The following is a 238,381-nucleotide window of genomic DNA, read 5'->3' on the forward strand; positions in this document are numbered from 1 at the left end:
TTCCTATAACTATATAAAACTGCTCACCATTGACAATATCGTGATTCTGAATTTGTCTACCAATTTAAAGATGTCAGTTCAACAAACATAAACAATCTACTCTTATATTTAATGATAAAAATTATTGTAAATTAAGAGATGATATTATTCATTGATATTATGTAGAAATCAGTAAAGTTTAATTGTGTTAATGGGTTATTTAAATGAATCAAAATTTACATTCCACAATTTTCTATCATTGGTGGCGATGAATACGAAACAAAGAAGTATAGAACTAGTCGTATTTGAATACAGATTGTGTTAGTTATAAATTTAAATTTCTTTAGATTGATTGGTTTCTTACCTTTGAGTACTTATATCAAACAACTAAGTTACCGCAATATCCTGCATCTAGAAGAACTTACTCAGCAGACGACAATTTCCTTAGAGCCAAGAAATGCAATCACGTGACATGCTCATGGCTATTTTAGAATGTACACGCGTGCCGTTATATTAATTATACTCTCTCCTGTAGAAATGGAATCGTCTTTCAGCACATTCCAAGTAATAATGAACGAAAACCTGTGTATGTCTGTATGATCATATATAATGTTTGTAAACATGTGTATATTAAAGTTACAATTTCATATTTTTAAGTTATATTTTTAAAATTTATTAAAATAAAGCCTTAAAATAGATAGTATCCATAAACAGTCCTACCCTGTTAAAGAATAATCCTATTAATCCTATAATTCACTATTGCCAGCTGAGAAATTGGCAAAAATATCATTTTTAGCTTCAAATTCAAACATTTGAACATAGCTTTTCCATGGAGGTAATAGGAAAACAAGGGAGATGATTGTGTTATTATTTCCTGTGTCAATGATTTTTAAGGGTGGGAAATAATGCTTATGATCGTATAATAGTGAGTTGATAACCTATTTAGCAAAAGACATAGAAATAATTATGTTTTGACTTTCTTAGAAAATATGAAATTATCGCTTTAAGAAGATTGCATTGAATACAGGATAATGTCAATGGTAAAATAATTTCCCAATTCAATTGTAAGGTGACCCGTGAAACGAAAATTTTCTCTACTGAAAGTTGAACTCGACACGGCGAATGTGCACGCTTCAGTGGCTTGTCTCGAAATGATTTCTGGTTAGTCACGCGGTACGATAACACTCGGCGCTAGAGTCTATGAGTCTATAAAAAGCCATCGCACGTGAATTCTCTACACATCTATCAACTATTACAGTCGTAAAAATCTATTATTGGCGATTCTGAATAGCAGTAATATTTAACTTTTTGGTTCGTTTTATGTTTTGAATTGCTTTATCATTAACTATACCGTTAGGAGCGGCATCTTTCGGTTTAGTACAAATAAACATCTCTGAAACACTCTGGTTAGGCAAGAACATGATATCTAGCATTAGTTACATTTTACTTTTACAAGGTTCTTAAAACAATTGTTGAGTTGATTAACGTGCGTGTTTCTAAATTTAATTTCTTGTTCCCACTTTCTGTTCAAATTCATTTAACGTTCTCGAAGTTTAGTATGGTGCATCCCGTAAAGCCCGTGGACGATACTGATCTCAGGCAGTCACCAACATTCTCGCAAGTTAGAAAGCTTGAAAGAAACATATTATGTGAAATATGCTGCATGTGCAATGTCCCATAATTAGTGGTGCGGTATTTGATGGGTCATTTTGTTTCCAAGGAGTGGGTTATTAAAGATACATTATGTAAGATTTAGATATAGAGCTGGCCGTTCTTGCTATAATAGTTCAAAAATAGATAATGCAAAATGAAGATATTGAAAATTTCATTCAAATTACTTTATTTGTAGTATTGACAATACGTGTGTATTGATTGTGTATTATCGTAACCACGATACTGGTATATTTGAGGCTTAGCCGCGCTTCCCCATTTTTAAATGAAATCATAAAATGGCCGAACCGTTCTAATCTAGTTAAAATTTCGAGAATCCGATGGCATCGAAAGTTGATTGTGGTGTCATGTTAATATTAATGTCTAATTAATAATTTACGTAACATTTAACGCCTAAAGAAAGACCTGTGTATCTAAACCCACAGGAAAGTGCTCTAAATTTCATCTACAGCGATGTAATTTTCAAAATTTTCCGGGGGTCGCTGGGGCCCTTTGGAACGAGTCGCCTCCGTTGGCCGATCCCTCAATCCAACCCTGTACTTAATTGACTTTTGCTCAAATAAGACATTCAACAATAAAAAGTCTCGATCTGTCCTATATATTCCTCGCTTTCGCTGATCTCTTCAGCTTGACACGTGTTCCCAAATCCATACCGGTATCCTTGCCAAAAAAAACCCCAAGGGCCGCCAGGCAGGATACGCCCACATTTTCCAAGAGATGGATAGAGAACAAGCTAAAAACAAACGCGATTTTTTGTACAGTCAAGGGCAATAATGCAGAAAGTTATGGCCTGAAATGTGCAAATATCAAAAGGGACTGAGATCTTTGGGATATAAAGATATGTTTTAAGTTTCATCAAATCGGATAAAAATTGTGACCTCTAGAGGGTTCCACAACCTTCGTATTACACATTTTACAAAATTTGCGTACAAAGAGCGGCCATTTTGTTCGGAAGTTTCATTTAGATTTTCCCGAAATTCGAATTCAACCTTCATTATGGTGGAATGGTGATGTATTTTAACGTTTTTTAAAATTGGAAAAAATTGTGACCTCTAGAGAACTAGGGGCCATAATCCAGGATGTTTGGGTATCCGCGATTATCAAAAGGAACCAAGATCTTAGTGTGTAATGGTGATATATTCACACGTTTTTTTAAACCGGATAAAAATTGTGACCTCTACAGGGACCACAAGCTAAAAACGTGATTTTTTCTTCAATCAAGGGCCATAATTCAGGAAGTTACGATCCGATATGCTCGAATACCGAAAGAAACCAATATCTTTGGGTTATAAACATGTATTTCAAGTTTCATCGAAATCGGATAAAAATTGTGACCTCTAAGAGGGTCCACAATCTTGATTTACCAGATGTTTACACTATTTTCGTACACGGGGCATCCAATTTGTCTAGCAGTTTTGGCCCGATTTTCACAAAATTTGAACTAAAAAAACATTACGGTGTAAAGTTCTGTGACATATTCGAACGTTGTTTTAAATCTGATAATAGTTGTGACCTCTAGAGGGACCACAAGCTAAAAACGCGATTTTTCGTACAATCAGGGGCCATAATTCAGGAAGTTACGATCCGATATGCGCGAATATTAAAAGGAACCGGGATCTTTGGGTTATAAACTTATATTTCAAGTTTCATCAAAATCAGAACAAAATTGTGGCCTCTTGGGGGTCCACAACTTTGATATACCATTCGATGTTTCCTAATTGGCGTACGAGGGGTGGCCATTTTGTCCGGCAGTTTTGGTCCGATTTTCATGAAATTCAAATTCAGAGAAAATCACGGTGTAGGCCTAACGGTGATATATTTTAACGTTTTTTTTTTTAAAAATCGGATAATAATTGTGATCTCTAGAGGGACCACATGCTAATAACGCGATTTTTCGTACAATCAGGGGCCATATTCAGGAAGTTACAATTCGATATGTACGAAAATGAAAACGAAAATGAAATGAAAATGACCTCCAGAGGGTCCACAACCCTGGTACACAATATTTTGACACTATTTTCGAACGAGGCTTAGCCCCCCCCCCCCAAAAAAAAAATCGAATTAGCCCCCCCCCCCCCCGAAAATTTAGCCAACAATAATGATTTCTTAGGAGCGTTCTTAGCCGGCCACATCCTCAGCCCCTCCAAAAAATTCCGTAGCCCCACCAAATTTTATGAGCTGGCTACGGGCCCGCTGTAGAGTGTTCACAAACAATTATGGATGAACGGACGGACGGACAGGGGTGACGACAATATAGGCTACCTCCACATGAAAATATGGACGTATAAAAATGTTGACAACAAAATAACCATAGAGGTGTATATATTGATAATTAGATGAAAAGGAATGATCAGAGATAGGTCTATTGTAAATTAATTTAAAGGATAATTTTTGAAGTCTCTCAAGTTTAGATATAGATGTAATTGAACAAGAGTCCCAAATAGTGGAGCAATAATTAATATGAGATTGAATATGAGCAAAATAGAACAATTTAAGTACTTCAGTAGGAAGCAACTGTTTTAATTTGCGTAGCCTAATTGAACATTTTTCTGCCGATGAAGCTTAGATAAATGACCAACATGAGGAGACCAAGTGAAATTTTCATCAAAAATGATGCCTAAAAGTTTAAAGTGGAGACATTTTCTAAAGGTGAATTATTTATGTGAATTTGAAATTTTGTTTTGAACACAAATTGGCAACCTATTCGGCTAGCGGCAGATTCGACCGATCAAGCTGGCAACCTTTTCGTTGGCAACCTATTCGGAATAAAGACCAGAATCGCCCAAACTTATCTATATTTATAAACCAATAAAATCCAACGTTACATGTATAAAATGAAAGTAGAATATATTAGACCGTACACTACTACAATATTAAACAATTCCATTAGCTCAGAATTCAGGTGTAATTTCGGATTATCGTATAGAATTCTTAGCATCTTACTACGTATGTTCTGAAAGGTAATAAAATAAGCTTTCCAAATATTATTTATAAAAGTTGGCACAATCATATTAAAATTGTGCACTCTCATCCTAAACGTCGCCAATTTTTCAAAATTTTAAAGTGAACGACAGGTAATATTCCCAGTCATAATTCGGATCATCATACAAAATTTTGATGTAAGCTTTCCAAATATTATTAGTAAACGTTGGCACAATCATATCAAAGAGGTGCGCGCTCATCCTAAACATAGCCAATTTTTAAGAATATTTTAAAAGGAAAGACCGTTAATATCCCGAGTAAAAATTCGATCCATCGTACAAAATTCTGATGATCCAACTAAATATATTCTGAAAGGTAATTAAATAAGCTTTCCAAATATTATTAGTAAGCGTTAGCACAATCATATTAAAGGGGTGCGCTCTCAACCCGAACACCGCCAATGTTTCAATATTCTAAAGGGAAAGACTGTAATATTCTGTGCCAAAATTCGGATCATCGTACAAAATTCTGGGCATCCAACTAAGAATATTCTGAAAGGTAGTTAAACAACCTTTCCAAAAATTATTAGTAAAAGTTGGCACAATCATATTAAAGGGGCGCGCACTGTCAATGTTTCAATATTCTAAAGGGAAAGACAGTTAATATTCCGTGTCGAAATTCGGACCATCGTACAAAATTCTGAGCATCCAACTATATATATTCTGAAAGGTAATTAAATAAGCTTTCTAAATATTATTAGTAAGAGTTGGCATAATCATATTAAAGGGGTGCGCTCTCAACCTGAACATAGCCAATTTTTCAATATTCTAAATGTAAAGAGAGACCTATATTTTTTTCGAAGTTCAAATTCGGATCATCGTTCAAAATTCTCAGCATTCAACTACATGTATATATATTCTAAAAGGTAATTCAGTAAGCGTCCCAAATATTATTAGTAAAAGTCGGCAAAATTATATTAAAGAGGTGCGCTCTCATCCCAAACATGGCCATTTTTTTAAAAAAAAAATTAAACGGGAAGTCTGTTAATATTCATAATTTGAAGCATCGTACAAAATTCGGAGCATCCAACAGAAAATATTTTGAAAAGTAATTAAACAAGCTTTCCAAAATTTATTAGTAAAAGAGAGACCTATTTTTTTCGAAGTTCAAATTCGAATCATCGTACAAAATTTTGAGCACTATATATATTCTAAAAGGTAACTCAGTAAGCGTCCCAAATATTATTAGTAAAATTCGCCACAATCATATTAAAGAGGCGCGCTCACATCTTAAACATGGCCATTTTTTTTTTTAAATTTAAAGGGAAAGTCTGTTAATATTCCGAGTCATAATTCGGAGCATCGTACAAAATTCGGAGCATCCAACTGAGAATATTCTGAAAAGTAATTAAACAAGCTTTCCAAAAATTATTAGTAAAAGTTGGCACAATCATATTTAAGGGGCGCGCTCTCAATCTGAACATAGCCAATTTTTAAGAATATTTTAAAGGGAAAGACTGTTAAAATCCTGAGTCAAAATTCGGACCATCGTACAAAATTTTGATGATCCAACTAAATATATTCTGGAAGGTAATTAAATAAGCTTTCCAAATATTATTAGTAAAAGTTGGCACAATCCTATTAAAGGGGAGCGCTCTCAACACGAACACTGCCAATGTTTCAATATTCTAAAGGGAAAGACAGTTAATTTTTCGTGTCAAAATTCGGATCATCGTACAAAATTCTGAGCATCCAACTAAGAATATTCTGAAAAGTAATTAAACAAGCTTTCCAGAAATTATTAGTAAAAGTTGGCACTATCATATTGAAGGTGCGCGCTCTAAGTACGAACACTACCAATGTTGCAATATTCTCGATCTTTCCCTTTAAAATGTTTTAAAAAATGGCCATGTTTAGGATGAGAGCGCACCTCTTTAATATGATTGTGCCAACTTTTACTACTAATATTTGGAAGTAGAATATAGTTGAATGCTCAAAATTTTGTACGTTGGTCCGAGTTTTGACTGGGAATATTACCGGTCTTGCACTTTAAAATACTGAAAAATTGGCGACGTTTATGATGAGAGTGCACCCCTTTAACATTATTGTTCCATCTTTTATAAATAATATTTGGAAAGCTTATTTTATTACCTTTCAGAACATATGAAGTAAGATGCTAAGAATTTTGTACGATAATCCGAAATTACACTTCAATTCTGAGCTAAAGGAATAGCTTAATATTGTATACATGTAACGTTGGATTTTATTGGTTGATAAATATAGATGAGTTTGGGCGATTCTGATCGTTATTCTGAATAGGTTTCCAACGAAAAGGTTGCCAGCTTGATCGGTCGAATCTGCCGCTAGGCGAATAGGTTGCCAATTTGTGTTCGGTGAAGAACGGGTTGATAGTTCATCGCTAATACAGCATTTTATATGTCGACTATACGTTGGTAATAAGTCATGCACAAGTCAACCGATCTGAAGGGCCTATAGTGAATTTTAACCAAAGAAGTTATAAATTCGTGGTTATGATGGTAGTGTCAGGCTGCCAGTGGTCATAGCCATAGCGTGTCTAAATTGCAGAGTATGGTAGTCAACAACACCAATTTAGTTCGAACATATTGATTATCATACCAACTGAAATAATGTCGATAAAAACAAAGGTACCAATATCTAGGAGATGTAATAAAAACTGGCATGAATTTTTCCACTTTCCGAATACTATTAATACTGAAGGGGTGTCTCGTGATGGAATTTTTAAAAATAGACAGAAAGCAGACGACGCATTTTCTGATATAGAATCAGAGCCATTTTCATTTGAACTTCAATCTGTCAAGAATGATGACGTAGATTTAAATTTATCTTCATCAGACCGGACAGAAACAACACCAACATGTCGGTCAACAAGGAAATATAACAGACCGATTTCAGCAACTGATAAAGTTGATGTAGCATTTGGAAAAGGAGAGGAGAAACTTCAAAGTGTTTCTGATTATTATGATACCTTTGAATATGACTTTAACTATTTCTTTTTATTTCTTGGAATCGTTTCTGTGATAGTATTTATTCTTGATATTGTAAGTGATGTTTATCTTGCCTTTAAATATTTTGAAGATGGACACCTTATATTTGGACTCACAACAACATTTTTGACAGCTGGCCCATCGTTTGTTATGTGTTGTTTAGGTATACACTGGTACATATTAGATTATAGATCAGAAAAAATTATTATACAAGAACATCAAAAGGCAAGAAACTGTTGTGAACCTGCTCATCAGACAACAACATGTTTATGGATTTTACGTTTTCTTTGTACAATTTTACAAATAGGGCCTCTGATAAGGTAAAATATTAAATTTTAATAATATTATGTGTTATTGATTTTATATATAATAGACTGTTCAGAGGTGGAGAGAATACTTGATTGAAGGTTCCAGAATTGAATTCTCTCAATCAATGGAGGGTTTAGTTGAGTAACACAACAATTTCAGGCAACACAGCATGTGCCAACAGAATATGATACTAACACAACCAATCAAGATACGGTATGTGAAAGATTTTTTAATCACAATTCCGTTTACATCCCATGTTTTCAGGACTGGCAGAACTGTGATGTAATAAATTTCATCTACATGTAGTTTTTCAAATTTCATCAATTCATATTTTTAATATCTATTTACAGAACAGTTGAATATTTATATTATGGATGCATGTCGATGAACAAGAAACTCTCAAGAGAGGAAAAAATTAGGTACCATCGATGGATGCTGTATGAAGATCTTGATGCTTGTCTTTTACGCCTGTTTGAAAGTTTTTTGGAGTCAGCTCCCCAATTAATTTTTCAACTGTATGCATGGGCAACTCTAAAACCTAGCGAAGATGTCGTAAGTTGTAAGTAGTAGTGCTCAAAACCAGTGGTCTGCCCTTGCATTAACTTCATGCACACATTGATCACATACTTGACAGTTTAATTCATATATTATTATATTATAGTAAGAACATTTCTAAGTGCTTATGAAATGTTTCTTCAAATCCTAATGATACAGCAAATTTTTTTATAAAAGCTGGGATACATTATATTACAAATAATACAGTTTGATAACATGACCCCTTACAACTTATAGTTTATAAGTAACTAAATGAAACATAAAGCTTTTTTGTATACTGTTATCTCTGATCCAATGTAGTCTTTGCTCTGATATTGACCCCTACAGTGAATCTTGTGGTAGACAATACTTCAATAGATGATCCTGGTCAGTGTAATGTATTACAGCTGCCCTGGTTAATTACATGACCAACCAGTCAACAAGGTCAATGAGGTGTAATATGGGAATGGTTAAATTAACTGGAAATGGGTGTATAATCCTGCTATAAATGGATAACACATGTTACTGTGAGTTTTATCACTTGGGAATATCAATCAATATATATGCCACATGTTAAAAGATGTGTCAGTTCTATAATAAATCTCACTTCATGGCATTATTATTAAATTGTCTAAATATGGAGAACTCTATAATAGAACCAGTATTGTCACCGTAATTAATAACCTTTGTCTTGATGCTGGTAATAGGGGTGTCAAGGTGTTGTTGACCAAGGAAAAGCACACCTCTAACCACAATATTTTGTCTGGGTAATCGATCTTTCCATTGGTAAAATCAGCAAAGGTATTTATTCATGTAATATTAAGGCATCTGTTATTATTTGTATCTTTCAGTATCAATAAGAATAACAGCACTACTGATGTCCTGGGCTAGTCTGAGTATTTCACTTGTATCTTATCATAAATCACTGCGATATTCCCGTAAAGAGAAGAAAAACTTGTCATTATTAGCAACACCTGTGTATTTTATATGGAGAGCATGTGAAGTTGGTGCGCGACTACTGTGCCTGTCCTTTTTTGTGACAGCATTTCAAGCATGGATATTTTTGCCAGTATTACTGCATTGGGTGGCAGTAACTATTTGGATAATTAAACAAAATACTAAATTCTATGACAATCGTTGTTTTGAAACAATATTTAATATTATATGTGGTTATGTTATGATTTTTTGTTTTTTAAATCTTCGAGAAGGGCATACACGTTTTCGTTACCTGTGGTTTTATATAGTGTTCTATTTTGAGAACTTTTTCATGCTTGGTATTTGGTGGCAAGCTATACCACTTGGTGATTGGTATGATTTCTATGGGTTTATTTTAATCTTTATTTTATCAGTTTTACATATTATTGTTCAGCTTATTTATTATAAATTTTCGCACCCAAGTAAAATAGATATATGCTTGCCATGGAATAGAAATCTCTGCTATGAATCTGTTTGTCATAGTTTAGATGAAGATGAAAAACAAATGAAAAAGCCACACCATTTAGATCAACAGGTTGTTGTTAATAATGGATAGAAAAAGCTTTGTACATGCAATGCAAGCAATAGCATAATATAGTGCTTTTAATGTTTTCAGAATTAAAAAAATAAGACACATTTTTATTTACTGATAGAGAATGTGCTTTTGATTTGATCTGATTTTTATACGCCCACATGGAAATGTGGTCATATATTGCCGTCGCCTCTGTCCGTACGTCCGTCGTCCACAATTTCTTGTGAACACTCTACAAACTACTTTTATCATCTGATTGTTTTGAAATTGATATATTATGTTGTTTACATTAGTGAGATGAAGAACCCTATTTAATATCAATAATTTTCGTTAATTTCTTCTGGAGTTATGGCCCTTGTTTCACTTTGTTGAACCTTGTGAACACTCTAAAAGTTATCATCTGATCTGTATGGAATTTGCATCATTTAAATTACTGACATGAAGAAGCCTATTAAATTTCAGCAATTTCCGTTAATTACGTCTAGAGTTATGGCCCTTGTTTCACTTTGTTGAACCATGTAAATGCTCCAGCGACAAAAGTTATCATCCGATCTGTATGGAATTTATATGCATCATTTAAATTAGTGAAACGAAAAAGCCTATTGAATTTCAGCAATTTCCTTTAATTACATCTAGAGTTATGGCCCTTGTTTCACTTTGTTGAACCTTGTGAAACGACAAAGCCTATTGAATTTCAATAATTTTCGTTAATTTCTTCTGGAGTTATGGCCCTTGTTTCACTTTGTTGAACCTTGTGAACGCTCTAACAAATAAAGTTATCATCCGATCTGTATGAAATTTATATGCATCGTTTAGATTAGTAAAACAAAGAATCATATTGAATTTCAACAATTTCCGTTAATTTCGTCTTAAGTTATGGCCCTTGTTTCACTTTTTTGCGCCTTGTAAATGCTCTAACAGCAATAGTTATCATCCGATCTGTATGAAATTTACACAGATCATTTAAATTAGTGACACCAAGACTCCTATTGAATTTCAGCAATTTCCAATAATTATGTCTAGAGTAATTGTCCTTGAACCTTGTGAACATTAGAAACACGAAACTTATCATCTGAACCGTACGAAATTTATATGCATCATTTAAATTCGTGAAATGAAGAATCCTATTGAATTTCAGCATTTTCAAATAATTACTTGTAGAGTTATGGCCCTTGTTGAACCTTGTGAATGCTCAAATGATGAAAGTTATTCAATCTGTATGAAATTTATATGCATTATTTAAATTAGCGTAGTGAAATCAAGAATCCTATTGAATTTCAACAATTTCAGTCGATTACTTCTAAATTTATAGCCCTTGTTTCAATCTGTATGAAATTTATATGCATTATTTAAATTAGCGTAGTGAAATCAAGAATCCTATTGAATTGAAGCAATTTCAGACAATTACTTCTAAATTTATAGCCATTGTTTTACTTTGTTGAACTAGAGAACGTTCAAATGGCAAAAGTTATAATCCAATCTGTATGAAATTAATATACATTATTTGAATTAGTAAAATGAAAAAGCCGGTCAAATTTCAACAATTTCTTCCAGAGTTAAGGCCCTTATTTCAGTTTGTAGAACTTGTGAACCCTCAAACGACGAAAGTTATAATCTGATCTGTATGGTTTTGTCTTGTAAATAAATGTCCCCAATTATCTTCAAAAGAATAAAGGTACGATAACCCTTGTCGACCGCTCAGACGATTTAGCTGCTGTGGGCGTATGTTTCGTTACCTGGCAACCTATCTTTTGTGATATAAACCAGAGCTTCTATGGTATTGGTGATCATACTTGTAGGTTTTGAAATACACTAGATTTCTACTGATCTTCAAAAGTAGAGAAATTGCCACATCTCTAAAAATACTCCCTCCAATATGGCATACATGTATATACTGACGGGAAATAACAGTTTCTGAAAACATAATGTCAAAACATAGCATAATAAATATTGGTCAAATTTCAACAATTTCTTCCAGAGTTAAGGCCCTTATTTCAGTTTGTAGAACTTGTGAACCCTCAAACGACGAAAGTTATAATCTGATCTGTATGGTTTTGTCTTGTAAATAAATGTCCCCAATTATCTTCAAAAGAATAAAGGTACGATAACCCTTGTCGACCGCTCAGACGATTTAGCTGCTGTGGGCGTATGTTTCGTTACCTGGCAACCTATCTTTTGTGATATAAACCAGAGCTTCTATGGTATTGGTGATCATACTTGTAGGTTTTGAAATACACTAGATTTCTACTGATCTTCAAAAGTAGAGAAATTGCCACATCTCTAAAAATACTCCCTCCAATATGGCATACATGTATATACTGACGGGAAATAACAGTTTCTGAAAACATAATGTCAAAACATAGCATAATAAATATTGTTTGTCTTCAGGTAATTAGAGCATTTTTGTGACAATAAATTCATTAAAGTATGACCATTCTCCCCTTTTCTTTGTATGTCCAGTTTATAATATGAATGACTAAGATTCTAGATAGTTCATTTTTAATCATTGCTGGAAAATTCAGGTCTGTGTTCAAAATGCCTTCATGTATAACAGCAAAAACCTTTCACATCGTCAATGTAATAATATTTTTCAAAGATATTTTTTTTTTAAATTGTAATGTGTTGGATGTCATGAATACACTCAAAATATGTTAATATTTTTAAACAACTTGAGTACATAATGTGGCCAGTTTTTATTACAGTATGTGTCATGTTGTAATGTTGTTAATATTATATTATTATGTTATTAATAATTACTGTAGAACTTTTAAGAGGTAGAAAAAAAAAACGATTTTTATACGCCCACATTGAAATGTGGTCGTATATTGTCGTCGCCCCCATCCGGCCGGCTTCCACAATTGCATGTGGACCCTCTTGAGGTTAATATCTGATTGACTTTAATTTTATACACAGTGTTTAAGGTCATGAGACGAAAAAAGTCTATTGATTTTCAGCGATTCCCTATAATTACTGCCAGAGTTGTGGCCTTGATCACTTCAAAACATTTTGTGGACGCTCTAGAGGCCAAAGTGAATATCCGATTGACTTTAAATTTATACACAGTGTTTAAGGTCATGAGACGAAGAAGCCTATTGATTTTCAACAATTTCTCATAATTACTGCCAGAGTTATGGTCCTTTATCACTTTGAAATATCTTGTTGACGCTCTAGAGGCCAAAGTTAAAATCGGATTGACTGGGGATTTATACACAGTGTTCATGAGACGAAAAAGCCTTATTGATTTTCAACGATATCCGATAATTACTGCCAGAGATATGGTCCTTGATCACTTTGAAATATCTTTTGAACGCTCTAGAGGCTAAAGTTAATATCTGATTGACTTTAAATATACAGTGTGTAAGATAATAAGACGAAGAATCCTATGGATTTCCAACGATTTCCGATAATTATTGCCAGAGTTATGGCCATTGATCACTTTGAAAAATGTTGTGGACGCTCTAGAGGCTCAAGTTAATCAGATTGACTTTAAATTTATAAACAGGCAAAGAAACCTATTGATTTTCAACGATTTTCCGATAATTACTGCCAGTGTTATGGCTCTTGATCATATTGTGGATGCTCTAAAGACAAAGATTATCATCTGATTGCCTTTAGATTAATACACAGAGTTTAAGGTCTTGGGACGAACAAGTATATTGATTTTCAATGATAACTTGAACAGCTAAATCCAGGATACACAGCTATTTAGTGCAGATGTTGGGAATCTGGCATAAATGTGACAGACTAACTCAGCGCCAGTGAACAAATTTTTGGATACAAGGCGCTATACAAATCCATTATTATTATTATATTAAATATTTTGTATGGGCAGAACTAGAAGCCAAAAAATGGTACTTTTTTAAAATGAAGGGAATACAAGAGGCATAGAAGGCTAGTCGTTGGGTTTGTTTTGCCAGATTTACAAACAAAATATTAACAAAAAAGTGGGTGTGACACCACCGCAGGGGGTCGGGGCATGCACAAAAATAAATAGTTGCTGTCTTTACGGTATAAGGAATAAATATGCTAAGTTCCAAGATGATCCATTCAGAATTGCAGTCCGTAGATGATAAATACAAAAATTGGGCGTGGCTCTGCCCCTGGGGGTTGGGTATGGAACAATATAAATAGGTACCACCCTGTTATTGAAATGATTAAGATGCTGAATTTGAACAAAGTCTGTTAATTATTGTAATTTGTAGAGTATTTACAGATAAAACTAACAAAAATGTGGGTGTGGTACCACACCCCTGGGGGTCAGGACATGTACCAAAATAAATAGTTGCTATCCTTACAGTATAAGGATAAAATATGCCAAGTTCTAAGATGATCCATTTTGAATTCCAGTCTGTAGACAAAAAAATACAAAAATTGGGCGTGGCTCTGCCCCTGGGGGTTGGACATGGACCAATATATATATATAGGTACAACCCTATGCTGGATCATTCCGACTTTGATCCAAATCTGTTAATAACTGCAACCTGTATATCATTTACAGACAAAATGGCAACAGAGAGTGGGTGTGGCACCGCCAATATCCGGCTCTGCAATCAACCTTCTCAGATCCTATTTATCTGATAGAAAACAATCTGTTTTTGTCAGTGGCAAATCATCTGAAGATGTTGGCCTTTTATACGGTGTCCCACAGGGCTCTGTTTTGGGTCCAATTCTGTTCAGCTTGTATACCTCGCCCTTGCGTAAAATAATTAAAAAGTATAATATCCAGTATCATCTTTATGCAGATGATACGCAGTTGTATATCTCGTTCAAACCAATTGTTAAAGATGGCTTTGTTTTAACTAAGTATATTTTAGAATCTTGTATCAATGAAATACGACAATGGATGTCAACCAATTTTTTAAAGCTGAACAATGATAAAACCGAGTATCTTTTAATTAGCTCACCAACAGTTCATGCAAAAATTTCAGATAACATTGATATTTCTATCGGGGCTGTTTCTGTGGAGCCAGTAAGTACCTTAATTACCTCCAGACTGGACAGTTGCAACTCCTTATTGATTGGCCTTCTGTGTCGCACTATTGAGAAACTCCAAAAAGTGCAGAATTCAGCAGCAAGACTGATCACACGCACGAAATATAATGAGCACATTACCCCAATTTTATTTGAACTGCACTGGTTGCCTATTGTTTTTAGAATTAAATATAAAATACTTTTATTGACTTTTAAATGTTTTAATGGTATGGCGCCCTTTTACTTGTCCTGTCTTTTGGATATTTATAAACCTTCTCGAACGTTACAGTCATCCAGAGACAACTTTTTATTAACGGAAAATAGAGTCAACCTTTCAAGTTATGGAGAGCGATCGTTTTCGTTTCAAGCACCAAAGCAGTGGAATTTCTTGCCTTTTAGTATCCGCAGTTGTACCTCTTTAACAACTTTTAAATCTAAACTTAAAACTTTCTTATTCCAAGAGGCTTTTTATTGTTGAATTAGTCTTAAATCTTCACCATATGTATTTTATAGATAATTATTTTTTGTACTGATTTTATAGATATTTAGTTTCTTATTGTTTCTATACTTATTATTTTTTTACTGATTTTCTATTTTCTATACATGTATTTATTGTAAAGCGCACCTGAACACGTATGTGGAAGATAGCACTATATAAGTGTTGTATAATAATAATAATAATAATAATAATAATAATAATAGATGTAATTAATGGAAATTTGCTGAAACTCAATAGGTTTGTTCGTTTTACTAATTTAAATGATACATATAAATTTCATACAGATCGGATGATAACTTAGAGCATTCACAAGGTACAACAAGGTGAAACAAGGGCCATAACTCACGGCGTAATGATGCATATAATTTCATACAGATTAGGTGATAACTTTTGTCATTCAAGCGTTCACAAGATTCAACAAAGTTAAACAAGGGCCATAACTCTAGATGTATTTAACGGAAATTTGCTGAAACTCAATAGGCTTGTTTGTTTTACTAATTTAAACGATACATATAAATTTCATACCGATCAGATAATAACTTTTGTCGTTAGAGCATTTACAAGGTACAACAAAATGAAACAAGGGCCATAACTCACGGCATTATTAACGGAAATTGCTGAAATTCAATAGGCTTCTTCGTTGCACTAATTCAAATGATGGATATCAATTTCAAACAGATCGGATGATAACTGTTGTCATTAGAGCGTTCACAAGATTCAACAAAGTGAAACAAGGGCCATAACTCTAGATGTAATTAACGGAAATTGATGAAATTCAATAGGCTTCTTTGTTTTACTAATTTAAATGCTGCATACAATTTTCATACAGATCGGATAATAACTTTTGTCGTTTGAGCATTTACAAGGTACAACAAAGTGAAACAAGGGCCATAACTTACACGTAACTTACGGAAATTGCTGAAATTCAATAGGCTTCTTCGTTTCACTAATTTAAATGATGCATATCAATTTCAAACAGATCGGATGATAACTGTTGTCATTGAGCGTTCACAAGATTCAACAAAGTGAAACAAGGGCCATAACTCTAGATGTAATTAACGGAAATTGCTGAAATTCAATAGGCTTCTTTGCTTTACTTAATTTAAATGATGCATATAAATTTCATACAGATCGGATAATAACTTTTGTCGTTAGAGCATTCACAAGGTGCAACAAAGTGAAACAAGGGCCATAAATCCAGAAGAAATTAACATAAGTTATTGAAATTAAATAGGCTTCTTCATCTCACTAATGCAAACAACATATATCAATTTCAAAACAATGCTATGATAAATGTAGTCTGTAGAGTGTTCACAAGAAATTTTGGACGATTGATGGACGGACAGACGGAGGCAACGGCAAAATACGACCACATTTCCATGTGGGCGTATAATAAAAATGGTAGTGGCTCTGTACCAGGGGGACGGGCATGCACTAAAAATAGTATGAAAAGGTTTCAAGATAACCTATTAAGAATTGCAGCCTGTAAGCGACACACAAAAAGAAAATGGGCGTGGCTCTGACCCTGGGGGGTGGGCATGCACCACAAACAATGCGGATGTTTCTTAGTGTAAAAGGAATAAGTATGCAAAGTTTCAAGATGATATGTTAAGACATGCGGCCTGTAAATGGCAAACAAATACAAGAAATGGGCGTGGCTCTGCCACTGGGGGTCGGGCATGCATTCAAAACAATAGGGATCATCCTTAGGGTATAAGGTATAATTATGAACATTTTTCAAGACGATCAATGAAGAATTGTGACTTGTAGGCGACACGCAGATACAGAAAAAGAAAATGGGCTCGGCTCTATCCCTAGGTGTTGGGCATGCACCACAAACAATAGGGATGTTCCTTTTGGGTATAAAGAATAAGTATGCAAAGTTTCAAGATGATATGTGAAGAAATGCAGCCGTTAGACGACAAACAATGGGCGTGGCTCTGCCCCTGGGAGTCGGGCATACACTAAAAACAATAGGGATCATCCTTAGGGTAAAGTTTCAAGATGATCATATACACAGATAGGGGTGACGGTAATATACGAAGAAAGCAGGAGACTATTAAGATGGGTTCATCCGTCTGTCTATCCGTCACACATTTTGGTACACAAAGAAGTCTATTGATTTTCATCGATTTCCGATAATTACGACCAGAGTTATGGTCCTCGATCACCTCAAAAAATCTTGTGGACGCTCTAGAAATTTATACACAGTGTTTAACGTCAGGAGACGAAAAAGCCTATTGATTTTCAACGATTTCCGATAATTACTGCCAGAGTTATATGGTCCTCGATCACTTCAAAAAATCTTGTGGATGCTCTAGAAGCTAAAGTTTATATCCGATTGACTTTAAAGTTCTACACAGTGTTTAAGGTCATGAAAAACCTTTCCACCGCGGAGAAAATGTTTACACCGCAGAGAAAATGTTTACACCACAGAGAAAATGTTTACACCGCGGAGAAATTATTTACACCGCGGAGAAAATTTTTCCACCGCGGATAAAATATTTACACCGCAGAGAAAATGTTTCCACCGCGGAGAAAATATTTACATCGGGGTGGAAAGGTTTTCCACCGCGGATAAAATATTTACACCGCAGAGAAAATGTTTCCACCGCGGAGAAAATATTTACATCGGGGTGGAAAGGTTTTTCATGTTTTTTTTATTTATCACTGCTTTCATTTCTCATATGAAGTAAATTTCAAGAAAAAGGTATAAATCAGTGTATGGCACTAACAGGCCACCGTACATATGACTTGTAAAATCTGACTATCAATGTTTACATACAAAAAGGGGGAGTAGCTACCATTAGCCATCAGGGCAGGAATACTAACGTATTTGTAGGCGGTAATTAAGAAGCACAACCACGCCTTGACATGATCGGTGAAGGACGCTTTCTGCGTGGAGTTATTCTGCACACGGTCATTCGGCACACTGATCAGAAGTGAATATTCGCTAGGCCTTTTACAATCACTGATAAGGAGCCCTAAATATATTTTTTTTTCCTCCGACAAATTAAATTCTAAAACATTTTTTTAAGTATTAGAAAAATAAATATGTTTGAAGAATATGCAGGTAAAACTTATTTCCTATTTAGTGTAAATGGGTATGTAAAACGAGTAAAAGGCGCCATTCTGCCCGTACCAGAACGTCTTATGTTTACAATACACGCGCCATTGAGCCAATGATTGACGCCCCGTGATGTGACGTCACAGGTTAAAAGCAGTCCTCTTTTACAGAAGACTTTTTTTTTTTTTCACTCCAGTTGTTAATTAGCGTTCGCCCTGTTAACACTTTGAGCTCCAGTGATCCAGTATCCCAGTTATCCAGTCTTATAGTGCTCCAGTTATCCAGTGTTCCAGACTCTAGTTTTCCAGTATCCTATTTACCAGTTTTCCAGTATTCTATTCTCCAGTTCAGCAGTATTCTATTCACCAGTACTCCATTCACGATGAACCCCATAATCAAAACCTACGAAGTCCCCGAAGATGAGACCAGCAGGGTGTCCTACCACGTGGCGGTCAGTAGCACAGAGAGATTGACCGACAGGTCTATCTTGAAGTGCCTGATCGACCTGCTCGGCAAGTGGGACGATATATATTAACAATATATCAGGTTAAAGAAGAATGGCATGTCCACGTGAAGACGAAAGAGGTCAAAGCCACACTACTAGAAAAAGAAAGCCACACCTACATGGGGATAGAATACAGATTCTTCAGACGATTCTCGAAAGTAGTATATGACTTTCCAGTCTCTTACTCAGACGACTATTTCCATAATATTATGACCGATATTGGGTACGTCAGATCCTTCAAAGACCAAAGACTGACGGGCACTAGAGTTTACAAGAGAGTAAGAGAGGTGGAAATAGAAATCAAGACGGAGGAAATGAAAAATATTCCACAGATAATAGTTCTGAAGACCCCTCACGGAGATGCCAGAGTCCGAGTCGTAACACCAGGCCAAGCTTCTCCATGCTTCCGATGCGAGAAGTTGGGCCACTCACGCAAGGAGTGCCCACTTCGAGGCCCAGAAAGGGAAAAGAACAAACGGCCAGCACAACACCCAGTTCCAGAAGCAACAAAGCCAGTCGAGGACAGTAAAACAGTGATCGAAACAGTAACCCAGTCTCCGCCAATAGAACCAAATAAGGCACCGAAACGAAGGAGAGAAGAGGGAGGTAGAACAGCAGCAAAAGAAACAAGGCCACCTGCAATAAAAATAAATGAGAGCAGCTTTAACATCCAAGAATGCAGCTACCATCCCTCAACCTCAACACCTCTTGAGATCAGCTTCGATCCGAACATTGACAGTTTTATTGCTATCGACTAAAAAAAAAAAAAATCCTTAATCAAACATATAACACGTGATTGTCTGCGATATCACCTCGGTGGAAGCGGACGTAAAATACAACAAACTACTACTACAGAAGACTTTTCGCAATACCTCTGTGAAACAGATTAGTCCTTCTGAGCTAAAGCCAATCTCGATACCAGAGATAACTTTACCCTTCGTTTATCTCTAGCTAAACTCGCAGGCCATTAATCGGCGTGAAATCGGTTCCTTAGCTCCGCCCCCAGTGGCACCGATTGGCAGTATTTGTTAGAATGAAATGCTGCCGATTTCAAAATGACCGGCGAGTTTTACCAAAGATAAACGAAGGATAAACTTATCCCTGGGATCGAGATTGAGCTAAAGCGTTAACTCTAATTGCGCTGAAATAAAACTGATAATTTAACAAATATATATATTTATTTGAGCTAAAAATTAACTCCGTCAATGCTAGTCACCATGGCTCCTCTGAAGAAAACAACTATTGTGTAGGCGAATTTTATGTGTTACACTGTTAGTAGTGTTAGACCTGGAGATGAGATGGAGTTAAGGTTTAACGTTCTACTTTTCACTCAGCACGGTTGGGTTTATAAAAACGGGCATATCCCTTACAAGAAAATACCATGGTATCACAGTAAAAACCATGTTTTGTAGAAGAAAAACAACAGTTTTTATAGAAAAACAACAGTTTTTATTGAAAAATCACGGTGTTAGGAGATACACCATGGTTGTGGTTGGAGAAAAACATTGGTTGAAACTGGTAAGGCAATCCAAAACCAAGGTTTTCATTTGAAAATGGTGGTTTTCCCATAAAAACCATGGTTGGAGTTTGAAAATTCGAAACCACGGTACTGGAACTGGTGGTTTTCAAATATAAACCATGGTTCAGAATGTAGAAACAACGGTTTGAAAGAAAAATGAAGGTTTTCATTTACAAACCAGGGTTTACTATTTGTAAATTGTACATCATGGTTTGGAATTTGGATACCATGGTTTTCCATGCAGACCATGGCTCACACTTTATTTATATACCATGGTTTAGACATTTTAAAAAATGGTCTAAAAAAAAAACAAAAAAAAAAAAAAAAACAGAAATGGATTACGAAGATGGTTAACACGAATTTTACCCGGATTTACACTACCATTTTCATTATTTCCCTTTATATTTCCAAGGTGAAGGCTGACAGCTGTCAATCATTCTGCTCTGGTGGCTAAAATCCTCGTCGTATTTGCGCTCAGGTTGTTGTTACACAATTTTAATTTGATATTGAGAATCTGCTGAGTAATGTCTGTACTCTGTTTTAATAGTTTTACTTACAAATGGTATGTATTTTAAATTCTTAATTTTCACTATTACTCAAATTACTGTACATTTCGTTATTCTAGGGAATTGAAAAGAAGAATACCGTATATTATATACTATATAGGCTAGGTATCGGAAATACAAATAAAATAAATAAAAATAAAGGTAAAGGCTGCACAACACAATAAAGTGCAGGGGGACTCTACCACACAAAATTTACACAAAAACAAATACAGGACAAGACATGGGTAGACTAAGCTACTGTTATCACCGGAATTCACTTAGACCTCGACAATTTTATTTACTTATGTTATATCACTAATATTAATAATAGAATGTACCTGTCTGTTACAAGATTTAATACAATTTTGAAAAAAATCACCACATCAGAATTTACTTAACCCTTATATTTAATTAAAACGCACCCTTTGAATACTTTGATGTTGGGGTACCATTATTTCAAATAATCCTACAGGCAACTTGCCAATCAGTAGGCCTACATTATTTATACTAGTGAAATATTGGACTTGCGTGACGTTTTTCACTGTAAAAGCACGTGTGGAGTGTCTTTATTTTAAGTCGTTTAATGGTCTCGAGCTTAAGATATTGCTAATATATTGTAAAAACACTCGGACATAGGGCCCTCTTGTTGTTACAATATATTAGGCCCCCTACTTAATGTCTTGCTCCAACCATTACACAATACATATTTACAAGTCAAGAAACTCGATCTTGGTCTCAACTGTTTAATTAAATCTAGTCTTGAGAGTACATGTATTTTAAACGATATTTCAAGATTGTCAACTCGAGTTTACGGGAAATACATCATGATCCAAATGCAGCAATTTCCATGTTAAATTGACTGGAATTCACTTATAAACATTGGAATTCACGTTGAAAAAAAGGCGGAATTCGTCCCAAAGACAATGGTATTTACTTTTATTTTGCATTAATATTAATAACAGTTGCAAGAAATAAATACAAATAAAAAAAATTAGTTAAAAACATCGGAATTCACTTAAAACACTTATATTTACAAGTCAAGAACTTAATAACATACATATTATGCAAAAGCTATATCTGCCTATTGCAGGTCTTTCTTTAGGCCTGAAATGTTACAGATATCTACGTTATTAATTAGACATTAATTAATCAACTTATCCAGATAATCAACTTATCCAGACAATAATCAACTCTGGATGTCATCGCTAGTCTACGATATTTAATGGATTTGAATCCGATCTGCTGCTCAACTCTAATTAAAGATACATTATGGGAGATAAGATAAAGAGATGGCAGTTCTCGCTATAATAGTTAAAAACTAGATAGTGTTAAGTTAATTTGCTGAAAATTTCAGTCAAATTGATCCACTATGAGCCGAGAAAGAAGCGGGTGAAATTTTTGCATAGTCTCGGTCATCATTACTAAAATCATTAATATAAACAGCATAGTCTCGATTATCCACTTTTTTTGATTTAATTATCAATGGCCGTTAGCGGCATATAGGTATCTAATCCAGCCAACATCGAAGGCTAGCCTTGACATCGAGAGTTTATATGGTCTGGATAAGTTAATTAATGTCTAATTGATAGTTTAGATAACATTTCAGGCCTAAAGAAAGACTTGTAATAAGCAGATTTTGCTTTTCCATAATGTTTAAATCCAGAAATGGATAATCAAGAATGTGTTTTTTTTATCATACCGACTTTAGTAATGATGATCAAGGCTAGGCCTAAAATTCAGTCGCTAAATTCTTGGTTCAGAGTAGATCAATTTGACTGAAATTTTCAGCAAATCCCCATTACATTATCTAGTTTTTAACTATTATACTGATAACTGCCAGCTCTTTATCTAATTTCCCATAATGCCCCTTTAATCGAGGTCTCAACTTTTTAAGTAGGTTTCCTGAGAGTGGGACAACGATTGTAGCCCCTTTGGAGGGCCCACAAAATTCATACATATATTTCACATTTTTCGTAAAAAGCAGCCTGGGCTATATCTCTAGTTGTTAGTGGTGCGAGGTGGAGGGCCTGACAAGCGTCTAGTCCTTTGGATGGGATGAAAAACCGAGGCGTGCACGTGGAATTGGTCATAGCGCCGCTATCCGGGCACAATTTCCCATATAGCATGCTTCATTAAATATGTTGGTGAAGAAAAGTAGGACGTTAACCCCCATGTTATGGACACCTTGATGTACTATAAGAATCTTACATTTTCCATGTGGCAAAGCAGAGTTGAAACTCATATTTTAAAAGGAATATGGGAGGCTTATTTAAACCATATTTATTTGCCACAGCTTTCCTGAATTCATTACTGATACTGATTTAAGGATTTTTTCGTGCCAAAAAAAAGTAGTTTCAATAATGATGGTTTATTCTAATTGGACAGTGGTTCTGCAATGGTTAATCACCCATTCCATGGAAACAAAACTGATGAAGTGAAAACAAATGCTGAATTAAAACATTTGGAGAATTTTTTTAAAGAAATTGCTGGAATTTTAATTGTTGTTAGCCTACAATGTCTAAATAGGAATATAACCAAATTTTCTGGGTAATTACTTTAAAGTGGCGTTTACATGATACAACCAATCCATACAACCGTCAGATGCAACGCTCGCATCCGACCATCTCATCAGACAAATGGTTGGATGGACAGCTTTTTTTATGGATAGGACCATATTCTCATCCGACAGCCTGATGCACTAGCCAATCAAATTGCGTTATTATAGTTAACGTCATATGACGTCATATCTGACTTTGCAAACCAAATTCCTGATTAAAGATGTTTTTACTGTCGCTTCGAATACTTTGAGGTCCTCTAAAATAGATCTAAACCCATCCGTGACTGAATTAGAATATCTAATAACTCTGTAAAGGAAGCATGGGCTTTTTGGAAGCCGTGGCACCAAAACTACACGAAGACAGGGATGAGAACTGTCGCCTTATGGCCATTCTATTCAATTACTAAAAAGGAACAAATGTTGCCACACAATGAATAGAACCATTGTATGGTGTAAACAGTCATCCAATATGTTGCATCCGACGGTTGTATGGATTGGTTGTCTCATGTAAACGCCGCTTAAGGCTGAAATCAATAGTAAAATATCCCAAGGACGGCAAATTCAGCATTGAGGCAGCATGAGGCTTTAATCTATAGTTAACCTAATTTAAAAATTATGGTAGTTTCCTTAAATTGTGTTGAATTCCTAAAAGCATAGGATCGCCAAAACGTATGAGAATGCTCTTAAGAGGAACCTTTTGATGTTACACAAAGCCCTTTAAAATTATTTAAACATTTAATCCAACATATTTAGAGGTACAAGCCACATGGACCGAAAACAGAACAACATTACCCAGAGTCCAATGACAAGAAATCTGGTATTTTGAAAAAGTAAGCATACCCTGCCATTTGGCTGGACTCCTGGAGTAATGCCTGGCTAAACTCATGATGGACCTTTAGAAAATGGATATGGTATTAGCCTAATTAATTTAAGGATAGTCAATAATAACAAGTTGATGGAAAAGGAAATAATTAGACATTTTGAGATTCTGTGACAATAAATTAGATATTTATAATTCTGTTATTTGTTAGGCCATTTGGTTCAGTGTTTACTTGTCCTAGTTTTTGATACCTGGCTTCATGGCTGACTAAATATTGCTACAGATCACGTGTAACAGTACTGCTACAATGGATATGTATTATATAAAACTTGTAAATGAATGGTATATTATAAAACTACTCAATGTCATTGAGCTATAAATACTGATCTTCATTATATGGTGACCATGCAAGGGATCTACATGTGTATTACCTAGGGACATTTAACTTAGATTTTTTATTGATAAAACCCATGTATGGAGAAATAAGTAAGAATATTTGTTTTTGGGGTGACACTCTTCGAAAAAGCTCTATTCAAGTCTGATCAACATAAAAATTGGCATGCTTGTTCTTTAAACAATCTGCATCGATTTGGTGAATTAGATTTTCACATTCAACAACATGGTCAGTTCCTAGTAGATATTTTTTTTTTTTTTTTCTTGGGGTATTTGAATATTTTTTTAGGAGATCGTGTTGGATCTTCCCTTGAATTTGTGGAAAGACAATCTAATGAAAATAGATTTTATTTTTATAGCATGTATCTGATTGGTCACTTCATTAACATCTAAAAGCACAAGAAATAAGCTATGTACTGTATCTTGGTAAAAAAAAATAAATATCAACTTGTGGTAGGTTTAAAGATATAGGTACCATATATTATGATCATGTTCTCAATATCATATCATATTCTCAGACAGTTGATAATGTCAATTATCAGTACACATGCCAGAATATAAATAAGATACTATTATTAGTACTATATTATGTTCCTGAAGCAAGACTGCAAGTTTTACAACATCTAGCCATTGCTAGATTAGTCATAAATTCCCAAACCTATGGGTACATTATTTCCCTTTACCACATAAATGTGAACAATAGCATTGTCCAATCAGAGGCTGTGACACAAACACAGTCAAATCAAACATGGTGACCTCCACGGAAACTTTTTCTATCGAGTAATCTGAAAGGCCCCCAGTTGGGTCAGTAACCAATCAAAATTAGTGAGGAAATATGCAGGGTATTACATGGGGGCTTGATAAGATGTATGGAGTTAAAGCGAGATCAACCTTCTATTGAAGATGGGGGGGGGGGGGGTGTTGGATGGCTGAATGCTTAGCATGCGCGCTGTATCATACAGTCTGTCATTGAGTCAACTGGTGGGGTTTCGATTCCCTGGTTGTACGTGACAAGGAGTAGGGGCGCCTGTCCAACCTCGTGGGTTTTTTCTGGGTCCTCCGGTTTCCTCCCACTGCTAAAGACCCCTACGCGCAAGCTAATTATTGAAATAAAAATGAACCGTTTGTTAGTCCCAAAATGTCCTAGTTTGTGTCTAATGGATGTTAAACCCCATTTCTATCTCTCTCTCTATCTCTCTATCTATTGAAGATGATACTATATAGACCAGGATACAAGCACGACTTCATTGCCACTATTTTGGAATTGTCATGTCAAATCAAACATCAAAGTCTTTCCAAGAAACATGCTGGCAGTTTCATATCGATCATACTTTATTAGTGGAGCCTTACCCTTTCTTCGAAGAGCATCGCCCCCAAGAAGAAAAATAAGATGAATAGTGTTTGAGGACCAGTTCCTGGTTCAAAAATTAATCAGAAATTTGCACCAATATTATGTGCATATATGTATAGGGACTTACTAAAAGATAGGCCTGTCATTTTCATTCAGAATTATAAAGGTGTGACAAACGTGTGTCCTGTTTCTTTAACATCATAAATTGTGCATTGTCATTATATCTTACAGTAAGTACTTGTAGTCTATTACTACGGGTAATATGCTTAAATCAAAATGTTACTTAAGTTATACAGCTATTATATTACTTGTCCATAAAGAAATTGCTAAGTCACTACCTCAGGTATTATGTCACAAATCAACAGACCTATTTGATATGTATACAGTAATCCAGTAAGTGTATTACAACATTAACATACTATGGATTATAATGCTTGCACAAAGGAATCCATTCCAAATATTACATCTTCGGGCATAAATATGAAATCCATAAAATGGCTGTATTAGTATTACATTTGTAATACTAATAGTGATAGCTGGTACTCAACTGAAAAGAATAATTTGACTGTGCTATTCCTAGTCTGATTCATTTAAAAGAACACATTATTAAAATATTATCAACCAATATTTTAGAATGGAAGACGAATCTAAAATAAGTGCAGGAAAAACGTTTGTCACAAGAAAGTTATTAAGTACATCTTGTAACATGTTACGCCAATAGGGAAATGTCACTAAGCTTAGGCTTAACCTAATATACCCTTGAATGTTAACAACTAATTTTATAGAAAATCGTGCAAAAATTAAAGATTTGATTTGTGATAAAAATTTAATGAAATAAAATGTATTCATTGTCAGATATGAAGCAAATATCTGTCCATCCTCGTTAACTGTTAACATCAATTAAATCATTAACACAAGGTACAATTTTATCGATACACAATTACCGAGTTTAATACTAAGCGAAGTTTTTATGTATCCATAAAATTGTACCTTGTGTAAATATGTGACCCGGACTTTGAACTTGAATATCTCGACGATGGAGTAAGGTAGAGCAATGATTTTGGTATCACTAGACAGCTTATGACATTATCTTTAAGATGGTGTATTTTTGTGACAACGTTAAATAGGAACATTCCCGAAAGCATGATTTTATTGAAATTACGTGTGTTATGTTGAAATCTAATGTTCTTAACAATCGTGTCAAGTTTAGTGGCAGTTTGGCGTTTTTAACCGTGACTTTTGTCATGAATAATAGAAATTTTTAACATAATCTTTAAACAACTTGAATATCTCGACGATGGAGTAAGGTAGAGCAATAATTTGGTATCATTAGACAGCTTATGACATTGTCTTTAAGATGGCATATTTTTGTGACAACGTTAAAGGGACAATAACACTCTTGCTGGCTTGACAGCTCCAGAAAATAAAAAATAGCCTTATTCTAAGTACTAGATGTGTTAGTGTCTTACCTGTTGTGTAAATTATCCATTAAATCCTATTTTACTTGTCCAGAGGGTTCAAAAATATTTTTAAATCCATGTCACATTTGAAAAGCTTTACGTCAGGCTTTTCAAATCATTTAGTTGAATTTTTCAAATTAGGTGTGTTATGCTGAAATTTGTATCGTCAATTAATTGGAATATTGTAAAATAGTACAATTTGTTGACCAGAATAAAGATTGGGACATATTATTCAGTTACAACAAGAGTGGTATTGAGCCTTTAAATAGGAACATTCCCGAAAGCAAGATTTTATTGAAATTACGTGTGTTATGTTGAAATCTAATGTTCTTAACAATTTTTGGAGAGAGAGAGAGAGAAATGGGGTTTAACGTCCTCTCGACACAAACTAGGGCATTTCGGGACTAACATATGGTTTAATTTTATTTCATAATTTGCTTGCGTGTAGGGGTCTTTAGCAGTGGGAGGAAACCTGAGGACCCGGAGAAAACCCACGAGGTTGGACAGGCAACCCTACTCCCGGGGATTCGAAACCACGCCAGTTGACTTAATGACAGGCCTTATGATACAGCGCGCACACGTGCTAACCATTCAGACACCCAACCCCCCAACAGTTTTTGGTCATTAAGACTCATTTTGCTGTCACCAGTAACATATGTTCAATTACTAAATGCCAATCAAAGAAGATGAATTAAATCATTGTTGTAAATTATTTTTATACTCCCACATTTTCATGTGGACGTATATTGTCTTCGGCCCTGTCCTTCCTGACGTCTGTCCACAATTTGTTTGTGGACACTCTACAGGTCACAATTCTTATCCGATTTTGACGCAACTTGAAATATAGGTTTATCTCCAAAAGATCGAATCGGATCGAAACTTCGTGGATTATGGCCCCTGTTTGTACGAAAAATCACGTTTTTAGCTTGTAGACCCTATACAGGGCACAATTTTTATCCAATTTTGTTGAAACTTGAAATATAAGTTTATAACCCAAAGATCTTGGATCCTGTCAATATTCGCACATATAGGACCGTAACTTCCTGAATTATGGCCCCCGATTGTACCAAAAATCACGTTTTTAGCTTGCGGACCCTATAGAGGTCATAATTTTTATCTGATTTAAAAAAATGTTTGAATATATCACCATTACACCATTATGTTGACTGAGTTCGAATTTCGTGGAAATCGGACAAAAACTGCTGGACAAAATGGCCGCCTCTTGCACACAAATAGTGTAATATATGGTATATCTAGAGGCCACAATTTTGATCCAATTTTGATGAAACTTGAAATACATATTTATAACCCAAAGATCTTGGTTCCTTTCGATATACGTGCATATTGGATTGTAACTTCCTGAATTATGGCCCTTGATTGTACGAAAAGACGCATTTCTAGGGTGTGATCCCTCTAGATGTCACAATTTTTATCCGATTTAAAAAAACGTTTGAATATATCACGGTTACACCTTTATGATGGTTTGAGTCCGAATTTCGTACAAATCGGACCAAAACTGCCGGACAAAATGGCTGCACCTCGTACGCAAATATTGTAAATATATGGTATATCAAGGACACAATTTTGATCCGATTTTGATGCAACCTGAAATACATGTTTATAACCCAAAGATCTTGGTTACTTTCAATATTCATGCATATCGGATCGTAACTTCCTGAATTATGGCCCTTGATTGTACGAAAAATCACTTCTTTTTTTGAGCTTGTTCTCTGTCCATCTCTTGCAAAATGTGGTCGTATCTTGCATGGCAACCGCTTGTTCAATCTTACGTAAAATGTTAAGAATTTTTTAGCTTCTGATCAGTGCTATTATCCAACTGTAGATACATGTAAGAAATTAAAACTTGCCACTTGTAAGTTTTAACTTCCAGCTTACTAAAAAAAAAAAAATGGACAATTTTTTTTTTTTACCTGTACAGTACATATTTATTCCCTGTTGGGAAAGATTGTTTGTGAACATTGTTCTATTGAATTTAATTTATTCTATTTTCCTTTTAGAACTACAGGAAGATCACAAGCTAACAAATTATGGCTTTCTGGAAACAGTTAGGCTTACTGCTGTGGAAGAATTTTACTTTAAGAATAAGACAACCGGTAAAAAAAAAAATTATTAATAATTATGCTTTTTCTTAAGGACCCATAATACCATACCTTTGAATCATTACTTATTAGGGTTTCACAGTGCGTAGCTTGTGTGAAACACTATTGTTTTTGTTATACGCCCACATTGAAATGTGGACGTATATTGCCGTCGCCCCTGTCCATCTGTCGGTCCGTCCGTCCGCCCATCGTCCACAATTTCTTGTGAACGCTCTAACGGCAAAAGTTATCATCCAATTGTTTTAAAATTGATATATGTTGTTTACATTAGTGAGATGAAGAAGCCTATTTAATTTGGATAATTTCCGTTTATTATGTCTAGAGTTATGGCCCTTGTTTCACTTTGTTGAACCTTGTGAACGCTCTAATGCCAAAAGTTTACATCCGATCTTTGTGAAATTTATATGCAATATTTAAGTTAGTGAAACGAAAAAGCCTATTGAATTTCAGCAATTTACAATAATTACTTCTAGAGTTATTGCCCTTGTTTCATTTTGTTAAACCTTGTTAATGCTCGATTGATGAAAGTTATCATCCAATATGTATGAAATTTATATGCATTATTTAAATTAGTAAATAATTGATCCTTGTGAACGCTCTAACATCAAAAGTTATCATTTGATCTTTCTGAAAATTATATGCATTATTTAAATTAGTGAGACAAAGAAACCTTTTGAATTTCAACAATTTCTGTTTATTACGTCTAGAATTATGGCCCTTGTTTCACATTATTATATGCATTATTTAAATTAGTGAAATGAAGAAGCCTATTGAATATTAGCAATTTCTGTTTACTACATCTAGAGTTATGGCCCTTGTTTCACTTTACTGCACCTTGTGAACGCTGTTAACGCCAAAAGTTATCACCCAATCTTTGTGAAATTTATATGCATGATTTAAATTAGTGAAACGAGGAAGTCTATTGAATTTCAGCAATTTCCGTTTATTACGTTTAGAGTTATGGCCCGTCTTTCACTTTATTCAACCTTGGAACGCTCCAACGCCAAAAGTTATCACCCAATCTTTGTGAAATTTATATGCACCTTGTGAACACTCTAACTTCAAAAGTTATCAATTGATCTTTCTGAAAATTATATGCATTATTTAAATTAGTGAGACGAAGAAGCGTATTGAATTTCAGCAATTTCCGTTTATTACGTCTAGAGTTATGGCCCTTGTTTCACTTTATTGAACCTTGTGAACACTCCAACGCCAAAAGTTATCACCCAATCTTTGTGAAATTTATATGCATTATTTAGATTACTGAAACGAAGAAGCCTATGGAATTTCAGCAAATTCCGTTTATTCGTCTAGAGTTATGACCCTTGTTTTACTTTAATTGAACCTTGTGAACGCTCCAACGCCAAAAGTTATCACCCAATCTTTGTGAAATTTATATGCATTATTTAGATTACTGAAACGAAGAAGCCTATGGAATTTCAGCAATTTCCGTTTATTATGTCTAGAGTTATGGCACTTGTTTCACTTTACTTATCCTTGTGAACACTCTAATGCCAAAAGTTATCACCCGATCTTTGTGAAATTTATATGCATGATTTAAATTAGTGAAACGAAAAAGCCTATTGAATTTCAGCAATTTATAATATTTACTTCTAGAGTTTTTGCCCTTGTTTCACTTTTTTAAACCTTGTTAATGCTCGATTTATGAAAGTTATCATCATTTATATGCATCATTTAAATTTGTGAAACAGGTCTATTGAATTTCAGCAATTTAGTCAATAATTTCTAGAGTTATGTTGATTGTGAACGTTTAAATGACAAAAGTGATCATTTAGCTCTAGAGGCTAAAGTTAATATCTGATTGACTTTAAATTTATACACAGTGTTTAAGGTCATGAGACGAAAAAGTCTATTCATTTTCAGCGATTTTCGATAATTACTGCAAGAGTTATGGCCCTTGATCACTTCACAAAATCTTGTGGACGCTCTAGAGGCCAAAGTTAATATCCGATTGACTTTAAATTTATACACAGTGTTTAAGGTCATTGGACGAAGAAGCCTATTGATTTTCAACAATTTCAGATAATTACTGTCAGAGTTATGGCCCTTGATCACTTTGAAAAATCTTGTGGACGCTCTAGAGGCTAAAGTTAATATCCGATTGACAGTGTTTTATACACAGTGTTTAAGGTCATGAGACGAAGAAGTCGATTCATTTTCAGCGATTTCTGATAATTACTGCCAGAGTTATGGCGCTTGATCACTTCAAAAAATCTTGTGGACGCTGTAGAGGCCAAAGTTAATATCCGATTGACTTTAAATTTATACACAGTGCTTAAGGTCATGAGACGAAGAAGCCTATTGGTTTTCAGCAATTTACGATAATTACAGCCAGAGTTATGGCCCTTCATCACTTTGGAAAATCTTGTGGACGCTCTAGAGGCTAAAGTTAATATCCGATTGACTTTAAATTGATACACAGTGTTTAAGGTCATGAGACGAAGCAGTCTATTCATTTTCAGTGATTTTAGATAATTACTGCCAGAGGTATGGCCCTTGATCACTTCAAAAAATCTTGTGGATGATCTAGAGGCTAAAGTTAATATCTGATTGACTTTAAATTTATATATCGTGTTTAAGGTCATGAGATGAAGAATCCTATTGATTTTCAAAGATTTCAGATAATTACTGCCAAAGTTATGGCCCTTGATCACTTTGAAAAATCTTGATTAAGATCTTGATACGAACAAGTAAATTTTTGACTTCAGATTGAAACACAGAGCTTAAGATCTTGATACGAACAAGTTAATTTTTAAGACTTGAACAGCTAAATCCATGATATGAAAAGTTTTGTATACTAACCGTAATTTTGATAATCGGCCGGTAAAAAAACCAAAACAAGCTTGCTGACCATTCATAAAATTAACAGCCACGCGGCAATCGAAGGAAGACCATCTCACCATGGATTGTGCATCTATCACGCGCCTTCGAAGCTTTGTATGAATTCGAGGTGTACCGGTAGATATTAAAATAATAATTGGATCATAATTTAATGGTTTCTCTGACCAGTTGTTAGTTAAATTTAAATCTTAGTTGAATATAATCCTCGGATAGAACACTGAATACACAGAGAAACAGTCATTAATAATATATTATGATTCTCCAATGCTGTATTCTCAATGACACATGATATCAGTTGGAATTAGGTCAGTAAACCAGCATACTAGTTTTAGTTTAAAATAGCGTTTACCGTTATGATTTTTTATTGTCCCACGCCTATGGAAGAAAGCAAGGGACTATTAAAATGGGTTCGTCCGTCTGTCTGTCTGTCCATTACACTTTTTGGGACACAATAACTCTCTTTCTAATTGAGGTAGAATGTTCAAACTTGGTGTAGGTGTTTATTAGGTCAATACCTGGATGGAGTTTAAAGATGAGCATTTTCCGCTTAGGGTAAGCGGAGATAAGCAATTTGATTGGTTGATGCTTTGGGACACGATAACTTTAGTTCTAATTAAGTGAGAGTGATGAAACTTGGTGTATAGTTTCATTACATCAATACCTTGACTAAGTTCGATAATGAGCATTTTCTGCTCAGGGTAAGCAGAGCGATAAGCAATTTGATTGGCCAAGATTTTGGAATACAATAACTCTCCTTCTAATTGAGCTAGAATGTTCAAACGTGGTGTAGGTGTTTATTGGGTCAGTGCCTTGATGGAGTTTGGAGATGAGCATTTTCTGTTTAGGTTGAGCAGAGATAAGTAATTTGATTGATTGATGCTTTGGGACACAATAACTTTAGTTCTAATTAAGTGAGAGTGAGGACACAATAACTTTCCTTCTAATTGAGCTACAACGTTCAAACTTGGTGTAGGTGTTTATTAGGTCAATGCCTTTATGGAGTTCGAGGATGAGCATTTTCTGCTTAGGGTAAGCAGGGATAAGCAATTTGATTGGTTGATGCTTTGGGACACAATAACTTTAGCTCTAATTCAGAGAGAGTGAGGACACTTGGTGTATAGTTTTATTACATCAATACCTTGACTAAGTTCGATAGTGAACATTTTCTGCTGAGGGTAAGCAGAGCGATAAGCAATTTGATTGGTCAAGACTTTGGAACACAATAACTCTCCTTCTAATTGAAGGCATTCATTAGATAAATCCCTTGACGGAGTTCGATGATGAATATAGATTCATTATATCATTACCTTAACTAAGTTCGATTGTGCGAATTTTCTGCCTGGGCTAAGGAGCTATAAGCAATTTGATTGGTCACGACTTTGGAACATAAAAACTCTGCTTTTAATTGAGGTAAAATGTTTAAACTTGATGTAGATGTTCATTAAGTGAATGTCTTGACTGATTTCAATGATTAACATTTCAAGCTAAAGCTAAGCAGAGCTAATCAATTTCATTGGTCGATGCTTTGGGACAAGATAATCTTGATTCTATCTGATAGAGAGTGATGAAACTTAGTGTGTAGTTTGATTGCTCGATTAATAAATGTTTCATCTATTTATTTTGGGATTTCGGCGGGGGACATCAGCCTCACTGTTGGCTTGTTTTATACACATGCTGACAGAGGCTTATTTTTTTTAAAAATTATTGTCGTTATTGTCATTGACAACTATATGGCACAGTCGTATGGAATTTAACTTTAAAGCCATTTCAATTATGGTTGTCATGTGATCACTGTGCCGTGTGTCTATCATGGACGAATGAATAAAAACATTTGCAAGTTATATGATAGAAAAAAAACCTACAAATTGTGTTAGAAGAAATACCACGGTGCCGTATCAGCTTATATCCATCAAAATTTTTATCCGATTTTGTTCAAACTTGAAATGTAAGTTTATAACACAAAGATCTCGGTTCCTTTCGATATTCGTGCATATCGGACTGTAACTTCCTGAATTATGGCCCCTGATTGTACGTAAAATCGCGTTTTTAGCTTGTGGACCCTATAGAGGTCATAATTTTTATCCGATTTAAAAAAACATATTATTATATCACCGTTACACCCTAAGGACGGCTAATTTCGAATTTCGTGACAATCAGCCCAAAACTGACAGACAAAATGGCCACCCTTCATTCTCAAATAGCGTAAAAATATGGTATATCAAGGTTGTGGACCCTATAGAGGTCACAATTTTAATCCTATTTTGACGAAACTTGAAATGTAAGTTTATAACCCAAAGATCTCGGTTCCTTTCGATATTCGTGCATATCGGAACCTAACTTCCTGAATTATGGCCCCTGATTGTACGAAAAATCGCGTTGTTAGCTTGTGAACCCTATAGAGGTCATAATTTTTATCCGATTTAAAAAAACGTATTATTATATCATCGTTACACCCTAAGGACGACTTGAGTTCGAATTTTGTGAAAAACGGCCCAAAACTGACAGACGAAATGGCCGCCCCTCGTACTCAAGTAGCGTAAAAATAGGGTATATCAAGGTTGTGAACACTATAGAGGTCACAATTTTTATCCGATTTTGTTGAAACTTGAAATGTAAGATTATAACCCAAAGATCTCGGTTCCTTTCGATAAGCGCGCATATAGGACCGTAACTTCCCGAATTATGGCCCCTGATTGTACGAAAAATCGCGTTTTTAGCTTGTGGACCCTATAGAGGTCATAATGTTTATCCGATTTTAAAAAATGTATTATATCACCGTTACACCCTAAGGACGGCTGAGTTCGTATTTCGTGAAAATCGGCCCAAAACTGACAGACAAAATGGCCGCCCCTCGTTCTCAAATAGCGTAAAAATATGGTATATCAAGGTTGTGGACCCTATAGAGGTCACAATTTTTATCCGATTTTGTTGAAACTTGAAATGTAAGTTTATAACCCAAAGATCTCGGTTCCTTTCGATATTTGCGCATATCAAATTGTAATTTCCTGAATTATGTTCCTTGATTGTAGGAAAAATCACTTTCTTTTTAGCTTGTTCTCTATCCATCTCTCGAAAATGTGGACGTATCCTGCCTGGCAGCCGCTGGTTGTTAAGGGAATGGAAGCTTAAAATTTTAAAACCCAGTTCCTACCCGGACCTCATTTGACCCAATTCTGGCCGGTTTGTTTCAAAATGGATTAAGAACCCTGGTTGAGCCATTAACTATTTTCTTAAATTTTTTACAAGTCTAGCACATGAAAATATGCTCAATATTTTTGTCGCATTCGGAAAGAATAAAATGAAATGGGGTTTAATGTTGTTCTGATCCGATTGGGCTAATGAAGACCGGCATGCTCCATACAGTGTGCTTTGAGAGAAATTTTGCCTGGACAACGGCACTATATAGCCTACTCTTATATCAAATTCCAACTGCCAAGAGATCTTTTACATGCATGCCAATGTATACACAAGACCTTGGTTTTTCGAAACATCTGAATGACTAGATAGCTGTCCTTGTCAGGTCCTCCGTTCTGCACCACTGATAAGGGGAAACCATGTCGGAAAATCCCGATAAACTTTCTTGGCCAATACGAGGATCGAACACCTGACCTCCAGGGTGGCGAGCCAGCATCATACCAACTTAGCCACCGTTGTCGAATTCGAGAGACATGAGATGTTCAGAGCAAATCATGTTATGATTATTTTTTTATGCCCACATTGAAATGTGGTTGTATATTGCCGGCGGTCCAGCGTCCACAAGCAAAATTAATATCTGATTAACTTTAAATTTATACACAGTGTTTAAGGTCTTGAGATGAAGAAGCCTATTGATTTTCAGCGATTTCCGATAATGACTGCCAGAGTTATGGCCCTTGATCACTTCAAAAAATCTTGTGGACGCTCTAGAGGCTAAAGTTAATATCCGATTGACTTTAAATTTATACACAGTGTTTAAGGTCATGAGACGCAGAAGCCTATTGATTGTCAGCAATTTCCGATAATTACTGCATGAGTTATGGCCCTTAATCACTTTTAAAAAAACTTATGAATTCTCTATTGCCTAAAGTTAATATCCGATTGACGTTAAATTTATATACAGTGTTTAAGGTCATGAGAGGAAGAAACCTATTGATTTTCAACGATTTCTGATAATTACTGCCAAAGTTATAGCCCTTGATCACTTTGAAAAATCTTGTGACGCTCTAGATTGACTTAAGATTGATACAGAGATGAACAAGTATATTGATTTTCAATGAATTTTGATAACTTCAACAGCTAAATCCATCAAAATAATATGTTTCGTATACTAAACGTTAGCATGGGGCAGAACTTTATAAATACCAAACAAATTCTAATAATGATTTTCTGATAATTACTTAATGAGTTGTTACTCTTAACAGATTTTAGTGTATTATAAATGTTTCATTACCGAAAAAAGTAAAAATATGCGACAATTCTTGTTGACTGCCTAGACAATTGAGCTGCCGTGGGCGTATGTTTTGTTGCCTGGCAACCTATCTTTTGAACTGTAGGTATATTAAGTCATCTATACGATCATTTCTTTCAACAATTCTGACGTTATTCACAAACTGTCACTCATTCAATTTTGTAAACATCTTTATATGAAATATAGCGAGAGCAATAAACAATTGTGCATGCTAGTAGTTTCGCTGTATACTCTGTGTTCTTTGTGTTTCCTTTGAAACCTCGGTCTCCCAGAGTGCCTTAAAGTCCCTGCAAACAGTTTTCGAGGCCTGTTCACTCCATTGGCTAAGTTCCTGTACTGGTAATCGGATCTAGGAAAGTACGGTATTGAGATTTGCCCAGATGTTCGTCTCTCCAGAAACTGGTCGATATGGTGAAATACACCCTGAACTTTTTCTCATCACCGGAATTCCTAGCTCATTATATGCACTTTCGAAAGACTTTATCGTTTGTTTGTAACCACCACCCAACTTTTTGTGGAAACAAGTCTGTCAGACGTTGTTATCAAGAAAATACTGCGTTTAGGTGATCATACCAACAATTGACTACACCGAGAAGGAGATGCAGTTCCATCACCTTTCAGACGAGACGCTGGTGATTGACTTCATTCCGGTGATGAAACTGCGTCTCCTCAGCGTAGCCAACCACCGGTTAGATCACCCAGATGCAGAATAGTGCACGCTGCACGTCAAAGACTGGGCTGATGCATTGAGCCTTTGTTATTCTGAAATGTATGGTGGGCCTTTCAGTGTAGTCCAAAGTAGGAAGCTATTAAACAGTACTGAAGCATTCGAATTACTGATGGAAGCAGGTGGCTTTGTTGACATTCATGCTATATTTGACCCTATCAACCAGTTTCTGGAGAGGCGAACGCCTGAACCAGATATCAAGACGGGACTTTCCTAGAGCAGTAAACAGGCCACCGAGTCTGTTCACAGGAACCTAAAGTACGCAGCGAAACTACTAGCATGTACAAAAATAATTGTTTATTCCTCTCGTCATATTTGATATCAAAATGTTTACGAAATTGAATAACTCTTTGCAAATGACGTCAGAATTGTTGAAAGAAATAAATGTATAAATGACTTAATATAACTACAGTTGAAAAAAAAAAAATATCATTTAACATGTTTTTCTCTGAACGCGTCATGTCTCCCGAATGCGACAAAATTTTAAAATATTTTTGATACCTAATGGGAGTACTCGACTAGATAATGTTCAATAGATTATGGTTTTCCCTTGTCAGTGTTGCGGGACGGATGGCCTGACATGGACAGCTGTCTAGTCGTTTAGATGGGAAAAAAAAAATGAGGTCCTGTGTACACATTGGCGTGCATATAAAAGATCCCATGGTATTTGGAATTCAATATAAGAGTAGGCCATAGTGCTGCTGTCCAGGCAAAATTTCCCTCATAGCACACGGTGTAATGTATGCCCATTTTCATTCTCCCAGCTGGAGCAGAACATATACATTAGGACGGTAAACCCCCATTTCATTTCATTTCATTTATTTCTGTTACCCTTGATCAGTTTTTAGTGTCTTGTAAGTGCTCGCATTTCGTATATGCCTAACAACTTTTTTTTTTCAGCTACGTTTACTTATTGAGTTAGTATGGCCCTTGTGTCTCTTTCTCATCTTGGTGGCAGTAAAAACACGACCTGATCTACAGGTGTTTAAACCAGAATGTAAGTACACATATATATTATATTTTCTTTTCAAATTTAGTAAAAATGTAAAAATTGACATTGTTAGTAAAACTGAAGATCTAAGCGATATATTGTTGGTCTTTGCTGAAATCTAAAACTGAGATGCTCTTGCATAAGCATATGAGTCAAAGGGGGGAGACTCGGAGAGAGAGCTGCAGCCCACTGGGGGTCGAGCAGAACAATTTTTTTCGGGTGATCATCAAATTTTTCGGACACAGGCAAAATGATGAAAACAAGCCAACAGTGAGGCTGATGTCCCCCGCCAAAATCCCCAAATAAATAGATGACACATTATTTAATCGCACATTTATTTTTTTCAAAAGTATCGAACAATCAAACCATACACTAAGTTTCATCACTCTCTATCAGATTATCTTGTCCCAAAGTATCGACAAATGAAATTGATTAGCTTTGCTTAGCTTTAGCTCAAAATTTTAATCATTGAACTCAGTCAAGACATTCACCTAATGAACATCTACATCAAATTTAAACATTCTACCCCAATTAAAAGCAGAGTTGTTATGTTCCAAACTCTTGACCAATCAAATTGCTTATCGCTCCTTAGCCTAAGCAGAAAATTCTCACCATCGAACTTAGTCATGGTAATGATATAACGAATCTTTATTCAGAGTTTCATCGCTCTCTCTTCATTAGAACTAAAGTTATCGTGTTCCAAAGCATCAACCAACCAAATTGCTTATCTCTGCTTACCCTAAGCAGAAAATGCTCATCTTCGAACTCGATCAAGGCATTGACCTAATAAACACCTGCACCTAGTTTGAACATTCTAGCATAATTAGAAGGAGGGTTATTGTGTTCCAAAGTCTCGGCCAATCAAATTGCTTATTGCTCTGCTTACACTGAGCAGAAAATGCTCATTATCGAACTTAGTCAAGGTATTGATGTAATGAAACTATATACCAAGTTTCATCACTCTCACTTAATTAGAACTAAAGTTATCGTGTCACAAAGTATCAACCAATCAAATTGCTTATCTCTGCTTACCCTAAGCAGAAAATGCTCACCTTCGAACTCCATCAAGGCATTCACCTAATAGATACCTACACCAAGTTTGAACATTCTAGCTCAATTAAAAAGAGAGTTATTGTGTCCCAAAAAGTGTGACAGACAGACAGGAGGATGGACAGTCGGACGGACCCATTTTAATAGTCCCCTGCTTTCTTCGAAAGGTGGGGGGACAAAAAATAGAATTTTAATGGATATAAAAGGAAAAATATGAAAATTATTCCATCCTGCAAAACGAAGTGTTCGAAATCGGGACTTCTACTGATCATTGAGCGAGATAGTGCAATTACCAACCGGAGTTCAGACTTTTAGAAAATCATACAATTCTTATTTTCATTCAGGGTGTCTAGTTCTCAAACTCAAACTGCACATATATATACATATAATATATACAATAATTATTAATTAGGTGTGATGATGAAAAATACACTATGAGATCAGTCTCAAAATATCATCGCAAAAATATTCATTTACCTTGATTCACTCACTCCGTTCGTTTGACACTTTCCTCTCTGGTCGGATGAACTAATGATTTGTCGTCAGGCGATATCTGGTAACCTCTATTATCTTGACGATCAGTGCCTGAAATACTGCCAGACTGCATTTTGAGGGCTTCGTTGAGGTTTGTAAGTCCATTTGTTTGACACTTTCCTCTCTGGTCGGATAAACTAGTGAGCAGGTGACAGGCGGTATCTGGTCAACTCTATTTATCTCGACAATCGGTGCTGTCTATTTTTAAAAATTTCTGGGAGAGGTCCCCCACACCCTCTGTAAGGGCTCACTACTTTTGCTATCATGAGGGGTGTTCGTCGAAGTTTGCAAGTCCATTCGTTTGACACTTTCCACTCAGGTCGGATAAACTAGTGCTCAGACGACAGGCAGAATCTGGTCAGATCTGTTTAGCGTGTCGATCAGTGCCTGAAATACTACCAGACTGCATTTCCAGCAGTCAATTTTTTTTAAATTTCTGGGAAAGGCCCCCCATACCCCTAGTTGAAGCTCGCGCCTTTTCCCTCTTCAGATATACATATATTTAATTGGTGCGTTTGGGCGTCACATGTAACTGGAAATGTTTCTTCTGTTAGGTTCTATAGTGACTTTTTTCGTAGTCATTTGCATATTTTAGTATTATGCCCCCAAAATCAAATATCCCCTACTTTTTTTGAATAGTATATATGGTATATCAAGGTTGTGGACGCTCTAGAGAACACAATTTTGACGAAACTTGAAATACATATTTATAATCCAAAGATCTTGGTTCCTTTAGATATTCACGCATATCGGGTCGTAACTTCCTGAATTATGGCCCTTGATTGTACGCAAAATCACGTTTTTAGCTTGTGGTCTCTCTAGAGGTCATAATTTTATCTGATATAAAAATAACATTTGAATACATCACCTATATTACACCCTTATGATGGCTGAGTTTGAATTACGTGAAAATCGGACCAAAACTCCCAGACAAAATGGCCGCCCCTCATATGCAAATATTGTAAATATATGGTATATCAAGGTTGTTGACACTCTAGGGGACACAATTTTGATACGACTTTGATGAAACTTGAAATACATGTTTATGTCCCAAATATCGCAGTCCATTTCGATATTCACGCATTTTAGACTACAACTTCCTGGATTATCTTGCAAAATGTGGGCGTATCTTGCATGGCAACCGCTTTTTTTTTTTTATTAGCAGTTGTCATTATGTTCATCGTGTATTTAATGTTTTCTTTGTATTTGTATGCTGCCTCTAATGGGATGTTTAGATACAATAAAATCTTATCTTATCAATTTATACACTACAAGCAGATATCATCATGTCATTCATTTTTATATGCCCACATGAAAATTTGGTTGTATATTACTGTTGCATGTGTGCATCCATACGTACATCAATCGTCCAAAATTTCTTGTGAGTACTCTACAGACTACATTTATTATCTGATCATTTTGAAATTTATATATGTTGTTTATATTAGTGATATGAAGAAGCTTTTTTAATTTCAACAATTTCCGTTAATTACTTCTAGAGTTATGGTCAACGCCGGATTAACCAGGGGGCATCATGGGGCCCAGGGCCCCCCACATTAGAGGGCCCCCCACAAAAATCTCAGTTGCGCGCCTCGAGCATGGTCGGACCGAGGACTCCAACGGCCGGTGACCTAGTCACGGGGCCCCTCCGATGCACCGTGATGTTTTCTGAGTGGATCGCCGGAATTCAATGCTAGTTACAGGTGAATTGTCAAATTCTAATGAGGGTACTGCCTTGTACGTGGTTGAATTTCTGCTCTCATTTTGTTTCAATAGTTTCTTCAAATTATATGTACACAGCTAGAACCCATGTGTAACCGTAGCACAGGGAGTCTGTGCTCAGATGTCACGACACAGACTCCCTGTGTCAAGCAGCCTGTGTTGAGTATATGTCAGCACTGATTCCCAGTGTTGAGCCGAGTCGAGCGCTACAAAGGGAATAATTTTCCGTCTGAACACTTAGTCCACGCTCTACACATGGACTGTCTCGAAACATGGTCGGTGTGCAGCCGTTACACAGGACCCGTTACACAGGATCTTCTATCGTACCGAATGTCGGCTAACTCGAATTATCGTATAACTCGATCAAATTACCTGTCCCCATCATTTCGAGTAGCGTGAATTTTGCCTCAGATTGACGTACGTTGTTGTTGTTGTTGATATTTGTTGTGGGTATAAGCTGAATTTGATGAGATGCACATCATGATCACACGAAATATTCAGATTTCTTGATTACAGTGTTAGACGTTCGTCAAAAATCGAGTCCGGCTTGGTCATAACGCTACGGCCTCCATTCATCAAATCATCGTGGGGGATATAATACGATTCCGAATCAAGTGACCCCGTTATTTATCACTGAGCGACTTCAAAATTAGGTTTGATGTAGCTCTGCTCACTTACAGTGGCAGATTTAACGGGCTCAATGGACTCCAGCCCCCTCCTCTAGAAATGCCATCACTTCATAGCACTCGCATGGATTGGTCCACTGAAATAACGCCAGAATATGCTAATTTTGTGACAGAATTTTATTTTTTTCTGGGGGAGGTACTTCTAAAAGGCTCTGACACAAGTGCATGAAATGCCAGGAAATCACGTTTCCGGCCTCCAATTTCTGAAAATTTCCTGGGGTGAGAACCCCCCCCCTCCCCCCGATCCCCCTTGCGAGGCTTGGCGCCTTTTCGCTGCGCGGTGGCCGGCTTTGGCGGCCACAGCTCCGCGGTCGGTAATGAGGGGACCCCACGTGTTCCAGGCCCCAGGGCCCACACCATGGTTAATCCGGCGTTGGTTATGGTCCTTGTGAACGCTCTAAATACTCAACTTATCATTTGATCTGTATTAAATTTACATGCGTTATTTAAATTAGTAAAAAGAAGAATAGTTGAATTTCAGCAATTTCCATTAATATGGCCCTTGTGTCACTTTGTTATCACCGCCTTTCGAAGTAAGCAGGGGACTATTAAAATGGGTTTGTCCCGTCTGTCCGTCCGTCCGTTCGTCCGTCCGTTACACTTTTTGGGAGACAAAAACTCTATTTCTAACTGAGCTAGAATGTTCAAACTTGGTGTGGGTGTTTATTCGGTCTATTTGGGACACAATAACTTTAGTTCTAATTAAGTGAGAGTGATTAAACTTGGTGTATAAATTCATTATATCAATATCTTGACCAAGTTCAATAATGAGCATTTTCTGCTCAGGGTAAGCAATTTGATTGGTCGAGACTTTGGGACACAATAACTCTCCTTCTAATTGGTGTAGGTGTTTATTAGGTCAATGCCTTGATGGAGTTTGAAGATGAGCATTTTCTGCTTAGGGTAAGCAGAGATAAGCAATTTGATTTGTTGATGCTTTGGGATCGATAACTTTAGTTCTAATTAAGGTGACATAAAAAAATTAGTTGGTGATCGTCCCCGCACGCCCAGAAAATTCTACCCGACCAGAATTTTTTTTATTGCCCACTTTTTCATGTGGACGTATATTGTCGTCGCCCCTGTCCGTCCGTCCACAATTGTTTGTGAACAGTCTACAGGTAACAGTTTTTATCCGATTTCAATGAAACTTAAGATATAGGTTTATCACCCTAAGATCTCGGTTCCTTTCGATATTGGCATGTATTGGACTGTAACTTCATGGATTATGGTCCCTGATTGTACGAAAAATCACGTTTTTATCCGATTTGGTTGAAACTTGAAATGTGTGCTTATAACCCAAAGGTCTTGGTTCCTTTCGATATTTGCGCATATCGCAACGTAACTTCCTGAATTATAGCCCCTGATTGTACGCAAAATCACGTTTTAGCTTGTGGACCCTATAGAGGTCATAATTTTTATCCGATTTAAAAAAACGTATTATTATATCACCGTTACACCCTAAGGACAGCTGAATTCGAATTTCGTGAAAATCGGCCCAAAACTGACAGACAAAATGGCCGCCTTACGTTCTCAAATAGTGTAAAAATATTGTATATCAAGGTTGTGGACCCTATAGAGGTCACAATTTTTATTCGATTTTGTTGAAGCTTGAAATGTAAGTTTATAACCCATAGATCTTGGTTCCTTTCGATATATCGCGCATATCGGACTGTAACTTCCTGAATTATGGCCCTGATTGCACGAAAAATCGCCTTTTTAGCTTGTGGACCCTATAGAGGTCATAATTTTTATCTGATTTAAAAAAACTTATTATTATATTACCGTTACACCCTAAGGACGGTTGAGTTCAATTTTCGTGAAAATCAGCCCAAAACTGACAGACAAAATGGCCGCCATCCGTTCTCAATTAGCGTAAAAATATGGTATATCAAGGTTGTGGACCCTATAGAGGTCATAATTTTTATCCGATTTTGTTGAAACTTGAAATGTAAGTTTATAACCCAAAGATCTCGGTTCCTTTTGATATTCGCTTGTTCTCTATCCATCTCTCGAAAATGTAGGCGTATCCTGCCTGGCAGCCGATGGTTTTATTTTTTATTTTCAAAATTTACCTTTTTACGATGTTTAAAACCAATGGTAAAAGTTCCAAAATGTAACCAGGCTACGAAATTCCTAATCGCAAGAGTTAATGAAGCGGATATAATTATTGGCACATGTTCCAATAGTCTTAAAATGCGTAGGACTGAATGACATAAACAAATTACGGCCTGTTAATGGCAGCAATGGCCAACATTTTCTTTTGCACGCGTACAGCACCAAATACAATTATTTGAATACAATACAACCTGGAACTATATGTTAAGATGGGAATACATCTCACCGATTCTGAATTACATGGAACAGTCTCTCGAATAAATGTAACAATAGATTTTCGGAATGGCCATGGGGGCATGAATTACTAAATTGACCGACTATTTGTGATCGTAAGTCGTTATGCAAAATGTTTTTTTTTTTTTTCTTTTTTTTTTTACGGGCACTTCTGGTCTTACTATTCGCAAAATACAATATTATGAAAGTTGAATGTCTGAAAAGTATATCAGTCCAAAGACATGATATGAATTGAAAATTTTGCAACATTTGATATCCTGTAACATTTATTAAACCCGTCGGCACCACCTATAGGCTTAAGTGTTCAGTTATAAATCTCTTTATATTATCTGATTGAATCCAAGCCGGAATATTTAAAGTTTAAATAATTAATCTGAACAATTCAAATGACGAGCAGCGGCTTTATATGCAGATGAGTTGTGTTTTGACGTGAAATAAAAGGTTAATATTATTGAAGTATATTGCTTATTCTGTATATTCATTAAAAAAAAAAAAAATAATAAAATAAACCCTCCCTCCCTCCCACATTTTTTTGAAAAAAAAGGACGATCACCAACAATTTTTTTTAGGTGGCCTAAGTAAGAGGGATGAAATTTGGTGTGTAGTTTTATTACATCAATACCTTGACAAGTTCGATAATGAGCATTTTCTGCTTAGGGTAAGCAGAGCATTAAGCAATTTTATTGGTCGAGACTTTGGAACACAATAACTCTCATTCAAATTGAGCTAGAATGTTCACACTTGGCGTAGGTGTTTATTAGGTGAATGCCTTGATGGAGTTCGAAAATGAGAATTTTTGTCTTAGGGTAAGCAGAGATAAACAATTTGATTGGTTGATGCTTTGGGACACCACGATAATGTTAGTTCTAATTAAGTGAGAGTGAGGACACATGGTGTGTAGTTTTATCACATCAATACCTTGACTAAGTTTGATAGTGAGCATTTTCTGCTCAGGGTAGGCAGAGAGAGATAAGCAATTTGTTGGTCATTACTGTGGAACACAATAACTCTCCTTCTAATTGAGGTAGAATGTTCAAACTTGGTCTAGGTGTTCATTAGGTCAATGCCTTGATAGAATTCGAAGATAAACATTGTCTGCTTATGGTAAGCAGAGATAAACAGTCTGATTGGTTGATGCTTTGGAGTATGATAATTTTGATAACCTTGATTTTAATTAAGTGAGATTGATGAAACTCCGAGTATAGATTCATTATATCATTACCTTGACTAAATTCGAACTTGTGAACGCCAAAAGTTATCATCCAGTTGTTTTAAAATTGATATACGGTAGAATCTGTATTAAGCAGCCACTCAAGAGAATTTTCATGAATGGCTGCTTAACGGGAGTGACCTCTCAATGAAATCTGAGTGTATGTTAGTGCTGACATAAGTAAATTTTATGCTTGGATGCATTGGGAGCAAACATCAATACTTGCATCTGTAAATTTGGCCGTCGCTGAAACTTGCTTGGGACGAAAATTATTTGACACAAATCTCTGATATATCTTCTGTAAACATGTCATTTTGTACCAACATTGATACTACTGTCAACCACTGTGATGTATTCGATAATATTTATCCATTTTTGTGAAGACAATCCATGAATTAATTTTATTTTATCAATATAGGAGGTGCGAAAAATTCTCTTAAGCTTCAAAGTGGCAATGGGAGATAGATACTAAATGATCGCGACTAGTATTAGTTTATTCAATCAGTATCAAATAATGTTTCAATACATGTGAAAACAATAATCAGGGTTTGTCATTTAATAAAACAAAAGATTAATTAACAGGTAATCCCGGGTTTATTGTTATTTTCACAGTTCTTTTTAACTAACCGGTGGGGGTGTAGATAATTAATTATTAATCACAGGATTAGTGGAGGTGCTACGAAGTACGACAAGATGGTATCATTCAACGATTCCCGTTGAATAATCTCTATTTTGCTAAATTTATCTATATATATATTTGTGACTGTCGTTTGTCTGTCTGTCTGTCTGTCTGTTTGGGGTTGGCGACTACACTAGGTCTGCCCCTAGTCTGAAATTTGGGGTATAGGGGTAGCTCGGATCGGGCAGTAACATAAGCCAGGTGGCTTTAGTTTACCACTTCCGGTTTCGGAGTTATGACCCCCGAGCGAAGCCGGTCTGTTCGGAGTTGGCGGCTACACTAGGTCTGCCCCGAGTCTGAAATTTGGATATAGGGGTAGCTCGGACTGGGGAGTAACATAGGCCAGGTGGCGTTAGTTTACCACTTCCGGTTTTGGAGTTATGACCCCCGAGCGAAGCCGGGTATCTGTCTGTCTGTTCGGGGTTGGCTGCTACACTAGGTCTGCCGCGAGTCTGAAATTTGGGGTATAGGGGTAGCTCGGACCGGGGAGTAACATAGGCCAGGTGGTGTTAGTCTACTACTTCCGGTTTCGGAGTTATGACCCCCAAGCGAAGCCGGTCTGTTCGGGGTTGGCGGCTACACTAGGTCTGCCCCGAGTCTGAAATTTGGGACATAGGGGTAGCTCGGACCAGGGAGTAACATAGGCCAGGTGGCGTTAGTCTACCACTTCCGGTTTCGGAGTTATGACCCCCCTGAGCGAAGCCGGTCTGTTCGGGGTTGGCGGCTACACTGTTTATTACGTCTAGAGTTATGGCCCTTGTTTCACTTTGTTGAACCTTGCGAACGCTCTAATGCCAAAAGTTAACATCCGATCTTTGTGAAATTTATATGCAATAATAAATTAGGGAACTGAAGAAGCCTATTGAATTTCAGCAATTTCCCTTTATTATGTCTTGAGTTATGGCCCTTGTTTCACTTTATTGAACCTTGTGAATGCTCGAACACAAAAGTTATCACCCAATCTTTGTGAAATTTATATGCATGATTTAAATTAGTGAAATGAAGAAGTCTATATAATTTCAGTAATTTCTGTTCATTACGTCTAGAGTTATGGCCCTTGTTTCACTTTATTGAACCTTGTGAACGCTCCAACGTCAAAAGTTATCATACGTTCTCTCTGAAATTTATATGCATTATTTAAATTAGTGAAACGAAGAGGCCTATTCAATTTCAGCAATTTCTGTTTATCACGTCTAGAGTTATGGCCCTTGTTTCACTTTATTGAACCTAGTGAACGCTCTAACATCAAAAGTTATCTGCCGATCTGTATGAAATTTGCCTGCGTCATTTAAATTAGTAAAGAGAAGAATCCTGTTGAATTTCAGCAATTTATTACTTCTAGAGTTATGGCCCTTGTTTCACTTTGTTCAACTTTGTTGATGCTCGATCGATGAAATTAATTTTTATGCATCATTAAAATTTGTGAATCAGAGGTCTATTGAATTTCAGCAATTTCCATCATGGCGGTTGTGAACCTTTTGAACGTTTGAATGACAAAAGTGATCATCTGATCAGTATGAAATTTATATGCATTATTTAAATTAGTAAAACGAAAAAGCCTGTCAAATTTAAACAATTTCTGTAGATTACTTCCAGAGTTGAGACCCTTGTTTCAGTTTGTAGAACCTTGTGAACCCTCAAACGGCAACAATTATAATCTGATCTGTATGGAATTGTCTTGTAAAGGCCCTCAATTACCTACAAAGGAATAAATATGCGACAACCCTTGTCGACCGCTCAGACGATTTAACTGCTGTGAGCGTATGTTTCGTTGCCTGGCAACCTATCTTTTAACCCCTTGTTAACGACAAAAGCATTATATTTACATGCATCATTTAGATTAGTAGAACAACGAAGCCTATTGTATTTCAGCAATTTCTGTAAATAACTGCTACAGTTATGGTCCTTGTTTCACCATTTTGAACCTTGTGAATGCTCTAACAACAAAAGTTATCATTCGATCTGTATGAAATTGATATCAGTGTCTTGTAGATGCTTGCATTATCTACAAAAGAATAACTATGTGACAACACTTGTCTACTGCTCCAGACAATTGAGTTGCTGTGGTCGTATGTTTCGTTTTCTAGGCAACCTATCTTGCATCAATGTTGCAGTGCCATATATATCTGTCTGATCTGTATAAAATCCGATGTTTTTCAATTAGTTTTTTGTTTGTTTTATATTTGGTATTTTATTGGACTTACTTGAAACATGTTTTATCATTGTGTCATGTTCTTACTTGTGTAATGTAAACAGCCAATGAATATGCAGCTGTTCCTATCAACCCAAGATGTTGTTGACATATACCATTGCTATATGATAGAGCAATTTATACGTGCATGTATTAATGATTATATAATAATCACATATTAATCACAACTTTTTCACAAAAGTAAACATTTGTTGTTGTTTTTTCAGGTCACTATGATGGAAAAGCTATGCCCTCAGCTGGGTTATTGCCATTTATTCAGACCTATGCCTGTACCTTTGATAACAAATGTCATCAAACAGTAACAGAGGACGAACTAAGAGGACAGGTTGATTCATTTAACAGATCTTTGTAAGTAATACTAATTGTATTAAATAACTTACCTTTGCTCTGACAATACAACTTGCTCTGGTTCTTTACAAATGATATAAGGAAAAAGGATAACTAAATTTTGATGATATGTGTACCTTTACAGGAATTAATGACAATGTAGACTTGACCTTGTCAGTGCTATTTGTGTGTTATTTCAATTTACCTTTGTTTTTATACGCCCACATTTTCATGTGGACGTATATTGTCGTCACCCCTGCACGTTCGGACATCCGTCCACAATTTGTTTGTGGACACTCTACAGGTCACAGTTTTTATCCGATTTTGACGAAACTTCAAATATAGGTCTTTCTCTCAAAGATCTCGGTTCATTTCGGTACTAGCATGAATTATGGCCCCTGATTGTACAAAAAATCACATTTTTAGCTTGTAGCATGGAACTTGAAATACATGTTTATAACCCAAAGATCTTGGTTCCTTTCGATATTAGCGCACATCAGATCGTAACTTCCTGAATTATGGCCCCTGATTGTACGAAAAATGGTGTTTTTAGCTTGTGGTCCCTCTAGAGGTCACAATTTTTATCCGATTTAAAGAAACATAGTATATCATCGTTACACCCCAATGATGGTTGAGTTCAAATTTCGTGAAAATCGGACCAAAACTGTCGGACAAAGTGGCGGCCCCTTGTACGCAAATAGTGTAAACATCTGGTATATCAAGGTTGTGGACCCCCAGAGGTCACAATTTTGGTCTGATTTTAATGAAACTTGAAATGCATGTTTATAACCCAAAGATCTTGGTTCTGATCGTAACTTATGGCCCTTGATTGTACGAAAAATCTCGTTTTGAGCTTGTTGTCCCTATAGTGGTCACAATTTTTATCTGATTTAAAAAAAACATGTGAATATGTCACAGTTATACACTAATGATGGTTGAATTCGAATTTTGTAAAATCGGACTAAAACTGATGGACGTAATGGCCGCCATAAATATGGTATATCAATAATCAAGGTCGTTGACCCTCAAGAGGAAACAGTTTTTATTCAATTTGGATGAAACTTTAAATATATGGTTTTATCGTAAGATCTTGGTTCCTTTTGATAATCACACATATCCAAACGTAACATCCTGGATAATGGCCCCTGATTGGTTGAAAGATCGCATATTTAGCTTGTGGATTCCTAGAGGCCACAATTTTTTTCCGATTTTAAAAAACCATTTAGATATATCACCATTCCACCATAATGAAGGTTGAATTCAAATTTCGCTAAAATCGAAATGAAACTGCCCGCTCTAATGGCCGCTCTTTGTATGCAAATTGTGTATAAGTATGTATGGTAATACAAAGGTTATGGACCCTCTAGAGGTCACAATTTTTATCTGATTTTGATGAAACTTAAAACATATCTTTATATTCCAAAAATCTCCTTCCCTTTTGAATTTGATATTTGCGCATTTCAGACCATAACTTTCTGGTACAAAAAATCGTTTTTGTTTTTAGCTTGTTCTCTATCCATCTCTTGCAAAATGTTGGTGTATCCTTCCTGGCAGCCGCTGGTTTTCATTTTTGGGTTGTTTTCTAGATTTATTTCTTTTTTTATATTTGAAAATTTTAAGAGATAAAGATAATATAAAAAAAGGAAATTGGCTGCATTGTGTACTAGATTTAAAAATTACAGCATTTTATCAGCAAATCAATGCAGCCTTAATTAATACATTCACTTATTGTTTTTATTTAGAATAAGCATACTTATAGGTGATATAGAAAAGGTTTTAGCTAATAATACTCAGAGGACAGAGATTTTTAACATTATTGAAGATTTTGAAAATCTACAAATAATTTATAATAAGATTATGAATGGAACATCACAAGGTGAATATTATTGTTTTATATTATCCAATGTGGTTATTGTCCAGGGGACCATTCGTCCGTCTGTCTGTCACACTTTTTGGGACACAATAACTTTCCTTCTAATTGAGCTACAACGTTCAAACTTGGTGTAGGTGTTTATTAGGTCAATGCCTTTATGGAGTTCGAGGATGAGCATTTTCTGCTTAGGGTAAGCAGGCATAAGCAATTTGATTGATTGATGCTTTGGGACACAATAACTTTAGCTCTAATTCAGAGAGAGTGAGGACACTTGGTGTATAGTTTTATCACATCAATACCTTGACTAAGTTCGATAATGAGCATTTTCTGTTCAGGGTAAGCAGAGTGATAAGCAATTTGATTGGTCAAGACTTTGGAACACAATAACTCTCCTTCTAATTGAGGTAGAATGTTCAAACTTGGTGTAGGCATACATTAGGTGAATGCCTTGACGGAATTCGATGATAAACTTTGTCTGCTTACTGTAAGCAGAGATAAGCAGTCTGATTGGTTGATGCTTAGGGGCACGATAACTTTGGTTATACAGTGCACTCAGTCACATCCGACCTCTGATCATTCCGACACTCTGTTGCATCCGACACCATTTTCATGTCCCGATTTATTTCCTTATTACTTCAGCCAAAAAATCTCTGGGTAATTCGACCTCTGTATGTTCCGGATTACGACATCAATCAGCCGTCCCGTCGTAAAATTTCCATTGAATGGACATCGTATAATCCGGCCTTCAATCGGTGGGTGTGAAGCAAACACTTACCGATAAGTTATCTGTGAGATTAAAACTGGATGTTTGTGAAGCCAAAAAAGATTAACAAACAATTACCAATCAATTATCTGTGAGATTAAAACTCACTACCATGGGTCCTTGTTGATTACTTGGATAATTTTAATCTCTTGTACGACAGTTATGACAAATACTCCAGAATATCCACAAATTTTCCCCCGAATTCACAGTCGTAAAAATATTCCTAGCACCTGTTGGAAACATTCGTTGCGCATGCCGATTGAACCTGAATAACCTATAAGTTTGGTCACCCTACGGATCTCTTCGAACCGTGTGACGACGACCTGGGGATGCTCGATTCACAGTCCGGAACGTCCCGAATTGACAGAATTGCAATCCAGTGATTCGGAATTCAGTCCTGTCACAGTTCTGTCAGACCCAACGACGGAGGTGGTGAGAGTAGAATTGTGATGTAATCAAACACGACGAACAGGTTTCGGCTGCATGGTTGGATGAGATATTTATATATCCAGTCGACGCATGCGTTGTAGTCCGAAGTACACATTTTCTCTCGATTGTCACTATTTTTGGGATTGAGAAAATTTGATTCCGGAACGTTCAATCGAGTACGCCCATTATCAATGAACACGTGATAGCAAAGACAAGAGTGCGATCAACTGAAGAAGGCGAAGAAGATAAATTAATGACAGATTTGACCTATTCAAATGCCTACACATGTTAAATGAAATAAAATTAATGTAATGAAATTTTGAATGTACAGAAAGGTTTATAATTTTTAAAGGGAATAACATTCTGGTGATTGGAAGTTCTATGTTCGAAGCTACATTAGAATAATACTTCCGGTTTTCGAAGTTACAATATTTTCGGTTTTGGGAAAACTGGGTATCCGACATATTGTAACGATCCCGTACGATGTCGGATGTGACAGAGTGCACTGTAATTAAGTGAGAGTAATGAAACTCTGAGTATAGATTCATTATATCATTACCTTGACTAAGTTCGATTATGAGAATTTTCTGCTTAGGCTAAGGAGCGATAAGCAATTTGATAGGTCAAGACTTTGGAAAGTAACATGTGTGCTTTTAAATTAGGTAGAAAGTTTAAACTTAATGTTAGGTGAATGTCTTGACTGAGTTCAATGATTAACATTTCGAGCTAAAGCTAAACTGAGCTAAGCAATTTCATTGGTCGAGGCTTTGGGATAAGATAACTTTGATTCTATCTTATAGAGAGTGATGAAAATTAGTTTGATGGCTTGATACTTTTGAAAAAATAAATGTGCAATTAATTGATATGTGTCATCTATTTATTTTGGGATTTCGGCGGGGGACATCAGCCTCATTGTTGGCTTGTTATATTTGTTTAATTTCAAATGCATAATAATGAAAGTTGATCACAGTTGAGTTTTTATACGTCCACATTTTCATGTGGACGTATATTGTTTGTGGACACTCTACAGGTCACAATTTTTATCCGATTTTGACGAAACTTGAAATATAGTTTAATCTACAAAAGATCTCGGCTGCTTTCGATATAGGCAAGTATCGGACCGAAACTTCATGGATTATGGCCCCTGATTGTATGAAAAATCACGTTTTTAGCTTGTGGACCCTATAGAGGTCACAATTTTTATTCGATTTTGTTGAATCTTGAAATGTAAGTTTATAACCCAAAGATCTCGGTTCCTTTTGATATTCGCGCATATCGGATCGTAACTTCCTGAATTATGGCCCCTGATTGTACGAAAAATCGCGTTTTTAGCTTGTGGACCCTTTAGAGGTCATAATTTTTATCCGATCTAAAAAAACGTTTTAGTATATCACCGTTACACCCTAAGGACGGTTGAATTTGAATTTCGTAAAAATCAGACCAAAACTGACAGACAAAATTGCCGCCCCTCGTACTCAAATAGCGTAAAAATAAGTTATATGAATGTTGTGGCCTCTCCAGAGGTCACAATTTTCTTCTGATTTTGATGAAACTTGAAATATAAGTTTATAACCCAAAGATCTTGGCTCCTTTCGATATTGGCGCATATCGGATTGTAACTTCCTGAATTATGGCCCCTGATTGTACGAAAAATTGCGTTTTTAGCTTGAGGTCACAATTATTATCCGATTTAAAAAAACGTTTGAATATATCACCTTTACACCCTAAGGATGGTTGAGTTCAAATTTCGTGAAAATCGGACCAAAACTGCAGGAGAAAATAGCCATCCCTTGTACTCAAATAGCGTAAAAATATGGTATATCAAGGTTGTGGCCCCTCCAGAGGTCACAATTTTCTTCTGATTTTGATGAAACTTGAAATGTAAGTTTATAACCTAAAGATCTTGGTTCCTTTCGATATTTGCACATATCGGATTGTAACTTCCTGAATTTGGTTAGCTTGTTCTCTATCCATCTCTAAATGTGGGCGTATTCTGCCTGGCAGCCGCTGGTTGAATGAATGAGGGGTTATATCAGATATGTTTGAAATAATGAAGGAGAAATCTGTGGATTGGGGATGACAGTGCCCTCCTTCTCCAATTGTCAGAGCTTTTGTGAAAGATGTTTAATATGTTAAATATTAAAGAGCATATTATAAATTTAAGTGATCATATATAAAAGTGGTTGTGCTTTAAGCCATGTAGAGTGGACCAAATTCTAAGAAAGTTGGCGGGTGACCAACTCAGAATATTATGAAAAGATATATGTTATACTGGATATAGACTTATGTAAAACGTAAAGTTATGACTCTAGCATTGATAATGCCTGATATATGGCCTTTTGAATCAGGGTAGCCATTTACAAGTTTTGAAACTACTATTCTATGTCTTGATTTTGGTGTACTAGTTTTATGTCTTCTAGTTAGACAATATTCTTCAAATTTTGGGATTTGGAAGAACGTTTTATATATAGATTAGTAATCCTCCATCAGATTTTCCAAACAAGTACTGTTGACTATGTATGGCGTGCATTAAATGCCAAAATTCATTATTGGCTTATTAATACATCAAATCAATTTACAAAGGTACCGGTACATGCATTGACATAAGGATACATTTGACAGGCTTAAATGATATAGTATACACTGTACCAGGGTTAATCAAGGAATCAGAGTTACAATACATCATACTGCCATTTTGAACTCAAATTAGGATTTGCAGATAGTACAAGTTCAACCTTGTTTCTTATGTAAGCCATATAATGTTCGTTGGACGGTGTTTTACCTATTCATTTTAATTTGAAGATGAAATATTTTGTTAGAAGAATTATAGAATTGATGAATTCTAACTGGGATTTGTTTTCAAATTTGCTAATATCATCATGTAAATTGTAATATCCAAAATGTATGACAAGGTGATAGATTACTGTATATTTATACTCACAGGTAAACAGCAATAGTATTTGTTACTTGACTTACTGAATTTCGTTATAGTGTTGAATAAAACTGCATCTGCATATATTATGTTACATGTATGATATTGACTCATAAGTATTTTCATTTTGTAGTCAATATGATTTTTTTTTTTGTAGGTGAGATAAAGCTAGGAAATTTATTGGTCAATCCTAACAAATTACGAGAGCAAATAGCCAATCAGAGCATCAATTTATCAGAAGAATCTTTAGACCTATTGCTAAATGGATCAATCTCCTTTCAAAAGGTTAGAAAATATGTTTATTAACTTTTTTATATGCTAACATTTCACTGTGGGTGATCCTGTCTCATCGGCTCGAGCGACACCGTTGAGGCGATACTCGCCAAGACCTGGCTGCCCAGTTAGCTTATGCGCTTCCCTGGCAAAAGAATAAATCCATTTTTGTTGACATTTTAGTTTAATCAATCTTGGGCTGCAGTAAACACTGTTCAGCCACATTCCCTGTCTTTACATTGAAAACATTACTGCTCTAATGGCAGGAAAAACAATACAGAATCTACTTCCGTTATACACAAGTAATTAACATTTAGATGATGGACACTATTGAATCACAATACCTTTAAAAAAGAAGCAGGAATGTGGATGACCAGCTACATTGTACAAATACAACTATCAAATGAAAAAAGAAAGGTTCATAAATATTATGACTGGATATTTTGCAGTCCTGTAAATAAAGTTCTAACACCACAGTTGGTCATTTGATCAGACTGTCAACAATTGGCTTCTGAACACAATATGCTATGTATAAATGTAATGTTCACTTTTTCCAGATAATAAAAAATTACAACTTATCCACTGGGTTTTTTGATACAGTGGCAAGATTGAACGAGTCAGCATTACGTGAGTCTATTTGTCAAGAGAAGCTACTCACACGATGGTTTGACTTCAGTGATCCAAACACAGCTAATGTTTTAGATGAACAACTTTGTAATTTGACCGCTGTTCAGTTTCAGGAACTATATAATGATTTTATGGAAGAATATAATTCATCATATGTTAACAATGAGGTAAAATATGTGGGGTTTTTTCTTTCTTTTCATTGCAATCATTATTTCATTTTATTGAAGTCATTATTTCATTTTATTGAAGTCATTATTTCATTTTATTGAAATCATTATTGCATATTATTGAAATCATTATTGCATATTATTGAATCATTATTGCATTTCATTTGAAATCATTATTTCATTTGAGATCATTATTTCATTTGAAATCATTATTTCATTTGAAATCATTATTTCATTTGAAATCATTATTTTATTTGAAATCATTTCATTTTTTATACGCCCACATGGAAATGTGGTCGTATATTGCCGTCTGTCCGTTTGTCGGTCCGTCCATTGGTCCGTCTGTCGTCCACAATTTCTTGTGAACACTCTACAGACTACATTTATCATCTGATTGTTTTGAAATTGATATATGTTGTTTGCATTAGTGAGACGAACAAGCCTATTTAATTTCAATAACTTCCATTACTTTCTTCTGGAGTTATGGCCCTCGTTTCACTTTGTTGTACCTTGTGAATGCTCTAACGACAAAAGTTATTAACCGATCTGTATAAAATTTATATGCATCATTTGAATTAATAAAACAAAGAAGCCTGTTGAATTTCAGCAATTTCCGTTTATTACATCTAGAGTTATGGCCCTTGTTTCACTTTGTTGAATCTTGTGAACGCTCTAATGACAACAGTTATCATCCGATCTGTTTGAAATTGAAATGCATCATCTAAATTAGTGAAACGACAAAGCCTATTGAATTTCAGCAATTTCCGTTAATTACGCCGTGAGTTATGGCCCTTTTTATACATTGAAATGTGGACGTATATTGCCGTCGCCCCCGTCCGTTCGGCCATCGTCCACAATTTCTTGTGAACACTCCAAAAGTTATCATCCAATTTTTTTAAAATTGATATATGTTGTTTACATTAGTGAGATGAAGAAGCCTATTTAATTTCAATAATTTCCGTTTATTATGTCTGGAGTTATGGCCCTTGTTTCACTTTGTTGAGCCTTGTGAACGCACTTATGCCAAAAGTTAACATCCGATCTTTATGAAATTTATCTATACTAATATTTGTGACTGTCGTTTGTCTGTCTGTTCGGGGTTGGCGGCTACACTAGGTCTGCCCGAGTCTGTAATTTGGGGTATAGGGGTAGCTCGGACCGGGGAGTAACATAGGCCAGGTGGCGTTAGTCTACCACTTCCGGTTTCGGGGTTATGACCCCCGAGCGAAGCCGGGCATTCTTCTAGTATGCAATATTTAAATTAGTAAAACAAAGAAGCCTATTGAATTTCAGCAATTTCCGTTAATTACATCTAGAGTTATGGCCCTTGTTTCACTTTGTTGAATGTTGTGAACGCTCTAACGGCAAAAGTTATCACCCGATCGTTGTGAAATGTTTATGCATGATTTAAATTAGTGCAATGAAGAAGCCTATTGAATTTAAGCAATTTCCGTTAATTACGTCTAGAGTTATGGCCCTTGTTTCACTTTATTGAACCTTGTGAATGCTCTAACGCCAAAAGTTATCACCCGATCTTTGTGAAATTTATATGCATGATTTAAATTAGTGTAACGAAGAAGTCTATTGAATTTCCGCCAATTACTTCTAGAGTTATGGCCCTTGTTTCACTTTGTTGCACCATGGGAACGCTCTAACGCTCTGCCGATTTGTATGAAATTTACATGTGTCATTTAAATTAGTCAAGAGAAGAATCCTATTGAATTTCAGCAATTTCCGTTTATTACTTCTAGAGTTATGGCCCTTGTTTCACTTTGTTGCACTTTGTGGACGCTGTAACTTCTAAAGTTAACTGCCGATCTGTATGAAATTGATATGTGCCATTTAAATTAGTCAAGAGAAGAATCCAATTGAATTTCAGCAATTTCCGTCAATTATTTCTAGAGTTATGACCCTTGTTGACCCTTGTTGCACCTTGGGAAAGCTCTAATGCTCTGCCGATCTGTATGAAATTTACATGTGTCATTTAAATTAGTCAAGAGAAGAATCCTATTGAATTTCAGCAATTTCCGTTTATTACTTCTAGAGTTATCATCCGATATGTATAAAATTTATATGCATCATTTAAATTTGTGAAACTAGAGGTCTATTGAATTTCCGCAATTTCAGCCAATAATTTCTAGAGTTATGACGATTGTGAACCTTGTGAACGTTTGAATGACAAAAGTGATCATGTGATCTGTATGAAATTTATATGCATCATTTAAATTAGTAAAACAAAGAAGTCTATTGAATTTCAGCAGTTTCCGTTAATTACATCTAGGGTTATGACCCTTGTTTCACTTTGTTGAATCTTGTGAAAGCTCTAATGACAACAGTTATCATCAGAGCTGTTTTGAAATTGATATGCATCATTTAAATTAGTGAAACGAAGAATCCTATTGAATTTCAGCAATTTCCGTTAATTACGCCGTGAGTTATGGCCCTTGTTTCACTTTGTTGTACCTTGTGAATGCTCTAACGACAAAAGTTATTATCCGATTTGTATGAAATTTATATGCATCATTTAAATTAGTGAAACAAAGAAGCCTATTGAATTTCAGCAATTTCTGTTAAAGGACAATATTGGTACCAGTCATTGTTGAAACATTGATTATTCATCTATCGTAGCAATGATCTCTGTGATAAAATAATATTTGGAAGGTGTTTAACCAGTTCTATCACATATGTGATAATGACTGGCACCAATATTGTCCGTTTATTACATCTAGAGTTATGACCCTTGTTTCACTTTGTTGAATCTTGTGAACGCTCTAACGCCAAAAGTTATCATGTGATCTGTAGGAAATTTATATGCATCATTTAGATTAGTGAAACCACAAAGCCTATTGAATTTCAGCAATTTATAATAATTACTTCTAGAGTTATGGCCCTTGTTTCACTTTGTTCAACCTTGTTAATGCTCGATTGATGAAAGTTATCATCCGATATGTATGAAATTTATATGCATCATTTAAATTTGTGAAACAGGGGTGGGGGGGTCTTTTAAATTTCCTTCAATTATGTCTAGAGTTATGGCCCTTGTTTTACTTTGTGAACCTTGTGAATGTTTGAATGACAAAAGTTATCATCCGATCTGTATGAAATTTATATGCATTATTTAAAGGCTCAATACCACTCTTGTTGTAACTGAATAATATGTCGCAATCTTTATTCTAGTCAACAAATTGTACTATTTTACAAATTTCATCTTAACACACCTAATTTAAAAAATTGGAAAAATTCAACTAAATGATTTGAAAAGCCTAACGTAAACCTTTTCAAATGTGACTTGGATTTAAAAATATTTTCGAACCCTCTGGACAAGTAAAATAGGATGTAATGGATAATGTACACAACAGGTAGGACACATAAACATCTAATACTTAGAATAAGGCTATTATTTATTTTCTGGAGCTGTCAAGCCAGCAAGAGTGTTATTGTCCCTTTAAATTAGTAAAACGAAAAAAGCCTGTCAAATTTCAAAACTTTCTGTAAATTACTTCCAGAGTTAAGGCCCTTGTTATAGTTTGTAGAACCTTGTGAACCCTCAAACTACAAAAATTATAATCTGATCTGTATGAAATTGTCTTGTAAATGCCCACAATTACCTACAACAGAATAAATATGCGTCAACCCTTGTCGACCACTCGGACGATTTAGCTGCTGTGGGCATATGTTTTGTTGCCCTGCAACCTATCTTTTTAAATCATTATTTCATTTTTTTAAAATCAGTATTTCATTTTTTTTAATATAAGTATTTCAGTTTTTAAAAATCATTATTTCATTTGACCATTTGATCATGTGCTGAATGTAAAATGTGGCTGTCGTGTAGAAGAGTACAGTATTATTTATTGTGGCTAATCAATCCTCACTAGAATTTTTTTTGAATGAATCATATTAGTGTTCTAATGACAAATTGTAAGATTTTCTGTTATTTGTTATGATTTATCAATTGATATGAGACACAATGAAAAGGCACCACTTTTATAAATGTATGATTGTACACTTAGATTTGCAATATAAGGCCCGCTTTCCAGGTACGTGTTTTCACCAGTCGAAAAACATAGCATTTGTGCATGCGATTTTTTGTATTTCCATGTGTACAGATAAAGGGTTGTGCCCAACATTGTATATTTCAGTCGCCGTCTTTTTATATTAACACCATGTCCTAAGAACCTGCCATTTGCAAGCTGAATTTGCAGAAACAAGAGAGGTTGATTAATTTTTTGGAAGAGAACCCGTGTTTGTATGCCAGAATGTAAACATCTGCATGTGCGCACTTCACGCGAGAAAAAATGGCAGCAAAAAGGTCGCTCATCAAATGGAAATGGTTCCATTACACTTGCATTAGACCGACTTTTATGCTGTTGAAAACACACGGAAATGCGTACATGGAAAAGCGGGCCTAACAACATCCGATTACGAAAATAACATGTGAGAATATGGCTTTTAAAAAGCTGAGGTTAGTATCACACAGTTCTGTGGAATGCCCAGGTTAACACCTTAGCACAGAGGATAATTCAAGAGGTTTATCTCCTCTATCCTATGTGACCATGTTGTATGGCATGTATGGCTGCTGGACACATCTGGCAAAAATCTCATTTCAGCTGCATTTTGTCTTTCCAGCACTCCCAGTCAAATCAATAGTGCATTTTCATTGCATTTAAATTCTATCTTCCATAAATTTGAACTATATTTTTATTTTTTTATTTTTAGTTACAAAATTTCTATGCTCAAAATATTGGTAAAGATCCAAATTTTGATTTAACAACAATAGAAACAGTTCAAAGATTAAGTCAAGATGTATGTATGATTAGTAGAACATTTTTGTTGTTTTAGACATTTCCTTCAATCCCCCCTAATAAAGATAGGTGTTATATTTAGACAGCATGTTTTTCTCAAATGAAAATGTCTGGACTCTTAAAGGTAATTGCATTTTAATTTCTATTAGTAGGTGCAGGAGGACCCCACCACACATAAACAATTTCACAAGTCAAACCTGATACACAATAGAAATTTCAAATAATGAACAAGAATAAATATTTATCAAATCGAGTGAATTGATTCGGGGGCAGCCATAAGTGTCCACTGGGCTGTACAGTCCTAGGCTTGTGTTTTTGCGCCTGATGATTGTAACCTCAGAAAGATAGTCCCTTTTCTAGCTTTTTTTTTGGTATGAATTCTTATAACAGTAAGAGAATATGTCAGGTTAACCATACTGTAATTATTGATACAGCCAATTCCATTGGATTCTCACAGCACGTAATATCCAGTTTGTCGCAAGCCAAATTATTTGAAGAGCAGAAAGTTATGAAATGATCTCCTGTGTTTTCAGAATAATCACCTGTTGATTTTTTTTTTTTTTTGAAAAATTTGATATCATGAGAACAATTTCTTGTTAACACTGTCGACACGTCAGACAGAACTGTTCAAATTTGCAGAGATTGTTCAGAATTGCTTATTCCCCCTGATTTTATTCAAATGTGTTAAAAGACAGTTCAGAATTGCTTATTCCCCGTGATTTTTATACGCCCACATGGAAATGTGGTCGTATATTGCTGTCGCCCCCGTCCGTCCGTCCGTCGGTCCGTCTGTCCGTCGTCCACAATTTCTTGTGAACACTCTACAGACTACATTTATCAACCGATTGTTTTGAAATTGATATATGTTGTTTGCATTAATGAGATGAAGAAGCCTATTTAATTTCAATAACTTCTGTTAATTTCTTCTGGAGTTATGGCCCTTGTTTCACTTTGTTGCACCTTGTGAACGCTCTTAACGACAAAAGTTATCAACCTATCTGTATGAAATTTATATGCATCATTTAAATTAGTAAAACAAAGAATCCTATTGAATTTTAGCAATTTCCGTTAATTACATCTAGAGTTATGGCCCTTGTTTCACTTTCTTGAATGTTGTGAACGCTCTAATGACAAAAGTTATCAACCGATCTGTATGAAATTGATATGCATCATTTAAATTAGTGCAATGAAGAAGCCTATTGAATTTCAGCAATTTCCGTTAATTTCTTCTGGAGTTATGGCCCTTGTTTCACTTTGTTGCACCTTGTAAACGCTCTAACGACAAAAGTTATCAACCGATCTGTATGAAATTTATATGCATCATTTAAATTAGTGAAATGAAGAAGCCTATTGAATTTCAGCAATTTCCGTTAATTTCTTCTGGAGTAATGGCCCTTGTTTTACTTTGTTGCACCTTGTGAACACTCTAATGACAAAAGTTATCAAACGATTTGTATGAAATTTATATGCATCATTTAAATTAGTAAAACAAAGAAGCCTAGAGTTATGGCCCTTGTTTCACTTTGTTGAATATTGTGAACGCTCTAATGACAACAGTTATTGAATGTCAGCAATTTCCATCAATTACGTCTAGAGTTATGGCCCTTGATTTACTTTGTTGAACTTTGTGAACTTTCGAACAACAAAAGTTATCATCCGATCTGTATGAAATTCATATGCATTATTTGAATTATTAAATCGAAAAAAGCCTGTCGAATTTGAACAATTTCTGTAGATTGCTTCCAGAGTTATGGTCCTTGTTTTAGATTTTAGAACCTTGTGAACCTTCAAACAACGGAAATTATAATGTCATCTGTATGAAATTGTCTATTAAATTCCCCTAATTACCTACAAAAGAATAAATATGTGACAACCCTTGTCCACTGCTTGGACGATTTAGCTGCTGTGGGCGTATGTTTTGTTGCCTGGCAACCTATCTTATTCAAATTTCGGCAAACTTAAATTTCAAGGTGGTATCTTTTGTTCACATATTTACTTTTAAAACTTGCAGAGACAGTTCATATTGGATTTTTCAAAACCAACTTACTCTGCAAGATTTGTGTTACCATGATTTTAGAGCTAGCACTGATCACTTTTGTCTATCTTACTTTTATAATTATTATTTTACTGATTGTTTTCAGATTACAAATCTAGAGAGTTTTCAGTTTATCTTAGATGATGTACAACGAATACAGACGGATTTAAGATCTGGTAACAATACAAATACATCTATGTCTGAGAATATTGGTCTTTTGCTTTGTGGTAGAAAAAGTTTTAATTTTTCTAGTGGTGGTGGGAATGGGAATAGAAACTCATCATCCCCACTACTTAATACGAAACCACTTGAACCTGAAGAAAAAGCTAAGTCAGAAAGAGAATACAAAGATTCAAGTAAGTTAAGTTTAGTTATTTTTTTTATTAGCACATAATTTTATAATTGACTGTAAAAACAAGAAGTTAATATGCAAAAGAAACGATCAGTAACATGCAACCAGTCAAGTTAATGTCAATATCTTTAGTTATTTTACACCCGAATATGATCACCTGTTATGATTATCAAAATTTTAAAAGAGGCAGTATAACTTCCACCAAATAACAAAAATATTTTTGAATAATAGCATATTCAAAATATGCATAGTCTCTTGTAATTACTAAAATTACCATGAAGTATTTTGCACCCAGAATTATTAAACTCCTTTAAAATCACTAAAAAATTTGTAAATAGAAATGAATTGATGATTGAATTTTTATACGCCCACATTTTCTTGTGGACGTATATTGTCATCGCCCCTGTCCGTCCGTCCATCCGTCCGTCTATCTGTCGGTCCACAATTTTTTTGAGGACACTCTACAGGTCACAATTCTTATCTGATTTTGACGAAACTTGAAATATAGGTTTATCTCCAAAAGATCTTGGTTCCTTTCGATACTGGCATGTATCGGATCGAAACTTAATGCATTATGTCCCCTGATTCTACGAAAAATCAACATTTTTAGCTTGTGGACACTCTAGAGGTCACAATTTTTATCTGAGTTTGATGCAACTTGAAATGCATGGTTATAACCAAAGATCTTGGTTCCTTTTGATATTTATTTGCACATATCGGATGGTAACTTCCTGAATTATGGTCCTTGATTGTTCGAAAAAATCCCGTTTTTAGTTTTTGGTTCCTCTAGAGGTCACAATTTTTATCTGATTTAAAAAAAAAGAAAACAACATTTGAATACATCACCTTTATACCCTAATGATGGTTGAGTTCGAATTTCGTGAAAATCGGACCAAATTTGATGAACAAAATGGCCGTCCCTTGTACGCAAATATTGTAAAAGTATGTAATGCCAAGTTTGTGGACTCTCTCGAAGTCACAATTTTTATCCAATTTTGATGAAACTTAAAATATATCTTTATGTCCCAAATATCTCAGTGATTGTATGAAAAATTGCTTTTTTTTTCTTTTTTTTAGCTCATTCTCTATCCATCTCTTGCAAACTGTGGGCGTATCTTGCCTGGCAACCGCTAGTTTTTCTCTAATTTGAAAATGCAAGGTGCAACTTTATAGTGAAATCAGGTCAAATAAAGTATTATTTTTACCAATCAACCAAGACCTATAAAATGATAATGTCTCTTTAATTGAAAACGTAATTACAGGGATTATCAATTACTCAGATTTTGGTAATGATGGAACTTCAGTTTTTAAAAAATGTTTTTTTTTCCAGCACCATTTTGTAGAAATTTGTACATGTCATTTGAAAGCAATCCAGTTTGGAAGTTTCTGAAGCCATTTATTTTAGGAGTAATTCCATACTCCCCTGATACTCCACGTGTACGAGAAATCATCAAATTAGTAAGTCAAGTTAACTGAACATATAGTAAAGAGTCTGATTCCTCACAGAATTAAATAATGTGTTGGATGTTGACATTATCTGCAGTGAGGGTTGATGAGAAAGAGTAATCTAGCTTGTGCTTAGATCGTATGATCTGTAATTGAGTCAAGTGGCATGGTTTCTATCCCAAGCTTGTACGTGACAAGGAGTAGGGTCACCAGCTCAACCTTGTGGATTTTGTCCAGGTCCTCCAAAACAGGCCAGAAAATCCTGGTTAACTTTCTTGGCCAACACTGTGAGCATACCCAGACCCTGTTTTGATTGGCCAGACCGGCTGTTTAATCAAGGTAGAGTTGCAGTGGCTCAATGAGTAAAACATGCTTAACCAAATCTTTACAAGTTGAAAGTATAGTTGTTATAAATTAACTGTGTACTATTATTATAATATCATGATTATTAGAAGTTACCAGTGTAGTTGTTGATTGCTAAAAGTTCACACAATGAATTGTATTTTTCAGGCAAATCGAACCTTCCTTGACGTTTCATTGCTGATAAACTTGGCTGATGATTGGGCTGGCTTTTCACCAAGCCTTTATCGTTTTCTTAATAATGATATAAATGGTTTGAGAGTAAGTACAAGACAGGAATATACATTTACTTTAATTCAAAGTTTTATGTGTTGACTGTATAATATTGTCTTGAATACATTCCATCTTGTCTTGTGTTTTGTAAATGTTTGGTCTAGGTCTTCCCTTTATCCCAGTGGTTCAAGTAAATTGAAATCAAATTACTGATATTGTTTGAGATTCTTTCTGACTAATCCATACAATTTGTACTGTTTTGTTTCACAGTGGTTTTTCAACTCGAGTTTGTGTAAGGGGTTTGAAGAAGGAAGTTTCCCGCCTACCTCATTTCGTTTCTTTGAAGGCCTTTTAGCTAACTTAATGGGCCAGAATAGAATACCAAAGGGTTCATGTGCTAGAATTGGTCAATTTGTTTCTAATGATGCTGATAATAGTGCTTATGATTGGAGAGATGCATTAAATAATACAGATGAATTGATGAAAGGGATAAAACAATACATGCAGGTAATTATCTACTACTGTCAATACTGTTCCAAGCATTACTTGTATTCGAGGGGGGTGTGGTGTGATGTGGTGTGCGCGCTGTACCATAAGGTCTGTCATTGAGTCAACTGGTGTGATTTTGATTCCTCAGTTGTACGTGACAAGGAGTAGGGTCGCCTGCCCAACCTTCGTGGGTTTTCTCTGGGTCCTCTGGTTTCACCCCTACGAGCAAGCGAATTATTGGAATAAAATTGAACCATATATTAGTCCCGAAATGACTTAGTTTGTGTCGAGTGGACTTAAACCTCCCCCTCTCTCTCTCTCTCTCTCTCTCTCTCTCTCTCTCGTATTCGAGGACTTTGCACTGTAAGCCGCCCCCACAACATTTTTTTAAAATCAAATTTAACTCCATTAAGCATCCAGTTTCACTACACCACAATTGAACACCAATTTTCTCCCTAGTTTGGCTTTGCTTGCTGTATTCATCAGGTACTATCTTAAATAGTACTATATGGACAGGTACACACTACCCAGATAATTAAAGATACATTATGGGAGATTCGGTAACGAGTTGGCAGTTCTCACTATAATAGTTAAAAACTAGATAATGTAAAGGCTATTTGGTGAAAATTTCATTCAAATTGATCCACTATGAACCGAGAACTAAGCGACTGAAATTCCCATAAGCCTCGGTCATCATTACTAAAGTCAGTACGATAAACAGCATAGTCTCGATTATCCATTTAATCGTTTAATAGAGAAGGAAAGTTATGCAGTAAATCGGCTTACAATCCACTAAAGATCGCAGGCTAGCGCTGCCATCTAGAGTTCATTATGGCCTGGATAGGTTAATTAATGTCTAATTAATAATTTAGATAACATTTCAGGCCTAAAGAAAGACCTGAAATAGGCAGATTTAGCTCTTGCATAATGCATGTTTAACAATTACTAACATACATGGTCACATACATATTACTCAGTGAGTTAATTAACAATTACTAATACACATGATCACATACATATTACATAGTTAATTAACAATAACTAATACACAAGGTCATTTACTTACTACTCAGTTACTAACACATGTGGTCATGTACACACTACCCAGTTAATGAACAATGACTAGCATGTGGTCAAGTTTCAAGTTTCTATTGCCCTTGAGTAACAGACCAATCCGGGAAAACAAAGATATTTACAACATCTATATATATATATATATATATATATATATAAATAGTACAAAGCAATAGACACAGAAGATTAATTATTTTAAAAACAATAGGGTTTGAATAATAATATTTTCATGTGGACGTATTATCCCCTCCGTCTGTCCAGACGTACAGACGTTCGTCCGTCCACAATTTGTTTGTGGACACTCTACAGGTCACAATTTTTATCCGATTTTGACAAAACTTGAAATATAGGTCTATCTGCCAAAGATCTCGGTTCCTCTCGATATTGGCATGTATCGGACCATAACTTCATGGATTATGGTCCCTGATTGTGCGAACAATCAATCTTTAGCTTGGGGACACTCTAGAGGTAACAATTTTTATCCGATTTAAAAAATAACTAATCATGATTGAGTTCGAATTTCGTGAAAATTGGACTAAAACTGTCAGACAAAATGGCTGCCCCTGGTATGCAAATAGTGTAAAAAATATGATATATCAAGGTTGTGGATCCTGTAGAGGCCATAATTTTTATCCAAATTTGATGAAACTATAAATTTATGTTTAAATCACAAAGATCTTGGTTCCTGTTGATAATCGAGCATATCCGAAAGTAACTTCCTAGGTTATGGCCCCTGATTTTTCAAAAAATCGCATTTTTAGCTTGTGGATTATCTAGAGGTCACAATTTTTTTTTCCTGATTTTAAAAACAGTTTAAAGTAGCTAAGTCTCTAACTCATTATCATCCAAAGTCTTCGACATTGAAAACAAAAATTATTTGTCAATTTAAATCAAGACTGATGTTGTGATCTTACTGTGAAAAGATGGGCTTCTGATATCCAATATTTAAGACAAAATAAACATTTTACTATTGCTACACAAATTGTGTACCATAATGCATTTCAGCGTCATTTGTAACAAGGGACTCGAAGAACGAGGCTTGACATATTCCACGAGTCATGTCAAACAGTGACGACATATTGTTATCTGGAGAGCATGTACAATAAATATTATTGGTGTAGACTAGAATAACAAAACTCTATTTGATTAAGACTTCTGGCATATTTCGCTAAACGTAACTGATTTGAAATTAGAACAAAAATGGAAACGATTGAATGTAAATTAGTTTATATATATTCATATAGCTGCTAGCTACCATACCCATAAATTGTCACAGTTTCATCAATAATTGTTATATATCTATATCATATTTTTTTTACAGTGTTTCCGTTTGAATAAATTTGTACCTTATAAAGATGAATCAGCATTAGAGGATGACTCAGTTGAATTTACAGCAAATAACACATTGTTAGCAGGTAAGATAGATAATGATGGATTTATATATAGGTAATAGTCTAATGATGATCTATTTACTATGTGTATGTCTATTTCAATACCCCCTGGTGTGTAGGGGGTGATAAGAATATACCCTTCTTATTTCCTGCATGTTGTATGAGGTGACTAAAAGAATCCCTGTAATGGGGCGTTTTTGCTGTGTTGCGACCCGTGTTGGATGGATAATGGAATCCTGGTAATCGAGTGTGGATTTGGTTTGTGAACCCTTTTGGTTTGTGAACCCTATTAGGCAGGGCAGTAACCTGGGGGACGGTGAGGGGTGAAATAAGCAAAATGTTTTCATGGATACCCCAATCCCCCCCCCACCCAAATCAATGAACGACAAAAACAGAAAAGTCCCAATTCGCAGGACGTTTCTAACATATTTAAAAATAAAATGGCAAAGTCATGGTCAAGGTTTCTCTTGATTGAGAGCCCCTCTACTGACTTATCTAAAGTCTCACGTTTTTTTGATAGCTAAGGGCATTGCGGGCTTGGCCAGTGAGCCCAAAGCTATTGAAAAATGGAATACTCTTGATAGAATGTGTCAAGGAGCAGCATGCTACCATGCTTCTCAAATCAACAACTTTGGCAGACATCATTCCTATCAAGGTGTCTCCACACAGATCATTAAATTCTAGTAGAGGTGTTATTCGATGTTGAGACATTGACGGCAGCAGTGTGGATGAAATGGTTGAATACCTTTCTTCTCAAGGCGTCCAACAAATTAGTGTACGCCAAGGAGATAAGGTGATTCCTACAAGCTCCTATATCCTCACTTTTAATCGTCCTGACATACCGAAGTCAATCAAGGCAGGTTATTTAAATATACCTGTTCATTCTTGTATTTCCAACCCTCTTCACTGCTATAAATGTCTGAAATTTCGACATAGTAAGGACGTCTGCATGGGCAAAGACACCTGTGCTCATTGTGGTCATCATGGCCACGAGCGCTGCCTGCAAGGCTGAGTTTTGCTACGTGAATTGCAAGGGTAAGCATTTTGCTTATTCTCGCGAATGTCCAATATGGCAGAAAGAGGAAAGAATTCAACAGGTTATGTCTGAACGGAAGATTCCATATTTTGATGCTAGGAAGCAAGTAGAACTTACTTCACTTATTCCCATTGCACCACAAGGGAAATCATTTTCGAGTGTAGTTAAAGTTTTCTACAAAATCCATATCTGTTCAGACAGACATAACCTGGCCATATAAGCAGAAAAAACCAAAGACTTTGCCTACATCAGATCATGTAAAAGGGGTCTCGAGCTCCGCTGAGAGCTCGACTCAAAGCACTACTTCATTATCTGATGATGTTGTATCCTCCTTGCCCCCATCTGGAGTTATTGAGACTTTTCCCAATACACCAATCCAAATTGGCATGGGGGCTCCTCCCTTGCGCTCCTCTAAAGAAGACACTGCTGATTCTAGTTCCACTGGGTCAGGGGTGCAGTTTAAGACTACTCCGTCCGCAAAGGAGAAAATAATGCATTAAAAAAAACATCAAAATTTTTTAAAATTTCGAGAGAAAGATACAAAGGGTTAAAAAAAAAACCCATCACTCTCTTTAATAAATATGGGGATGATATGATGGACGACGGTATTACTGTAGTGGATGTCAATGTGAACCCACTCAGTAAGCTGCCAAAAATTAAATTTCCCTGACAATGTTCAATTCCATCATTCAATGGAATTGTCATGGTTTAAAACCAAATTTTAATCAAGTTCAATTATTAATATATATATATCATTTTTATACGCCCACATTGAAATGTGGTCGTATATTGTCGTCGCCTCCGTCCGTCCGTCCGTCCGGCGGTCCGGCGTCCACAATTGCTTGTGGACGCTCTAGAGGCTAAAGTTAATATCTGATTGACTTTAAATTTATACACAGTGTTTAAGGTCTTGAGACGAAGAAGCCTATTGATTTTCAGTGATTTCCGATAATTACTGCCAGAGTTATGGCCCTTGATCACTTTGAAAAATCTTGTGGACGCCCTAGAGGCCAAAGTTAATATCCAATTGACCTTAAATTTATAAACAGTGTTTAAGGTCATTAGACGAAGAAGCCTATTGATTTTCAGCGATTTCCAATATTTTCTGCCAGAGTTATGGCCCTTGATCACTTTGAAAAATCTTGTGGATGCTCTATAGGCCAAATTTAATATCCGATACTATCAATTTATACACAGTGTTTAAGGTCATGAGACGAAGAAGCCTATTGATTTTCAGCGATTTCCGATAATTACTGCCAGAGTTATGGCCCTTGAAAGAATCTTGTGGATGCTCTAGAGGCTAAAGTTAATATCCGATTGAGTTTAAATTTATACACAGTGTTTGAGGTCATGAGACGAAGATTCCTATTGATTTTCAACGATTTCCGATAATTACTGCCAAAGTTATGGCCCTTGATCACTTTGCAAAATCTTGTGATGCTCTAAAGGCTAAAGTTATAATCCGATTGACTTCAGATTGATACACAGAGTTTAAGATCTTGAGACGAACAAGTATATTGATTTTCAATGAATTTTTATGACTTAAACAGTTAAATCCATGATATTAAAAGCTGTGCATACAAAACGTTAGCATGGGGCAGAACTTTATAAAAACCAAACAAATTCTAATAGTTTTCTGATAATTACTTCGTGAGTTGTTGCTCTTAATCAGATTTTAGTGTATTATAAATGTTTCATTACCGAAAAAAGTAAAAATATGCGACAACCCTTGTTGACTGCCCGGACGATTTACTTGCTGTGGGCGTATGTTTCGTTGCCTGGCAACCTATCTTTAATTTAGCCTGCCTCAAAATAATCATCATATGTTTGGCCCAATATAGCCCAGTTGGAGCTGACATGCCATAAAACAACATTTCATTCATTCATTCTATTTTAATATCCCCTAATAAATACCTAGAACAATTCACATTATTGTAACTCAGCTCCCATGTCAAAATATTTCATAGATTTAACCGTATTGCTACTGAAAATATACTAACAATTCAGTTATAGATACTGGGAATTGAAACTCCATTTTATTTTATTATGCACAATGTATAGATGGTTAAATTAATTTTCCCTGTCCTTCTGTCTGTCAGACCTTTTGGAAGACAGTGGTGGAATGTTTAAACTTGGTGTAGATATTCATTAGGTAAATGCCTTGACTGAGCTCAATGATGCGGAGGCTCAGCAGTGATAAGCAATTTTATATGTTGATGTTTTGGAATACTACGGAGAGTCACAGTTGTTCAGTGAGTAAGACGCAGGCTCACTAGCCTGGAGGTCTCGGGGTTGCTCCCAGTGTTGGCCAAGATAATTCATCAAGATTTGCCGGCGTGGTTTCACCTTGTCAGGAATGCAAGCTGTCTAGTTGTTTTGGTGGGACAATAAAACAAAGTCTTGTAGTATATACATTGGCTTGCACATAAAAGAACCCCTGGCAGCTGGAATTCGATACAAGGGTAGGCTGTAGCTCTGCTGTCTGGGTCAAACTTTTCCGCGTAGCTCACTGCATGGCATATTCCCATCTTCATTAAGCCCAATCAGTGCAGAAAAGTAGGATTTTCAACCCCATTTCATTTCGGTTTGGAATACGATAACTTCAGATTCTAGTTAAGTGCGAGTGACAGATTACATCAGTACCATGACTTCAATATAACAAGTATTTTCTGCTGAGATTAAGCAGTGATAAGCAATGAGTTGGATCGATTCTTTATTAGACCGGAGGCTCAGCGCGGGGGGGTGTCCATCAAATGGGCACAAAACCAGCCCCAACTTTTCTAGAGTAAAATTTTGCGTAGAATACGATGCCGAGTGGTAATCAGTCCGCCGTTGGGGCGTTTTCAAGATATTCTGGGTCAAAGGTCAAATGAGTTCATTTGCACTGAAAGTGAATGCGCGGTCATTCTTGTATCATGAAAATAAGCTGAAAATGATCGAAAGTAATCACATTTTCAATAAAAATGTAAACTTGCTAAATTCACCTTTGTTCTTTGTGACCCCAGAGGTCAAAAGGTCACACTTTCCGTTTCAGCATTAGGAAGATTTAAAGTAGTAAATGTCGGCAGAAAATATAAAAACTAAAGCGAAACCTGTTCTAATTAATAATAGGAACATTTGAAATGTATCTTTAGGTGGTCTTAGCACCAAACTTTTACTTTGGAACGTCGAAAATGATCTTGCATAACAGAACCAAAACGCTTCGGAGCCAGTTTCAAAAATACGTAAAAACTTTAAATTTATACACAGTGTTTAATGTCATGAGACGAAGAAGCGTATTGATTTTTAGCGATTTCCGATAATTACTGCCAGAGTTATGGTCCTTGATCCCTTTGAAAAATCTTGTGGACACTCTAGAGGCTAAAGTTAATATCCGATTGACTTTAAATTTATACACAGTGTTTAATGTCATGAGACGAAGAAGCCTATTGATTTTCGGCGATTTCTGATAAGTTCTGCCAGAGTTATGGCCCTTGATCACTTTGAAAAATCTTGTGGACGCTCTAGAGGCTAAAGTTAATATCCGATTGACTTTAAATTTATACACAGTGTTTAATGTCATGAGACGAAGAAGCCTATTGATTTTCAGCGATTTCTGATAAGTACTGCCAGAGTTATGGCCCTTGATCACTTTGAAAAATCTTCTGACGCTCTAGAGGCTAAAGTTATCATCCGATTGACTTCAGATTGATACACAGAGTTTAAGGTCTTGAGACGAACAAGTATATTGATTTTCAATGAATTTTTATGACTTAAACAGTTAAATCCATGATATTAAAAGCTGTGCATACAAAACGTTAGCATGGGGCAGAACTTTATAAAAACCAAACAAATTCTAATAGTTTTCTGATAATTACTTCGTGAGTTGTTGCTCTTAATCAGATTTTAGTGTATTATAAATGTTTCATTACCGAAAAAAGTAAAAATATGCGACAACCCTTGTTGACTGCCCGGACGATTTACTTGCTGTGGGCGTATGTTTCGTTGCCTGGCAACCTATCTTTAATTTAGCCTGCCTCAAAATAATCATCATATGTTTGGCCCAATATAGCCCAGTTGGAGCTGACATGCCATAAAACAACATTTCATTCATTCATTCTATTTTAATATCCCCTAATAAATACCTAGAACAATTCACATTATTGTAACTCAGCTCCCATGTCAAAATATTTCATAGATTTAACCGTATTGCTACTGAAAATATACTAACAATTCAGTTATAGATACTGGGAATTGAAACTCCATTTTATTTTATTATGCACAATGTATAGATGGTTAAATTAATTTTCCCTGTCCTTCTGTCTGTCAGACCTTTTGGAAGACAGTGGTGGAATGTTTAAACTTGGTGTAGATATTCATTAGGTAAATGCCTTGACTGAGCTCAATGATGCGGAGGCTCAGCAGTGATAAGCAATTTTATATGTTGATGTTTTGGAATACTACGGAGAGTCACATGATGTTAAAAGTTTTCTATACTAAACATTAGCATGGGGCAGAACTTTATAAAAACCAAACAAATTCTAATGGTTTTCTGATAATTACTTAATTAGTTGTTACTCTTTATCAGATTTTAATGTATTATAAATGTTTAATTACCGAAAAAAGTAAAAATATGCGACAACTCTTGTTGACTCCCCGGACGATTTAGCTGCTGTGGGCGTATGTTTCGTTGCCTGGCAACCTATCTTTATATTTTACGTTGCCATTTTATTGCTTTAAATCTTCCTAGTGCAAAGACGGTAAATTTCACCTTTTGACCTCCAGGGTCACTAAGACTAAAGGTGAATTTAGCAAGTTTACATTTTTATTGAAAGTGTGATTACTTTCGATCATTTTCAGCTTCTTTTCATGATACAAGAATGACTGCACATTCACTTTCAGTGCAAATGAACTCATTTGACCTTTGACCCCGAATATCTCGAAAACGCCCCAACGGTGGCCTGATTACCACTTGGCATCGTATTCTACGCAAAATGTTACTCTAGAAAAGTTGGGTCTGGTGCCCATTTGATGGACACCCCCTCGCGCTGCGTCTCCAGACTATATTAAAAAAATGAACGTGAAAGTAATTAATGAGTGGATTGAGGTGGGGGACATCAGCCTCACTTTTAGCTTGTCTTGTTTTATTGTTCACCATTTAAAAAATAAAACATTTTAAGCGAAATATTTTTCTAAGAATCGTATTTTTAAATATATTATACATGATGGTTTATTTTCAGCTCTTGTATTTGATGATATAGATGAAAAATCTACCCACATTAGATATAAAATACGTATGAACTCTGATAATGTTGATAGTACCAAGAGGATTGAAGACAGGTATGGACAATTTATTATGTTTAACAAACCTTATGTCTTCCTCTATATGGCTTTAAAAACATTTCCATCCAGAACCTTATAATTCGATTAATTATGATATGTGTGAAAACAGGATTAAATCAGATATTTACCTTTGAATTTTCACTACTTGAAACAGAAACTGTCAGGCCTTCACATCTAAAAAATCATGGAGAGCTGAAAAAAGCTCTACTGGGATTGGAAAAAATTGAAAATCAGTCTCGTGGAATTGCGGACAGGAGATGACACGTGCAATCACATGTAATACCCTTTATTTGAAGTATAAAACACTGCATTGCTATTATTATTCCGCGCCGAACAAAGTTAGGGAGGAATATTGAAATGGGCTCAGCCTGTCCCTCCCAATTTCATTTCCGAAGCATATCTCATAAACCGTTCAAGATATCTTTTTGGAACTTTGTACACACAGTTGTTAAAGTTGTTGTGCCTTTTACTACATAGGAATTTCTGGGATTTATATTTTTATATGCCCACATTTTCATGTGCATGTGTCATTGCCCTTGTTTGTCTGTGTGTCTGCCATCCTCGATTACCCAGTGCACTCATTCCGTTCTACTCCACTATACCTTGGGTTAGTCTATGGGGGATACACGTTTTCAAGTTATCCACCCTTGATGATTGTGCTATTTTTATCGACCAATCCTATAAATTGTTATTTAAAAAGGAAGTTGGCAAAGGGAAGTAACTCTCATTGGACAATGTTAGGAGTTGACCTATTCGAAATGCGTAATTATTAGCAACCAATTATATATTATGTTATTGAAGACCAGACGTTCATATAGTAATGTAGGGTCATTAGTTTTATTTAAATCGTTCGTTCGTTCCCAGAATTTTATATCCGCGTGATATCGTAGACAAGTTATTGTGAATTACATTGCCAAGTATAAGTTCAATAATGATAAACATAATAGAGTGACATATTTCAGACAAAGAACGAATAGTAATAATAATAACAAAAGTCAAACATATAGATGTTATACATATTTGAAGTCAACAACACATATTACAGATTTTGATAATACAATTAAATATAAATAAATTATAAACATATGCATTATTTAAATAAATCATTCAGTAAATGGACATGAATATGGTTATCTACCCTTATAAAAACGAAGGTGAAACGATTGGTTCGTAAACTGTTTTTTGATTGGTTCGTAGACTGTAACTACATTCTAGGCCAGGGCAGATAATATGCAATCGTGGAAACCCAATGGATTAACCCAGGGTATAGTGGAGTAGAACGGAATGAGTACACTGGGTAACCGAGGATGTGTGTCCGTCTGTTCATATTTGTTTGTGGACACTCTACCTACAGTTCACAATTTTTATCCGATTTTGACGAATCTTGAAATATAGGTCTATCTCCCAAAGATCTCGGTTCCTTTCGATATTGGCATATATCAGACTATAACTTCATGGATTATGGCCCCTGATTGTACAAAAAATCATGTTTTTAGCTTTTGGACACTCTAGAGGTCACAATTTTCATCTGATTTTGATGAAACTTGAAATTCATGTTTATAACCCAATGTTCTTGGTTCCTTTTAATATTCGCGCATATCGGATCGTAACTTCCTGAATTATGGCCCTTGATTGTACGAAAAATCACGTTTTTAGCTTGTGGTCCCTCTAGAGGTCACAATTATTATCCGATGTAAATAAACGCTTGAATCTATCATCGTTACACCATACTTATCGATGTAAATAAATGCTTGAATCTATCATCGTTACACCATACTGTAGGATGAGTTCAAATTTCGTGATAATTGGACCAAAACTGGCAGACGCAAATAGTTTAATCATCTGGTACCGGTATATCAAGGTTGTGGACCCTCTCTAGGTAACAATTTTGATCCGATTTTGATGAAACTTGAAATACATGTTTATAACCCAAAGGTCTTGGATCCTTTCAATATACGCGCATATTGGATCCCTCTAGAGGTCATAATGGCTGAGTTCAAATTTCGTGAAAATCGGACCAAAATTGCCGGACAAAATGGCCGCCCCTCATACGCAAATAGTGTAAATATATGGTATATCAAGGTTGTGGACCCTCTAAAGGCCAAAATTTTCATAGATTTTGATGAATCTTGAAATACATATTTATTACCCAAAGATCTTGGTTCCTTTCCATATTCACTCATATCGGATCAACTTCCTGAATTATGGCCCTTGTTTGAACGAAAAATTTTGTTTTTAGCTTGTCCCTTTAGAGGTCACAATTTTTATCATATTTAAAAAAGCGTGTGAATATATCACTGTTACACACTAATGATGGTTGAGTTTGAATTTCGTGAGAATCAGTCTAAAACTGCCGTACAAAATGGCCGCCCCTCGTATGCAAATAGTGTAAAACTATGGTATATCCATAGATTTATACTATAAACACAAAATAGCGCTCAGCCTATACAAGTCTATTAATAGAATGGTCTTGCTCAGGAGAAACAAAATGGCGGCTATAGGAGGGCAAATGTCAATGGTGGTGAATGGCAGTCAATAATGTTTTGGTAGGTTTTTTTTTCGAATATTTGGTGATTTGGAAGTGCATAATATCACAAAATTTAAGTATTTCATGTATTTTAATAGTAAACTACATTTAATACGTTTTGAATTCCGAAAAAGTTTTATTTTGGGTTAGGCCCATTGGTGGACCGAGTTAAATGGACTATCCCGATTTGAACAGTCTCAAAAATAAAAATCCGAGTTAGTATGAAATTTATATATAAATTAAGCGCCAAAATGTAGAGGAATGGTGTATTTACCTTGTCTCAAAATTTCAGCTCAAAATATTGAGTTGTTTGGACGTGAACGTCAAAAATGCTTATCCGGACACGTAACCCTTTTAAGATTTCTGGTCAATTTTTTCGTTGGGTGACCTGATAATCTATCTCTGTTACTTTAGAGGTCTATACAGTGAATGACCCATGTGCCGTACTGGATAACGAAAGGTAAATTTCACCTACACATTGTTTTTATAAAATAAAAGTCTGGTCTCCATTTCCAGATGAAGAATGACGGGTGTAAGTTGTTTGAAAACTTATCGCAAATATTGAATTAGTTGCTTGGCCCTTAGGTACAGGATTTTAAGGGGTTTTAACACAAAATTAAGCAGTTTTATTCTCCAAAATATTATCATGATTGGCCCTTTAAATCTGCTTAATTCAAGGATATTTTTTCTCAAAACATAATGAGACATGGGAGTAGATCTAAATAAAAACATAGAACTTGTATTAGGGTTTCACACTGCATAGTTTTTGTGAAACACTATAGTTTTTGTTAAGATTTTTCTTCTTATTATTATTATTTTATTTTTTTCTTTCCAATTTGATTGTATCTCAGAAACTACATGTCGATTGATACGATGTCTTTGATTTTATTCGGAAAGTGGGTGTGACTTAGAGATTAAAGCTATTTCGGGCGTTTTGTGACAATGCGAAATGTCCGAAATGACCGAAGTTGTCGTTTGTTAAAAAAATATTAACAATAGCCAAATTTTGAAAATTTAAATTTTTACAAAAAACTTTTTTTATTGATAAATATTTTTATATGATATTTTATCCAGGGCTAAAGGGTCTTCTGTTTTGAGCAAAAATGTCAACAATTTTTGTCTAGATAATTTTCCTTGGCCGCCATTGGATAATTCAGTTTTTCCTCGATGCCAGACAAGCTTTACCCGTCTTACCCCCGTGAAGCCGCTGTCGGTACTACCTGACGGGCTTGTCCTCTCTCAACAAATTTTAAGCTGTTTGTAGCCTGTGTAAATGTGATGAATCAATTTATTATTCTTAAGAAAGTTGGCCTACACGACACTGTGGAATTAATTTTTGCATGCATCGTGTTTAACGTCCCACCACAGCTTCGAGTATTAAGATAATTTGAGAATGGTTGGAAATGTTGTTTGATAGCAATGATATAGGCCTATATATAATCGAATATAAATATAGATAATTGCCAAATATCAAAATCAATCAAGGTGTGTGAAGCTATATTTTATTAGAGGCTCTCTTCCTACTGTAGTCTTTGCGTGTGTAGACATACATACTTTGCATTGTCGAGTTCACCCTAATATTAACTGGTTAGAATAGATCCCCTAAGCCCACCCTTCCTCATCTCTAATAAAGTCGACACTGTAGCATCCAAATAATATAACTATGCATAAATCAAAGGCAAGGCCCACCACCCCCCTCCATCCCTCATACACTGCTTAATCCCCGAACCCTCCATATAAGGTTGAAAATACCTTTTAATATCAATATACCCACAAAAGCACCCCTAAAAAGGTTTGACAATGTAATAACAATTAACTGATGTTTTGTGGACACTTATTTGTGTTTGCTAAATTAAGACTTTTTGAAATTAATGCATAGGTATAATACAGGTTGTGTTCCCTGTGGCTAAAATGTCCCTTGTTTGTCCATTACCCTATTTTAAAAAATATATATAGACTACTTGGTCTTGCTCAAAGGAGCGGTCTATGGGAGTTTTAAAAATAAATTATTTTTTTTAACATTATTTATTAAAGATAATTGGATTATAGAGCAGGCAACCCCACTCTCCAAAAAAAAAAAAAAAAAAAAATACAAACAGATATAAATATTACAATCAAAACATAATGAAATTACAATAATAAATCAAATACATAAATAAACACATATATATTACATACACTCACACACACATGTACACACTACACATACACTAATTCATTGATAATTAACATCAAACAACTGAGAAAAAATGTACCATAATAGACTAACATAAATATGTATGCTGCACATGTCTGATATATAAAGAAATAGTAAAGATTTTTAATACATGTAGTTCAAAATTTAAACATTAAAGTAGCTAAGTCTCTAACTCAATATCATCCAAAATCTTCAACATTGAAAACACGATTTATTTGTCAAATTAAATCAACATTCATGTTGTGATCTTACCTTAAAAAGATGGGCTTTTGATATCCAATATTTAAGACAAAATAAACATTTTACTATTTGTACACGAATCGTGTACCATAATGTGCTTCAGCCCCAGTTGTATCAAGAGACTCGAGGGACGAGGCTAGACACATTGCACCAAATCAAAGGGCCTATATAGACTGGAATAACCAGACGCTAAAAATTTGCACTCGCTTGAGACTGCTGGCTTATTTCGCCGAACATAGATGATTTGAAATTGGAGTAAAAAAGGAAACCATTGAATGTAAATCAGTTTATATACATTCATACTACAGTATTATATGTGTTGCGACCCACTTTTGTCAATTTCTAGGTCTCAAGTGTTAGCGATTTAGCTCCTTTAAATATTACTGTAATGGGGATCACGTGGCTAAGTGGGTAAGACGCTAGCTCGCTAGCCTGGAGGTCGGGTGTTCGATCCCTGCATTGGCCGAGAAAGTTCATCCAGATTTTCCGGCGTGGTTCTCCCTTGTCAGTGATGCAGGACGGAGGGGCTGACAAGGAAAGCTGTCTAGTCGTTCGGATGGGACGAAAAACCGAGGTCCCGTGTACACATTGGCGTGCACGTAAAAGATCCCTTGGCAGTTGAAATTCGATATAAGAGTAGGCCGTAGTGCCGCTGTCCGGGCAAAATTTCCCTCATAGCACACTGTATGGCGTATGCCCGTCTTCATTAGCCCAGGTTAGGAGCAGAACAGTAGGACGTTAAACCCCATTTCATTTCATTTCATTTTATTACTGTAATGACTTTAATTGACAAAAGTTCTTATTTTAATGAAAATGAATATGGAAAAAAACAGTATGTACAAGCTCTGTTGATAAGATATGAATTTATAGGCTTGAATCAGCATACAATAGGTATGTAAAAACATATATACAAAGTCATTTTAAAATTTAATAAAACATGTTGATTTTGATTTTATAATTATACTAAATCGTTCATGGACTAAAGTGTACAAAATATGCATATTATAATCCGATGGAATAACTTCATTTTAAAAATATCAGAAATTAAGAGAAAAAAAAATCACTAAACTTCAGCCGATCATAAGGGACAGATACAAAAAAAAACCTGATGTAAGAGTTATTAACTATGTGAGAATGTAGCATTCAACTGAGGATAAAATCCATGCTCCCATATATTGCTTTAATTTTAGTAATGCCAGGTTAAAGGTGTACAAAGAATTGGGGATAGAAAATCATTTTAAAGAAAAGGAAAAAATAATAATACTTTTAAAACAAATATTTGTTGATGTAATAATGAAAATATATATATTTATTTTTTTTATTGAGAATGTATTGATTATTATCTTTGTAACAATATATAGTTTTTACATTCAACATTCTTCTTCATCATCATGATGATGATGATCATCATCATCATCCATAGCCATCTCTGTGGGTGTAGGTGTGGAATTTTGACAGTCTTTACATCCACATAGATCTGTACAGGAAAAGGCAGCAACTTTACAGGAACATCTTTTTGATTCACCTTTGAAGCTTCTTCCTTTGTTCCTAAAGAAAATAGGAAATATGATAGAAAAAACATAATTGTATGTCACATGTGTGAATTTTTTTTTGAGCAATGCAATCTCTAAATGAAATCAGAATCTAAAATTGCTTATTTAAATAGCATTTCCGCCTGAAGGATCAATAATCTTTGCAGATCTTTTTACGGCTTAGACTAATTGCCTTTGATTTTTCTGTAAAGGCTATTCTAAACTATGCTCCCACAAGACGGCAGGTTTTATTTTAGACCAATCACCGACGGAATATAAATTTGACAAAGTTCCATGGAACCTGACTAAAATGATTCTAATAAGAATGTAATTTTAAATATTATGTGCTGTACTCCATATTTCTAATATTACTTTATTGAAAATGATATTTCATAACCCTTGACATTGTAATTAATGACTAATGTAATTTGTTAGTTATGGTTCATAAAAATGTTTTGCCCTTCACCAGTTTAGGCTTCAGTTTTGTTTTAAAACTTGAAAGTTTGCCCACCACTGGTTTGCGTGATACCATGTATTGTGAACAAGTACTTTATATATTTTTTAACAACAACCAACGTGAACACTCACAGCCTAGAAAAAATATAAATACTAAGACTAAGAAAATAATAATAATAAAATAACTAATAATAACATACATACAAACATACCTTCGAACACACCTCGATACGTGATTGCAATGTTTTTTTCTTCTCCATCCAAAGTCTGCCACTGTTTTGAATATTCCACACAATGCCTCCAGGTGTTGCCGTTAAAAACCAGTAACTTGCAGGGCTGTGTTGCATTCTGATGAATAAGGCACTTCATTTTTCTGGTCAAAATGCCAGAAAAATGTGTCCCTGTTGACTATAATATCCGCCATGATTGAAGGATCGGGGCTAAACGTTTTCTTTATTTTGATTGGCCAAAATTGCACTCGGCAATAAACTTCGCGTGTATTCCGACGCGTGTAATGTTTATTTTTTAGGTGATTAGGTTAAAAAGAATTCCATTTTTAAAAAAGAATTATTAAATACTGGCACATGCCGAATGTGTGGAGATCATGGTTTTTAAATTAGAACAAAGAGACGTGTAATTTAAAAAATTAAAATCTCCCACAGAGGTTGTTGCAACGAACTTGAACGATAAATTTCTTCGGTCTTTCGCCTATGACATAATTTTAACAAAAACTATAATTTTGAAAGCTAATATTATATTTTCAAAATTCGATATTACCAAAAGAATGCACCATGCAAAGCACACAAAACATCAGACTCAGTTTTTTAAATTTCGATTTTGTTTTCGGGTTATTTCGATTTAAAGGTGGTATAATTAAGCTATTTACAACCCGTTCAGCGTCTTCATATTTAAAAATATATCTGCGTAACTTTCATAAACTCGTAGCAATAATCCATACGAAGAGAATATATGTGAAAATTAGTTTGTGATCACGTTATTTTGCCTGTAAAGGAGTCAATTATTATTCTACTTTCAAATTTCTTTTATCATTTGATGCCTTATGCCAATTTTGACTAGGTCAAACCAATTTAACATTTTCACTGTCACCGGAAATGACATCATTTGGGCAAAAACTGTATTTTTAACCTTAAAATCAGATATTTTATTCAAATGATTCTTATTTGGAATCTTTTTACAATTATGATATTTGATTCAAATCAACAAATAGAATAAACCCATACGATCATACAGATACCACAAAATGGTTTCTAATTTTGATGGTTGCAGAGAAATAGACGATTGCCTGCAAGTCACTTTTCATGGTTTTTGGTCCATAAAAGTGTTGATTATTATCCGATTTTCATAAAATTTTCATCATGTGATGCCTTATGCCATTTATGATTTCATTGAACTAATTTAACATTTTTATTATCACTGAAAGTAATGTCATTTTGGCATAAACTGTATTTTTAACCTTCAAAACAAACATTTTTAACCTTCAAAACAAACATTTTTTTTAAGTGAGTTCTATTTATTATCCCTTTAACATTATGAGTAGGACGTTAAACCCCATTTCATTTCATTTCATTTCATTTCCTTTAACATTATGATATTTGACTCCAATGGACATATAGATTGAATCAATACGGTCATATAGATGTCCAAAAATTGGTTCTAGCATCTTCCCTTGTCGAGAAATAACCCATTTAGTCAGGATCACATTTAAGGATTTTGTTTTTTCGCATTTTAATTTCCCATTAGAAATTCAGCTAACATAACGGTAAGTTAGTATCACTGTTTTGACATATGTAACACATGGTAACAAATGTATAAATGGAATTGATATTGCTGGGTTTGATTCTGCGTCCATTTTATAACACGTCTGTAATGTTTATGTGGAAATATGTTTCTCGGTTCCATTTGTACCGGAAGTGACATAAGTTTAAGGGTAACGTGGCCTCGGAAGTGACATAAGTTCAAGGATAACGTGGCACCAGTGAAACCCGTCATTACTGCATCGGATTTCTTATCCTTATTAGGGTTTCTTACTGCGTAGCTTGTGTGAAACACTATTGTTTTTGTTAGGATTATTATTCTTATTACTTTTTTTTTCATTTTGATCATATCTCAGAAACTACTTGTCGGATTGATCCAATTTCTTCGGTTTCACTGGAAAAGTGGGTGTCACTTAGAGATTAAAGATATGTCGAACTTTCTGCGAAAATGCGGAATGTCTGTAATCACTGAAGTTGTCGTTTTTTGAAATAATGCCGTAATATTAACAACAATTGTTGGATTTTTACGTTTGATAGATTTTGACATAGCCAGAGACATGGCACATAGCTACGGTTCTTTAGATTTTTGAATTTCGACGAATCTTCGGAAATATTAGGTGCCAAATTTTGAAAAAATTTGATGGCCTGTTACTCAGGCTTAAAGAGTCGTCTGATTTGAGAAAAAATGTGAACATTTTTGGTCTCAATAATTTTCCTGTGCGCTATTGGCTAATTCAGTTTATCGGTTCTATCTAGATAAATTATTTATTACCCGATTTGTATAAAACGAAGTTCATATGCTCCGTGGTCCAAAAAGACAATTTTCTACAAATGACTTTTCAAGGTTTTTTGTCTATAAAAGTGTCAATTATTATTCGATTTTAATAAAATTTTCACCATGTGATGCCTTAGACCGTTTCTGATTTCATAAAACTAATGTAACATTTTCAATCTCACCGAAAGTACGGTAAGTCAGTCAATCAAGGCAGATTAAGTAGTTAATCAAGGTAGGTGTATAGGCGGTATAACACGATAAATACGTCAATCACTTAATTACCTATGCAATTCAGCCTATTATCAACGATTATCAGGTTGAGTGGTAGTTATATACTCAGTACACTATATTAATTCTGGAATTTTGAATATTATTCACCATGTCTTTATGACAATTTAGGACGTTTGGAAAATAGTGTCAGACATGTCCAGAATACACAGGCGAAATCCAATCACTGATTTTGAATTTTTGCTACACATTTGACTTAGTTTTGGTATATAATTATTATTCTAGAGCATATTTCAGAAAATGTTCAAGATACCTTTATAACACTTCTACATTCATCAACATATTATTTTCTGATGACTTTCCTTTTGTCCCGATTTTGTTTCCGGAGCATATTTCATTATCCATTCGGGGGTGGGGGTTGGGGTGGATGGCCGAATGGTTAGCACGTGGGGGCTGTATCATAAGGTCTCATTGAGTCAACTGACAGGGGTTTCGATTCCCCGGTTGAACATGACAAGGAGTATGGTCGCCTGTCCAACCTCGTGGGTTTTCTCCGGGTCCTCTGGTTTCCTCCCTTCAAGAAATCTTTTTGAAACTTTGTACAAACATCAACCACCTGTGCCTTGCTGAGCTACCGTGATCAGATTATGAATCTTCTGACTAGTCCCATTGATATTCCAAGAAATTATTTTTCCTTATGCCTTCCAAACAAGTGCAAGGGTGTGGGATGGTGATGACTTGTTATGTTTCTTTTATAGTTTAAATAAAAAAGAAAAATAGATGCACCTAGATAATGTCTTAGCAAAAGTTGTGCATTATGTATGGATTAGCAGAAAATAAGTTAACTTGTGTTTATTAATGCTAATAATAGGGAATGCGTGCCTCAAACACGAAGGCCTGAACTGTATTTAGCTGAGAAAAATGTATGTATTATTGACAGATTTGTTATATTGTGTATTTATTTTGTTTAGATATTGGAGACCAAGGGCAAGAGATAGCCCAACGTTTGATTTGAAGTATTTAACATTTGGTTTTGCATTTTTACAAGACATGGTTGATCATGCTATAATAGGACTACAAACAGGTCAAGAGGGTCAAATAGGTGTAATGTTACAACAGTTTCCATATCCATGTTATATTAATGACAGGTATAACTACCATATTTTAAATAGTTTGTGTTACATAATTTCAATGACAAAATGACTTTAAGCCAATACAATATGATCGAATACAATGGTGATGTCAGAATCATTTTGATGTCATCTGTACAGTTACCGTGTAGTCATTCCTGATACTACCCAAGCCTAGCAAAAGTGAAATGTCAATTTAAAGCAGTGAATAAATATATTATGTTCATGTCAGTTGTAAGTAAAACATATAGTCTGGAGGCTCAGCGCGGGGGGGTCTCCATCAAATGGGCACAAAACCAGACCCAACTTTTCTAGAGTAAAATTTTGCGTAGAATACGATGCCGAGTGGTAATCAGTCCGCCGTTGGGGCGAGTTCGAGAAATTCGGGGTCAAAGGTCAAATGGGTTCATTTGCACTGAAAGTGAATGCGCGGTCATTCTTGTATCATGAAAATAAGCTGAAAATGATCGAAAGTAATCAAACTTTCAATAAAAATGTAAACTTTGCGTAGAATACGATGCCGAGTGGTAATCAGTCCGCCGTTGGGGCGTTTTCAAGATATTCTGGGTCAAATGAGTTCATTTGCACTGAAAGTGAATGCGCATTCATTCTTGTATTATGAAAAGAAGGTGGAAATGATCGAAAGTAATCACATTTTCAATAAAAATGTAAACTTGCTAAATTCACCTTTGTTCTTTGTGACCCCAGAGGTCAAAAGGTCACATTTTCCGTTTTAGCACTAGGAAGATTTAAAGTAATAATTGTCGGCATAAAATATAAAAACTAAAGCGAAACCTGTTCTAATTAATAATAGGAATATTTAAAATTTATCTTTAGGTGGTCTTAGCACCAAACTTTTACTTTGAAACGTCGAAAATGATCATGCATAACAGAACCAAAATGCTTCGGAGCCTGTTTCAAAACTGTTAAATCAAAATTTCCCCGAATTAGTTTTACAACGAATGCTATACATAATGATACTAGTTGTCTGAAAAAAACAATTAAATAGTTCCATGGCTGGACTTCAGCCTGCAGGCCGCGTCACAAAGCCTGCCAAAATTTTCCCCGCTAACATTTACCAATACGACATATATATCCTGTGAACTACTATGTACAATGCATTCGTCGGTTTTATCTGCGTCCATGTTCCAGCGAAATTCATAAAAAGTTTGCAAGCTATTAATCTCGTCGCCAGATGCGTGTTTTCCTGTCACAGATTAACGTCGGTTTTCCTAGACTAGGATTCTCTGAAATCCACGCGGCCTGCAACTATTCAATTGTTTTTCAGATAACTAGTATCATTTTGTATAACAATCGTTGTGAAAATAAATCGGAGAGATTTCGATTTGACAGTTTTTTACGTATTTTTGAAACAAGTTTCAAAATGTGTTGGTTCTGCTATGCAAGATCATTTTCGACGTTCCAAAGTAAAAGTTTGGTGCTAAGGCAACCTAAAGATAAATTTGAAATGTTCCTATTATTAATTAGAACAGGTTTCGCTTTAGTTTTTATATTTTCTGCCGACAATTATTACTTTAACTCTTCCTAGTGCTAAAACGGAAAATGTGACCTTTTGACCTCTGGGGTCACAAAGAACAAAGGTGAATTTAGCAAGTTTACATTTTTATTGAAAGTGTGATTACTTTCGATCATTTCCACCTTCTTTTCATAATACAAGAATGACTGCGCATTCACTTTCAGTGCAAATAAACTCATTTGACCTTTGACCCAGAATATCTTGAAAACGCCCCAACGGCGGACTGATTACCACTCGGCATTGTATTCTACGCAAAATTTTACTCTAGAAAAGTTGGGTCTGGTTTTGTGCCCATTTGATGGACACCCCCCCCGCGCTGGGCCTCCGGTCTAATACATTATGTCAGAGCTAAATCTGCCTATTACAGGCCTTTCTTTAGTCCTGAAATGTTATATAAACTATTAATTAGACATTTATTAACATGACAAGACCATATGCAACTTTCGAGGCCATCTGATGGCCCGGATGTTCATTAGATTTGAATCCGATCTGCCGTTCAATGGCTGCTGATGATTAACCGCAAAAATGGATAAACAAGATTTTGTTTATTATTATGGTAACAATGGTAACAAAGACAATCAAGGCTACAGTGTTATTAAAATGAGTATTTATTGGCTCAGAGTGAAGTAATTTGATTGAAATTTTCAGCATATTCCTGTTACATTATCTATTTTTTAACTGTTATAATGAGAACTGTGACCCCTTTATCTAATCTTCAATAATGCCGCTTTAAATCTTCATGTTGTGCATGACAAAGTTGTCATGATTCACTGCCTAACCTCATGTGTTTTCTCCAGATTATCTACATTTTATCCCATGGATATGAGAGCCCTATTTACAGGAGAATTAAGGAAATAAAGATATAATACATGTTAGTCCTAAAATGTCCTAGTTTTGTTGTTAAATCCTATGTCTCTCGTGATTAGATGGTATCCTCCATAATTGTTAATGTAAATTGTAATGTTTTGTTTTTAAAGATACAAGTATTTTTTTATTCCTATAATATTTTCAGATTCGTGTATACAATCTCTAGAATGATGCCTCTCTTTATGATATTAAGTTGGATTTATACAGTAGCTATGATTGTCAAGGGTGTTGTACATGAAAAGGAACAGAGACTAAAAGAAGTAATGAAGATGATGGGACTGGGTAATGCTGTACATTGGATAGCTTGGTTTATTAATGCATTTGTTATGATGTTTTTGACCATATTACTGTTACTTCTGATATTAAAGGTTTGTAATATATATATATGGATATTAAATAAGTACATTATTATGTATACCATTCAGACACAAAAAAATACTGCATTGTGTCAAATTTTCCTACTTATTTTATACACCCACACACTGAGAACTACTAAGGGGTTAATCTCTGCATGGATCGTATATAAATCTCTGTCTGTGTTGTTATTTGTACATCCATCGAAAGAAAATTAATTTCCTGATTATTACTCAGCATTATCGCATTTATATACAACATCAATGTTGATTAAAATTGACAACTAATTCATGTTTTCAATGTCGAATGTTTTGGATGATATTGAGTTAGAGACTTAGCTACTTTAACATACACTGGTTACCTCTAATAAAAACAGCAGTGCATTTCTGCAGTTTTGTATTGTTTCTGAATATCCCCTACTTTTTTTGAAGAGTATATATTACTGCTTTATTACTAAAAAGACGCGCATCGACTGTTTCACATTTATTAAAATTATAAAAACGATACGTAAATTGTGCATCTTGCCTTCAATAGAAATATCCATAAAACAGAAATTTCCATATTGATAAATAATACGACACAACCAACTGAAAAGTGGTAATTCCCACACAAATGATATGTTTAAACTAAAATTACTTTAACCTTTCACTAAATTTAAATCAATTACAATTGAACGATCCTCATTGCAGTACATTTATCTTATAAGTTATAATGTAGCTGTTTTCATACAATAACAGATCAAAGAAACACATGTGCCCGAATTCACACGTAATCATTTTCGAGACTTGTTGTCTTCTATTCTTAGACTACCTGGCGGCTCAAATAACCCAACCAGATCAGAAAGCATGCATTCCCACCTTACAATGAGTTCAATTGATTTAAGGTTTATTTTATAATGCAGTTTAGACTGTGATGACCTGTCTGTGATATCACCTTATGAGTCGCATTTTGAAATTTAAGTAGATTCTTATACGGAATTCAGGGTGCATTGATAGACATTTGAACTGATTTGAAAATGAGAATTACTTTCCTTATCGGGGGGTAATTTTTCTTTACGTGTGTCGCGGGTCTGTTTTGGGATGTGTATTATTTTCATATTTGTCCATGATAATTAATGGATACATAATAGGATTATTATTAAGGATATTTAACATCTACAATATGAATAAGGTAAGCACTCTCTGGGTAATGTGTTCATATGTTAGACCATGCATCTCTCTTTATTTTGCGAAAACTGGGTATTCCGTCAATCTGTGTAATCCAACATATTGTAACAATCCCGTACGATGTTGGATGTGACAGAGTGCACTGTAGATGATATAATTACTTGGAATGTTCAAACTTGGTGTAGGTGTTTATTATTAGGTCAATGCCTTGATGGAGTTCGAAGATGAGCATTTTCTGCTTAGGGTAAGCAGAGATAAGCAATTTGATTGGTTTATGCTTTTGGACACAATAACTTTAGTTCTAATTAAGTGAGAGTGATGAAACTTGGTGTATAGCTTCATTACATCAATACCTTGACTAAGTTCGATAATGAGCATTTTCTGCTCAGGGTACGCAGAGCGATAAGCAATTTAATTGGTTGAGACTTTGGAACACAATAACTCTCATTCTAATTGAGTTAGAATGTTCACACCACTTGGCATAGGTGAGTTCAATGATTAACATTTCGAGCTGAAGCTAAGCAGAGCTAATCAATTTCATTGGTCAATGCTTTGGGAAAAGATAATCTTGATTCTATTTCTTCATTACAGATGGCATCTGAAACAATAAAATAGAATAACGTCAACTCGACACAAACTGGGTCATTTCGGGACTAACATATCATTCAATTTTATTTCAATGATTTGCTTGTCTGGGGGGACTTTAGCAGTGGTAGGAAACCGGAGGACCTAGAGAAAACCCACAAGGTCACGTACAACCAGGGAATCAAACCACGCCAGTTGACTCAATGGCAGACTTTATGATACAGTGCGCACGTGCTAACCATTCAACCATCCAACCCCTGTAACTTGTCGTAAGACGAGATTAAGTATATTTACGAGAATAAGTATATTTATGTGAATCAGTATATTTATGGAAAATTTGGCTTATTTGCTATATAGCCGGGGATATTCAAATTGGGGCCTACCTATTTGATATTTATAAATGACAAATGTGAAACGGTCGCTGCGCGTCTTTTTAGTAATAAAGCAGTAATATATTTCGGTTGTAGAATAAATAGTTTTTGCTGGATTTACTCTCTATACTTCCCGGATTTCGATTTAACACGCACGTTTTTATAATTTTATTAAGTGTGAAACGGTCAATTTGAGTCTTTTTAGTTTTAGTAATAAAGCATATTTCGGTTGTAGAAAAAATAGTTTTTGCTGGATTTACTCTCTATACTTCCCGGATTTTGTTTAACATGCACGTCTCAGATAAAGCCTGTTGGTCCTTGATTATACGGCTCACGGTGGCAAAGTGGGTAAGACGCTGGCTCGCTAGCCTGGTGGTCGGGTGTTCGATCCCTGCTTTGGCCGAGAAAGTTCATCTAGATTTTCTGGCGTGGTTCCCCCTTGTCAGTGATGCAGGATGGATGGCCTGACAGCTGTCTAGTCGTTCGGATGGTACGAAAAATCGAGGTCCTGTGTACACATTGGCGTGCAGGTAAAAGTTCCCTTGACAGTTGGAATTCGATATAAGAGTAGGTCGTAGTGCCGCTGTCCGGGCAAAATTTCCCTCATAGCACACTGTATACCGTATGCCCGTCTTCATTAGCCCAGTTCGGAGCAGAACAGTAGGACGTTAAACTCCATTTCATTTCATTTCCTTGATTATACTCCTTATGCTGCAGTTATCTCAACTAGCAAGAAAATACACCAATTAAACAATACATACTATTGAAATTCATTTTTTACCGGTCGGTTAATTAACACACTTCTACAGATATAACGGACCATAGCACAGTTTTTCACCCCTAGTGTTGATTAGCTCACCTCTCACCCTTGTCAATTAATGCACCTTATTGCCAAGTAATAATCGGAAAATTAATAACAACCCAGACAGATTTATATACAGTCCATGCATAGATTAACCCCTTAGTAGTTCTCAGTGACATGAGCCTGAAGTAAAACTTGTTGAATGCATTGTTTATATTAGTAAGTCAAAGATTCCTATCTAAATGCTCAGATTTCTTAGTTAGTATCCTTGATTGTCTGATGGACTTATTCTTTCTACACAGTGATTATGTCCACGTGAAGAAGCAGTTAATTCTCAACGATTTCCAATAAATATTAGCAGCGTTATATTCCTTGTGGATGCTCTAGTTACTACAATTATCAATTTAAATTTAAAAGTGTTGTTATGTTAGTGCCAGGAAGAAGCCTACTAACTGGTTTAAGCTTTCGGATCTGCTTACAAAAGAACTAAGATGATATGAACATCAAATACACTTGTTTAATGTATTTTGAGCTTAGGTAATTTGACACTATAACTTGATTTATCATGGTTATTACAAATAAAAAATAAGTTAAGAAGGTTATCAAATAAACAACACAACCATGTTCAAAGGACTATATTGAATTTTTGTGATATTATTTACAGTTCATGTATTTATTGAATTATTTTTCAGGGAGGAAAAGTACTGGAACATTCAGATCCATCTGTAATATTTGTGTTTTTGTTGGCGTTTACGGTAGCAACCATCATGCTGTGTTTTTTTATAAGTGTGTTATTTTCTAAAGCTAATTTAGCTGCTGTGTGTGGTGGATTTATATATTTTATATTGTATTTACCTTACACATTGGTAACAAGATTTGAAGAAACTATGACAACATCAGAAAAAGCTTTTGCTGTAGGTAGAGTTTTATCAGATATATTTCTACATGTATTCACTTTCGTTTTATCAAGATGTTTCTTCTTTAACATTTTAATCTTAAAGCCAATGATATCATATAATATTTAATGTCAGAGATAGATTAATTTTGAATATCTTTTTAATTATATGCCCACATTTTCAAGTGGATGTATATCGTCGTCGCCCCTGTCTGTCCGGACGTCCGTCTGTCCACAATTGTTTGTGGACACTCTACAGGTCACAATTTTTATCCCATTTCAACAAAACTTGAAATTAGGTTTATCTCCCTAAGATCTCTGTTCCTTTCGACATTGGTATGTATCGGACCGTAACTTCTTGGATTATGGCCCCTATTGTACGAAAAATCATGTTTTTAGCTTGTGGACCCTATAGAGGTCACAATTTTTTATCTGATTTTGTTGAAATTTGAAATGTAAGTTTATAACCCAAAGATCTTGGTTCCTTTCGATATTCGCGCATATCGGACTGTAACTTCCTGAATTATGGCCCCTGCTTATACGAAAAATCACGTTTTTTAGCTTGTGGACCCGATGGAGGTCACAATTTTATTCCGATTTAATGATGGTTGAGTTCGAATTTCGTGAAAATCAGACCAAAACTGCCGAACAAAATGGCCGCTCCTCGAACGCAAACAGTGTAAAAATATGGTATATCAATGTTTTTTAGACCCTCTAGAGGGCACAATTTTTTTCGATTTTGATGCAACCTTAAATTTATGCTTATGTCACAAAGGTCTTCGTTCCTTTCGATATTCGTGCATATCGGATCATAACTTCCTGAATTATGGCCCTTGATGGTATGAAAAATTGCATTTTAACCTTGTGCTCCCTCTAGAGTTAACAATTTTTATCCAATTTTTGTATATATCATCGTTACACCCTAATTGAGTTTATAACCCATAGATCTTGGTTCCTTTCGATATTCACACATATCAGACCGTAACTTCCTGAATTATGGCCCCTGATTGTGCGAAAAATCACGTTCTTTAGCTTGTGGACCCTATGGAGGTCACAATTTTATTCCGATTTAATGATGGTTGAGTTAGAAACTGTCAGACAAAAATGGCCGTCCCTCGTACGCTAATAGTGTAAAAATATGGTATTATAAGGTTGTGGACCCTCTAGAGGTCACAATTTTCACCCGATTTTGATGAAACTTGAAGCGCACGTTTATAACCCAAAGATCTTGGTTGCTGTCTATATTTGCACATATCGAATCGTAACTTCCTGAATTATGGCCCCTGATTGTACAAAAAATTGTGTTTTTAGCTTGTGGTCCCTCAAGAGGTCACAATTATTATCTTGATTTCAAAAACCGTTCGAATATGTCACCGTTGAGATCGAATTTCGTGAAAATCGGACCAAAACTGCCAGACAAAATGGCCGCCCGTCTACACAAATAGTGTAAACATCTAGTATATCAAGGTTGTGGACCCTCTAGAGGTCACAATTTTGATCCGATTTTAATGAAACTTGAAATGCATGTTTATAAGCCAAAGAAATTGGTTACTGTTGATATTCACACATATCTGATCGTACCTTCCTGAGTTATGGCCCTTGATGTTAGGAAAAATTGCCTTTTGTTAAGCTTGTTCTCTATCCATCTCTTGAAAAAATGTGAGCATATCCTGCCTGGCAGCCGCTGGTTTTTGTACGCCTACATTGTCATGGACTTATTATGCTGTTGCTCTGTTGATCGGGACATCCATGTTTCTGTGCGTTCAGACGTCCATTCACAATTCTTTGTGGGCACTCTACAGATCACAAGTTTTATCTGATTTTTTTTCCAGTTATGTTTATTTCCAAAAGTTCTGGGATGTGGTTTGATTTTGTTGTGTATCTGACTAACGTCCTGCTTTACTGCCCCCGATTGTACGAAAGTCAAGTTTTTAGCTTGTTGATTTAGCTATCATGCCTGCCTTTAAACAATGATTTTAATTTCATTTTTCAGTCTCTATCATCATGTGTATCATTTGGTTTTGGTTGTAGTTATATAGCTAGATATGAAGAACAGGGCATAGGCATACAATGGTCTAATATGGCGGATAGTCCATTAACAGATGATGGGTTTAGTATGCAGTATGCAATAGGAATGATGATTATAGATGCTATTATATATGGTTTATTAACAATATATGTAGAGGCTGTATTCCCAGGTAAGTTTTATAATTTAAGCCCATACAATCCAGACTTAAAGGCAAATTACACCGTACACAATATATTGTCATCGCCCCTGTCCGTCTGGATGTCCATCCGGACATCGGTTTATTTGTGGACACTCGACAGGTCACAATTTTTATCCCATTTTGGTGAAACTTGAAATATAGGTCTGTCTCCCAAAGATCTCGGTTCCTTTCGATATTGGCATGTATCTAACCATAACTTAATGTATTATGGCCCCTGATTGTATGAAAAATCACGTTTTTAGCTTGTGGACAATCTAGAGGTCACAATTTTGATCCGATTTTGATGAAACTTGAAAGGCATGGTTATAACCCAAATATCTTGTTTCCTTGCGATATTCGCACATATTGGATCATAAATTCCTGAATTATGGTCCCTGATTGTACCAAAAGTCACGTTTTTAGCTCGTGGTCCCTCTAGAGGTCACAATTTTTATTCAATTTAAAAACACGTTTTAAGATATCACCGTTACACCCTAATGATGGTTGAGTTTGAATTTCGTGGAAATCGGACCAAAACTGCATGAGAAAATGGCCGCCCCTTGAACGCAAACAGTGTAAAAATTTGGTATATCAAGGTGTTAGATCCTCTAGAGGCCACAATTTTTGTCCGATTTTGATGCAACCTTAAATTTATGCTTATATCGCAAAGGTCTTGGTTCCTTTCGATATTCACACATATCAGATCGTAACTTCCTGAATTATGGCCCTTGATGGTATGAAAAATTGCATTTTTATACGCCCACATTTTCATGAGGACATATTATATTGTCGTCGCCCCTGTCCGTCCATTCTTCCACAATTGTTTGTGAACACTCTACAGGTCACAATGTTTATCCGATTTTAATGATACTTGAAATATAGGTTTATCACCCTAAGATCTTGGTTCATTTCGATATTGGCATGTATCGGACGGTAACTTCATGGATTATGACCCCTGATTGTACGTAAAATCACGTTTTTAGCTTGTGAACGCTGTAGAGGTCACAATTTTTATCTGATTTTGTTTAAACTTGAATTGTATGTTTATAACCCACAGATCTCGGTTCCTTTCAATATTCGCGCATATTGGACCATAACTTCCTGAATTATGGCCCCTGATTGTACGAAAAATCACGTTTTTAGCTTGTGGACCCCATAGAGGTCACAATTTTTATCTGATTGAAAAAAAAACATATTATTATATCACCGTTACACCCTAAGAACGGCTGAGTTCGAATTTTGTGAAAATCGGACCAAAACTGACAGACAAAATGGCCACTCCTCAATGTAAATAGTGAAAACATCTGAAAACAACATGTGAATATATCACCGTTACACCCTAAGAATGGTTGAGTTTGAATTTCGTAAAAATGGGACCAAAACTGACAGACAAAATGGCCGCCCCTCGTTCGCAAATAGTGTCAAAATATTGCGTATCAGGGTTGTGGACCCTCTGGAGGTCACAATTTTCGTCTGATTTTTATGAAACTGGAAATGCATGTTTATAACCCACAGATGTCGTTCCCTTTCGATATTTGCGCATATCGGACCATAACTTCCTGAATTATGGCCCCTGATCATATGAATAATCGCGTTTTTAGCTTGTGTACCCCATAGAGGTCACAATTTTTATCCGATTTACAAAACCGTTTTAATATATCACCGTTACACCCTAAGGATGGTTGAGTTCGAATTTTATAAAAATGGCCGCCCCTCGTTCGCAAATACAATAGACTCAAAATATTGTGTATCAGGTTTGTAGATCCTCTGGAGGAGACAATTTTCATCTGATTTTGATGAAATTTGAAATGCATGTTTATACACTCAAATATCTTGGTTCCTCTCTATTTTGGTGCATATGGAATTGTAACTTCCTGAATTATGGCCCCTGATTGTAGGAAAAATCGAATATATCACCGTTACACTGTAATTTTGTCTGAGGTTGAAATTCATGAAAATCGGACCAAAATTGCCAGACAAAATGGCTTCCCCTTGTACGCAAATAGTGTAAACATCTGGTACATCAAAGTTGTGGACCCTCTAGAGGTCACAATTTCGATCAGATTTTGATGAAACTTGAAATGTAAGTTCATAACCCAAGTTCATATCAGAAGCCACAATTTTGATCCGTTTTTGATGAAACTTGAAATGCATGTTTATAACACACAGATCTTGGTTGCTTTCGATATTCATGCATATCAGATAGTAACTTCCTGAATTATGTCCCCTGATTGTACTAAAAATCTTGTTTTTAGCTTGTCCCTCTAGAGGCCAGAATTATTATCTGATTTACAAAAACATGCAAATATATCACCGTTACACCGTAATGTTTGTTGACTTCAAATTTCGTGAAAAACGGGCCAAAACTGCTGGACAAAATGGCCGCCCCTTGTACGCAAATAGTGTAAACATCTGGTAAATCAAGGTTGTGGACCCTGTAGAGGTCACAATGTTGATCCGATTTTGATGAAAGTTGAAATAACTGTTTATAACCCAAAGATCTTGATTCCTTTCGATATTCGCGCATATCGGATTGTATCTTCCTGATTTATGGCCCTTGAATGTACAAAAAATCACGTATTTAGCTTGCGGTCCATATAGAGGTCACAATTTTTATCTGATTTAAAAAAAACTTGTGACTATATCATCACTTTTACACACTTAAGATCAAGGGTTCCATTTGATAATCGCGTATATCCGAACGTAACTTCCTGGATTATGGCTCCTGATTGTTTGAAAAATCGCATTTTTAGCATGCAGATTCTCTAGAGGTCACAATTTTTTTTTTTAATTTTAAAAACCGTTTAAATATATCACCATTCCACCATAATGAAGGTTGAATTTGAATTTCGGGAAAATCGAAATGAAATTGCCCGACAAAATGGCCACTCTTTGTACGCAAATTGTGTATAAGTACAAAGGTTATGGACCCTCTAGAGGTCACAGTTTTTATCCAATTTTGATGAAACTTAAAACATATCTTTATATTCCAAAAATCTCAGTCTCTTTTTGATATTTGTGCATTTCAGACCATAACTTTCTGGATTATGGCCCCTGATTGTACAAAAAATCGTTTTTATTTTTAGCTTGTTCTCTATCCATCTCTTGCAAAATGTGGGCGTATCATGCCTGGCAGCTGCTGGTTGTTTTAATCGTGTAAATTACTAGCTTATAAACACTTTTCAGCTCTTATTTTTATTAAATTTAAATGAAGAAAATGTTTTTTTTTTATTTTTCTGGATTAGTGTGCCTTTAAAGTAGATAATCTATGTTTCTATAATAGAAGATAGATGATGATCATGACAGCCACATGTGTCAACTTACAAATAGATTCTAGGTTGTCCTCTGCATATGCTACCTTTAATTAAAGAATGTGTGACGTTAGTGATGTCATCAATACTACCAGATCTTTCAATATGTCCTCAAACCAAAAACTAACAATGTTTTTAGTGAACCGGTCAAATTTGGTTTTATATCATGATTCTGCCAGTAATGTCACAAACACAGTCTTTAATTTCATGTAGCTTTTGAATACAGATGTACAGAAAGTTTTAAAAGGGTTGATTTTAGCAGCTGTCATCATTATTATATCTATTGTTAGGTAGACCATCTCAATCAAATGATGTATATTGAAGAATTTCTTAGCAATATTTTGTTACATTTAACATTTACTGACAATTTTTGATTGTAATTTTAACCAGTCTAGCTATTATCTGCAACTTTATAAGTTTATGCATGTTTGTTAAATTTCAAAACTGTTAATGAATGTTATGACTATGATTTGATGATTTAATTTTTAGGTCAATACGGTTTACCACGTAAATGGTATTTTCCTATACAGAGGTCATATTGGTGTGGAAAACAGTATAATGTTGATGCTGAATCACCTATGGAAACACTAGACATGGGATGTAAGTCATAAGTTTATATTTTAAAGGCATTAGCGCATTGGATATCTTCGCTGCTTGGTAAACAATTAATTTAGATTTGACATCAGGCAAATCTAATAAACCAACCCTGATATATAAATGTGTCACTTTCAACTTCTAAGTTGTATAAAAAAAAATTGTAATGGTTTACAGGAAGTTGAACACATTCTCATAAATGTTCATTACTCTAATTGTGGTCAGTGCTTTAATGTTTTGATATGACATTATTCAAAATTAATTACATAAGGGGTTGGAGTTGAGGGTGAGAATGCTAATGTCCCCTTAACTGTTATTTTAGAGTGATGTTAATTGCGTAATGTGAGAGTTTAAATGAGAAATGTTTGTATATTTTAGAGTAATGTTAATTGCGTAATGTGAGAGTTTAAATGAGTAATGTTTGTATATTTTAGGTGATAAAGAAAAGATAGAGAGGGAACCAGCAGATAGAAATATAGGCGTAGGAATACGGGGATTAAGAAAAGTTTATTCCCAGGGTAAAAAAGTAGCAGTCGATAGATTGTCTCTCAACTTTTACGAAGGTCAAATTACATCTTTCCTTGGACATAATGGAGCTGGAAAAACAACAACAATGTATGTTTATTTTCTACTTATGATTTATATCTAGCAGAATTCATGATATCAATATAGTTTTGTCACAAATAGGCTGACCATAGCATAATCATTGTCCAAATGATGTACAGCTCTTCTTTCGTGAAGAATTTTTCTTTTTAGCCTTCATATAAAATGTAAGAAATTAGTTTAAAGTTTTTTATTAAATGAAATTATAATCTAACATTGATTATCTAAATCAGCTTTATTCCTGGCCTGAAGTAGCATTTTTATAACAAAATTTACCAGTTGAAATTAAAAGCCAAAAACACTAGAGTGACTTTAACTATTCATGACATTGATTATGTAAATTGTAAGATTATAACCCCAAAAGTACATTTTTATACGCCCACATTGAAATGTGGACGCTCTAGAGGCTAAAGTTAATATCCAATTGACTTTAAATTTATACACACTGTTTAAGGTCATGAGATGAAGAAGACTATTGATTTTCAGCAATTTTAGATAATTACTGCCAGAGTTATGGCCCTTGATCACTTCAAGACATCTTTTGGACGCTCTAGAGGCGTTAATATCCGATTGACTTTAAATTTAACAGAAGGTACAATTTTATGGATACACAATTACTGAGTTTGATACTAAGCGGCTTTTCGAGCAAATGATCTTCCCATATCTCAGTTTTTATACGCCCACATTGAAATGTGGTCGTATATTGTCGTCGCCCCGTCCGTCTGTCCGGCTAAAGTTAATATCCGATTGACTTTAAATTTATACGCAGTGTTTAAGATCATGAGACGAAGAGACCAATTGATTTTCAGTGATATCCGATGATTACTGCCAGAGTTATGGCCTTTGATCACTACAAAAAATCTGGTGGACGCTCTAGAGGCCAAATTTTAAGTAGCTAAGTCTGTAACTCATTATCATCCAAAGTCTTTGACATTAAAAACACAAATTATTTGTCAATTTAAATCAACACTGATGTTGTGATCTTACCGCGAAAATATGGGCTTCTGATATCCACTATTTAAGACAAATAAACATTTTACCATTGGTACATGAATCGTGTACCATAATGCGTTTCAGCGCCATTTGTAACATGGACTGGAAGAACGAGGCTAGACATATTCCAAAAGTCATGTCAAACGGTGACCCCATATTCTTATCTTGAGAGCACGCGAAAAGTATACTATCGATGTAGACTGGAATAACCAGATGCTAGAGATTGCCATTCGATTGAGACTTCTGGCGTATTTCGCCGAACATAACTGATTTGAAATTAGAGTAAAAACGGAAATGTTTGAATGTAAATCAGTTTATATACATTTATATTACATTGTTATATGCATTGCGACTGATTTGTGTCAATTTGTAGGTGCCAAATATTAGCGATTTAGCTCCTTTAATATCTGGTTGACGTTAAATTTATACACATTGTTTAAGGTCATGAGACGAAGAAGCCTATTCAATGAATTAAAATGTTTCGTATACTAAACGTTAGCATGGGGCAGAACTTTATAAAAACCAAACAAATTTTAATGATTTTCTGATAATCATTTAATGAGTTGTTACCAAAAAAAGTAAAAATATGCGACAACTCTTGCTGACTTCCTGGACGATTTAGTTGCTGTGAGCGTATGTTTCGTTGCCTGGCAACCTATCTTTATTTGTGTTTTCAGGTCAATTTTGACAGGATTGTTTCCACCTACTGAAGGTACAGCCTATATTTATGGTAAAGATATAAGAACAGATATGGATGAAATAAGACATAGTTTAGGAATGTGTCCTCAGCACAATGTTCTTTTTGACAAGTAAGTCAAAATAATGTTTCTGTGACATAACTTAGGTTAAACATTAAAGAGGCATTATCACTCTTGACACAAAATTAAATGTAATTAATTCTTTAACTAATTATCAAACTCAAGAATTGACTACATCTTGCAGTTTGTGCAAGTTTTCACTGAACCTCTTAGAAAATACTGTAAAATTATGTGACTTTAGTGAATTGAGCTTTAAAACATTTATATTGCCAAAATAGAATAATCGATTTCTCTGCAATTTGTGCACAGTCTAGTTTGAACATGTCTGATTGAAATATAAGGAAAAAATGTTTAAAGAAATTTGACCAATTGCCAACGCTCACCTAACGAAGATTGAGTTCCTCTTTATTAGGGTATTAAACTGTATGAAATTAAATGTTCTATGATCTCTGCATTTCAAATTCTATAGCTAAGTTTTCATAATATATATTATGAAGATTGTTTCTATTGTATAATTTCCGACGTGGTTTCCCCTTGTCAGTGGTGCAGAACGGAGGGCCTTACCAGGACAGCTGTCTAGTCCTTCGGATGAGACTAAAAACCGAGGTCCCGTGTATACATTGGAATGCACGTAAAAGATCCCTTGGCAGTTGGAATTCGATATAAGAGTAGGCGATAGAGCCGCTGCCCGGGCAAAATTTCCCAAATAGTACACTGTATGGCGTATGCCCGTCTTCATTAGCCCAGTATAGGAGCAGAACAGTAGGACGTTAAACCCCATTTCATTTCATTTCATTTCTATTGTATAAAATTGTCGTCCGTATAGATTAACAGTAGAAGACCATATATGGTTCTATGCAAGGTTAAAAGGTCAAACTGACAGTCAGGTTCGAGCAGAAATGCCAAAAATGATTGAAGATGTTGGTCTGGTAAATAAAGCAAAAGAACGCTCTGAAAATCTATCTGGTAAGCCATCTACTTGTTTTTGAATTTGAAACCAATTATTGAAATTTGTGACATTTTAATCAGATCTGTGACTCAGTGCTCTAAACCTCAACAAACTCTCACAGCACTCTATATATTACTTATCTGTACATAAAACTGTTTACAAGTACAATTAAGTAACTTGGCCAGTGATCATAAAGAAAGTTGAAAAGTGAATGATCTAATAAAGCATGTTTTATTTGTTTGAAATTAAATTTACTCAACTTTCCAGTCAGTTGTTGCCAGCTGGTAAATTATTCCAGGATCAGAAAATAACTATCTTTTCACATAAGAATATGAAAAAATTTTGTCCTGTTTTTGAAATGAACTCATCAATATATGTATAATTATATTTATTATAGGTGGAATGAAGAGGAAGTTATCAGTAGCTGTAGCATTTGTTGGTGGTAGTAAAACAGTTATATTAGATGAACCTACAGCTGGTGTTGATCCGTATGCTAGAAGGTCAATCTGGGATCTATTACTTAAATTCAGAAGTGGTAGGTAAAACTTTTAACAACATCCATTTATTGCAGAAATCGTCTGTTACATTTAAGATTCGGCTAATGTGTCTTTTGGTTTTGTGTTTCATTTGTATCTGGTAGGGATGTAGCACCAGAATTCTTCCAGGGTACTTGATCCTGATCACACCACCGAATCAAATATGTAGCACCATGGGCCGTCTGTCAGACGTGGAAAGTGGGCTATCCCAAACCGGTCGCCACATCCTACGTATGACCCATGCATCTTTTCTTACTACATATCTTAGTAGCCTTGTAATCATCTAGTATTTTCACTTGTTCTCTTTGCTTCCCCTTCACGTTGTGTATTTACTTCTTACTGTTTTCTTAAGACATTTGTCTTTCCAGGAATAACAATGCAACAGTTCATTTTTACATTTTATATATCATATCCGGATACATGGATACAAGCATAGTATAGATTACAATACTAAAGTCATTTTCAAACACTAGCCAGCCAGACTCGCTGGGGCCAGTCTGCTGATAGAAATTGCTACATCTTTTCCCTTCAGGAATCTAGCTGCTGTCTGGCAAATTCTCACAAGTTTGATAGTTTTGTAGCTTTGGGTTTTGGACCTTCAATTGAGCCAAATAACGTTGAAACCCACCCTTACGTGCAGGGGCGCCGGAACCCGGGTACCAGGGTATACAAATGGTACCCCACCCTTTTCTGGGGTATACATGTATACCCATGCCCTAATGATGAAAGTTTTCAACCTTTTTACGGGTCTAGATAGATATGTAATTGCACTCCCGTCGGTCGCGAACCGGCTCTCGCTCTCTCATTATCAGCTATCAGTGCATGCCTTGGCCAGATGTCTATAAGTGGTTAATCGAGTTCATGAGATGATAAAGGCAAGTGATTTAGTGATAGTAGTTTCTGTTTATAGTTATTAGCCTTTTCAATTACACAATTTGTTTATACAGCTATGCTGTAAAAGGTCACTTTCTCTCTTTCCTTTGAGATATCGGGTTTTATTTCCAGTTACCAGCCTTCTTATTCTTTAGATAATTAGGATCACTGAATGAAGAGACATAGAATTGGGAGGTAAATCACTTGTTTTAGGACTGCATTTGGTTCAGAACTCAATATTACAGTCAGTTGTGAATTGGAATTTGCTCAAATCGGTGTTCTCTTCATTTAACTTTCTAATTTGTAAAAATCAATTTATTTTCGATTATTCTTTTTCGGAATTTTGCTATGCCACGTAAGGAGAAATCTTGTGGAGAGTCAAAAAAGACATCTAAACGATGCAGCAACAGCGAAGGACCAATCAACACTCGGTTCCTTTTTTAAAATACCAAAACTTGCGCCCAAAAAACAATGAAGATGAAGATTGGTGTATTGAATGTAAAATTAAAAATAATTTTTTATGAGATGAATTGCTCATGATACGAAAATTGTGAATAATCAGGCTTTTGTCGCTTTCATTATCATGTGTTCTCGGAATTGACAAATTTCAAAATTTTCTAGAGGCCGGGGGGATTCCCCTATCTTTTGGTATCCTGGCCCTCGTGCCGTTCCGGCGCCCCAGTTTATATGGTTTGTGGAAATTTACTGGAGAAACTTCCCATGAGATATCTGTTATCAACCTAGAATTGAATGTTTACCACATTATGACTCTTTTTATGTAACCATCTGTCACTCATTCGCTAACTTGATTTATGAAAATATGTGAATCTACTAACTTGACAGAAATATTAATTAATACAGTATAATGCTATCCTTAATTTAAAAGAGCAAAAATCTTACAGGGACAGCATTACAAAATGAAATAAACCTCTTCAATTCTAATGTTCAAGAGAAGTCTCGCTTGTAACTATTCTTGTCTCAGGTTACATGTACCCTAACTGTCACTGCAGTACTATTTCCACTGTGTTACTGACATATATTATTAGTAGTTCTTAATTATAAACATTGATAAATATTAAAGACAGATTGTGATGTAGAGCAATCTGTTGGGTTTTTTTTACTTTGTCAGTTTACAGAAATTAATTTTGAAATAAACAAGTTCATTAAGAGTTGCTGACAAGTTTCAATTTATTAAAAATCATCATATATAGTTCAATAATTATATTTAAACTAATCTATTCTCAATTAATCTCGTTAGAATTGAACATATATGTAGATTTTGTTCTGTTTTTCTTGCTTTAGGTCGTACCATAATTCTATCAACACATCATATGGATGAAGCAGACGTACTAGGTGATAGAATAGCTATTATATCACATGGCAAACTGTGTTGTGCTGGTTCGAGTTTATTTTTAAAGAATAAATTTGGTAGTGGTTATTATTTAACCCTTGTTAAAGGTGGTATCATTGGTACTAAAGATGATGAGTATGAGGACAATTATGATAAAGATGATTTAAGTTTAGGTCGACCATCCACGGCTGGTAGTATCAGAAGTACAGTAGCTGTGAAAGTAAGTGAGATTATCTTGTATAGTTTTACATACATATGTATTCTACATAGTTGTTGAAATCCTTCAAATTCCCACTTTCAATATATCTGAATGGTTCCGAAATCGCAACCGATAATCCCCATGATAATAACACAAGTCAGGAGAAGGTATGAATGATGTGTATGAGGGATTTAAATGAAACATAGGCAGCCCTGTAAGACAATACACAGCAGAGTACATTCAATAGATCAACATGAAGACTATAATACTATGCTGTATGTACTGACAGATTGATATAAATGTATTTTTAGCCTATATTTGTGGAAGATGATGAAGGTTTTGATGATATGAAGGGAGCTAGTAGTACTGGTAGTACTGGTAGTAGTAAGAGTGATTCACCTACACCATTAGATGACAAGGGTATGATACCAGGTAGAGTAAAAGCTACCTTTATATAATTATTGATAGTCATATAGTTGTTACTAGTGGTGTTAAGCATGGACATGATATTGAAATGATTTCTGTTACTTAAGTGTATTGTTCAGCACCATTGACCACATTAATATATTCCATAACCTTTCAGTTTTGGTCGACTTGTTGCAGAATGTTGACAGACAATTTTATCCAGTCAGCTGTGACTACCGATTACTAATGACATGATGTGATCAGACAGACAGAAACCAGATATTCGAAAACATCCCTAAACTTGTACTTAATATATCTGAGGTTTTTAAATATCACATCCCATGGAATCCTACCCTGGCTTGTCTGTCTTGGAATGCTGTCTTACGTGGGTTTATGAAGTTAACAGTAAAGTTTCTATCAACTTCCTTCAACTGTTTCATGAAATAACTGCTAATGGTACATCTGGTCATTTACAGTTCAAATTTCTGTATATCCATATACATAAACGCAATAACCTACATCATGGTCAAAAACAAGTTTTCTACATAATATGACCTACAGTGTTCTATTACATATAAAATATTCACAGTTTTATATTATATCTGAAGAATAATATTTTATTAAACAGGTTTGTCAGTTGGTCGGATTACAGCTTTTATACAGAAATATGTATCTACAGCAGAATTAGTAGAAGATAACTCTACAGAACTGTGTTTCAAATTACCACATACTTCTGTTAAAGCAGAGTTTCATCATTTATTTCAAGAATTAGAAAAATATCATCATGAACTTGGTATTGATAGTTTTGGTTTATCAGACACCAGTTTAGAAGAGGTATTATTTGTTCTGTTTAAAAATATATATATATATAAAAGATTATAGGTATACCTGAGCCTCCCATGTTATTGGTTGAGTGGGGTTACATAATTTCGTTTTGAAAATTGCCTAAATCACATGACACTTTTTCAAGAAAATGTGCAAGAAGAGATATTTCTATTGTATTAGTTCTAAAATACATTAAACACCTAAAGTTTTTAACATCAGTCAGAGACAGAGTCACTATGATATATTCTCATTGTTCTAGGTATTCCTGGCAGTAGCAGAAGAAACTGGTGTTGATGAACTCAATGATGAAACTACCAGAAATACTTTAGAAAGTGCTTACGATAGTTAGTAATACTTTTTATATGCCCACATTGAAGAAGCCTGTTGATTTTTAGCGATTTCGGATAATTACTGCCAGAGTTATGGCCCTTGATCACTTCAAAAAATCTTGTGAACGCTCTAGAGGCTAAAGTTAATATCCGATTGACTTTTTAAATTTATATACAGTATTTAAGGTCATGAGACGAAGAAGGATATTGGTTTTCAGTGATTTCGGATAATTATTGCCAGAGTTATGGCCCTTGATCACTTCAAAAAATCTTGTGGACGCTCTAGAGGCTAAAGTTAATATCCGATTGACTTTAAATTTATACGCAGTGTTTCAGGTCATGAGACGAAGAATCCTATTGATTTTCAACGATTTCCGATAATTACTGCCAAAGTTATGGCCCTTGATCACTTCGAAAAATCTTGTGACGCTCTAGAGGCTTATGTTATCATCCGATTGACTTCAGATTGATACACAGAGTTTAAGGTCTTAAAACGAACAAGTATATTGATTTTCATTAAATTTTGATAACTTGAACATCTAAAGCCATCATATTAAATATTTCGTATACTAAACTTTTCCATGGGGCAGAGGGCAGAACTTTATAAAAACCAAACAAATTCTAATGATTTTCTGATAATTACTTAATGAGTTGTTGCTCTTAATCAGATTTTAATAATAATAATAATATATAAAAATTTATGTTCGCGCAACAATACTAATTAAAGTTTCTATTGCGCTAGGCAAATTTTTCAATACTGGTATTGGAAAGCAGTTGTGAAAAGCAGAGTCTTTATCTGTTGTTTAAACACTTGCAGTGATGATATTATTCGAATATGGTGGGGGATGGAGTTCCACAAGTAGGGTGCTGCAAACCAAATTGATCGTTTTGTTGTTTCGAGATGTATCGGCGGTATTGTAAATAGGTTTTTGTTGCATGCATACGGTATCAACAAATCTGTAAGATATTTTGATGCTGAACCATTTAGAGGTTTGAAAGTAAGCAGGAGTATTTTGAACACAATTCTCTGCTTAATGGGGAGCCAATGAAGTTGTTTCAAGATTGGTGTTAAGTGTTGGTACTTTCTGCTGCCCGTTAACAATCGTGCTGCTGAATTTTGGATTCTCTGTATCTGATTGATTTGATATTCTGGTATATTGTATAGAAGTGCATTGTGTTGTCTAGTTTATTAGTGATGAACGAATGAATAAGAAGTTCCATAGTATCTGTGCTGAGATATTTCTTGATTTGGCTTTTAGTGTCTTATAAATATTTCATTACTGAAAAAGTAAAAACATGCAACAACTCTTGTTTACTGCTCGGACGATCTAGCTGCTGTGGGTGTATGTTTCATTGCCTGGCAACCTATCTTAATGATTTTTAATACCTTATTATATTTTATACAAATCACATCATGTACGTTACCAGGGCTCGGAATTCGTTTTTTCGATCGAAGGCCAACTTAGGCCTACGATAGGCCAAAGTGCAACCTTGATCCAAGGCCAAAAATTGAAAATCCAGGCCAATTTTTATGTCATGAATTATGATATTATCAGCTTATTTAGAAGGTTTTAATATGTCGATCATGTGTAAATCTGTTTATTGTAGATCTTGTTTCTCAGTCAAAATGTTGTTACAGGCCTGCCTATCACATCACGTTCAATATTTTTATTACTTTCACAAAAATAATGCATCCTTGGAGTTATTGAGTTAAGGGAGAAAATTCTTATCGTACCGTTTTTAGTACAATTTTTTTATTCTAAAAAATATTTAAAAAATGGGTATGTAGCCATATTGAGAGTTGAAAGTATTGCTATATCATCGGTAGAGCTGGGTAAAATATCGATAGTATCGATAAGATATGCCAAAAAGCACTATCGAGTACCGGTATCGTTCTTTTCGTCTATTTTTCTTGCGTGCGTAGGAGTCGACTCGATGTTTTCTGTGACTTAATCCTTCGTATATAATAAAATGTCAATAGCCTACATCGGTCACTTTATATTTACTTCAAAGTCTCAATCTCAATTTAGCTTTTTAAAAAAAATGTTAAAATAAATTCACGCACATTTAAACAATACTTTAGTTTGAAACAATAATTGCCATATCATGGAATTCGCTAAATTGGAGATACCCGGATGTGTAAATAGTTTTTCCTCTTTCAGAATTCGTCTGCTCATTATAAAATTTTACATAGCAATGATGGATGACAAAAACGTTTGTATTTCTTCTTTCGGAATCAAGGCTGTATTTTTTTAATAATAATAAACAATTTACGAATTCGTGATAACAAGCTCTTTAGGCTATTACATTTTCTTTAGTTTTTGCACACGAATCGACAACGATTTGTCCACCATGTTGGTAATTGTCACGCTCACGTACGCAATGTTTTGAATCGACTCGTGCACATTTTATTTTGGTTCCTGCACATACATAGGCCTATCAATGGTATTTCGTCATTCAGAACCAAGGCTACATTATTTAAAAATAAAGAACAATTTACCGGTATATGTAATATGAGACAGTTTATTATTAATTAGACGAACAAAAAACATCTATCAGAGTATCACAAAATCGTATGGTTTGACTTTAAGTTTAAAACACGTAATCCATTCTTCATTACGACCATGAAAATAAGATTGTTTCGATACTGATTATCGATAGTAAAAATAACTCTCGATACCCAGCACTAATCAGCGACCATACATGGCCGTGGATAGTTAAAAATCGGCCACGAATCTGCGGCCGAATTCTAAAATTCGAAGGCCATGTCGAGCCCTGTACGTTACTTTTAAACATGAATATTAGAGCTTATTGAAGTTGACTGAAGTTTAGTATTATGGCTTCTCTGTAATGTTGATGTTTACGGAAATACATTTGTTTTCATTATTTACAGATGGTAAATATCCCCGCCCAGTAACGAGGTTGAGCTTTAGAAATAAGAAGAAATTTAACTTTCTTCGTAATCGTAGTAGCAACAAAATTGAACATACAGAACTACAAGAAGACATAGATGATACTGGTGAGTTATTCTCTTGACAAAAATAATGCATGTTGTTTATTAAATAATACATATTATATTATACAGAAATAATACATTTTCTAGGATACAGAAGTAATTGCTGTCTGAAATGATTTTTTTATTACGAACTTGATTTTATATATTGTTACATTTTTTTGTTATTGGTCGCTGTACAGTACCAGTTCTACTCGCTAATCATGTACTCTCATCTTTCATCCTTTTCCTTTAACCTTTAACATTGTTCATTGATTTATTACATTGATATAAAATCTTCAAGGAGTTATCATTTTGAATTGTTATAAATTGTGCTTTATAATCGACTGTATTCTACAGGTAAAAAGGTTGGACCTTATTGAACTGTGTCAAAAATAAAATTGTTGATTTATTTTGTGGGATAACAGTCTGACTTTGTTCAAAATTTTACATCCATAGATAAAGCATGGTTGAGATATAATTGATTTCATATTAATTTGTCGACACAATAAGCCAAATTTAAAACTAAAATCAGTAAACAACCCAACCTTCGCTATTACTGATCAAAATAATACAACATAATTAGAATAGCCTACTTTATTTTGACCTAAATAAAAGAGTTTTAGCTCCTTTAAAGAGCACATCAAGTGACCAAACAATACTATATGTGCTTATAGCCAGTAGTTACTATATACAAATTATGGCAAGTTCACGCCTATCTGATTAAAATTATTTGACGCACACCTGAAAACACTTTTCAGTTTTTCAATTACAGCCTTAATCCAGGTCAACATCACAATGAATACACATACAATATACGCTATTATGATCTTATCACTATCTATACACACTACCAGTTGACTAGTGTTTATTGATGTTTTTATATCCCTCACTATCGGTAATTGTATCTTTATCGGCGATATATTTCGCTGTCAAAATCTGATATCGGTGAAACCGATAGTAGCCATATCTGACCATCACTAATTTTAATCAGATTGGTGTGCACTTGCCGTAAAGCACTTACAGTAACCATTGATTATAAGTACATAAAATTTTGTTTGGTCATTTGATGTGCTCTTAATATGTATTAGTAATATTAATAACAGTTATATGTGTGAATCATAGACTACAAACCAGTTACACTGTATAAGTGTTTAAATAAAATCAATATTTCAGCTTCGGTAGCATCAGGTACAATAGGCAATAAATCTGTATTTGCTGATTCTGGAAAAGCTAAAATAATTGGCTGGTCACTTATTCTACATCAGTTCTACGCCTTGTTTTTGAAGAGATTCCATCATGTTAGACGTAGTAAAAAAGGATTTGTTTGTGAGGTAATTGATCATATTATATCTGCTGTGTAATATATATTATCGAATGAAATGGGGTTTAATTTCTCATCCACACAATGTTGTGGTCATTTTGAGACTGCCATATGGTAATTTTAAATCTTATCTTTGCAATGCAAAGGAGAGATTTTTGTTAATGCAATATGTCTGTTTAGTCTGCTCAGCCTTGTTGAAGTTCCATCTTCAAAGTGTATTTATATCACATTATGATTTTTTGGTCAACCAGATTTATGTGATCATTTCTCCCATTGTCTGTCCATCTGAGTATCTATCTAAAGTATGATTAATACAAATATATATCTTACTTACCTCTTATTTTAATGGTGATTGCAATGATAAAAAGATGTTTATCGTCCTTAAATCCTTGCAGATCTTTTGTGTTTTTAAAACAAGTTTTTCAAAATAATGTTTATATATCAAAAATGTCTTTGCCTTAAAGACCATCATGACTAGAAAATCTTTATACACATTAGTAAAAGACATATTCTGTAATCGAATATACTCTTCAAAAAAAGTAGGGGATATTAAAATGCAAATACCTATGCAGGTTGTGATATGATAAATAGTCATGGACACTTGACATGCTTTGAGAGTATGTTCACAGATGAAGAACTTACTGCCTCAACAGAACCACTGAGCTGCACGTGCGACATGAAATAGCGCCATACACGTGGGAGGGGTTCATTGTCAAATTTGACACTTCAAGGAAGATTTGATGAAAACAGCCGCGTGCTGGTTTATCCTATCCATGTTTGCTTTCCTATCAGTTCATGCATAAGATATTCTGTTTAGCGTCTCTTTGCTTTAGTGTGTTACATTTAATTTGCAATGAGACGTCTTCAACATGATGAACGTCTACGTGCTATTGGCATGCTTCAAATGGGTTCTACACAGCGAGCAGTAGCCAACATGCTTAATGTGTCAAAGTCTTTGATCAGCAGACTGTGGAACCGGTACCAACAAACACCAAAACAAATGCTGAAGATAGACCTCGTTCAGGTCGTCCTAGAGCCACTACACAAGCCCAGGATCGATACATTCGTACACAGGTCCTACGAAATCGAGGACAAACGATCAATCAGCTTTCTGTAAACTTGTACCAAGTTACAGGAATTCGAGTTACACCCCAAACGATTAGAAATCGGCTACATGCAGCCCATTTGCATGTGCGACGACTGCATGTTGTGCCTCCATTAACTCACCAGCACATGGCAAACAGGCATCAATGGTGTAGGCAGCGTAGAAATTGGGGTAATAATTGATGGGCACGTGTAATGTTCTCAGATGAGTCCATATTTACTCTGGATTTCACCGATAGAAGTGCTCGTGTGTGGAGGTGTGTAAATGAGCGTCATGCTAACGTTAACGTCAGACAGCACGACAGATCCGGGCATGAGTCTGTTATGGTAGAACGGACTTGCATGTTGTTTGTGAAACGGTCACTGGTGTGTACTACCGTGACTACATCCTGGAACCGATAGTTCTGCCCTTTGCTCAACGTGCAGGTCGACGTTTCATCTTTCAAGATGATAATGCCCATGCCCACCGCGCTCGTGTCGTGAATGACTAACTCCAGCGTCACCATATTATCCATATGCCTTGGCCAGCCATGAGTCCTGACCTTTCCTCTATAGAGCATGTCTGGGACATGATCGGGAGATGTGTTTGTCGACGTCAACGTCAACCGACAACACTGCAAGAATTGACCGTGGCACTGCAAGAGGAGTGGGTCAGATTGTACCCAAATCGTGATTGAACGTTTGATTAGGAGCAATTACTCATTATTAAGACAAAAATCAAAAACGTCCATTTTCACTTTTGACAATGTAGCTCTTTGCGAGTGAAATGGGGCCGTCAGATAAGCCACCCATATGAACTGTTCATGTGTAGGCAATTGGCCTGCTATTAACATACACTGGTTACCTCTAATAAAAACAACAGTGCATTTCCGCAGTTTTGTATTGTTTCTGAATACCCCCTACTTTTTTGGAAGAGTATATAATATTATTCAACATTTTGTTCATAGATTGTATTGCCAGCTGGTTTTGTGTGTTTGGCAATGGTCTTTAGTCTTATTTTACCTCCATTTGAGGAAGAGCCACCATTAGAACTACAACCATGGATGTATACACCTAAAACTGGTGAACCCCATCTGTATATGTTTTATGCGTAAGTATTTGTGTTTCATTAATACAGTCTTTATCTTATAGAGTTTTTAATGAATAAATTATACAAAAATTATGTTCACATTTACATGGTAATTTAAACCTGCTAGGTAAAAATTGCCATAAATTTAGTTAGGCATGATCAATTTGAAAACTTTTTCTACCAGTATATTTTTTATACGCCCACATTTTCATGTGGACGTATATTGTCGTCGCCCCTGTCTGTCCGTCCGTCCACAATTGTTTGTGAACAGTCTACAGGTCACAATTTTTATCCGATTTCAATGAAACCTGAAATATAGAATTATCACCCTAAGATCTCGGTTCCTTTCGATATTGGCATCTATCGGACCGTAACTTCATGGATTATGGCCCCTGATTGTACGAAAAATCACGTTTTTGGCTTGTGAACACTGTAGAGGTCACAATTTTTATCCGATTTTGTTGAAACTTGAAATGTAAGTTTATAACCCAAAGATCTCCGTTCCTGTCGATATTCGTGCATATCGGACCGTAACTTCCTGAATTATGGCCCCTGATTGTACGTAAAAACGCATTTTTTGGCTTGTGGACCCTATCCGATTTAAAAAACCGTATTATTATATCACCGTTAAACCCAAAGGACGGTCGAGTTCGAATTCCGTGAAAATCGGCCCAAAACTGACAGACAAAATGGCCGCTGTTCGTTCTCAAATAGCGTAAAAATATGATATATCAAGGTTGTGGACCCTATAGAGGTCACAATTTTGTTCCGATTGTGTTGAAACTTGAAATGTAAGTTTATAACACAAAGATCTCGGTTCCTTTCAATATTCGCGCATATCGGACCGTAACTTCCTGAATTATGGTCCCTGATTGTACGCAAAAACGCGTTTTTTGGCTTGTGGACCTTATAGAGGTCATAATTTTTATCCGATTTAAAAAAACGTGTTAATATATTACTGTTACACCCTAAGGACGGCTGAGTTCGAATTTCGTGAAAATCGGCCCAAAACTGACAGACAAAATGGCCGCCCTTCGTTCTCAAATAGCGTAAAAATATGGTATATCAAGGTTGTGGACCCTATAGAGGTCACAATTTTTATCCGATTTGGTTGAAACTTGAAATCTAAGTTTATAACACAAAGATCTCGGTTCCTGTCAATATTCGCGCACATCGGACGGTAACTTCATGAATTATGGTCCCTTATTGTATTAGGCCGAATTCTCGGGGTGAAAATCTTGTCACCTTCGCTCCCGCTAAACCGGTCTACATATCGGACTATCAATAATCGTGCAATCAATATGTCAACAAAGTTCTCCAATAAAATTTGCCAATTTTATAGTTTAAGCTCGAAATAGGCCAGAAATCGATGACTTATTTCTTTATAGTGCGGAGCCATATTTGCGTAGATGTGAGTTGGATCCTGCGCAGCTATTTAAAATTTGGCCAATCAGAGGTCGCGCTTGCGGGGTTGCGGTCAAAAATGATGGGGTCAAGTGCCAGGTCATAGCATTTGTAAACAAAGCCATGTGCACTATTTACCTTGCAAATTGCTCGCGATCGGGACGAACAGAGATTAAATGAACCCCAAAAACGTCCCATCCGTGTAGAGAAGTGGTGTATGAGAGCCACAAAAGGTATTTTGATCACCCACTGACATACAATGTGGCAGTCAGTCAGGTTTTTTCGACACTGATTAAGGATATTGGACCTGTCGATTTCACTAGAAAAATGCCTTAATTTCAAGGGAGACTACAGAGAATACAACAAGGTCGCTTCTTCTATAAGTGTAATTCAATTAAAATCATTCATTTTACATAACAACATACTTAAAACCTGTCTAGCCTACTGTCTTAATAATGATCATGGATAGGCTAGTGTATAGCTAAGATTAAGAATGAAAAAACATATTTTGAAATAAAGGTTGAAACTTAAAAAGTTGCAGAAATATTAAGAATAAATGCTTAAATAATTTGAACTAGCTCAGAATTGTCAGGGAAAAGTCCATATGGACGAAATAAAATTATGCATCTACAATGTATAAGCTTACAAAAGATATATGAATTCAAATAAAGAAAAATGGTTTTTGTCTGCAATTGTGTAGTGTACATGTAATCATCGATAAAAGTGCCAAACACATTTTCAATGTTCGAATCTTGCTTCTGATTAATAAATATTCTGATTTCTTTAAACAATTATAACAGATACTGTACATGTAGTTGATCAATTCCAAAACTAATTGCCTTTGATTTGAAAAATATTTTTGATCGCCTAAGATAAATAAAATACAATTTAATAGAGGATTTACACTAAGAGTAAGGCACTAACTCATTTAGTAGTTAGAATAAGGCTACCGGTATTTGTTTTACTGGACTTATCAAAGCAGCAAAAATGTTATTGGTACTTTAAATAAAATAATAAAAATGCTGTTTTTATTTCGCACTGGACTAAATTGTCCCTCTTTTGTGTGGCCCTTGCTCGAACATACATGGATTTTTTCTTGCAAATTATACAGATCTCTGATAAAACTGACTTCTTTAACTCTGATGAAGTAGTAACAAGTACTGCACCATCATGTGATTCCTTTGGTGAGATTAATTAAGGAGTAGGGGTGAATGAGACACACTTTTAATTTTTAAAGTTGTTAAGTACTAGGCCTAGTAGAAGGGGTTTTGGACATAAAGGCCCTAAACCAAAATGGCTCAAGTATTTGGTCATAACGGTCAAACATTTTGGTCATAACTACATAATGGCCAAAACATTAGGGTCATAATGGCCAAAAAGAACATTTGAATTTTGATATATTATGTATCAAATGATATTTATTAATATAAATATTGCATAATATAAATACCAATATTTCTTAATAGATAATATTTTCATATACATTATTTAATACATAAATTTAAATATACTGTAGACATTTATAGTTATCTCACTGTATAACTATAACATACATAATTTACAAAGACATCTATTTAATATGGAGGGTGGGTGGCTAATGGTTTAACATTTACACATGAAATCATAAGGTCTGCCATTGCGTCAAGTGACATAGTTTCAATTCTCCGCTTGTATGTAACAAGGACTAGGGTCACTTGTTCAACCTTGTGAGTTTTCTCCGAGTCCCCCAGTTTCCTCCCTCTCATACAGACCCTTACACGCAAGCGAATTATTTAAATAAAAAGGAACCATATGTTGGACCCCAAAATGACCTACTTTGTGTCGACTGGACATTAATGTTCAGCTCATGTTACTTTATCAGTGGGGTGTGAAGGACTTAATTAGGGATTATCAAAAACTTTGATTAATTAGTATTCCCGTCTTTCCTTTGAATCACAGCATGCAATGTTCTGGGTTGACTTGGATGATTATATTCAATTCTTTCATTCACAAATTTTTCTGGACTTATGGTCTGTAGCCTATGATGCACCTTTATTACATTTATTTATTACTTCTACTAGTTGGAATAGAAGTGGTAATATCTTGTTGAAGGTTCGGTGAAACCGTTTTTAAAATATTATGTTATGAGTGAATTGTTATTTTTATTGAATGATTAACATACTAATAGTCAGTTGTTAAATAATGTTTGGTAAAATATATTATGACCACATGAATCACAGTAATAGTCTGTATGTGATGACAGTTTTAGTTGCGGTTGGACTGACTGAATGTAGACGCTGCCTTCTCACTCTCTTTCTTTCTCGCATCATTGAATTGTTTTGTTCTTAAAACATCCATAAAACGTTGGGTGAAATCCAAAATCACTGCCGACTGTATCTTCAATATAGTATCCTTCGTAATAAATCCATTTGTATCGAAAAATGCTGCAATGGATTGGTCATTTCCAAACGATTGATGAAACCAGTCTATAGCTACCTCACGATATTTGTCTTACCTTCTGTTTGTAAAGGGTTCTGCACCTCCTTTATTAACACTGTCTAAGTGAACAATACAAGTTACTTCAGCCTTTGTCGCCATTTTGTGTAGCTTCTACATGTATAACTGCAATGTGATCCTCGTGAAGCACGCCATTTTGTGTTTACCAACAACACACGCGAATGTGGACAATAACGTGATTGGCCGATTGTGGAAAAAAAGATCACGTGACGCGGCGAACAACGCTGAATTCTGTCCAGTGACCTCGCGCACTATGAATTTTACTATCAATAAATAGTCCGGATTTCAAAGAAGAATATCACCGAAGAACTATGAAATTTTTTGTAGAAAATTACAACAAACGAATATCTCTATATGAACTATACGCTGACAAAATTTCTTCTAGACCGGATTTGTAGGAAAGAAAATATTTTTGCAACGACAATTTGTGCCCATAGAATGCGGCCTATATGACAAATCGCGTTTTTAGCTTGTGGACCATATAGAGATCCTAATTTTTATCCGATTTAAAAAACGTTTTATTATATCACCATTAAACCCTAAGGACGGTTGAGTTCGAATTTCGTGAAAATCGGCCCAAAACTGACAGACAAAATGTCCGCCGTTCGTTCTCAAATAGCGTAAAAATATGGTATATCAAGGTTGTGGACCCTATAGAGGTCACAATTTGTATTCGATTTTGTTGAAACTTGAAATGTAAGTTTATAACCCAAAGATCTTGGTTCCTTTCGATATTCGCGCATATCGGACCGTAACTTACTGAATTATGGCCCCTGATTGTACGAAAAATTGCGTTTTTAGCTTGTGGACCCTATAGAGGTCATAATTTTTATCCGATTTAAAAAAACGTATTATTATATCACTGTTACACCCTAAGAACGACTGAGTTCGCATTTCATGAAAATCGGCGTAAAACTGACAGACAAAATGGCCGCCCCTCGTTCTCAAATTGCGTAAAAATATGGTATATCAAAGTTGTGGACCCTATAGAGGTCACAATTATTATCCGATTTTGTTGAAACTTGAAATGTAAGTTTATAACTCAAAGATCTTGGTTCCTTTCGATATTTGCGCATATCGAATTGTAATTTCCTGAATTATGGCCCTTGATTGTAGGAAAAATCACTTTCGTTTAGCTTGTTTTCTATCCATCTCTCGAAAATGTGGGCGTATCCTGCCTGGCAGCCGCTGGTTCATTGTACATGTACAAACAGTATTATGTGGCGTTTATTATGGATTTTTGATAATTTGTATACTATTGTTATATCAATCTCTTACAAAGATACCACCAACCATGTCAGTATAGTTTATATGATTACTGTATAATAACAACATTTTAATCATGTAGTTTTCTTCTGTCTATTGTAGAAACGACAATCCTTCAAATCCACTAACACAAAGTTTAGAAAAAACATTATTCTCAAAACCTTGGGTTGGTAATAGATGTATGAAACCTGATGTTTATTCTGTAAGGTAATTGTAATAATATAATCTATATTCAGTTAAACTTAAAACAATTCTGGCATCATTACTAGTACTGACAATGGCTGAAATTGTCACTTTCTGTGTGTATGTGTATTGCATTTTCCATTTGCTCTACATGTTGGCACATTATTTGCCTTCAAGTATCTTTAGCATCTTAGTGAATGCAATCACCAGGGTATTTTAGCTACAATGCGTTTTTTTACATTTGTAAATTATTGTTTTGATAAAGGATTTCCCTAGCTGATATTATATATTTTAGTGGTTATTCATGTCAGTCTGATTCGGAAACCTTGAAATGGACAGCTAGACCAAGTTTAACCGGAAACCTGTCTATAGATTCTCCAGACTGTGATTGTTCAACAGGCTTTCAACAATGTCCTCCAGGTTGGTTAATACTTCAATATTGTTTAGGTTAATCAGTTTGTTGGATGATTACTGCTGTAGGGGTAATGCCTGCAGGGACTTATAAGGAAAATGTGCTTAGTTTTGTATAGATATCGGAATGCTTATAAAAGACTGCTAGCCTTGACGGCTGGAATTCAATGGGGAATAGTTGAAAACACACCTGTGTTTGCAAATTCTTCTCATTGCATTGTACTCATAATCATAGTAAATGGAAATGTCAGTATGTTAGTTTCCAGATGACTGTTATAAAGTGTCAACAGGATGTTAAACCCAGTTTCATTCATTGTTGGCTTATTACATTATCAATAGTAAATATGGCAAAACATCTATACAGTGTACAATATATACCTACACTAAATTCAGATGTTAGATGTGAATTCAGTTTGTACCCTATGTCAAGTAATATATTATTTACAGGAGCTGGAGGACCAACACCATCTATGACTCTACTACCAACATCTGACTATTTGTATAATCTGACTGGTCGTAATATCAGTGATTGGTTGGTTAAAACTACAAATTCTTATATCAAAAAAAGGTAGTTCTTTGCTTTATAATTATTTGTTTGTTTTGCCAGCGTTCATCTAATTCATAGGAATTGATTACTATAGTTTTTTGATACGACCACATTTTCATGTGGACGTATATTGTTGTCACACCTATGTCCATCCCACCGTCCGTCCGTCGGTCCGTCCGTCCACAATTGTTTGTGGACTCTCTACAGATTTTGACGAAACTTGAAATATAGGTTTATCCCCAAAAGATCTCAGCTGCTTTTGATATTGGCATGTATCGGATCGAAACTTCATGGATTATGACCCCTGTTTGTACGAAAAATCACGTTTTTAGCTTGTGGACCCTATAGAGGTCACAATTTTTATCCGATTTTGTTGAAACTTGAAATGTAAGTTTATAACCCAAAGATCTCGGTTCCTTTTGATATTCGCGCATATCGGACCGTAACTTCCTGAATTATGGCCCCTGATTGTACAAAAAATCGCGTTTTTAGCTTGTGGACCCTATAGAGGTCATAATTTTTATTCGATTTAAAAAAACGTATTTTTATATCACCGTTACACCCTAAGGAAGGCTGAGTTCAAATTTTGTGAATATCAGCCCAAAATTGACAGACAAAATGGCCGCCCTTCGTTCTCAAATAGCGTAAAAATATGGTATATCAAGGTTGTGGACCCTATAGAGGTCACAATTTTTATCCGATTTTGTTGAAACTTGAAATGTAAGTTTATAACACAAAGATCGCGGTTCCTTTCGATATTTGCGCATATCGAATTGTAATTTCCTGAATTATGGCCCTTGATTGTAGGAAAAATCACTTTCTTTTTAGCTTGTTCTCTATCCATCTCTCGAAAATGTGGGCGTATCCTGCCTGGCAGCCGCTGGTAACATGATAGCAGAGCCCAACCACATTTTTATTAGAAGACATGACAATATAGACCTGTGATGGCAAGTAATAATTATAAAAATCAACCGGTCTTCAGTTCCGACACGAATTATGACTCGTGGAAAGCCGAGTTGGAGATTTGGCGCCTTGTCACCGATCTCGACAAAAAAAAGCAACCTTTACCAGTTTGTTTGACATTAACCGGCAGAGTATATGAGACAGCGGTTGAAATCCCCAAGGAAGATCTTAATTCTGACAGGGGAATTGAACTATTATTAACGAGGTTTGACAGCGTTTTTAAAGAAGAAATAAAAGATGCAATGTGGTCACGCATACATGACGTTTGAACAGTTTTGCTGACAGACTGATATGACAATTGATAAATATATTGTCCAGTTCGAAGCAGAATTTACATGAATTTACCTGATCCTGTATTGGCATTTAAGTTGTTAGACAATGCCTCTCCTTCAACAACTGAGCGGCAAATGGCCTTGACTGCAACTGGTGAGTTAACATTGAAAGATATAAAGTCTGCGTTGAAGAGAATTTTTGGTAGTAAGATTAATAGTGCCAGACAAAATACGAACCAAGAATCTTTTAACGACATAATAAAGCATGAAATTAATGCAGTATCTTCTTATGGTAGAAAACCATCTTATATTCCTAAGCGCAAGGAAACCAACAGCTCACATTTACCAACGGATCAACCTGTTAAAGGCACAAACCCTTTAAATAGATTTGGAAAATGCTCTAGATGCGTTATTTGTCAGTCCACTTATCATTGGGCAAAAGACTGTCCTCATAAGCAAGAATCTGCTAATTTAGTTAAGACTGCGACTGTGATTGGTGTGAAATAACTTTAATGGTTGATGGTGATGAGACCAAATTTGAAAAATCCTGTGCTCATGAAGATCTTAATGTATTTGTTGTGCAAGCTAGTCATGCTGCTGTTATTGACACAGCATGTACCAAAACTGTATGTGGAATTTCATGGTTCGAGGATTATACACGAACATTAGATGTCCACTTTTAAAAGTGACCGAACATTCAGACTTGGGGATGGTGCTACTGTGAATTGAATAAAGATGGTAAAAATTCCTTCATTTGTGGGTAATAAAAGCTGTGTTATAGAAGTATAAGTTGTCAATGCCAGTATTCCGTTGTTGTTAAGTAAGTCTTCTCTCAAAGAACTGGAAGCTATTATTGATTCAGCAACAATGTTTGGTGTTCCTGTAAATGTAGAATACACCTCGGTTGGACATTTTTTTTGGGTCTTGGTGTTTCTGAGAATACATGTTCTAGCAAAAACATTGATAATATTTTAATGGTTTATGAAAGCAATATGTCTAAAGTAGACAAACATAAAATATTATTGAAACTTCCATCAACAATTTGGGCATGCCTCATGCGCAAGACTTAAAAAAAAACCTTTTAATTTCGTCAGGTTCATATGATAAAGAAGCTTTTGAAATATTACACAACATTGTATTCAACACAAGAAAGCACCAGTTAAACCGGCAGTTGGGCTACCATTAGCAACTGAGTTTAACAAAACAGTGGCAGGCGATTTGCATGAATTTGAACCTCATTTATTGTACTTACATATAATTGATGAATTGACCTGTTTTAGTGCGGGATGTATACTGCATAATAAAAAAGCTACAACGTTTGGTCAAAGCTTTTATTCAAAACTGGATATGTGTTTTCAGTTCACCCCATAAATTGTATTCGGACAATGGAGGTGAATTTAATAACAAAGAAGTTCAGGACATGACCGAGAACTTTAGTATTGAATTAAAATTAAACGCAGCATTTGCACCCTGGAGTAATGGTACTCGTGAGAGACACAATTAAACATTAACAGAAACATTAATGAGAGTCAAAGATTCTGGAGATTGCAATTGGGAGACAGCATTAAGTTGGGCCGTAATGGCAAAGAACTGCTTAATAAATAATTATGGTTTTAGTCCCTATCAGCTAGTATTTGGTCATAATCCAAATCTACCTACAGTTCTTAATGATTCTTTGCCTGCTCTAGAAGGTAGCTCTATTAGTAAGGTTGTGGTTGAACACTTATAATCTTTACATAAAGCTAGAACTGCGTTTACACAGTCAGAATGTTCAGACCGAATACGAAGAGCAATTAAACACAACTTGCGAACATAATGATACAATGTACCCTCCGGGTGATAAGGTGTTTTATAAACGTCCAGATTGTAACAAATGGAAGGGCCCTGGAACAGTTATTGACGCTGATAATTCTATTATTTTTGTCCGACATGGTGGTACCTATGTCAGAGTTCATAAAAGTAGACTTGCATGTACATCAAGATAGTGATTCTACTAACAGTAATAATGAGTTCAGAGATGATGTTATTGAAAATGATCCTTCAACATCAACTAATGACAATGTCAATACTTCTGAGAATGAGGAAGAATCAACCCAGTCTGATCATCATATTAATGGTGAATATAGTGATAATCTTACTAATAGTGAACATACCTGTAGTGATAGCGGTACAGGTAGTGTTAATAATTCTAACACTAGTGCAATAACACCTCAAATAAAGCCTGGAATGTTGGTAATATTTAATGAAAATGACGATACATTTATTCAAGCACAGATTTTAAGCAGAGGAGGGAAATGTTCAGGAAAATACAGAAATTAGTATAATTTAGAGATTTTAGTGCCTGAAACAGGGTTTGGTAGTACCATAGCTGTGGACTTATCGAAAGTAAAAAACTTACAAGAGTGCGATGTGGTAGAAAATGAGTGTGTTATGGTTTTAAGCGACTGTTTATTAGATAAAGCAAAGAAAAAAGAACTTGATAGTTTGAAAGAAAATAATGTTTATAAAGAAATAAATGATACTGGACAAAAGTGTTTATCAACTAGGTGGATAATTACAAATAAAGAAACTTCTGATGGTTTTATTCCAAAGCTGTGGCTTTGAAGAAATAACAGATAATCTTCATAAAGATTCGCCCACGTGCTCCAATGAAGCTTTGAGAATAATACTAACTATAATGTTTATTAAAGAGTGGTCTCCACATGCTATGGATATTAAAACTGCCTTACTGCAAGGTCAAGCTATTAAATGTAACATTTATCTTAGACCGCCTAGTGAAGCTAATTCTATGGGTGTTATTTGGCATTTACAAAAGTGTGTTTATGGCCTCAGTGATGCTTCCTTACACTGGTATCAAAAGGTTAAAAATGTTATGTGCACTCTTGGTGCCAAAATGTCAAAAGAAGATCATGCAGTGTTTTATTGGCATGATACGCAAGGAGAATTAGTCGTTCCTATATGTTGGTCCTCGAATGAATTAAGACGTGTTGTGCGAAGCACACTGTCCGATGGAGCCTTAGCCATGGCTGATGGCATTAATAGTGCTATATTTGTATCTAATTTGTTCAAGGAACTAAAATTAGAGAGCATTTCCATCAAATGGGCACAAAACTAGACCCAACTTTTCTAGAGTGAAAATTTTACGTAGAATACGATGCCGAGTGGTAATCAGTCCGCCGTTGGGTCGTTTTCGAGATATTCGGGGTCAAAAGTCAAATGAGTTCATTTGCACTGAAAGTGAATGTGCAGTCATTCTTGTATTATGCAAAGAAGCTGAAAATGATCAAAAGTAATCACACTTTCAATAAAAATGTAAACTTGCTAAATTCACCTTTAGTCTTAGTGACCCTGGAGGTCAAAAGGTGAAATATACTGTTTTTGCACCAGGAAGATTTAAAGCAATAAAATGTCAACGTAAAATATAAAAACTAAAGTGAAACCTGTTCTAATTAATAATAGGAATATTTAAAGTTTATCTTTAGGGGGTCTTTGCACGGAACTTTTACTTGTGGATTGTCAAACATGATCTTGCATAACAGAACCAACAAACTTTGAAACCTGTTACAAAAATACGTAAAAACTGTCAAATCAAAATCTTTCTGATTGATTTTCAGAACTGTTGTTATACATAATGATACTAGTGCGCTAATAGTCGAAAAGTGTGTAATACCAAGGTTGTGGGCCCTCTAGAGGTCACAATTTTGATCCGAATTTGATGAAGCTTGAAATGTATGTTTATAATGCAATTTATACTTGAGCATGCTTTTGGATGGATTTGGCGCTCTACAAATGTACATTATTATTATTATTATTATTTAATACATAAAACAGTAACAAAGGGTTTTGACTGTTTTTTTGTCCCCCGCCTTTCGAAGAAAGCAGGGGACTGTTAAAATGGGTTCTTCCGTCTGTCTTTTTGGGACACAATAACTCTTTCTAATTGAGCTAGAATGTTCAATCTTGGTGTAGGTGTTTATTAGGTCAATGCCTTGATGAAGTTCGTTGATGAGCATTTTCTGCTTAGGGTAAGCAGCGGAGATAAGCAATTTGATTGGTTGATGCTTTGGGGCACGAAAAATTTAGTTTTAATTAAGTGAGAGTGATGAAACTTGGTGTATAGCTTTATTACATCAATACCTTGACTAAGTTCGATAATGAACATTTTCTGCTGAGGGTAAGCAGAGCGATAAGCAATTTGATTGGTCGAGACTTTGGAACACAATAACTCTCCTTCTAATTGAGGTAGAATGTTCAAATTTGGTGAATGCCTTGATGGAGTTCGATGATGAACATTGTCTGCTTACGGTAAGCAGAGATAAGCAATTTGATTAGTTGATTCTTTGGGGCACGATAACTTTGGTTATAATGAAGTGAGAGGGTGATGGCTGTCCTAAGTTTAGTTAAAATTGTCCCTAAAATAGTTTTGTGGTACACCACTATTTTAAGTTACGTTAAAATTTTAACTTAAAATATTATTTTAGTGGATTTTATCTAAAATGTTTAAAATCGTTTTGTGAAACTCATCTTTCTTAAGTTAGGATGAAATTTTAGTTAAAGATGATTTTAAGGAGATTTAAGTTTTTGTGAAACAAGACCCAAGTTGCTATTATGTTCTATGACATGTGTAGAAATTTCTACATGTTAATGTGGTCTAATATATGAAGACATTAAAGTTTATTTTATCACAGCCAATGTCTCTGTGTATATTTGTTGCATTTTTCTTCATGTTCACTGTATATTATATTAGATTGAATTTTAATATTATGTAGGTTTATGTACTTTGCTATGGATACATGTACTTGATAAGTTTGTAATGGAGACTGCATTTTGTTATTAATGAGTACATGTATGTAAATGGATACTATGGTGTTGTAGATATGCTGGTATAACATTTGGAGATATCAATATGATGGCTGAATTAAACTCGACACAAATAGTAAATGTTCTGGATAGACTAGCTACAGCTGCAAATAATGGACAATCTACCAATATATCAAATATACAGTTCTGGAGTGATTTAGAAGAATTCACCAAAGGTTTATTAACACAAAATGTTGCCAAGGTAAGTGTTATTTTAAGGATGCAATATTTCAATATATTTAGTACATGTAGATGATTAGTTTTATCTCTGTGGAACAGATAGAATTTAGTTTAACAGATTTTGCGGTATATCTTATATTGTGTTATATTCTAGGTGTGGTTCAATAACAAGGGCTGGACGGCATCTGTATCATATATGAATGTATTAAATAACTTAATATTAAGGAGTTATCTGCCCTCGGATAAAGATCCATCTGTATATGGTATAACAACTATTAATCATCCCATGACTTACAATAAAGAACAACTTAATGAAGAATCATTGTAAGTTTGACTTTAATCTAAAATTTTCGAACAGTAAAAGTTCTTATTGACGTATGATGCCTGGACATTGTTACATAAATAGGTTATAATACTGTCCAACGTTCAATAGTATTTGTTATGGAATATCTGTCTTCATTATCCCAGTTGGTGCAGAAAAGTAGGACCTTAAACCCCATTTCATTTCATTGTATGGTGTCATTTATAATAGTATAATATTTTACTGAACTATGGATAACTGTGATAAACTGTAGCTAACATCACTGTCACATTTACTGAATACAAGTCTCTTGTATACCACATTCTATTATTATATTGTCGTCGGTCCGTCCATCCTCCACTATTTCTTGTGAACACTCTAACGCCAAAGGTTATCATCCAGTTGTTTTAAAATTGATATATGTTGTTTACATTAGTGAGATGAAGAAGTCTATTTATTTTCAATAATTTCCGTTTATTATGTCTAGAGTTATGGCTCTTGTTTCGCTTTGTTGCATTATTTAAATTAGTGAAACGAAGAAGCCTATTGAATTTCAGCAATTTCCATTTATTACGTCTAGAGTTATGGCCCTTGTTTCACTTTATTGCACCTTGTGAACGCTCTAACGCCACAAGTTATCATCCAATCTTGATTTGAATTAGTGAAACGAAGAAGCCTATTTAATTTCAATAATTTCTGTTCATTACGTCTAGAGTTATGGCCCTTGTTTCACTTTATTAAACATTGTGAACACTCTAACGACAAAAGTTATCATCCGATCTTTCTGAAATATATATGCATTATTTAAATTAGTGAAACGAAGAAGCCTATTGAATTTCAGCAATTTCCGTTTATTATGTCTAGAGTTATGGCCCTTGCTTCACTTTATTGAACCTTGTGAATGCTCTAACATCAAAAGTTATCTGCCCATCTGTATGAAATTTACATGCGTCATTTAAATTAGTAAAGAGAAGAATCCTATTGAATTTCAGCAATTTCCATTTATTAGTTCTAGAGTTGTGGCCCTTGTTTCAACCTTGTTAATACTCGATTGATGAAAGTTATCATCCGATATGTATGAAATTTATATGCATCATTTAAATTTGTGGAACAGAGGTCTATTGAATTTCAGCAATTTCCGTCAATAATTTATAGAGTTATGGCGGTTGTGAACGTTTGAATGACAAAAGTGATCATCTGATCTGTATGAAATTTATATGCATTATTTTAAATTAGTAAAACGAAAAAGCCTGTCAAATTTCAACAATTTCTGTAAATTACTTCCAGGGTTGAGACCCTTGTTTCAGTTTGTAGAACCTTGTATGGAACTGTCTTATAAAGCCCCCCAATTACTTACAAGGGAATAAATATGCGACAACCCTTGTCGACCGCTCAGATGATTTAGCTGCTGTAGGCGTATTGTTAAATTTTCACTAATTGGTGTGATCTGAGAAACTGTTTATTATTAATAATTACAGTACCAGTTATTTTATTTTGTAGATTTTCTAGTTTTGTGGATGTAGTTGTGGCTATATGTGTTATATTTGCCATGTCATTTATACCAGCTAGTTTTGTGTTGTATTTGATAGAAGAGCGAGTTAGTGATAGTAAACACATGCAATTTGTTAGTGGTATTAATCCTACTGTATACTGGATTTCAACATTTGCATGGGACTTGGTAAGATTTAAATTGTTTTTACTTTACCGTACTACAATTTCTGAAAAAAGTCAAATAGTACAAATCCAGACTGAAACCATGTGAATGTGAAGTGAATTATAACTAAAGATCATCTATTCATAATAACACAACTTTATGGATTTACTACTTCTTGGTTTATTACATGCAACGTTTCAATATTCTTACAGGTATCTTTATCAAGATAAAGATAAAGATACCTGTAAGAGTATTGAAACGTTGCATGTAATAAACCAAGAAGTAGTAAATCCATAAAGTTGTGTTATTATGAATATTATACCTCTACTTCTAAATGTCATTTAAGGATATTAAAAGATCATCTAGTTTGTTGTTTTAGTTAAATTGAAATGTAATTCAGGACATTGAGACTGTTCATTAAATGCTCTCTATCCTGTGTTAATGATTAATATTTTCATTGACTAATAAATAGGTGAATGTTTGTTTATTTTAGTTAAATTATCTGGTACCAGCATTCCTGTGTATTTTGATATTTTTGGCGTTTAATGAAGAAGCCTATGTATCAGCTCACAATGCACCATGTCTTATAGCTTTATTAGTTCTATATGGGTAAGTTAGCTTGTTAATACTGGCTCATAATTCTGTATGTGTAAGTTGGCTTGTTAATACTGCTCACAATTCTTTATGGGTAAGTTAGCTTGTTAAATTGTAATAATATTGGTGTGTAATTCAAATGATAAACATCTAACAGTACATATTAAACCATATCATGCTATACAACAGAAATGATGCACTATATAAAAGTTTAATAATGATAATATAATTAAGCATACACCTTGTCCTCAATGGACATATATTGTTAGTGTCCAACACTTATTATGTTAAGTTGGTTTCTATTAATTTGTATTTTACTTTTCAGGTGGGCTATTATACCCATGATGTATCCATTTGCAAGACTGTTTTCTATACCAAGTTCAGCATTCGTGGCCTTGTCATGCTGTAATGTATTTTTAGGAACTATTTCTACATTAGCAACATTTATACTGGAATTACTTGGACAATCTGATCAGGTAAAATATAATTTATTGTTCAGTTAGTATTCTCAGTGTAATTCAAAATTCTTCTCCTGTTAGTATTCACCACGTTATTCATTTAGAAGCCTTATTCTATGGTCTCAATTTTATACCCACTCACTCCACTACGGAAGCACCAGTTCAAAGAAAGCCAAATACATCAAACAAAGAGAAGCGAAGAAAATAAAACAGATTGAAGAAAAAATTAATATAGACAGTGACATCCCGTATGCCTGTTATACCTACGGCTTGGATACCGCCATTCGAGGCACACATGTGGGACAGAATATCAACCCTTAATTTTACCTATTTAGATCTATCCATCTCATTGGAAGAATTCATAGCCACTACTGAAGAATCCTCATCTAAACTTGTTCCTGAGCATCATAAGAATACAATGAATAACCTTTTTCAACCTCTGTCCCCATCAACAAAGAAATTAGAAGACACTACTCCAGATTTAGATTAAACATGAAAATACCAACAGTCAATAAGTTTTTTTAGCCTGTTTTTTAACTTGTACATTTGATTTTTTGATGTTAAAAATAATTATTGTTAATCATCATTTTATGTAAATAATTTAAATTAGAATTTTTTCACTCTAAAAATTGTTTTAATCCCAATACAGGGATTAATAATCCCAAATCTTACATTAAATCGCATGCGCTATAAATAGTTTATTGTCTATACATACCCATCACAGGGTTTATTTTACTCTTTGTAACAGCAGATGAATGGCATATAGACCAAAACCTGTCATGCATTAAACCATCATTCATAACACAGTCTTGTCCAGATGCATATTCCTCGCAGTGTTTCGTTTGATTAGAGCTAATCCCACTTAACACTGCTGTAAAGGAAGCAAATTCTGTTCCATTAACGACCAATAGCTAACTGCGTAACAATATCATTACGCTTTAAACAGAGCTCCAAATTGGACCAAATATGATAACATAACATTACGTCATGACTCAATATTTTATTATGCACAATTAACCAGTGCATAGCAGAATATTGCAGAAAAACTAACTGTGTGACAAACAAGGCTATCAACACAGATACAATGTAAACAATACTGGTTGGAGACGAACAATACTTTCACTGTTTTTAATACCTTAAATCACTGTCCAAAGTTTTAGGGAAGACCCCAGATTAAACGAAGGGCTGTCATGTTGCTGTACTTGGGATAGATTTGATTGAATGGGAAGAATAGACACACTCCCTCAAAAGTTCATTGCTTCAGGAAAATGGTCCATTTGTTGCTTGGGGATTATTTATTATGGATTACTTAAAGGATTAGTTCCAGATCTTTTCCGGACGTATCATTGAGATCCAAACTGCCTGGCACTGATATAGGACTCTTCCTTCCTTTTTACCACTTGCAGTGAAAGGTTCTTTCGTGAACTCTTTGCAGTTCTTATTTAATTTCAGTTGATATGATATGATCCATATTTTTTTTTAATTAAATGTTATTATTATATAAAGTTGAAATTAATTTGTTCAAGTAAAATTAAGATTTTCCCAAGCACTGGTTACCTGTAGTTCAGCTATTGGAGTTAATGCAGTATTTGTTGTCATTCAACTTTCAGCCATAACAACAATCCCAGATAACAAATCATTTACAGAGGATGGGACAGTGTAGGTGACTTTACGGGAAGACAGGTTTTGATCACTCATTTGGGTGATCTTCACTTGAGATATCCTATTTTGGCTATTCTTACAAACAATTGATAAAATATGTTAAACAACTTTACTATATATTAGATTGGTTTATTTTGTAGGATCTAGAAGATATCAATAGTATATTAAAACAAGTATTTTTACTTCTACCTCACTATTGTCTGGGTCGTGGTTTAATTGATATGGCTGCCTATCAACTGAGATATGAAGTTATGCTGAGATTTAGTAAGTATATTTCTTTCTCGTATTTAAGATACGTTATGTAAGATTTTGATAAAGAGCTGGCAGTTCATGCTATAACAGTTCAAAAATAGATAATGCAAAATGAATATTATTTCATTCAAATTCAAGTTTTGACAAGATGTGGTATAGATTGTTTATTATCATAGCAACGGTACATGCTAATGGAGACTAAGCCTGGATACACAAGTTTATAAGTAAATCATTAAATGGCGATCGTGTTTCAATCCCTTTAAATATCAGCTATTGCATGATCTAGAGAGTTGATTATAGGCTTGTCACATGAATAAATGTCTAAATAATAGTTTATACAACATTTGAAGCCAAAAGGCAGACATAGCTCTTGATAATAATTTTTTTTTACCACACATTAAACATATCTTTTCAGGTCCTAATGCTAAACAAACTAACATATTACAGTGGGATATAGTAGGTCGTAATTTGTTTTGTTTAACGATGTTGGGTATAATTTTCTTCACATTGAATTGGTTAATTGAATATCACTTCTTCATCAAACCAAAGTAAGTGTGTATTTAATACATGTACTAATGGACACAATATGCACTACAGCATTTATATTTTTATCTTGTCAGTGATCAAAAATAGGTTTACCTCATACAGAGAGGTATAATGGTGGAGTATAATCTTCTTGATTCTTCTAATTATCTCATAAAGACCATTTCCTCCCTGTTCTGAGACCTTGAAATGATGTATCATTAAACCACTACAAAACAAATGGTTATCACTGCATTCTAAAACAACAATTAAATGTAGATTAACGTTATTATAGATAGTTAAATTCTTTCTTGTAGCAAGTTGTGATTTACTGATATTTTAGAAATTAATATATGCACAAATGAGTGATTGAGTGTTCAAGTATCTTTCTGATGATGGCAAACAAATTATTTAGTTTTATAGACATTTTCTTGATTTGATTTAAATTTATATATGGACCTAAAAAGGGGCACATAGGGCCTTATAAGGTGGAGGAGACATTCAGCTTTGTTTAACATGATTGTTTTTTTACGAATATAGAATGAGTAATGATAAAGATGGAAGTACAGATGGTATAGAAGATATTGATGTCAAACGAGAAAGACAGAGAGTTTTATCAGGTGATGCTGATGATGAGGCGCTAGTTATCAAAAATATATCAAAGGTAAATCAATGATCTTTCTATTATGTAAGGCTGACCTTAAAAATATCTTTGTTTCGCCTAACGCGACCGACTAACTAAAACCACCCCCGACTTAAATTATTTTATTGCACTTTTCCGCGATCTTTTTATTTTATTTTGTGTGTCAACCTGAAATATATCACGAGAGTTATTTCCCTTTACTATGGCTATGGTTTGATTCATTATTGAAACTGGTTGATCAAGACGAAAGCGTCATAGGTGTCGCTTCTCAACAAAATGGTTGCAGACGAAAGCACGTCCATTCCCACGAAATGATTCTGCCTCTATGTCTGTGGGGCGTCGTTTTAAACATGACGACGATATTTTCAATATCCGTTTTCGAGAAAAATGAAGGCACAACCCGCACGATCGTTAAAAACGTGTTGAGGGAGTTTCAAACGTGAGTTTGTGGCAATTTGTGTGCGAGTCGTGCATCAAGAAAAATCCCGATGTCATTGATTTGTTTGCCAATAAAAGAAGACGAATGTTTGCACCCGAAAAATTATCAAGCTGTCAAATTAGCTCTTAAAAAAAAAATCTGAAAAAAAACCCGACCTACCGACCCTTCTCCTCGATTGTGGGTCGGGTTTGGTGAAACAAAGATATTTTTAAGGTCAGCCTAAAGGTGAAAATTTCAAATTAAAGTAACGGCTGGATTTGTTTAATAAGATTATGTATCTCATTTATTGAATTTCTCTGTTCAGTTGTACAAGTGTCTTGATAATTGCGAAAATCAATTATCAGTATAATCGAAAATATATATACATGGTTCCCCAGCCACTTTTTATACGCCCACATTTTCATGTGGATGTATATTGTCCTTGTCCGTCCGTCAGTCCGTCCACAATTTGTTTGTGGACACTCTACAGGTCACAATATTTATTCGATTTTGATGAAATTTAAAACAACAAAGATCTCGGTTCCTTTCGATATTGGCATATATCGGACCATATAATATGTGGACGTATATTGCCGTCGCCCCCGTCTGTACGTCCGTTCGTCATCCACAATTTCTTGTGAACGCTCTAACGCCAAAAGTTGTCATCCAATTGCTTTAAAAATTTTATATGTTGTTTACATTAGTGAGATGAAGAAGCCTATTTAATTTCAATAATTTCCATTTATAACTTTGTGAACGCTCTAATGCCAAAAGTTAACATCCGATCTTTGTGAAATTTACATGCAATATTTGAATTACGGAACGAAGAATCCTATTGAATTTCAGCAATTTTCGTTTATTACTTCTAGAGTTATGGCCCTTGTTTCACTTTGTTTAACCTTGTGAATGCTCTAACCCCAAAAGTTATCATCCTATCTTTCTGAAATTTATATGCAGTATTAAAATTAGTGAAACGAAGAATCCTATTTAATTTCAATAATTTCCGTTTATAACGTCTAGGGTTATGGCCCTTGTTTCACTTTGTTGAACCTTGTGAACGCTCTAATGCCAAAAGTTAACATCTGATCTTTGTGAAATTTATATGCAATATTTAAATTGGGGAAACAAAGAAGTCTATTGAATTTCAGCAATTTCCGTTTATTACTTTTAGAGTTATGGCCCTTGTTTCACTTTGTTTAACCTTGTGAACGCTCTAACCCCAAAAGTTATCATTCTATCTTTCTGAAATTTATATGCGTTATTAAAATTAGTGAAACGAAGAAGCCTATTGAATTTCAGCAATTTCTGTGTATTACGTCTAGAGTTATGGCCCTTGTTTCACTTTATTGAACCTTGTGAACGCTCTAACACCAAAAGTTATCATCCGATCTTTCTGAAATTTATATGCATTATTTAGATAAGTAAAATGAAGAAGCTTATTGAATTTCAGCAATTTCTGTTTATTACGTCTAGAGTTATGACCCTTGTTTCACTTTATTGAAATTTGTGAATGCTCTAACATCAAAAGTTATCTGCCGATCTGTATGAATTTTACATGCGTCATTGAATCCTATTGAATTTCAGCAATTTCCGTTTACTACTTCTAGAGTTATTGCTCTTGTTTCACTTTGTTCAACCTTGTTAATGCTCGATTGATGAAAGTTATCATCTGAAATTTTAAGAAATACTGCAATTCGATTGGCTGACCAATATGCAAATTGGATATATGCAAATTGATTTTACTGGTCAGCCAATCAAATTGCAGTATTTCTTAAAATTTTGATTGTATCTTAGTTTAAGTTTTCATGAATAAGGGCCCAGACCAAAACTTCCGGACAAAATGGCTGCCCCTCGTACGCAAATACATTAAGTGTATATATGGTATATTAATTTGACGAAGTGACGAAGAACTATGTACTATGTTCTAAGAATAGGTTGGGGAAAATACCTCCAAGGCGTTATATTACGTCCTACACACAGTGAGCTGCAGTTGTCCAGGACGTAATATAACGTCCTACACATGCTGCGATCGTGGGGGAATTCCCAAGGGATTCCCCCAAGTGACGAACTATGTTCTAAGAATAGGTTGGGGAAAATACCTGCAAGGCATTATATTAAACCCTACACACAGTGAGTGGCAGTTATCCCGCTGTTTATATAACGACCTACGCACTTAATGGGTTAAAGTTGTGGGCCCTCTAGAGGCCACAATTTTGATGAAACTTGAAATACATGTTTATAACCCAAAGATCTTGGTCCCTTTTGATATTCACGCATATCTGATTATAACTTCTTAAATTATGGCCCTTGATTGTACGAAAAATCACGTTTTTAGCTTGTGGTCCCTCTAGAGGTTATATAACGACCTACGCACTTAATGGGTTAAGGTTGTGGGCCCTCTAGAGGCCACAATTTTGATGAAACTTGAAATACATGTTTATAACCCAAAGATCTTGGTCCCTTTTGATATTCACGCATATCTGATTATAACTTCTTAAATTATGGCCCTTGATTGTACGAAAAATCACGTTTTGAGTTTGTGGTCCCTCTAGAGGTCACAATTTTTATCAGATTGAAAAAAACGTTTGAATATTTCACCGTTACACCCTAATGACGGCTGAGTTTGAATTATGTGAAAATCAGACCAAAGCTGCTGGACGAAATGGCCGCTTCTTGTACACAAATAGTGTAAATATATGATATATCAAGATTGTGGACCCTCTAGAAGTAACAATTTTGATATGATTTTGATGAAACTTGAAATATATCTCTATAACCTAAAGATCTTGGTTCCTGTCGATATTCGCGAATATCGGATCGTAACTTCTTGAATTATGGCCCTTAATTTCACGATAAATAGCTTTTTGTTTTAGCTGGTTCTCTATCCATCTCTTGCAAAATGTGGGTGTAACCTGCCTGGCAGCCGCTGGTTAATGTGGAATTTAGGTACAACTTGAACAGAACTAGGAAAAAATCAGGGACAGTTCCTGTATATTATTTATTGTGTAGACATATTAACTACTATATATTATTTGTTGTATAGATTAAAACCTGTATATATTATGTGTTTTGTAGACATATACAACTGGACGTAAGAAGATGAAAGCAGTTAATAATTTATGTGTTGGTGTACCTAAAGGACAGTGTTTTGGACTACTTGGTGTTAATGGTGCTGGAAAGACGACCACATTTAAAATGTTAACAGTCGACGTACCTATTACCAGTGGATCAGCTTTTGTCTGCCAAAAAAGGTTATAATCTTGTGATTTGTTGAGTTTGGATAACATTGTTCAAAGGTGTAATACATCTGAATGTGTAATACCATGTTAGTCTAAAATTTACCTAAATATAGTGTAGGCGAGACTGTAAATATTAGACCTTTAATTGTAATAAAGTAAATGTAAATTGTGGACCATTAATCGAAATAAAAAAAAAATGTAAATTGTGGTTCTTTAATCATAATAAAGTAAATGTAAATTGTGGACCTTTAATTGTAATAAAGTAAAAGTAAATTGTACACTAAGTACTTTGAAATATTTCTTTGATTTTTGTCTTTAGTGTTTTAAAAGAAAAAGATAAAGTACGACAAGTAATGGGATATTGTCCTCAATTTGATGCTTTAGATAGTTTAATTAGTGGAAGAGAACATCTAGAATTTTATGCTAGAGTACGGGGAATAGAAGAGAAAGATGTTAAACAGGTGAGTAGTTTACATGTATTCAAACACTTTATACAGTAGGACGTTAAACCCCATTTCATTTCATTATACAGTCAAATACATTATACAGTCAAATATTAAACAGGTGAGTCAGGGTTGTAAAATTCCACTAGCCCGACGCTCGGGGCTACCAAAAATAACTTACGGGCTAGTGATCTATTTAGCCGTACTAGTCCTGAACTAGTGCCCTTTCATTGGTTTGTGAATTAAACTAGTGACGATATAGATAAATAAACTGTAAAACATCCCACATTTATTCCTCCAATTCCAAGAAAAATTCAATCATAACAATAGATTTTCTGTAGTAAAACTTAGAGCCGTATGGACATTTTTTTGTACCTCTTCTGTTCATTCATTATTGACATTTCATTTCTCCATCTTGCACGCTCTGACAGGTCACATATAAACCAGGTTGATTGAAAAACAAAAGCTTCCCTTATACTTTATAAGATTAGTTTTGACTATTCTGACATAAATATTTGAAAGCATACCTTTGTCTTTTTAAATACAAAATAATTTTAATTATTTAACATGTCAGGTATTTCCAAAGAATTTACTACATGTGAGCGATAATATAAACAATTTTACTATCCTGTCTATTTTAATATTATATCAGAACATCAAACTGATTTGTTTCCTTTGGAGACTGTTTATAGAGTGACCAGGTTAATAAATACTGTAAAACAATTAATTTGTCAATCAGTCAAGGCTATCTCTAGCTTTGCAGTAAGTGCTAATAATAACGTAATGTATACAAATCTTCGAGTGGGAATTAAAGGACATTAATTTCCTGTGATATATTACAAATGACATTATGAAGTATTTATGTGGTCTTTAGTGAAAGAAAACATTGTTGTGGCAACCATTCATGGTTTTGAAGGTCAGATATAATATGTATAGGATATTAACCTACCCGAGGTTGAAATGATAGAGAACATGCGGGCGAAGCCCTGGGCTAGTGGATTCAAAAATTTTTTTACGCCCCTGAGGTGAGTAGTTAACATGTCATCAAATACATTATACAGTCAAATACATTATACTGTAATTACATTTATTATAATGTTTTATGTCGTCAATTACAAATTTTGTTATAATATTTTATGTATTGACAGGTAGCAGATTGGGCTATAAAGAAGCTAGGCTTATTACATTATGCTGATAAACTGGCTGGTACATATTCTGGTGGAAATAAACGTAAATTATCAACAGCTATATCACTTATAGGAAACCCACAGATAGTATTCCTTGTTAGTATTATTATATTTATAATATAATATTTTAAATGTTGGTCACCGAGACAGGCTTTCATCAGGCATTGTTTGTGGAATTATGCATGATCACTAAAAGTAACTCTGATTGAATAGATAATATTAATAATAATGCTGATTGAAATGAAATGAGATTCAACATCCTACTTTTCTGCTCCATACAAGCTAATCAAGACGGGCATATGCCATGCAGTGTGCTATGAGGGAGATTTTACCCAGACAATGGCACCGTCCACTTATTCTGAATTTCAAATGTCAAGGGTTTTTTTGTCCCCTGCCTTTCAAAGAAAGCAGTGGACTATTAAAATGGGTTTGTCTGTCCGTCACACCTTTTGGGACTCAATAACTCTCCTTCTAATTGAGCTAGAATGTTCAAACTTGATGGAGTTCGAAGATGAGCATTTTCTGCTTAAGGTAAGCAGAGATAAGCAATTTGATTGGTTGATGCTTTGGGACACAATAACATTAGTTCTAATTAAGTGAGATTGATGAAACTTGGTGTACAGTTTCTTTACATCAATACCTTGACTAAATTCAATAATGAACATTTTCTGCTCAGGGTAAGCAGAGCAATAAACTATTTGATTGGCTGAGACTTTGGAACACAATAACTCTCCTTCTAATTGAGGTAGAATGTTCAAACTTGGTGTAGGTGTTCATTAGGTCCATGCCTTGATGGAGATCAATGATAAGCATTGTATGCTTAGGGTAAGCAGAGATAAGCAGTCTGATTGGTTGATGCTTTGGGGCACGATACTTTGGTTATAATTAAGAGAGAGTGATGAAACTCTTGAGCATAGATTCATTATATCATTACCTTGACTAAGTTCGATGATGAGAATTTTGGCTTAGGCTAAGGAGTGATAAGCAATTTGATTGGTCAAGACTTTCGAACATAAAAACTCTGCTTTTGAGGTAGAATGTTTAAACTTGATGTAGGTGTTTTGAGCTAAAGCTAAGCAATTGGTCGATGCTTTGGGACAAGATAACTTTGATTCTATCTGATAGAGAGTGATGAAACTTAGTGTATAGTTGATAATCAGTTTGATTGCTTGATACTTTTAAAAAAAATAAATGTGCGATCAATTAATATGTGTCATCTATTTTGGGATTTCGGCGGGGACATCAGCCTCACTGTTCCTTGCCAGACCCTCTGTCTTGCATCACTGACAAAGGGAAATCACAATGTAAAATCTTTAGGAACTGAGCCTTCACTTATGAAATATGCTAAGCTTAACATATTATACTCGTAACCTGAGATTTTGTAGCTCCAACCTGCACTGCATCTAAAGCATGCAATTAAATTTTCGTTTAAGAACACAAGAACAACATTTAAGCAAAGACGACAACTTGAGATCTTATTAAAGATCAAAGCTGTAACTTGTGGTCAGAAAAAACTAACTATGGTGTTAAATCCCTCCTATGAGATAACTTTAATTCATATATTAACATTATAGGATGAACCTACAACTGGAATGGATCCTAAAGCTAGAAGATTTTTATGGAACTGTATTAGTGAAATAGTTAAAGATGGTCGAACTGTAATACTGACATCTCATAGGTATGTAAATCCTTGTTTAGTAATGCCATAACTAAGTATTTTTGCTACAAAAAATCCCTAAGATTTGATAAATATTGAACTATATTTGTATCTGTTAATATAGTATGGAAGAATGTGAAGCTTTATGTGGTCGACTGGTTATAATGGTAAATGGTAAATTTAAGTGTATTGGAAGTTCTCAACATCTTAAAAACAGGTAAATAACTCATAGTTTATTTTTTATTATCAAAATGTTCTGAAGTTTGCTTTATTTTATGAAATTTAAGAAAAGTTTTTTAATGGCCTCTATGCCAAATAAAAAGAGAGAAGAGGACATTGTGTTGTTTATTGTCATAAACAGACTGATCTGACTGGCTCTGCAGGATTTGCTGACAGTGATTTTAAAACTAGAATGGTCCGATAATCAATTTCAACATCGGTAATTGGCCGATAAGTGGTCTATCGGAAGAAATCTGTATCGGCTGATTCTTGACAATTTTGCCGATACTGGAGTCGCCGATATCTGTTCAAAAGGACTCGGTAAATAACACTAAAATATCATTCGAGTTGTGAACAATTAAATCGTTACTTTGCTTGACACTCGGTACTTTATTTTTAGTTGCCATGCACGTGACTATATAGACATAATACTAACAAGACTCTCATAATAAACAGTGCAAAATCCAATCTGATTAAAATACAGATCTATATTTCATTTCGTTTTTTTATACTTTCGATGACCTACACTACATGAAGATCTGACCGGTTGTAGTGAGGTCATACAAGCGGCTTTTGACCCTTGATTAACCAATCAGCACTGATGTTTCTAGTGGATTATCCACAGTTTCGTGCACCACATGCCAAAAGCTTGCTGTAACAGACCGTTTCATTAGCTAAACCCTCACATCATCCAGAACACGTCAATGATAACAACTCTTCCAGATCCTAGTGTAGTAAAGACAAGTAAAACAAAAATCAAAACAAAAATAGGATCTGTGTGCAAAATCCTTACCGGTCTACATTATTTTTTAATACTTATTCACACATTGTTTGTGAGATAGGGTCTCTCAATGTGAAATAGCTCTAAATCTAACTACTGGGTGGCATTTTCTTTTTGTGTTTGTGTGTCGCCTACAGGCCGCAATTCTTAATCGATGGCCTTGAAAAATTTTCATACATATTTCTCATGTCCTTAGGATGGCCTCTATTATTTTTGGTGCATGCCAAACGCCCAATTTTTGCGTCTGTCTTTGTTTCGCCTACAGGACGCAATTGTTAACAGATCATTTTGAAACTTTGCAAACCTATTCCTTATACCCTCAGGATGATCCCTATTGTTTTTTGGTGAATGCTCAACGCCAATTTTTTCATTGTGTGTCTATGTGTTGCCTGCAGGCCACAATTCTTTATGGATTGTCTTGGAACTTGGCATACTATATATTCCTTATAGCCTAAGGACGCAAACTATTGATTTTGGTGCATGTCCAGACCCCTGGTGCAGCCTATAAATGATTTATAGGCTGCAATTATTAACAGATTTGGATCCAAATCGGAATGATCCATCATAGGTTGTACCTATATATATTGGTCCATGTCCAACCCCCAGGAGCAGAGCCATACCCATTTTTTGTGTTTTTAGTCTACAGGCTGGAATTCTGAATTGATCATCGTGGAACTTGGCATAGTTATTCCTGTAAGGATAGCAACTATTTATTTTGGTACATGTCCTGACCCCCAGGGGTGTGGTACCACGCCCACTTTTTTGTCTGTAAATACTCTGCAGGTTGCAATAATTAACAGGTTTTGTTCAAATTCAGCATATCAATCATTTCAGGGTGGTACCTATTTATATTGTTCCATATCCACCCCACAGGGCCATAGACATGCTCAATTTTTGTATTTATCATCTACAGGGTGCAATCCTGAATGGACCATCTTGGAACTTTGCATATTTATTCCTTATACCTTAAAGACAGCAACTATTTATTATGGTGCATGCCCCGACCCCCTTAGGGCGGTGTCACACCCACTTTTTTGTTAATATTTAGTCTCTAAATTTAACAAAACAAACCCAACCCTAGCCTTCTTTGTCTCTTGTCATATTAAAGTCATTGCAGCTATTTCATATTTCATTCTCTTCCTTTAAAAATGTACCATATCAATGAAAGCAGGAATGTGGACGTATATTGCAGCGTTAGCGATGCTCTAGTTTTGTCTTCGTTTTATCTAATTCACTACGGTACTTGCATTTTCTGCACACGGTCATAATACGTAGAGGTTTTAGAAAAGGTAGGAAAATATCTCTTTGTTTACAAGTGATTGGGATGAAGGGGCGGGGGGTTATGGCAGGAGAATATCACATGATTGCTACTGTTGACAGACGGGAAGCTATGGCTTTGATGTCGTATCATTACCGCACAAACCATTCTGACATCTATTATAGGTGGCGACAAATTTTGGGAATTACATCATAGTCAACATTTAATAACTGATAATCTCTACTTTATTTATTATTCATACAGCAAATAATTTTAGTTCACAATAGATGGTGTGTATTTTTGAATAAAGAGTTTATTAGTATGAAAATTTGTTTAATTTTAGGTTTGGTGATGGATATACTATAGTTATAAGAATCTCTGGAGAAAATCCTGACATGAAGCCAATCAAACAATTGATTGGAGAAAATTTCTCAGCTGCCAAATTACAAGAAGAACATAGTAATATGGTACAATATCAACTTGGTACAGCTAATTTATCTTTATCTAGATTATTTGATATTCTAGAATCAGCTAGACATGAATATTATATAGAAGATTACTCTGTATCTCAAACAACTCTAGATCAGGTATGTTTAAATCTCATGTTTTACTGTAAACTAACAGCGGACATTTGTCTTCATTTAAATTGTCCCAAGAGATTGTCTTCTAGATTTCTATTTGGTTGTTATGTGTGGTGGGTTCATCTGCACTAATGTATATTTCTATCTATTCTGTACGTGACAAGGAGTAGGGTCGCCTATCCAACCTCGTGGGTTTTCTCCGGGTCCTCCGGTTTCCTCCCACTGCTAAAGACCCCTACGCGCAAACGAATTATTGAAATAAAATTGAAGCATGTGTTAGTCCCGAAATGACCTAGTTTGTGTTGAGTGGACATTAAACCTTGTTTCTCTCTATTCTATACCAGTCAATTTTCCATGAAGTTTTTGTATGCCCACATTGGAATGTGGTCGTATATTGTTGTTGCCCCCGTATTTAAGGTCATGAGACAAAGAAGCCTATAGATTTTCATTGATTTCCGATAATTACTGCCAAAGTTATGGTCCTTCATACTCCTAGCAGTGTTTGATAGACCTAATCCCACTCAATAGTCCGATTAACAACCAATATCTAATTCCGTAACAATATGATTAGATTTTAAACAGGGCTCCAGATGTTTACATAACGTTACGTCATGACTCACGAAAATTATTATGCCCAATTAACCAGTGCATAGAAGAATATTTCAGAAAAACTAATTGCATGACAAACGAGGCTACCAAAACGGCTCAATGTAAACAATACTTCTTGAAGACGAACAATACTTATGCCGTTTTTATACGCCCACATTTTCATGTGGACATATATTGTCGTCGCCCCTGTCTGTCCGTCCGTCCACATTTTGTTTGTGGAAACTCTACAGGTCACAATTTTTATTCGATTTTGATAAAACTTGAAATGCATGTTTATAACCCAAAGATCTTGGTTCCTTTCGATATTTGTGCATATCAGATTGTAACTTCCTGAATTATGGCCCCTGATTGTACGAAAAATTGTGTTTTTAGCTTGTGGTCTCTATAGAGGTCACAATTATTATTCAATTTAAAAAACATTTGAATATTTCACCGTTACACAGTAATGACGCTTGAGTTAGAATTTCGTGAAAATCGGACCTAAACTGACGGACAAAATGGTATATCAAGGTTGTGGACCCTTTAGAGGTCATAATTTTGATCCGATTTTGATGAAAATTTAAATACATATATATTTATAACCCAAAGATCTTGGTTCCTTTAAAAATTTGTGCATATCGGATCGTAACTTCCTGAATTATGGCGGGGATCATGGTGGCTAAGTGGGTAAGGCGCTGGCTCGCTAGCCTGGAGGTCGGGTGTTCGATCCCTGCATTGGCCGAGAAAGTTCATCCAGATTTTCCGGCGTGGTTTCCCCTTGTCAGTGATGCAGGCCTGACAAGGACAGTTGTCTAGTCATTCGGATGAGACGAAAAACCGAGGTCCCATGTACACATTGGCGTGCAGGTAAAAGATCCCTTGACAGTTGGAATTCGATATAAGAGTAGGCCGTAGTGCCGCTGTCCGGGCAAAATTTCCCTCATAGCACACTGTATGGCGTATGCCCGTCTTCATTAGCCCAGTTCGGAGCAAAACAGTAGGACGTTAAACCCCATTTCATTTCATTTCATTCCTGAATTATGGCCCTTGATTTTATGAAAAATCATGTTTTTAGCTTGTGGTCCCTCTAGTGGTTACAATTTTTATCCGATTTAAAAAATCGTTTGAACATATCACCGTTACACCCTATTGATGGCTGAGTTCGAATTTCGTGAAAATCGGACCAAAATTGCCGGACATCATGGCCACCCCTTGATGCAAATAGTGTAAATATATGGTATATCAAGGTTGTGGACCCTTTAGAGGCCACAATTTTAATCTGATTTTGATGAAACACATATTTATTACCCAAAGATCTTGGTTCCTTTCAATATTTGCGCATATCGGATCATAAATTCCTGACTTATGGCCTATGATTGTACGAAATATATGGTATATCAAGGTTGTGGCCCTCTAGAAGTCACAATTTTGATCCGATTTTGATGAAACCTGACATATATCTTTATAACCCAAAGATCTTGGTTCCTGTTGATATTCACACATAACGGATCGTAACTTCCTGAATTATGACCCTTGATTTTACGAAAAATCTCTTTTTGTTTAGCTTTTTCTCTATCCCCATCTCTTGCAAAATGTGTGTGTATCCTGCCTGGCAGCGGCTGGTTAATACCTTATATCACTGTCCAAAGTTTTAGACCAAAATTTATCATCAGATTGACTTTCAATTTATACATAGTGTTTATGGTCCTGAGAAGATGAACCTTATTAATTTTATTTAACATTTTCTGATAATTATTGCTAGAATTATGGCCCTTGATGCTCTCAAGATCAAAATTATCATCCCATTGACTTTAAATTTATACACAGTGTTTAAAACAATAAAAGCTAAATTCAGTGGGGGTTGGATGGCCGAATGGTTAGCACGCTGTATCATAAGGTCTGCCATTGAGTCAACTGGTGTGGTTTCGATTCCCCGGTTGTACATAGCAAGGAGTAGGGTCGCCTGTCTAACCTCGTGGGCGGGCCCGTAGCCAGCTCATAAAATTTGGTGGGGCTACAGAATTTTTGGGAGGGGCTGAGGATGTGGCCGGCTAAGAACGCTCCTAAGAAAACATTATTGTTGGCGAAATATCTTGGGGGGCTAATTTGATTGGGGGGGGGGGGGGCTTAGCCCCCCTTCCCCTTCCCTGTGGCTACGGGCCCGCTCGTGGTTTTTTTCCAAGTCCTAGAGTTTCCTTCCACCGCATGTGGCAGAACAACTGGAAGCCAATTTTATTACATCAGTACCTTGACTAAGTTTGATAATGAGTATTTTCTGCTCATGGTAAGCAGAGCAAAAGCAATTTGATTGGTCGAGACTTTGAAGCCCAATAACTCTCCGTCTAATTGAGGTAGAATGTTCAAACTTGGTGTAGGTGTTCATTAGGTCAATGCCTTGATGGAGATCGATGGTAAACATTGTCTGCTTACGGTAAGCAGAGATAAGCAATCTGATTGGTTGATGCTTTGGAGCACGATAACTTTGTTTATAATTAAATCAGACTGATGAAACTCTGAGCATAGATTTATTATATCATTACCTCGTCTAAGTTCGATCATGACAATTTTCTGCTTAGGTTAAGGAGCGAGAAGCAATTTGATTGGTCAAGACTTTGGAACATAACAACTCTGCTTCTAATTGAGGTAGAATGTTTAAACTTGATGTAGATGTTCATTACTGAGTTCAATATTTAACATTTAGAGCTAAAGCTAAGCAGTGCTTAACAATTTCATTGGTCGATGCTTTGGGACAAGATAACTTTGATTCTATCTGATAAAGAGTAATGAAACTTAGTGTATAGTTGATAATCAGTTTGATTGCTTGATACTTTTGAAAAAAATGAATGTGTGATTAGTTAATATGTGTCATCTATTTATTTTGGGATTTTTTTTCGGGTGGGGGGGGGGGTACATCAATGTAGACATTAATTTATCAGTCGCACACTAATGAGAACCGGTTGACTAATTTAACAATCATCTAAGACAGGACTATTGGGCAAACTTTCGGATCAGATAAATGTGTGATATTTTAGAAACAGTTTTAAATAATACTTATATACCATGTAATTTGAAAATTTATAATTCAATAATTAATTTATTTATTGATTATATTAATTGATAACAGGTGTTTATCAACTTTGCTAAAGGACAGACCGATACTATGGATGCGGATGTTGATGATATAGAACAATCATATCCTGGTGGTAAGATTATATATTCACTTATAGAACAATCATATCCTTATGGTAAGATATACTTTATAGAATCTGTAAAACTATAGCCTAAAAACCAAATTCGTAAAGAGTTCAATCTGTCATGTGATTTTTTTTCAAAATATACAATAGTTCATGTTTTAGGGACCATCAAGCAATTTAGGTTTTTTTTAAAGCATGACTGGTCCACAGTGTTTATTAGACACCACACATTTGTAGTAATATGGATTGCAGGGATTTGTGCTAAAGAACACATATGTAGAATAATATTATGGTCTTGATTAATTATTCTCCATTATCAAAATATTAGCTACGGTATAAGTTTATTTGAAATACAAATTAAATTGTTTATGAAATATTGTGACAATAACACGACATGGGGTCTAAAGACAAGGAATGGAGAAATATGATGGCTGAAACAATATCGTTATCTTTCATATTATTGATTCTAAGTTCATAACCAAAAATATAGAAAGTATATGCTAGTTATTTTGATACGTTAACTGAGCTATAGATTAATGAACATGTTGGTCATTTACATTGATAACGTAACATTGATAACGATAAGCAATTTGATTGGTCGAGACTCTCCTTCTAATTGAGGTAGAATGTTCATTATGTGAATGGCTTGATGCAGTTCGATGATGAACATTGTCTGCTTATGGTAAGCAAAGATAAGCAATCTGATTGGTTGATGCTTTGGGGCACGATAACTTTGGTTATAATGAAGTGAGAGCAGTGAAACTCTGAATATAGATTCATTATATTATTACCTTGACTAAGTTCGATGGTGAGAATTTTCTGCTCAGGCTAAGGAGCGATAAGCAATTTGATTGGTCAAGACTTTGGAACATAACAACTCTGCTTTTAATTGAGGTAGAATGTTTAAACTTGATGTAGATGTTCATTAAGTGAATGTCTTGACTGAGTTCAATGATTAACATTTCCAGATGAAGCTAAACAGAGCTAATCAATTTCATTGGTCGATGCTTTGGGACAAGATAATCTTGATTCTATCTGATAGAGAGTGATTAAACCTAGTGTATAGTTTGATTGCTCGATACTTTTGAAAAAAATATATGTGCGGTTAATTAATATGTGTCATCTGTTTATTTTGGGATTTCGGCGGGGGACATCAGCCTCACTGTTGGCTTGTTTTCCCTTAGACCTTTCCATTGACATCTCTATTTCCACTTTGTGAAACAGTGATCTGGGCATATATGACAACTATAATTGGTACTCATATTAATATATGTTTTATACTTGTATATTGTAGAGATATTACAACAGTTAGATGAAGATGAACAAAGTGTAACAGGAAGTACATTTGAGTTAATTCGTCCTGATACAGGACGTAGATCTACAGGCTTTCCTGATGTTTCTATAGCTTAATATCCACACTCATTATATTTACATATTCTCATAGAGAATTGTCTTAATAAATAAGGTTTAAATTTCTTTGTATTTTTAGATACTAATTAATAGTTTTAACACCATGATTATATATATATATATATATATATATTACTTTGCTTACAGTTCACCTATTTCTTTTTCTATATGTAACTTATATCTTATCCGATTTATGTCATTTTGAATGTTTAAGTTGATAATAATATTAGTAAAGTGAAAAATAAGGTTTCCAGTGTCTATATATTGAGCTTGTGACCCGACACAAGTTTTCTGAACGAAAATTTGTATAAAGATAATGAATTTCTTTAATCAATGATTAAGCTATTTTGTGTGTTATGTTTATAAACAGTAGTAGTAATTATCTTGATTATGTCATTATACTTTGTACATAATCCCAGATTGTCATGTTTATAGGAGAGCCTAACTTCAACTAACAAACATTTGAATAATTAGGACACTGGGAGTTAGGTATATAAATTCCATGACATTTTTATATGCCGATATTTACATTTTTTAAAAAAATAAAGGTTTTCTTCTTCTTGTAATATTGGATTGCCTTTAATCAGAGATAGATATAACAATGAACATAGGGCCTCAAGAGTCATTTGTTACTAGTGTCACTGTACAATTGTGCCCAGGAACATAAATAACTCAGCTCAACACAGACAAATGACTTATTGAACAAGTCTCATTTTTCATATAAATCATATTTGTAATTTATAAGACAAGATTTATTGTATATGTAATGTATAAAGAATTGTGTTTAAAGTGCTATACTATTTACTTTTTTTCAGTTTTTGTGAGATTCTTTTTAAATTAGTTTAGAGGTTTATATTTCTATTTTACTTGCACATATTGTAATTTTCCTACAGTGATGATATAGGTTTTTTTCTAAGATCCAATATTTCTATGAATATAATTGATTTTCCTCTGTGAATCCAAAGAATGGACTATACTTAATTGAGTAGCCTGAAATTGTGTTTTTTTGTCAGGCCCATAAACAGTTGAAACATTTTCCTTGTGCTTCATAAGCGTGACAATAGGCCTACTACTTTTCAACATCAGGTTATTTGAACTGTGACAGAACTTGATTCTTTATCATTCGATTGCTCAGAGTCAAACAAATTGATCGCTCCAGTAGGGTTTCATCCCATTCAGATTATGATAGCTCAAAGAATAAAGAGATATTAGAGATATTATTACATTAAATGTATGCACATCATAATTCTGTGATAAATGTCTTTCACGTGAATAATATATTGTGTTCCTAATAGAATTGGTCTGTGATGTTCTACATTTTAATATTATACTTGTAAATTTTTAATAAATGTATTTTTTTTTTAAAATAAACTCTTTGGGTTTTTTTTTTTAAAAGTATGGTCATTCTTATCTCTTACATAGACTTTAGGGGGGGGGGGGGATTTAACGCGTGCGTATGAACTCATAAGGTCCGTCATTGAGTCAAGTGCCATGGTTATGAATCCCCGCTAGTCTGTGACAAGGAGTTGGGTCACCTCTCCAACCTGGAGGGTTTTCTACGAGTCCTCCAACCGCTTAAGAGTCCAACTGGTAAGCAAATTATTTAAATAAAATTGAACCATGTTAGTCCCGAAATGACCCAGTTTGTGTCGAGTGGATGTTAAACCTCAGTTCTCAGTCTCTCTTACATAGACTATGATGTGGGTGCAGTTCTATGGACTTTAAGAATACATGTAGCAGCTTTTTAACCCCATGCATGATTTTATACCCACTTTATCTTATAAGGATGTGAAAAAATGTGGGAATGGTATGTTAGTTAGAGTAGACATTCAAAAGGAAAGATTAAAATTATTTATAAGACAGGTTACGGCCAGGCAACGAAACATACGCCCACAGCAGCTAAGTCATCCGGGTAGTCAGCAAAGGTTGTTGCATATTTTTATACATCCACATTCATAATGTGGACCAAATATTGACGTCACCTATGTCTGTGTGTGTGTGTCGACTACAAGCCACAATTATTCTTAAGTGATCATCTTGAAACTTTACATACTTATTCCTTATACCCTAAGGATGATCCCTATGGTTTTCTTGTATTTATTTGTTTGTTATTTACAGACCACATTTCTTAACGTATCGCCTTGAAACTTTGCATTCTTATTCCTACCATCGTCAGGAACATCCCTATTGTAAGAAATCTTGTGATTGTTCAAAGACCGATCTCTATTCAACAATCCTTTGTTTTTCGAGGCCAGCTTAGTATGGTAGCATAAATATGGAATCTGGTCTACTGTTTGTTATATGAATTCTTTCAAATTCAAGTGTTATAAAAAAACAAAGATAGGTTGCCAGGCAACAAAACATACACCTTCAGCAGCTAAGTCTACAGGCACTTGAAGGGATTAAAATCAAATTTCTTACTACTGTTTGACTATAATATATAGTCAAACAGTAGTAAGGAATTTTATTTTAATTCCTTCAAGTGCCTGTGGCCAAGTCGTCTGGGGAGTCAACAAGGATTATCGCATATTTTTTTTTTCTTTTGTCAGAAATGAAAACATTTACAACACAAAAAATCTGATTACGAGTTAACAACCCATTTGGCTTCTAGTTCTGCCCTATTCTAACATTTAGCATACAAAACATTTAATATCAATTGCCATAATCATTGGAAATCGTTCTAAATTGATAGGCTTCTTCGTCTTATGACCTTAAACACTGTATTAAATATAAAGTCAATCGGATATCAACTGTAGCCTCTAAAGCGTCCACAAGATTTTTGAAAGTGATCAAGGGCCATAACTATGGCAGTATATCGGAAATTGTTGAAAATCAATAGGCTTCTTCGTCTCATGACCTTAAACACTGTGTCGATCGATATTGACTTTAGCCTCTGAAGTGTCCACAAGATTTTTCAAAGTTATCAAGGGCCATAATTCTTGCAGTAATTATCAGAAAATGTTGAAAATCAACAGGATTCTTCATCTCTGTGTATAAATTTAAAGTCAATTAGATATTAACTTTACCATCTAGAGTAGGCTAGTAGAGGTATATATTTCTCGACGTCAATCCGGTTCTTTTCAGCCATCATCGTTCTAAATTTTGTGAACCGCAAGCGAGCTAGTCCGCCGTCTCCGGTATGACCGTAAATGTGTCCAAAGAGGGCTTTTCCAGCTTTACCAACAGAATCCGGTGAATTGTTCAATTTAGATATTATCTTAGCTCTATCAGTTGGGGGCATACGCTCAACGTCAATCCGGTTCTTTACATTGCGTAAAGTGCTGTGAAAGTGACGCCTAAACTACGCTAAAAATGAACAACCGGTAACGGTAGTAGCGAATGACACAGACATTTTAGTTCTGCTATTCCATCATTGGAGTGAGAATATGCACGATATTTATCTCAGGCGAGAAACATCGAAGAAAGGGACAGTAGTCCGGGTGTTCAGCATAGGCGGTGTTTGTGCAACCCTGGATCGTACGCTGAAAGACAATATTCTTTTCGCCCATGCCTGGCCAGGCAGCGACACGACGTCGCAGTGTTATGGGCAAGGAAAGAATTCAATAATAAAATATCTGTGCGACAAAGGCGTGCAAGGTTGGGCTAAGATAATATCTAAATTGAACAGTTCACCGGATTCTGTTGGTAAAGCTGGTAGTGCCCTCTTTGGACACATTTACGGTCACACCGGAGACGGCGGACTAGCTCGCTTGCGGTTCACAAAATTTAGAACGATGATGGCTGAAAAGAACCGGATTGACGTCGAGCGTATGCCTCCAACTGATAGAGCGGCACACTTCCACGCACTAAGAGTACATTTTCAAATAGTCGTATGGGCAAAATTGGACGAATCTGCATTGGATCCAACCGAATGGGGATGGGAGAATGACAGTGGATCTTATGCGCCAGTCCGAACGGACTTGCCACCAGCTCCCGACCCGGTACTCAACTTTTTGAGGTGTAAATGCAAGTCGATCCGGAACCAATGCGGCACAAATATGTGCACGTGCCGTAAAAATGGTCTCAAATGTTTTGATGTATGTGGCGGTTGCTGCGGAGAGAACTGCACGAATGTGGAAGAAGTTGATCTGGATGACGATGGGGACTAATCGGTGAATCACGAATATTATTTTCCCGGATTTAATACCGTGTTAAATGAGTTTTTACTATGTTAATCGTACTCAGATGATATATAAACCTGTGGATAGACATATTACAAGATATATTTAACTTGAAATTGATAACTTATGAGATTTTGGCCGCCATCTTGGATTTCAATGATGACGTCATATGATTTCTGATTTTATTATCACCAAATATTATTCTCTGATCGTTTTGTGAATTGTGTGGGAGATTTTACCATGATAATTCGTCAGAAAATGTCGAAAATCTATTCATACCGAAATTATCACTCTTTTTATGTGATCATCGAAGGCCAAAATTTCAACCGGCCACAAATTTTTTTCCCCAAAACTGATTGACGGGGGGAATTTTTCTGGAATACTACACCCCATACTGGTTCAGAATATATAACAAACATTCATTCCGCATTTAATTCCCAAGAACTGGGAATCCACTCGTTCCACTATTAGGCTAGAGCGTCCACAAGATATTTCAAAGTGATCAAGGGCCATAACTCTGGCAGTAATATCGGAAATCGTTAAAAATCAATAGGGTTTTTCGTCTTATGACCTTAAGAATGAGTTTGCGAGAGAACCATGCAAAATTTTAAAAAACGGCACAAGCGTTGTCGGGCCATTTTGACCAAACTTTGCAGATTTGCTTATCATCAAAGAAAGTTTAATTAAGACATGCCATCAAGGTAAGGTTACATAATCACATAGACCAAGAACTCCAGGGATGTCGATAGCGAACAGGTGTCAAGTTGGCAGGAAGCGTCTATAACATCAGATAATCTGTGATTATGTAACATACCTTCCCTTTTTTTTTTGAATAAAGTTATGAATTATATGAAATAACTTTTTAAGACCATTACAAAATTAAATATAAATGGAGTCTATGGTAACTACCCTAATTAATATATAAACAAAAATACGATAAATAACAATACGCCGATTAAAAGTTAAATAAACAAAAAAAAAAATGCAAATTGCAAAAGAATAAAACACTGGTTGAAAAGTAATAAGATACTGGTTGAAAAGTCCATACATATATACTACAGTGTTCATACACACGAGACATTGAAATCACATAATTATGTCGCAGATAATTTTACTGTTCACACACACGAGTTAATGAAATTACATATATACATATATGTCACAGACGACTATTTTAACATCCACACACGCGAGTGATTTGAATCACTAATAATTATAAAAACAAACACTGTAAAACTATTCTAATGTTCGCACACACCCGAGAAGCGAGAAAGACAATCCTTGAAACTATTCTAATGTTCGCACACAATCACTAATAATTATAAAAAAAAACACTGTAAAACTTTTCTAATGTTCGCACACATCCGTGAAGCGCAAAATACAATCCTTGAAACTATTCTAATGTTCGCACACAATCACTAATAATTATAAAAAAAACACTGTAAAACTATTCTTATGTTCGCACACACCCGAGAAGCGCGAAATACAATCCTTGAAGCCAACGGTAGGGAGATACAAATTCATTTTTTTCTTCTTCCTTTATTCCGTCGTCTTCTTGTATAAGTTTTCCGTAATAGCAAGGGGTCAGTGTTTTCCGGTAGTCTTATCTTTTCCATACCGCCTGTCCGGAATGGTGCGTTAAATGACATGTGCTATGTAATAACTGCAACCCGTGCCCAAGTTTTATCATCTGTTTATGATGGAGTGAACTTAATTAATAGTTAATCAAATTAGCAAGTGGAACAGACTTAAATTAGCTATCTAACGATATTTACATTATTATTTACATGGATAGAATTGAAATTAGGATGTCATATTGTTTTATCTGAACACATTTTACCAATCTTCAATAAGATATTTTGAAAGAACTTGTCAAAATTAATAATGGTTTATCTCTATAATTTTTAAACACAAAACAAGACAATACGTTCGCTCTTAATTCTAAGCACGACCCTCTCCTGGGGTTAAACCAATCCCACCTGACTGGGGTTTCACATAAAGCTTTTCCCGTAACATATCGGGTCATCCCAATTTCATAGTATTGAGGTATCAAAAAATAAAAAAAATCTCTCCCGTACATATCGGGTCATCCCATTAATATTTGGGGTATCACAAATAAAATTCTCTCCCGTAAATATCGGGGCATCCCATTAACATTTGGGGTAATATACACGTACAGACAAAACAAAAACAAAAAAACCTTAGAGATAAACGCGTTAATACTGTGTGAATGTTATTGGGTTAAATTTCAAATGACGATACTGTTAACCCAATTCTAGTTAAACAATCACAAAACATTTTACTTTTCGATATTAACCTGTTAATACTAATTTTAAATGCCAAAATATGTGTTCAAAAACAAACATTTATAATTTATAATCTTTAAAAACAACATGACCCATTGTAAAACAAACAATATATATACAATTTAATTTTGTTTTAATCATTTTCCTACAAATAATTATGGACTGTTCCGCTACTAGCTTGAAAGGCAATATATTAAATTTAGTAATCACACCATGATATTTAATAAAGCGTGGTGATAAACTGCTGATTTCCCAGTTAAATTATAATACATAACATTAATGTCATTGTTACCCGTAGCCATGGTAGGATTAGAAAAAGACTTACCCGTGTGGACTAATATCTGTGGCCTGTGGTCTTCTAGTGGTGGACTTCAAACGTTGCTCTGGTCAGCGGCGCCAATTTATATGTTACGGTATTGGGTCATTATATCAAGTTCTGGATGACAAGACTAGTTTAACATCTTATAATACTTTTATTCTCTGCTTCTTCTAATATATTATGTACAAAACTTAAAGACTCCATAACTAACTTGTATTGAGGGAGCCATATCCTAGCTTGGCTAGGCACGAGTGTGCCAACTCCAATACGCTCTCCCTCATTCCGTCTCGTCTGTGCCAAGGCGCCCATGGCCTCCGCTCCCGTGTTCTGTCCGGACCTCTCTCTCGATTCGTTTGTTAATCTGGGTTAATAAACCATTCCAGACAAAGGAATCTTATTAGACATTTGCTTATCATCAAAGAAAGTTTAAATAAGACATGCCATCAAGGTAAGGTTACATAATCACATAGACCAAGAACTACAGTGATGTCGATAGCGAACAGGTGTCAAGTTGGCAGGAAGCGTATATAACATCAGATAATCTGTGATTATGTAACACCATTTTAGAGTAAAAAAACGCCGTTTTATACGCCCACATTTTCATGTGGACGTATATTGTAGTCGCCCCTGTCCGTCCGTATGTCTGGACGTCCGTCCACAATTGTTTGTGGACTCTCTACAGGTCACAATTCTTATCCTATTTTGACGAAACTTGAAATATAGGTTTATCCCCAAAAGTTCTCGGTTGCTTTCGGTATTGGCATGTATCGGATCGAAACTTCATGGATTATGGCCCCTGATTGTACGAAAAAACACGTTTTTAGCTTGTGGACCCTATAGAAGTCACAATTTTGAATCGATTTTGATGAAACTTGACATGCATGTTTATAACCCAAAGATCTTGCTTCCTTTCGATATTTGCGCCCACCGGAACGTAACTTCCTGAATTATGGCCCCTGATTGTCCAAACAATAGCCTTTTTTAGCTTGTAGTCCCTCTGGAGGTCACAATTATAATCCGATTTTAAAAAAAACGTTTGATTATATCACCGTTACACCGTAAGGAAGGCTGAGTTCGAATTTCGTGAAAATCGGACCAAAATTGCCGTTTGTACGTGAATAGTGTAAAAATATGGTATATCACGGTTGTGGACCCTGTAGAGGTCACAATTTTAATTCGATTTTGATGAAACTTGAAATGCATGTTAATAACTTAAAGATCTTGGTTCCTATTGATATATGCGCATATCGATCGGATCGTAACTTCCTGAATTATGGCCCCTGATTGTCCGAAAAATCGCCTCTTTTAGGTTGTGGTCCCTTCTGAAATGTGGTCGTATATTGTCGTCGTATATACGAAGGGGGTTGGGGGGGGGGGGGCGGCAAGAAAATTACCCGTCATTTCCTTGCGTCGTATATTGTAACGGTGATATATTAATACGATTTTTTAAATCGGATAAAAATTATGACCTCTAAAACCGTGATTTTTCGTACAATCAAGGGTCATAATTCAGGAAGTTACTATCCGATATGCCGAATATCGAAAGGAACCAAGATCTTTGGGTTATTAACTTACATTTCAAGTTTCATCAAAATCAAAAGAAAATTGTGACCTCTAGAGGGTCCACTACATTGATATACCATATTTTTTTCACTATTCGAGTATGAGGGGCGGCCATTTTGTCTGTCAGTTTTGGTCCGATATTTACGAAATTCGAACTCAACTATCTTTAGGGTGTTATGGTGATATATTCGAACGTTTTTTTTTAAATCGGATAAAAATTATGACCTCTATAGGGTCGACAAACAAAAAACGCAGATTTTTCGACCAATCAGGGGCCATATATCAGGACGTTACGCTCCGATATGCGTGAATATCGAAAGGAACCAAAATCTTTGGGTTATAAACTTACATTTCAAGTGTCAACAAAATCGGATAAAAATTGTGACCTCTATAGGGTCCACAACCTTGATATACCATATTTTTACGCTATTTGAGAACGAGGGGCGGCCATTTTGTCTGTCAATTTTGGGTGCCGATTTTCATGAAATTCAAACTCAGCCGTCCTTAGGGTGTAACGGTGATATACTAAAACGATTTTTTAAATCGGATGAATATTATGACCTCTATAGGGTCCACAAGCTAAAACGCGATTTTTCGTACAATCAGGGGCCATAATTCAGGAAGTTACGGTCCGAAATCCACGAATATCAAAAGGAATAGAGATCTTTGGGTTATAAAAATACATTTCAAGTTTCAACAAAATCGGATAAAAATTGTGACCTGTATAGGGTCCACAACCTTGATATACCATATTTTTACGCTATTTGAGAACGAAGGGCGGCCATTTTGTCTGTCAGTTTTGGACCGATTTTCACGAAATTCGAACTCAGACGTCCTTGGGGTGTAACGGTGGTATAATTATACGGTTTTTTAAATCGGATAAATATTATGACCTTTATATGGTCCACAAGCTAGAAACGCGATTTTCGTAAATCAGGGGCCATAATTCAGGAAGTTATGGTCCGATATGCGCGAATATCGAAAGGTACCGAGATCTGTGGGTTATAAACATACATTTCAAGTTTAAATCAAATCGGATAAAAATTGTGACCTCTATAGTGTTCACAAGCTAAAAATGTGATTTTTCGTACAACCAAGAGCCATAATCCATGAAGTTACAGTCCGATACATGCCAATATCGAAAGGAACCGAGATCTTGGGGTGATAAACCTATATTTCAAGTTTCATTGAAATCGGATAAAAATTGCGACCTGTAGAGTGTTCACAAACAATTGTGGACGGACGGACGGACAGGGGCGACGACAATATACGTCCACATAAAAATGTGGGCGTATAAAAAGGGCACTGTCGAAAATTAGTAACCCTATGTAGGTCCGGTACAGATGATTCAGGAATTCCACAAGGATCAGTCCTTGGACCTGTCCTTTCTGTAATGTATACTAAGAATTTAGGACAACTAATCGGTAATCATGGTCTGGAGGCTCAGTGCAGAGCGGTGTCCATCAAATGGGCACAAAACCAGACCCAACTTTTCTAGAGTAAAATTTTGCGTAGAATACGAGGCCGAGTGGTAACCAGTCCGCCGTTGGGGCATTTTCGAGATAATCAGGGTCAAACGTCAAATGAGATCATTTGCACTGAAAGTGAATGCGCAGCCATTCTTGTATCACGAAAACATGCCGAAAATGATCGAAAGTAACCAGCCTTTCAATAAAAATGTTAACTTACTAAATTCACCTTTGTTCTTTGTGACCCCGGAGACCAAAAGGTCGAATTGTCCGTTTTTTTGCACTATGAAGATTTAAAGCAATAAAATGTCAGGGTAAAATATAAAAATTAAAGCGAAACCTGTTCTAATTAATAAAAGGAACATTTAAAACTTATCTTTATTTGGTCTTAGCACCGTACATTTACTTTAGGACGTCGAAAAAGAACTTGCATAACAGAACCAAAACACTTCGAAACCCGTTTTTCAAAAGTGCATAAAAACTGTCAAATCAAAATCTCTCGATTAAGTTTCACAACGATTGCTATACATAAGGAAACTAGTTGTGCGAAAAAAGGGGGGTTGGATGACCGAATGGTTAGCACGCGCGCACTGTATCATACGGTGTGTCATTGAGTCAACTGGCGGTGTTTCGAATCCCCGGTTGTACGTGGCAAGGAGTAGGGTCGCCTGTCCAACCTCGTGGGTTTTCTCCGGGTCCTCCTACTGCTAAGGACCCCTACGCGCAAGCGAATTATTGAAATAAAATTGAACCATGTGTTAGTCCCGAAATGACCTAGTTTGTGTCGAGTGGACGTTAAACCCAATTTCTCTCTCTCTCTGTGCGAAAAAAACAATTGAATAGTTTCATAGCTGAACTCCAGCCTGCAGGCCGCGTCACGAAGTCTGCCAAACTTTTCTCCGGTAACATTTACCAATACGACATTTATATCCCGTGAGCTATTATGTACAATGCATCCGTTGGTTTTATCTGTGTCCATGTTCCGGCAAAATTCATCAAAACTCATATAAAAAATTTGCAAACCTTTAATCAGGTCGTATGATACGTGTTTTCTGGTCACACACATTAACGTTGGTTTTCCCAGATTGGGATTCCCGGAAATCCACATGGCCTGCAGGCTTGAGTCCAACGATGAAAATATGCAATTGTTTTTCGTACAACTAGTTTCATTATGTATAACAATCGTTGTTAAACTAAATCAGGGAGATTTTGATTTGACATTTTGGCCTCCGGAGTCACAAAGAACAAAGGTGAATTTAGCAAGTTAACATTTTTATTGAAATGTTGATTACTTTCGATCATTTTCAGCATGTTTTGTAGAATTTGCTTTCATTACGACGGCGTTGAGTGGGATTATATGGGGCGAAATTTCCCCCATAATTCTAACTCCTAACCTAGTAGTTGTGCGTATGCTAATATGCTTACTTCTATGCATGTAACTTCTTACTAACACATGTTAAATTGGCTATTTACACATGTAACCAGCGGCTGCCAGGCAGGATACGCCCACATTTTCGAGAGATGGATAGAGAACAAGCTAAAAAGAAAGTGATTTTTCCTACAATCAAGGGCCATAATTCAGGAAATTACAATTTGATATGCGCAAATATCCAAAGGAACCGAGATCTTTGGGTCATAAACTTACATTTCAAGTTTCAACAAAATCAGATAAAAATTATGACCTCTATAGGGTCCACAACCTTGATATACCATATTTTTGCGCTATTTGAGAACGGAGGGCGGCCATTTTGTCTGTTTTGGGCCGATTTTCACGAAATTCGAACTCGGCCGTCCTTAGGGTGTAAGGGTGATATAATAACACGTTTTTTTTTAAATCGGATAAAAATTATGACCTCTATAGGGTCCACAAGCCAAAAAACACGATTTTTAGTACAATCAGGGGCCATAATTCAGGAAGTTACGTTCCGATATGCACGAATATCGAAAGGAACCGAGATCTTTGGGTTATAAGCATACATTTCAGGTTTCATCAAAATCGGTTCAAAATTGTGACTTCTATAACGTCCACAAGCTAAAAACGTGTTTTTTCGTACAATCAGGGGCCATAATCCATAATTGGATAAAAATTGTGACCTCTACAGTGTTCACAAGCTAAAAACGTGATTTTTCGTACAATCAGGGGCCATAATCCATGAAGTTACAGTCCGATACATGCCAATATCGAAAGGAACCGAGATCTTTGGGTGATAAACCTATATTTCAAGTTTCATTGAAATCGGATAAAAATTGTGACCAGACGGATGGACGGACAGGGGCGACGACAATATACGTCCACATGAAAATGTGGGCGTATAAAAATGCTAATTTATGACTTATTTTTTTAAATATTGCAGTTAGTTAGAATTTGTATTTTGTTCTATTTCCATTATTACTTTTAATCTATTGTGGGCAGTTTAGCTTCGTTAACATTTTGACATTTTACAAATGTTTCGCGGTAAAGGCGCCATAATTCTAAGCTCATTTTGGTAACAGACCGCGCTGTTTACAATTGTATGGTGGCTCATTTGGAACATGTCTGTCGACAGACATGACGACATTTTTTGTGAAAAATAATAAAAATATTTTAGGTACAATATCAAACTATTTTCAATAAATAAATAGGCTATTTTATCATGCATTTTCACAAACAATTAACTGTCGATTGTTTTGGCCTATTTGTTTTCTAAAAGAATAATATATACGTCATGCATGAAATTGAATACATCAATATAAATCGGTCATCCCCTCAAAATTGTGAAATATTTTACGCACACAAATAAAGTATTTATGATATCATTGAAGTAATCTATATCGGACCAGGCTTCCAAATCATCGGGAGCCGCGGTGTCTCGGTGAGTAAGTCACTGGCTCGGTTACCAGAAGGTCCCGGGTTCGCTCCCGGAGTTGGAAGAGAAAGTTCCTCAGGTTTTCTGGCCTGCTTTCCACCTGTCAGTGCCTGACAAGGAACACTGTCGCGCCCCTGTCCGTACAAAATGACCAGAAATTGCACACTTCATGACGTGTGCCCATCTTCATTAGCAAAGTCGGTGCGTAACAGCAGGACGTTAAACTTTATTTCATTTCCAAATCACCGGTTTTGTGTTAGGATGTAGGAAGACTTTTGGTGATTGGGCGAGCGATTCACCGCCCTTATTGACCCCATTCTATAGGGTCATAACTAAACGAATTTAAAGTTGGTATAGTTCTACATTGTTTACACTCTCTCATCAAAGTCCCATATTATGTTTCCGTTTAGGGGTTCCGGGGTAATCGTCACCACCCCTCCCCTCCTATATTTTAATGTTTCCAAATGAAATAAAATTAAATGAAATGAAATGGAGTTTAATGTCCTACTGTTCTGCTCCGAACTGGGCTAATGAAGACGGGCATACGCCATACAGTGTGCTATGAGGGAAATTTTGCTCGGACAGCGGCACTGCGGTCTACTCTTATATCGAATTTCAACTGTCAAGGGATCTTTTACGTGCACTCCAATGTGTACAAGGGACCTCGGCTTTTCGTTCCATCTGAACGACTAGACAGCTGTCCTTGTCAGGCCCTCGGCCCTGCATCACTGACAAAGGGGAACCATGCCGGAAAAACGGGATGAACTTTCTCGGCCAATGCAGGGATCGAACACCCGATCTCCAGGCTAGCAAGCCAGCGTCATACCTACTTAGCCACGGTGACCCACCATTAATGTTTCCATAGGGTAGTATAGACAAATATGGGTTCGATTTTGGCACTTATCTCACGATAACATTTTGGATTATAGCTCCTGATCGTACGAAAATCGCACAAATAGCTTGTGGGTCACAATTTTTATTTGATTTATTTTAAAACTAAAATTGTATGTTATATCCGAAGGAACTCAAACAGGTTCAATTTTGGCACATATTGGACCGTAATTTCCTGGATTTTAGACCCCGAAGAGATCATAATTTTGATTCTTTTTCGAAAACATTGTGAACGCGATATAGGCTATAGTTTTTAACAGATTTTTTTTTTATCCAATTAGGTTATGGCCCCTTACCCGAAAACCCCTTCAATATTCAACCTTCTGTAAAATATAAAATATTGTTTATAAACCAAAACAAACACAATAAAAGCTTAGAATAATTTACTTTTGCACGTAAAATACTTTATTTTTTCTTTTAGTGAAAATAATAGCCTAATTTTTATTTTTAAAATTGTCGAGAATGACTTACTTTTGTACCTATGTTTAAAAGCAAAATTGTCGTGTTTTTGGGTTACATAAAAAGGCACAACTTCACATGTCCTCAATGGATCACCATATAATAATCAGCGCCACCTGTTACCATAATGAGAGTTAGAATTATGACTTATCATAACGGGTTAAAAGGGAGTCATAATTTTAACGCACATTATGCTAACAGATGGCGCTGTTTATTATATGATGGCTCATTGGGGACATGTAAAATCTCGCCCTTTTCATTACGGGCCTGCCGTCAGACATGACATTTTTCTGTCAAAAATACTAAAATATTTTACGTACAAAAGCAAATTATTCTAGATATTTTTCAGATGAATAAATAGGCTACTTTGTCGTGCATTTGCCCTAATACGGCCTTATCGATTGATTTAGCCTCTTTTTTTTTTGCAAAAGTTATTTTGTGTGTTTGTTTTGGTTTATAAACAATATCTTACTTTATTTTAGATTGAATTGAGAAACGGGAAATGATAATTCAGATTTAAAACAATGCAAAGCTCCCCCCCCCCCCCCACACACCAACCCAAATTCGTTTGGCCTTTATCCAATTAGTTATGACACCAAGCTTTGGAATGAGATTAAAACGATCAATTCAAGTGGCTAATCCGATGATTGGAAATTTAACATGCAAGAGCTTAATCTGCCTATTGCAGGTCTTTCTTTAGGTCTGAAATGTTATCTAAATTATTAATTAGCCATTAATTAACTTATCCAGACCATAATCAACTGTCGATGTCATCGCTAGCCTGCGATGTTTACTGGATTAGGATCTGATCTGCTGCTCAACGCTCATTCATGATTAAATCAAAAAATGGATAATCGAGATTATGGGTTTTTATTTTCGTACTGACTTTAGTAATGATGATCGAAGCTAGGCCCAAATTCAATCGCTAAATTATCGGTTCAGAGGGGAACTGAAATTTTCTGCAAATTCTTTTTACATTAGTCAGCTCCTTGGGCCTATCTATTCTCCCATAATTTATCTTTAAATTAACTGTGCTAATCAAGACGGGAATATACCATGAAGTGTGCAGTGTGAGGTGATTTTGAACGGACAGCGGCGCTACGGCCTACTTTTATTTCAAATCCCAACGTCCAGGGTTCTTTAACGTGCACACTATTAGAACGACTAGACAGTGATCCTTGTCAGGAACCCAGTCTTGCACCACTGAAAAGGGGAAATCACGCCGAAAAACCCGTAGAACTTTCTCTTCCAACACCGGGAGCGAACCCGAGACCGAGTCAGGGACATACTAACCGAGCCACCGCTCGCTAAAATAATATCAAAAATACTTTACTTGTGTGCGAAAAATATTTCATAAGTTTGAGGGGGAAAAGATACGCTAAACTTATCATTACCATTCACTGTATGACGTAATGAGTTCTTTCTATATATTTTATTTTTCTTTTAGAAACAAAATATGCCAAATCGATATAGCAGTATATTGGAAAATGCACGACAGGGAAGCCTATTTAAAAATATATTCTAAAAATATCTATAACAGTTTGCTTTTGTACATAAAATATTTTATGATTTTTATCTGTCGGGTTATGAAAAAGGCGAGATTTTACATGTCCCTAATCAGCCTCCATACAATAAATAGCGTCATCTGTTACCAAAATGAGCTTAGAATTATGACCGCTTTACCGCGAAACATTTGTGAAATGTCAAAATGTTAACGAAACTATACACACTACAATAAATTAAATGTAATAATGGAAATAGAACAAAATACAAATTCTAACTGCAATATTTAAAAAATAAGTTATATAAATTAGCACTTTTACATGTGTAAATAGCCAATTTAACATGTGTTAGTAAGAACTTTCATGTATAGAAGTAAGCATATTAGCATACGCATTACTAGGTTAGAAGTTAGAATTATGGGGGAAATTCCGCTCCATAGGATTAGGTCTAATCAAACGAAACACTGCGAGCAGTATGCTACAATAGTGACCTTACGCGCATATGCTATTTGTTTTTGTCTCTTTGAAATATCACTTGATTCGTTTGTCAAGTATAGACAGATGTACATGACTACTATATAAAATACACTATTTAGTTTTTACGATTTGCTGTTCAAAAATTCATCATCCTTCTACTAAATTAATTATATTGACCAAGAACAGCTCTTTTGGCATTTACATTAAATTAAACTTTTCAAACTTCACCGTTTAAAAATTTTTAACGGTGTAATTGTGAGCGAAGTGTTCATAATTAGATACTAATTAGTTAGATAGATAGATGATTAGATAGATAGATTGTAAAGTATAGCGATATTTTTTAATTTGAAATACTTATTGGTAATAAGTATTTGTAGTTTTGATAATGGAACATTTTTAAAACGTGAATTATTTGATAAAAGTATATAATGCCTTTATATTTATTTGTTTATTTCTATTATGGCTTGTTCTTTGTGGAACTGAAACCCACGTTAGTTTGGTTCCCAGTGCCCTGTTACACTTTTCATTGTGTAAATAAAGTGGGTTTTTTTTCGTCATTTTTGGACAAAAATGGAGATTATTTACTACTTAACAGGTTCGAGTGCCACCAAATTTTTTTCTTGATCTTAATACTATGGACCATTGCCTTTTCAGTCAGCATTCCCAAAAAAATTCTTACACCTGCAGTTGGTGAGATATAGATAGAATAAAATGACATACCTAAATTGAGCTATTCTGGTACCTTGCAGGCTAAGTCCCTATACCAAAAACCTCTTGATGAAAGTCTATCAAACTTTCAGAATGTATACTCACTAACCATATCTACTACCCTATTAAGTTTCATTAATCTAGTCCCCGTAGTTTAGTTGTACCCCAATTGAAAAATGTCCTGAAAATGACATTTTTTTGGCTTTTTTTGGTCTTAAAATTTAAAAAAAAATTGTGGCAGTGTGGTTGGGAGGGGTGACTCATCATACATAAAACCAGCGGCTGCCAGGCAGGATACGCCCACATTTTGCAAGAGATGGATAGAGAACAAGCTAAAAACAAACAGGATTTTTTGAACAATCAGGGGCAATAATCAAGAAAGTTATGGTCTGAAATGCCCAAATATCAAACGGGACTGAGATCTTTGGGATATAAAGATATGTTTAAAGTTTCAACAAAATCAGATAAAAATTGTGACCTCTAGAGGGTCCACAACCTTCGTAGCATACTTTTACACAATTTGCGTACAAAGTGCGGCCATTTTGTCGGGCAGTTTCATTTCGATTTTCCCGAAATTCGGTTCAACCTTCGTTATGGTGGAATGGTGATATATTTAAAGGGTTTTTAAAATCGGAAAAAAAAATTGTGACCTCTAGAGAATCTGCATGCTAAAAATGCGATTTTTCAAACAATCTGGAGCCATAATCCAGGAAGTTACGGTGTAACGGTGATATATTCGAACGTTTTTTTAAATCGGATAATAATTGTGACCTCTAGAGGGACCACAGGCTAAAAACGCGATTTTTTGTACATTCAAGGGCCATAATTCAGGAAGATACAATCCGATATGTGCGAATATCGAAAGGAACCAAGATCTTAGGTTATAAACATGTATTTCAACTTTCATCAAAATCGGATCAAAATTGTGACCTCTATAGAGGGTCCAAAACCTTGATTTAGCAGATGTTTACACCATATGCGTACGAGGGGCGGCCATTTTGTCCAGCAGTTTTGGCCCGATTTTCACGAAATTTGAAGTCAACAGACAGTATGGAGTAACAGTGATATATTCGAAAGTTTTTTTTAAGTCGAATAATAATTGTGACCTCTAGAGGGACCACAAGCTAAAAACACGATTTTTGTACAATCAAGGGCCATAATCCATGAAGTTACAGTCCGATACATGCCAATATTGAAAGGAACCAAAACCTTAGGGTGATAAACCTATATTTCACGTTTCATTGAAATCGGATAAAAATTGTGACCTGTATAGTGTTCACAAACAATTGTAGATGGACGGACGGACAGGGGCGACGACAATATACGTCCACATGAAAATGTGGGCGTATAAAAATGGTGAAAATCGGTCATCCACTGCATGTGCCGGTCCCTGCATGGTTCTCTCGCAAACGCATTCTTAAACACTGTGTATAAATTTAAAGTCAATCGGATATTAACTTAGCCTGTAGAGCATCTACAAGATATTTTTTGAAGTGATCAAGAGCCATAACTCTGGCAGTAATTATCAGAAATCAATAAAAATCAATAGGATTCTTTATATCATGACCTCACACCGGACCACCAGATGGGGGTGACAACAATATACGATCACATTTCCATGTGAGCTTATAAAAACCAAACTTAAGACTGATTGTCTAAGGTCATGAAATTAAGGTGTATGCCACAGGTTTATTTATTTAACCTCACCTTTTAGCAACAAATAACTCTGGTTATGATCAACAACATATTTATTTACATAGGATTGGCTAGAAACAGTAACAATGACTGCTTTTACATATTTATTCTGCTAAATATTTGGGAGATGACAAGAGATTTTTTATCCGTCCTAGTACCAATTAGTAGTAAACATGGTAAAAATGACCTTATAATCAATTTAATTCTAATCAGTATTATTTTATACAAATATTACCTTGAATTATTTATAAACTCAAGTTTACATTCACCTTATTTTAGTCGAGGCCTGTATCTTCCTCTGACATTTTCTAAAACTAGTTGGTATTTTAAAAGATAATGAACAAAATTTCAACAATTTCTTAAAACCTACTAGGAGAATAAGATATTCATGTTTTTTTAAGAGCATGCATGTAAGAAAAGATAACACTAGTTTTATAATAAAAATATTTGCATATTTATCAAAAACCTATACACATATACATTATTAACCAAATTTATAAAGAATATAAAACAGTTTACAAGTCTATCATGCGTGGTTTGGAAGATGTAGGATTTTCTAATTTCTGAAGCAACACTTGGGCTCCCTTGAAATTCAATTTGCGTAAGGATTTTTTTATAGGTATCAACTGTTGTGTGACTGCCTCTGTGACTTCTGCACATTCTAATTCAATCAAACTGAAAGTATGAATAGACAAAAATAATTATTAGAAAAACATCAGATCATTTCATAGGAATTCCACTTTCATACCAATGACATGCATATAAATTAAACTACACAATGTTAAAGGAGATAAGATTTTAACTCAATATTTTCCATAATATTCGAAATTAAAAACACAAATTAGAATTCAATATTGATCAATTTTAATCAATATTGATGTTATCTTGCTGTGAAACTATCTGATCCTAATATCCAATATTTAAGAAACAATTAACATTTTATAATCAGTACCCTATGGTTTTGGGTACTATTTTGTAATAAACAAATAAAAACATATCCTACAACACAATGTAGAAGTAATTAGTAAACGCTGTTTCACAAATGCACTTAGCCCGTGTAAACGACTGCCGTTCAATTTGAATTGTTCATGTATTTCACCGAACATAACTGTTTAGAAATTATAATTTTTTTTTCTTCAAAAATTGAATATAAATCACTTTACATACATTCATATTACAGTGAAATCACTCAATTAAGACCACCTGTGGGACTGTCGAGATTTGATCTTAATAGTGGGGTGGTGTATACTGAGTGAGCATGCTTGAGCCAATTTCAAAGAAAAACAGACACAGTGTTAGGCCGTGTTGAATTGATTCCTTGTTTCTCCTCGCCCGCGCGCTTAGGTCGAGGACCCCGAAAATCGTGTGCTTACGTTTTTAACACAAAAAAAAATATTCAAAAAATTACGTTAATAACATCTAAAAAAAATTCTACCAAACATCAGAAGTCAATTCTCGTTGTTTATTCCTCGTTACGAACTAAATAAGTAAATGCAGGGGGGGGGGGCGCACTACACGCAAAACAAAAATCTACAAGATAAACCTGCGGACAAGACAGAAAATAAGCATTGCACCAAATAAACAAATATCAAATCAAGTGAATGGATCCGGTTGATAATACACATGTAGGGGCCCGCATTCTATGGAATAAGTTACACTGTATATGATTGGATGAATTCCGCAAAATGGCGCGTGTAGCAGTCATTTCGGCTAATGAGAAAGCATATTATAAACTGTAGGACAGTCGCTATTATTCAACCGGGAACCTGAATAATCAATTTTTTCATTGGCTAAAATTATAACACTTCATTATTATTCAAGTATTACCCAATCATATCTTGTGTAATAAATAACGCACGCCTTACAAAATGGTGAGCTATGCCGGGACATAGGTAAATTCGCGTACCGGTCGGCCTAATTTATTGATGTTCAAGGAAATAATAGTGGTCCCATTCGTTCAATTCTGGAGTTTAAAGAACGAATGAACGGGACCACTATTATTTCCTTGAACATCAATAAATTAACGAACGAACAGGACCACTATTATTTCCTTGAACATCAATAAATTAGGCCGACCGGTACGCGAATTTACTTATCTCGACTCGACTTTGGTGTGTATTCCCAGCACTTTCACCTTCGATGATATTGTCGAAACCATCTATAACTCAACAAGCGAATCAAATTTCGTCTAACTGGAATGTTTCCATTGTATTGTAACACAAGAATACAGAAAATTTATATCAAAATATGGTTATTTCATTTTTTAAAAAGTTAAACAAAGAAGCCAATTGTTACCAAATTTTAGTTTGTTATTAAATTTATTTAATTAAATAAATATTATCTGTGTTTTTATTCTAACCAATAATATAACTAGGTTATTTATAATATTATTAAAGATAGGTTGCCAGGCAACGAAACATACGCCCACAGCAGCTAACTCGTCCGGGCAGTCAACAAGAGTTGTCACATATTTTTACTTTTTTCGGTAATGAAACATTTATAATACATTAAAATCTGATAAGGAGTAACAACTCATTAAGTAATTATCAGAAAACCATTAGAATTTGTTTGGTTTTTATAAAGTTTTGCCCCATGCTAACGTTTAGTATAGGAAACTTTTAACATCATGGATTTAGCTGTTCAAGTCATAAAAATTCATTGAAAATCAATATACTTGTTTGTCTCAAGACCTTACACTCTGTGTATGAATCTGAAGTCAATCGGATGATAACTTTAGCTTCTAGAGGGTCACAAGGTTTTTAAAAGTGATCAAGGGCCATAACTTTGGCAGTAATTATCGGAAATCGTTGTAAATCAATATGATTCTTCGTTTCATGACCTCAAACACTCTGTATCAATTTAAAGTCAATCGGATATTAACTTTTGCCTCTAGAGCATTTACCAAATTTTTGAAGTGATCAAGGGCAATAACTCTGGCAGTAATTATCAAAAATAGCTGAAAATGAATAAACTTCTTTGTCTCATGATCTTAAACACTGTGTATAAATTTAAACTCAATCGGATATTAACTTTAGCCTCTAGAATGTCCACAAGATTTTTTAAAGTGATCAAGGGCCATAACTCTGCCAGTAATTATCGGAAATCGCTGAAAATCAATAGGCTTCTTCGTCTCATGACCTTAAACACTGTGTATAAATTTAGAGTCAATCGGATATTAACTCTGACCTCTAGAGCGTCCACAAGATTTTTTGAAGCGATCAAGGGCCATAACTCTGGCAGTAATTATCGGAAATCGCTGAAAATCAACAGGCTTCTTCGTCTCATGACCTTAAACACTGTGTATAAATTTAAAGTCAATCGGATATTAACTTTAGCCTCTAGAGCATCCACAAGCAATTGTGGACGTCGGACGGACGGACCGACGGACGGGGGTGACGACAATATACGACCACATTTCAATGTGGGCGTATAAAAATGGTACACAACCCTCAGACTATATAGGTATTATGCCAGACCACTTTGTGTTTTGAAACCCACTTTGTGTTGTGTTTACCGCACTACCGCACATGATTGCCAGAGTGGTGGCAGGAGAAACAAGGAATCAATTCAACACGGCCTTATGTAAATTATATAGACATGTAGGCCTACTTTATTGCTCTAAGATGAGATAATAATAATGTAATGTAACCAGCGGCTACAACACAGGATACGTCCACATTTTGCAAGAGATGGATAGAGAACAAGCTAAACAAAGAAATTTTCTGTACAATCAAGGGCCATAATTCAGGAAGTTACGATCCGATATGTGCGAATATCGACAGGAACCAAGATCTTTGGGTTATAAAGAGATATTTCAAGTTTCATCAAAAACGGATCCACATTATGACTTCTAGAGGGTCCACAACCTTGATATACCATATTTTTACACTTATTTACATACGAGGGGCGGCCATTTTGTCCGGCAGTTTTGGTTCGATTTTCACGAAATTCGAACTCAAGCATCATAACAGTGTAATGGTGATCTATTCAAACAGATTTTTAAATCGGATAATAATTGTGACCTCTGGAGGGACCACAAGCTAAAAACGCAATTTCTCGTACAATCAGGGGCCATAATTCAGGAAGTTACGATCCGATATGCGCAAATATTGAAGGGAACCAAGACCTTTGTTGGGTTATAAACATCCATTTTAAGTTTCATCAAAAAAATTTTTTTTTTTTTTTTTAAAGACATATTTTATTCACTATAAATGAATGGGAAATTGGGAACAGGCAAAATCCCTATGTCAGACCCCTATCCTATTTACAAATTATATACTACTAATAAAAAGCAGTATATATACAATATATACAACCCTTACTTAGTTGAATACACCTAAATTATTATAGTAAGTAATAATAATAATAATATTAATAACAACAATAATAATTTAAAATCGTTTAGTTAAATAATAATTTAAGATCGTTTGGTTAAATTGAAATATGATTGAACTGTTGTAAAGGTAAGGTTATTAATTTCGTAGAGTAGAGTTTTGCTGTTCTTTTATAAACATCAGTTAATGTAGAAATAGTCTTTCGTCAAAAAGTATTGAAGTTTTGACAGTGTAAAAGATAGTGTTCGCTATCCTCGAAAGGGTGACCACAATTGCAAGCTGGATTTTCAGAGATGTCTAAAAAACATGTGACCATTTATGTTACTGCATGAGAGTCGTAGTTTGCTGTGGATAATTTCAATTTTCCTAGAATCAATGTAGAAATGTTTTGGGGGTTTAGAGTCATGTTCGGAGACCTTTTGTTGAAAAGAGGAGAGACTTGTTGCAAGTTTTGTTGACTGGTCTAACCGGTTCCATTCCTTTATTGCGGATGGTACAAATGAGTTGGAAAATAATTTCGTTCTACACCGATATTCAGTGAAATCATTTATATTTCTAAAATTGTACGAAGATTTTCTAGAGCGTGGAAAAAGTGTAGAAAGATAATTGGGTATAGTGTTATTGAGAATTTTATAGACAAGAATAAGTTTTTGTCTTTGTCGACATTCTTTTAGAGGAATGAAACTGGTCTGTTTGTAAAGAATGTAAGCGTTATATATAGTCAGTAAGGATCTACGTTTCAAGCGATATTTCAGAGACCTCAAGCAGTTTACTAGTTTTGATACTTTTTTGCATAAATTTCCTATGTGGACATCCCAATTGCCGTTATTTTGAAACGCAAGGCCTAAATGTTTGTGGAAAGAGACTTCATTTGTTTTTACAGAATTAAAAATTAGTGGTGGCTTAGTAATTTTCGTTCTAGTGCTGATAGTCAAAGTTTCAGTTTTAAGTGGATTACAGGTAACCAGCCAGGTTTTAGCCCAGTCATTAATAGTTTCGAGATAAGTATTAAAAGTATCGGCACTTGCAATCGGGTCATCGATTTTGAGGAAGAGCGAGGTATCATCGGCAAATAATCTGACATTTGATTTAATATTCTCAACAATATCGTTGGACACCAGCAGGGATTACTTTGGCTTCAGAGGCAACTCCATTCAGTACCACTCTGTTGTCTATTTGAAAGATAATTGCCAAACCAATCTAGCAAGTCTCCCCTGATCCCAACACCACCCATTTTCCAACATAGTCCAGCGTGCCAGACACAGTCAAAAGCCTTGCTGATGTCACAGAAGACAATTCTGGTGTGTGAACGGCTATCAATGGCTTGACAAAACATGTGTGTTAATTCTATTAGTTGGTATATAGTACTGTTACCTTGAAGAAATCCGCTTTGAAACGTTAGTATTTGACAATCCCGCAAGAAGTTAAAGACATGCTTATAGATTACTTTTTCAAATACTTTAATTATAATGATTAACAATGAGACAGGTCTGTAGTTTCCCCATTCATTAGGAGATCCTTTCTTAAATATGGCCGTGACGTTGGCAAATTTCCAAATTTGGGAAACCTTTTTCGTTTCTAGAGAGAGTTTGAATAAAGTACAAAGTGGAGCGGAAATTTCAGTGGAAATGGATTTAAGTCATTTTGCACTGATGTCATAGGGACCAGATGCTTTTGATATATTCAAACTGTTGATGATATCTTTAACTTCTTGATGGGTTGGTACGATCTGCGTTAGTGAGTTCGGATTTTGTCTAATAGAGGGAAAAGCTGTGTTAGTGTCGTTTAATTTGGATTGTTCAATGAAGAAATTATTGAGTGCATTAGTTTTGTCTTTTGGTGTAAAAAGGATGTCTGTGTTCACAGCTAAGGGTGGTATATCTGTCTTGTTTGTCCCCTGGCCTTTCACAAATGAGTTAATAATTTTCCAAAAGATGTTATTTCCAAAATTTTCTGAATCATTAATATTGTTGTCAAGTTTTTCATAGTATTTAATTTTTGCAGTTCGAATAAGATTAATATATTGGTTGCGGATAGATCAGACATGTTGCCAATTCATGTCATGATTTGATTTTGTTGCTTTTTTGTGTATTCGATTTTTCTTTTGGGTAATTTCCTAATTTCTACTGTCATCCATGGTTTATCATTGGGCCGAATAGTTACAATTCGATTAGGTATGTTGACCATGGCAATTGAAATTAACTCATTGAAGCACGGTCAATGTCTTTTCCATCGATCAGATCGTACCAATTTAGTTTGTCGATGTCAATGTTATTATAGTCCCATACCGTTCTTTTTAAACATTGTGCCTTTGAAATTTTGAAAGATAAGTCGCATGGTACAGGACAATGATCACTGCAGAAATTATCAGATACGTCGCAATGTTTAGTAAATTCAGGAAAATTGGTCAAGATCAAGTCAATTAAAGAATTGTTGCCGTTTTCTTGGTATCTTGTAGGTGCTGTCACAAACTGTTCGAATCAAGTAAATTTATTACGTCATGTATTATCGAGTGTGTATTCCGCAACATGTCAATATTAAAGTCTCCTACTATTAAGCATTGAAATGAGTCAAAGATTTGATTGTCAGTTTTCCTATCAGTTTGGAGGTCAGTAGTAAGAGCCAAGTAAGAATTTTTTATTAAAAGTATTCAAATCAAGCCAAGGTGATTCGATAGAGTTGTTCTCAAGATCAGTACGACGTTTGAACGATATGGTATTACGTACATAAACAACGACCCCTCCCCCGCTGCTGTTAGGCCTATCTTTGCATACTGGTGTATAGTAACTTGGAATTAAAAGGAGGGTGTCATTTGGTATGTTTTCGTAAAGCCATGATTCAGTTATAGATATAATATCAAAGGAAGATAATTCTGCGACAATATGGTCAACTTTTTTTCTTAGGCTACGGACATTGATGTGGACAAGCGACAAGAGACTTGAAGTGGAGGACTGATTAACGGAACGACAGCCGTAAGAGATGGACGATGAAGCTAATGGAACTGGATTGGGTTCTATATTACCTGATAATAGACTTACCCTGATTTTAAAAATTATATGACTGATTAATGAGAGGTTTAAAAAAAGAAGTGTTGCTTTATTATTTTGTAAAAGTAGGTGCACAGTTCGGGTAGGATAAGATCAAAATCAGATGAAAATTGTGATCTCTAGAGTGTCCACAAGCTAAAAACGTGATTTTTCGTACAATTAGGGGCCATAATCCATGAAGTTATGGGAGATAGACCTATATTTTAAGTTTTGGCAAAATTGAATAAAAATTGTGACCTGTAGAGTGTCCACAAACAAATTGTGGACGGACAGGAGCGACGACAATATATGTCCACATATGTAGGCCTACTTTATTACTCTTTTAAAAGATGAGATAAGAATGATGTATATAAGTTCAGTTTATCACCTTTTTAACTGCAAATTAACATGCATAACAAAGTTTAGATCTATTTAGTCACAAGGACTATGTTGTTTATTACAATTTGAACTTCCAATACATTAATTATGATATTCGATTTAATTAAGATTATTTACATATTACAGAGACATAAAAAAGGAAAAAGCATAAAAAAAAGTTTGTGTTATTCTATTAGCGGTGTGTGTGTTTTCACACTCATTTTTCTCATTCTTGCATATGCATTCTTGAAAATGAATTTTACAATTCAAGAATACTAATTTAAACTATAAAACATCTGTGATGGCTCAAAAGGTGTTCATTAATTAAGTCAAATAGTGATTTATTTCGGATCACAGACTGCCGTGACACATTGATAATCACCTGGCGGTACTCTCAATATAGTTCGCATTATTCACATTTCTGCTTTATTAAAATTTATTTTAATCACAAAATAAATAATTTCTTTAAAAAATCAAAGTATCGATATAAACTATTCTTCAAGAAAAATAGAAATTGAACAAAAGCAAGGATAATTATAACAGTACCAGTTGGTTGGAAAATTGAGTGTGAAGTCACGTGATGTAAACAAAGCTACATCATTAAACAATTATTATTTTCTTTGTTTAAATTAGCACACAATGAGAAATTCCATTATCTCAAAAATGAGACAAATAAAGAAAGATCAGCAGCTCATGAAATGGCTGCGATGAAATTAATCAACCTCGACTGTTTGATTGCTTTGATCTCAGTTGTTAGATTGACTAAGGTTGTTATCGCGAGTCACAAAAACAATGAAATTCACTGTTTGGGACTAGCTTCGGGGGGCCTAATCCTTAATAGTGAGTTGCCCGTATTACTGAACACAATTTATAAGGAAAATAGAAGAAAAAAAATTGGTTCTTTTAATATGTGGTCATACTGGAGTTGGTCATTAAGCGGGATTCCACTGTACATTAAAATGTGCTTTTCGAACCATTTTTGTCTATTTCAAGGTCCTAAAAACTATAGCCATACGCCCTTTAATATCCCCGTAAATCAGAGCCTCGTTTAACATGGTGAATAGGCGGGGCCGCAGCCGCACACTGGCCAAACTGTGCCGCCTACTGAGCCAAAAAGTTGAAGACTGGGCGTCAACATACATACGTTTTGAAAATTGCTGACAAGGTTTTCCCCATGTGCCAATACTATATCTAGGTGCGTAGGTTTACAAAATCGTCTTTCTGATTGTTTTATGGGTATATTTCTGTCTGCAGGTCAACCGCAGCAGTGTTTTGATCTTGATTTTACAGGGTATTAATCAATTAATGGTTTAACAAGATGCCAAAACTAATAGTGTATCAAATCTCCGAAACTATTTTTTAAGTGCTCAGAAATTGAGTCTAAGGGAGTCAATTTTCAAAATTTTCTGGGGGAGGGCCCCCAAGAGCCCCCGCGCAGGCTCTCACCTGCGGTGTTAGCACCTATGGTGGCTGCAGATTGCCGCGCACGACTTAATCATTACACGAGGCTCTGCCGTATATGAATTAATAAATAGTGGGAGTTGATAGAAATGAAAATGAAATGGGGTTTAACGTCCTACTGTTCTGCTCCAACTGGGCTGATTAAGACAATCATACGTCATACAGTGTGCTATGAGGGAAATTTCGCCCAGGTAGTGGCACTATGGCCTACTCTTATATCAAATTCCAACTGCCAGGGGATCTTTTACATGCACGCAAATGTATACACAGGTCGTGAGAGTTGATATGACTGGAGAGGGTAAAACTATTGATTAATATATAGAAAGCAGGTGGGCTACACTAAATACATGACTTACTTAACTAATATTAAACATCCTCGGTTACATGCTGCCCATGACTTCATACTACCTTCTGGTACTTTCTCCAATAATATGGTAGAAAACAGAACTATAATATAACAAATATCTTGGTTTAAACATAAAAATAAACATCATTAAAACATCACTAACAAGCCAACAGTGAGGTTTTGAAGTATCTGGTAATGAAACTATACACAAGTTCCATCACTTCCATTAAGTTCCATCACTGCTTACCTTCAGCGGAAAATGTTAATCATGGACCTCAGTCAAGACATTCACCTAATGAACATATACACCTCAATTACGAGTTATGTTCCAAAGTCTTGACAAATCAAATTGCTTATTTCTACTTAACCTAAGCAGAAAATCCTCATTATCGAACTGAGTCAAGGTATTGATGTAATAAAACTATACACCAAGTTTCATCACTCTCACTTAATTAGAACCAAAATTATGGTGTCCCAAAGCATCAACCAATCAAATTGCTTATCTATGCTTTAGCCTAAGCAGAAAATGGCTACACCAAGTTTGAACATTCAGGCTCAATTAGGAGAGTTATTGTGTCCCAAAACGTGTGACAGACCAATTTTAATAGTCTCCTGCTTTCTTCGAAAGATGGGGGACAACTAGAATCAAACAATACATATATACTGTGAAGAAATGTGTAATTCAATGTGTGATTCATTATAAATTAAAACGTGTATGTTGGAATATGTCGAATGCAGCATTTCACCTCAGGATTGACACACAATATGCAATCTTGTCCTAACCACATAATGTATTACTGAAATATATACCTAGCTTGATGATATTTAGTCATTTACTACCATTTTATCATTGAAGAGACCATGATAAATATCAAGAGAACACATGGCAAAAATACAAATTTTAAAAATAAAATGTATTACAAACCTTCTTCACATTTTTCAAGTCGTTTTTTATCTTGATTTATCAACCGTTTAATAACAAGATGACCAACATGATGTTCTACAATATGCATTTTATCAGCACCAGTAGTAAATGGTTCAGCAGCAATATCAGCTATAGCTTCCATAGCAGCGGTACTATCAACTACAATATAGGTCAATATTACAATTGGGTCATTCCACGTCAAGTGGGTCAATTTTCAGAAATTTGGGAAATTGACACCCTCGAAAAAATCTGGAAAAAATATAGGTTATTGTACATGCAAAAACTAGAAATTGTGCAAAATTTGTGGTCTGTAGCTTGAAAACTGACTGGGATACGGGCATTTGAGTTTCATAAGTTACCGATAAGTTTTCGAAACAAAATATGTATCAATAATTTACTTGAGTTTCAGATATCTTGTTTTTACCTTTCTAGTAAAAATGCACAACCCCAATTTGGTAGCGTTAGAGAACTTTGTGTGTAGATTACGAATCTGCAATCAGAATACAGGTGACTGGTAGGGTTTGCATGGTACTTGGCCATGAAAACCGAAAACAATTTGGTGTAATTGTATATTTTCTGGATGACCTGGCGCCTGGTACGTTCGGGCATTTTTATGCGCGAACTCTTAGGGTTTTTTTTATTGGCATGCGCACAGGTACTATTTCTTTTTCTTTTAACAAGTACCCAAATCGGGGATTTCGTGCGGAGGTAGTTCGGAGGTAAACAGTCTGTGAAGTACAAAACTTGCCACTGTACCTGTGTATCGCTAATTATAAACCGAATGTGTGAAGACAGTTCATACATATCACTCAAAAATTTTTCAGTACAAACTCAGTTGATTCACGCTCGATTTGCTACTAAACAAACCCATCGGTTTATTTTCTAAACAGTGTGACCTGAAGTGACTGCGGATTTATTGACCTTGTATGAACTTATCCATAGCTATATCCTTACACTGAGAGAAATTATCTAGTCTCGGTGAAAAGAACCATGGTCATCTGGTAGAAAATTACTTTTGTATTTTTTGGAACGGAAAACAGTGTTTTTAGAAGCAAACTAACCTGCCGCACATGAGGAAGTCATTATACTAATAATAAAAGGCGAGACCTCTTTTTGCGGCGCAGGCTTATCACTGAGTAGTAAACCGTCCACAAACAATAATATAGGAAGCCTAGTGACGAGTGTAGTAATGTAAGTAGGCTATAGATTATAGGTTTGAGTCGAGATTACTCGGTTTTTGCGATAACCAATTATGTGAGAAATACCATACTGACATTCGGTTTTTAAAAGTTGTACGGCAACTAAATGCGTTTGTTAGATACTGACAGAGCAGCCCCGAGTCGAACAATCGCCGCCCGAGCTGTCTTCGTCAGCTAGTTTCACAATATCGTGCAATAGGTGTATTAATGTGATTTTTAGGTTTAACCCCGCAAACAATGCCAAAATAGTGTTTTCACTGCTTACAGAAAACTGAAATTTAAAAAAAAAATTTTTTATGAGGGTGACCCTCCCACACACCCCCTATCGAGCTGCCGCTCGGTCTGCGCAGCCTCATGCCTGGCACATACTGTCAACATTGTATATTTTTCCGTTTCCGCCCTTCCCCCCCACAATATATATTTCACGGCTACGTTGCGACGGTACCAGCATACCAAGTTGTTGACACCCATTACATCACTCCTGTCTAACAAATCATAAAGCTGTGGTGTTACGGTGGCGGCATAGTATTTCACCGTAACACCACAGCCACTCTAACCATTCATAATACATCTAACTATCCCTTTACAGCACTTCACTCCCTACACATTTCCCCTCGTCCTACTTTCCCAAACGTCAACAACACATCTCATACATCCAGTTCGCTGATTAACCCTTGTACCACGTCTACTGGATTTTGTAGTGCTCCAGGTAATGGATACAAGGTAATGGATATAGACCCATATTTTGGCCTATCCAGAAATTGCCAGTAGTACTACATAAGAAACATATGAGAACGCATCAGTCTTTACTAGATTCCCAGAAAAATTGGTCTTGAATATGGTTTGAGACACAAATTTTCGAAAATTGCCTTGTATTTTCGAGCCGAAAGAATCCGGAAGATGAGCACCTAAAATTCTGAAACTTGGTTTAATTATAGTTTGTACTAATGTCTCCATTATATATTAAAGCCATTCTTGACCCATGCATTTGTATGGGCCGTATCTCAGGAACTGTTAGTCGGATCAAGTTAAAATTAGGAATATCAGCTTTTTCAGCCATAATAAACATATAACCCAATTTTCAGCAAAATCAAAGGGGGTACGGTTTAACTCATTGGGTGATAATGACCCAAAACACAGATTTTGAACAAATTGAAAAAATATTGAGATGGCACAGGACAAGAATGGTTTTAACATATGTTATAGACATTAGTCTATAGCTCCTGGAGCACTACAAAATCTAGAAAATATACAATTACTCCAAATTTTGGGGTTTTTTTGTGACCAAGTAGTATGCGAACCCTACCACTCACCTATAATCTGACTGCAGATTCGTAATCAACACAAAAAGTTCTTTAAGACAACCAAATGTGAGCTGTATATCTTCACTAGAAAGGTAAAAACAAGATTTCTGAAACTTGAGTAAATTACTAATACATATTTTGTTTTGAAAACTCAATCGGTAACTATGAAACTCAAATGCCCGTATCTCAGTCAATTTTCAAGCTACAGTACGGCCGTCACGATGGTTTGACGGGACACGATATTACCGTGTTTTTTATCGTGGAATTCCGTGATTTACCGAGTGAACACCGAGCGAATATCGAGTGACACGATAGCACTGCCTCGGTGTTGGAAACACGGTGTGACTCGGTGTTTTAATTAAACCATGCCTCTGATCGTTTATTTTAGGATGAAGTACATGTAGAGCTATACATTGTTATTATAGATCACTTAATGTGTTGGTAGCTACGTGTGAAGATTGGCGTACGCGTTTCTTTGATCTGTTATATCATGGACCGTATATAGGGTTATATCACAGGGTAATTCTGTTATTTAAACCCGGGTATTGTCATCTTTTAAACAGAAATATGCTTATACCGATACATTATTACTTCATTAATATGTTCGACATTTGTAAGACTTGCATCGATGGACCATTACAAATTCAATCAAATTACTGAAAAATTATAACATGACACCAATATATGCTAGTCTTACCGGGGGCGTAGATTTATCCATCTAAATAGTAATTCACATACTGATAAATAATTCTGGTTTAAATCACAAATAAATTAAAAGCCTTTGTCTCCTGATATGTAATCACACAAAGTCAGAATTCACCGTCAACAAGTTTATGGAACTTTGCTGAATACATGTACATTGACACGTATCAGTCCGATAATACCTTGCTGACGTTTTCATTTCGGCACCATAGAGTCTGGTAGATGCATACTGTCAATCAAGGTTCCACAATGAGAACTGACACGTGACATGAAAGGAAATCGACTGACAGAACATAGACGCCCCTTTAACAACAAACTATTACCTTGTTGTGGTCTTGTGCTCGTGGACAATATGACTTTTATTGTTAATTGTCAGTAGTAATAATTACATATTTTCAAAAGAGATGTCGATTTCTTTTTGATTATACATGTAGCTTCAGTCCATTCAATTACCTGTATTTATTACTCAAATGGTTTCTTAATTAGCAGAATGTGAAAATAAAGAAAACAAAGTTACACTTAAAATATGACTACGGTAACCAAGAAGTTATTCGTCGCGATTTCACGGGGTTGTTAGGATTCGACCGGACCCCCACCCAATCCGCTACATGTAATACCAATTTGTAACGAGTAATTGTGATTACTCTGTTACGGTAAAACTCGTATTTTTTTTTTATAAATCGGTACAGGCTTAAGGTTCACGCATGCAGAGCGGCTTATGAACAAAATGATGTTTAGTCATTTGCAGTTGACATATTCTGCCTTACACCGGTGGAAATCATTTCATTATATTGTGCACAAACGTCATTCCTTAAATAGCCCCACGCCCCTTTAACAACTGAATTTTCTGTTAGACCATTTATTCTACACTCTTTGATGTGCTTTCTAGATTAATTAATTTCATAACTATTGAAGAGGACCAGTTGGTTGTTTATATTGTTTTATTTACCTAACGATCAACGATAAGTTCACCAATGTTTTTGTAATAAAGTAGACCCGTATTGTTTGCTGATTGACTTTATCCCATGATTTAAAAAATTGGCGATGGTTAATATTGGGTCAACAATAATTCCTTAAACTGCGCCGGAGCCCCTTTTACATAAACGGAATTCGCATTTTATAAGACGGCGATTATTCGTACATGTATGTCGGGCCAAAAGGTCATTTCTTAAATAGTACGAACCTCCCTTTAACACTCCCTTTAACAAGAGAAATTGGAATGATATGTTTCGGCATGATAAATAATGTTAAAACTAATCGTTAATCTATTTTCCGTACACGAAACTAAACAACTCCAAATATAAGGAAACATTGTCGTGAATTTTTCAGTTAGATTTTCGGCTGATGTCTTTTACCGCTTACATAATGTACATTATTAAACATTTACGCAATATGTAAAAAGTATTTACCTTACCTTTTATACTCATATTGTAGATGTTAAATATCCTTAATAATTATCACAGGCAAATATAAAAATAATACCAATCCAAATTAATATCCTTTTGCATATAAGCTTGCATATATAATCAACTTGGAATACCAAAATTTAAATCGCAACGCCTTGTGGTCTAAACGGTATCATAAATCATAAAATAAACCATAAATCAATGGACCTGTTGTAAGGTGAACACTGCATGGTTTCTGGCAACTTTGGGTCTTTGCGGCATAATGTAGTCTTAACCAATAAAAACAACAAAGTGGCTACGTGCGATTTTATTCTTTGATCTTGGATCCAAGGGACATTTCTGTTATTCAAACCAATCTGCACGAGAATGACAACATACAAGTTGACAGTTATTGATTTGGGGTTCATGTGGAATAGATTCTTCCATCGAAATACAGTTATTCTTTTCTAAAATAAAACGAGTGCCTTGGATTTTTGTGTGGATTTGATAGCGGTTATAATTAACTAATATTCTCTTACACCGGAGACTTGTGTCACGTTCATTTCATTTTTACGGTAAGTACGAACTTATGTCTGATTTGAAAGCGCTTTCGAACCCCGTTGCAAGTTCTATTTGTCTTATTTCTATTTGTAAGACCGGTAACCCAAATACCGTTATAGTTTGCAATTTAAAAGTCTATCTTTGCCGTGATTCGAGAGTAGTTCTTAACTATAAACTCATAATGTAGTAAATATGCAAAACAATTTGAACACGGCATAAATATCTAAACTGTGTAATACATGTATAGTCTTATGCATACGTGTCCTTCAAAGTGTACTAGACATGCAGCTTTACATGACTGGTTGGAAATGTAACCGCATATATCGTGCAGAATATGTGAACACGCATGTTCTACTTCTAACTATACAACGTGACCTAATGCGTCCGTATTATTAACGAAAATATTCAACATTCATAACATCGTAGCTGTATATCGTTTTGACATCGATTGTTTATGACAAATAAATACCGTTAATTTTGCATGTAAAATTACACCGAGGGCTATTGTGTAGCACGACTATCGTGGCACACGATAGCGACTGCTACACCGAGTTATTTATCGTGGCAATATCGTGGCGTTATCGTGGCAATTTTCAACAAAAAACGACACGATAATCGTGTTTCATCAAAGCGTCGCGGCGGGCGTACTGTACAGACCACAAATTTTGCACAGTTTCTAGTTTTTACATGTACAATAACATATTTTTTCAAGATTTTTTTCGAAAGGGTCAATTTCCCCATCACCCCTCTGGTCCACTTGACATGTAATGATCCAATTTTATTATATAACAAGCCAACAGTGAGGTTGATGTTCCCTGCCGCAATCTCAAAATAAATAGATGACACATTAATGAATTACACATTTGTATTTTTGAAAAGTGTCAAGCAATCAAACTGATTATCTATACTTAGTCTTATCAGAAAATGTTCACGATCGAACTCAGTCACGGTTTTGAAGTAGCTGGTAGTGAAACTATACACTAAGTTTCATTACTCTCCATAAGTTACAATCACAGTTATCTTGTCCCAAAGCATCGACCAATGAAATTGCTTAGCTTTAGCGGAAAATTTTAGTCACTGAACTTAGTCAAGACATTCACCTAATGAACATCTAGGCTAAGTTTAACCATTCTACCTCAATTAAGAGTTATGTTTCAAAGTCTTGACCAATCAAATTGCTTATCCTACTTAGCCTAAGAAGAAAACTCTCATCATTGAACTTAGTAAAGGTACTGATATAATGAATCAAAGTTATCGTGATCCAAAGTCTCAGTCAATCAATCTTTACTTAGCCTAGGCAGAAAATGCTTATCATCGAACTCAAATCTGGTCTGCCCTCTGTTTGCCCACCCACAATAATTTTAAAGATAGGTTGCCAGAAAACAAAACATACGCCCACGACAGCTAAATCGTCCGAGTGGTCGACAAGGTTTGTCGCATATTTATTCTTTTGTAGGTAATTAGGTGAATTTATTAGACAATTTCATACAGATGACATTATAATTTTCGTCGTTTGAGGATTCTAAAAACTAAAACTAGGGCTGTAACTCTGGAAGTAATCTACAGATATTGTTGAAATTCGACAGGCTTTTTCGTTTTACTAATTCAAATAATGCATATAAATTTCATACAGATCGGATGATAACTTTTGTCGTTTGAACGTTCACAAGGTTCAACAAAGTAAAACAAGGGCCATAATTCTAGAAGTAATGGACGGAAATTGCTGACATTCAATAGGCTTCTTCATTTCACTAATTTAAAAGATGCATATGAATTTCATACAGATTAGGTGATAACTTTTGTCGTTCAAGCGTTCACAAGATTCAACAAAGTGAAACAAGGGTCATAACTCTAGATGTAATTAACATAAATTTGCTGAAACTCAATAGGCTTGTTCCTGTTACTAATTTAAAATATACATATAAATTTCATACAGATCGGATAATAACTTTTGTCGTTAGAGCATTCACAAGGTACAACAAAGTGAAACAAAGGCCATAACTCTCGGCGTAATTAATGGAAATTGCTGAAATTCAATAGGCTTCTTCGTTGCACTAATTTAAATGATGCATATCAATTTTAAACAGATCGGATGATAACTGTTGTCATTAGAGCGTTCACAAGATTCAACAACTCTCGATGGCAAGCCTGCGATATTTACTGGATTAGGATCCAATTTGCTGCTCAACTTTCATTCATTTAATCATGAAATGGATAATTGAGACTAAGTTTTTTATCGTACTGACTTTAGTAATGATGATCGAGGCTAGGCCGAAAATTCAATTGCTAAATTTTTAATTCAGAGTGGATCAATTTGAGTGAAATTTTCAGCAAATTCCCTTTACATTATTTAGCTTTTTATCTAATCTCCCATAATGTATCTTTAACTGACCCACGGTGACTTTTGTCGACAACTATAACGTTACCGTTAAGTACCCACGGCGACTTTTGTCGACACAACCGGTTAGCCGAATGCAACGTTCCTAGCGTAATGAGAGTTATTTCCCCTATGAACAGACGACTTTATCTCATTTGTTTACTTCCTGTTTGACATTTTGACAGTTAAAAATCTTACTGTTTCTCCTTGAAAAATTATAATAAAAAGGTGATATGTCTAGACCTATTCGGCAAACTTCTCCTAATGACGGATTACCATCCTTATTGAATGACAATGATTCAGATTTTATCTGTAGTGTTGATTTTTACAGTTTTGCGTTCAGCCAAGAACGTAATAGAAGTAGGCTCAGTTAATCAACAAATTTCTATTAGTATTACGGTACTTAAATAAGCTTAAATTAAAAGAGATTCATGATGAATAATTTTTAGTTCACAACAGCCGAACAAAAAAATCGAAGTAACCATTATATACATGAATTTTGCATGAAATGTCTAAATTAATTTTTTGTTTAAATTTATATTTATGAAAATGGCATTAAATTTAGATTATTTCATCCATTTACATGAAAGGTCTATCTACAGTTGTTTATTAATGATATGACTTTAAAATACATATCTATATTTTAATACTATTGACCATTATGACGTGGGTTTTTATGACGTTATGACATAATTTACCTGTAACATGTATTATTATAGATAACAATTTACCTGTAATGTGTATAATTATAGATAATGTTAATAATTTACCTGTAACATGTATGATTATAGATAACAATAATTACCTGTAACATGTATAATTATAGATAATGTTAATAATAATTTAGTATTATCAAATACTAGATCTTTAACATTATCTAGAACATACTGTATTAATTTAGGTGATACTTGGTCTAGTAATTCTTTATGCCGGACACTCATATCTTTCTTACTGAAAAAAATATACAGAAAACATTATTCACATTTTATATTCAAATTAAAATTATACATCTTCAGTGGAAAAGAAAATAGGTTGCCAGGCAACAAAAAAAATGCCAACAGCAGCTAAATCGTCCAAGCGGTTGACAAGGGTTGTCACATACTTATTCCTTTGTAGGTAATTGGGGGCTTTAACAAGACAGTTCCATACAGATCAGATTATAATTTTTGTCGTTTGAGGGTTCACAAGGTTCTACAAACTGAAACAAGGGCCTCAACTCTGGAAGTAGTTTACAGAAATTGTTGAAATTTGACGGGCTTTTTTCGTTTTACAAATTTAAATAATGCATATAAATTTCATACTGATCGGATGATCACTTTGGTCATTCAAACATTCAGAAAGTAAAACAAGGGCCATAACTCTAGAAATTATTGACGGAAATTGCTGAAATTCAATAGACCTCTGTTTCACAAATTTAAATGATAAATATAAATTTCATACATATCGAATGATAACTTTCATCAATCGTGCATAACAAGGCTGAACAATGTAAAACAAGGGCCATAACTCTTAGAAGTAATTATTGTAAATTGTTAAATTTTCAATAGGCTTCGTGGTTTCACTACTTTAAATAATGCATATAAATTACACAAAAATCGGATAACTTTCATCATTGAAATTGCTGAAATTCAAATGGCACATATAAATTTCACAAAGATCGGATAATCATTGGACTCAGTCAAGACATTCACCTAATGAACGTCTACATCAAGTTTAAACATTCTACCTCAAAGTTTAACCTCATTTAGTTAACTACGGTGCATGGAACCGTACAAATCGGAAAATTCCATATTCGCTGTGAATTTCAAATGGAGTTACGATAAAAGTTGTTCTTTGTGTATAGAAATGGTCATTATTATAATATAGCTAATAATGAATATATCAACAAATGACTGGCACCATTTGTATTTCTGTACTTATAGAGAATAGGTTGGGATATCAAGTAGTACAGGGTTATCCAAATTACCGGTAAATACGCTAATCGCGTGGGTCGTCTTCATTTGTCACATGGCCTATTTAAACAAAGGACGCTTAAATGGATCTACGGCAGTGCTTCACGTTTAAAAAAAATAGAGGAGCCATAAAAAGCTCTTCTAAAATTACAACAGCTGAAAATCGCTCCTGCAAAAATAGCACTTCTGAACTCTAATCCATTTTTTAGAAGGACCATTCATGTATTTCATACTATATTTTGACAATAGATGAAGCAATTTATTGACCATTCATATTTAGAAAATGTTTCGATATTTATTAGAATAAATAAAAAGAAAAATGAAATTTCAGTATCAATCTTTCACTCCTATACTGACTTGATGAAAACCATAAAGAAAAGTCACAGAAAAAATCTTAAGTTTAACTTTGACGCCCTGATAATTTTGGCACAAAGTCTGCACCGTAACAATTCGATGTTTCCTGTTTTGTTTCCAATGAAAATATAAACATTGAAAAAATTCAGAACAATGTTCGCAAATAAAGTTTATGTATAATTACTATAGTTTACAGGACAATTTGAGAAAATTAAACAATTTGGTCAAAAAAGTATTTTATACATACATGTATATAATTTTTTGCGTAAATAAGTCGGAATGTGAGAAATGAATTCCAGGGGGCGCGATAAACTGTCCTCTGCACGTGATTAATAATAGTATAGTGTCATGTACAGGTGCAATGACGTGTTTGATATTCCATTTTATACCGATATTTTAGAATCCGAATTCTACACATTTCTCAACGGCAGTGACATAGACCTCTAAATTAAACTTAAAACATGATTTGAGACGCATGTTTTACTAAGCGGAATCCACATCAAGACTTTCAGCTAGTGCGGGGATTCGTGCAAATTTTTAGTCCTGCCGATGTCGAAGAAATTAATTACGATATTCACATGGATCAAACAAAGAATCAAAACCATTTAATCGTGTTTGTGTGCATAGATAATGTGTGACGTGGAAAATTATAAATGACAGGTCAGTTACTAAACTAAAGCGACATTTCGAGGCCTGTCTGATTAAACTCTATATTTATTTCTATTTATGTAAATTATTTTCTTTTTTGAAAACCATTAAAAAACACACACCCACACTTATTCCTATAGGCTACTTATTATAGAAAATCGTGTGAGAAGCTCGAATCGTCGATGTAACTGCGTACGTGATCAATTCAACATTTGGAAAACTGTTTTTCTTTCTTTTTTGTACGTATTTATTTTAAGGTTCAATAATTATTCTCTGATTCGACATAATCATTGTTTTGTTGGTCATATTCAACCAAGAGGAAATTTCAAAACAATGGCTGATGGTTCGCTACACAACTATTTACTGTTACTATTGGCTGACAGCATGCATGCACGAATCAAACAATCTTATTTGCATATTGCATGCTTTATAGTATAATGACTGGATCGGTAACCTCAACGACCAACATGTATTACCTTTTATTAGTGTTCTACTTGCCATTATATACAATAAAAATACGGAATATTTTCACATTAACAAAAATATTTATTTGACGCATCATATGTTTCCACTAATTTCCAGCACCCAGAATCAAATTTAGCGATATTTTCCTGTGGGCCAGAAACACAATTCCCATTAGACAATTATTCGAGGATTGGTAACATGGGCTTTATTTGCAGTTTGGGGTTCGTTTTTTGACAAATGTAAAATATGACGAGAGCGATTTTATCCTTGGAGGAGAGCGATAAAAAGCTCTTCTATTTTGACGTTTGCGCGAGCCGAGAAGAGCGAGAGCGATCGCTCGCGTCAAACGTGAAGCACTGCTACGGCATGATACGGTATTTTAAATTCACTCTAAAATATTCCAATCACAAACGTCTAATCTATAACAATGTAAGACAATAATTTTGTTATTATGATTAGACCAGTCCCGTGGTAACTGGACCGTCAATAGACCCTTGTCAACTGGTGGTGTGTATTGATAGTGCTATATTGTTCAAACAGTGATATATTGTATAGATAATGCATATACTATGTGTAGTGCCTGTGACGTCCCCAGCCAATCAACCGGATTAAGGTCGTAATTGAAAAATTGAAAAGAGTTTTGGCGTGTTGGATACTTAAACGTTAACAGCCAAATTAATTTTAATCAGATTGGTGTGAACTTTCTGTAAAGTGGATATAGTAACTATTGGCTATACGTACACAAAATTTAGATTTCTCGTCTGATGTGGTCTTTAAATAATGCATATAAATTTCAGAAAGATTGGACGATAACACGATTCAATAAAGTGAAACAAGGGCCATAACTCTAGACGTAATAAACGGAAATTGCTGAAATTCAATATGCTTCTTCGTTTCACTAATTCAAATAATGCATATGAATTTCACAAAGATCAGATGATAACTTTTGGTGTAATAGTGTTCACAAGGTTCAACAAAGTGAAACAAGGGCCATAACTCTAGACATAATAAATATAAATTGTTGAAATCAAATAAGCTTCTTCGTCTCACTAATGTAAACCACATATATCAATTTTAAAACAATCGGATAATAACTTTTGGAGTTAGAGCGCTCACAAGAAATTGTGGACGACGGACGGGCGGCAATATATGTCCACATTTCCATGTGGGCGTATAAAAAGGCATTACTTATAATTTAATACTGTGAAATCCATTATTATTAGCTTTATTATAATCTGACCACGCTAGCAAATTGTTGACTGATGGCAATGTCAATATGGCCATACAAATAGTTTGTTTACATTACCTTGTAAGATTTTTATCACCCAGTTCTAGTATATGTCGAACATCAGGATGAAAGTGAACAGGGTCTCTTGGTTCCAGAATATAAAATAAGACTTTTCTACCATACTGATCATCTGCTATTTCACTTAATGATTGGAGTATTTCCTATACACAAATATAACACGGAATTTAATATAAAGTTTTTGCCATATACAAAGTTAAGTTGCATGGCAGCTGAATCACAGGATAAGTCATCTAATAAGTAGTCCACAAAAGCTGCCACACATTTATTCTTTTGGTAGTAATGGTAATATTCACAAGACATTAAGATTGTCAGGCAATAAGATATATGCTCACAGCAGTTAAGTTGTTTGTGCAATCGACAAAGGATGTCACATATTTATTTGAGCAGTCGACAAAGGATGTCACATATTTACTCTTTTGTAAATAATAAGACATTTAAATGACACTCAAAACTGATCAAGAGTAACAACCCATAAAGTAATTATCAGAAATGATTAAAATTTGATTGGCTTCTGGTTCTTCCTTGTGCTAACATTTATCATATACCAACGGCTGCCAGGCAGGATACACCCACATTTTGCAATCGATGGATAGAGAACAAGCTTAAAACAAAAGTGATTTTTTGTACAATCAGGGGCAATAATCCAGAAAGTTATGGTCTGAAATGCGCAAATATCAAAAGAGACTGAGATCTTTGGGATATAAAGATAAGTTTTAAGTTTCATCAGAATCGGATAAAAATTGTGACCTCTAGAGGATCCACAACCTTCGTATTGCATACTTTTACACAACTTGCGTACAAAGAGCGGCCATTTTTTCGGGCAGTTTCAATCTTAATTTAAACAGTTTTTGAAATCAGAAAAAAAAATATCTGATTTTTAAACAATCAGGAGCCATAATCCAGGAAGTTACTTTCAAATATACGTGATTATCAAAAGAACCAAGATCTTAGTGTGTAATGGTGATATATTCACATGTTTTTTTAAATCGGATAAAAATTGTGACCTCTACATGGACGGCAAGCTAAAAATGTGATGTTTTGTATATTCAATCAAGGGCTATAATTCAGGAAGTTTCGATCCGATATGCGCGATTATCGAATGAATTAAGATCTTTGCGTTATAAACATGTATTCCAACTCATCAAAATCGGATCAAAATTGTGACCTGTAGAGAGTCCACAAGTTTGATATACCAGATGCTATACACTATTTGCGTACGAGGGGCAGCCATTTTGTCCGGCAGTTTTAGCCCGATTTTCACAAAATTCGAACTCAATAAACATTACGGTGTAACAGCGATATATTCGAACGTTTTTTTTAAATCGGATAATAATTGTGACCTCTAGAGGAACCACCAGCTAAAAACATGATTTTTCATACAATCAGGAGCCATAATTCAGGAAGTTACTACCCGATTTTTGGGTTATAAACATGCATTTCAAGTTTCATCAAAATCAGATCAAAATTGTGACCTCTAGAGGGTCCAAAACTTTGATATACCAGATATTTACACTAATTACGGTGTAACGGTGATATATTTGAACATTTTTTTAAATCGGATAATGATTGTGACATCTAGAGGGACCTCAAGCTAAAAACGCGATTTTACATACAATCAGGGGCCATAATTCAGGAATTTACTATCTGATATGTGCGAATATCAAAGGGACAAAGATCTTTGGGTTATAAACTTATATTTCAAGTTTCATCAAAATCTGAAGAAAATTGTGACCTCTAGAGGGTCCACAACATTGATATACCATATTTTTTTACACTATTTGAGTATGAGGGGCGGCCATTTCGTCTGTCAGTTTTGGTCCGATTATTACGAAATTCAATCTCAACTATCCTTAGGGTGTAACAGTGATATATTCAAATGTTTTTTTTTAAATCGGATAAACATTATGACCGCTATAGGGTCCACAAGCTAAAAACGTGATTTTTCGTACAATCAGGGGCCATAATTCAGGAAGTTAGCCGTCCGATATGCACGAATATCGAAAGGAACCGAGATCTTTGGTTTATAAACTTACATTTCAAGTTTCATCAAAATCATAAGAAAATTGTGACCTCTAGAGAGTCCACAACCATCATATACCATATTTTTACGCTATTTGAGAACCAGGGGCGGCCATTTTCTCTGTCAGTTTTATGTTGATTTTTACAAAATTCAAACTCAACCATCCTTAGGGTGTAACGGTGATATACTAAAACGTTTTTTTTAAATCGGATAAAAATTATGATTTCTATAGGGTCCACAAGCTAAAAGTGCGATTTTTCGTACAATCAGGGGCCATAATTCAGGAAGTTATGGTGTGATATGCGCGAATATCAAAAGGAACCGATATCTTTGGGTTATGAACTTACATTTCAAGTTTCATCAAAATCAGAAGAAAATTGTGACTTCTATAGGGTCCACAAGCTAAAAACGCGATTTTTCATACAATCAGGGGTCATAATCCATGAAGTTACGGTCCGATAAATGCCAATATTGTAAGGAACCAAGATCTTAGGGAGATAAACCTTTATTTCAAGTTTTGTTGAAATCAGATAAAAATTGGGACCTGTAGAGTGTAGACAGACAGACCTGTAGACAGACAGGGGTGATGACAATATACGTCCACATGAAAAAGTGACCGTATAAAAATGTACCCATAATCTGAGAAATTTACCTGCGTATAAGTCAATCAGATGATAATCGTCAGCTCTAGAAAGACCACATGCAATAGCGGATGATGGACTGTCAGCCTGAAGGACAGACATGCCAAGGAACAAATTTTATTATACTGCAATTACTTACATCTAGAATAATTTTTTGAACTATTTTTGTATCATCAACACAATCAAATACAGCCAACATAACGAGAAAACCATACTGTTCTTTACATATCTTTAATATATGTGTTTTAAAACTCTTTAATATAACTTTACGATCCTGAAAAAAAAACCATGAACATAAAAAGAGAATATTTATAATTAAAATTCTCAATTAACAAAAGATATAATTAAAAGTTTATCAGCCATATGAAACCTAGGTGATAATTTACTGACAAATAGGTGGCTTACATATGAAAATCATAAACTTACTTTCCTGACAAAATATATCAATTGTGGTAATTGTAGTCAGTAATATCCATAATATCAGTATTACAAAACTAACCTTAGCTGTTCCGTGCCATAAACAATGCATGACAGCTCTAGCACCCTCTCTAGTATGTACCATATTAACACAACCTTCTCTTAAAGCTTCTATCATTTCCTTTAAAATAAAACATAACATCATACAATATTATAACATTCTATACTCAACTAATATAGAAATAGCTAACCTTTCCATAAGAAAACAGAACTATCAACCAGTGATGGGATTTTGCCCGTATATTCCGGACTTGTCCGGATCTTTTTCCCAAACACCCAAAATTGTCCAACCGGAAATATGCCCAATCGGACATCAAGACATGGTGAATAATATTCAAAATTCCGAAATTAATATAGTTTACTGAGTGTATAACTACCACTCAACCAGATTATCGTCGATAATACGCTGGATTGATTAGGTAATTAAGTGATCAACGTATTTATTGTGTTAAACCATCTATAAACCTACCTTGATTTACTACTTAATCTGCTTTGATTAACTGACTTAATCCTTTGTCGGACAATTCATCAATCTAATCTTAAACAGAAGCTATTGTTTCCCCTTTGTCGCACTATTCATCAATCCATTATAATTTTAATCTTCGTGTTAACCTCATGGTTTCTGCATTGTCGGACATTTTAATCGCATTGATGTGAGTCGACAATATGTATAAGCCAGTCATAGAAGTCACATATTGTAAGAGTATATAACACCCAGATCAATAGACAGTCATTATAATTCGTCTGCGATATCACTTTGGTGGAAGCGAGCGTTAAATAAAGCTATTTCACACACACATATATCCGAAAAATACTAGACATTGCTAGCACGCGGTTACAGCACTCGGCAGATTCCATTACTCTACATCTAGCTTCGGCTGTATGACAGTAAGTGATATGTACCTATCAAAATTGCGTTGTTGAAGCATGTTTACAATTTTCATAGCAAAGTTGTCCTTGTTAGAATAAAATCTGATTAAACTTGAAAGAAAAACAGCTTCAGGCGGTTAAAGTACGATAACTGAACCGGTATTAGAAAACTCGCGCGAAAGGTGAAATTATGAAATGAATATGTGACGAAATACACGCTTCTAATGTCAAGGAAAGATTCTATTTTGATGGCATATTCTCGGATTTATGATCACATTTTGAATGGGGTTTATGTTTTTAAATAAAGATAAAAGTAATCTAGGCAATGTTGACGCACATGTCGATTGGAATAGTGTAAGTACTTAATTGCTTTAGACGATAGCGCGTGCTAGAGTAGAATGCAATTATTTAGGGGATGGTGTCATTCGCTTGTTGTGGTAGAGCGACGTTTATTGCCCAAAAAATTTCGGGATATCATTTTTTTACCCTCTGTACATAAGTCGTAACGGAGTATAAGACGAATGCCAGACTTCTGAAAAATGTAGCGACTTGTGACCCGAATATGGTAATTTTGGAGGAATTTGAAACAGTCTGATCGGCAGTAGTCGGCACGCTTTCATTCTATCATATTACGAATTTTGTAGGAACATTTCTGACATAAATTTGAATACCGTACGGGAATTAAATATGAAAAATAACGAGGTGCACCTATTTTTTTTTATTACGGACGAATTTGAATATTTTGTTTACACATGATTTTTGTGTGTGGTCTAAAAACTGCCATTTTAAATAATGATAAGAGTTATGTCCCTTTATTTTCGGTAAAAATGTCCGACAAGAAAAATTTTGAAATCCCATCACTGCTATCAACAAATATAAACCTTAATTTATATAATGTATGCAATAATTATAGTATTTATATCATGTATGCAATATTTTAAAAATCTACAATAATTGATTTTTAGATAGATAAAACTTACTGTTTTCATTTTTCCTTCTGCATAATTAAAAAATTCAAAGAACAGTCTGTGTACCATAGAATGTAGTAAAACCTCTCTAAAATAGATATACACTTTTACACAATAAATTATCACAATGACTTTATTGATTAAAGATATATTTTCTTTAAAAAAAAATAGAAGTAAGAATTAACAATAATAATGTTTTGCAAAACAGGTAACATTTTCAAGTTAATGATAAATATATATCATGACTGCCTTTTTCACTTAATCAGCTTCTTCAGCTCAGGAACAAATAACAAACAAAAAAACTTGTTGAAAGACTAAGGCAACTTACTTGTCAATAAGAGATAGTAGAGTTTCTTTCATATTGCTTAATATTATTTCTTTTTTATTAGGTTGTTCCTCTATAATCTGATCTAATGATTTAGCTGTTTGGGTCTACAATAACACAAAACTCAATAAACAATACTGATTATTAACAGACAAAACATTTCTTCATATTTTCCTATAACAAAGAATGTAGGTTGTACAAGAGAAATCAGATAATTATTTAATTTCAAACAATGATATGTCATTGGTAATAAGATATGAGATTGTTGTTTGAACAAAATACAGGTAGTATCAATAATTATCTGATGTGAAACTATTCTATCTACCTGGAATAATACAAAACTTGGGCCATAGAATTCTTCTAATAAAGTTAGTTTCTGTGGTCCTGTAGCATATTCAGCAAAAACATTCTCTATAACTTCACTAGATTCCTAAATATACAATATAATAATAAATATTAGGCAACACAAATAAAATAAGTTGTTTCTCGGGCACCGCCCGCACGCAAAATTGGTTGCGCGTGCGGCCTATTTATTAGTCTTGATGAAAAATAAAAAATATGTAACGCCCGCCCGAACATCGATAAGCAAGTCATAAAAAGAATATGCCGCATGTATCTACATGCCCCATACGTGAATATCCATTCAAACGTATTAAACTGATTTAGATGCAAACGTTCATTTACGGGTCTTTTTTATTGATATCGAAAGAACCTCCATTTTTGTATCACATGATTTTAATTACCTCCCCTTGTGAACTAGAATTTGATTCGTGTTAAACACCGAAAGTCATTGACAACAATGCAATGTATTTCAATCATTCGATCTTAATCGGCTCATTATTGCCGGCTTCAGTCGGTCCATGTTTGAAAAAATCCTACTTATAAAACAATGAATCGTAGAACAGGTTAATTATTATAACTTGTGGCTACGAGTACGAATACGATACGATGATAGTCACCATACCTTAGTCAGAATCTGGGTCATTAGCACATTTAACGGTAGTTTTGATAATCCGGAAAATAATAATTGGATTACACATTTGATGGTTTTAATGACCAGTTGTTAGTTAAATTTAAATAGTCATTCGATATAAACCCCAGATAGAACACTGAATATCCTGAGAAACACACCGAATATCCTGAGAAACAGTCATTTCCCGAATCCCGATGACACGTGACATGCATTGGTTTGAATTAGGTCAATCATTATAAACCAGCGATACTAGATTTAGATCTAAGTGTCGTTTACCGTGATGATTATTTTTGATACACATGCTGACAGAGGCTTACTCTTTAAAATATTGTCGTTATTATGGACGTCTATTAATAGTCGTACGGAATTTTATTTTAAACCAATTTTAATTATGGTTGTCACCATTACATTAGTAAGCTACATTACGTGAATTAAATATGGAAAATTATTTCCTTTCAGTCAGTGTTCAGTGTTTGAGTAGACTTGATTTTTGGGTTTATGTTCTAAGTATGTATAATATATAACTGAAAGCAAAACCGTAATGACTTCCTCATTAAAAAAAAAAAAAAAATACAAGGCCGCCCTCCCGCCCCAACAATTTTCAACAACAGCCAAATTTTATTTTGCACCATCCTCTAGCCAGAAATGAGGTAAAAAAAAAAATAACCCACCCTCCCCCCCTATAGTTTCAGCTGTCAGTTGCCCGAGAAACAAGACATTTATTTTGTGTAGCCTTATGGTATATTATAACCATTACAATATATATTTACTTATAATTGACGATCAGATTACCACTATAGATTTATAAATACCTTGATTATTACTAGCAATATCTTTTAGAGGGACATGGAACTTTGGATTTTCTGGTACAGTTAAGTTGTCCTTTCAACATCTACTCAGAACATGCATACATGACGTAGCATACTGAACCGTCTTAAAAGTTATTAAAATTCCCTTCTTCAGTGGCTTATTGTTTTATTAATTATTTGTCAAACAACTATTTTCCCCAACAATAAGGATATCTAGGCTTTGTATTTGTGGCAATATCGCTATATTTATAACACCCTTAAATAATTTTGTTTGTCAATATGCTCCTTTAAACATACCTTATGTCGAATCAGTTTAACAACTTTACCATGTAACTGTTTTAGAATAAGACTTCGCTGAAATTTGTTTCTAGAAGAAAATTAAAATCTATTAAAGATACATTCCCGGGTACAAACTGGGTGATTTGAAGATATATCTGGACTAAAAACATATTCAGAATAATTAATTTATCATAATTTTGCTTCAAATCCTTCTCAAAACATCGATCAAAAGAGGTCATGTTTGTGTCACGTGACTTACCTCTCTCTATACCGATGTGAAGTAGGACGAGAATTCAATGCGTACACAATACGATGTTGTCTTAAATCGCTGACTATTTATTACAAATAGTGAAGCTTAATCAAATTCTCGGATTATCCACCGCCAATGTCTCTTTCCATGAATTTTATCTCAGAGAGTGTTATACGTCTAATTCTTCATAAAGTTTATCAACATGTACATTTAGTGCAACCTTCGACGTCACGTGTGCAGACACTCCTAATCGTCGGGCTGTCGATTAGGGAAACCCTTACATTTTTTGTCCTGTATGTGCTCCATGAGTGTTTTTCAGGGAATCCAGTATTTTTCTAGTAAGATTGGATATTTCTACTTTCCATGTATACCAAAATTGCCATACTTTTATTGGAAATAACCACCCGATAAATACTTTCTGGGAACGTAGCTTTAACACATCTTGTACATTAGTACAATCAGTAGAATGTTTCAAATGAAATGAAATGGGGTTTAACATCCTACTGTTCTGCTCCTATACTGGGCTAATGAAGACGGGCATACGCTATACAGTGTGCTATGAGGGAAATTTTGCCCGGGAAGCGGCACTATCGCCTACTCTTATATCGAATTCCAACTGCCAAGGGATCTTTTACGTGCATTCCAATGTTTACACGGGACCTCGGTTTTTCGTCTCATCCAAAGGACTAGACAGTTGTCTTTGTCAGGCCCTCCGTCCTGCATCACTGACAAGGGGAAACCACGTCGGAAACTAAAATTCAACAGCAGAAGAACTATGTTAACATTATCACTACCAATAATACTATCAATACATGTATTAAACTCACCCATACTTCATCATCTTCATTACTACAAATTTACCATATTTAGATTTACACAGATTGACGATTGAATCTAAGTATAAAAAATAAATTATTTGAACAATGAATAATCAGGTTCAGCAGGCAGTATGAACTCCAAACTATGAAGTGTTTTTGTGCTGACGTCATCACCCTGTGTGCTGTCACTGACATAAGTGGCGTTCGCTTCGTCCATTTTCAATGAAGAAATTGGGAAAAGTATGTGGTTAAAAAGGAGGTACAAAATCGTGATTTTCTCATTGATTTGTGGATGAAATTTGCATTCTTTGCTAGTTTTTATAAAGCTTGGTCATTTACTATTCAGTAAAAGTAGTCGGCAATTGTTTTGAGCAAATTTTCGGTCTGTAAAAATTTTTTTTTTTTTGACAGTAGGTGATGAGATCGAATCATTTTGAATTTGATAAAGATAGGTTGCCAGGCAATGAAACATACATCCACAGCAACTAAGTCGCCCGAGCAGTCAACAAGAGTTGTCACATATTTTTTCTATTGTCGGTAATGAGACAATTATAATACATTAAAATCTGATTAAGAGTAACAATTCATTAAGTAATTATCAGAAAATCATTAGAATTTGTTTGGCTTTTAGGTCTGCCCCATAACTTTTAGTATGCAAAACATTTAAAATCAATATACTTGTTCGTCTCAAGATCTTAAACTTGGTGTATCAATCTAAAGTCAATTGATTGATAACTTTGGTCTCTAGAGTATCCATAAGACTTTTCAAAGTGATCAAGGGCCATAACTCTGGCAGTAATTATCGGATATCGCTGAAAATAGGTTCCTTCATCTCATGACCTTAAACACTGTGTATAAATTTAAAGTCAATCGGATATTAACTTTAGCCTTTAGAGCGTCTACAAGCAATTGTGGACGTCGGCGGGCAGGGCGGACGGCCTGACGTGGGCGTCGACAATATACAACCACATTTCAATGTGGGCGTATAAAAACACATTGCAATGAGCTTTTTGACTAAAATTTGATTCGATTTGATATTTTTTAACCAAACTAATAGTGTTATTCCTTGTTTCAGGTGAACAACCAAACATGTTTGATGCTGAGGACAACATCGTACTTCAGACTTCGCATTTTGGCGGAAACAGAAATCTGTCCCCAAAAAAAAGCATGAAGCCGTGTTCGTAGTTCGTACTGGTTGCAGAACCTTTCTATTGACAAACAAGACCTTTGTTAATAAGATGTTGAATTGTAAGTCTGACTTGGTAATAGCTACGCTCGCTTATCATGATAACTTATGCAAGTGTGTTTTCATAGATATCCATTCAATTGGGATAGCATGGAATTTGGGGATTGTAACCAAAAACAGGGAAAATGAAAGATCATATTTTTGAAAACAGCGGTTGCCAGGCAAGATATGCCCATATTTTGCAAGAGTTGGATAAAGAACAAGCCAAAAACAAAAGCGATTTAATGTACAATCAGGGGCTATGATCCAGAAAGTTATGGTCTGAAATGCACAAATATCAGATGGGACTGAGATCTTTGGGATATAAAGATAATATTTATGTTTTATCAAAATCGGATAACAAATGTGAACTTTAAAGGGTCCACAACCTTCGTAATACCCAATTTTACACATTTTGCGTACAAAGAGCGACCATTTTGTTGGGCAGTATCATTTCGATTTTCTCGAAATACGAATTTAACCATCATTATGGTGGAATGGATATGTATTTACAGTTTTTAAAATCGGATATAAAATTGTGACCTTTTAGAGAATCCACAAGCTAAAAATGCGCTTTTTGGAACAATCAGGGGCCATAATCCTGGAAGCTACGTTCGGATATGTGCAATTATCAAAAGGAACCAAGATCTTTGTGATATAAACATAAATTTAAAGTTTCATTCGGATAAAAATTGTGGCCTCTAGAGGGTGCACAACCTTGATATACCATATATTTACACTATTTGCGTACAAGGGGTGGTCATTTTGTGCAGCAGTTTTGGCCCGATTTTCAACGAATTTGAACTCAACCATCAATAAAGTGTAACGGTGATATATTCAAACGTTTTTTTAAATCGGATAAAAATTGTGACCACAATTTTTCGTAAAATCAAGGGCCATGATTCACAAAGTTACGATCCGATATGCGTGAAAATCGAAAGGAACCAAGATCTTTGGGTAATAAACATGTATTTCAAGTTTTATCAAAATCGAATAAAAATTGTGACCCTCTACAGGGACCACAAACTAAAAACGCAACTTTTTGTACAATCAAGGGCTATAATTCAAGAAGTTGCGATCAGATGTGCACAAATATCGGAAGGAACCAAGAACTTTGGGTTATACAGATATATTTCAAATTTCATCTAAATCGGATCAAAATTGTGGCCTCTAGAGGGTCCACAACCTTGATATACTATATATTTGCACAATTTTTTCACGAGGTGCGGTCATTTTGTCCGGTCATTTTGTCCGGCAGTTTTGGTCTGATTTTCACGAAATTCCAACTCGGCCATCATTAGGGTGTAACGGTGATATATTCAAACGTTTTTTAAATTGGATAACCAGCGGCTGCCAGGCAGGATACGCCAACATTTTGCAAGAGATGGATAGAGAACAAGCTAAAAACAACCAGGATTTTTGTACAACCAGGGGCAATAATCCAGAAAGTTATGGTCTGAAATGCGCAAATATCAAAAGGGACTGAGATCTGTGGGATATAAAGATATGTTTTAAGTTTCATCAGAGTCGAATAAAATTTGTGACCTCTAGAGGGTCCACAACCTTCATATTGCATACTTTTACACAATTTGCTTACAAAGAGCGGCCATTTTGTCGGGCAGCTTCATTTTGATTTTCCCGAAATTCAAATTCAACCTTCATTATGGTGGAATGGCGAAATATTTAAAAGGTTTTTAAAATCGGAAAAAAAATTGTGACATCTAGGGAATCCGCAAGCTAAAAATGTGATTTTTCGAACAATCAGGAGCCATAATCCAGGAAGTTATGTTCAGATATAAAAGGCATGATTTTGAGTCTTCTCAAAAATAAATGAAAAAAATTGTCACGGCGTGTGAAAGCCCGGTTGACCCGGTTCTCGGCACACCAATTCCTGCCCATCTCCGTCTCTAACCAACTCCATTTCCATGGATTCTTTACGTTGTCAAGGCTCTTAATATCATGGTTGTCATCTCGATATTTTACTTTGCCGCCATTTTATTTCACAGCCCAGAAATGGGACAATTCGTCACATAGTATTTATTCATATTACAGGTTTCATATCAAGAGGTTTCAAATTTAATTCTAATATCTCCAGGTGGCTTGGACGACAGCATTATAAGATATGATATCAATTTAGTAATAAATGTCAATATCCCATTCCTCACACGCGTGACATGATTATTATTAAAACTACGAATCCACCCGCACACATCCAGCTTGAAACGAAATCACTCTACAGGACAATTCCCGCAGATTATGATTTCTTGGAATTTCAATGGACAATTATTATTGTAGTCTCGATCGTGTAGGTCTGATTATTTAATTATACAGAACAATAAGGGACAAGTGACTTAATAATGATATAAACTATGTTTACTTTTAACATCGGGTTCGAGGAGAAGGCCTAAGTTTTTTTATCAACTTATGACTCTTCTCCTGCTCCCTCTCAAGACTCGGCCAAAATGTATTACCCCCCCCCCCCCAACAATTTGACGGCAAGCTAAAAACGTAATTTTTTGTACATTCAAGGTCTATAATTCAGGAAGTTAAGATCCAATACGCGCGAATATCGAAAGGATCCAAGATCTTTGGGTTATAAACATGTATTTCAAATCTCATCAAAGTTGCATGAAAATTATGACCTCTAGAGGGTCCACAAGCTTGATATACCAGATGCTATACACTGTTTGCGTACGAAGGGCGGCCATTTTCTCCGGCAGTTTTGGCCCCGATTTTCACAAAATTTGAACTCAATAAACATTACGGTGTAACAGTGATATATTTGACCTCTAGAGGGACCACAAGCTAAAAACATGATTTTTCATACAATCAGGGGTCATAATTTAGGAAGTTACTATCCGATATGCCCGAATATCGAAACGAACCAAGATCCTTGGGTTATAAACATGCATTTCAAGTTTCATCAAAATCAGATCAAAATTGTGACCTCTAGAGGGTCCACAACTTTGATATACCAGATGTTTACACTAATTGTGTATGAGGGGCGGCCATTTTGTTCTGTTTACCAAAAACTCCATCTGATTATGTTATTATTATCACTGTTGTTTAGAGCTGCAACGATTCAGTTCGGTGCACCGATAACCGACACTAGCCGCCTCGGTTCGATCCATGATCTACAACGTTCAAATTTCGATTCGGTTCAATTGCAAATTAAATTTCAAATAAAAACAACGTACACCTTACCATATGAAAAAAAATGAAAGACCTGAAGCAATTAAGTCCACTTAAAATTTAAAAAAATCTTTTAATTTACGTAACTTTTAATTTACGTTATTTAACAAGACACGAATGTCACTCGAAAACATAACTAGAACAGAGTGACCTCCCTTTAAAACAATTTCCGTATGCTGACGAAAGTTAATTTATTTAAAATTGGTGACGTACCGAATGTTCATTGGGTGTTAATTTAGGTCAATAGCTTCGGTAATCGTTAGATAAATTCTAAACGATCTCATTAGCTGATAATTCCGGTCATTATCTTCTGATATTTTCGTGTTTAAACGATTATTACCCGTAGTCAAGCAAACACGACTGGAAGGTACAATTATGGCAGACGACGTACTTTCTCGACCACCTGGTCATTTGAAATGTAAAGTTTGGGATCATTTTGGTGTAAGAAAAAACTCTAAAGATGTGGCAAGAGAGAGAGAGAGAGAGAGAAATGGGGTTTAACGTCCACTCGACACAAACTAGGTCATTTCGGGACTAACATATGTTTTTTTTAAATTTTATTTCACTAATTCGCTTGCGCATAGGGGTCTTTAGCAGTGGGAGGAAACCGGAGGATCCGGAGAAAACCCACGAGGTTGGACAGGCGACCCTACTCCTTGTCACGTACAACCGGGGATTCGAAACCACGCCAGTCGACTCAATGACAGACTTTATGATACAGCACGCGCACGCTAACCATTCAGCCATCCAACCCCCCCTAAAGATGTGGCAACTTGTAGAGTATGATACACTGACATATCCCATAAAACAGGAAACACAACAAACCTGTCAAACCAATAAAAGTGTTCGAGAGAATTTTAGTCTTGTGTTTTCATTGTTTTAAATGAATTACATACAGGAAAAATTACTGGCTATTGTAGCTGATAATCGAATCGAAAATAATCGAATCGAATGGTTAAAATCAATAATCGAACCGAATCGAGGTAGTTGTGAATCGTTGCAGCCCTACTGTTGTTGTATTTTGGCGTTTTAAGATTAACACAATAAACACAATTTTGTTTTTTTGACAATATTACCTTTTATTTCATCTAAAACTGAAGCTTTTTGAATTGCTGTACCATATTTGATTAAACACTGTATCATACGGGCTGTATCGTGAGCTAATGAAAACTATTAAAAGAACATTTATAGGTATTAATATAACAAGAAATGTGATTGATATTTGATAAAATGAAAGCAGACAATATGTTAACATAATTTAATATAATAAGTAAACTGGTGTAAGAATAATCATGATTGTCAGAAAATGATTAATAAGCTGGAACTAGTAGAATATAAGATCTAATATTTAATTCTTTAAATAATTGTAAATAATCTCACCTCGGCTATTTTACCTTTAACACCTGTATATAATTCTGTACAGTGTTCTATTCTCTTCTGATCTGATAAATCTTTTCTAAACACAAACAAAAACAGTCTTAATTCATCAAAATATTACTCTTAAATTTCTTGGTTATTGGACAATAAAATAATTACATGTACAGTGAATTCTTTGGCACCGACGTGAAACAAGTACATTAAGTTGCGACTATATTGTCCATTTAATCAACAGTGGTCGCAGGATTCTTATTAGCTCCCCCACCCTCTGAAATAAGCATTCAATCTATCTTCCATTTCAAGTGTAGTGTACTTACTTTCTCAATTGTTCCCATATAAGTTTAGAATTCTGTATTAGCTGATAATGATTTTTAGCAATTCTAGAAGCTGTTCTTCTGTCTTTCCAATTCATGTCTTTGGTTTTAGCTTTCTTCACCACTAAAAACCAACATAAAATTAAACCCATATTCAAGTATTATATACTAATATTATATCAGAAAGTCTGTTTTACAAGAAAAATAATGATGCTATCCTGTATTTCGTGTAGTGTGTAGTGGATATAAACTCTACTCATGCAATATGGGTAACACGATTGACTAATTTTGTCACACACGTTAAAAACTAATGAATCTCTGATACTTGATATCAATTTGTTTGAATGAGATCATACAGTATGTAGCATCTATTTTGTAATGCACTTACAGGGACATCAGAAACTCAAACATTTTCATACCCAATTCCATAACAGCATGCACTTCATAATCATCCAACAATAAATATCATCCAACAATAAAATGTTCTTACTTGTATCATCATGTAACATTGAATGTGAGGCATCTGGTAATTTCTTTTTTTGTAGATTTCTACTCTTCTCTAAGTTACCTTTAGTCTTCAAGCCTTTCAGTTTCTTAGCGGCTTGTTTGATCTGAAGCTGTCAAATTAATTAATAATAATACTATCTTGACACTGTTTGCTGTCTTCAAATAATATTACAAACTACACAGAAAATAAGAATCACCAAAGTAGGCAGCGTTTCAATATATTTTATTTTTCTCTGTGAGCGGCCACCTGGTCACGCTGTGAATTTTTATATACTTTATCTTTATGATCATTAAATAGAATGTCAACAGAAAAGTCAAGGATGTTGTAAATGAATATTCACTGCTGTACCAGTTATTGTTAATTGTCTGTATTACTAAACCAAAAACAATCTCCGTCTAAATAGATACATGTCCGGCGTATGCAGACCCTTTTCACTAGTATGGACACCCACTACAAATCTACGGGGTCAAACCTTTTGTAACTGGTGACCATATTATTTTGTCATTAGCTCCTGCTGGACTATTAAGACATGGTTGGATAAAAGCTCTAATTTTTTAGACTATATGTTTATGTTGCAGTGTCAAAAATCATGTGTATATAAATCATTATTTAGACATCCATTAACATGACAAGCCTATAATAAACTCTCTAGAACATGTAAACAGATTAAAATATGATAGCCATTTAATGATTTAATTTAAAAATTGTGAATCAAATACTGTTGCTACGATAATAAACAATCTAAGCCAACACTTCAAACAGCGATAACGTCACTCAGAATAAAGATATCTGAATGAAATTTTTAATATATTAATTATCTATTTTGGAACTATTATTTCACGAACGGTCCAGCTCTTTATCTAAATCTTACATAATGCATCTTTAAGTATTTAACTACAATGCTGTTGAACATGCCTTTCTTTATACCTCTGCTAAAGTGTGGAATGAGTTACCTGGCCAAGTAAAAAAACTTGAATAATTTTGCAGTTTTTAAACAGAATCTGAAAAGTTGAACTTTTCAAACATGCTTTTAAATAGTGAATATGTTTTCATTGTAAATTCTTTAAAACTGGTGTTTTATATTTTATGTATTTTAATTGTAAAAAGCACCCTGAAGCAGCTAAGCTGGAACACTCTGTCGTCAGTGCTATACAAATTGGTTATTATCATTAATACACATGCAGTTGTACAAACCTTAATAGATTTTTTCCTTTCTAATGGTTTTATTGAATCATGTTTCTTTATTGCTGGTGAATTTTCTTTAGTACATAACTCTAACTCTTCATCTAATAATTTCTTTGACTTTTCTTTAGTTTCTTGTGATATTTTGTTAGTATTCTTCACTGCAAAAGACTTTTCTGCTCCATCTGGAGTTCCTCTAGCTCGTTGAACAGCTTTCTCAAAAGTCACATCTCCTTTGCGGTTTTTACGTATGCCAGTTGTATGCATAGTCATCTCTGACATGTGAGCAATTGAACTTATTTCACCAAGTGAATCTGGTGTGCTTCTATCTAGTAAATTTTCTGTCAGATCAAAATGTTTTGATTTATGTGTGTAATATTTGTCGGTAGAATCATCTAAATTATCTGAAAGTCCATGTTTTTTCTTTTTTGAGGGCGAAATGCTGTCATCCTTGATCATGGAAGGAAGTGTCATTTTAAGTTTTTCTTTATGTAGAATACTGTTGCCCTCTGGATGACCTCTCATACTTCTATTTTTCTTGGGGGAACCAGATTTCTTTCTCCTTTGATTTGGAGTTTCGGAGTATGATATGGTGTCCATCTGAAACGATAATACATACATGTAAAGACACATTATGGTGTCCATCTGAAACGATAATACATACATGTAAAGACACATGTGGTTAACATCTATCACAACTCTTATCTCTGGTTAAAATTATTCATACTTATAAACATGCAGATGTTTACTACTTCTGGTGATTTGTAAAATCAAGATTAACAAGCCAACAGTCACTCTCACTTAATTAGAACTAAAGTTATCGTGTCCCAAAGCATCAACCAATCAAATTGCTTATCTCTGCTTACCCCAAGCAGAAAATGCCCATCTTCGAACCCCATCAAGGCATTCACCTAATGAACACCTACACCAAGTTTGAACGTTCTAGCTCAATTAGGAGAGTTATTGTGTTCCAAAGTCTAGACTGGAATAACCAGACGCTAGAAATTGGCATTCTGTTGAGACTTATGCCGTATTTCGCTGGATATAACTGATTTGAAATTAGAGTCAAAACGGAAACAATTGAATGTAAATAAATTTATATACAATCAGATTACATTATTATATGCATTTGGATCAATTTCTAGGTCCCAAATATTAGCGATTTAGCTCCTTTAAGTTTGTATTGTTACCATGATTACTAAGCTATATGCTTTAACAATAAATAACATAAAATAATTGGATCAGATCAATACAAGGCAAACATTATTAACTTATGGAAATTGTATATGAAGAAACCCTAAGCACCAACCAGCTGCTAATTTATATCTATAAGGAAGTGTGGCTCTATATAGTATATATATTATAATATAGAGCAAAGCTCTAAAGCACCGCGCAAATTGTGCAAAGCTCTTTTCCGGTAACACTGGAGCGTAATTGAAAATGTCACCCACAGACTGTTGATTTAAAAAAAATTCAGCCGGAACCGGATACACTGGGCAAAACAGGCAATGCGCATGTCAACTTACCAAATCTCGTCCAAGCGAGATCACGTAACTAACAAAAATAATTCTATCCACCAAATCTCGCCCAAGCGAGATTACGCGCCTCATAGAACTATTTCTATGACGCGTCTAATGAATGACGTCACATATTTTTTACGTCAATGAAAATAATTCTCACACTTTTTTGTTCTTTTTTTAAAAACAAAATTAATGTATAAAATTTATATCTCAATAAAAACTAAATTATTTAATATTTTTTGTATCACTTGAGAAAATTAATTATGAATGAAGGTTTTATATTTAACAATAATCAGCTTCGCTCTACTCAGGCAATGCCTGTTACATATTATATTTCCTGCACATCTAGTAACGAAGCCATTCTATGCATGTTACTTACCTGTAAATTATGGCTATGATATTGTTAAGTTTGTATTGTTACAGTGATTACTAAAAAATAATATGCTTTAATAATAAATTACATAAAATAATTGGTCCGAGTTGTCTGGATGATACCGTCGTATGTTTACAACATAAAAGTGCACGAGTGACCATCAAGACTAAAAGATATCATTGCACACAATATTTAAACAAATTGCTTTCCATAGAACTGTTGTGATTAAATTAATGGTTTCAATTACTAAATGCCAAGTAAAATAAATCTATTATAGGCCTAATAAAATATACGGTAAAAAAAAAAAAAAGATTACTCCGTCTTACTCTCAATCATGCCATAATCTCACAACTTCGCGTAGAAATTTCCAGCTAACATTATAGTACGATAGGAAATAATATTGATATACCTCTGGCGGTAAATATTCACTTAATTTTATTCTTTTGACTTTGGTGTGTCTCTACTCTAGGCCTATTTTGTTTTCTTCATCACATTCATGAAAACAAAACCACGTTTCAAAGCGCGGTACATGTTTCCGATTGTCGTAAATATGAGGCTTTGAAAAATAATAAAAATATTGATAGGCCTATGTGTTGTTTAATTGTTGTTAATGTTTTTCTTTTTGATAAGTCTATTTTAAAGCCAAGAATAAAATTGTTGGTTTCAAACATATAATCGATACTATTTTATTTTTGTTTTACCTATCACCCAGACACTAACATTGTATTTCCAATCCTTGAAATTATTTGTAAGCCTGGATAATTAAGATTTTCACTTTTATTTACGACAACTGAGGAACACTGACCTTTGGTTAGACTGGATATAGTTCTATGATGCGACTTAATGAGTCCCAAATATTAACTTTTTTCTTCCGTCAAATTAAACTCTAAAACATTTTTTTCATTTATTAGAAAAATAAATAAAGACGTTTAAATTATTTGTAGGTAAAAGTCATTTCCTATTTAGTGTAAAATTCACCATTTAGCCCGAATCAGTAACGTCTTATATAAACAAACAATGCACGCGCTATTGAGCCAATGATTGACGCCGCGTGATGTGACGTAACATGTCGAAACAGTCATCTGTTACAGAGATATTAGAAAATCTCTGTGAAACAGATTGGCACACCACCTGGTTGCGGTGGATGAAAAAAAAATGCTTTCCGGGTCACCGTATCCGCACAAGTGACCGAATCAGCTGATCACTTTCGCTGTCAATCAATTCCCAGAAATGATATCTAAGATATTTCGTACAATAATTATTGGACCCCCTGGTTCTGGTAAAGGAACTATTTCAACGCGAATAGTGAAGGATTTTGGCATGAAACACTTATCAAGTGGCGATATTTTACGTAAACAGATATTGGATGGTACAGGTGCGAAAAACATGGGAAATGTCATTTCGACATGATGATTATATTTCATTCAGTCGAAATGTCAAAATGCTGCTATTTTAAGTCTTCACAAGCTAGACTACACTTAACATGAATTTCAAAATTGAAAATGTTGCTAAATCTCAAAACAAATAGTTTTGTCATCAACTCTGGGTAGGATCCCATTACACAATTAAATATTCCTAAAGTCAAAGAAAATATCATATTCATTTATATTGCCGCATTGTGCAACTCATGGAAAGGTCACTTTTTTGCACAATACTAGATCTTTGTACGATCTGAGAAATATCTTTCTCTGGGGTTAGGGTTTGGGTTAGGTTTATAAATTACATGTCAAATGTAAAAATTGAAGCTGTAACAACTGTGGATTGTGGCTAAAACTATTCTGAAGGGTTAGGGTTAGAATTGTGGGTATAATTCAGTATAAACACGGAAATATATTTCTCAGATCGGAAAGAACTAGTATCATGCCACTTTTTTGGATATCTCATTTCACTAACAGATGGCAGCAAACTGAGCAGTAGGGTTAAGAATCCATGACTAGCATACTTTCTGATTAGGCCTATAGATTACAAATATCTCAGATTATGGAACATGTTTGTGAGAATTTTACAATAACTTAGATGTTGCAAATGTCATTGTCATAATATTCAATATTTATTACAGCATGTTTATAGTGTGCCCTTTTATATAACATGCTCAGGGACAGTTTTGGGCTTTAAAAGTAGTTTACTGTATCTAATGTGCGTAATGTTCTGCCAGGTGTATAAAGTTCTAAAAAATATGAGAGATAAACAGGAGCTAAATTATTTAAACATTTAAAAGAAAGTAATAAAATCTTAAAATCAATTCAATATTTAACAGGTAACCAGTGTGAATTATATAAAACAGGAGTTATGTGGTCGTATTTCTTAGTTAAAGTAACAAGTCTAGCTGCAGTATTCTGTACTTTATGTAATTTATCTATACGTTTTAAAGGTAAACCAACTAAAAGTGAATTAAAGTTATCTAATCGAAAAGTGACCAGAGAATTAACAAGTGACTTAGTTTTAGTGCCATCTACAGTTGAGCTTCCATTTAAACTATCAAAGATTGCGCCAATATTACGGGCAGAATAAGATGAAAATATATCACAATTACCAATTACAACAGGGGGGCTTATCATGTCTCTAACATGATTGACCCTACTGCTGATTAAGTTGCAGCCATTGGTAGTGAAATGAGATATTGCCTCCTTGATGAGCACAATAGATAGAAAGAACTTTTATGTTTGTGGGAATATTGAATTTCTATTCTCCGGTTGTACGTGACAAGGAGTAGGGTCGCCTGTCCAACCTTGTGGGTTTTCTCTGGGTTCTCCGATTTCCTCCCACTGCTAAAGACCCCTATGCTCAGGGGAAATTATTGAAATAAAGTTGAACCATGTGTTAGTCCTGAAATGACCTAGTTTGTGTCGAGTGGACGTTAAACCCTCTCTCTCTCTCTCTCTCTCTCTCTTTGTTTGGGCACTAATGCTACCGATAAAAGTAGGGGGTGGGGTGCTAATAGTCGATTCCTTTGGTACAGTGTTAAAAACTTGTGGAGAGGTATCAAAATTAATAATAAACAAAAAATTTGACCCCGACCCCCCTAACCCCCATGTACATATCCCCTGAATATGGGGTACCCCTAAATTAGCCAAAGTATCAGTTTTTCTGTCATTTCACCACTAACAAGTTTGTCTAGAATGCCTTTCACAGGTTCATATGTTGGTTTACGTGGTCTGCAAGTCTGAATATGACATTGAAAACGACCCGCGACAATATGATATGGCAGCAATCCAATATTGAGGCCAAAAGGGCACCACAAATATGTATTCTTTGCTTTTCGACCAAAAATAGTGTTGTAATATGTCGACTACTAGGTTTTCGAGGTCCTAGAATCCAAATTTATTGTGATTTCAAACAAAAAAGAAACCACTAACAACATATTTATCATGTGGTGAAATATTCATCAGTTATAATACAATTACAATTATCATTATTATGGATTAAGTTAAGCTATCTCGGACTGAATTCAAATCAGTCATCGTTACATCTGCTTTATGATTGAGATTGCTTAGGTAGGCCTCCAAATTGGTCCCATAAACAAATGCTAGCAACTTTTAATGGTCCTTTAGTAAATGGAAAATGTCACTTTGTTTAGTTACTGATAAGACTGTCTCTCGAGCAAATCTTACTTCGATGTAATAAAATGATTGTTTCGCCATTTGTCACAGAATAAGTTTGCTATTTCCTTGACAGCTAGATAGACCCTGTTGCTGCAAAAGCTTCTGTTTCTTGTCCCACGTTTTCATTACAGCAGGAATTTCATACTTAGCGATATTACTATATCCTGGGAATTGGCTTTCACTTGCACAGTGGATGCACATTTCAGTCACATTTTTGTCTTTTCGCATAAAAGGCAAAAGAGACTTTTGGACGAGAATGCTTGACACGAACAGAACAATGAGTGGGTTTAATTACAACTTCAAAATGATGTTTAATACGAATCATAATTACCAGTACAACAACTGACTTCCACTTTTCAGCCAAATTATGGTCAAATAAAGGGTACAATGGACGTAATTGTCCGGGAGGCCATTTCAGAATGGCCTTGGTTTGATGTGACTCTGATCGTTTTTACCTGAAATTGATTGTTTCAGAGAAAGCTTATAGAATGTGTTACCAGATGGCGCCATTAACTGGGGTTCGTTGAAAAAGTGACTTAGATCGTTCTTCCCCTGGGCTCTTCAAATATGTTTGTTGTTAGTGGTTTCTTTTTTGTTCGAAATCAACACAAATTCAGATTTTACTCCCTAGAAAACATAGTAGTCGACATATTACAACACTCTATATGGTCGAAAAGCACAAAATACATATTTGAGGCACCATTTTGGGCGCCATATTGGATTGTTGCGGATTATTTTTAATGTCATATTCTGACATGCAGAACACGAAAACCTATATTTGGGCCTGGGAAAGGCATTCGAAACAAACTTGTCAGTGGTGAAATTACAGAAAAACTGATATTTTGGCTAACTTGAGGGGCACAGGCGTGGGTTTGTCATAACTTTGGAGGGGGGGGGACGGATGAACCCTGGAACCTGGAACATTTCATTACCAAACCAAAATAAGAATTACGAACAGTTTACTGTACCAGTGTTATTTCGATGAAAGCTGTATCTAGGGGTAATATGATGACAATATGGAAAAATTGATAGCTGCGATCGGTCAATTAAGGAGGAAGATATTGTGGAGATCAGTAACTGTGGTGAGACCCAAGGCAGTTGTTAGATAGCCTTCAGAACGGGTCATTCATGTGGATATAAACCTGAAAATCTGTCCTTGCGATCAAAATCACGAGGGGGACAGAGACCTATTCGTCCCCCCACCCACTTTCGATTCTTGAGGGGGGGGGGATGCGTCACCCCCGCCCCCTTAATTCACGCCCATGCATGGGGGTCAGGGGTTAAATTGTTTTCTGTATTATGGATTTTGATACCCCTCCACATAATTTAAGCACCGTATAAGCTTTGTTGACTGTACAGACGAATTAGCTACCGTGGGCTTATGTTTCATTGACTGGCAACCTATCTCTTTATGATTTATTTTCTAGCTGCGGGATCAACAGCTAAACAGTTTATAGATAAAGGTCAACTAGTCCCAGATAATGTAATGGTACAACTTATTATTAATGAACTCAAAAAAATTCAAGGCAACAGCTGGCTGTTAGATGGTAAACTTTAGGATTCATTTTTCTTTTAGTATTATATAGGCCTACATTGCAGGCTATCCTACATATGATGTAGGTCTTAAATGAGAAAGATATTTCAGAAAAAGAAAATCAGAATGATTTTTCTGTCAAATAGCCAATAGCATTAGAAACCCATTTAGGATCAAAGGTGTATTGTGTTCTAAGGACTGCATTATGTTGAGACTGATAATTTCTGGAGCTATGGGTCTACAAGTCGTTTGAGGATTAGCCATTTGTATATGCCAACATTTAAGTGTGGGTGTATGTATTATGTCGTCACCTTGTCCGTCGGTTCAAAAGAGGACGAACCCCATTTTCAGCGTTCTGCAACTTTTCGTTCCATCGCTATTCGCCCTTTGTCAAAAACCTTGTGAACGTGATAGAAGTTGTAATTTGGTGTAAAGGATTGTGGTCATGAGAGGACAATGCCTATCGTTATTTAACGTTTTACGAATTTCTGTTCCGGAGTTATCCCCCCCATTTGCTGAAAACAGCTTTTGACTGATTCTTTTTGTTAAGCAGGGGAATATTAACCCTTGTCCTGCGGTACCTGGATTATTCCGGGATCTGCACGAGCCCTCCATATACGGCACCCGGAATATTCTGGGATTACCGATTGTATTTATTTCCGGGCGTTTTAATAGAGTTAACTCCCATGTACGATAGGTGGCGTTTCACTAAACGCTGTCATTCTTGTTTACATTTTTTTTGCTAATTTTCCGAAGATTTGGCGGACGAATGTAATGATACATGTCCAAAAAAAAACCAAAACGTGACGTTATGTCACGACTAACTTCCTAGGAAGTGTTGGACGTATTTTAACGATGAAGATAGTGAACTCTGTGAAAATTTGATCACAGTTGTTGACTCAGATTTTTAAAGTGTCAGTGCTAAAAATCTGATTTGCAGATTCTGGCAGCTATATCAGTTTTAGTAGAGGCACCCAACGTTATACAAGTACTCCCAAAACAATTCAGTTGACGACGTCATATATGACGTCAACAATTCTGAGCTTTAGGGCTAAAATGGGTTCGTCCGTCTGTCTGTCTGTCTGTCACACTTTTTGGGACACAATAACTCTCCTTCTAATTGATCTAGAATTTCCAACTTGATCTAGGTGTTTATTAGGTCACTGCCTTGATAGAGTTCGAAGATGAGCATTTTCTGCTTAGGGTAAGCCGAGATAAGCAATTTGAATAATACTTTGGGAAACGACAACTTTAGTTCTAATTAAGTGAGAGTGATGAAACTTGGTGTATAGTTTCATTACATCAATACCTTGACTAAGTTTGATAATGAGCATTTTCTGCTCAGTCAGGGTAATCCGAGTGATAAGCAATTTGATTGGTGGTGACTTTGGAAAACAATAACTCACCTTCTAATTGAGGTAGAATGTTCAAACTTGGTGTAAATGTTCATTAGGTCAATGCCTTGATGGAGATCAATGATAAACATTGTATGCTTACGGTAAGCAGAGATAAGCAATCTAATTGGTTGATGCTCTGGGGCACAATAACTTTGGTTATAAATTAATTGAGAGTGAGGAAACTCTGAGCATAAATTCATTATATCATTACCTTGACTAAGTTCGATGATGAAAATTTTCTGCTTAGGCTAAGGAGCGATAAGCAATTTCATTGGTCAAGACTTTGGAACATAACAACTCTGCTTTTAATTGACATAGAATGTTTAAACTTGATGTAGATGTTCATTACTAAGTTCAATGATTAACATTTCGAGCTAAAGCTAAGCAATTTAATTGGTTGATGCTTTGGGATAAGATAACTTTGATTCTATCTGAATCTGATAGAGAGTGATGAAACTTTGTGTATAGTTGGTAATCAGTTTGGTTGCCAGGGGGGGTGCACCCCCCCAGCAAAAAAGATAGTCTTTCGCAAAATATGTGCAGTCGGTCGCGAAATAAGTGCAGTCGATCTCGAAATAAGTGCTCACTGAATTAATGAGGTAAATAAACAATGCCAAAATAGAAGGAAAAATGCCAAATTTTTATGTATTTGCGTAAATCCGTGCACCTAAATCGCATATGTCACGCTACTCACCCAAAGCGTTTGTATAAAATAACCTTGTCAACTTACCATGTTTGAAAAAATGTTTTTTACCCTTCTTCTCTTGTGAGTTGGTCTAAGAAAAAAATCCCCCCCTGGGAGGAAAATAGTCGGTCTCAAAATATGTGCCGTTACTACAGTCAGTCTCAAAATTATGCATCAGCGACTGACGAAATGAATTAATGAGGTAAACAAACAATGCCAGAATAGAAGGGAAAAATCTCAAATACTTTTATATTTCTTAAGTCACATAGTCGGTCTCAAAATAAGTGCTCACTGCAGTCGGTCTCAGTCTAAATGAATTAATGAGGTAAACAATGCCAAAATAGAAGGGAAAATTTTTGTATGAATCCATGCACCTAAATTGCAACGGTATAGTATAAAATAACCTAGTCAACTTGTAATGTTTGAAAAAAAAATTCCCTGTTATGAGAGCTTGTTAGGAATATTTTGATAACTTAAATTACATTATTGATTGTCATACGAATAATATTAGTCAAACAGTTGGTAAGAAGTTATCGGAAGCATAGTTTGTTTCAGAAATATGTAAAAAATCTTTAAATTATGAAATGTTATGGCGATCTATTTAGTTAGGGAGCTAGGTTCAGGTTGTTTCGAAAATCGTGTACAAAATGTCTACTATGTTAAATGAGTGGGCAGTGATGTCCGATACTCTGAACCTTGATTCTTAAGTTGCACCTCCCCTTCCCTTTGAATTTTCGAGTTTAAATCAACTTTTGCGTACAACAATCAACTTTCGTGCATAAGTCGACCAACTTCAGATGTCGCTAAAAACACTGCTTAAGAAGACCCCCGACCCTTCCTTCTCCCTTAAGAACACCCCCTTACCCCCCAGAGAGAGGGGTTAATTTGACTTTTGCGTACAACATTAATTTTTTATACGCCCACATTTTCATGTGGACGTATATTGTCCTCGCCCCTGTCCGTCCGTCCACAATTTGTTTGTGGACACTCTACAGGTCACAATTCTTATCTGATTTTGACGAAAATTGAAATATAGGTTTACCTCCAAATTGGCATGTATTGGATCGAAACTTCGTGGATTATGGCCCCTGTTTGTGGACCCTATAGAGGTCATAATTTTTATCCGATTTTGTTGAAACTTGAAATGTAAGTTTATAACCGAAAGATCTCGGTTCCTTTCGATATTCGCGCATATGGGACCGTAACTCCCTGAATTATACCCCCTTCGCGCATATGGGACTGTAACTTCCTGAATTATACCCCCTGATTTTACGAAAAATCGCGTTTTTAGCTTGTGGACCCTATAGAGGTCATAATTTTTATCCGATTTAAAAAAACGTAGTATAATATCACCGTTACACCCTAAGGGTGGCTGAGTTCGAATTTCGTGAAAATCGGCCCAAAATTGACAGACAAAATGGCCACCGTTCGTTTTCAAAGGTTGTGGACCCTATAGAGGTCACAATTTTTTTCCGATTTTGTTGAAACTTGATTTGTAAGTTTATAACCCAAAGATCTCAGTTCCCTTCGATATTTGCGCATATCGGACTGTAACTTCCTGAATTATGGCCCCTGATTGTACGAAAAATCGCGTTTTTAGCTTGTGGACCCTATAGAGGTCATAATTTTTATCTGATTTAAAAAAGCGTATTATTATATTACACCCTAAGGATAGTTGAGTTCGAATTTCGTACCAAAGCTGACAGACAAAATGGCCGCCCCTCGTACTCAAATAGTGTAAAAATATGGTATATCAATGATGTGGGCTCTCTAGAGGTCTCAATTTTCTTTTGATTTTTATGAAACTTGAAATGTAAGTTAATAACCCAAAGATCTTGGTTCCTTTCGATATTCGGCATATCGGATAGTAACTTCCTGAATTATGGCCATTGATTGTATGAAAAATCACGTTTTTAGCTAGTGGTCCTTGTAAAGATCACAATTTTTATCTGATATAAAAAAAATGTGTAAATATATCACCATTACACACTAAGATCATGGATCCTTTTGATAATCGCAGATACCCGAACTTAACTTCCTGGATTATGGCCCGTGATTGTTTGAAAAATGTCATTTTTAGCTTGCGGATTCTCTAGAGATCACAATTTTTTTCCGATTTTAAATATTTCACCATTTCACCATAATGGAGGTTGAATTCAAATTTCGGGAAAATCGAAATGAAACTGCCCAACAAAATGCCTGCTCTTTGTTCGAAAATTGTGTAAAAGTATACAATACAAGGGTTGTCAACCCTCTAGGGGTCACAATTTTTGTCCAATTCTGTTGAAACTTAAATCATATCTTTATATCCCAAAGATCTCAGTCCCTTTTGATATTTGCGCATTCCAGACCATAACTTTCTGGATTATTGCCCCTGGTTGTACAAAAAATCTTTTTTGTTTTTAGCTTGTTCTCTATCCATCTCTTGCAAAATGTTGGCGTATCCTGCCTGGAAGCCGTTGGTTATCCAATTTAAAAAAACGTTTGAATATATCACCGTTACATCCTAATGATGGTTGAGTTCGAATTTCGTGAAAATCGGGCCAAAACTGCCGGACAAAATGGCCGCCCCTTGTATAAAAAATATGGTATATCAAGGTTGTAAACTCTCTAGAGGTCACAATTTTCACCCGATTTTGATGAAACTTGAAATGCATGTTTATAACCTAAAGATATTGGTTCCTTTCGATATTCGCACATATCAGATCGTAACTCCCTGAATTATGGCCCCTGATTGTACAAAAAATTGCGTTTTTATCCACCCACATTAAAATATGGTTGTATATTATCGTCATCCCGGCCGTCCGTCCACAATTCCTTGTGGACGCTCTAGAGGCTAAAATTAATATCCGATTGACTTTAAATTTATACACAGTGTTAAAGGTGATGAGGCGAAGAGGTCTATTGATTTTCAGCGATTTCCGATAATTACTACCAGAGTTATGGCCCTTGATCTCTTCAAAAAAATCTTCTGGACGCTCTAGATGCTAAAGTGAATATCTCGTTGACTTTAAATTTTTACACAGTGTTTAAGGTCATGAGACGAAGAAGTCTTTTGATTTTCAGTGATTTCTGATAATTACTGCCAAAGTTATGGCCCTTGATCACTTTGAAAAATCTTGTGCCTGTCTAGAGGCTAAAGTTATCATCCGATTGACTTCAGATTGATACACAGAGTTTAAGGTCTTGAGAAGAACAAGTATATTGATTTTCAATGAATTTTGATAACTTGAACAGCTAAATCCATGGGGCAGAACTTTATAAAAAACAAACAAATTCTAATGATTTTCTGATAATTACTTAATGAGTTGTTACTCTTAATCAGATTTTAGTGTATTATAAATGTTTCATTACTGAAAAATGTAAAAATATGCGACAACTTTTGCTGACTGCCCGGACGATTTAGCTGCTGTGGGCGTATGTTGCATCCCTCTAGAGGTCACAATTATTATCTGATTGAAAAAAAAAACGTTCAAATAAATATATCTCTGTTACGCCGTATTGTTGGTTGAGTTAGAATTTCATGATAATCGGAACAAAACTGACATACAAAATGGCCGCCCCCTCCCCCTCCCAAAAAAAATTTGATCCAATTTTGATGAAACTTGAAATGCATGTTTATAACCCAAAGATCTAGGTTGCTTTCGATATTCGCGCATATCAGATCATAACTTCTGATTTAACGTGTGAATATATCACCATTACACACTAAGATCTTGGTTCCTTTTGATAATCGCGCAAATCCGAACATAACTTCCCGGATTGTTTGAAAAATCGCATTTTTAGCTTGCGGTTTCTCTAGAGGACACAATTTTTTTTCCGATTTTAAAAAACGTTTAAATATTTCACCATTCCACCATAATGAAGGTTGAATTCGAATTTCGGGAAAATTGAAATGAAACTGCCCAACAAAATGGCCGCTCTTTGTACACAAATTGTGTAAAAGTATGTAATATGGACTCCTCAAGACTACTTCATTAATTACTTTCACATAAACTTGTGGGATGTGTTTTACTTTGTAATTTGTTCATCAAGCCTTCTCGTTGCAAATGCTGTTTGAGACCATAGAAAACCTGGCACCAGGAACTGATTTTAAAATGTTCATTGTGTCTCAAATAGTGAATATAAGGAGCCCATATTTTCAGGGTAAGATAACAACATCAATCTTGATTGAAATGGACCAATATTAAATCCAAATTCATATTTTTAATACCGAAGGTTTAGCTCCTTTAATTGGGGATAAAAAGGAGAAAAGTAAAGCATAGCGTGGGTCTCCGCTTGATATTCATATTTTTAATATCGAAGGTTTAGCTCCTTTAATTGGAGATAGAAAGGAGAAAGGTAAACGAAAAAATGCTGAAAGTTAGTAAAGGAGTTAATCGATAAAATTTGTTTTAAATAATACTGCCATATTTTTCTGAATAATATCGGGTATCTGTTTGATGAAAATATGAGTACGCTTTGATTCATGATCATTTTCAAGTGAAAATAATTATTTATTCTAAAATATAATCGAAAAATGTTGTATACATGTTTTTGATTCTAGAAAGATGACCAATTCGAAATTCTCTTGCAATACTGATCTTATTTTTGTTGGCAGTGTCTCCTTTTTGTTTTCGATAGCTGTAACTCTCGTAGATACCGTATTTATCCTTCGCACAAAGGACCCAATTTCTAACCATTCTTTCAGCCCGAATGTGTTAAGAAACATTTTTTACACACATTAATCAGGGCATCATTAACTCTTAAATTGTACTTAAAATCCCGGTCCTGTGCCCTCGGTGAGGAACATGATAAGGGATGGGATACTTTCCTTTGTCCCCAATCCATTGTATTCCAAAATTCACTAAAACGATTTTGCCGATCTTCGTTTGAAACAGTACCGCATTTTTTTGACGGCTGAGGTCGAATTTCGTGAAAATCGACCCAAAATTGACATACAAAATAGCCGCCTTTCGTTCTCAAATAGCATAAAAATACGGAATATCAAGGTTGGTGGACCCTATAGAGGTCACAATTTTTATCCGATTTTGTTGAAACTTGAAATGTAAGTTTATAACCCAAAGATCTCAGTTCCTTTCGATATTGGTGCATATCGGATCGTAACTTCCTGAATTATGGCCCCTGATTGTACGAAAAATCACGTTTTTAGCTTGTGGACCCTATAGAGGTCATAATTTTTATCCGATTTAAAAAACCATATTATTCTATCACCGTTACACCCTAAGTACGACTGAGTTGGAATTTCGTGAAAATCGGCCCAAAATTGACAGACAAAATGGCTGCCGTTCGTTCTCAAATAGCGTAAAAATATGGTATATCAAGGTTGTGGATCCTATAGAGGTCACAATTTTTATCCGATTTTGTTGTAACTTGAAATGTAAGTTTATAACACAAAGATCTCGGTTCCTTTCGATATTTGCGCATATCAAATTGTAATTTCCTGAATTATGGCCCTTGATTGTAGGAAAAATCACTTTCTTTTAGCTTGTTCTCTATCCATCTCTCGAAAATGTGGGCGTATCCTGCCTGGCAGCTGCTGGTTAGCTTGTGGACCCTATAGAGGTCATAATTTTTATCCGATTTAAAAAAACGTATTATTATATCACCGTTACACCCTAAGGACGGCTGAGTTCGAATTTCATGAAAATCGGCCCAAAATTGACAGACAAAATGGCCGCCGTTCGTTCTCAAATAGCGTAAAAATACGGTATATCAAGGTTGTGGACCCTATAGAGGTCACAATTTTTATACGCCCACATTTTCATGTGGACGTATTATGCCGTGGCCCCTGTCCGTCCGGACACTCTACAGGTCACAATTCTTATCCGATTTTGACGAAACTTTAAATATAGGTTTATCTCCAAAAGATCTTGGTTCCTTTCGATATTGGCATGTATCGGATCGAAACTTCATGGATTATGGCCACTGTTTGTACGAAAAATCACGTTTTTAGCTTGTGGACACTATAGAGGTCACAATTTTTATCAGAATTTGTTGTAACTTGAAATCTAAGTTGATAATCCAAAGATATTGGTTCCTTTCGATATTCGCGCATATCGGACCGTAACTTCCTGAATTATGGCCCCTGATTGTACCAAAAATCGTGTTTTTAGCTTGTGGACCCTATAAAGGTCATAATTTTTACCCGATTTAAAAAAAACGTTCTATTATATCACCGTTACACCCCAAGGATGGCTGAGTTCAAATTTCGTGAAAATCGGCCCGAAATTGAAAGACAAAATGGCCGCCTTTCGTTCTCAAATGAAATAGCGTAAAAATATGGTATATCAAGGTTGTGGACCCTATAGAGGTCACAATTTTTATCCGATTTTGTTGAAACTTGAAATGTAAGTTTATAACCCAAAGATCTCGGTTCCTTTCGATATTCGCGCATATCGGAATGTAACTTCCTGATTGTAAGGGGGGGTTGGGTGGCTGAATGGTTAGCACGTGCGCGCTGTACCATAAAGTCTGTCATTGAGTCAACTGGCGTGGTTTCGAATCCCCGGTTGTACGTGGCAAGGAGTAGGGTCGCCTGTCCAACCTCATGGGTTTTCTCCGGGTCCTCCGGTTTCCTCCCACTGCTAAAGACCCCTACGCGGAAGCGAATTATTGAAATAAAATTAAACCATGTGTAAATCCCGAAATGACCTAGTTTGTGTCGAGTGGACGTTAAACCCCATTTCTCTCTCTCTCTCTCTCCCTGATTGTACGAAAAATCGCGTTTTTAGCTTGTGGACCCTATAGAGGTCATAATTTTTATCTGATTTAAAAAAACGTATTATTATATCACCGTTACACCCTAAGGACGGCTGAGTTCGAATTTCGTGAAAATCGGCCCAAAGTTGTTGAAACTTGAATTGTAAGTTTATAACCCAAAGATCTCAGTTGCTTTCCTGGACTGTAACTTCCTGAATTATGGCCCCTGATTGTACGAAAAATCAGGTTTTTAACTTGTGGACCCGATAGAGGTCATAATTTTTATCCGATTTAAAAAAACTTTTTAATATATCTTAACTCTAGACAATATTATTACCTGTTAAACTTAAATCTTATATCATCCAATTTGTCTAAAGGCATGCCGAGTATACAAGTTTGTACAACATATTGAATCTTACATAATACTATGTCAGAAACCCCACACCTGGTACAGATTAAATTTTACAATTAATCTGTCACATAACATGTCCAAAGATGGGATAGAGTGTGTAAAATATAAAATTAAAATATGGAATCGAATACAATATTAAAATTTAGATCCCAAATGATATTGTATTACAGTATGTTCAAATGGTTTTCTCAGTTTTAAGAATTCAAGAAAGTATCTTTTGTTTTTCAGGTTTTCCCAGAACATTGACACAAGCCAAATCTTTATATGAAGAGGAACCAGTAGATGTCGTTGTAAATTTAAATGTACCATTTAATGTGATTATTGAGAGAATAGAGAAACGATGGACACATATACCCAGTGGTAGAATCTATCATACAGAGTTTAATCCACCAAAATTGCAGGTAAATGATGCACAGATTTCATATGAAAATCACTATGGAAGATATTCAACTTCAAACTGATAAAAATCAAATATAATGTTGTTTTTTTTTAATATTGTCTTTGCCCCTGTCCATCCATCCGTCAACAATTGTTTGTGGACACTCTACAGATCACAATTTTTATCTGATTTCAACGAAACTTGAAATATAGGTTTATCTCCGTAACTTCATGGATTATGGCCCTTGATTTGGACCATCTAGAGGTCACAATTCTGATCTGATTTTGATGAAACCTGACATGCATGTTTATAACCCAAAGATCTTGGTTGCTTTCGATATTTGTGCATATCGGATCGTAACTTCCTGAATTATTGTAGTACTACCGGACTTCTTTATTGGTTGTGTTTGTGATCGTAAATAACACTACAGTAATACTGATTTCCCAACTTTATTACTAAGTTGTACTGGCTTTCAGGTTCCTCGTTCTCAATGGTAATGACTGGTAAGAATTTCTGGGTGAGCTCTAATCTAGCTCTCCTCTACACCCTAATTTATACCCCCTACTTTCCCAGGTCTTCAATAACCTTGACGTGAATTTCCACGCCATATAAGGAATAAAACTCTATATTTCCCACAAACAAGACAGGCAACATTACCTATTTTTGGTCAACTGACCATAGGTCAATAAACAGCTAGAATTTGATGACTATTTTGACAATGATTATAATTTAACTAAAACATCACTGTTTTTTACGAACAACTATAACCACGTTCATTTAGTACTTATGATTTGACTTTATAGACCAAATTGAAGAGATAATTTTATAAAGAGCCAAAATTGTCTCAAGGGCCATAGTGCTACATTATGGCCACTGATTGTACGGAAAATTGTACGCTAATAGTGTAAAAACATGGTATATCAAGGTTGTGGATTCTCGAGGTCACAATTTTCACCTGATTATGATGAAACTTGAAATGCGTGATTATAACCCACAGATCTTGGTTCCTTTCGATATTCACGCATATCGGATTGTAACTTCCTGAATTATAGCACCTGATTGTACGGAAAAATCAAGTTTTTAGCTTGTGGTCCCTCTAGAGGTATCAATGGTTGAGTTTGAATTTCCTGAAAATTGCGCCCCTCGTACGCTAATAGTGTAAACTTCTGGTATATCAATGTTGTGGACCCTCTAGAGGTCACAATTTTGATCCGATTTTGATGAAACTTGCAATGCATGTTTATAACCCAAAGATCTTATTTGCTTTCAATATTTACGCATATCGGATCATAACTTCCTGAATTATGCCCCTTGATAGTACAAATATTGGAGGGGCCCCAATTTTTTTCCTATTTAAAAAAAAGGTGTCAATATATCACCGTTGCACACTAAGATCTTGGTTCCTTTTGATAATCGTGCATATCCAAATGTAACTTCCTGGATTATGGCCCCTGATTTTTCGAAAAATTGCATTTTTAGCTTGCAGATTTCTCTAGACGTCACAGGTTTTTTTTTCTGATTTTAAAAACCGTTTAAATATATCACCATTCCACCATAATGAAGGTTGAATTCGAATTTCCGGAAAATTGAAATGAAACTGCCCAACAAAAGTATGTATGTAATACGAAGGTTGTAGACCCTCTAGAGGTCACAATTTTTATCCGATTTTGATGAAACTTAAAACATATCTTTATATCCCAAAGATTTCAGTCTCTTTTGATATTTGCGTATTTCAGACTATAACTTTGTGGATTATGGCCCCTGATTGTACATAAAATCGCTTTTGTTTTTAGCTTGTTTTCTGTCCATCTCTTGCAAAATGTGGGCATATCTTGCCTGGCAACCGCTGGTTATATACTAAGCAGCAAAAGAAACGTCAGGTTGGTATTTTACTCTGAATAGAATGCATTGCATAAAACTTGCCAAATGTTTTTGTCCCCCGCCTTTCGAAGAAAGCAGGGGACTATTAAAATGGGTTCGTCCATCTGTCTGTCTGTCTGTCTGACCATCCGTCAGTCCGTCCGTCCGATTTCGTTTCCAGAGCATATCTCATAAACCAGTCAAGATAACTTTCTGAAACTTTGCACACATATCAACCTATTACAGTAGTTGTGCCTTTTGCTATTTAGGGATTTATATTTTTTGTGTTTCCATGGAAACAAATTTGACTTAGTTTTTGGTGTACAGTTTTGTTTCCGGAGCATATCTCATAAACCGTTCAAGATAACTTTCTGGGATTTATATATTTTTAGTTTCCATGGAAACAAATTTGACTTAGTTTTTGGTGTACAATTTCTTCCCGGAGCATATCTCATAAACCGTTCAAGATATCTTTCTGAAACTTTGCACTCACATCAAACTATTACAGTAGTTGTGCCTTTTGCTATTTAGGAATTTCTGGGATTTATATTTTTTGAGTTTCCATGGAAACAAATTTGACTTAGTTTTTGTTGTACAATTTTGTTTCCGGAGCATATCTCATAAACCGTTCAAGATATCTTTCTGAAACTTTGCACACACATCAACCTATTACAGTAGTTGTGCCTTTTGCTATTTAGGAATTTCTGGGATTTATATTTTTTGTGTTTCCATGGAAACAAATTTGACTTAGTTTTTGGTGTATAATTTTGTTTCCGGAGCATATCTCATAAACCGTTCAAAATATCTTTTTGAAACTTTGCACAGACATCTACTCATTACAGTAGTTGTGCCTTTTGCTATAGGAATTTCTGGGATTTATATTATTTGTATTTCCATGGAAACAAATTTGACTTAGTTTTTGTTGTACAATTTTGTTTCCGGAGCATATCTCATAAACCGTTCAAAGATATCTTTTTGAAACTTTGTACAGACATCTACTCATTACAGCAGTTGTACCTTTTGCTATTTAGGAATTTCTGGGATTTATATTTTTTGTGTTTCCATGGAAACAAATTTGACTTGATTTTTGGTGTACAATTTTATTTCCGGAGCATATCTCATAAACCGTTCATAATATCTTGGTACTTATTTTGAATTTCTCAGATTTGATAATTTTATGTGTTTCCATGGAAACACATTTGACTGTTCAAAATACCTTTAAAATAATTTTACCCATTATTTTATTTTCTGAAATCCAGCCTTCCGTCCAGATTTTGTTTCTGGAGCATATTTTATTATCTATTCGAGAAATCTTTTTGAAATTTTGTACAAATATTAACCTATTATAGTATTTTATTTTCTGATGTATAAGTTTATTTTTAACATACAGCAGCTGATTGAGGTAGGCAAAGGTTGTTGTGCAAACCTTACAGGGTGTAGCGACCCTGCCTTGCCGATCTACTGTAACCAGAGTATGAAATTCTGTGAATTGATATTCCATGTGTCGGAATAGGAGATTTGTCTAAAGATTTAGACGCAGGGCGCAACTGATGGTGCAACCCCGACATGCTGAACTACTGTGCTCAGGATATATATATTCTTACTAGTTTAAACTTTGAACACACATCATCCTATTACAGTAGTTGTGCCTTTTGCTAATTAGAAATTTGTCGGATTTAATAACTTTTGCGTTGCCATGGAAAAAAATTATCTGTTGAATGATTTTTACTACACATTTGAATTATTTTTATACGCCCACATTTCATGTGGACGTATATTGTCGTTGCCCCTGTCCGTCCGTCCACAATTGTTTGTGAACAGTCTACAGGTCACAATTTTTATCCAATTTCAATGAAACTTGAAATATAGGTTTATCACCCTAAGATCTCGGTCCCTCTCGATATTGGCATCTATTGGACCGTAACTTCATGGATTATGGCCCCTGATTGTACGAAAAATGACATTTTTGGCTTGTGAACACTGTAGAGGTCACAATTTTTATCCGATTTTGTTGAAACTTGAAATGTAAGTTTATAACCCAAAGATCTCGGTTCCTTTCGATATTCGCGCATATCGGACCATAACTTCCTGAATTATGGCCCCTGATTGTACGTAAAAACGTGTTTTTTGGCTTGTGAACCCTATAGAGGTCATAATTTTTATCCGATTTAAAAAAACGTATTATTATATCACCGTTAAACCCTAAGGACGGTTGAGTTCGAATTTCGTGAAAGTCGGCCCAAAACTGACAGACAAAATGGCCGTCATTCATTCTCAAATAGCGTAAAAATATGGTATATCAAGGTTGTGGACCCTATAGAGGTCACAATTTTTATCCGATTTTGTTGAAACTTGAAATGTAAGTTTATAACACAAAGATCTTAGTTCCTTTCGATATACGCGCATATCGGACCGTGACTTCATGAATTATGGCCCCTGATTGTACGCAAAAACGCGTTTTTTGGCTTGTGGACCCTATAATTTCGTGAAAATCGGCCCAAAACTGACAGACAACATGGCCGCCCTTCGTTCTCAAATTGCGTAAAAATATGGTATATCAAGGTTGTGGACCCTATAGAGGTCAGAATTTTTATCCGATTTTGTTGAAACTTGAAATGTAAGTTTATAACACAAAGATCTCGGTTCCTTTCAATATTCGCGCATATCGAATTGTAATTTCCTGAATTATGGCCCTTGATTGTAGGAAAATCACTTTCGTTTTAGCTTGTTTTCTATTCATCTCTCGAAAATGTGGGCGTATCCTGCCTGGCAGCCGCTGGTTTGGTATTTAATTATTATTCTAGAGCATATCCCAGAAACTGTTCAAGATACCTTTTTAACACTTTTACATTCATCAACCTATTATTTTATTTTTTGATGACCTTCCTTCTGTCCCGATTTCATTTCTAGAGCATATTTCATTATCTGTTCAGAGAAATCTTTTTAAAACTTTATACAAACATCAAACTATTAAAGTATTTTATTTTCTGATGTATAAGCTTAATGTTTAACATACAGCAGCTGATTGAGGTAGGCAAAGGTTGTTGTGCAATCCTTACAGAGAGTAGCGACTTTGCCTTGTCGAGCTACTATGATCAGAGTATGAATCTTCTGACTAGTTCCATTGATATTCCAAGAAGTTGTTATTCCTTATGCCTTCCAAACAAGTTCAAGGGCGCGGGATGGTGATGACTAGTCATCTTGTTTTGGTTGAGTTCGAATTTCATGAAAATCAGACCAAAACTGCCGGACAAAATGGCCGCCCTTCATTCTCAAATATATCAAAGTTGTGGACCCTCTAGAGGTCACAATTTTGATCTCATTTTGATGAAACTTGAAATGCATGTTTATAACCCAAAGATCTTGGTTCCTGTCGATATTGAAGCATATCGGGTAGTAACTTTCTGATTAATGGCCCCTGATTGTATGAAAAATGATGTTTTTAGCTTGTAGAGGTCACAATTTTTATCCGATTTAAAAAAAACATGTGAATATATCACCATTACACACTAAGATCTTGGTTCCTTTTGATAATCGCGTATATCCGAACGTAACTTCCTGGATTATGGCTCCTGATTGTTCGAAAAATTGCATTTTTAGCTTGCCGAATCTCTAGAGGTCACAATTTTTTTTTCCGATTTTGAAAACCATTTAAATATTTCACCATTCCACCATAATGAAGGTTGAATTCGAATTTCGGGAAAATCGAAATGAAACTGCCCAACAAAATGGCCACTCTTTGTACGCAAATTTTGTAAAAGTATGCAATACGAAGGTTGTGGACCCTCTAGAGGTCACAATTTTTATCCGATTCTGATGAAACTTAATGTATATCTTTATACCCCAAAGGTCTTAGTCCCTTTTGATATTTGTGCATTTCAGACCATAACTTTCTGTTTGTTTTTAACTTGTTCTCTATCCATCTCTTGCAAAATGTGGGTGTATCCTGCCTAGCAGCCGCTGGTTAAATTTTATATATCAAGCTGCTTACACATGGTACAATACATAATAGAATAAAGTCATTCTCTCAATTACTCAATTGTGACGATTGCTCACAAATATGATAGTTTTGTAGCTTTGGGTTTTGGACCTTCAATTATCTAATTGGTCAAATATGATGTAAAGAATTATAAAGATTGGTTAATTAAGCCAAATGATGCAATCGTAATTTTCCAATCACGTGTTAAACATAATATTGATATTCTCATTTCCACGGAACCAGCTAATGTTTACCAAATTATAACTCTTTTTATATAACAATCTGTCATTCTTTCACTAATTTTTTTTAAGTACATATTAGACAATATGTTTAAATCCCACAACTTGCCAAAGACATTAATTAATAGAATATAATGCCATCATTTTTCTCTATTCCTTGTCTATAAATTTGAAAACAATGTGGCAATGACAATATTTCTACATATTCTACATCTAAATGGATATTTAGGTTCCCAATGATAGAATTGAGAAAGAGAACGGGGTTGAAGATTAGAGGGAGAAATCTATTCAAATTTTTATCCTTCCATCCATCATATTTATTTCTTTATGAATGTTACGTTTAGCCCTAGCCCGATAAAAGTAGAAAGTTAAACCATATTTGATATCATTTCTTTATGAATTTAATTGATATTTTTTTTTAAAAATGACTATATTTTTTTTTTAGGGTAAAGATGATAAAACTGGTGACGATCTGATACAGCGAGATGATGATAAACCAGAAACTGTTCGTAAACGTCTAGAAACATTTCAAAACCTTACACAACCTGTCTTAGAATTTTATAGGTTGGTATATATTCTTTAATTTTGAGTCCTTTGAGTTGTTCCCCAATTATTTTCTGCATTTCCAAACTATTTTTATATGCCCACATTTTCACATGGATGTATATTGTTGTCACCCCTATTCGTCCATCCATTCACATTTTGTTTGTGGATAATCAACAGGGCCCTTATTCACGAAAACTTAAACTAAGTTACAACTGAAATTTTAAGAAATACTGCAACTTCATTGGATATACTGATTTTACTGGTCAGCCAATCGAATTGCAGTATTTCTTAAAATTTAGATTGTATCTTAGTTTAAGTTTTCGTGAATAAGGGCCCAGGTCGCAATTTTTATCCGATTTTGATGAAAATTGGAATATAGATTTATATCCCAAAGATCTCAGTTTCTGTCAATATTGTCATGTATTGGATGGTAAATTCATGGATTATGGCCCATGATTGTCCAAAAGATTTTGTTTTAGCTTGTGGACCTTCTAGAGGTCACAATTTTTATCCATTTTTAAAATCCGTTCATCAATTTTACTGATACACACCTTAATCAGAGTTGACATAGAATTTTGTGAAAAGTGGACCGAAACTGCATGACAAAATGACCCCTCCCCGTACGTATATAGTGTAAAAATAGGTAATACCAAGGTTGTGGACCCTCTAGCTAGAGGCCACAATTTTTATATGCCCACATTGGAATGTGGTCATATATTGTCGTCGCCCCCGTCCATCAGTCCGTTGGGCATCCACAAGCAAGTGGCTAAAATTAATATCTGATTGACTTTAAATTTATACACAGTGTTTAAGGTCGTGAGACAAAGAAGCCCAGTGATTTTCAATGATTTCCGATAATTACTACCAGAGTTATGGCCCTTGATCACTTTGAAAAGTCTTGTGGATGCTCTAGAGGCTAAAGTTAATATCTGATTGACTTTAGATTGATACACAGTGTTAAAGGTCTTGAGAAGAACTAGTATATTGATTTTCATTGATTTCCGATAATTACTGTCTGAGTTATGGCCCTTGATCACTTTGAAAAATCTTGTGGATGCTCTAGAGGCTAAAGTTAACATCCAATTGACTTTAGATTGATACACCAAGTTTAAGGTTTTGAAACAAACAAGTATATTGATTTTCAATGAATCTTGATAATTACTGTCTGTCTTATGGCCCTTGATCACTTTGAAAAATCTTGTGGATGCTTTAGAGACCATAGTTATCATCTGATTGATTTTATATTTATACACCATGTTTACGCCTATATATATTGTTTCGATTGATTTTAAGTTGATACACAGAGTTTAAGGTCTTGAGACGAACAAGTACATGTGTATTATGACCAGGTAGTATTTAAAACAGCCATTCACCCAATATTAAAGATGGGTTCCCAGAAAAGTATTTATCGGGTGGTTGTTTCCAATAAAAGTATGGCAATTTTGGTATATATGGAAAGTAGAGATATCCAATCTTACTAGAAAAATACTGGATTCCCCAAAAAAACATTCATGGAGCGTATACAGGACAAAAATTTAAAGGTTCCCCCTAATTAACAGCCCGTCGATTAGGAACGTCTGCACGCGGGATGTCAAAGGTCACGAGCGAACATTGAGCGCTTGATGTACAAGTTGATAAACTTTATGAAGAGTTAGACGTACAATACTTTCTGAGATAAAAATGACGGAAAAAGACACGGGTAGTGGATAATCCAAGAATTTAATTAGGATTCGATATTTGTAATAAATAGTAAGCGATTAAAGACAACATCGTCTTATGTATGCAATGAATTCTCCTCTGACTCCCAAGACATGACGTAAACATGACCTGGTTTGATCAAATTTTAATAGCCGGGCATTCCTTCGCTATTACAATGTTTGAGAAGGATTTGAAGCATAATTATGACAAATTAATTAGTTTGAATATGTTTTTGGTCCATATATACCATTTAATCACCAAGTTTGTACGCGGGAACCCATCTTTAAGGTAGTAGACTTAAACATAACTAGGCACCCAAGAAGGATTATGTAAAGTAAATTAACAATGGTCAGCTATGACAGATATAATGGACAATAGTAGTAATGAGTTAATCCACCTATTACCTAATCAAGGCCTAATTAGTCACTCTAGTAAATGAAGGAATGGATGTCACTTAAATACTCCCCCTTTTTTTTAACAACAATAAAATATTTAAATATATATAATATTATTGTTTATTATTACCAAGTAACCTCTAGTATATTAAAGGAAAGATTGTAGATGGTAGGTAGTTGACCACAGGCAGGCCTCAGGGCATACATAAGGGCAGGTCTCTGATAAGTTATTTCTTAGACACTGTTCCTTATTAAGTAACCTAGCCTGTGGGTCATTATTGTAGATATATTATTGTTAAACATGCATTATGCAAGAGCTAAATCTGCCTACTGCAGGTCTTCCTTTAGGCCTGAAATATTTTCTAGAGTATTAATTAGACATTAATTAACTGATCCAGGCCTTAATCAACTCTCGATGGCATCAGATTTCTCCGATATTAAATAGATTAGAATGGTTCAGCGATACTTTGATTTAATCAAATATGGAGGACCGAGACTTAGCTTCGATCAACCAGTACGGTGGTTGAAATTATTGCACACGTCTGTCAAACCTTCAAAGGCTAATATCTTCGCTTGCAATAGAGTAATTAAAATGAAATTTTCAAATTATTCATTTTACATCATCAACTTTCGAACTATTATAGCAAGAATGGCTAGTTCTTTATCTAAATCTTACATAATGTATCTTACAAGAATAGAGAACTATACCAAGAAGAAGTGAGTTGTTGGGTATTGTATGTTCAATCTTACACCCCAACTAGATTGAACATACAACCGATCGTCGAGGTTAGACTGATAAGCAGGTCCATAAACCCCGGGTGATAGTAAAAATATGCAACAACTCATGTGGGTGTATGTTTCGTTGCCTGGCAACCAATCTTTGATAACTTGAACAGCTAAATCATGATATTAAATGGTTTGTATACTAAATGTTAGCATGGGGCAGAACTAGAAGCCAAACATATTCTAATGGTTTTCTGATAATTACTTAAAGCAGCTAAATCTCTATTCTTTGGCACCTAGAAATGGACATAAATGGGTAGCAACGCATAAAATAATGTAATATGAATGTATATAAACAATTGTTTCTGTAATTTCTAATCAGTTATGTTTGGCGAAATACACAAAGAGTCTAAATTGAATAGCAGTTTTTGGTGTCTACACTACTAGTATTCTCCCATGGGTGTTATTTAGTCTCATTCATCGAGTCGCTTCATTACAAATGGCACTCTAAAGCCTTCTGCCACCCGATTTGTATGCCAATTTTGAAATTTTCATTTTGTCTTCAGTACCGGTATTAGATATCAGAAGTGCATCTTTTCACGGTAGGATAACAACATCAGTGTTGATTTAAATTACCTTGATAGAGTTCGAAGATGAACATTTTCTGCTTAGGCTAAGCAGAGATAAGTAATTTGATTGGCCGAGACTTCGAAGATTGATAACTTTGATTCTAATTTAGTGAGAGTGGTGAAATTGTGTGTATAGTTTCATTACATCAATACCTTGACTAAGTTCGATAATGAGCATTTTCTGCTTAGGCTTAGTAGATACTTCAATCTGATTGGTCAAGACTTTGGAACACAATAACTCTTCTTCTAATTGAGGTAGAAAGTTCAAACTTGGTGTAGGTGTTTATTTGGCGATTGCCTTGACAATGTTCAATCATGCGCATATTTCCACTAATTTGATTGGTTGAAACTTTGGAACACGATAACTTTGGCTCTAATTGGATGAAAGTGATAAAACTCAAACTATAAATTCATTATATCAACATCTTGACTAAATCCGTAAATGGAAAGATTACAAAATCCTATTCTAAATATACAGAAAGACGCTTCGACTCTCATACGTCTTGTCTGCAATATCACGTTAGTGGAAGCAGACATTCAAGAATCAAATTTTATCATCCTCCCCTTGACTAAGTTCAATGATGGGAATTTTCTGCTTCAGCTAAGCATATTGATCGGTCAAGACTTTGGAACATAACAACTCTGATTTAAATTGAGGTAGAATGTTTAAACTTGGTGTAGATGTTTATCTGACTGAGTTCAATGTCTTGACTAAGTTCAATGACTAACATTGTCCGCTAAAGCTGAGCAGAGCTACGCAATTTCATTGGCTGTTGCTTTGGGCAAGATAACTTTGATTCTAACTGATGGAGAGTGATGACTGAGTTCTGCTTAAATTATGATTAGATAATCAGTTTGATTGCTTGATACTTTTCAAAAAGATAGATGTGCAATTAATTAATGTGTCATCTATATTTTTGGGATATCAGCAGGGGACATCAGCCTCACTGTTGGCTTGTTTAGCTTATTGTCTGTCCACCTTCTGCAAAATGTGGGCATATCTTGCATGGCAACTGCAATTGAAAGCTGTTAATTGAAAAAAAAGGGCATTGTGTAGCTATTACCCTGCTAAAAACATTGTATCTTCAGTTCAGCATATTTCTTTTTACCTTTCCTGAAATTTCCCTCTCCACAAAAGGCCAGGGCCAGATTAGTGAAAACTCTTATTAACACATCAAAGTATTATAGTTTTCTATCAATAATGTTTTGAATCTTGTTTTACAGATCAAAAAATATTCTTGCTGAATTCACTGGAAGTTATTCTAATGAAATCTGGCCAGAAGTTCACAAGTTATTGTCCACCTATAAATCTCCTCTACAGTATACAGAATATAAGTAATTTTATACCCGTTATAAATATCTATCGGTGCTTATTGTGCACACCAAATTCTATGTTATAATAAATCTAATCATTTCAACCATGAGTCTGATAACAACATCTTTGGTTGTGATAGATTTATGATATTTATAAAAAACTTACTGTGATATTATAAACATGATTGATTTCAAATTGGTCAGTAGATTTTGTGACATTTTAACTTTATCTTGAATTCTTTTAATAGAACTTTAAATTTTAGTCATTAAAATGTGTTCATCTTTGAATCCGGTAACAAGAAAACTTTTAAAAAATGAATTATCATATTTTTAGAAACACCATTAATATATAGATAGCCCTTTTACAAAATATTTGTATTAAAAATATGATGTTCTATGTCATTGTTGGCAAAGGTTCCTTTTTTTATACGCCCCCATTTTCATGCGGACGTATATTGTCGTCGCCCCTGTCTGTTCAGACATCCTCCCATCCGTTCACATTTTTTCTTTGTGGACACTATACAGGTCACAATTTTTATCCAATTTTGACGAAACTTCAAAAATATAGGTTTATATCCCAAAGATATCGGACAGGACCTTCCTGAATTATGACCCATAATTGTACGAAAAATCAGGTTTTTAACTTGTGGACATTCTCTAGAGGTCACAATTTTTATCCGATTTCGATGAAACTTAAAATATATGTTCATATATCGTTTATATCCCAAAGGTCTGTGTTCCTTTCGATACGGATGAGGGCCTGACAAGGACAGCTGTCTAGTCGCTCGGATGGGATGAAAAACTGAGGTCCCGTGTACACATTGGCGTGCACGTAAAAGTTCCCTTGACAGTTGGAATTGAGTAGGCAGCAGTGCCGCTGTCCGGGCAAAATTTCACGTCTTCATAAGCCCACTGCGGAGCAGAACAGTAGGATGTTAAACCTGTATCGGACTGTAACTTCCTTGATTATGGTCCCTGATTGTACGAAAAATCGCTTTTTCTTTTTAGCTTGTTCTCTGTCCATCTCTTGCAAAATGTGGGGATATCTTGCATGGCATTTGCTTGTTCTTCTCTAAGACAGATTAATCAAGTTGTAAGAAAATAACAAATGTAAGTTCAAATTTAGAAAGTATTTGTACAAGGTAACGGTATGTCAATATTTGTAAACTTGATATACCAGTAGTTTATGATTGGCAGTATGTGGTGTAAAGGTCAACACAAGCCTTTCTGGGCTTATTGTCATTTTTTGTATCTGAATACCAATCAATTACCATGTAACAAATTAAATCAAGAGCCATAAAAACTTCAAGGATTATGTAGAAGTGATAATAAGTACTGGTCTACCACTCTGTCATAAAATTATTATGCTTTTCATAGCAATAATATCTCAAAACATACATTAGAAAATGTTTTTAAATTAATTTTATTTGTAATATTAGTTGTTGGTCCCCTTTTTTACAAATATGTTTAAAAATTTGCTCAATTTATCGAGGCTCAGAAGTTATTTAACAGAAATCATGTTTATTGTTATATTAAAAGAGTTCTACCATTTCTTTATAATCAGTTATATCAAATATGGTCGCTTGCATTCTTTCAGAAACACAATTATTGTCCCCGGCCTATCGAAGAAAGCAGGGGACTTTTAAAAGGGGTTCGTCCTTCTGTCTGTCTGTCTGTCCGTCTGTCTGTCGCACCTTTTGGGACACAATAACTCTCCTTCTAATTGAGCTAGAATGTTCAAACTTGGTGTGGGTATTTATTAAGTCAATACCTTGATGGAGTTCAAAGATGAACATTTTCTGCTTAGGGTAAGCAGAGATAAGCAATTTGATTGGTTGATGCTTTGGAACACGATAACATTAGTTCTAATTAAGTGAGAGTGATGAAATTTGGTGTATAGTTTTATTACATCAATACCTTGACTAAGTTTGATAATGAGCATTTTCTGCTCAGGGTAAGCGGAGCGATAAGCAATTTGATTGGTGGATACTGTGAAACACAATAACTCTCCTTCTAATTGAGGTAGAATGTTCAAACTTGTTGTAGGTGTTTATTAGGTGAATGCCTTGATGGAATTCGATGATAAACATTGTCTGCTTATAATTATGGTAAGCAGAGATAAGCAATCTGATTGATGCTTTGGGGCACAATAACTTTGGTTTTATTTAAGTGAAAGTGATGAAACTTGGGATATGTATTCCTTATAACCTAAGGAAGACAACTGCATGTCCCAACCCCCAGGGACAGAGCCACGCCCAATTTTTGTGTTTATCGTTTACAGTCCGCAATTCTGAATGGATCAACTTGGCATATGTGATCCTTGTAACCTGAGGGCGTCAACTATTGATTTTGGTGAATGCCCCAACCTCCAGGGGCAGAGCCACGCCCAATTTTTTCCTTTAGCACCCAAAGGCCTCAATTCTGAATGGTAAACTTATACCCTAAGGACGGCAACTATTGATGTTGGTGCACAACCCCCTCCCCCACCCCCACTCCCTGCCCTTTCAGCGGTGCCACACCCACTTTTTGTTGATATTTTGTCTGTAAATGATATACAGGTTGCAATTATTAATAGATTTGGATCCAATTCGGAATGATCCAGCATAGGGTTGTACCTATATATATTGGTCTATGTCCAACAACCAGGGGCAGAGCCACGCCCAATTTTTGTATTTTTTGTCTACAGGCTGGAATTCTTAATGGATCATCTTGGATCTTGGCATATTTATTCCTTATACTGTAAGGATAGCAACTATTTTTTTTGGTGCATGCCCCGACCCCCAGGGATGTGGTACCACACCCTCTTTTTTGTTAGTTTTTATCGGTAAATACTCTATAGGTTGCAATTATTAACAGATTTTGTTCAAATTCAGCATATGAATCATTTCAATAACAGGATGGTACCTATTTACATTGTTCCAAATCAAAACCCCAGGGGCGGAGCCATGCCCAATTTTTGTATTTACCGTCTACAGACTGCAATTCTGAATGGATCATCTTGGAACTTTGGATATTTATTCCTTATACCGTAACGACAGCAACTATTTATTTTGGTGCATGCTCCGATTCCCTGGGGCATTTTCACAGCCACTTTTTTGTTAATATTTTGTCTGTAAATTTGGCATAACAAACCCAACGCCTAGCCTTCTTTGCCTCTTGTCATATTACAGCCATTTCATATTTCATTCTCTTTATTTTAAAAAGTACCATATCAATCAAAGTAGGAATGTGGACGTATATTGAGGCATTAGCAATGCTCTTGTTGTTGTTTTTTTATCAGAAAAAATAGTGTATATACATGTACTAGACCTTTTATGAAGCATTTACTTTTATATGACAATAGCTAATTATGTGGAAATAATAAACAATCTTTATTAAAATACATTAGGAAGAAATTACATGCTTGTTGTAAAAAGACGGTTATAAGTAGGTCTTATTTAGATCAATCATACTTTTTAAAATGTTTTTCTTTTAATCACTGTATGACTTAAACTGTAATCTAATTATTCTCTTTCTAAAATATATGCAAATAAGCATTAGCACTCTGAAGGTCTTGACCAGTTGATAAAACAATAATTTTCGATTTGGAGTGATTTGACTATACACTTACATTGTAAATTTCAAATTAGATTGTATGCAAAATTTGGGACAGTTCTGCCAAGCCATCACTGGCATGTCAATTTAAGAGTTGTACCAATTTATTAGTGATTAGAGTTTAAAATACAATATGTGACACTGTGTACCTATATTTAGATATACTGATGGGCAATAAGTTACAGGATAATTGAATATAAGAAAATATGATATACTGTAATTAGGTATGTTGTTATTTTATATATTTCATATACATAAACTGATTCATCCATTATAATTTTTATAAACTTTTTGTATACATTGATGATTTTAATAAATAATAGTCCTGTTTGTACATTTTCTTCTGTGAATATAAAGCATAACACTATATTTATTGTATCCCTTCTTTTGAAGACTATCAAAATGGGTTTATCTGTTTTTGTTTGATTCAAATGGAGTGAGAGTGGTAAAAATTTGTGTATAATTTCATTACTTCAATTCCATGATGAGCATTTTATACCTAAATAGAGACTTCAGTATGATTGACCAAGACTTTGGAACACAATAGCTCTCCTTCTAATTGAGGTAGAATGTTTAAATTTGATGTAGGTGAATGCCTATAAGCCCCCATCACACCCAAAAGGTCCCAAAAACGCCCTACCCCAACCAGAAAGTCGTAAAACGGGTTATGATCAGAATAGAATGTGTAAATAATGTCTATAATAGGATTCTAGTTTGTTCATAAACAGTCCTCAATATGTCCATCTCGTCTGTACCCCCATCCACAGTCAGTTCATAATCATATCAAATTCAGAAGGAGTAAATTTGCCGTTTCCAAAAAAAGTAGTCTACGCCCGTCTGTAGGCCCAGTCAGTTTAAACCCATTTGTAGCTAGTTCTACCTCGTTTCCAACTGGTTCTAACTAGTTTGTAACCCGACCACCCCGTTCAAAGACAGTTCAATGTGGACAATTTTGAACTAGCTCCAAGTTCTAAAGCACCCATCAAAGCCCATACGAGCCACAGGCACCTGTAACGTGTAAAATGTTTCAAAAATAACATTTCTAACATTTCAATTTCAAACTCAGGGGCAAATAACTCGTCTGAAACTGATTCTCTTTCAGTGGATGTAATAATACCAAGGTAAGAAACGGATTGGAATTAAGTAATTGGGCTCAAAGTTCACTACTCTAGATTCCGTCAACCAGTGGCAATACTCACTAATTTTCGCTGTGTAGACAGTAAAAAATCATCGTAGACTCGATGACTTGGTTAGATTAAGGCAGCACAATAATCTGTACTACTATTCCTGAACTAAATTTGCCCTATCTGTCAGAGTAAAACCAATTGTAATTGGCTAAGTAGTTTTCACTGCACGAACCGCACTTTTCAAGATACAGAAAGCAGACTTTTTTCCCCACAGGTTTTGATTTTATTCGCATTGAAGATACCAAACAGCAATCAGTCGTACCGCCTGTTTTAGCTTGATTCTATTATGACAAAGGGAGAAGATCTACTTCATATTTAAATAAACTTAATTAAATCAATCTGTCCATAATATCACATGTAATTTATTGGACGTTAAATTTGTAATAAACAAAAATGTTAATATTCATTGTCATTCCGGTGTTTGTAAAGAGTGGCCCTACAGGCACTTTAACCCAATTTCGCACCATTCTAGGCAGTTGCTGCAATAGAAATGCTGACCACGGTTTATGGTCAGTCTAGACGTATATTAACAACAAAAAAGGTCTTAGTCCGAAATCCGTGCCCAAATGGGTCAAATTGGCAAAAATCCGAAATGGCCGCCAGTTTTGACTGGAAAATGCCAATTTTTATCCACTTATCATAATATGATCGAGTTGGTATCAAAATATATCCTCTCGGGGAAGCTGAATCCATTTCCATGCACATTTTGTTGATTAGTTATACCAAGGATTCAATATTGGGAAATACTTCCAGATGGCGGGAAAATTCGAATTTTACAAAATGACCACATTTGGTGTCAAAATATACGTTTTGGAGGCAGCTGATTCCATTTTCGACACATTTTTTCAACTTGGTAATTAACTGGCTGCCCTCGGTCAAAATATGTGGAAATGCCATTGGAGATTTGGGGATTAAGATTTCGAGTAGTCGAGTCCGCTTCAGATCTAATACGATGGCATTTATCAAGCATCAACTAAATTTTATTAAGACACTCTGACCGACCACTGCTCACTACAGGAGCAGCATGGAAATGGATTCAGCTTCCCCGAGAGGATATATTTTGATACCAACTCGATCATATTATTATAAGTGGATACAAATTGGCATTTGACCCATTTGGGCACGGATTTCGGACTAAGACCTTTTTTGGTGATAATATACGTCTAGACCGACCATAAACCGTGTCCTGGGTTAAGTTTTATATATTTGATTCTCTTTGACAAGAGATCAAAAACAGTGTTTTCCATTCTCCAAAAGATTCTAAAGGCAAGAAATTTATCAGACCAAGCTACTATGCATTTCCTGATTTGAGATTTTAGATTATTATGTAATTTTTTGGAATTAGTTCTACTTGGTTGTTCTCGAAATTGTGGTCAAAAACGAAAAAGTTTTTTAAGATTTTTATCTTCAAGTAAAAATACTAGTCCAAATACGAAATACCAGATACCATGTTACGTATCACTGATTGCTCTTTTCAATTATACAAATAACATTTATATATTTGCTTAACTTTACAAAATAAGATTAAAGTTGCAGTGAAGGGGGGGGGGGGGGCTAAACTAAACTAAAATAAAGATAAAGATACGGGGCTTAATCAAAAATTCTCTATGTCCATACTAAAAAATGTATTGTCATTCCTCTCTTTAAATATAATTATTTATTTGTTG

The 238,381-nt window shown here is 35.1% G+C and overlaps 5 protein-coding genes across 13 annotated transcripts in view; 3 read left to right on the forward strand and 2 right to left on the reverse strand.

Moving 5' to 3' along the window:
• LOC126819222 (opine dehydrogenase) overlaps nucleotides 1-458 on the reverse strand; it is a 26,409-nt gene extending 25,951 nt beyond the window's left edge. The window contains exon 1 of the mRNA XM_050547142.2: nucleotides 344-458. The gene's annotated coding sequence lies outside the window, so the exon portion shown is untranslated. The remainder of the gene's footprint in view (nucleotides 1-343) is intronic.
• A 6,479-nt stretch (nucleotides 459-6,937) lies between these two features.
• On the forward strand, nucleotides 6,938-12,375 carry LOC126819217 (XK-related protein 6). 5 transcript variants are annotated; one of them, XM_050547132.2, is made up of 5 exons: nucleotides 7,573-7,651; nucleotides 7,971-8,119; nucleotides 8,257-8,465; nucleotides 8,848-8,967; nucleotides 9,292-12,375. In XM_050547132.2, exons 4-5 carry the CDS (start codon nucleotides 8,949-8,951, stop codon nucleotides 9,969-9,971), a joined length of 699 nt encoding a protein of 232 aa, XP_050403089.1. In that variant the 5' UTR covers nucleotides 7,573-7,651; nucleotides 7,971-8,119; nucleotides 8,257-8,465; nucleotides 8,848-8,948; the 3' UTR covers nucleotides 9,972-12,375. The 5 variants fall into 5 exon arrangements, with proteins under 5 accessions (XP_050403086.1, XP_050403085.1, XP_050403088.1 ...); XM_050547129.2 differs by lacking the exon at nucleotides 7,971-8,119 and having other exon boundaries at nucleotides 6,938-7,917; nucleotides 9,292-9,432; XM_050547130.2 differs by lacking the exon at nucleotides 8,848-8,967 and having other exon boundaries at nucleotides 7,580-7,651.
• Nucleotides 12,376-20,995: 8,620 nt separating this feature from the next.
• On the forward strand, nucleotides 20,996-148,007 carry LOC126819203 (phospholipid-transporting ATPase ABCA1). Of its 3 annotated transcripts, none has more exons than XM_050547107.2 (49): nucleotides 20,996-21,070; nucleotides 29,653-29,748; nucleotides 38,691-38,787; nucleotides 49,430-49,571; nucleotides 51,293-51,426; nucleotides 55,705-55,832; nucleotides 56,378-56,614; nucleotides 61,331-61,417; nucleotides 63,558-63,807; nucleotides 65,134-65,261; nucleotides 65,760-65,870; nucleotides 66,093-66,329; nucleotides 68,707-68,800; nucleotides 75,032-75,131; nucleotides 85,836-86,012; nucleotides 88,544-88,766; nucleotides 92,369-92,590; nucleotides 94,565-94,769; nucleotides 98,579-98,689; nucleotides 99,118-99,298; nucleotides 100,957-101,088; nucleotides 101,864-102,003; nucleotides 102,384-102,521; nucleotides 104,698-104,966; nucleotides 105,257-105,377; nucleotides 105,979-106,184; nucleotides 106,435-106,519; nucleotides 109,398-109,523; nucleotides 110,673-110,830; nucleotides 112,872-113,014; nucleotides 118,262-118,366; nucleotides 118,638-118,762; nucleotides 119,201-119,321; nucleotides 125,411-125,597; nucleotides 125,730-125,899; nucleotides 127,377-127,554; nucleotides 128,024-128,139; nucleotides 128,450-128,600; nucleotides 130,385-130,508; nucleotides 130,912-131,044; nucleotides 131,559-131,682; nucleotides 135,155-135,330; nucleotides 135,638-135,779; nucleotides 136,910-137,044; nucleotides 138,523-138,626; nucleotides 138,730-138,822; nucleotides 141,207-141,450; nucleotides 145,157-145,277; nucleotides 146,521-148,007. In XM_050547107.2, the coding sequence occupies exons 2-49, from the start codon at nucleotides 29,683-29,685 to the stop codon at nucleotides 146,634-146,636; spliced, it is 7,113 nt and encodes a 2,370-aa protein (XP_050403064.1). In that variant the 5' UTR covers nucleotides 20,996-21,070; nucleotides 29,653-29,682; the 3' UTR covers nucleotides 146,637-148,007. The 3 variants fall into 3 exon arrangements, with proteins under 3 accessions (XP_050403064.1, XP_050403067.1, XP_050403065.1); XM_050547110.2 differs by having other exon boundaries at nucleotides 145,157-145,235; XM_050547108.2 differs by having other exon boundaries at nucleotides 105,257-105,365.
• Nucleotides 148,008-165,027: 17,020 nt separating this feature from the next.
• Nucleotides 165,028-206,384, reverse strand: LOC126819211 (pumilio homolog 3). Of its 2 annotated transcripts, none has more exons than XM_050547119.1 (18): nucleotides 206,249-206,384; nucleotides 203,959-204,546; nucleotides 202,747-202,873; nucleotides 202,260-202,380; nucleotides 201,946-202,021; nucleotides 201,642-201,735; nucleotides 196,158-196,224; nucleotides 195,099-195,168; nucleotides 193,345-193,449; nucleotides 193,023-193,126; nucleotides 192,707-192,782; nucleotides 190,879-190,977; nucleotides 190,519-190,653; nucleotides 187,716-187,858; nucleotides 183,796-183,941; nucleotides 175,463-175,621; nucleotides 174,548-174,638; nucleotides 165,028-165,667 (listed from the first exon to the last, which is right to left on the reverse strand). In XM_050547119.1, the coding sequence occupies exons 2-18, from the start codon at nucleotides 204,544-204,546 to the stop codon at nucleotides 165,508-165,510; spliced, it is 2,361 nt and encodes a 786-aa protein (XP_050403076.1). In that variant the 5' UTR covers nucleotides 206,249-206,384; the 3' UTR covers nucleotides 165,028-165,507. The 2 variants fall into 2 exon arrangements, with proteins under 2 accessions (XP_050403076.1, XP_050403075.1); XM_050547118.2 differs by having other exon boundaries at nucleotides 206,166-206,368.
• A 617-nt stretch (nucleotides 206,385-207,001) lies between these two features.
• On the forward strand, nucleotides 207,002-235,857 carry LOC126819234 (GTP:AMP phosphotransferase AK3, mitochondrial). 2 transcript variants are annotated; one of them, XR_007679551.1, is made up of 6 exons: nucleotides 207,002-207,214; nucleotides 210,869-210,988; nucleotides 220,400-220,572; nucleotides 227,074-227,192; nucleotides 231,844-232,458; nucleotides 232,502-235,857. XR_007679551.1 is itself a non-coding variant. In XM_050547171.1 (5 exons), exons 1-5 carry the CDS (start codon nucleotides 207,070-207,072, stop codon nucleotides 231,956-231,958), a joined length of 672 nt encoding a protein of 223 aa, XP_050403128.1. In that variant the 5' UTR covers nucleotides 207,002-207,069; the 3' UTR covers nucleotides 231,959-235,857. The 2 variants fall into 2 exon arrangements, 1 of the variants encoding a protein (XP_050403128.1); XM_050547171.1 differs by having other exon boundaries at nucleotides 231,844-235,857.
• Nucleotides 235,858-238,381: the final 2,524 nt, after the last annotated feature.

This window comes from Patella vulgata, chromosome 4 (genome assembly GCF_932274485.2).
Source record: "Patella vulgata chromosome 4, xgPatVulg1.2, whole genome shotgun sequence".
NCBI classification, from domain to species: domain Eukaryota; kingdom Metazoa; phylum Mollusca; class Gastropoda; family Patellidae; genus Patella; species Patella vulgata.

Coding starts and splice junctions, on each gene's coding strand:
- LOC126819217 (XM_050547128.2), top strand. CDS start 7,220: ATGTCGATAAAAACAAAGGTACCAATATCTAGGAGATGTAATAAAAAC. Junction 7,918..8,256: donor CAAATAGGGCCTCTGATAAG/GTAAAATATTAA, acceptor ATCTATTTACAG/AACAGTTGAATATTTATATT. Junction 8,466..9,291: donor TAGCGAAGATGTCGTAAGTT/GTAAGTAGTAGT, acceptor TGTATCTTTCAG/TATCAATAAGAATAACAGCA.
- LOC126819203 (XM_050547107.2), top strand. CDS start 29,683: ATGGCTTTCTGGAAACAGTTAGGCTTACTGCTGTGGAAGAATTTTACT. Junction 125,900..127,376: donor CAACTTAATGAAGAATCATT/GTAAGTTTGACT, acceptor TTTATTTTGTAG/ATTTTCTAGTTTTGTGGATG. Junction 135,780..136,909: donor AAGAGAAAGATGTTAAACAG/GTGAGTAGTTTA, acceptor ATGTATTGACAG/GTAGCAGATTGGGCTATAAA.
- LOC126819211 (XM_050547119.1), bottom strand. CDS start 204,546: ATGGACACCATATCATACTCCGAAACTCCAAATCAAAGGAGAAAGAAA. Junction 196,225..201,641: donor AGTTTTAGATGAAATAAAAG/GTAATATTGTCA, acceptor TTTTATACTTAG/ATTCAATCGTCAATCTGTGT. Junction 195,169..196,157: donor ATGAAGATGATGAAGTATGG/GTGAGTTTAATA, acceptor ATTTTCTTCTAG/AAACAAATTTCAGCGAAGTC.
- LOC126819234 (XM_050547171.1), top strand. CDS start 207,070: ATGATATCTAAGATATTTCGTACAATAATTATTGGACCCCCTGGTTCT. Junction 220,573..227,073: donor TTAATCCACCAAAATTGCAG/GTAAATGATGCA, acceptor TTTTTTTTTTAG/GGTAAAGATGATAAAACTGG. Junction 227,193..231,843: donor CCTGTCTTAGAATTTTATAG/GTTGGTATATAT, acceptor CTTGTTTTACAG/ATCAAAAAATATTCTTGCTG.